The sequence below is a fragment of the Petromyzon marinus genome, chromosome 63 (assembly GCF_048934315.1).
Source record: "Petromyzon marinus isolate PM22_M1 ecotype Great Lakes invasive population chromosome 63, UKy_Petmar_22M1.pri1.0, whole genome shotgun sequence".
In the NCBI taxonomy this organism is placed as follows: domain Eukaryota; kingdom Metazoa; phylum Chordata; class Hyperoartia; order Petromyzontiformes; family Petromyzontidae; genus Petromyzon; species Petromyzon marinus.
The window spans coordinates 2,288,537-2,544,346 of NC_133729.1; the positions used below are offsets into that span (position 1 = coordinate 2,288,537).

The window sequence follows — 255,810 nt, forward strand, 5'->3', positions numbered from 1 at the left end:
GGTCTGTCCCGTGACCTCCACCTCCTGCACATAGCCTGGCACAGCAGTCAACCCATGACCCCTGGGTCTCTCCCGTGACCTCCTCGTGCACCTAGCCTGGCACAGCAATCAACCCATGACACCTGGGTCTCTCCCGTGACCTCATCGTGCACCTAGCCTGGCACAGCAGTCAACCCATAGCACCTGCAGGGTCGGTCCCGTGACCTCCTGCCAGCGAGACTTCGACACTTTGACGTGGTGGCCTCGAAGTGCACCTATCCTGGCACAAGCGCAGTGGTGACGTCACCACCACTTAGTGGCGAATGGCGATTGCTTTATTGTTGTAGTGTCTCTGTATATCCGTGTTTTTTTTTAAATAAATACGCATTACGTATATGTACGTCTATCTGTGTATGTGTCTAGTTTATATGTATGTCTATCTATATGTGTGTGTCTATGTATGCATGTATCTGTCTGTCTGCACGTTCAAGCGTCTATTGGGGTTGTCAAAAATTGTGTTTCGTACATTACCGGTCACCCGCGTGAACCCAGAAGCCGGTTAATAACCGGTTCAGGGTCACGTGAGGACACCATGTCAGTAAATAATGAATGAACGTCGGACGGTGCTTAGCCGGCCAGGAGAGAGGTGGAGAGAGGGGAGATATGGGGAGAAGGAGAGAGAGAGAGAGATGGGGAGAAGGGGGGAGGAGAGAGAGAGATGGGGAGAAGGGGCGAGAAGGAGAGAGAGAGATGGGGAGAAGGAGAGAGAGAGAGTTGGGGAGAAGGGGGGAGGAGAGAGAGAGAGATGGGGAGAAGGAGAGAGAGATGGGGAGAAGGGGGGAGAAAGAGAGAGATCGAGAGTGCGAGGGAGATGGGGAGATGGAGAGAGAGAGAGAGAGATGGGGCAATGGGGAGAGGGGATAGGGATGGGTGAGAGAGGAGTGTGTGAGAGAGATGGAGAGAGGGGAGGGAGATGGAGAGAGGGGGCAGATGGGGCTCAGCCGGCCAGGAGAGAGGTAAAGAGGGGGGGGGAGAGTCCGAGAGAGAGATAAGGAGAGGGGAGAGAGGGGGAGGTGGAGAGATTGAGAGATCGAGAGAGGGGAGAGAAGGAGGGAATCAATGTAAATATAAACGATGTTTTATTTGACCAAGTAAAACCCCACTGACCTGACCGTTAAACAGTGATAGCACAATGAAGTCGCTTATCAGGTGGACATTTCGAGTGGCAGCCAAATGCTCTGCAAACGCGCGCTCTTGATTGTAAATGTGGAGGAAAAACATCGAAGGACCCGGAGAATTGTCCACGCGACCACGGGCCGAGAGAGCAGCAGCAGGCTTCGTGCAGGGTCGTGATGGAACCCACGACCTCCTGTAGACCAGGCGAGGGAGTTAACATCTCATAGCCACCGTGATGATGGTGAGAGACACGCAAACTCCAAATATACAGCAGCAGCAGGCGTCGTCAGGGTCGGGATGGAACCCACGACCTCCTGTATACCAGGCGAGGGAGTTAACATCTCATAGCCACCGTGATGATGGTGAGAGACACGCAAACTCCAAATATACAGCAGCAGCAGGCGTCACGGTCGTGATCGAACCCACGACCTCCTGCACACCAGGCGAGGGAGTTAACATCTCATAACCACCACGGAGCCCTCCTTCCCCGTTCTCCTCCACCACCACCACCACCATCTCCTCCTCCAGGCACGTGGACTGATGCTGGCAGCTGGAATATTTCTTGCGCGGAGCCGGGAAGGAATTTCCATTGGCGCATGCGTCTCTGTCTGTCGGCCGGCGCACGCACGTGCGTGGCTCACCCCTGGAGATGTGGTGACCCCTCCATGGGAGACTGGAGTCACTGGCGGTGGGAGTGTATGTGTGTGTGTGTCTGTGTGCGTGTGTGTGTCTGTGTACGTGTGGGGTCTGCGCGTTTTTGTATTTGTGCATCTGTGCGTGTGTGTCTGTGTGTGTACGTGTGTGGTTGTCTGTGCGTGTGTGTGTACATGTGTGTTTGTGTGTGAGTTTATGCGTGTGTCTTTGTGCGTACGCGTGTGTGTTTCTCGGTGTGTGTTTGTGTGTTTCTGTGCTTGTGGAGAGATGTTAACTACCTCGCCTGGTATGGAGGAGGTCGTGGGGTCGATTCCGACCCTGACGATGCCTGCTGCTGTTTATTTGGAGTGTGCGTTTCTCCCTCCGGGTTCCCCTCCATATTTGGAATCAACATCACACGTTCAGAGTATTCGGCTGCTACTATAAATTTACACGTGATGATGATAATTATAATCCACGAAGTTGAGGTGATCATTTGTGATAGCCAGATCGCTTCGGAAAATGAGACACATAGCCCAGTGAGGCCTTACCTGATAAAAAAAAAATAGTGAGTTAGCTGCGTGTGTGTGCGTGCGTGTCCGGGTCCGGCAAAAAACAACCCCTTCTCTTGTGCCGAACGGCAACGTGGTGGTGGATGTGAGCAACGCCATGGAGGGAAGGCCAATTAACAAAATTCGCTGTACCCCTTCATGGTGGTTGTAACCATCACAGCGACTAAACGGGGGGTTCTGGATGGGTGTGAGGGGCTGGTAACCCCTCCACCTTAAATTAATTACCACAAAACCATGGAAAAATATCTAACTAAGCTTGTGCCGGAGGCCCTCGGGGGGGACAGGCGTCTACGACGTCTTCCGGCCAAACCCCTGAGAATCTTTCCCCTCGGGGTTTGTCCAGAAACAGCAAAAAGTCATTGCGGGTGGTCACGTGGAATGGTCGAATGCTCACTGCGGAAGAGAGGCTGCCCCTCCTCTGTCGGGAGCTGGACCGGTACTGCATGGATCTCAGCGGTATTCAGGAGGTTTGGTGGACTGGCTCTGTCACTGGTCATTATGAGGAGTGGACAGTCCTCTAGTCGGAGCAGGATACTGCCAAACAACAGGGAGTGGCTCTTCTTCTGAACAAAATAATGAATGGGGCGTGGAAGCATGGCGGTAAGATGTGGGAAGCTGTAAGCCCCAGGCTTCTTTTGGGCTCGCCTTCCCATCAACCAGAGGCAAGTAGTGGTGGTCGTCGTTACTCATGCCACCACCGAAGATGAACATCAGTGAAGGGATGCAGGCAAGGCTAATTAGTCAGATGCCTTCTATGACCTTCTGCTACAGGTACTGGCTAAAGTGGCCGCTCAGGATAGAATAATTCTGTTGGGTGATTTTAATGCCCGAGTGGGTCATGATGCTGGCACCTGGTCTGGAGTGATTGGAAGGCATGGGCGAGATCAGCTCAATAACAACGGTATGAGGCTGCTAGACATTTGTGTAGCCTATGGGCTTGTAATTATGAACACGCTGTTCTGGCATCAGCGCATCCACACAACATCATGGATGCACCCCGGGTCCAGGCAAGAACATCTGCTGGACTATATAGTGATGGAACAGCGGATGCGGTTCTTTGTCCTTGACACCAGGACCTACCGTGGAGCCGATCTGCCTACTGACCATCGGCTTTTCAGCCGTAATATGGACATTTATTTCTTCCACTCGTGGTGGGTGCACATCCGGAACCCCATTCAAACCCACAGTGGTCTAGTCTCAGCTAGCTGACGAAAGTTTCAATTGAGAATTTCATCATCGCTTACAGCTGGGGTTGGCATCGTCCCCCACTGCTCCGGATGTCGAGGGGAAATTGGCGAGGTTTAAGTTTGTGGCTCATGCAGCTGGAATGGCTGCTTTTGGGTACACTGTCCAGACCTCCTCAGAGACCCTGGCTGACAAAAGGAGGTATTCAGGCTGGCTGAGAAAAAGCCACAGGCCCACTCTGACCGTCTACAGCATCCCATGTCAGAGAATGAGGAGGCTTACCGCAGCCTTCGCTCGGAACTTTGGATCGTCATACGGTGCTTCAAGGATGGGTGGTGTTCGCGGGTTGCTGAGGACCTGGTGCCTGCCTCAGTTGTCCGCAATGACAAATCGCTAAAAAAAAATTAACTTGCAGCGCCACACCTATCACCATAATTAGGTGAAAGAACGGTGATCCAATCTCCTACCTCCAAGGAACAGGTTTGTAGATTTGTTGAGCATTTGTGTGAGGTTCTTGGGGGAGGGGAAATCCCTCGGCCTGAACAACATCATTGAACAATGTGGGGGATGACCCTGTCGAGGCTGCCATGCGTCAAATATTTTGAAGAAGTTTCAGTTTCATTTATTAGGTATAGCCCTGTGAACCATGCGCCTCCCGAGTCGGGTGCAACAGCAACAAAACAAAAACATGAACAAGGAACATCTTAAAGCGACCACGCGCAACAGACAATTTCAGGAAAGAACGGCAAAGTATTCTAGAAAAAAGCACCGTATATCAACGCTGTGTGCAAAAATCCCAGTGGGATGCAAGTCAAACAATAACAACCATAAGACAAATTTATATTAAAGTTAGTCTAACTCTGTACTACAAACAAATATGGCTAAACCAAAACCGTTTTCGAAATAACCAAAATAAAGCTATAAAAACAATGTAACAGTGATCATAGGAACTGTGATTCAAATTTAACAATAAACGATATACATAACATGTACGACCAAACTTTGCAGCCATAGCTGGCTGCATGAGTCACTTCATAATAGCAGGAGTATCAGTAGGAGTATCAAGATTTTTAAATCAAAACTCAAGAGCATACTTTGCAGCGGTAATCCGGAGCGATACATTTTATTTCAGGCCACTGAATAGCAGTGGCAGCTAGGGGTGTACAGCTCATCTAGAGCAGTTTTGAGTGAAGATCTCACAGGTAGTGATCCAAGTTGCAGTTTATTGGCGATAGCATTCCAGACCCTGGGGGCATCAATAGCAAAGGCCCTTCCTCCAGTATTTGTACGGCAATAAGGAATGTGAAGCTGGTAAATGAGCGAAGACCTTAGGTCACGTTTGTTCTTTGAAACAGTGAGGAGATCCAGCAGGTAGTCTGCTGATTTTTTTGTAAGTACATCGTGAATAAATAAGATCTGATGCACAAGCCGTCGATCATTAAGAGATGTTAAGTTTGACCCAATGTAGAGATCGCAGTGGTGGGTCCTATATGGGCAGTTCAATACAAATCTTAAGGCCGAGTGATACATTGAGTCAAGCTTCTTGAGTATAGTACTGGGGGCTGATTTATACACGATGTCACAGTAACAAAGTAGAGGCATTATGGTAGCTTTTATCAATTCCAAATGGAACATAGGGGGGAAGCAGTGCTTGTGTCGATACAGAAAACCAATTTTAAATTTTGTCTTTTCACCAATATAATCAATGTGATCTTGAAAATTCAGTTTTGAATCAAGGATGACCCCGAGATACTTATAGATCTTGACTTGCTTAATTTGATAATTATTTAAGGAACGTAATTGGGGAAAAATAACTTCCTGCTTTAGTCCTGGTGAGAAGCATAGCACCTTGGTTTTGGAGGTATTCAGGACTAGTTTAAGAGCAACTAGCTGATGTTGTAGTTTGTCCAAATCACCCTGGAGCTTAGCAATCACGTCATCTGGAGAGCGGCCAGCAGTAAACCGTATCGTGTCATCTGCAAACAGATTTACCCTGGAATGATCCAGGTCAGTGCCCAAGTCATTGACATATAGAGAGAACAAGAGGGGGCCGAGGATGGAACCCTGTGGAACCCCTTTTGTTATCTTAACACAGTTTGACCTCCAACCATCTATGAATACAGTTTGGGTGCGAGAAAAGAGGTATTTTTTTAACCATCCCACTGCGTGTTTGGAGAAACGGAGGCAACTTCGTTTACTAAGCAGGGTGCTGTGGTCTACTGTATCAAAGGCTTTGGACAAGTCAAGAAAAAGACTGGCGCAGTACTGCTTATTATCAAGGCTACTGTAACTGTGATTCAGAGAATCTAATGCAGCAGATGTGGTGCTGTATTTTTTTCGGAATTGAGATAGGTCGGTAGTTATTTGGATCATCTTTAGGGCCCCCTTTGTGAAGTGGACGAACATAGGAATGTTTTCATTCTAGAGGTACTGAATGCTTCTTTGATGGACAGGTTGAAAAGATGTTCTATAGGTTTGTATATTAGGTGACCAACAGTTAGTAGAGCAAAGACGGGAGAACTATCTGCTCCGGTAGAGGAGGACCCTTTGAGGTAGGAAAGTCATTTCAGAACATTACTTTCGGTGATAGGCTGGAAACTAAATTCATTTGATGTTTGGACAGGCGTGTAGGAAATTGCATGAGCAGGGGTGACTCCCAATACATTATCAAAAGGTCACCAGCTTCAGACAAATGAAGGTTAAAATTGTCGACTATTCTTTGGGGCTCTGACAAAGTCCCCATTTCGGTTAAGCGCAACGGGAAGATTATCTGTGTTAAGATGCCTTTTCGATATATTTGACTGTTTCCCATAAGATCCTGGCGTTGCCATGTGATTCCAGGAGAGTGGAGGAAAAGTAAGCACTTTTTGCATGCCGTATTTTTTTGACACATCCATTCCTTAAAATCCTGTATTCTAGCCAGTCATTGACCAAATTACTTTTCTGAGTACATGCCCAAGCCTTGTCCCTAGTTTTCATGAGCTTAGTAATCAAAGGTACAAACCATGGTGGGCGGTGGCCTTAAGTTTTTAATCTAACCAACGGCGCATGTTTGTTAAGAATTTGGAGAAACGTGTACCTGAAGGTCTCCAAAGCCGTAGTCAGGTTGGGGATATCAAAGACCTTGTCACTATCCGAGTGAAGCACATCATTCGTAAATGCCTGTATGCTGAATTGTCTCATGGAGTGCTTATCAACCAATTTAGGGGGGGGGGGGGGGGGGGATTTGGGTCTAGCTGACGATCTCACTCCAAATATGAAGGACTGATCACGAAGGTTATTACCCAGAACACCAGTAAGTGGGAAATTGTCAGGGGCATTAGTCAATAGGATGTTAAGCAGAGATGACTGTCCCGCATTTTTTAGGTTGGTCTTGTGGGGACATTTATTGAAATAGGTCAAATTAATCTGCAAAAATTGTGGCAATGGCAGGCGGGTTTAGCTCATTCCAATTCAGATCATCCCATTAAAAATTATTTCGCCTTTATGGAGGCCCCCAATAAGCTCCCTCAGTGCAGTCCAGCTTCAACATCCTTACCACTAGGAGGGCTATAGCAGCACACTACCAATATATGTATTTTTTTTAGGGAGAGTGATTCTGAGAGCCAGATCTTCGAAGCAATCTTTTTCTAAGAAGGAATGAGCTGGTGAACATGCAATAGTACTACAAACATATATGGCAATTCCATCTCCTTTAGACCCTCGGTCAAGCCAAAAAAAGGTTGTATTGGTCAATCGTAATCTGCAAGTCATTGACGGCCGGAGTGAGAAATGTTTCTGTAAGGCAGAAAATGTCCGGGTCCAGATTTGCCACTTCTAGTTTTAGTTGGCTTAATTTAATCATCACAAGCCCTCTGATGTTGACGTGTAGAACACCAACACCTTTTCTTCTGGTCCAACACCAATGGAGACTAGGCTCTAAGAAAAGCCGTCTCGGGTGTGGACCAATCAAATTCAAGGACAGTGCATATCATTATCAGAGTTGTATTTTTTGTTTGCATTTTGACTGCTTGTGTTGTGGTTATTGCAAACATGATGCCTTGAATAAAGGTGTCAGTTTTTTGTGCCAGTTGAAAGGGTAAAACCTATTCCTCTATCAGAATTAAATGAGTTCTTGACATTTGGGCCAGGGTGAAGCTCAATACCTCCCAGAAAAAAAGTAGAATTCATAGTTTGTGCAGGTATTTTCTGTCAAAGGATGAAGAGCGGCAAACCTTGGACGAATAGGCAGCAGCTTACAGATGGCGACATTTTTAAGAGCAGAATTAAGTTAGGAAGGAGTGCTGCTGAAGTAATGGGACAGAGATAGGGTTTAAAAAGGATACAATGATTGAGTGTAGAACTGGCTATAAGTCGTTTCACTCGCAGGTGTAGTGGCAAACGGAGCATCAAGTACGGACGAGAAATAACGAGTGTTGCCAGTGGTGGAGTTGTGTTTGGCACTAGATATGGCCTGGAGGGACAGCTGTAGGATACACAGCAGAACTGCCATCTTTAAAATAACAAAAGTCCACAACAGTTAAAACACACAAGTGAAAACGTACAGGTAGGCCGAGCGCGAGAAATGTTTTGCCGTGTGCTTGAGTTTGTGGTGGCGGTCAGCTCCAGGTCACGAAGATGACTAGCCGTTCAAGTTCTTGCTGTTTGTAAGCACACCTTTGTGCGCTGCTATTTCTCTACGCTAGCGTGGATGTGACCTAACACTTCACTCTTCTTTTTTCTCTCAAGGAGCATATTAGCGAACGGGACAATAACCTGATCAAGCAGTTGAAGAGTAAAAAACATCAAGGAGCGGGTCAAGACGGTCGAGGGCTTCCTGCAGAAGCTTCGGCTCCTTGCTGATGAGGAGCGTTTCTGAGCAAACCAAGGAGTAGCAGCTCAGGTAGACCCAGTGAGTAGCAGCTCAGACAGACACAGGTAGTAACAGCTCAGGTAGACACAGGGAGTAGCAGCTCAGGTAGACACAGGGAGTAACAGCTCAGACAGACACAGGGAGTAAGAGCTCAGGTAGACACAGGTAGTAACAGCTCAGGTAGACCCAGGGAGTAGCAGCTCAGGTAGACCCAGGGAGTAGCAGCTCAGACAGACACAGGTAGTAACAGCTCAGACAGACACAGATAGTAACAGCTCAGGTAGACACAGGTAGTAACAGCTCAGACAGACACAGGGAGTAACAGCTCAGGTAGACACAGGTAGTAACAGCTCAGACAGACACAGGGAGTAACAGCTCAGGTAGACACAGGTAGTAACAGCTCAGGTAGACACAGGGAGTAACAGCTCAGGTAGACACAGGTAGTAACAGCTCAGACAGACACAGGGAGTAACAGCTCAGGTAGACACAGGTAGTAACAGCTCAGACAGACACAGGTAGTAACAGCTCAGACAGACACAGGTAGTAACAGCTCAGGTAGACACAGGGAGCAACAGCTCAGGTAGACCCAGGGAGTAACAGCTCAGGTAGGCAGGTAGTAGCAGCTCAAGTAGACACAGGGAGCAGCAGCTCAGGTAGACACAGGTAGTAGCAGCTCAGGTAGACACAGGTAGTAGCAGCTCAGGTAGACACAGGGAGTAGCAGCTCAGGTAGACACAGGGAGTAACAGCTCAGGTAGACACAGGTAGTAACAGCTCAGGTAGACACAGGGAGTAACAGCTCAGGTAGACACAGGTAGTAGCAGCTCAGGTAGACACAGGGAGCAGCAGCTCAGGTAGACACAGGTAGTAGCAGCTCAGGTAGACACAGGGAGTAACAGCTCAGGTAGACACAGGGAGCAGCAGCTCAGGTAGACACAGGTAGTAGCAGCTCAGGTAGACACAGGGAGCAGCAGCTCAGGTAGACACAGGGAGTAACAGCTTAGGTAGACACAGGGAGTAGCAGCTCAGGTAGACACAGGGAGTAACAGCTCAGACAGACACAGGGAGTAACAGCTCAGGTAGACACAGGTAGTAACAGCTCAGGTAGACACAGGGAGCAGCAGCTCAGGTAGACACAGGGAGTAACAGCTCAGGTAGACACAGGGAGTAGCAACTCAGGTAGACACAGGGAGTAACAGCTCAGACAGATCCAGGGAGTAACAGCTCAGGTAGACACAGGGAGTAACAGCTCAGGTAGACACAGGGAGTAACAGCTCAGGTAGACACAGGGAGTAACAGCTCAGGTAGACACAGGGAGTAACACCTCAGGTAGACGCAGGGAGTAACAGCTCAGGTAGACACAGGGAGTAACAGCTCAGACAGACACAGGGAGTAACAACTCAGGTAGACACAGGGAGTAACAGCTCAGACAGACACAGGGAGTAACAGCTCAGACAGACACAGGGAGTAACAGCTCAGGTAGACACAGGGAGTAACAGCTCAGATAGACACAGGGAGTAACAGCTCAGACAGACACAGGGAGTAGCAGCTCAGACAGACACAAGGAGTAACAGCTCAGACAGACACAGGGAGTAACAGCTCAGGTAGACACAGGGAGTAACAGCTCAGACAGACACAGGGAGTAGCAGCTCAGACAGACACAAGGAGTAACAGCTCAGACAGACACAGGGAGCAGCAGCTCAGACAGACACAGGGAGTAACAGCTCAGGTAGACCCAGGGAGTAACAGCTCAGGTAGACACAGGTAGTAACAGCTCAGGTAGACACAGGTAGTAACAGCTCAGGTAGACACAGGTAGTAACAGCTCAGGTAGACACAGGGAGTAACAGCTCAGGTAGACACAGGGAGTAACAGCTCAGACACAGGGAGTAACAGCTCAGGTAGACACAGGGAGTAGCAGCTCAGACAGACACAGGGAGTAACAGCTCAGACAGACACAGGTAGTAACAGCTCAGGTAGACACAGGTAGTAACAGCTCAGACAAACACAGGGAGTAACAGCTCAGACAGACACAGGTAGTAACAGCTCAGGTAGACCCAGGGAGTAACAGCTCAGGTAGACACAGGTAGTAACAGCTCAGGTAGACACAGGGAGTAACAGCTCAGGTAGACACAGGGAGTAACAGCTCAGGTAGACACAGGTAGTAACTGCTCAGACAGACACAGGTAGTAACAGCTCAGACAGACACAGGTAGTAACAGCTCAGGTAGACACAGGGAGTAACAGCTCAGGTAGACCCGGGGAGCAGCAGCAGTAGTCACCCCCTCCGAGTGGCTCGATGAAGCACCATCTGTTGAGGCGGCGGCACGGGATCGTCGTCCTTCGCCCGCTGCCCCCCACCGGGACCGCCTCTCCGGGACCCCCCCCCCCCCCCCCAGCAGGGTCCTCGTTGCCCGGGCTGCCCGGGAACCTTCCTCGCCGTCGCCCTCTTCGCTTGAGGACGTGCCGATGAGAGCCTTCCTCTTTTGCCGATTTCGACATAGCCTATCCACCCCCCCCCCCCCCCACAAGGATTCGAATGGAAAAAAAAACACAAATTCCTAACAACCCTACAAATAAAAAAACACACACAATTTTCGTTAACACTCCCGGCACCAAATGTAGTGTACTAATTTTAGAGACGCTAGTAGGAAAGCACTCTCTCTCTCTTATTCTTAGTTCTTTCGGTAAAGTCACGTTGAAGGGAAACAATAAAATAATAAAATATATAGAACAATAAAAATTCTCACGACATTTCGACCATAACACAAACGGTCGTCATCAGGTGTGTCGGTTTGCATAAATTTATGTATCTTTAAACGGTGTATATATTTATTTATTTAACAAACGTTAGCGCCACGCGCAGCAATTTGGCAGTTTATTTAGAAGGACTAGTCCATCTATGACTACATACCGGGTCGGGACAGGCAACGTGCTGCCAGGCGAAGACCCTGACGAAGGCATCACGGCGAGTTCCACTCCAGATGGTAGCAGCCCCGACTGCGAGTCGGAGCTCGTCCTTTTATCCTCCCCAGCGTGGCCAGGCTCCGCCCTTAGCTACTCACCCTTCTGGATCCCCCAGAAGGCTTCGCCCGCGTGTCCAACTGGTAGGAGCGGGCTGCTACCGCCAATCCAATTTGTCTACCAGTCCCCAGCGCTACTCGCTCCAGTGACTCATTCCACGGTCACTACATCTGGATGGTCGTGGAGTGATTTGGGGCGTCGCGTTACAAACCCGACCACCCGAGTTCGATTCCCGCCCACCACAACAACTATCGGTGACGCATATCTGAACCGGTCCTGGGCCTCTCCGAGGTCGAGTATCTGCTGCGGTGTTGTAGTAAACATCGCCACTGGGGAGACAAAGGCGGCCTGGCGGCGGTGGTGCTGGCCACCCACCCCCCTCGTGTGCCACAGTGCCGGCCTTCGTAGGTGCTGCTCGCTAACGGCACTTGCCCCAACAGTCTGTTACAGGCTACACGGGGGATCTTTGTCTTTGTGTGTCTCGGTGTATAAGTGTGGCGGTCGGAGGCAGTCGCCCTCCAGCAACAATGGAGGGTGACGGAAGAGCAACGCTGCTCACAACAACGAGCGGAGGAGCGCTGGGCTGATAAAACGCAGCGAGTTGGCACAGTAGGGGGCACAGCGTTGGCATCTGCCACCAGTCATATCAGTCGGTCAACCCCATGGCATACTCTTTGGTTCTATTGAGTAAAGTCATGTAGGTGAAAATAAAATAACAAAAAATCACGACGTTTCGGCCACAACACAAGCGGCCTTCATCAGGTGAAGGGACGAGACTGTCTGGAGGACAGCGCTCACTCTCACTCCAGCGCTGTCCTCCAGACAGTCTCGTCCCTTCACCTGATGAAGGCCGCTTGTGTTGTGGCCGAAACGTCGTGATTTTTTGTTATTTTATTTTCACCTACGTGACTTTACCCAATAGAACCAAAGAGGATGGATCCTAGCAGTCACGAAAGCTTTAAATCTAGAACCCCATGGCACATTGATGGGTCTGTCCCGTGACCTCATGCCAGGGGCGTCGACACTTTACGTGCACCTAGCCTGGTGCAGGTGCCGTGGTGACGTCCTGATGCGAGGGAGCGGTGGAATTATTTCTTGGTAATATTTATATTCCATACAACTTGTATTAATTTCGTGAGAAGGGTATATTATTGTTGTTGGTGTTGTTGTTTTTATTATTTTTCAAACTTCACTTTGGCTCGACGTTCCCGAAACTGTTGCTAAAATATATCCATAATAGAGGTTTTTTGGGGTTAGATCGCCACGTAAATATATAATTGTGTCGTTAAAACCCGCCACCACCCGACACAGCCAACTAGTAAGGGTTGTCACGTAAACAGAACGTGGCCAATTCGTCACTAGTAAAGCACTAGTGTATACTGTAGTGTATAGTAGTGTATAGTAGTGTATAGTGTAGTGTAGTGTATAGTGTAGTGTATAGTGTAGTGTGTATAGTGTAGTGTGTATAGTGTAGTGTATAGTAGTGTATAGTGTAGTAGTGTATAGTGTAGTGTATAGTAGTGTAGTGTATAGCAGTGTAGTATATAGTGTAGTGTATAGTAGTGTAGTGTATAGTGTAGTGTATAGTAGTGTAGTGTATAGTGTAGTGTATAGTAGTGTAGTGTATAGTCGTGTAGTGTATAGTGTCGTGTATAGTTTACCAGTACAGCAACACCGGTGTGTTGGAGAGCCAAGCCACAACATTTACACTCCGAGTACGACGTTTCGCCAGTAATTGCAACCAGCTTCATCAGGCGACAGCCAGATTTGTGGAGAAGTCTTCCTGTTGTGTTCCTTGTACAGAGGCGTAGATGTGGTGACCACGATTCTGCGCTATTGCACAAAGGGGGGTGGGATTACAGAGTCAACGCACATTATGCATGTGCATTATGCGAGCCCTTTGATCTTGTCCTTCCTGTCCATTGTTTGTATTAAAATAGCCGTACCAACGGTAATTCCTACTGAAGTATGGTGCCCTTTATAGGCATACATTTAAACAATGCTTTATTTGATGATTCACATTCTTCGCAGCACTAAGGCGGTAGCTATCCGAACGGTTAAAATGATTTGGATTTCTTACAATTACGATATATTCTCTAATTAGTCTTGGCCAGTAGTAGCTCGTTTTGCACAGTACTTCAACACACGCAACAACAACAACACAACAACCGCCATTCGCCACTAAGTGGTGGTGACGTCACCACGACGTTTGTGCCAGGCTAGGTGCACCTTGAGGCCACGTGAAGTGTCGAACGCCCGCTGGCAGGAGGTGACGGGGCAGACCCAGGTGCCACGGGTCGACTGACTGAGATGACTGAGATGACTGGCTGATGCACCACCTGTGCCCCCTACTGTGCCAAGCTGCTGTGCTTTAGCCACCCGGCGCTCCGCTCGTTGTTGTTGTTGGAGGGCGACTGCCTCCAACTGCCCAGTAGCGTCCTTCACGAGCCTCCTCCTCCACACAAAGATAGACAAAGATCCCCCATATAGCCTTAACAGACTGTAGGGGCAAGTGCTGTTAGCGAGCACCTATGAAGGCTGGAACGGTACACGAGGGAGTGGGTGGCCAGCACCACGCCCGACCGCCTTTGTCTCCCTAGTGGCAATGTTTACACACCGCACCAGGTACTCATTTGAGGCTGAGTCGACCTAGGGGAGGCCCGGGACCGGTTCAGATAATCGTCACTGGTGTTGGCCGTGAGCGGGAATCGAACCCGGGTCGCCAGGTTCATCCGCTACACTATCGCTCCTCCACACGCACACACAAACACACAGACACACCCGGCACACACACGGCACACACCATCTCTCTCAACAGCCCTCTCAATCTCTGCGTATTTCCGTTCCTTCCTATCCCCTGCCTCCACCCGTCTTCGGAGTCCAACTGCCACGTTGATCGCTTATCTGCTCTTGAATAGGGGGCGGGGGGGTGGGTAGAGGTGTCCCGATATTGACACACATCGGCACCTGATAGTACAATCTCACAAGACCACTAAGCTAGCGTAGCAAGTGAGGTACGACCTTTCAGATAACACAAAGGTGATCCGTATAGCCTTCACACAGACTGTTGGGGCAAGTGGTGCTGTTAGGGAATAGCAGCACCCTATTGAAGGCCGGTATGGCGCACCTGTGAAAGGGTGGGTGGGTGGCCAGCGCCACCTTTGTCTGCCCACCGCTGACCAGATGTTAAATGCCTCGCCTGGTATAAAGGAGGCTCGTGGGTTCGATCCCGACCCTCTCCACTACTGGTCGTGTGGATTTTTCTGCGCGTTCTCCAGTTTTTGCCTCCACGTTTAGAATCAACGTCACGCGTTTAGGGGCACAGTACAACCTGGGATTGCGAGCACGATTCGTTCCGGAAACGTGTCTGTGATCCAAAGCGTACTCGTATATCGAAGCACTCGTACGTCAGTTGTGATCACGTGACGCTCGGCAGTACAAAGCGTGTACACGTTCACTACTCGTATTGCAAGACCCTCGCTCGTTTATCAAATCAATATTTATTTATTTTTTAAAAATGCTCGTCTTGCAAAACACTCGCAGACCAAGTTACTCGCAATCCAAGGTTTAATTGTATTAGGCTGTTATAAATGTCCACGTGATGATGATGATGATGATAAGCCTCCTGGTTGAGCTGTCATGGGTGATGACCAGGTCGCGTCTGAAAAAGGGATCAGTGGGGCCTTAGGGGCCGTCCATAAATGACGTCACGCACTTAGGGAGGGGGGGAGGGGTCAGACATTTGTGACGATGTGTGACGAGGGGAGGGGGGGGGTGTTTGAGAATTGTGACGTCACGTCAAAATGCGCAACTTTAAATAAATATAGACAACACGTTCTACTTAATTAAATAGACTTTTTAGTAAATGTTTTCTCCTACAACGTCAGAGTGCAGCGCCACGTTAAATACGCACTACAATGACAATAGTTTAAAGCGATTTGAAGCATCTTTTTTTGTTTGGGGGGGGGGCAGAGTTTTGTGACGTCATATATGAGGGGGGGGGTCTGACTTTTTGTGACGCCGTGTGACGATGGGGGGGGGGGGGGGTAAAAAATCGTCCAAAATCGCGTGACGTCATATAAATAGATACGTGGCGCCCAAAGACACCCCGATATGTGCACGCTACGACAAAGACATAAATCCCCCGTACAGCCTTAACAGACTGTTTGCGAGCACCTATGAAGGCCGGAACGGTACACGAGGGGGTGGGTGACCAGCACCACGCCCGGTCGCCTTTGTCTCTACCTAGTGGCGATGTTTACACACACCGAACCGGGCACCCATTTGAGGCTGAGTCCACCTAGGGGAGGCCCAGCACCGATTCAGATAATCGTCAATTGGTGTTGGTGGCGGCCGTGAGAGGGAATCGAACTCGTATTACCGGGTTTGTGGCGCAGTGCAGCGCGCTAACCGCTACACCCATCCACCCACCCACCCACCACACCCATCCCCCACACCCATCCCCCCACCACACCCATCCACCCACCACACCCATCCACCCACCACACCCATCTACCCACCAAACCCATCCACCCACCACACCCATCCACCCACCACACCAATCCACCCACCACACCCATCCACCACTACTACACCCATCCACCCACCACACCCATCCACCCACCACACCCATCCACCCACCACACCCATCCACCACTACTACACCCATCCACTACTACCACACCCATCCACCCACCACACCCATCCACCCACCACACCCATCCACCCACCACACCCATCCACCACTACCACACCCATCCACCCACCATACCCATCCACCCACCACACCCATCCACCCACCACACCCATCCACCCACCACACCCATCCACCACTACTACACCCATCCACCACTACCACACCCATCCACCCACCACACCCATCCACCCACCACACCCATCCACCCACCACACCCATCCACCCACCACACCCATCCACCACTACCACACCCATCCACCCACCACACACATCCACCCACCAAACCCATCCACCCACCACACCCATCCACCACTACCACACCCATCCACCCACCACACACATCCACCCACCAAACCCATCCACCCACCACACCCATCCACCCACCACACCCATCCACCCACCACACCCATCCACCACTACTACACCCATCCACCACTACCACACCCATCCACCCACCACACCCATCCACCCACCACACCCATCCACCCACCACACCCATCCACCACTACCACACCCATCCACCCACCACACCCATCCACCCACCACACCCATCCACCCACCACACCCATCCACCACTACCACACCCATCCACCCACCACACCCATCCACCCACCACACCCATCCACCCACCACACCCATCCACCCACCACACCCATCCACCCACCACACCCATCCACCCACCAAACCCATCAATCCACCAAACCCATCCACCCACCACACCCATCCACCCACCACACCCATCCACCCACCACACCCATCCCCCCACCACACCCATCCACCCACCACACCCATCCACCCACCACACCCATCCACCACTACCACACCCATCCACCCTCCACACCCATCCACCCACCACACCCATCCACCCACCACACCCATCCACCCACCACACCCATCCACCCACCACACCCATCCACCCACCACACCCATCCCCCCACCACACCCATCCACCCACCACACCCATCCACCCACCACACCCATCCACCACTACCACACCCATCCACCCTCCACACCCATCCACCCACCACACCCATCCACCCACCACACCCATCCACCCACCACACCCATCCACCCACCACACCCATCCACCCACCACACCCATCCACCACCACCACCGGCTCGATGAGCGTCAGGGGATTTGATCTCAGTGACGCCACGGATTAAATTTGAGTGACGTCACAAGGCGGTTGTGAAATATTGGCAAAACCCGGCCCGGGTTCCGAGTAACGGGGCCCCACGATGGCTACGAGATGTTAACTCCCTCGCCTGGTGTACAGGAGGTCCGTGAGTGCGATCCCTACCCTGACGCCTGCTGCTGCTGTGTATTTGGAGTCTGCGTCTCTCTCTCTCTCGCCGTGGTCGCGTGGATTTTTCTCCAGCTCCTCCGGGTTTTCCCTTCAGATTTAGAATCAACATCACCACGCGTTTTGAGGATTTGGCCGCTGTATGTTTCCGGCCTGTCTATCACAAATGAGAGCTCACAAATGAGTAGCTGTGCGCGTGAAAAGTTAGAGCAATCAAATGCTCTAAACGTGTGATGCCCATTCTTAAATGTGGAGGGTAAAACCGGAGGACCCGGAGAATAATCCACGCGACCGCTGAAGAGAGACAAAGAGAGGCAGATGCAGACTCCAAATATACAGCAGCAGCAGCAGGCATCAGGGTCGGTTTCGAACCCACGACCTCCTGTATACCAGGCGAGGGAGTTAACATCTCCAATCCACCGCAGTGGCCCTTAGACTGTAGTGACTGCAATGATAGTCAGTTACATTTAGAGGTGGCAGAATGGAGATGCCAGGAGACGAAATGAGGTGGTTCTAAACACGTTTCGGCAGCCACATTAAACGCCTTTGGTCCCAATTGTGTGCGAAATCTAGGGACTATAAATAGACAATCAGATTCACAGAGAGACACATAGACTCACACAGAGACCCATGGACTCACACAGAGACCCATGGACTCACACAGAGACCCATGGACTCACACAGAGACACATAGACTCACACAGAGACACACAGACTTACACAGAGACACATAGACTCACACAGAGACCCATGTACTCACACAGAGACACATAGACTTACACAGAGACACATAGACTCACACAGAGACCCATGGACTCACACAGAGACACATAGACTCACACAGAGACACACAGACTTACACAGAGACACATAGACTCACACAGAGACCCATGTACTCACACAGAGACACATAGACTCACACAGAGACACATAGACTCACATAGAGACACAGAGACTCACACAGAGACCCATGGACTCACACAAAGACCCATAGACTCACAGAGACACATAGACTCACACAGAGACACATAGCCTCGCACAGACACCCAGAGACTCACAAAGATACCCAGAGACTCACACAGAGACCCCAGAGACTAACACAGAACCCCATGGACTCACACAGAGATGAATTTCTTTAGAACTGCTTCTTGTTGTTGTATTTTGTTTCCTGTCCTTACCCGCACCTCCGATTAGCGCGGTTGGCTACGTGCGGTGTAACGAAATCAGTTTTCAGTTTTTCAGTTCCATTTATTAGGATTTGCCTTGTGAGCCATTCGGCTCTTCATTTGGGTGCATCCGCAACAAACGATAAAATTACAAGACACACCTAAAATTCATTGTACACAACACAAATCTAAACATCACGTACACAAACAATAAAATCCTACAGAAAAAGCACCACCCGTCCATGCTGCGGACACAAAGTGCCAAAAATTCCATTTCGATGTTTGATCCCAATAACAATCATAATACAATACAGATTTTAAAAAATGTTTGTGTAAATCTATACTAAATAAAAAAAAATCGGGCCAAACCAAGCCCCCCTAAAACTTACTAAAACAACGCTATGTAAACAACGTAACAGTTTTCCCAACAAATGTGATTAAAAGTTTACAAAAGCGACACACACAACACCCATCACTCCATCACTAAACCTAGCATCGGAGATAAACTCGGCGTACAACGAAACATACTTAGCCTGTGACTTGGGCCGTGGACTCACAAGAACAAATATTCCCACAAGGCAGTGTGCCAGGACCACTTGTGGAATGTCGCTTCTTCTTCTTCTTCTTCCTCTTCCTCTTCCTCTTCTTCTTCCTCTTCCTTTTCTTCTTCTTCGTCTTCTTCTTCTTCGTCTTCTTCTTCTTCTTCCTCCTCCTCCTCCTCCTCTTCTTCTTCTTCTTCTTCCTCCTCCTCCTCCTCCTCCTCTTCTTCTTCTTCTTCCTCCTCCTCCTCCTCTTCCTCCTCCTCCTCCTCCTCCTCCTCTTCTTCTTCTTCTTCCTCTTCTTCTTCTTCTTCTTCCTCTTCTTCTTCTTCTTCTTCTTCCTCTTCTTCTTCATCATCTGTAACGTTACTGAGTGTCGTCATCCACGGTGACGATTGGCGACTGCGTTGCTCAGTGACCACTGTTTCCGTTACCATTCCCATGGTGGCTTCAACCAAAAAGTTATTCACAACCTGGCGATCAGAATGGGGAAAAAAAACTGATTCAAGATGTAATTCTCACCAGGGCTAAGCAAGTGCAGTGTGAAACTCTTACCGTTATCCACCGTTGTTGTTGATGACGATGGTGATTGAGCACCACATGCCAACACAGCAGAAAATGACGCAATAATAAAATAATGTATCGTGTCAAACAAATAATATAATACTGTAATAATGCCGTTCTATTGTAAATGTTGACTTAAAGCTTTCGTGACTGCAGGAATTCAAATTCATTGGGCCGTTTGGTAAAGTCACGTAGATGGGCCCAAGGAAAATAGCAACAAAAATAACGAAAAAACTACGACGTTTCGATGGCAACGCAAGCGGTCGCCATCAGGAAAAGGGGGGTTAGCTTCTAAAGACAAACTGTTGATGAAGGTTCGAAATGGGCGTAGCCCAAATGTCAGCAGCCAATGTTAACGTCAGTGGTGGGCAAGCGACTGCGGCGGTGGTGGGCTTTCCACCAATCAAAGGGCTGCCAGGTAAAAAAATTAGCATGTCAATGCAAGATCGCGAGCGTGCCAAGGTGACTATGTTAATGTGAGAGGTTATCATGTTAATGTGAGATCGCTGGGCCTTCTACACGGCGAGCGTGGCTATGTTAATGTGAGAGATGATCATGTTAATGTGAGATCGCTGGGCCTTCTACACGGCGAGCGTGCCAAGGTGGTTGTGTTCATGTGAGAGATCAGCACGTTAATGGGAGAGGTTATCATGTTAATGGGAGACCACCGGGCCTTCTATACGGCGAGTGTGCCAAGGTGGCTGTGTTAATGCGAGAGATGAGCACGTTAATGTGAGATCGTGAAGCAGCATCCTCGAGGATTGGAGCACGAGGTAGCTGTATTAGTGTGAGAAATTTAATCTGTGAACGTAAAAAATCAGAGAGCCGAAAATAACAACTAACATCGGAAGGTAGTAGGATGGGGACATCACAGCCAGTTATGACTTAAACTGGTTGATAACGTCCTTCCAATGATTGCTCAGTTTGTACCCATCTTCTCGGTTGAAATTGTGTCTGTGTCTATATATATATGGATGGCTTCATGAACGAAGCTTTTTTGATATCCATTGGGTTTGCAAAGTACCTTCGTCTTAGCGAAATCAATTTCGCGTGAGCCCACCGCATTAAAGCAATGATCAGCCACGGCCGAGGTATTGGTCCTACAGTGTTTCAGATCTGCCTTATGTTCACGAACACTGTCTGAGACATGTCGCTTAGTTTCCCCAATGTAACTCCTGCCGCAGACACTGCTTAGTTTGTAGACGCTGGGGTATTGCATGTCAGGGATCACATCCTTCACAGATGGGATCAAATCACGAATTGTATGTACTGTGTTAAATCGAACCTGGATCTTGTGTTTGCTCAAGATTTTGGAAATCTTTTTGGTGACCCCTGCTATGTATGGCAAAGTGATGGTTTTGAGTGGGTCCTCAGATGGTTATTTCCCATTCAAATGGACGTAGATAGGTGTCTGGATATTCAGACACCTATCTACGTGACTTGTTCCATTGTGTTGCGTGTGCGTGCGTCTGTGTGTTTGGGGAGCGGTGGTGCAGCAGTTAGCACGCTGTTCTTATGAACCCGGCGACCGCGAGTTTGATTCCCGCTCACGGCCAATACCAAGTGACGATTATCTGAACCGGTCCTGGGCCTCTTCCTAGCTTGACTCAGCCTCGGTAAATATCACCATTAGGGAGACAAAGGCGGCCGGGCGTGGTGCTGGTCACCCGCCCCCTCGTGTGCCGTTTCGGCCTTCATAGGTGCACGTTAACAGCACACAGTCTGTTACAGGCTATACGGTGATTACTCTTTGGTTCTTTCGGTAAAGTCACCTAGCTATAAAATAAAATAAATTACGACGTTTCGGGCGCGACACACGCTTTCCCACCTAATGACGGACGCCTGTGTTGCGCCCGAAACGTCGTGATTTATTTTATTTTCTACCCACGTGACTTTACCGAAAGAACCAAAGAGTATGGATTCCTGCAGTCGTGAAAGCTTCAAATCAAGATTATACGGGGGAGATTTGTCCGTGTGTGTGTGTGTGTGTGGCAGTGAGCTCCTCCGGCAGACGAGGCTGCGTTGGCTGGATCATGTAGCTACCGCGTGTCCAACCCAAGCAGTTTCTCTTTGGCCGCATCGCGGGGGCTAAACGAGCACGACACGGGCTGGAGAAGAGATGGAGCTGATGCGTTACGGGAGGACGTGGAGCTGAGTGGACTTGCCAACGACCGGTACCAGCGGCGTCAAGATCGGCCTCTGTGGGCACGTGAAGGACGCTGCTGCTGCTACGGCTGGGCAGTTGGAGGCAGTCGCCCTCCTGCAACAACGGAGGGCGGTGGAGCGACGCTCACAACAACGAGCGGAGCGCCGGGCGGACTAAAATGCAGCGAGTTGACACAGTAGGGGCATAAGTGCAGGCGGATCTGACAGTCATCTCAGTCAGTCAACCCCATGGCAACCTGCTGGATTCGCCCCGTGACCTCATGCCAGCAGCGAGTCTTCCACCCTTTACGCGGTCTCAAAGTGCACCTAGCCTGACACGATCGCTGCGGTGACGTCTCCACTACTTTTGCGGCGGAGGGCGACTGTTGCTGCTGATGTTGTTGTTGTTGCTGTGTGCGTGGGGGAGCGGTGGTGCAGTGGTTAGCGCACTGTATTTCTCGTCCGCGTCCAACACTCACAGGTTTTTAATCTTTTCCGGGGACCCTCCTCTAAGTTTACTCAGCCTTTAAATCAATACCTGGCTGTGGTGTGTCAACACCAACGCAGGGGGGTGGAAAGATGCGTTCAGATCGCGTTCCTTCACACACCTCCTCCACGGAGGCCAGATTCACACGCACGATCAACCTGCCTGGCTGTCACGGTGGCTAGGAGACTACCTCGCCTGGACTACAGGAGGTCGTGGGTTGCCTGCTGCTGTATATTTGGCGTCTGCAACTCTCCCCCCCCCCCCCCCACCCCTCCTCGTGGTTGCGTGGATTGAAACTTTTTTTCCCCCCCTTCCACATTTAAAATCAACATCACCACGCGTTCGGAGTTATTTGGTTGCTGCTATACGTTTCCACGTGGTGATGATAATGATGATGACAAGCCACTTTGTTGAGCTATCATTTGTGATAGCCAGGTGGCTACAAAGCAGCTGAATGGTGAAACTTACCCGGTAAAATAAAAAAAGAAATAGTTTACGTTTAACTCAGCACGCTAACCGCTGTCCCACCACACCACCTGGGGTGATGGAATCGCATGACAAAAAAAGTTTCTGTCAATAGCTTCGGAAATGCAAAATGTTTGCGCGTGTATGTCAAGCATGGAGGCAAATTGTTCTCATGGATGATGCAACTTCTCGGCGGTCATTGTATCCGTCGTGTTTGTTAGAGAATGGTCCGCGGAAGCAGGCATCACGGAGCTACCGCTGAGATCCCTTCTCCTTCTATGGTTCTCTGTGTGGTGATGAGTCCATGGGTCTCTTTATAGTCAGTCCATGGGTCTCTGTTTGGTGAGACTATGGGTCTCTGTGATGGGTCCGTGGGTCTCTATGTGTGTAGAGTCTATGGGTCTCTGTGATGTGTCTGTGGGTCTCTATGTGTGTAGAGTCTATGGGTCTCTGTGATGAGTCTGTGGGTCTCTTTATAGTCAGTCCATGGGTCTCTGTTTGGTGAGACTATGGGTCTCTGTGATGAGTCCGTGGGTCTCTATGTGTGTAGAGTCTATGCGTCTCTGTGATGAGTCTGTGGGTCTCTATGTGGTGATGAGTCTATGGGTCTCTTTATAGTTAGTCCATGGGTCTCTGTTTGGTGAGACTATGGGTCTCTGGGATGAGTCCGTGGGTCTCTATGTGTGTAGAGTCTATGCGTCTCTATGATGAGTCTGTGGGTCTCTATGTGGTGATGCGTCCATGGGTCTCTTTATAGTCAGTCCATGGGTCTCTGTTTGGTGAGACTAAGGGTCTCTGTGATGAGTCCGTGGGTCTCTATGTGTGTAGAGTCTATGGGTCTCTGTGATGAGTCTGTGGGTCTCTATGTGGTGATAAGTCTATTGGTCTTTTAATAGTCAGTCCATGGGTCTCTGTTTGGTGAGACTATGGGTCTCTGTGATGTGTCCGTGGGTCTCTATGTGTGTAGAGTCTATGGGTCTCTGTGATGAGTCTGTGGGTCTCTATGTGGTGATGAGTCCATGGGTCTCTTTATAGTCAGTTCATGGGTCTCTGTTTGGTGAGACTATGGGTCTCTGTGATGAGTCCGTGGATCTCTATGTGTGTAGAGTCTATGGGTCTCTGTGATGAGTCTGTGGGTCTCTATGTGGTGGAGTCTATTGGTCTTTTAATAGTCAGTCCATGGGTCTCTGTTTGGTGAGACTATGGGTCTCTGTGATGAGTCCGTGGGTCTCTATGTGTGTAGAGTCTATGGGTCTCTGTGATGAGTCTGTGGGTCTCTATGTGGTGATGAGTCTATTGGTCTTTTAATAGTCAGTCCATGGGTCTCTGTTTGGTGAGACTATGGGTCTCTGTGATGTGTCCGTGGGTCTCTATGTGTGTAGAGTCTATGGGTCTCTGTGATGAGTCTGTGGGTCTCTATGTGGTGATGAGTCTATGGGTCTCTTTATAGTCAGTCCATGGGTCTCTGTTTGGTCTCTGATGAGTTTATGGGTCTCTGATGAATCTGTGGGTCTCGGTGTGATGCGCCTATGGGTCTCTGTGTGGTGAATCTATGGGTCTCTGTGTGGTGAGTCTATGGGTTTCTGTGTGGTGAGTCTATAACCTCTTTGTATGATGAGTCTACGGGTCTCTGTGTGATGAGTCTACGTGTATCTGTGTGGTGTGAGTCTGTGGCTCTCTGTGTGATGAGTCTACGGGTCTCTGTGTGATGATGAGTCTACGTGTATCTGTGTGGTGTGAGTCTATGGGCCTCTACGTGTGGTGAGTCTATGACTCTCTGTGTGTGATGAGTATGGAGGGTCTCTAGACTCGAGACTCACATAGAGACCCATAGACTCACCCAGAGACTCAAACTGAGAACCACTTTTTCTTGTTGTTGTTGTTGTGTTTCGTTTGTTGTCGTTATAGCGCACCTCCGATTAGCACGGTTGGCTACAAACGGTGCCAAAGAAGTTCAACATACATACAGACCCAGTAGTGCTCCACACACCCACACGAGACGATCATTACACATACTATCATTTAATTAATTCAATAAACGTCCTTTCAATTCATTGATTCATTGCACGTCCCATCAAGTAATTGATTCATTACAAGTCCATAAATTAATTGATTCATTACACGTCCCATAAATTAATTTATTCATTGCACGTCCCATAAATTAATTTATTCATCGCACATCCCATCATTTAATGGATTCATTACACGTCCGATCAATTCATTGATTCATTATATGTCTCATCAATTAATTGATTCATTAAACGTCCTATCAATTCATTGGTAGTGACATCGCTGGATGTCACAAGGCTGTGGGTGTAGTACCGGCCCTACAGGACAGGGTGTGTGAGTGCCGGACGAAGGATGAGGGTTGTGTGAGGCCATGGCACTCTGGTCGACCCGGGAGGACACGTGACCGATTCAGTTGACAGAGAGGCCCCAAGAGGCGGCTAAGGGGGGGGGGGGGGGGTCACGTGATTGGGACCCAGATCCTTCCCGAGGATTCTGGAAGGTGGGCGTGGCCAAGGGCGGAGCCGGCCACGCCCACAGAGGATAGAAGCCGGGTCCGGAGAGGGACCAGGGTTGTTGTTGTTGTTCATCCTGGAAGAGACCCGTCGTCTGCGATCTCCTATCAACGATTCTCCAACACGTGGACCCGGGCCGAAGTCGTTGATCTCGGTCCGTAGTCGCGGTTACGTGGTAACTAGTGTAGTAACTAGTGTACTAACTAGTGTAGTAACTAGTGTAGTAGCTAGTGTAGTACCTAGTGTGGTAACTAGTGTAGTAACTAGTGTACTAACTAGTGTACTAACTAGTGTAGTAACTAGTGTAGTAACTAGTGTAGTAACTAGTGTGGTAACTAGTGTGGTAACTAGTGTACTAACTAGTGTAGTAACTAGTGTAGTAGCTAGTGTAGTACCTAGTGTGGTAACTAGTGTAGTAGCTAGTGTAGTACCTAGTGTGGTAACTAGTGTAGTAACTAGTGTAGTAACTAGTGTACTAACTAGTGTAGTAACTAGTGTAGTACCTAGTGTGGTAACTAGTGTAGTAACTAGTGTGGTAACTAGTGTAGTAACTAGTGTACTAACTAGTGTAGTAACTAGTGTGGTAACTAGTGTAGTAACTAGTGTGGTAACTAGTGCAGTAACTAGTGTGGCAACTAGTGTGGTAACTAGTGTAGTAGCTAGTGTAGTAACTAGTGTAGTAGCTAGTGTAGTAACTAGTGTAGTAACTAGTGTGGTAACTAGTGTGGTAGCTAGTGTAGTAACTAGTGTAGTGACTAGTGTAGTAACTAGTGTGGTAACTAGTGTAGTAACTAGTGTAGTAACTAGTGTGGTAACTAGTGTGGTAACTAGTGTAGTAACTAGTGTAGTAACTAGTGTAGTAACTAGTGTTCTAACTAGTGTAGTAACTAGTGTAGTAACTAGTGTACTAACTACTGTAGTAACTAGTGTAGTAACTAGTGTACTTTGCCTGGTGGTCAACACCTTAGGTTGCTATTCTGTTAAAGGGGTAGTTTCTCCGTGTGTTGGAACGAAATACATATGTTGCCCCCAAAGTCAACGTCTGCGACTCAGTTGAACCCATTACACATTGATTCATGACATGCCCCATTAATCAATTAATTATACGTCCCATTAATTAATTGATTCATTGCACATACCATCAATCAATGTATTCATTACACGTCCCATCAATTTATTGACTCGCTGCACGTCTCATAAATTAATTCATTCATTACACGTCCCATCAATTAATTGATTCATTACACGTCCCATCATTTAATTGATTCATTGCACGTCCCATCTATGAATTGATTCATTGCATGCCCCATCAACTCATTGATTCACTGCATATCCCATCAATTCATTGACTCATTGTACATTTGATCAATTAATTGAGTCATTACATGTTCCCATGAATTAATTGATTGATCGCACGTCCCATCAATTAATTGATTCATTACACGTCCTATCAACGTGTAGTGACTTAACTCAGAGACAGTGATACTTGGAGTCACTTTTATTTCACGAACACCACCGGGATAACACACACCCTACGTGGGTGCAAACTCAACAGTCGCTCGCCTATACACAACTCTACGTGGGCACACACCATTACTGTTGCTAGCCTATACACAACACTAACCGTCTAACACCGACACCAACTGAACCGAGACAGCCAACGACCATCTAGCAGACGATGGCGACGATGGCGACGGGACGACAGCGACGAGATCGTAACGACGAGATGGTGACGACGACGATCGTGAGCAGCACGACGAGGATCCCACTTCCTGCAACAGCCACGAGGTCCCTCACAGGGGCCCCTTTCACACTCTCAGCGTGGCCACGCCCCCGCCCCGGCCACGCCCCCGCCCTGGAACCTGCTAGCGGGTTCCAGGGCGGGGGCGTGGCCTCGCTCCGCCCCGGCCACGCCCCCCGCCCTGGAACCTGCTAGCGGGTTCCCGAGGCTTCCTGGTGGGCCCCCCTCTGTGACCTTTCCCCCCTAGATTGTCCCCCTCTCGTTTCTTTTGTGGCCTGCTGACGTGGGCACAGCCGTACACCGCATTTACCCTTTTTCGCTAGCAGCCGGCGTTATGCCACTACAAATGTTTTTTTTTATTCATTACACGTCCTGTCAATTCATGGATTGATTACACCTTCCATCAATCCATTGATTCATTACACATCCTATCAATTAATTGATTCATTTCACGTCCTGTGAATTGCTTGATTACACGTCCTATTAATTAATTGCTTCATTGCACGTCCCATCAATGCATTTATTTATTGCACGTCCTATCAATTCAATAATTAATTACACATCTCAGCAATTAATGTATTCATTACATATCCTATCAATTAATGTATTCATCACGCGTCTTATAAATTAATTCATTCATTACACGTCCTATCTATTCATTCATTGCATGTCCCATCAATCCATTGATTTATTACATGTCACATGAATTCATTGATTCTTGATTCATTACATGTCCCATCAATTAATTGATTCATTTTACGTCCTATAATTTCATTGATTTATTACACGTCCCACTAATTCATTGATTCATTGCACGTTCCATCAATTAATTCATGAATTGCACGTCCCATTAATTAATTCATTACACGTCCCATCAATTAATTTATTAATTTCACGTCCCATCAATTAATTGATTAATTACACGTCCAATCAATTAATTGATTCAATGCACATCCATCAAGTTCATTGATTCAATACACGTCACATCAATTCATTGATTCATTACACGTCCTATGAATTCACCTGATTCGTTGTACATTCCACCAATTCATTGATTTATTATACGTCCCACCAATCATAATGGTAGGAGGTTGCTGGACCTCTGTGCAGCCATGGGTTTGTAATTATGAACACGCTGTTCCGGCATTCACGCATCCACACAACATCATGAATGCATGCCGGTTGCAAGAAAAAAAAAATCTCCTGGACTATGTAGTGACGAAACAGCAGATGCGGGCCCATGTCCTTGACACCGGGACTTACTGTGCAGCTGATCTGCCCTCTGACCATCGACTTGTCATCCGTAAGATGCGGCTGCCATTTTTCCCCTCCAGTGGTGGGTGTCCATCTAGGACCCCATTCAAACCCACGGTGGCTTGGTCTCATGTAGCTGGGGATAGTTGCAAGCAGGAATTTCAACATCGCTTGCTGCTGATGCCGAGGGGAAATTGGTGAGGTTCAGATCTGTGGCTCATGCAGCTGCAATGGCTGCATTGGGTACGCGGTCCAGACCTCCCCAGAGACCCTGGCTGAAGGAGGAGGTGTTCTGACTGGTTGAGAGAAAATTACAGGACCACTCACATTGTCTACAACATCCAACATCTAAGAATGAGGAGGCTTACCGCAGCCTTCGCTCGGAGATTCGGAGAGCCGTGCGGCGCTGCAAGGATGAGTGGTGGGCGCGGGTTGCTGAAGAGATGGAACCTGTCTCAGTTGCCCCCAATCACCATTCACTATTTAAATCCATATAAAAAAGTAACTTGCAGCACCTCAACTATCACCATCCTTAAGGGAAAAAACGGTAATCCGATCTCCAACCTCCAAGAACAGGTCTGCAGGTTTGCAGACACATTTTTGTGAGGTCTTGGGGGAGGGGAATTCTCTCGGCCCAGACATCATCATGGGACAAGGTGGGGACGACCCTGCTAGGGCTGCCGTGCCTCAAATATTGTCAGAAGCAGCCACCGCTTCTGAATGGTTGGCTGGCTCGCCATCTGTTGAGGAAGCGCTGAGAAGATCCAGAGTCTGGGACCAGGAAAAGCGCCGGGCAGAAACGATCTCCCAAGCGAAGTGCTGAGGGAGGGTGGCATCCTTCTGAATGGTTGGCTGGCGCGCCATCTGTTGAGGAAGCGCTGAGAAGATCCAGAGTCTGGAACCAGGAAAAGCGCCGGGCAGAAACGATCTCCCAAGCGAAATGCTGAGGGAGGGTGACATCTATGTGCAGACTGCCCTATATGACATCATCACCACTGTCTGGACCACAGCACGGGTTTCAACAGGATTGGAAGGATGCCCTGGTGGTCCCCCTCTTTAAGAAGGGGGACCGCACAGATTTTAACAATTACAGGGGCATCTCTCTTCTCAATGTACTGGGAAAGGTCATGGCAAGGAATTATTCAACATCACCTTGCCAGGCACGCTGAGGAGAAGTTTGGGGAGCCCCAATGTGGTTTCAGACCAGGGCGGTCCTGCACAGATGCCATACTCTCTGTCCGTCTGCTACAGCAGAGGTGTAGGGAATTCTAACAAGACCTACATTTCTGCTTTATTGACCTGATCAAGCCCTATGATGCCATCAGTAGGGCAGGGCGATGGGCAGTTCTCCTTGTGCTTTCAGAGTCCCTGACTCTCTGCTCACAATCATTAAGGGCCTTTATGATGGTGGACAGGCCCGGGTAAAGCTACGTGACCAGGAGTCAGAGCCATTCCCTGTTCACCTTGGGGTGCGACACAGATGTCTTGTGGCTCCCAATTTTTTTAACATCTTCTATAACCAAGCTTTCAATGGCTCTACCGGAGGAAATTCCATCTGGTACAGATACTTTGGGAGGCTAATCGTTGCCCGGGTGCGGTCAAGAGATGGCTCCCTAATGGTCAACCATGTTATGTATGCCAATGATCTGGTGATTGCTGCTCACTCAGAGGTGGAGTTAGGGGCGCGGCTGCTGAACCTGGAGTGTGCCACTAGAAGGTGGGGCCTTACCATCAGTCCCACCAAAACTAAGCACCTGCTTGCTTATTTTGTGCCATCAAACACTCCACCCCCTCAGCTCCCAATTGGTGATGAAGCTGTTGTGGAGAGAATGGAGAGTTTCCCATTCCTGGGCAGTGCGCGTATGACCAGCTCCGGTTTGACAGTAGAGGTCTCAATTTGAATCAGTCGGGCGACATTGTATTTTTATCGGCTATGCAATACTATGTGGTAGATATTCTATTCTATTTAGTATTTATATTGCGCCCTTTCCTCCTGATATGTCGTTCTATGCTTGCGAAACGTGGACCCCCCTAATGGAACATTCTTCGCCGGTTAGAAACATTTAGGCTGGCCTGCCTACGAACCATCCTGGGTTTAACCAGCCTGGCATTGTGTGAGAAGCTCACAAATCCTTGAAAGATCTGGACACAGTCCCATCGGTGAGCTCCTCCGGCGGGCAAGGCTGCGTTGGCTGGGTCATGTAGCCCGCATGCCCAGCCACCGCATGCCGAAACAGCTTTTGTTCGGCCGGATCGAGGGGGCTAAATGGGCGCGGCACGGGCTAGAGAAGAGATGGAGTGATGTGGTACAGGAGGATGTGGAGCTGAGTGGACTTGCCGATGACTGGTACCAGCGGTGTCAAGATCGGCCTCTGTGGAGGAGGCTCGTGAAGGACGCTACTGGGCAGTTGGAGGCAGTCGCCCTCCAACAACAACGGAGGGCGGAGGAGCGACGCTCACAACAACGAGCGGAGCGCCGGGTGGCTAAAGCACAGCAAGTTGGCACAGTAGGGGGCAAAGGTGGTGCATTGGCCAGTCGTCTCAGTCAGTCGACCTGTGGCACCTGGGTCTGCCCCGTGACCTCCTCCCAGCGGGCGTTCGATACTTCACGTGGCCTCAAGGTGCACATAGCCTGGCACAAGCGTCGTGGTGACGTCACCGCCACTTAGTGGCGAATGGCGGTTGTTGTTGTTGTTGTGTATCTGTAAGTGTGTTTGCCTTGGTGTGTGTGCTTGTGAGTATTCCTGCGTGCGTGTATCTTTGAGTGTGGGCGTCTGCTTGTGTGTTTCTGTGTGTTCCTCTGTGTATGTGTGTGTATGTAACCGTGCGTGTGCTTGGGTGTGTGTGTTCCTTGTGTGCGTGTGTGTTCAGGCATGTGTGAGTGTCCCTGTGTTTATGTGTGAGTGTCCCTGTGTGTATGTGTGTGTTCCTTTGTGAGTGTCCCTGTGTGTATCTGTGTGTATCTGTATGTGTGTGTTCCGGTGTGTATGTGTGTGTGTATCTGTGTGTGTGTGTTCAGGCATGTGTAAGTGTCCCTGTGTGTATGTGTGTGTTTCCCTGTGTGTATATGTGTGTTCCTGTGTGAGTGTCCCTGTGTGTATCTGTGTGTATGTGTATGTGTGTGTTCCGGTGTGTATGTGTTCCTGTGTGCGTGTGTGTTCAGGAATGTGTAAGTGTCCCTGTGTGTATGTGTGAGTGTCCCTGTGTGCATGTGTGTGTATCTGTATGTGGGTGTTCCGGTGTGTATGTGTGTGTGTATCTGTGTGTGGATCTGTGTGTGTGTCTTTCTGTGAGCGAGCGAATGAGTGTGTGCGCGCGAGGCGTGTGACGCGCTGCTGACAACTGAGGCGTGGCGGAATGCGCGATTGTGGCACAGAGCGAGAGAGAGAATCACAAACAGAGCTAATTGCCTGCGAACACCACGGGTCACTGATAACTGGGGCAAGGCTGGGGGGGGGGGGGGGCTACGGGGGGATGAGGGGCGGGGCTGGGCTGGGGGCAATGCCAATGGCCCAGGGAGAATTCTACTACACACGCAGAGACACACACACACGTACAGGTGTGTACGCTCATACGTACAGGTGTACACACACGTACAGGTATGTACACACACGTACAGGTGTAGACACACGTACAGGTGTGTACACACACGTACAGGTTTGCACACACGTAGAGGTGTGTATGTTCATACGTACAGGTGTGTGTACACACGTACAGGTGTGTATGTTCTTACGTACAGGTGCACACACACGTACAGGTGTGTACGCTCACACGTACTGGTGTACACACACGTACAGGTGTGTACGCTCATACGTACAGGTGTGTACACACCTGCACAGGTGTGTACACACACGTGCAGGTGTGTACACACGTGCAGGTGTGTACACACACGTACAGGTGTAGACACACGTACAGGTGTGTACACACACGTACAGGTGTGTACGCTCATACTTACAGGTGTGTACACACAAGTACAGGTGTGTATGTTCATACGTACAGGTGTACACACACGTACAGGTGTGTACATACGTACAGGTGTAGACACACGTACAGGTGTGTACACACACGTACAGGTGTGTACACACATGTACAGGTGTAGACACACGTACAGGTGTGTACACACATGTACAGGTGTGTACGCGCATACGTACAGGTGTGCACACACGTGCAGGTGTGTACACACACGTACAGGTGTAGACACACGTACAGGTGTGTACACACACGTACATGTGTGTACGTTCATACGTTCAGGTATGTGTACACACGTACAGGTGTGTATGTTCATACGTACAGGTATGTGTACACACGTACAGGTGTGTATGTTCATACGTACAGGTGTGTATGCACACGTACAGGTGTGTATGTTCTTACGTACAGGTGTACACACACGTACAGGTGTGTACGCTCATACGTACAGGTGTACACACACGTGCAGGTGTGTACACACACGTACACGTGTAGACACACGTGCAGGTGTGTACACACACGTACAGGTGTGTACACTCATACGTACAGGTGTGTACTCTCATACGTACAGGTGTAGACACACACGTACAGGTGTGTACGCTCACACGTACAGGTGTGCACACGTACACATATACATACAAAGACCCCCGTATAGCCTGTAACAGACTGCAGGGGCAAGTGCTGTTAGCGAGCAGCTATGAACGTCGCCACCGCACACGAAAGGGTGCATGGCGTTTACACATCGCACTCGTACTTATTTGAGGCTGAGACAACCTAGAGGAGGTCCAAGACCGCTAAAGTGGCCCCTCAGAATAGAGTTATACTGTTGGGTGACTTTAATACCCGAGTAGGTCATGATGCTGGCACCTAGGCTGGAGTGATCGGAAGGCATTGACTATATCAGCTCAATAACAATAGTAGCAGGCTACTTTTCTTCTGTGCAGCCCATGGGCCTGTAATCACCAACACATTCCATTATGGGTGCATCCACACATCATCATAAATGCACGCTGGGTCAAGCAAGAACATCTGCTGGACAATATATTGACAGAACAGCGAATGTGGGCCCATGTCCTTGACACCAGGAACTACCGTGGAACTAATCTGCCCACTGAACATCGGCTGGTCATCTAAGATGCGCCTGCCATTCTTCCACTCCGGTGGTGGGTGTCCACTTAGGACCCCCATTTAAACCCACAGTGGCCTGCTCACAGCTAGTTGATGAAAGTTGCAAGCGAGAATTTAATCACCGCATGCAGCTGGGGTTGGAATCGTGCGCCTCTCTTCCTGCTGCCGAGGGGAAATGGGCAATGTTTTGGAATGTGGCTCATGCAGCTGAAGAAGGAGGTGTTTTGGCTGGTTGAGAAAAGGCGACAGGCCCACTCCTGCCATCTACAGCATCCCACATCGCTGAGAAGAGGCTTGTGGATTCCGAATGTGGTTTCAGGTGTAGGGAATTCCAACATAACCTACATCTCAGCTTTATTCACCTTTTCAGGGCTTATGATATCATCAATAAGCCCGGGCTCTGGGTAGTTCTTCGTGCTTTCGAAATCCCTGACCCTCTGCGCACGATCATTAAGGACTTTCATGATGGTAGGCAGGCCCGGGTAAAGCTACGTGGCCAGGAGTCGGAGCCATTCCCTGATCACCTTGGGGTGCGACAGGGATGTCCTCTGGCTCCCACATAATTTAACATCTTTTTCGACCATGTCGTTTGAGAAGCCTTACATGGCTGTTCCGGAGGAATCTTCATCTGGTACAATGGCAGGCTGATCGATGCCCAGGTGCGGCACACATAACATAACCATGTTATGTCTGCTGATTATCTGGTGATGACTGCTCACTCAAAGGCCGATTTGGAGGCACTACATCTAGACCTCGAGCGTGCCACTAAAACTAAGCACATGCCTGAGTATTTTGTGCGAACAAGCACTCCACCACCTCAACTCCCCATTGGTGATGGGACAGTTGTGGAGAGAGTGGAGAGTTTTCCATACCTGGGCAGTGTGCTTATGACCACCTTCGCTTTGACTATAGAAGTCTAACTCCGAATCAGTCGAGCGGCATTAACTTTTTACCGACTGTGTAATGCTGCGTGGAAGCTCTCTAGCAATAACGGAGGGCACAGGAGCGACGCTCACAACAACGAGCAGAGCGCCGTCCGGCTAAAACCCAGCAAGTTGGCATAGTAGGGGGCACAGGTGGTGCATCGGCCAGTCATGGGGAGCTGTCGTGAAGCGGTTAGCACGCTGCACTACGAACCTGGCAACCCAGGTTCGATTCTGGCTCACATCCAACACCAGTGACGATTATCTGAACCGGTCCTGGGCCTCCCCTAGGTCGACTCAGCCTCAAATCAATACCTGGTGGGGTGCATAGTAAACATCGCCAACTGGGAGAGACAAAGGCGGGCGTGGTGCTGGCCACACCACCCCCCTCGTTTTCCGTGCCGGCCTTCATAGGTGCTCGCTGACAGCACTTGCCCCAACAGTCTGTTGCAGGCTACACGGGGGATCTTTGTTTCGATGGTCTTGGAGGAGTCTCAAGCGACGGAATTTCGCCTCCAATGAAGCGGAGATCCGCTGCCGGGGCATTGTCCACGCTTTCGAGGTGTGTGCCCTGCGTGCAAGCAACGGGATGACGTCGCCTGCGCAACGAACGTGAGCTGACTCAGACAGACAGAGACGGTGATTGGTAGATGCTAAACGAGGCCAATGATTTTTGCTGGACACGAGAAGTCATTGCGTGCTGGCTGAAACGATCAACACGATACTGCGTCTTATTTTAACCAGGTATCTGCGTGTTTGGTTTGATGAACTGCTATCACACCGTACGTAATCGGAAGTGCGGTGGGAAGAACAACAAACTAAACAGTTCTCAAGAAATGGGTCTCTGTGTGAGTCTATGGGTCTCTTTGTGAGTCTGTGGGTCTCTGTGTGAGTCTATGGGTCTCTGTGTGAGTCTATGGGTCTCTTTGTGAGTCTATGGGTCTCTGTGTGAGTCTATGGGTCTCTTTGTGAGTCTGTGGGTCTCTGTGTGAGTCTATGGGTCTCTTTGTGAGTCTGTGGGTCTCTGTGTGAGTCTATAGGTCTCTGTGTGAGTCTATGGGTCTCTTTGTGAGTCTATGGGTCTCTTTGTGAGTCTATGGGTCTCTGTGTGAGTCTATGGGTCTCTTTGTGAGTATATGGGTCTCTGTATGAGTCTATGGGTCTCTGTGTGAGTCTATGGGTCTCTCTGTGAGTCTATGGGTCTCTTTGTAAGTATATGGGTCTTTGTGTGAGTCTATGGGTCGCTGTGTGAGTCTATGTGTCTCTGTGTGAGTCTATGGGTCTCTGTGTGAGTCTATGAGTCTCTGTGTGAGTCTATGGGTCTCTTTGTAAGTATATGGGTCTCTGTGTGAGTCTATGGGTCTCTGTGTGAGTCTATGGGGCTCTACGTGAGTCTATGGGTGTCTACGTGAGTATATTGGTCTATGTGTGAGTCTATGGGTCTCTTTGTGAGTCTATGGGTCTCTGTATGAGTCTATGGGTCTCTTTGTGAGTCTATGGGTATCTTTGTGAGTCTATGGGTCTCTGTGTGAGTCTATGGGTCTCTTTGTAAGTATATGGGTCTCTGTGTGAGTCTATGGGTCTTTACGTGAGTCTATGGGTGTCTATGTGAGTATATTGGTCTCTGTGTGAGCCTGTGGGTCTCTATGTGAGTCCATGGGTCTCTGTGCAAACCTATGGATCGACATGAGGGAGACAAAGGCGGTCGCGCGTGGTGTTGGCCACCCACCCCTTCATAAGTGCTCGCTTACAGCACTTGCGGCGGCGGTCTGTTACAGCCTATATGGACGATCTTTGTGTGTGTGTATTGGCGTGCGTGTACACGTGTTTATGCGTACGCGTACGCACGTGTGTGTGTGTCAGATTCCAATTCCGTGACTGGTGGGCACCTTTAAGAAGAGGGCTTTGTGAGTGGCGCAGCGCTTTGTGTGAGACGCGCTGCCCGGGTAAGAGACTCCGAGCCCTGAGTTTGTCACGGGCACGCTTCCCTTGAATAGAGGCCGGCAGGAGTGAGGCGTGCGTTTGTGTGTGGACGTGTGTGTGGGTGTGTGGGTGTGTGTGTGGGTGTGTGTGTGGGTGTGTGCATGGGTGTGTGTGTGTGGGTGTGTGTGTGGGTGTGCGTGTGGGTGTGTGTGTGGGTGTGTGGGTGTGTGTGTGGATGTGTGCACGTGTGTGCGTGCATGGGTGTGGGTGTGTGTGTGGGTGTGCGTGTGGGTGTGTGTGTGGGTGTGTGCGTGGGGGTGTGTGTGTGTGGGTGTGTGTGTGTTTGTGTGTGTGGGTGTGTGTGTATGTGTGGGTGTGTGTGCGTGTGTGTATGTGTGTGTGTGTTTGTGTGTGTGGGTGTGTGTGTGTGTGGGTGTGTGTGTATGTGTGGGTGTGTGTGTGTGTGTGTATGTGTGTGTGTTTGTGTGTGTGGGTGTGTGTGTGTGGATGTGTGTGTGGGTGTGTATGTGTGTGTGTGCGTGTGTGTGGGTGTGTGTGTGTGTGTGGGTGTGTGTGTGTGGGTGTGTGTGGGTGTGTGTGGGTGTGTGTGTGTGTGGGTGTGTGTGTGTGGGTGTGTGTGTGTTTGTGTGTGGGTGTGTGTGTGTGTGGGTGTGTGTGTGTGTGGGTGTGTGTGTGTATGTGTGTGTGTGGCTCAGTTTCAGCGGGCGTCGTTGTTACATCATCATCTCAGGCGGTGGGGTAATCTGAAACTAAACTAAAGTTTTTTTAATTCTACCAGGTAAAGCTCAATGAGCTATGCAGATATTTTTTTTCAAAGCGACCTACCTAATCACAAATGGCATCCAAAAGAAGTGGCTTATCGTCATCATCACCTGGGCATTTAAAGCAATAGCCAGAAACTCTAAACGCGTCTTTCTCAATGTGGAGGGGAAAAAAATCGGAGGACGCGGAGCAAAAAACCACGCGACCACGGAGAGCGAAAGAGACGCAAATTCCAAGCATACAGCAGCAGCAGCAGGCATCGTCTGGGTCGGGATCGAACCCACGACCTCCTGCACACCAGGCGAGGTCGTTAACATCTCCTAGCCACAATCGGTCAGAGTGGAGTCCCCAATATTGTGATTTGTCTCTTGGCACGTTCGCACCCTAGAGGCTATTATTGTTATTAAGTAATTGCGGCCTCCTGCCGCAATTATTGACATCGTCCTTACCCGTGGCACGGGCTCGCACATTTAACGCTGTAGTGGGGCTGGCTCTCCTCCTCCAGTAACAGCTCCCGTAGTGATCTATGCAAATGCGTGTCGTGGAATTCGCCACCACCCAACAGAGACAATTTTAGTAAAGGGTTCAATCGCGTAAACGGAAAGTGCTCTAATTAGTTTGCCTCGTTCAATGCCGACGCGGCTGTGGGGGAGTGTGCGTGTGTTTGAGAGTTAAACCGCACAGCGGCGTTTACAATTCTGGCTATCGCCTGCTTTTTGTTTTGCTGTTGTTGGATTCACCGGCGAAACGTCACGGAAACTCGAATTGCAAACGCTGCAGTAGCGTAGTTGACTCCCCAACGCACGAGTAACGAATTGTACACGTTCTGTTTACGCGACAAACCCCTTAGGAATTGTTACATGTCGGGTGGTGGCGGATTTAACGACACATTTATACTTACGCGACCGTACCCAAAATAACCCTTGATCGTGAATATTTCATTACTTGAATGATTGTTATTGTTTGTGTGTGCGGGTCTTTTTATTTGAAATAATATTGGTCGTGAAAGCCGCCGGCTTCTTGCTGCTGCGATAAACCCCTAGTCATCTCTTTGGCAAGATTACGTTACCGCTCTAATTACAATAAAAAAATACATGCTTTTAAACTAGATTTGAAGCTTTCGTGACTGCAGGAATATCCCTTTGGTTCTTTCGGTAAAGTCACGTAGAAAATAAAAAAATCTAATAATAGTAATAGAATACGACGTTTCGATTGCAACACAAGCAACCTTCATCAGGTAAGAATGAATGAGAAGAAATTAACATAGTAAACTTAGAAATATAATGCAATCAAACGCAGAGAGTCGGCGAACACAACGGTCAACACCCCACCTGGTTGATTCACGTTCTTCCAAGGAATGACAAACAGACTTTTAAACAACTTTTATTGCCGCCGGCAGCGACAGCATTGGAGGCGATTCCGATACGAAATACACAAAGTCACGGGCAACACAAATAAAACAAACGCTATAAATCCACACGCTGTGGCGCTAAAAGCACCGCGCACAACACGAAAGAAAAGTCACGTGGTGGTGCTGGTGGTGGTGTTCATCGCGCACGTCACGGTGACGAGCGAGCGCTTCAGAAGGTGAACACGTGGGGTGGTGCCGTCCACGTTGGTACAGAGAGGGGCTTGTCCGGCTACCCAGCGTTCGAGGAAGACGCGCAGCACATCACCGACACGTGTGTGTGTCACGTGGCGTGCTCCAGCCGGAGCCGCGCCTTGAGCAGGCCCCTGAACACTGGAAGCAGCACAGAGCAGCCGTCAGTGTCACCTTGCAGCGTCTTGCTCCTCGTTCTGTACACCGCCAACTTCGCCTGAGCACAGGCGAAGTTGGCGGGGTCATGGCGCTTGTTAGCCAGGTTAAGGCACCACCACATATACGAAGCTGCTGTTGCAGAAGGGGTATCCCCCCCAGTTTTCCGAAGATGTCCCCCAAAAGGCGGAACATTGGTTTGAGCCGCTGTCAGTGTAAGTACCGGTGGGGCAGATCCTCCCGGGCACCGCAGGAGATGCACCAAGTCTGTTACCCCCGGCGAGATTCGGCTGAGCCACACGGCCGATGGCAACGTTTCAGTGTGCCAACCTCCACTGGAGGTCACCGCAGCGTTTGGCTACGGGAGACCTTGTACATTTGTTTAAAACAGAAAGACAGCGCCACTGTGTCGGAGCCTTAAATAGAGAGAGGGGGGAGGGGTTGGGGCAGAGAGAGAGAGGGGAGAGCGGTTGAGGACATTGAGAGAGTTGTGTGGAATTCCGGACCATAGTGACCGGAGGAGAGGCAATGGACTATAAACAAACTAGAACGGCAATAGTTACCAGGTAAGGCCCCACTGAGCTGCTTTGTCGCTCGTGTTGAGCAGCGACGTGGCTATCACAAGTGACAGCTCAAAAAAGTGAGCTTTGTCATCATCACGTGGACATTGATAGCGCTAGCAAAATATTATGAACGCGTGATATTGATTCTAAATGTGGAGGTAAAAACCGGAGAATATCCGGAGAAATATCCATGCGACCAGGGGAAGAGAGAGAGACGCAGATTCCAAATATACAGCAGCAGCTATCGTCAGGGTCGAGACCGAACCCACGACCTCCTGCATACCAGGCGAGGTTGTTAACAACTCCTAGCCACGTGGAACGTCAATGTAAGGATTTTCACTTCAAAATAAATACATTTAAACTCGGATTTTAAATAAGTGTTGAAGTGTTTTTTTTTTATATATATACTGTTGTTAACAACATAACAACTCGTAACTTTGGCTGCGTAAGTTTGTAACGTTAATACTGTACAGTATTAAATAACATATGATTTCCTATATAATTTATCTCTGTTCACAGTGTGATTGGTAAGTTGCCGATTGTGTTCCTGGTGTGAATATGGTCAGTTACCAATGCTGGGAACGCATTGCCATAGTACAAATGTCATAAGTTGCTTCCTGTACGAAGTTTCGATATAGGAATGGAGCTCCAGGAACGCACCCGCATTGTATATCGCTGTGTCACTGTATTGGTAGAACTGATCCAAGCCGCTGTGCAACGGCTGCCTTGTTAATGTTCGGTAGCAGGGAAATGTCAACCATCCTCCCCTGGTCGAAAGGAGGTCGTGGGTTCGATCCCGGACCCTGACGATTCCTGTAGCTGCATGTTGTGAGTCTGCGTCTTTGTCTCTCTCTCTCTCTCTCGATCATCATCGCCACAGTGGCTAGGAGATGTTGACTACCTCGCCTGGTATGCAGGCGCTCGTCGGTTCGATACCCGACGCCTGCTGCTGTATATTTGGAGTCTGCGTGTCTCTCTCTCTCTGTCTTCCCCGTAGTCGAGTGGATTTTTCTCCGGGTCCTCCGGGTTTTACCTCCACGTTTCGAATCGACAACTCCACGCGTTTAGAGCATTTGGCTGCGTTACGTCTCAATCTGTTGATGATGATGATGATGATAATGAGCTGCCGTTTCGTTGATCTATATATTTTTTCATGGCCAGGTCGCTTCTGAATAAAAGCGTAGCTCAGTGCAGCTGACCTGGTACAATAAAAAAAAGTTTAGTTTTAGTGTGGGTCTCTGTGGATTGCCGTGGGTCTATGGCTCTCTGTGGGTCTATGCGTCTCTATGAGTATGGGTCTCTGTGGGTCTCTGTGAATCTGTAGAAACATTGAAAAAAAGAGCGACAGAGCTCAGTTGTGCAAACCTCACACCTGTTAAAAGACAAACTGGAGTCGCGTTTCATTTTGCATGACTTTTTCTGCGGGGGGAGGGGGAGGTGGGTGGAAAAAAAAAGTTATTTCCTGCCTAAAAATATTACAAACGAAAATAATCCGAGGAGGGAGGAAATCGTTCAAACATTCCATCGCTTGAGCCCGGGCTGAATCGTGACGGCTCCGCTAGGTAAACGCAGCAGCACGTGGGTCCGTGCTGGTGACGGTGACGGCGATGTGCAGTGGTTCACACACGAACCTCGCCGCCCGGAGTCCGACTCACGTCCAACGGTGTCGCGTGAGTAGCGAGCCATATCTGTGCCCCACCACCACCACCACCTCGGACTCCGGCTACCTCGGCTGACGAGTACCAGGGTGGTGTTGGGGGTGGTGGATGCAGTGGTGACGAAAGGAAGAGGCTGAGTTCGGCTCCCGACTCGATGGGGCAGGGGATTTGTGTGTGTGTGTGTTTGCCTCTGCAATGCAGCGAGTGGCTCTGTGTGTGTGTGTGATGTTTGTCTTTGTGAGTGAGTGTCAGGGAGTGAGCGGGAAAGCGTGTGAGTGTGTGGGTCACAGTGTGCGTGAGTGAGTGTTTGTGTGAGTGTGTGTGGGTCAGAGTGTGCGCGCGAGTAAGAGTGAGTTGTGCGAGTGAGTGAGGGTGTGTGAGTAAGAGGTCGACTCAGCATCAAACGAGTACCCGGTGCGGTGTGTAAACATCGCCAGGAGGGAGACAAAGGCGGCCGGGCGTGGTGCTGGCCACCCACCCCCTCGTGTGCCGTGCCGGCCTTCATAGGTGCTACTCGCTATCAGCACTTGCTCCACCAGTCTGTTCAGGCTATACGGGGGAACTTTGTCTCTGTATGTGTGTACGTGTGTGCTCTCTCTGTGTTGCGCGTGAGGTTTACTCCGAGTCCCTCCGATTTCTTCTCATAGCTAACAAGGCCTCGACCACCACAAAAACCACAACAACAATTAAATGTAACTGTTTATTGGGCCAAAAAACGGCATTATTCCCAGTGCTGCATTTATTACCTGCGAACCGCTCAATTGACATCTACGGCTGCCAATAAGAGCAGGCAAGACCCTCCTAAGCAGGACTCCCCGAGACTCCATGGGGCCCTTGGTGGGTCACCACTACCTCCACCATATCAACGGTAACAGCAGCCCCGAATCAAATACAAAGATCCTCCTCCCGTACAGCTTGTTGGGGCGCAAGTGGTGTTGATTTTAAATGTTGCAGGGGATAAACCGGAGGGCCCTGAGGAAAATCCACGCGACCACGGGGGGAGAGAGAGGGAGAGAGAGACGCAGACTCTAACTATGCAGCAGCAAATTTTGATTTAAAGCTTTCGTGACTGCAGTAATTCATATGCTTAGTTCTTTCGGTAAAGTCACGTTGAAGGGAAACAACAAAATAATATTATTATTTTGTTGTTTCCCTTCAACGTTGTTTCCCTTCAACGTGACTTTACCGAAAGAACTAAGAATATGCAGCAGCAGGCATCAGTTAGGGTCGGGATCGAAGACCTCGACCGCCTGCGCGTACCGGGTGAGGGCGATGACGTCTCCTAAGCCACCGCTGTTTGACTGGGATCAAAATGCGGATTCGATGCTTCCTAGAACTCACTGAAGTGAGAGGTGGTGGGTGGTTCTATACAAAAACGCAGGCGTGTTCGTCCGTGCCGTGTTTGCACTCCCTGCTGTGCATTTCTCCGGCCGATTAAATTGACAATCAATCGGCGGCATTAATAATTCCTAGAGCCAGGGGTGTACGGCTCCGCCTGGACACCCGGCCCACGTGTTGCAGAGGGGAGCGCGATGGAACAGATGGAGATTAGTCCACACACTCTGCAGTAGCACCGCATTCCAGCTGCCAGAGCCAGGGGTGTACGGCTCCGCCTGGACACCCGGCCCACGTGTTAGAGAGGGAAGTTACCCAACTCACCTGTGGATTACAGGTCACGTGCGCCAAAGACAAAGCTTCCCCGTATAGCCTCTAACGGGCTGTCGAGGCAAGTGCTGTTAGCGAGTGGCAGCAACACCTGCGAAGGCTACCGGCACCGCGGCACCGGATGGAGGTCGGTGACCAACACCGCTCCCCGGCCGCCTTTGTCTCCCCCAAAGGAGGCGGAGTCAATCCAGGGGGGAGGAGGCCCCGGGCCGGTTGAGGTCAATCGCTATCACTGGGTGTTGGTGGTGGTCGTGAGCCGGGTATCGAACTCAGGTCTCTCGGGGTTCGTGGTGCAGCTTCATTGTCATTGGAACTTCCAGAGGAGACATCGATGTTGTTGGTTGCTGTCAGCCTTCTATTTCTCTTAGAAGTTATCTACATCTATATGTACTCTTTGGTTCTATTCGGTAAAGTCACGTGACTTTACCGAATAGAACCAAAGAGTATGGATCCTTGCAGTCACGAAAGCTTCAAATCTAGAATCTATATGTATTTGTGGATATTCTTGGTTCTTTCTGTAAAGTCACGTAGAAGGGAAATAATAAAAATAAAAAACTGGTTCTTCACCTGAGGACGGCTGCTTGCGTTGTGGCCGAAACGTCGTGAGAATTTTATTGTATTATTTTTCTGATTTTATTATTTCCCTTCTACGTGGTGGTGACTTTACCGAAAGAACCAAGAATATGAATCCCTGCAGTCACGGAAGCTTTACATCGAAATCTATTTGTGGATCTCGTTTTATCTTTATTTCGGTACAGAGCTTTGAGATACTTAAATATGAAAATCGCTTTATTAAATCTAGGTTGTTATTAATATTATTGTAATAATTATTGCTACGCATCCACTCCACACACCACAAACATTGGTTGGTAAAAACATGGCTCATTGGAACTTAGGGTGTCAAAGCAAATAAAATATAGAAATATACAACGATATACAGGTGATACGTAGAGGTGTGTGTAGTGTAGCGTGTGTGTAGTGTAGCGTGTGTGTAGTGTGTAGTATAGCATGTGTGTTTAGTGTAGCATGTGTGTAGTGTGTGTGTGTAGTGTGTGTAGTATAGCATGTGTGTAGTGTGTGTGTAGTGTGTTTAGTGTAGCGTGTGTGTAGTGTGTTTAGTGTAGTGTGTTTAGTGTAGCATGTGTGTATGTAGTGTAGTGTGTGTAGTGTGTTTAGTGTAGCGTGTGTGTAGTGTGTGTAGTATAGCATGTGTGTTTAGTGTAGCATGTGTGTATGTAGTGTAGTGTGTGCAGTGTGTTTAGTGTAGCGTGTGTGTAGTGTAGCGTGTGTGTGTAGTGTAATGTGTGTGTAGTGTGTTTAGTGTAGCGTGTGTGTAGTGTAGTGTGTGTGTAGTGTGTGTAGTATAGCATGTGTGTTTAGTGTAGCGTGTGTGTGTAGTGTAGTGTGTTTGTAGTGTGTTTAGTGTAGTGTGTGTGTAGTGTGTTTAGTGTAGCGTGTGTGTAGTGTGTGTAGTGTAGTGTGTGTAGTGTGTGTAGTGTAGTGTCGCATGTGTGTAGTATGTGTGTAGTGTATATGTAGCATGTGGTGTAGTGTGTGTAGAGCATCGTGTGTGTACAAGAATACAGTTGTGTTACGATGTTAAAACGCCAAACTGAAACTTTTTGCAAGGAAACTTGTCTGCATTCACCACAAATACTCGTGGTAAACATGCAAACACAAAAACAACATGTTCTGGTAGTACATGATGATGAATCTGATTGGTCCACACCAGAGACAGCTTTCTTTAGAGCCTAGTCTCACTAACAGCGTTAGACCAGAGGACGCCGCCAAACAGGCGAACAGCACAAAGACAATGCCACTATCAGGGCATAGAGACCTCGGGGTGGGCAGCTACAGCATGGAGCCTCCCTTGCCAGTATCACAACAAACACATTCCTGCGGAGGGAGCTGGTAGGAACGTTGGGTTGATGGGTCAATGGCCAGGGTCAACGGCGGCACCACCACGTGGTGTATTCCGCAAATATTCCCGACTGTGAGGGCGGGCACAAGCCGGCGTGAGTAGGTTAAACGTTGAGTTTTATAAGGGCACCACGGGGTGACCAGCCCCTCCCCACGCTCCCCACCCAGCCCCTCCCCACCTACCCCTCTCCACCCAGCCCCACCCCTCCCATTTTTGGATGCACGACGGACGGACGGACAAAATAATAATCCCCTGTGGGCTGGTGGTGTCACCAGGAGGTTCCTACCAGTAAAAGAATAGGTTTGACCCCTTTCTGGCCACAATAAAATAGCTGTGTTTTAATTTGTTGAAACGCCAAACTGAAACCCTTTGCAAGGAATCACGGATGCATTCGCCACAAATACTTGTGATGAGGATGCAAACACAAAAAAGTCTGCTCTGGTAGTATATGATGATGCATTGTCTTTGAAGCAGAAAGGGTAAAACCTATTCTTATATTTTGATACAAGCAAGGGATGTCCCATTATGCAGCGTGTGTGTGTTGTAGTGTGTTTAGTGTTTGTGTAGTGTGTGCATAGTCTGTGTAGTATGAAGTGTAGTCTGTGTAGTGTGTCTGTAGTGTGTGTGTAGGTGTGTGTAGTGTGTGAAGAGTAGCGTGAGTGTAGTGTGTGTAGTGTGTGTGTAGTATGTGTGTAGTGTAGTGTGTTTAGTGTGTGTACTGTGTGTGTAGTGTGTGTAGTGTGTGTAGTATGTGTGTAGTAATGTGTGTGTAGTAATGCGTGCGTAGTGTGTGCAGTGTGTGTGTAGTGTGTGTATAGTCTGTGTAGTGTCTAGTGTAGTGTGTGTATTATGTGTGTGTAGTATGTGTGTAGTATGTGTGTAGTATGTGTGTAGTAATGTGTGTGTAGTGTGTGTAGTGTGTGTGTGTAGTGTGTGTGTAGTAATGTGTGTGTAGTATGTGTGTAGTAATGTGTGTGTAGTGTGTGTGTAGTGTGTGTAGTATGTGTGTAATGTGTGTAGTAGTGTGTGTAGTGTGTGCAGTGTGTGTGTAGTGTGTGTAGTGTGTGTGTACTGTGTGTGTGTAGTGTGTGTGTGGTGTGTGTGTAGTGTGTGTAGTGTGTGTGTGTGTAGTGTGTGTAGTGTGTGTGTAGTGTGTGTGTGTGTGTAGTGTGTGTAGTGTGTGTAGTGTGTAGTGTGTGTGTAGTGTGTGTGTAGTGTGTGTGTGTAGTGTGTGTGTGTAGTGTGTGTGTGTAGTGTGTGTGTAGTGTGTGTGTATGTGTGTAGTGTGTGTAGTGTGTGTGTGTAGTGTGTGTAGTGTGTGTAGTGTGTGTAGTGTAGTGTGCGTGTGTAGTGTAGTGTGTAGTGTAGTGTGTAGTGTGTGTAGTGTGTGTGTGTAGTGTGTGTAGTGTGTGTGTAGTGTGTGTGTGTGTGTAGTGTGTGTAGTGTGTGTGTGTAGTGTGTGTAGTGTGTGTGTAGTGTGTGTGTGTAGTGTAGTGTGTGTGTGTAGTGTGTGTGTAGTGTGTGTAGTGTGTGTGTGTGTAGTGTGTGTAGTGTGTGTGTGTAGTGTGTGTGTGTAGTGTGTGTAGTGTGTAGTGTGTGTAGTGTGTGTGCGTAGTGTGTGTAGTGTGTGTGTGTGTAGTGTGTGTGTGTAGTGTGTGTGTGTAGTGTGTGTGTGTAGTGTGTGTGTAGTGTGTGTGTGTAGTGTGTGTGTAGTGTGTGTGTAGTGTGTGTGTGTAGTGTGTGTAGTGTAGTGTGTGTGTTTAGTGTGTGTGTAGTGTGTGTGTGTGTGTAGTGTGTGTGTGTAGTGTGTGTAGTGTGTGTAGTGTAGTGTGTGTGTGTAGTGTAGTGTGTAGTGTGTGTAGTGTGTGTAGTGTGTGTGTGTAGTGTGTGTAGTGTGTGTGTAGTGTGTGTAGTGTGTGTAGTGTGTGTGTGTAGTGTGTGTAGTGTGTGTGTAGTGTGTGTGTGTAGTGTGTGTAGTGTAGTGTGTGTGTTTAGTGTGTGTGTAGTGTGTGTGCGTGTAGTGTGTGTAGTGTGTGTGTGTAGTGTGTGTAGTGTGTGTAGTGTAGTGTGTGTGTGTAGTGTAGTGTGTAGTGTGTGTAGTGTGTGTAGTGTGTGTGTAGTGTGTGTGTGTAGTGTGTGTAGTGTGTGTAGTGTGTGTGTGTAGTGTGTGTAGTGTGTGTGTAGTGTGTGTGTGTAGTGTGTGTGTGTAGTATGTGTGTAGTGTGTGTGTGTAGTGTGTGTAGTGTGTAGTGTTTGTAGTGTGTTTGTGTAGTATGTGTAGTGTGTGTGTGGTGTGTGTAGTGTGTGTGTGTAGTATGTGTAGTGTGTGTGTGTAGTGTCTAGTGTAGTGTGTGTGTATTGTGTGTAGTATGTGTGTGTAGGGTGTGTGTGTAGTGTGTGTGTAGTGTGTGTGTGTAGTGTGTGTAGTGTGTGTGTAGTGTGTGTGTGTAGTGTGTGTAGTGTGGGTGTGTGTAGTGTGTGTGTGTAGTGTGTGTAGTGTGTGTGTGTAGTGTGTGTACTGTGTGTGTGTGTGTGTAGTGTGTGTAGTGTGTGTGTGTAGTGTGTGTAGTGTGTGTGTGTAGTGTGTGTAGTGTGTGTAGTGTAGTGTGTGTAGTGTGTGTGTAGTGTGTGTAGTGTGTGTGTAGTGTAGTGTGTGTGTAGTGTGTGTAGTGTGTGTGTAGTGTGTGTAGTGTAGTGTGTGTAGTGTGTGTAGTGTGTGTGTGTAGTGTGTGTAGTGTGTGTGTGTAGTGTGTGTGTGTAGTGTGTGTAGTGTGTAGTGTGTGTGTAGTGTGTGTAGTGTAGTGTGTGTAGTGTGTGTGTGTAGTGTGTGTAGTGTGTGTGTGTAGTGTGTGTAGTGTGTGTGTGTAGTGTGTGTGTAGTGTGTGTGTGTGTATTGTGTGTGTGTAGTATGTGTGTGTAGTGTGTGTAGTGTGTGTGTAGTGTGTGTAGTGTGTAGTGTGTGTAGTGTGTGTCTGTGTAGTGTGTGTGTGGTGTGTGTAGTGTGTGTAGTGTAGTGTGTGTAGTGTGTGTAGTGTGTGTGTAGTGTTTATGTGTAGTGTGTGTGTGTAGTGTGTGTAGTGTGTGTGTGTAGTGTGTGTGTAGTGTGTGTGTGTAGTGTGTGTAGTGTGTTGTGTAGTGTGTGTAGTGTGTGTGTGTGGTGTGTGTGTGTGTAGTGTGTGTGTAGTGTGTATGTGTAGTGTGTGTAGTGTGTGTGTGTAGTGTGTGTGTGTGTAGTGTGTGTAGTGTGTGTGTAGTATGTGTAGTGTGTGTGTGTAGTGTGTGTAGTGTGTGTGTGTAGTGTGTGTAGTGTGTGTGTGTAGTGTGTGTGTGTAGTGTGTGTGTAGTGTGTGTAGTGTGTAGTGTGTGTAGTGTGTGTGTATGTGTGTAGTGTGTGAGTGTAGTGTGTGTAGTGTGTGTAGTGTGTGTAGTGTAGTGTGCGTGTGTAGTGTAGTGTGTAGTGTAGTGTGTAGTGTGTGTAGTGTGTGTGTGTAGTGTGTGTAGTGTGTGTGTAGTGTGTGTGTGTGTAGTGTGTGTAGTGTGTGTAGTGTGTGTGTGTAGTGTGTGTAGTGTGTGTGTAGTGTGTGTGTGTAGTGTAGTGTGTGTGTGTAGTGTGTGTGTAGTGTGTGTAGTGTGTGTGTGTAGTGTGTGTAGTGTGTGTGTGTAGTGTGTGTGTGTAGTGTGTGTAGTGTGTGTAGTGTGTAGTGTGTGTAGTGTGTGTGCGTAGTGTGTGTAGTGTGTGTGTGTGTAGTGTGTGTGTGTAGTGTGTGTGTGTAGTGTGTGTAGTGTGTGTGTAGTGTGTGTGTGTAGTGTGTGTGTAGTGTGTGTGTAGTGTGTGTGTGTAGTGTGTGTAGTGTAGTGTGTGTGTTTAGTGTGTGTGTAGTGTGTGTGTGTAGTGTGTGTGTGTAGTGTGTGTAGTGTGTGTAGTGTAGTGTGTGTGTGTAGTGTAGTGTGTAGTGTGTGTAGTGTGTGTGTGTGTAGTGTGTGTAGTGTGTGTGTAGTGTGTCTGTGTAGTGTGTGTAGTGTGTGTAGTGTGTGTGTGTAGTGTGTGTAGTGTGTGTGTAGTGTGTGTGTGTAGTGTGTGTAGTGTAGTGTGTGTGTTTAGTGTGTGTGTAGTGTGTGTGCGTGTAGTGTGTGTAGTGTGTGTGTGTAGTGTGTGTAGTGTGTGTAGTGTAGTGTGTGTGTGTAGTGTGTGTGTAGTGTGTGTAGTGTGTGTGTAGTGTGTGTGTGTAGTGTGTGTAGTGTGTGTAGTGTGTGTGTGTAGTGTGTGTAGTGTGTGTGTAGTGTGTGTGTGTAGTGTGTGTGTGTAGTATGTGTGTAGTGTGTGTGTGTAGTGTGTGTAGTGTGTAGTGTTTGTAGTGTGTTTGTGTAGTATGTGTAGTGTGTGTGTGGTGTGTGTAGTGTGTGTGTGTAGTATGTGTAGTGTGTGTGTGTGTGTAGTGTCTAGTGTAGTGTGTGTGTATTGTGTGTAGTATGTGTGTGTAGGGTGTGTGTGTAGTGTGTGTGTAGTGTGTGTGTGTAGTGTGTGTAGTGTGTGTGTAGTGTGTGTGTGTAGTGTGTGTAGTGTGGGTGTGTGTAGTGTGTGTGTGTAGTGTGTGTAGTGTGTGTGTGTAGTGTGTGTACTGTGTGTGTGTGTGTAGTGTGTGTAGTGTGTGTGTGTAGTGTGTGTAGTGTGTGTGTGTAGTGTGTGTAGTGTGTGTAGTGTAGTGTGTGTAGTGTGTGTGTAGTGTGTGTAGTGTGTGTGTAGTGTAGTGTGTGTGTAGTGTGTGTAGTGTGTGTGTAGTGTGTGTAGTGTAGTGTGTGTAGTGTGTGTAGTGTGTGTGTGTAGTGTGTGTAGTGTGTGTGTGTAGTGTGTGTGTGTAGTGTGTGTAGTGTGTAGTGTGTGTGTGTAGTGTGTGTGTAGTGTGTGTAGTGTAGTGTGTGTAGTGTGTGTTTGTAGTGTGTGTAGTGTGTGTGTGTAGTGTGTGTAGTGTGTGTGTGTAGTGTGTGTGTAGTGTGTGTAGTGTGTGTGTGTATTGTGTGTGTGTAGTATGTGTGTGTAGTGTGTGTAGTGTGTGTGTAGTGTGTGTAGTGTGTGTGTGTGTGTAGTGTGTGTAGTGTGTAGTGTGTGTAGTAATGTGTGTGTAGTGTGTGTGTGTAGTGTGTGTAGTGTGTGTGTGTGTAGTGTGTGTAGTGTGTAGTGTGTGTAGTGTGTGTAGTGTGTGTCTGTGTAGTGTGTGTGTGGTGTGTGTATTGTGTGTGTGTAGTGTTTGCGTGTAGTGTTTGTGTAGTGTGTGTGTGTAGTGTGTGTGTAGTGTGTGTGTAGTGTGTGTAGTGTGTGTGTGTAGTGTGTGTAGTGTGTGTGTGTGTTGTGTGTGTAGTGTGTGTGTGTAGTGTGTTTAGTGTAGTGTGTATAGTGTGTGTAGTGTGTGTGTAGTGTGTATACTGTGTGTAGTGTGTGTGTAGTGTGTGTAGTGTGTGTGTAGTGTTTGTGTAGCAACAACACTAGCCCGGGCTGGTTCTCTAATCCGTTCCTCGGCAGGCATGAGGTGGATTAACAATTTCGCTGTCAAGGGATGGGCGGTAGTGTGTGTGTGTGGTGTTTGTGGTTTGTGTTATGTGTGTGGTGTGTGTGGGGTGCGTGTAGTGTGTGTGTGTGTGTGGTGTGTGTGTGTGTGGGGTGCGTGTAGTGTGTGTGTGGTGTTTGTGTTATGTGTGTGTGGGGTGTGTGTAGTGTGTGTGTGTGGTGTTTGTGGTTTGTGTTATGTGTGTGGCGTGTAGTGTGTGTGTGGTGTGTGTATGGTGTGTGTGTGGTGTGTGTGTGTGGTGTGTGTGTGGTGTGTGTGGTGTGTGTGGGGTGTGTTACGTGTGTGTGGTATGTGTGTGTGGTGGGTGTAGTGTGTGTGTGTGGGGTGCGTGTGGTGTGTGTGTGTGTGTGATATTTGTGTGGTGTGTGTGTGTGATATTTGTGTGGTGTGTGTGTGTGGTGTGTGTGGTGTGTGTGGTGTGTTATGTGTGTGTGGTATGTGTGTGTGGTGGGTGTAGTGTGTGTGTGTGGGGTTCGTGTGGTGTGTGTGTGTGTGATATTTGTGTGGTGTGTGTGTGTGGTCGGTGTGCCATTGGTGGCTCGGAGATGTTAACTACCTCGCCTGGTGTGCAGGAGGTCCTGCGTTTGATCCCGATTCTGATGATGCCTGCTGCTGTATGTTTGGAGTCTGCGTCTCTCCCCCCCCCCCCCCCGCCGTGGTCGTGTGGATCTTTCTCCTCCAGCTTTCTTCATTCACGTTAAAATAACAATCTCACGCGTCCAGAGTATTTTGCCGCTGCTATAAATTTCCACACAATGATGATGATGATGAGTCACTTCGTTGAACTGTTCTTTGTGTTATGGCCGGGCCGCTTCTGAAATTGAGCAACATCGTTCAGCGCAGGGCTTTAACTGGGAAAATAAAACTCATTTAGTTTTAGTGTGTGTGTGTCTCTGCCGGTCTATGGGTCTCTCTGTGGGTATGGGTCTCTGTGCGTCTGTGGGTCTCTATGATTCTCGAGAAACATGCACTTGTGTTGCTGGGGTAGCGTTTCAGATCTCCACTCGCCACTGATGACAGCCATGTAACTCAGAAAGCCATCGTCCACAACAAACAGCTCATCAGCGAGCCAACTACCACCACTACCTCTACCACCAGCACCACCACAACCACCACAACCACCACCAAAACCATCACCACCGCCACCACGGTTAGCGTGTTGCACTTTGAAACTGGCGGCCCGAGTTCGATTTCCGCTCACGGCCAACACCGGTAACGATTATCTGAACCGGTCCTCTGCCTCCCCTAGGTCCACTCAGCCTCAAATCAGTACCTGCTACGGTGTGGAAATATTGCTGCTCGGGAAACAAAGGCGGCCGGGCGTGGTCCTGCCACAGTGCCGACCTTCGTAGGTGCCACTCGCGAACAGCACTTGCCCCCAACCAGTCTGTATACGGAGGATATTTGTCTTTTGTTTGGGTCGGTGAGTAAGTGGGTGGGTGAGTGAACGTGTGGCTGAGTGAGTGGCTGGCTGTATTAAATGTAGTGGGTGAGTGAGGGAGTGAGTGTGTGAGTCGGTAAGTGGGTGGGTGGGTGAGTGAGTCAGTGAATGGACGTGTGAGTTGGTGATTTGGTGAGTGGGTGGATGGGTGAGTGAGTAAGCTGGGTGAATAAGTGTGTGTGAGTGAGTTAGTGTGCGAGCGAGCGAGTGGTTGAGTGTGAGCGCGTGTGTGTGTGTAGGGGAGTGGTGGCACAGTGGTTTACGGCCACCCAAGTTCGATTCCCGCTCACGGCCACCAACTCGATTATCTGAACCGGTCTTGGGCCTCCCCATGTGAGTGTCTGTGTGTGTCAATGTTCATGTGGGTATGTCTGTGTCAATGTATATCTGGGTATGTGTGTCAATGTTCATGTGTGTGTCAATTTTGATTTAAAGCTTTCGTGACTGCAGTAATTCATATTCTTAGCTCTTTCGGTAAAGTCACGTTGAAGGGAAACAATAAATATTTTATTATTGTTTATCTTCAACGTGACTTTACCGAAAGAGCTAAGAATATGTGTGTGTCAATGTTCATGTGTGTGTCAATGTTCATGCGTTTCAATATTCATTCGTGTCGATGTTCACGTGTGTGTCAATGTTCATGTGTGTCAATGTTCATGTGTGTGTCAATGTTCATGTGTGTGTCAATGTTCATGTGTGTGTCAATGTTCATGTGTGTGTCAATGTTCATCTGGGTATGTGTGTCAATGTTCACGTGAGTGTGTGTCAATGTTCATCTGGGTATGTGTGTAAATGTTCATGTGTGTCTGTCAATGTTCATCTGGGTATGTCTGTGTGTCAATGTTCACGTGAGGGTGTGTCAATGTTCATCTGGGTATGTGTGTCAATGTTCACGTGTGTCAATGTTCATGCGTGTCAATGTTCATGCGTTTCAATATTCATTCGTGTCGATGTTCACGTGTGTGTCAATGTTCACGTGTGTGTCGATGTTCATGCGTGTGTCAATGTTCATGTGTGTGTCAATGTGCATGTGTCTGTCAATGTTCATGTGAGTGTCAATGTTCATGTGTGTCGATGTTCATGTGTGTGTCGATGTTCATGTGTGTGTCAATGTTCATGTGTTTGTCAATGTTCATGCGTGTCAATGTTCGTGCGTTTCAATATTCTTTCGTGTCGATGTTCATGTGTGTGTCAATGTTCATGTGTGTGTCAATGTTCATGTGTGTGTCGATGTTCATGTGTGTGTCAATGTTCATGTGTGTCAATGTTCATGTGTATGTGTCAATGTTAAATGTTGATATGAGTGTGTATGCTAATAATCATGTTCTTGTGTGTGTGAATGTTGATGTGAGTGCATTTCAATGAGCGTGTGTGTGTGTGTCAAAGTTCATGCGTGTCAATGTTCATGTGTGTGTCAATATCGATGTGAATGCTTGTCAGTGTTCACGTTCGCCGCCCTAAGTCAGTGGGTGGAAAGTCCACATTCCTGCGGCGGGGGACAAGTCTATCCCGTGAGGTTCAATATGTGAGCTGTATGTGTCTGTGTGTGTCTGTGTGTGTCTGCGTGTGTGTGTGTATCTGTGTGTGTCTGTGTGTCTGTGTCTGCGTGTGTGTGTGTATCTGTGTGTGTCTGTGTGTGTGTGTCTGTGTGTGTGTGTCTGTGTGTGTGTCTGTGTGTGTGTGTGTCTGTGTGTGTCTGTGTGTGTGTGTCTGTGTGTGTGTGTCTGTGTGTGTGTCTGTGTGTGTGTGTGTCTGTGTGTGTGTCTGTGTGTGTGTGACTCTGTGTGTGTGTGTCTGTGTGTGTGTCTGTGTGTGTGTGTCTGTGTGTGTGTGTGTGTGTCTGTGTGTGTCTGTGTGTGTGTCTGTGTGTGTGTGTGTCTGTGTGTGTGTGAGAGAGAGCTCCTCGCCTGACGCTGCCGACCAATCAGAGCGCCACGCGCGTGGGAGCTGCTCACGCGGAGCCCGCGGAAGGGAACACAATGGGCGGATGAGGCCCCCCGTGCTGATGTGGTGGTGGTGGTGGTGATGTGGTGGTGGTGATGGGGAGTGGTGGTGATGTGGTGGTGGTGATGTGGTGGTGATGTGGTGGTGGTGATGTGGTAGTGGTGGTGATGTGGTGGTGATGTGGTGGTGGTGATGTGGTGGTGGTGATGTGGTGGTGATGTGGTGGTGGTGGTGGTGGTGATGTGGTAGTGGTGGTGATGGGGAGTGGTGGTGATGGGGAGTGGTGGTGATGTGGTGGTGGTGATGTAGTGGTGATGGTGATGTGGTGGTGGTGATGGGGAGTGGTGGTGATGTGGTAGTGGTGGTGATGTGGTAGTGGTGGTAATGTGGTCGTGGTGGTGGTGGTGATGTGGTAGTGGTGATGTGGTGGTGATGTGGTAGTGGTGGTGATGTGGTGGTGGTGATGTGGTGGTGGTGATGTGGTAGTGGTGATGTGGTGGTGATGTGGTGGTGGTGGTGGTGGTGATGTGGTAGTGGTGGTGATGGGGAGTGGTGGTGATGGGGAGTGGTGGTGATGTGGTGGTGGTGATGTAGTGGTGATGGTGATGTGGTGGTGGTGATGGGGAGTGGTGGTGATGTGGTAGTGGTGGTGATGTGGTAGTGGTGGTAATGTGGTCGTGGTGGTGGTGGTGATGTGGTAGTGGTGATGTGGTGGTGATGTGGTAGTGGTGGTGATGTGGTGGTGGTGATGTGGTAGTGGTGATGTGGTAGTGGTGGTGATGTGGTGGTGATGTGGTGGTGGTGATGTGGTGGTGGTGGTGATGGGGAGTGGTGATGTGGTGGTGGTGATGTGGTAGGGGTGATGTAGTGGTGGTGGTGATGTGGTGGTTGTGGTGATGTGGTGGTGATGTGGTAGTGGTGGTGATGGGGAGTGGTGGTGGTGGTGATGGTGGTGATGTGGTGGTGATGGTGGTGATGTGGTGGTGGTGATGTGGTGGTGGTGATGGGGAGTGGTGGTGATGTGATAGTGGTGGTTATGTGGTGGTGGTGGTGATGTGGTGGTGGTGATGTGGTGGTGGTGATGTGGTAGTGGTGGTGATGGGGAGTGGTGGTGATGTGGTGGTGGTGATGTGGTAGTGGTGGTGATGTGGTGGTGGTGGTGGTGATGTGGTGCTGATGTGGTAGTGGTGATGGGGAGTGGTGCTGATGTGGTAGTGGTGATGTGGTAGTGGTGATGGGGAGTGGTGGTGATGTGGTGGTGGTGATGTGGTAGTGGTGATGTGGTAGTGGTGATGTGGTGGTGGTGATGTGGTGGTGGTGGTGGTGGTTATGTGGTGGTGCTGATGTGGTGGTGCTGATGTGGTAGTGCTGATGTGGTGGTGATGGGGAGTGGTGGTGATGTGGTGGTGGTGATGTGGTGTTACTGATGTGGTGGTGCTGATGGGGGTGGTGGAGGTGGTGGTATGGGGTGGTGGTATGGGGTGGTGGTGGTGGGGAGTGGTGGTGGTAGGGAGCGGTGGTGGTGTGGAGTGTTGGTGGTGGTGATGGGCGTGATGGGAGTGGTGGTGAGGGTAGTGGTGTGGAGTGGTGGTGAGAGTGCTTGTCGTGGTTGTGTCTGTAAGTGTCTGTCTGTGTGTCTTTGTTGATGTGGGGAGTGGTAGTGCAGCGGTTAGCGCGCTCTGAACCCGCCACTCGAGTTTGATTCCCGCTCACAGCCAACACCCGTGCCGATTATACACTCGTCTACAGCCAAAATGCTTCCGAAATAAATGTAGTCCAATTCGAATAATTTTGGATGAATGAGAATGAAAATGATGCTTAAAATTGTTGATTTGGCTCTAGTTTTCAAGATATGCTACTGGGTAAATATACACGACCCTTGACTTGGGAATGGCGGAGGATAAGTGAGTTATAAAGGGAAGGGATCTCAATTTAAACCAGAAATGACTAAAATACATATTTGACTGGATCTATGAATAAATATATGACTGGGTTTGGACAGTGCTTGCTTTTCTAGCAAAACAATTAATGATTCACACCGAACCTGGCATTGCATCATATATGATATCAATTGCATCTTGTTATTTCTAGAAGTCATGGATGATGCAATCATCACTCGGCTTACATCCCTCTAGTTGAACAAATTGTCCCATATCAGCTCTAGAAATCATACAGTGTCGTGCTCTCTTATTTGTCAGTGTTTGATTTTGCAACGGGACACATTTCTGTTGAGCCAAAGTGAGCGTAGATGCCCCGTACTTGTGTGAACCAAAGCAGATGACTTCTGCTAATGTCTGTGGTGAAGTGACTTTTGCATCACGAAAGCGCAGTATCACCACCGTGGTTAACATTGAAGATCAGGAGAAGATGTGGGCCCCACACATATGCTGCAACACTTGTGCAACACATCTTGGCCAGTGGCTGAACAGGAAAAGGAAATCTGTGCTTTTTTTGCAGTGCCAATGATTTGGAGAGAGCCAACAGATCATATCAGCGATTGTTACTTCTGCATGGCGCTTCCAGTTGAGAAAGGTGTGTCAAAGAAAAAAAAGTGGACTGTGCATTATCCGAACATTTCAATCAGCTACACGCCCAGGACCCCACGGAGAAGGACTGCTAGTTCCTGATGCACCAGAATCATTCTCACTCGAGTCAGACGAGGAAGAGGATGAAACTTCTGGTCCTGAACCATCAAGGTCACATGACCCAGATTTTCTCCCATCCTCCTCCTCTGAACCACACCTCATAACACAAGGTGAATGGAAAGACCATGCCAGGGATTTTGAACTATCCAAGAGTAAGGCAGAGCTGTTGGGCTCCAGAATGTAGCAGTGCAATCGCCTGGCAGGTGATGTTCGGGTTTCCATGTTCCGTGACCGTCAAAGGATATTGTCTCATTCTTCTTCAAGGAAGGTGCTCTTGTAGCCTGCAACAACATCCATGGTATGACGGTAGACCTCAACCTCGTTCATGATCATGATCCAGATGAGTGGAGACTGTTCATTGAGCCATCCAAGGTGAGTCTTAAAGCTGTTTTGCTGCATAATGGCAATGTTTTGGCATCAATTCCAGTTGGTCATGCAATCCATATGAAGGAAACCTATGACAACATGAAACAACTTTTGAAGTGCATAAACTATGACCAACATCAGTGGCAGCTCTATGGCGATTTGAAGGTTGTTTCTCTCTTGCTTGGTCTGCAGACTGGATACACAAAGTACTGATGTTCTCTCTGCGAATGGGATAGTCGTGCGAGAGAGTCCCACTACATCAATATAGATTGGCCAACTCCGACAATCATGTGTTCAGCATCCACCACTTTTTCAATCAAGGAAGATGTTGTTACCACCCTTCCACATCCAGCTGGGTCTGATGAAAAACGTTGTCGAAGCCATGGACAAAACGCAAGCAGCTTCCAAGTACCACCGTGGAAAATTCCCAAGGCTAAGTCGAGATAAAGGAAGGTGTCTTTTGTTGGTCCTCGGGTTCGTGAACTTCTTCGAAATGATGCATTTGACAGTGCAACCGCGTGGCAAGGAAAATACGGCATGGAAAGCCTTCCAGTTAGTGGCAACGCATTTTCTCGGACAGAAGGCAGACAACTACAGGGAGTTGGCGGACAACCTCCTCAAGGCATTCATAAGCCTCGGTTGCAACATGTCACTAGAGATAACATGTTTTTTTTGCTTCATCTAGATTGTTTTCCCACCGCACTGCGGGGCAGTGAGCGACGAACGTGGCGAGCGATTTCACCCAGCGCATCGCGACAATGGAGAAACGCTCTCAGGGCTAATGGAGTCCATCAATGCTTGCAGACAATCGCTGGACAGTGACAAGAGAGAAACTCCATCCAATGAATACGAGAGACAAGCGAAGAAGCGCCGAGTAGGCACTGAATAAGGACTAAACTATGCACTTGTATATACATAATGGTTTGTTGTTTTTGCCTTTTGTTTCATAATACATTTCATTTATATAACTCCTTTGCTGATTTTTAAAGTGTAACATGAACAGGACAGGTGACATGTTCTTTGGTTCTTTCGGTAAAGTCACGTAGAATGAGAATAAAATAATAAAATAACACAATAAAATTCTCACGACGTTTCGGCCACAACGCAAGCGGCCGTCTTCAGGTGAAAGGTACAGAACTGTCGGGACGACAGAGCTTCAGACCTGTCCCGTCAGGTCTGTACCTTTCACCTGAAGACGGCTGCTTGCGTTGTGGCCGAAACGTCGTGAGAATTTTATTGTGTTATTTTATTATTTTATTATCATTCTACGTGACTTTACCGAAAGAACCAAAGAAGATGAATCCTTGCAGTCACGAAAGCTTTAAATCGAAATTTAAGGTGACATGTTATCATGTTAAGCAACCATAAACGCATGAAAAGACCTAGGTTTACAATTTGCGAGTGAAACTCTACTATCTACACAATATACATATACGTAAAATGTTCAAACTTAAATATCTTGGGAACAGTAGTCAATGAGTTGTTTTCATTGTCACATTTGAATTCAGCACGTCCAAATCCATAACACAACATTTCATCTCTGAAGCAGACGACGTCTAAAACATTGTAGACCAGTGGGATCTGAACCAGTCATAGGCTTCCCCTAGGTCGACTCAGCCTCAAACGAGTACCTGGTGCGGTGTGTAGTAACCATCGCCACTGGGGAGACAAAGGCGGCCGGGCGCGGTGCTGGCCACCCACCCCCTTCGTGTGCCGTGCCGGCCTTCACAGGTGCTGCTCGCTATCACCACTTGCCCCAACAGTCTGTTACAGGCTACACGGGGGATCTTTGTCTCTTGTCTCTGTGTGGAATCCCCGCTGGGCATGTTTACACTGGGAAGGCGGAGGGACTGGCTGGATCGGAGTCATGCCACAGATTTGCGGTGGCGGTGTGGATGGTGGGGCCGAGAAAGATTCCTATGCGGAGCCAGCGGTTCAATAATCTGCCCCATTAATACATCACGCGCGGCGATTAACTCAGTCAGGCACTGCTGTGTGTGTGTGTGTGCATGTCGCTGTATTAATAGATGCACGCACGCGTGTGTATGTGTGTGTGTGTGAGCGTGTGTGTGCGTCACTGTGTGTGTGAGTGTGTGTGGATGTGTGTATAGATATGTGGGGAGCGGTGGTGTAGCGGTCAGTGCGCTGCGCTACGAATACTGGCGTCCCGAGTTCGATTCCCGCTCACGGCCAACACCCAGTGACGATTATCTGAACCGGTCCTGGGCCTTCCCCTAGGTTGACTCAGCCTCAAATGAGCACCTGGTGCGGTGTGTGGTAAACATCGCCACTGGGGAGACAAAGGCGGCCGGGCGTGGTGTTGGCCACCCACCCCCTCGTGTGGCGTGCCGGCCTTCACAGGTGCTGCTCGCTAACAGCACTTGCCCCTACAGTCTGTTAAGGCTACACGGGGGATCTTTGTTTTGTAAAAAAATGTTTGGGGAGTGGTGGTGCAGCGGTTAGCGCGCTACTGCGCGACGAACCCGAGTTCGATTACCGCTCACGGCCACCACCTAGTGATGGTTATCTGAACCGGTCCTGGGCCTCCCCTAGGTCGACTCAGCCTCACAACAAATACCTGGTGCAGTGAAAATCGCCACTGGGGAGACAAAGGCGGCCGGGCGTGGTGCTTGCCGTATCGGCCTTCATAGGCGCTGCTGCTACTCGCGAACAGCACTTGACCCTACAGCCTGTTGAAGGCTATACGGAGGAATCTTGTCTTTGATACATACACACAGACACATTAATACATCTTGTATATAAAACAAAGATACCCCGTATAGCCTTAACGGCTATGAACGCCGGCAATGCGGCACACGAGGGGGTGGGTGGCCAGCACCACGCCCGGCCGCCTTTGTCTCCCCAGTGACGACGTTCTTACACGCTGTACCGGGTACTCATTTGAGGCCGAGTCGACCTAATGGGAAGGTCCAGGACCGGTTCAGAATATTTGGAACCCGGCTGGTCGGGTTTCTAAGGGCAGTAGCGCGCTAACCACTGCACCACCGCTCCCCACGCTGCCCACACACAGACACGCGCGCACGCGCACTTAATGTACGAGGCTCACTTAGCTTAATGACCTCGACTACAAGCTGGGCCAGTCATTATCTCCCGTGTGTGCGCGCGCGCGCGTGTGTGTAGGGAGCGGTGGTGCAGCGGTTAGCGCGCTACTGCGCTACGAACCCGAGTTCGATTTCCCGCTCACGGCCACCACCAACGCCCAATGGTGATTTATCCGAACCGGTCCTGGACCTCCCTTGTGTCGACTCGGCCTCAAATGAGTACCTGGTGTGTAGTAAACATCGCCACTGGGGAGACAAAGGCGGCCGGGCGTGGTGCTGGCCACCCACCCCCTCGTGTGCCGTGCCGGCCTTCATAGGTGCTCGCTAACAGCACTTGCCCCAACAGTCTGGTATGTCAATACGGGAGATATTTAGCTTTGTATAGGGAGCGGTGGTGCCACGGTTAGCGCACTCACTTCGATCATCATCAGCACCATCGTCAGCAGCATCATCAGCATCACAATCATCATCAGCACTATCATTAGCAGCAGCAGCATCATCACTATCATCAGCATCATCAACATCATCAGTATCGATTCGAAGCTTTCGTTACTGCAGGAATCCATACTCTTTGGTTCTTTCGGTAAAGTCACATAGGTAGAAAAATACAATAAATCACGACGTTTCGGGTGCAACACAAGCGTCCGTCATCACCTGATCACCTGATCAGCATCGTCATCAACACCATCAGTATCATCATTGAAATCAGCTGCTGCTGTATGATCAGCATCATCATCAACATCATCAGTACCATCAGCACCATCATCAGCATCATCAACACCATCCGTATCATTAACACCATCATCAGCATCATCATCAGTATCATCATTGAAATCAGCTACTTCTGTATCATCAGCATCATCATCAACATCATCAGTACCATCAGCACCATCATCAGCATCATCATCATCAACACCATCAGTATCATCAGCACCATCATCAACATCATCAGTACCATCAGCACCATCATCAGCATCATCAACAGTATCATAATTGAAATCAGCTACTGCTGTGTCATCAGCATCATCATCAACATCATCAGTACCATCAGCACCATCATCAGCATCATCATCATCAACACCATCAGTATCATCAGCACCATCATCAGCATCATCATCAACACCATCAGTATCATCATTGAAATCAGCTGCTGCTGTATCATCATCATCAGCATCATCATCATCAACACCATCAGTATCATCAGCACCATCATCAGCATCATCATCAACATCATCAGTACCATCAGCACCATCATCAGCATCATCATCAACACCATCAGTATCATCAGCACCATCATCAGCATCATCATCAACACCATCAGTATCATCATTGAAATCAGCTGCTGCTGTATCATCATCAGCATCATCATCAACACCATCAGTATCATCAGCACCATCATCAGCATCATCATCAACACCATTAGTATCATCAGCACCATCATCAGCATCATCATCAACACCATCAGCATCATCATCAACACCATCAGTATCATCAGCACCATCATCAGCATCATCATCAACACCATCAGCATCATCATCAACTACATCAGTATCATCATTGAAATCAGCTGCTGCTGCATCATCATCATCAGCATCATCATCAACACCATCAGTATCATCAGCACCATCATCAGCATCATCATCAACATCATCAGTACCATCAGCACCACCGTCAGCATCGTCATCAACATCATCAGCATCATCATTAACACCATCAGTATCATCATTGAAATCAGCTGCTGCTGCTGCTGGAAGGAGTAGATTAAGAAGGAGCTCAGATAACGCCTCGACAGGAATCCGCCAGCGGCCAATCGATCTAACAGCTTATTCACGGGGACGCAGGGAGGGAGAGAGGGGGACGTGCGGCTGAGGTCAGGAGACGGAGTTCCCGATTGATTGACGTGTAGACTATGAGCTAACACTGACAGATGGAGACCACAGAAATACACGCACACACACACGTGTCCAGACAGACAGACGAACCGATCATCATACACACACACACACACACGTGTTCAGACAGACACACACAAGTGTGCAGACACACACACAGATAGACACACACACAGATACACGCACACACACACACAGACAGATACACGCACACACACGTGTCCAGACAGACATACAGACGAACCGATCATCACACATACACACACGTGTTCAGACAGACATACAGATGTACAGACAAACAGATAATGATCATACATAGAGAGAGAGGCACACACGTGTCCAGATAGATACACAGACAGATAGACACACACACGCGTGTCTAGACAGATACACAGACAGACAGATAGACACACACATACGTGTCAAGACAGACAGACAGACGAACCGATCATCATACACACACACACGTGTTCAGACAGACACACACAAGTGTGCAGACACACACACAGATAGACACACACAAACAGATAGACACACACAGATAGACACACACAGTTAGACAGATACACACACATGTCCAGACACACACACAGATAGACACACACACAGATAGACACACACACACACAGTTAGACAGATACACACACATGTCCAGACACACACACAGATAGACACACACACAGATAGACACACACACACAGATAGACAGATACACCCACATGTCCAGACACACACACAGATAGACACACACACACACACACAAGTGGCCAGACAGACACACACAGACAAAATTGATCATCATCATAAATAAATCGGTAATTATGCTGCTGCTGCTGCTGCGTTGGCAGTGGTGCAAAAGCAGAGGCACCATCTACAACGCCAACTCACAGTCGAGGTGGTGGGTTACATCGCGTAAATATCTAAATGTGTCGTTAAACCCGCCACCACCCGACACAACCAACGAGTAAGACATGTCACGTAAACAGAACGTGCCAATTCGTCACACCGGTGTGTTGGAGAGTAACGCCACAACAACGTTTACGATTCGAGTCGCTGATGGTGTTTCGCAGGTAATTACAACAACCACCAGCAGCTGCAGCATCAATAGATGACTGCCAGAAGTTGTGGAGTTTGTGCAGAAATCCTCCTGCTTCGGTCTTATGAATCTACGTATATAAAAGGGAACGTTGTGATTAGGTGCGTGTCTGTTCGAAATGTTGAGCGTACTTCCCGACATGCAACAAACTTGAAATTTGCCATATGGGTACTTTCCAGACTGTACACCATGCAAACATTATAAAAATACACTTTGCGCAATAATGCATTTATTTTGCACGGCAAACTAACTGTGACGTCACATCTGTCATGTGACCCGTATGCGGAAGCGTCACGCAGTGTGCCTGCTCATGTAACCACACTCTCCGCGGGTAAAGTGAAATAAAAATGCGTTGCAGGTCTAAGGCGTTCTTCCTCGCAGCAATTGCTTTATTATTTGAGTCGTTTACTGCCGTAGGCACCCTGAAAGTTGTGTGTGTGTCTGCAGCAAACGCGTGTATGTGTGTACCTATGGACGCGCGCACGTGTGTGTGTGGTGGTGTAGTGGTTAGCGTGCTGTCTGTGTGTGTGGGGGGAGCGGTGGTGTAGTGGTTAGCGTGCTGTCTGTGTGTGGGGGGGAGCGGTGGTGTAGTGGTTAGCGTGCTGTCTGTGTGTGGGGGGGAGCAGTGGTGTAGTGGTTAGCGTGCTGTCTGTGTGTGGGGGGAGCGGTGGTGTAGTGGTTAGCGTGCTGTGTGTGTGTGTGGGGGGGAGCGGTGGTGTAGTGGTTAGCGTGCTGTGTGTGTGTGTGGGGGGAGCGGTGGTGTAGTGGTTAGCGTGCTGTGTGTGTGTGTGGGGGGAGCGGTGGTGTAGTGGTTAGCGTGCTGTGTGTGTGTGTGGGGGGGCGGTGGTGTAGTGGTTAGCGTGCTGTCTGTGTGTGTGGGGGGAGCGGTAGTGTAGTGGTTAGCGTGCTGTCTGTGTGTGGGGGGGAGCGGTGGTGTAGTGGTTAGCGCTACGCCGCGCTACGAACCCGGCGACCCGGGTTCGATTCCCGCTCACGGCCACCACCGGTGACGATTATTTGAACCGGTCCTGGGCCTCCCCTAGGTCGACTCAGCATCTAAACGAGTAACTGGTGTGGTGTGTGACCATCGGGAGACAAAGGCGGCCGGACGTGGTGAATCCAAGTCCCAGGCGAAGCCGGGTAGTACAGCTGCTAAGACATAAATAAGAACTAAATAGAACCTAAATGAGACCGAAACAGGAGGATCACTCGACAACGCTGTCGCCTTCCTGATGATGCTACTTGTAATTACTGGTGAAACGTCGTAATCGAAATGTACATTTTGTGGATTTACTCTCCAACACACCGGTGTGCTGGACTGCCGAATTGTCATGTTCTGTTTACGTCACAAACCTCACTAATTGGCTTCGTCGGGTGGTGGCGGGTTTAACGACACATTATTTACACCATTTAACCCAACATCTTCTGTTATGGACGGATAGAGATACAGCCAACATAAATGACCGATCCCATCGAGACACAAAACACACAGACACAACACAGACAACACACACACAACACACACACCGCACATACAACACACACAACACAGACAACACACACACCGCACACACACCACACACACGACAACACACACCACACACACACACAACCCACACACACAATCCACACACACCACACACACACAACACACACACGCACAACACACACAACACACATAACACACATAACACACACACACCACACACAACACACCACACACACAACACACACAACACACACCACACACACCACACAAACAACACACACCACACACACAACACACAACACCACACACACACAACACACACCACACAACACACACCACACACACACCACACAAACAACACACAACACACACATAACACACACACCACAACACCACACACACAACACACACAACACACATAACACACACACACATAACAGACACACACATAACACACACACCACACACACCACACACACAACACACATAACACACATAACACACACACCACACACACCACACACACAACACACACAACACACATAACACACATAACACACACACACACATAACACACACACCACACACACAACACACATAACACACACACAACACATACACCACACACACCACACACATAACACACACACAACACACACACAACACACACAACACACACACACACATAACACACACACCACACACAACACACATAACACACACACAACACACACACCACGCACACCACACACATAACACACACACAACACACACACACAACACACAGAACACACACGCACAACACACACAACACACATAACACACACACACCACAACACCACACACACAACACACATAACACACATAACACACACACCTAACACACACACCACACACACCACACACACAACACACATAACACACACACACACACACCACACACACCACACACACATCACACACACATAACACACCACACACATAACACACACACATAACACACACACGCACAACACCGTCTTTATTTCACGACTGTTCACAGTGGGGTTTACAATGTTAAGACGTTAATTGAAGTCTTTGAGAAGGCGGGGAGCTTACATTGTAATAATTAAATAAATAAGCTGGTCGATAGCAACGTTAATGAGTGTGTGTGTGCAACGTTAATGTGTGTGTGTGTGCAACGTTAATGAGTGTGTGTGTGTGAGCAACGTTAATAAGTGTGTGTGTGTGTGTGCGAGCAACGTTAATGTGTGTGTGTGAGTAACGTGAATGAGTGTGTGTGTGTGCAACGTTAATGTGTGTGTGCAACGTTAATGAGTGTGTGTGTGTGCGAGCAACGTTAATAAGTGTGTGTGTGAGTAACGTTAATGTGTGTGTGTGCGAGCAACGTTAATGTGTGTGTGTGAGTAACGTTAATGAGTGTGTGTGTGTGAGCAACGTTAATGTGTGTGTGTGAGTGAGTAACGTTAATGTGTGTGTGTGTGTGCAACGTTAATGAGTGTGTGTGTGTGCGAGCAACGTTAATGTGTGTGTGTGAATGAGTAACGTGAATGAGTGTGTGTGTGAGCAACGTTAATGTGTGTGTGTGTGCGAGCAACGTTAATGTGTGTGTGTGTGTGCAACGTTAATGAGTGTGTGTGTGTGTGCGAGCAACGTTAATGTGTGTGTGAGCAACGTGAATGAGTGTGTGTGTGAGCAACGTTAATGTGTGTGTGTGTGCGAGCAACGTTAATGTGTGTGTGTGTGTGCAACGTTAATGAGTGTGTGTGTGTGCGAGCAACGTTAATGTGTGTGTGAGTGAGTAACGTGAATGAGTGTGTGTGTGAGCAACGTTAATGTGTGTGTGTGTGCAAGCAACGTTAATGTGTGTGTGTGAGCAACGTTAATGAGTGTGTGTGTGTGAGCAACGTTAATGTGTGTGTGTGAGCAACGTTAATGAGTGTGTGTGTGTAACGTTAATGTGTATGTGTGTGTGCAACGTTAATGTGTGTGTGTGTGAGCAACGTTAATGTGTGTGTGTGTGTGCGAGCAACGTTAATGTGTGTGTGTGTGTGTAACGTTAATGTGTATGTGTGTGTGCAACGTTAATGTGTGTGTGTGAGCAACGTTAATGTGTGTGTGTGTGTGCGAGCAACGTTAATGAGTGTGTGTGTGTGCGAGCAACGTTAATGTGTGTGTGAGTAAGTAACGTGAATGAGTGTGTGTGTGCGAGCAACGTTAATGTGTGTGTGTGTGAGTAACGTTAATGAGTGTGTGTGTGTGTGAGTAACGTTAATGTGTGTGTGTTTGAGTGTGTGTGTTTGTGAGTGTGTTTGTGAGTGTGTGAGTGTGTTTGTGAGTGTGTTTGTGAGTGTGTGTGTTTGTGAGTGTGTGAGCGTGTGGGGAGCGGTGGCGCAGTAGTTAGCGCGCCATGCAACGAAACGCGGCGCCCCGAGTTCGATTCCCGTTCACGGCCAACGCTGGTGACAACTCCCCTAGGTCGACTCAGCCTCAAATGAGTACCTGGTGCGGTGTGTGGTAAACATCGCCACTAGGGAGAGACAAAGGCGGCCGGGCGTGGTGCTGGCCACCCACCCCCTCGTGTGCCGTGCCGGCCTTCATAGGTGCTCGCTAACAGCACTTGCCCCTACAGTCTGATCAGTCTATATGGGGGGGGGGGGTCATTGGTTTCATATTCTCTGACCGCCTGTCTTCCGCAGAGGTGTAGGGAATTCCATCAGCGAGGAGATGTTAACTACCGCGCGTGGCATGCAGGAGGTCGTGGGTTCGATTCCAACCACCGACGCCTACTGCTGTGTATTTGGAGTCCGCGTCTCTGCGTCTCACCTCGTGGTGGTCGCGTGGATTTTTATCGGGGCCTTCCGGATTTTTTCCCTCCAAATTTAGAATCAGCATCACGCGTTTGCAGTGTTTTGCTGCTGCTGCTGCTGCTGTACATTGCCACGTGATAACGACGATGACGATGATGATGATGGTGATAAGCCGCCACTATCGTTGAGCTATCATCTGTGATGGCCAGGTCGCTTCTGAACAAAAAGAGCTACATAAGCAGCTGAGTCGGGGCTTACCTGGTCAAATAACAAAATAGATGTATTTTTAATAGTTTTAATCGGGTTGTTTGTCGTGCTCTCTGCTCACAGTCACCAAGGGGCCTTCATGATGGTGTCGCGTGCTGCGTGAGTCGGAGCCGTTCCCTTTTGCAGGGCGTACGCCGGGGATGTCCTCTGGCATCTTCTGTTTTGTTGCACGATTTTCTTTAAAAAAAAAAACCCCATTTCGACCACCTCGTTCGTTGCGCCAGAGGCAATTTCCATCTCGAGCAGATACAATGGGAGGGCTGGGCAATGCCCGGGCGATGATGTGGTAATTACCGCTCGATCTGATTAAGAAGTTGGAGGCACAAATCTGGAGCGTGCCACTAAGAGGTGGGGCCTTTAAAGCACGCATCAGCCCCGGCGAAACTAAAGTGCCCTGGCCAGGGTATTGAGTGGCATTAAAACTCTGCAGCCCCCTTAGCTCCCCGTGAGTGATGGGGCAGTAGTGAGTGAGTGAGTGATTGGGGCAGTTGTGAAGAGAGTTGAGATGTGTATTAAGAGTATTTGACAGGCGAAATACAATTCCACGCAATGATGATGATGATGATTAAAAGCCACTTTCATTGAGTTGTTATTTGTGATAGCCAGATCGCTTCTGAAAAAAAGCGCTACAACATAGCCTCAGTGGGGCCTTATACCTTGGCAAGGTAAGCATACGTTAGGAATTTAATCTTGATTTGAAGCTTTCGTGACTGCAGGAATCCATACTCTTTGATGATTTTATTTTATACCTACGTGACACTCATTGGTTTTTTTCGGTAAAGTCACCTGTGTAGAAAGACAATAAAATTACATTAAAACGAAACAATCACGACGTTTCGATCACAACGCAAGCGATCTTCATCAGGTGTCAAGAACAAATCACGGAGGTTAATGCAACAAAAAAGACGAGAGACGAGAATTTAACAAACCTGCAAAAAACATTATGTGAAGCACATCCAGTCAGGCCAACAACACAGTTAGACACTTCCTGGCGGACCACGAATTTCAGAAGAGTGTTACATTTCGTGTTCAACTTCTGGAATGCATCTTTTTTGTTGTGTGTACCTCCGTGATTTGTTCTTGACACCTGATGAAGATCGCTCGTGTTGTGATCGAAACGTCGTGATTGTTTCGTTTTAACGTAATTTTATTGTCTTTCTACACAGGTGACTTTACCGAAACAAAACCAATGAGTCATTTTATGCAGTCACGAAAGCTTTAATTACCTTATCATACCTACGTGACTTTACCGAAATAACCAAATGGTATTAGGAATTGAGTTTAGTTTCCCAGAACATGCGGGCAAGTGTGCTTCTGAACCAGCTCCGGTTTGCCAACTTCTCACTCGGAGGAGAGACGCTGCTGCTGAACCTGGAGCGTGCACACTAAGAGGTGTCGGGCCTTTAAACCATCAGCCTCGCCGAAACGAAAGCACCTCGCTCGGATATTGAGTGGCATTAAACACTCTCCAACCCCCTTAACTCCAAACGAGTGATGGGGCGATTGTGAGCGAGGAGTGATGGGACAGTTTTGAAGAGCGTGGAGAGGTGTAATACAATTCCACGCGATGATGATGATGGTGATGATGGTGATCAGCCACTTTCGTTGAGATATTATTTGCGATAGCCAGGTCGCGTCTGAAAAAGCGTTCAGCGGAGCCTCACCTGATAAAAATAAAACATAGTTTCACATTTTGATTTAAAGCTTTCGTGACTGCAGGGATTCATATTCTTGGTTCTTTCGGTAAAGTCATCACGTAGAAGGGAAACAATAAAATAAAAAAATATAAAACAATAAAATTCTCACGACGTTTCGACTGCAACACAAGCAATCATCATCGGGTGTGAAAACCACAGCAAGAACATTTTTGAAAAAAGTGGCGGTTTTTTTCTGTTTCAATTTTTTTGCTGTGGCGCATTAGTACCTCCGTGTTAGAGCCTCCGTGTTAGTACCTCCGTGTTAGAACCTCCGCGTTAGAACCTCCGTGTTAGAACCTCCGCGTTAGAACCTCCGCGTTAAAACCTCCGCGTTAGTACGTCCGCGTTAGTACCTCCGTATTAGAACCTCCGCGAAGAACCTACGTGTTAGAACCTCCGCGTTAGAACCTCCGCGTTAGAACCTCCGCGTTAGAACCTCCGTGTTAGAACCTCCGCGTTAGTACGTCCGCTCGCTCTCAGCCCCTTTGCGTGTTGCCATTAGTGGGGGGCGCGGGGGGGGGGGATGCGATGCGAGGCACACAGCAAGCTGGGCAAACCAGAAGCAACCAGTCCAGCAAGTGAGCCTCAAGGGCAAAAAGGTTGCCCTGACTTTTTGTGACGCCGTGTGACGAAGGGGGTGGGGGGTGGGGGTCAAAAATCGTCCAGAATCCCGTGATGTCATTTATGGACCGGCCCCCCCCCCCCCCCCGTGTCGCGGTTAGTGCGCTGAACCCTAGACCTGGCAACCCAAGTTCGATTCCCGCTCACGGCCATCAACAACCGGTGACGATTATCTGAACCGGTCGTGGGCCTCCCCTAGGTCGACTCAGCCTTTTTTTAATGAGTGCATGCCAGTGCGGTGTGTAGCAAAGGTCGTCACCGGGGGAGACAAAGGCGGCCGGGCGTGCTGCTACTCGCTAACAGCGCTTGAGCCAACAGCGGGAGGGATCTTTATTCTCCGGGTCGTCTGGTTCCCGCTCCCGTTTGAGGATTCATGAACCCATTTGTGGTGGTGGTTGTAGTGGGTGTTGTGGTGAATCTGGTGGTGGTTGCTGTAGTGGTGGTGGTGAATGTAGTGGTAATGGTTGCTGTGGTGGTGGTGGTGGTTGTTGGAGTGGCAGTGGTTGTGGTGGCGAATGTGGTTGTTGTTTGTTGTTGTGGTTGTCATAGGGGTGGTGGTTGTGGTGGTGAATGTGGTTGTTGTTGTTGTGGTGGTGGTGGTGGTTGTGGCGGTGTTGTTGGTTGTGGTGGTGTGTGAATGTAGGAGTATGACGGCATTCAGAGGTGATGCTGGCAAACAGCACTTGCCCCAACAGTCTGTTAAAAACTACAGAATGTCTTTGTCTTGTGTGTGCATGTACGTGTGTGTGTGCATGTACGTGTGTGTGCATGTACGTGTGTGTGCATGTACGTATGTGTATGTGCATGTACGTGCGTGTGCATGTACGTGTGTGTACGTGTGTGTGTGTGCATGTACGTGTGTGTGTGCATGTACGTGTGTGTGTGTGTGCATGTACGTGTGTGTGTGCATGTACGTGTGTGTGCGTGTACGTGTGTGTGCATGTACGTATGTGTGCGTGTACGTGTGTGTGCATGTACGTGTGTGTGTGCATGTACGTGTGTGTGTGCATGTACGTGTGTGTGTGTGTTCATGTACGTGTGTGTGTGCATGTACGTGTGTGTGCGTGTACGTGTGTGTGCATGTACGTGTGTGTGCGTGTACGTGTGTGTGCATGTACGTGTGTGTGTGTGCATGTACGTGTGTGTGTGCATGCACGTGTGTGTGCATGTACGTGTGTGTGCATGTACGTGTGTGTGTGTGCATGTACTTGTCGGTGTGTGATTCCTGCTCACGACCAACACCAGTGACGATTATCTGAACCGGTCCTGGGCCTCTCCTAGGGAGACAAAGGCGGCCGGGCGTGGTGCTGGCCACCAATTCCCTCATGTTGTGTGCCGACCTTAATAGGTGCTGCTACTCGCTTAAGAGCACTTGCCCCAACAGTCTGTTAAAGGCTATACGGGGATCTTTGTCTTTGTGTCGATGATTCGCATGTTCGTATACTTCAGTTGACCGTTCTGCTATAGCGATGCCATTTCCACATTCCGATGGCAGGAGCCCATGATTCCATAACTTGGTCTCATAGCCTATATTCAGCTTAACATAAAATAAAATCTCTTTTCTTAATTATTTTCTATCTACGTGACTTTAGCGAAAGAACCAAAGAATATGAATTCCTGCAGTCACGAAAGCTTTAAGTCAAGATATAAACGTTCTATAGTAAATACCGTATTTATTATGAATGTGTCATTAAGGCGACAACAATGTTACACATACATTCACCTACTCACGCACTCACTCAACCACCCACTCAACTACTCACTCACCCATTCACTCTACTTCCGCACTCATCCACCCACTCACTAACCTACTTAGCCACTTACTCACCCATTCACCTACTCACCCACTCACCCATTCACCGACTCACCCATTTACTCACGCATTCACTCAACTACTCTCCCACTCATTCACCCACTCACTCGCTCACCCACTCACCCATTCATCGACTCACCCATTTACTCACCCATTCACTCAACTACTCTCCCACTCATCCACCCACTCACTCGCTCACCCAATTACCCATTCACTGACTCACCCATTTACTCACTCATTCACTCAACTACTCTCACACTCATCCACCCACTCACTCGCTCACCCACTCACCGAGTCACCGGCTCACCCATTTACTCACCCATTCACTCAACTGCTCTCCCCCTCATCCACCCACTCACTCGCTCACCAACTCACCGAGTCACCGGCTCACCCATTTACTCACCCATTCACTCAACTGCTCTCCCACTCATCCACCCACTCACTCGCTCATCCACTCACCCGCTCATCCACTCACCCATTCACTGACTCACCCATTTACTCACCCATTCACTCAACTATTCTCCCACTCATCCACCCACTCACTCGCTCACCCACTCACCCATTCATCGACTCACCCATTTACTCACCCATTCACTCAACTGCACTCCCACTCATCCACCCACTCACTCGCTCACCCACTCACCCATTCACCGGCTCACCCATTTACTCACCCACTCACTCAACTACTCTCCCACTCATCCACCCACTCACTCGCTCACCCACTTACCGAGTCATCCACCCACCCACTCCTCCACTCATCCACCCATCATAAACAGTGTAGTGGCCTTCGAAAGGAACATACGCAGTATTGTGCAACAATAACATGTCACTGGCGACGTTTCGGGCAATGGCCCTTCACAGCAGAAGACCCTTTCTCCGAAATATCGCCTGTTATTATATATCTAATTATTAGATAGTTAATATATCGTACAGGGCATCCTCTTCTTACTAACGAGTTAGGTTCCAGAGGTCTGTTCGTAAGTCGATTTGGTCGTAAGTCCAACTTTACCTCTGTCGATTCCAAACGTATTGTGCGGCGTGTACACTAAACACGGGGAATGGCTTTACAAGTTGTATCATCTCCTGCATATGTAGATGCCACTGGTTCTTCACGTTCTGCAGATGTAGATGCCACTGGTTCTTCACGTTCTGCAGATGTAGATGCCACTGGTTCTTCACGTTCTGCAGATGTAGATGCCGTTGGTTCTTCACGTTCTGCAGATGTAGATGCCACTGGTTCTTCACGTTCTGCAGATGTAGATGCCACTGGTTCTTCACGTTCTGCAGATGTAGATGCCACTGGTTCTTCACGTTCTGCAGATGTAGATGCCACTGGTTCTTCACGTTCTGCAGATGTAGATGCCACTGGTTCTTCACGTTCTGCAGATGTAGATGCCACTGGTTCTTCACGTTCTGTAGATGTAGATGCCGTTGGTTCTTCACGTTCTGCAGATGTAGATGCCACTGGTTCTTCACGTTCTGCAGATGTAGATGCCACTGGTTCTTCACGTTCTGCAGATGTAGATGCCACTGGTTCTTCACGTTCTGCAGATGTAGATGCCGTTGGTTCTTCACGTTCTGCAGATGTAGATGCCACTGGTTCTTCACGTTCTGCAGATGTAGATGCCACTGGTTCTTCACGTTCTGCAGATGTAGATGCCACTGGTTCTTCACGTTCTGCAGATGTAGATGCCGTTGGTTCTTCACGTTCTGCAGATGTAGATGCCACTGGTTCTTCACGTTCTGCAGATGTAGATGCCACTGGTTCTTCACGTTCTGCAGATGTAGATGCCACTGATTCTTCACGTTCTGCAGATGTAGATGCCGTTGGTTCTTCACGTTCTGCAGATGTAGATGCCACTGGTTCTTCACGTTCTGCAGATGTAGATGCCACTGGTTCTTCACGTTCTGCAGATGTAGATGTCACTGATTCTTCACGTTCTGCAGATGTAGATGCCACTGATTCTTCACGTTCTGCAGATGTAGATGCCACTGGTTCTTCACGTTCTGCAGATGTAGATGCCACTGATTCTTCACGTTCTGCAGATGTAGATGCCACTGATTCTTCACGTTCTGCAGATGTAGATGCCGTTGGTTCTTCACGTTCTGCAGATGTAGATGCCACTGGTTCTTCACGTTCTGCAGATGTAGATGCCACTGGTTCTTCACGTTCTGCAGATGTAGATGCCACTGGTTCTTCACGTTCTGCAGATGTAGATGCCACTGGCTCTTCACGTTCTGCAGATGTAGATGCCACCACCGCCGTCAATTGCGTGGTGGTTAAACTTACGACTCTCGGTCCAAACAGGCAACTGGACATACGAGCAGGTTTGTTCGTATCTCTGAAAGTTCGCATTTTAAGTGTTCGTAAGTAGAGGCCTTTTTGTGCACTGCTCACACCAAGATATGGACAGGAGGACACGCCCCCGTAACACAAAACTCCGCCCCCACACATCCCCCCCCCGCCCCAACAAAACCAACGCAACCCATTGGCTAATCGAGCGGGCGAGGGTGGGGATGTGGAGAGAAGGGGGCGTGTTGTATGCAAATTTATTATGGACACTTATCCACCACATGAGCTTCTGTGTGCGATGTGAAATTCTTACACATTGAGTGAGCGACGTCTGTGGGTTAGCGCACCGCTCCTAGTAGTAGTGTTGTGTGGTGTGTGTTGTTGAGTATGTTGGGGTGTTGTGAGTGTGTGTGTGACGACCTGTCATCACGCATCGCTAGCTAGTCGATGTGATATCTAATTGGTGATTGGCTCTTCGTCTGCCCAACATTATAACTATCAATATTTAACCTCACTATATAATACCACCTCCTGCTTCTGCTGGCATCTGGAAGCTGTATCGTAAGTACTTGTACTTATTTACGATCGTTAGTTGAGCGTTGTCCTTCCCGCCTTACCTCCGATGAGCACGGTTGGGTAGGTACGGTGCGAAAGAAGTTCACCACACATGCAATACATAGTCTCGCCAAACAACCACAATTAACACCTTGCGAGTATATCTATTCATTGTTAATAGACTCACACAGAGACCCGTAGACTCACACAGAGACACGTAGACTCACACGGAGATCCGTAGACTCACACAGAGACACATAGACTCACACAGAGACTCATAGACTCACACAAAGACCCAAAAACTAACACAGAGACCCGTAGACTCACACAGAGATCCGTAGACTCACACAGAGACACATAGACTCACACACTGACCCGTAGACTCACACAGAGACCCATAGACTCACACAGAGACCCATGGACTCACAGAGAGACCCAAAGACTCACACAGAGACCCATAGACTCACACAGAGATCCATAGACTCACAAAGATACCCATAGGCTCACACAGAGATCCATAGACTCACACAGAGATCCATAGACTCACACAGAGACCCATAGACTCACACAGAGACCCATAGACTCACACAGAGGCCCGTAGACTCACACAGAGACACAGACTCACACAGAGATCCGTAGACTCACAAAGTGATACATAGACTCACACAGAGACCCACAGACTCACACAGTGACCCATAGACTCACACAGAGACCCATAGACTCACACAGAGACCCATAGACTCACACAGATACCGATAGATTTACACTGAGATCCGTAGACTCACACAGAGACCCATAGACTCACACAGAGACTCGTAGACTCACACAGAGACCCGTAGACTCACACAGAGACCCGTAGACTCACACAGAGACACATAGACTCTCACAGAGATCCGTAGACTCACACAGATACCTATAGATTCACACAGAGATCCGTAGACTCACACAGAGACCCACAGACTCACACAGAGACCCACAGACTCACACAGAGGCCCATAGATTCACACGGAGACCCATAGACTCACACAGAGACCCATAGATTCACACAGAGACCCATAGATTCACACAGAGACCCATAGACTCACACAGAGACCCATAGATTCACACAGAGACCCATAGACTCACACACAGACCCATAGATTCACACAGAGACCCATAGACTCACACAGAGACCCATAGATTCACACAGAGACCCATAGACTCACACACAGACCCGTAGACTCACACAGAGACCCATAAACTCACACAGAGACACAGATTCACACAGAGACACATAGACTCACACAGAGACCCATAGACTCACACAGAGACCCATAGACTCACACAGAGACACATAGACTCACACATACTGTCGCTCCTAAGCGCTTGTATATACTGCCGTAAGTACGTTTACATAATCTTGATTTGAAGCTTTCGTGACTGCTTGTGTTGCGATCGAAACGTCGTGATTTATTTTATTTAATACCTACGTGACTTTACTGAAAGAACCGTAGAGTATGTTTATATACTGAAGTTAGCGTTTGCATCGACTGTTGTAAGCGCGTGTACGTACTGTTGTAAGCGCGTGTACGTACTGCCGTAAGCGCGTGTACGTACTGCCGTAAGCGCGTGTACGTACTGCCGTAAGCGCGTGTACGTACTGTTATAAGCGCGTGTACGTACTGCCGTAAGCGTGTGTACGTACTGCCGTAAGCGCGTGTACGTACTGCCGTAAGCGCGTGTACGTACTGTTGTAAGCGCGTGTACGTACTGTTGTAAGCGCGTGTATGTACTGTTGTAAGCGCGTGTACGTTGTAAGCGTGTGTACGTACTGTTGTAAGCGCGTGTACGTACTGCCGTAAGCGCGTGTACGTACTGTTGTAAGCGCGTGTACGTTGTAAGCGTGTGTACGTACCGTTGTAAGCGCGTGTACGTACTGTTGTAAGCGCGTGTACGTACTGTTGTAAGCGCGTGTACGTACTGCCGTAAGCGCGTGTACGTACTGTTGTAAGCGCGTGTACGTACCGTTGTAAGCGCGTGTACGTACTGTTGTAAGCGCGTGTACGTACTGTTGTAAGCGCGTGTACGTACTGTTGTAAACGCGTGTACGTACCGTTGTAAGCGCGTGTACGTACTGCCGTAAGCGCGTGTACGTACTGCTGTAAGCGCGTGTACGTACTGTTGTAAGCGCGTGTACGTACTGTTGTAAGCGCGTGTACGTACTGCCGTAAGAGCGTGTACGTACTGTTGTAAGCGCGTGTACGTACTGTTGTAAGCGCGTATACGTACTGTTGTAAGCGCGTGTACGTACTGCCGTAAGCGTGGGTACGTACTGTTGTAAGCGCGTGTACGTACTGTTGTAAGCGCGTGTACGTACTGTTGTAAGCGCGTGTACGTACTGTTGTAAGCGCGTGTACGTACTGCCGTAAGCGCGTGTACGTACTGTTGTAAGCGCGTGTACGTACTGCCGTAAGTGTGTGTACGTACTGCCGTAAGCGCGTGTACGTACTGCCGTAAGCGCGTGTACGTACTGTTGTAAGCGCGTGTACGTACTGCCGTAAGTGTGTGTACGTACTGCCGTAAGCGCGTGTACGTACTGCCGTAAGCGCGTGTACGTACTGTTGTAAGCGCGTGTACGTACTGCCGAAAGCGCGTGTACGTACTGCCGTAAGCGCGTGTACGTACTGTTGTAAGCGCGTGTACGTATTGCCATAAGCGCGTGTACATACTGCCGTAAGAGCGTGTACGTACCGTTGTAAGCGCTTGTGCGTACGTGTCTAATTATATTCGCCTTCGTTCATCTTGTTGAAGTTCATGTTACAACTGTCGTAAGTACATTCATGCCGTACAAATAGTGGAGGGAAGGGCCTTTGCTGTTGATGCCCCCAGGGGTCTGGAATGCTATCGCCAATAAACTGCAACTTGGGTCACCACCTGTGAGATCTTCACTCAAAACTGCTCTAGAGGAGTAGTACACCCCTAGCTGCCACTGCTATTCAGTGGCCTGAAATCAAATGTATCGCTCCGGATTACCGCTGCAAAGTATGATCTTGAGTTTTGGTCATAGTGTGCTGATCTTTAAAGGTGCATTTGAAAAACGTTTATACTGCTACTGATGCTCCTGCTGTTGTGGAGTGACTTACGCTTGCTTGTGATTCAAATTTTATTGTAAAATTTGAATCACAGTTCCTATGATCACTGCTACGTTGTTTTTGTAGCTTTATTTTGGTGATTTCGAAAACGTTTTGGATTAGCCGTGTTTGTTTTGTTGGTATACAGAGTTCGACTGATAACTTTAATCTGAATTGTCTTCTTGCTGTTATTGTTTGACTTGCATCCCACTGGGATTTTTTTTGCTCACAGCGTTGATATACGGTGCTTTTTCTGGAAGACTTGGTGTTTTTTTCCTGGATTTTTCTGTTCGCGCAGTCAGTCACTTTAAGATGTTTCCTTGTTCATGTTTTTGTTTGTTGTGGTTGCACCCGATTCAAGAGCCGCATTGGCTCACAGGGCTATACCTAATAAATTAACTGAACTGAAATGTTCATAAACTGTTGTCGTAGTTACTTAAACGCCGCAGATGTTGATGGGAAGTATGGAAGATAAATATTTCCTCTTCAGATAATACAAACTTTTCATTTAATAAAATCTCGTTTATAAACAGGATAGGGTTACTGTTTCCTTCCGTCTGCTCGCATTTGTATAGATATATAACAAAGACAAAGATCCCCCGTGTAGCCTGTAACAGACTGTTGGGGCAAGTGCTGTTAGTAGTAGCGAGTAGTAGCAGCGCCTACGAAGGCTACGGGCAATGTGGCACACGAGGGGGTGGGTGGCCAGCACCACGCCCGGCCGCCTTTGTCTCCCCAGTGGCGATTTCAACTGCACCAGGTATTAGTCTTGAGGCTGAGTCGACCTAGGGGAGGCCCAGGACCGGTTCAGATAATCATCACTGCGTGGTGGCCGTGAGGGGGAATCGAACTCGGGTTCGTAGCACGGTAGCGCGCTAACCGCTGCACCACCACTCCCCAAACATTACAAAGACAAAGACTCCCCGTGTAGCCTTAACAGACTGTAGGGGGCAAGTGCTGTTAGCGAGCACCTATGAAGGCCGGCACGGCAGACGAGGGGGTGGGTGGGCAGCACCACGCCCGGCCGCCTTTGTCTCCCCAGTGGTCGATGTCAGGCCAAGTCCACCTCGGGGAAGTCCAGAACCGATTCAGAACATCGCTATCAATGGATTTTGATGACCGTGAGCAGGAATCATAGCACAGCTTCTTCAATATATCGCGAGGCGGTACACCACATCCTGTATACATCTCCTGTTACGGCTGTAGCTACTCGAGATATGTTTTCAATCTTGTAACTGTAATGTGCGTATTTAGTTTAAATCTACACGTTGATTTATTTACAGATACCCCACTAAAATATCAGATAAATTAGCGTCCCTCCCGGCCCAAATAATTAACACTTTGCGAGTTTATCTTCATTGTGAATGCCTTGCATTCAGCAGTGGATTAATCATGGCTCACCACAGAGACCCACAGCCTCACACAGAGACCCATAGACTCACACAGAGACCCGTAAACTTACCATAGAGGGACCCATAGACTCATCAAACAGAGACCCATAGACTCACCAAATAGAGACACATAGACTCACACAGAGACCCATAGACTCACCAATCAGAGACCCATAGACTCACACAGAGACTCGTAAACGTACCATAGACGGACCCATAGACTCATCACACAGTGACCCATGGACCCACACAGAGACCCATAGACTCACAATAGAAACAACCATCGATGCACAATAGAGACACTCATAGAATCACCAAACAGAGACCCATAGACTCAACACACAGATACCCATAGACTCAACACACAGAGACCCATAGACTCATACATAGACCTATAGACTCACCATACAGAGACCCTAGACTCGCCAAACAGAGACCCATGGACCCAAACAGAGACCCATAGACTCATCACACAGAGACCAATTTCTTTAGAACTACTTGTTGCTGTGTTTAGCCATGATGCGAAAGAAATTCAACTTCCATACGTACAGTACATCATAATCATCCTATATACGTAGGTATGAAATAAAAAATGTAAATTATTTTATTTTCTACCTACGTGACTTTGCCGAAGGAACCAAAGAGTGTGGATTCCTGCAGTCACGAAATCAAAATCATCCCGATCATAATAATGATGACGATGTCTTCTGAGATCAGGGGTGGGAAAGCCTTTATGTAAAAAATACATTTTCTTCTTCATTTTTGTCTTTGACCGGAATAGTGGTGGTGCCAACGTGGCTATGAGATGTTGACTACCTCGCTGGTGTGCAGGGAGGTCGTGGGTTCGATCCCGACCCTCACGATGCCTGCTGCTGCTGTATACTTGGATTCTGCGTCTCTCTCTCTCTCTCCCCGGGATGGTCGCGTGGATTATTCTCCGAGTTCTCCGGTTTTCCTTCCAATCAACATCACGAGGTTTAGAGTGTGTGGCTGCTGCTGCTGCTGCGTTCGGCTTCCACGTGATGATGATGATGTTGACAAGATGCCGCTTCGTTAAGCTGTCATTTGTGATGGCCAGGTCGCTTCTAAAAAAAGAGCAACACAGCTCAATGGGGCCTTACCTGGATTTCTGTGGGTCTCTGTGGGTCTCTGTGGGTCTATGAGTCTGTATGAGTATGGGTTTCTGTAGGTCTCTGTCGGTCTATGAGTCTGTATGAGTATGGGTCTCTGTGGGTCTCTGTGGGTCTATGAGTCTGTATGAGTATGGGTCTCTGTGGGTCTCTGTGGGTCCATGAGTCTGTATGAGTATGGGTCTCTGTGGGTCTATGAGTCTGTATGAGTATGGGTTTCTGTAGGTCTCTGTCGGTCTATGAGTCTGTATGAGTATGGGTCTCTGTGGGTCTCTGTGGGTCTCTGTGGGTCTATGAGTCTGTATGAGTATGGGTCTCTGTGGGTCTCTGTGGGTCCATGAGTCTGTATGAGTATGGGTCTCTGTGGGTCTCTGTGGGTCTCTGTGGGTCTATGAGTCTGTATGAGTATGGGTCTCTGTGGGTCTCTGTGGGTCCATGAGTCTGTATGAGTATGGGTCTCTGTGGGTCTATGAGTCTGTATGAGTATGGGTCTCTTTAGGTCTCTGAGGGTCTATGAGTCTGTATGAGAATGGGTCTCTGTGGGTCTCTGTGGGTCTATGAGTCTGTATGAGTATGTGTCTCTGTGGGTCTCTGTGGGTCTATGAGTCTGTATGAGTATGGGTCTCTGTGGGCTCTGTGGGGCTATGAGTCTGTATGAGTATGGGTCTCTGTGGGTCTCTGTGGGTCTATGAGTCTGTATGAGTATGGGTCTCTGTGGGTCTCTGTGGGTCTATGAGTCTGTATGAGTATGGGTCTCTGTGGGCTCTGTGGGTCTATGAGTCTGTATGAGTATGGGTCTCTGTGGGTCTCTGTGGGTCTCTGTGGGTCTATGAGTCTGTATGAGTATGGGTCTCTGTGGGTCTCTGTGGGTCCATGAGTCTGTATGAGTATGGGTCTCTGTGGGTCTATGAGTCTGTATGAGTATGGGTCTCTGTGGGTCTATGAGTCTGTATGAGTATGGGTCTCTTTAGGTCTCTGAGAGTCTATGAGTCTGTATGAGAATGGGTCTCTGTGGGTCTCTGTGGGTCTATGAGTCTGTATGAGTATGTGTCTCTGTGGGTCTCTGTGGGTCTATGAGTCTGTATGAGTATGGGTCTCTGTGGGCTCTGTGGGGCTATGAGTCTGTATGAGTATGGGTCTCTGTGGGTCTCTGTGGGTCTATGAGTCTGTATGAGTATGGGTCTCTGTGGGTCTCTGTGGGTCTATGAGTCTGTATGAGTATGGGTCTCTGTGGGCTCTGTGGGTCAATGAGTCTGTATGAGTATGGGTTTCTGTGGGTCTCTGTGGGTCTATGAGTCTGTATGAGTATGGGTCTCTGTGGGTCTATGAGTCTGTATGAGTATGGGTCTCTTAAGGTCTCTGTGGGTCTATGAGTCTGTATGAGAATGGGTCTCTGTGGGTCTCTGTGGGTCTATGAATCTGTATGAGTATGTGTCTCTGTGGGTCTCTGTGGGTCTATGAGTCTGTATGAGTATGGGTCTCTGTGGGCTCTGTGGGGCTATGAGTCTGTATGAGTATGGGTCTCTGTGGGTCTCTGTGGGTCTATGAGTCTGTATGAGTATGGGGTTCTGTGGGTCTCTGTGGGTCTATGAGTCTGTATGAGTATGGGTCTCTGTGAGTATCTGTGGGTCTATGAGTCTGTATGAGTATGGGTCTCTGTGAGTCTCTGTAGGTCTCTATGGGTCTCTGAGTCTGTATGAGTATGGGTCTCTGTGGGTCTCTGGGTCTATGAGTCTGTATGAGTATGGGTCTCTTTGGGTCTCTTGGGGTCTCTATGGGTCTCTGAGTCTGTATGAGTATGGGTCTCTGTGGGTCTCTGTGGGTCTATGAGTCTGTATGAGTATGGGTCTCTCTGGGTCTATGAGTCTGTATGAGTATGGGTCTCTGTGGGTATATGTGGGTCTCTATGGGTCTCTGTGGGTCTCTGACTCTGTATGAGTATGGGTCTCTGTGGGTCTCTGGGTCTGTGAGTCTGTATGAGTATGGGTCTCTGTGGGTCTCTGTGGGTCTATGAGTCTGTATGAGTATGGGTCTCTGTGGGTCTCTGTGGGTCTATGAGTTGGTATGAGTATGGGTCTCTGTGGGTCTATGTGGGTCTATGAGTCAGTATGAGTATAGGTCTCTGTAGGTCTCTGTGGGTCAATGAGTTTGTATAAGTCTGTATGAGTATGGGTATCTGTGGGTCTATGAGTCTGTATGAGTGTGGGTCTCTGTTGGTATCTGTGGGTCTATGAGTCTGTATGAGTATCGGTCTGTGGGTCTCTGTGGGTCTATGAGTCTGTATGAGTATGGGTCTCTGTGGGTCTCTGTGGGTCTATGAGTCTGCATGAGTATGGGTCTCTGTGGGTCTCTGTGGGTCTATGAGTCTGTATGTGTATGGGTCTCTGTGGGTCTCTGTGGGTCTATGAGTCTGTATGAGTATGGATCTCTGTGGGTCTCTGTGGGTCTTTGAGTCTGTATGAGTATGGGTCTCTGTGGGTCTCTGTGGGTCTCTGAGTTTGTATGAGTATGGGTCTCTGTGGGTCCCTGTGGGTCTATGAGTCTGTATGAGTATGGGTCTCTGTGGGTCTATGAGTCTGTATGAGTAGGGGTCTCTGTGGGTCTCTGTGGGTCTATGAGTCTGTATGAGTATGTGTCTCTGTGGGTATCTGTGGGTATCTGTGGGTCTATGAATCTGCATGAGTATGGGTCTCTGTGGGTCTCTGTGGGTCTATGAGTCTGTATGAGTATGGGTCTCTGTGGGCTCTGTGGGTCAATGAGTCTGTATGAGTATGGGTTTCTGTGGGTCTCTGTGGGTCTATGAGTCTGTATGAGTATGGGTCTCTGTGGGTCTATGAGTCTGTATGAGTATGGGTCTCTTAAGGTCTCTGTGGGTCTATGAGTCTGTATGAGAATGGGTCTCTGTGGGTCTCTGTGGGTCTATGAATCTGTATGAGTATGTGTCTCTGTGGGTCTCTGTGGGTCTATGAGTCTGTATGAGTATGGGTCTCTGTGGGCTCTGTGGGGCTATGAGTCTGTATGAGTATGGGTCTCTGTGGGTCTCTGTGGGTCTATGAGTCTGTATGAGTATGGGGTTCTGTGGGTCTCTGTGGGTCTATGAGTCTGTATGAGTATGGGTCTCTGTGAGTATCTGTGGGTCTATGAGTCTGTATGAGTATGGGTCTCTGTGAGTCTCTGTAGGTCTCTATGGGTCTCTGAGTCTGTATGAGTATGGGTCTCTGTGGGTCTCTGGGTCTATGAGTCTGTATGAGTATGGGTCTCTTTGGGTCTCTTGGGGTCTCTATGGGTCTCTGAGTCTGTATGAGTATGGGTCTCTGTGGGTCTCTGTGGGTCTATGAGTCTGTATGAGTATGGGTCTCTCTGGGTCTATGAGTCTGTATGAGTATGGGTCTCTGTGGGTATATGTGGGTCTCTATGGGTCTCTGTGGGTCTCTGACTCTGTATGAGTATGGGTCTCTGTGGGTCTCTGGGTCTGTGAGTCTGTATGAGTATGGGTCTCTGTGGGTCTCTGTGGGTCTATGAGTCTGTATGAGTATGGGTCTCTGTGGGTCTCTGTGGGTCTATGAGTTGGTATGAGTATGGGTCTCTGTGGGTCTATGTGGGTCTATGAGTCAGTATGAGTATAGGTCTCTGTAGGTCTCTGTGGGTCAATGAGTTTGTATAAGTCTGTATGAGTATGGGTATCTGTGGGTCTATGAGTCTGTATGAGTGTGGGTCTCTGTTGGTATCTGTGGGTCTATGAGTCTGTATGAGTATCGGTCTGTGGGTCTCTGTGGGTCTATGAGTCTGTATGAGTATGGGTCTCTGTGGGTCTCTGTGGGTCTATGAGTCTGCATGAGTATGGGTCTCTGTGGGTCTCTGTGGGTCTATGAGTCTGTATGTGTATGGGTCTCTGTGGGTCTCTGTGGGTCTATGAGTCTGTATGAGTATGGATCTCTGTGGGTCTCTGTGGGTCTTTGAGTCTGTATGAGTATGGGTCTCTGTGGGTCTCTGTGGGTCTCTGAGTTTGTATGAGTATGGGTCTCTGTGGGTCCCTGTGGGTCTATGAGTCTGTATGAGTATGGGTCTCTGTGGGTCTATGAGTCTGTATGAGTAGGGGTCTCTGTGGGTCTCTGTGGGTCTATGAGTCTGTATGAGTATGTGTCTCTGTGGGTATCTGTGGGTATCTGTGGGTCTATGAATCTGCATGAGTATGGGTCTCTGTGGGTCTATGAGTCTGTTTGAGTATGGGTCTCTGTGGGTCTATGAGTCTGTATGAGTATGGGTATCTGTTGGTCTCTGTGGGTCTATGACTCTGTATGAGTATGGGTCTCTGTGGGTCTCTTTGGGTCAATGAGTCTGTATGGGTCTCTGCGGGTCTCAGTGGGTCTATGAGTTTGTATCAGTCTGTATGAGTATGGGTATCTGTGGGTCTATGAGTCTATATGAGTGTGGGTCTCTGTGGGTCTCTGTGGGTCTATGAGTTTGTATCAGTCTGTATGAGTATGGGTATCTGTGGGTCTATGAATCGGTATGAGTATGGGTCTCTGTGGGCTCTGTGGGGCTATGAGTCTGTATGAGTATGGGTCTCTGTGGGTCTCTGTGGGTCTATGAGTCTGTATGAGTATGGGGTTCTGTGGGTCTCTGTGGGTCTATGAGTCTGTATGAGTATGGGTCTCTGTGAGTATCTGTGGGTCTATGAGTCTGTATGAGTATGGGTCTCTGTGAGTCTCTGTAGGTCTCTATGGGTCTCTGAGTCTGTATGAGTATGGGTCTCTGTGGGTCTCTGTGGGTCTATGAGTCTGTATGAGTATGGGTCTCTTTGGGTCTCTTGGGGTCTCTATGGGTCTCTGAGTCTGTATGAGTATGGGTCTCTGTGGGTCTCTGTGGGTCTATGAGTCTGTATGAGTATGGGTCTCTCTGGGTCTATGAGTCTGTATGAGTATGGGTCTCTTTGGGTCTCTTGGGGTCTCTATGGGTCTCTGAGTCTGTATGAGTATGGGTCTCTGTGGGTCTCTGTGGGTCTATGAGTCTGTATGAGTATGGGTCTCTCTGGGTCTATGAGTCTGTATGAGTATGGGTCTCTGTGGGTATATGTGGGTCTCTATGGGTCTCTGTGGGTCTCTGACTCTGTATGAGTATGGGTCTCTGTGGGTCTCTGGGTCTGTGAGTCTGTATGAGTATGGGTCTCTGTGGGTCTCTGTGGGTCTATGAGTCTGTATGAGTATGGGTCTCTGTGGGTCTCTGTGGGTCTATGAGTTGGTATGAGTATGGGTCTCTGTGGGTCTATGTGGGTCTATGAGTCAGTATGAGTATAGGTCTCTGTAGGTCTCTGTGGGTCAATGAGTTTGTATAAGTCTGTATGAGTATGGGTATCTGTGGGTCTATGAGTCTGTATGAGTGTGGGTCTCTGTTGGTATCTGTGGGTCTATGAGTCTGTATGAGTATCGGTCTGTGGGTCTCTGTGGGTCTATGAGTCTGTATGAGTATGGGTCTCTGTGGGTCTCTGTGGGTCTATGAGTCTGCATGAGTATGGGTCTCTGTGGGTCTCTGAGGGTCTATGAGTCTGTATATGTATGGGTCTCTGTGGGTCTCTGTGGGTCTATGAGTCTGTATGAGTATGGATCTCTGTGGGTCTCTGTGGGTCTTTGAGTCTGTATGAGTATGGGTCTCTGTGGGTCTCTGTGGGTCTCTGAGTTTGTATGAGTATGGGTCTCTGTGGGTCCCTGTGGGTCTATGAGTCTGTATGAGTATGGGTCTCTGTGGGTCTATGAGTTTGTATGAGTAGGGGTCTCTGTGGGTCTCTGTGGGTCTATGAGTCTGTATGAGTATGTGTCTCTGTGGGTATCTGTGGGAATCTGTGGGTCTATGAATCTGCATGAGTATGGGTCTCTGTGGGTCTATGAGTCTGTTTGAGTATGGGTCTCTGTGGGTCTATGAGTCTGTATGAGTATGGGTATCTGTTGGTCTCTGTGGGTCTATTACTCTGTATGAGTATGGGTCTCTGTGGGTCTCTTTGGGTCAATGAGTCTGTATGGGTCTCTGCGGGTCTCTGTGGGTCTATGAGTCTATATGAGTGTGGGTCTCTGTGGGTCTCTGTGGGTCTATGAGTTTGTATCAGTCTGTATGAGTATGGGTATCTGTGGGTCTATGAATCTGTATGAGTATGGGTCTCTGTGGGTATCTGTGGGTCTATGAGTCTGTATGAGTATGGGTCTCTGTGGGTCTCTGTGGGTCTATGAGTTGGTATGAGTATGGGTCTCTGTGGGTCTATGAGTCTGTATGAGTAGGGGTCTCTGTGGGTCTCTGTGGGTCTATGAATCTGTATGAGTATGGATCTCTGTGGGTCTCTGTGGGTCTATAAGTCTGTATGAGTATGTGTTTCTGTGCGTATCTGTGGGTATCTGTGGGTCTATGAATCTGTATGAGTATGGGTCTCTGTGGGTCTATGAGTCTGTTTGAGTATGGGTCTCTGTGGGTCTATGAGTCTGAAGGAGTATGGGTATCTGTGGGTCTATGAGTCTGTATGAGTATGGGTATCCGTTGGTCTCTGTGGGTCTATAACTCTGTATGAGTATGGGTCTCTGTGGGTCTCTTTGGGTCAATGAGTATGGATCGGTCTCTGTGGGTCTCTGTGGGTCTATGAGTCTGTATGAGTGTGGGTCTCTGTGGGTCTCTGTGGTTCTATGAGTTTGTATCAGTCTGTATGAGTATGGGTATCTGTGGGTCTATGAATCTGTATGAGTATGGGTCTCTGTGGGTATCTGTGGGTCTATGAGTCTGTATGAGTATCGGTCTCTGTGGGTCTCTGTGGGTCTATGAGTCTGTATGAGTATGGGTCTCTGTGGGTCTCTGTGGGTCTACGAGTCTGTGTGAGTATGGGTCTCTGTGGATCTCTGTGAGTCTTTGAGTCTGTATGAGTATGGGTCTCTGTGGGTCTCTGTGAGTCTATTAGTCTGCATCAGTATGGGTCGTTGTGGGTCTCTGTGGGTCTATGAGTCTGTATGAGTATGGGTCTCTGTGGGTCTCTGTAGGTCTCTATGGGTCTCTGAGTCTGTATGAGTATGGGTCTCTGTGGGTCTCTGTGGGTCTATGAGTCTGTATGAGTATGGGTCTCTTTGGGTCTCTGTGGGTCTCTATGGTTCTCTGAGTCTGTATGAGTATGGGTCTCTGTGGGTCTCTGTGGGTCTATGAGTCTGTATGAGTATGGGTCTCTCTTGGTCTATGAGTCTGTATGAGTATGGGTCTCTGTGGGTGAATGCGGGTCTCTATGGGTCTCTGTGGGTCTCTGAATCTGTATGAGTATGGGTCTCTGTGGGTCTCTGGGTCTGTGAGTCTGTATGAGTATGGGTCTCTGTGGGTCTCTGTGGGTCTACGAGTCTGTGTGAGTATGGGTCTCTGTGGATCTCTGTGAGTCTTTGAGTCTGTATGAGTATGGGTCTCTGTGGGTCTCTGTGGGTTTATGAGTCTGCATCAGTATGGGTCTTTGTGGGTCTCTGTGGGTCTATGAGTCTGTATGAGTATGAGTCTCTGTGGGTCTATGAGTCTGTATGAGTATGGGTCTCTGTGGGTCAATGAGTCTGTATGAGTATGGGTTTCTGTGGGTCTCTGTGGGTCTATGAATCTGTATGAGTATGGGTTTCTGTGGGTGTCTGTGGGTCTATGAGTCAATGAGTCTGTATGAGTATGGGTTTCTGTAGGTCTCTGTGGGTCAATGAGTCTGTATTAGTATGGGTCTCTGTGGGTCTCTGTGGGTCTTTGAGTCTGTATGAGTATGGGTCTCTGTGGGTATCTGTGGCTCTATGAGTCTGTATGAGTATGGGACTCTGTGGGTCTCTGTAGGTCTCTATGGGTCTCTGAGTCTGTATGAGTATGGGTCTCTGTGGGTCTCTGTGGGTCTATGAGTCTGTATGAGTATGGGTCTCTTTTGGTCTCTGTGGGTCTCTATGGGTCTCTGAGTCTGTATGAGTATGGGTCTCTGTGGGTCTCTGTGGGTCTATGAGTCTGTATGGGTAAGGGTCTCTCTGGGTCTATGAGTCTGTATGAGTATGGGTCTCTATGGGTATCTGTCGGTCTATGAGTCTGTATGAGTATGGGTATCTGTGGGTCTACGAGTCTGTATGAGTATGGGTCTCTGTGGGTCTCTGTGGGTCTATGAGTCTGTATGAGTATGGGTCTCCGTGAGTCTATGAGTCTGTATGAGTATGGGTCTCTGTGGGTCTCTGTAGGTCCATGAGTCTGTATGAGTATGGGTCTCTGTGGGTCTCTGTGGGTCTATGAGTCTGTATGAGTATTGGTCTCTGTGAGTCTATGAGTCTGTATGAGTATGGGTCTCTGTGGGTCTCTGTGGGTCTATGAGTCTGTATGAGTATGGGTCTCTGTGGGTCTATGAGTCTGTATGAGTATGGGTCTCCGTGGGTCTCTGTAGGTCTATGAATCTGTATGAGTATGGGTCTCTGTGGGTCTCTGTGGGTCTATGAGTCTGTATGAGTATGGGTCTCTGTGGGGATCTGTGGGTCTATGAGTCTCTATGAGTATCGGTCTCTGTGGGTTTCTGTGGGTCTACGAGTCTGTGTGAGTATGGGTCTCTGTGGATCTCTGTGAGTCTTTGAGTCTGTATGAGTATGGGTCTCTGTGGGTCTCTATGGGTCTATGAGTCTGTATGAGTATGGGTCTCTATGGGTCTCTGTGGTTCTATGAGTCTGTATGAGTATGGGTCTCTGTCGGTCTCTGTGGGTCTATGAGTCTGTATGAGTATGGGTTTCTGTGGGTCTCTGTGGGTCTATGAGTCTGTATGAGTATGGATCTCTGTGGGTCTCTATGGGTCTACGAGTCTGTGTGAGTATGGGTCTCTGTGGGTCTCTGTGAGTATTTGAGTTTGTATGAGTATGGGTCTCTGTGGGTCTCTGTGGGTCTATGAGTCTGTATGAGTATGGGTCTCTGTGGGTCTCTGTGGATCTATGAGTCTGTATGGGTATGGGTCTCTCTGGGTCTATGAGTCTGTATGAGTATGGGTCGCTGTGGGTATCTGTCGGTCTATGAGTCTGTATGAGTATGGGTCTCTGTGGGTCTACGAGTCTATGAGTATGGGTCTCTGTGGGTCTCTGTGGGTCTATGAGTCTGTATGAGTATGGGTCTCCGTGAGTCTATGAGTCTGTATGAGTATGGGTCTCTGTGGGTCTCTGTAGGTCTATGAGTCTGTATGAGTATGGGTCTCTGTGGGTATCTGTGGGTCTATGAGTCTGTATGAGTATGCGTCTCTGTGAGTCTATGAGTCTGTATGAGTATGGGTCTCTGTGGGTCTCTGTGGGTCTATGAGTCTGTATGAGTATGGGTCTCTATGTGTCTCTGTGGGTCTATGAGTCTGTATGAGTATGGGTCTCTGTGAGTCTATGAGTCTGTATGAGTATGGGTCTCTGTGGGTCTCTGTGGGTCTATGAGTCTGTATGAGTATGGGTCTCTATGTGTCTCTGTGGGTCTATGAGTCTGTATGAGTATGGGTCTCTGTGGGTCTGCGAGTCTGTATGAGTATGGGTCTCTGTGGGTCTCTGTGGGTCTATGAGTCTGCATGAGTATGGGTCTCTGTGGGTCTATGAGTCTGTATGAGTATGGGTCTCCGTGGGTCTCTGTAGGTCTATGAATCTGTATGAGTATGGGTCTCTGTGGGTCTCTGTGGGTCTATGAGTCTGTATGAGTATGGGTCTCTGTGGGGATCTGTGGGTCTATGAGTCTCTATGAGTATCGGTCTCTGTGGGTCTCTGTGGGTCTACGAGTCTGTGTGAGTATTGGTCTATGTGGATCTCTGTGAGTCTTTGAGTCTGTATGAGTATGGGTCTCTGTGGGTCTCTATGGGTCTATGAGTCTGTATGAGTATGGGTCTCTATGGGTCTCTGTGGGTCTATGAGTCTGTATGAGTATGGGTCTCTGTCGGTCTCTGTGGGTCTATGAGTCTGTATGAGTATGGGTTTCTGTGGGTCTCTGTGGGTCTATGAGTCTGTATGAGTATGGGTCTCTGTGGGTCTCTGTGAGTATTTGAGTTTGTATGAGTATGGGTCTCTGTGGGTCTCTGTGGGTCTCTATGGATCTATGAGTCTGTATGAGTATGGGTCTCTGTAGGTCTATGTGGGTCTTTGAGTCTGTATGAGTATGGGTCTCTGTGGGTCTCTGTGGGTCTATGAGTCTGTATGAGTATGGGTCTCTATGTGTCTCTGTGGGTCTATGATTCTGCATCAGTATGGGTCTTTGTGGGTCTCTGTGGGTCTATGAGTCTGTATGAGTATGAGTCTCTGTGGGTCTATGAGTCTGTATGAGTATGGGTCTCTGTGGGTATCTGTGGGTCTATGAGTCTGTATGATATTGGGTCTCTGTGGGTATCTGTGGGTCTATGAGTCTGCATGAGTATGGGGCTCTGTGGGTCTCTGTGGGTCTATGAGTTGGTATGAGTATGGGTCTCTGTGGGTCTATGAGTCTGTATGAGTATGGGTCTCTGTGGGTATCTGTGGGTATCTGTCGTTCTATGAGTCTGTATGAGTATGGGTCTCTGTGGGTCTACGATTCTGTATGAGTATGGGTCTCTGTGGGTCTGAGTCTGTATGAGTATGGGTCTCTGTGAGTCTATGAGTCTGTATGAGTATGGGTCTCTGTGGGTCTCTGTAGGTCTATGAGTCTGTATGAGTATGGGTCTCTGTGGGTCTCTGTTGGTCTATGAGTCTGTATGAGTATGGGTCTCTGTGGGGATCTGTGGGTCTATGAGTCTGTATGAGTATGGGTCTTTGTGGGTCTCTGTGGGTCTATGAGTCTGTATGAGTATGAGTCTATGTGGGTCTATGAGTCTGTATGAGTATGGGTCTCTGTGGGTATCTGTGGGTCTATGAGTCTGCATGAGTATGGGTCTCTGTGGGTCTCTGTTGGGCTATGAGTCTGCATGAGTATGGGGCTCTGTGGGTATCTGTGGGTCTAAGAGTCTGTATGAGTATGGGTCTCTGTGGGTATCTGTGGGTCTATGAGTCTGTATGAGTATGGGTCTCTGTGGGTCTCTGTGGGTCTATGAGTCTGTATGGGTATGGGTCTCTATGGGTCTCTGTGGGTCTATGAGTCTGCATGAGTATGGGGCTCTGTGGGTCTCTGTGGGTCTATGAGTCTGTATGAGTATGGGTCTCTGTGGGTCTATGAGTCTGTATGAGTATGGGTCTCTGTGAGTCTATGAGTCTGTATGAGCATGGGTCTCTGTGGATCTCTGTAGGTCTATGAATCTGTATGAGTATGGGTCTCTGTGGGTCTCTGTGGGTCTATGAGTCTGTATGAGTATGGGTCTCTGTGGGGATCTGTGGGTCTATGAGTCTCTATGAGTATCGGTCTCTGTGGGTCTCTGTGGGTCTACGAGTCTGTGTGAGTATGGGTCTCTGTGGATCTCTGTGAGTCTTTGAGTCTGTATGAGTATGGGTCTCTTTGGGTCTCTGTGGGTCTCTATGGGTCTATGAGTCTGTATGAGTATGGGTCTCTGTGGTTCTCTGTGGGTCTATGAGTCTGTATGAGTATGGGTCTCTGTCGGTCTCTGTGGGTCTATGAGTCTGTATGAGTATGGATCTCTGTGGGTCTCTGTGGGTCTACGAGTCTGTGTGAGTATGGGTCTCTGTGGGTCTCTGTGAGTATTTGAGTTTGTATGAGTATGGGTCTCTGTGGGTCTCTATGGGTCTATGAGTCTGTATGAGTATGGGTCTCTGTGGGTCTCTGTGGGTCTTTGAGTCTGTTTGAGTTTGGGTCTCTGTGGGTCTCTGTGGGTCTATGAGTCTGTATGAGTATGGGTCTCTATGTGTCTCTGTGGGTCTATGAGTCTGCATGAGTATGGGTCTTTGTGGGTCTCTGTGGGTCTATAAGTCTGTATGAGTATGGGTATCTGTGGGTCTATGAATCTGTATGAGTATGGGTCTCTGTGGGTCTCTGTAGGTCTATGAGTCTGTATGAGTATGGGTCTCTGTGGGTCTCTGTTGGTCTATGAGTCTGTATGAGTATGGGTCTCTGTGGGTCTTCTTGAAGAAGGCCACTTGTGTTGTTTCCGATACGTCGTGAGAATTTTTTTTATTTTTTTTATTTTATTTCCATTCTACGTGACTTCACCGAAAGAACCAAGAAGATGAATCCCTGCAGTCACGAAAGCTTTAAATCGAAATTCATACGTTTAAGATTATTATTAGTTTTGTTTTTAACGGCTGATTTCAGCCGCCGCTAGGTGGCGCACCGAGTTCGATTCCCGCTCACGGCCTCCACCAACACCCAGTGGCGATTTATGTGAACCGGTCGTGGGCCTCCCCTAAGTCGACTCAGCCTCAAATGAGTACCTGGTGCAGTGTGTGATAGGGAGAAACAAAGGCGGCCGGGCGTGGTGCTGGCCACCCACCACCTCGTGTACCACAGGCCTTCATAGGTACTGCTACTCATTAACAGCACTTGCCCCAATAGTCTGTGAAGGCTATGCGGGGGATCTTTGTCTGTATGTATGTGGCGAGCGGTGGTGCAGTGGTTAGTGCTGCACTGCGCTACACATCTTGGTGGCCTGAGTTCGATTCCTCGTTCACCAGCGAACCTATCCGCTTGGGTTCGACTCAGCCTTAAGGTCGACTCAACCTTAAAATCAATTAGAACCTGCTGCGTTGTGTAAAACATCAGCACCCGGGGGAGACAAAGGCGGCTGGGCGTGGTGTTGGCCACCCACCCTGGTGCTCGCTAACAGAACTTGCCCCAATTTCATGTTACAGGCGACACGAGGGATCTTTGTCTTTTGTATATTTACGTCTGTACATTTAATTAAATCAATGTAATGTATACGCATACATACACGTGTGTATAATGTTTCTCATTGTAATGGTCATTGGACAAAGACGGTCACCGCAGCGCGTGCTTTCAGATGCTCACTCATTCACCCACTCACTCTCCCACTCACTTACCCACCCACTCGCTCAATCACTCACTCGCTTACTCACTCGCTTACCCACTCACTCACCCATTGACTCAAACACCCACTCGCTCGCTCACGCACTCACTCAATCACCCAATCACTCAATCACCCACGCACTCAATCACCCACGCACTCACGCACTCGCTTAATCACCCACTCAGTCAATCACCTGCTCACTCACTCACCAACTCATTCATTCATCCACTCACTGACTCACCCACCCACTCAATCACCCACTCACTCACCCACTCACTCCTCCATTCACCGACTCAATCAATCACACACTCACCCACTCCTCCATTTACCCATTCACTCAATCACCCACTCACTCACCCACTCACCTACCCACTCACTCACCCACCCACTCACTGATCCACCACTGAATCACCCACTCGCTCAATCACCCACTCATCCACTCACTCACCCACTCACTCCTCCATTCACCCACTCACTCAATCACCCCTCACTCTTCCACCCGCTCACTAACTTGCTGGTGATGATTTTAATTGACCATTGAGGATCCCCGGACGAACTGCATGTATTAAGCACAAAGGACTGACGAAGCAGACCTCCTCGGGCACACTACGAAACTTAATGATAGTTGTTGTTGTTATAATTCGTTACAAAGGGAAACCGGTGGTGAACGCCGATCTTTTTTACGTTGCACGTGAGAAAAAAAACTGATCCAACACTGTGTCCGTCCAGTGCTTGCCACAAATGAACCACAATACCACGTTGCTGATCTCATCAGCAAGGAGCGATAAGGCATCATCACGCGGACTCCGCTCATCCTCACAGCAGCGGTTTTTGGCTCAACTATCGAGCAAAGATGGTCAAGCGCGCTTCTACGACCGTCTGGAACGCTCTTCCTTCCGATGTTAGGAAGCCACTGGAGCTATGCACTTTAAAGTCTCAATCGAAAACGAATTGTTTCTAACTGCTCATTGTTGTGTTTAGTTTGTCGTCCTTACCCCCGGCACCTCCACTTACCAAGGTTGCCTACGTATACAGTGGTGCCAAAGAAGTTCCACATGCACACATACAATCTGTTCTCCTGTAAAAGCGCGTTTTCATAACGCCAATTGGAGGTATAACGTGACGGATGTATTCCGGGAACGCATAGTTTTTTTTTTTGATGGCACGGGTGCCAATTGGATTGAGTGAATAGAACTGCGTACGCGGCGCGAGTAGGAATAATCAGTTGTTGTAATGCAGCTGCCTCGGCGTAGCATCATCATCATCAATGCACAAGGCATTGGAGTGCTGATGGATGCTGCTTCTGGTTTGCTAACCCATACGCCTCAGCCTTGTCGTGATCAGCCCTGCGTTGCGCATCATCTCACGTGCGTGTACCGTGGACTTGTGCTTTAAACCCCACCTATATAATTCGATTATTTATTATGACGCAATTTTAACCACCACCACCACCAGGGCAATATAGAACAGACTTGCGCTTTCCCCCTGCATTATATATGATTTGTTTTACCACCAGCAGCGTTATAGAGCACACGGACTGTGTAATTAACCGTGGCCCATCCGCAATGTGCATGTTTTGTCACGTGCATATATTTGTTGTTGTTGTTGTTATATCAGGACCATGTCTACGATGCAGGCCAGATTCCCACCCACGAGCGGAGCCACCTCCTCTCACGTGGTCTACTCTGGTGCGGTTCACGGCCAATACTCCGGCGTTCTGTCAAGGCAATACGGAGCTTATCAACAGCACCAGCAGCAGCAGCAGCAGCTCCACCAGCAACAGCATCAAGAACATCCTCAAAGCCTCCTACTGCATCACCACCACCATCAACACCATCAGCAGCAGCAGCAGCAGCAGGAGCTTCATCAGCTTCATCATCAGCAGCAGCAGCACAAAGATCTGGTGAAGCCGCCGTACAGCTACATAGCCCTCATCGCGATGGCCATCCAGAACTCGGCGGAGGGGCGAGCTACCCTGAGCGCGATCTACCAGTTCATAGCGGGGCGCTTTCCCTTCTATCGCGAGAACAAGCAGGGCTGGCAGAACTCCATCCGCCACAACCTCAGTCTCAACGAGTGCTTCGTCAAGGTACGTGTACGTACGTGTGTGTGTGTGCGCACGTACATGCATGTTGAACTTCTTTCGCACCACCCTACGTAGAAGCCAACCGCGCTAATCGGAGGTCTGTGGGTCTCTGTGTGGTGAGTCTATGGGTCTCTGTGAGTCTGTGGATCTCTGTGTTAGTGTGTGGGTCTCTATGTGAGTCTATGTGTCTCTATGTGAGTCTATGTATGTATGTCCGTTGAACTTCATTCGCAATGTGTAGCCAACCGTGCTAATCAGAGGTGCGGTGAAAGGACAGCAAACTAAACGCAACAAGCAGTTCTAAAATAATTCGTTCGTCAATCTAGACGATCATTTAAAAGTGCATCATCGCTCCGCAGTGGCTTCTTAATATCGTAAGGAAGAGTGCCCCACAACGGCCATAGAAGTGCATCTGAAATGCACCGCGCGACGCGGTGACCACCTTTGTTCGATGGTTAGCCAAAATACGCCGCTGCGTCGATCGCGTGATGATGGTTTGTGTTGCTTGACGAGATCAGTGAGGTTTTGTGGTTAATTTGGGGGGCATGCACTTTATGTGTGCAATGAGCGCGACCGAATAATGTTCAGCAACCGGTAGCAACCGGCTAGGCTCGATTATTGAGTTGTAATAATCGCGGCTTGTCGATGGTACGCTGCACACCACCACCGCGTTGGCTATGTCACGACTCAATCGCGGTCAAATGTAGAGCCCCGATATGACAATTGCAGGAACTGACTATATTTTGCGCTTGGTGATCAAATTACATGTTCTGGTCGAGTGCGGTGCCAGGGGCTCTTTAGATAAGTAGAGAACTGAATCCTGGAGCCTGCGACCACCACACCCGGTCCTCCCACAATCTGTTTCTGGCTGAGCCCGAGTGCCAACGAGCAGAACCTCCAATGTTGCTGGATTAAGCAGCATTTACTTTCGTGCAAAGCACACGTGTGCCACTCGCGTGCAATCTTAGCCGTTACTGAGGCTCTCCATCGGTATATTGATGGAACTTGATGTCATGCGATGAGAAGACATCGGCGAAGGGCCTGACTATGGCCCCCTGTGGTACGCCGACTAGCTTGATGAACTGTGATCAACCGTGTAGGTATGAATCAATCCACCCCAATGCCATGCCCCATACACCGAACCTTGACCTTAGCTGCCCGATAAGTTTCTCGTGGTCAACGGTGCCGAAGGGGGCTGGGAGATTGAGGCCAACCAACGCTGCGGCACACCGGTTTTCCGTGATCTTGTAGAGGCCATCAGGGATCTTTGGTAGAGCCCCCTCAGCGTTGTGGAACTTCCGGCAAGCTGACTACAATGGATTAAATCTGCCTGCCGCAGCGACACGGGGTAGTGACCGTTTCAGACGCATGCACTCCGTGACCTTTGAAATCGCACTCAGGTTTGTGATCGGGCGATAGTTTGCGGGGTCTCTATGGTTTCAAGCCAACTTTTTTTAGCAGCGGTGTTACCTGCACTATTTTGAACCGGTCTGGGAAACAGCCCCTCGCTGAACATAAGATTTGCCAGGTGGACAATCAGCAGCGTAAGCACCGTCCGAGCACGGTTTGAGATTCGACATGTAGATGCAGTCGAGAAGCGATGCCTTATTTGGCAGCCGTGCGATGAACATCGACACCTCTGCCACCAACATTGGTACCAGGGTCTTGGAGTTTTGCATTGGTTCCAGGTCGGTCAAACTCAGACGGCAGACCGGGAGAATGGCTTGTCTTCAAGTTAGAAACTGCCATCTCGATCGTCACTATTTATTGGCGAAGAACGTCACAAGTACTGTGCACAGACCATGTTGACTGGTTTAATGGGTGGTTGGTGTGCAGCAGGACCCTTCACGATGTGCCACAGAGCACGGGGGTCGCGAGCCGACTCATTGACACGCAAAGCACAGGACGATCTGCTAGACTCAATAATGAGTCAGTTGGCACATCTGCGGGCGGCTCTGCAAGCGAGGAGTCGTACAGTCTCGAGGACAGTTTTCTTACAAAGACGCTTCCAGCCTCCGCTATGTCTGCTTCGCAGCGAGCGCCTCGGGTGACAGCCGGTCATTGCGCGCATTCCCCGTTATCTTTGTGCTTGTTTGTTCGGATGGGCACCACTTCCTTAAGAACAGCAATAATGTCATTTTCTAATTGAGCTGCAATGGAATTGACCGTCGATGCAGGACACGCCGAAGATGTTCGGATCTTCTGACGGAAAGCATCCCGATCCAGTCGTTTCCGGATTGTGAATCGGCGCCGTTTTGTTGACTACGGGGCCATGACTTGAGGAGCCCTAGCCCGGGCGGTTTGGCACGATTCCCGACATCATCATGAACAGCAGCATGGCGATGGAGGCGCTCTCTTTCGCGATCACATGAACGCTAGGGGCGAAAGAAGAACTGAGCAGGTCCGTGGCACAACTATGGCGTGAGGCTCTGCAGCACGTGACGTGCACCGTCGGGTATAGGGGGGGGGGGGTGGTGGGTCAGCATTTCCACAGCAGATGGTAGCACAGTGGGGTGAAGCTGAGGGAGTCGACCCGTCAGCACTCCCTTCTTGCAATCCGTTTTGGCTTGTCTGTGTGTGCGAGTGCTTTGAAGCAAAGCGCAATTCGTACATCAAAAAGACAGGCTACAGAGCCCACCGGTCTTCGAAACTCAAAACAACCGGAAACAGTTTAAAACCTTACTTAAAGTTATAAAGTTAAATCATGAAGAAGTTTGAGATAAAAAGAACATGACAACAGCGTAGGAAAAAGGATGGATCTTCTCTACGAGCATCCCCATAGAAATTAACATTAAGTTAATAAACATGGAAGTGCAATAAACATACACATCTGTTTTATTATAATAAGCACACACGTATATTTATATTTTAAAAGTGATAACATTTCTACAAATTAATAAAACTCTTAAAAACCACAATACAAAGAAGCATGAGGCCTAGGGCTTTAGGAGAGGCAATGACAGACTAGGCCTCATTAACTTTTAAAATCAATTAACTTAATAAACCATACAATTATGTATAAATACAGACACGTACATTTACATTAAAAGTGCCGAAAATGTATACAAATGAATAGGAAGTCTTAAAAAAAAACAATACAAAAGAAGCCTATGGCTTTAGGCGAGGGGCTCAATGTTAAATCAACCTTATATACACACACATGGATTTATAGTATCACAAATACATAAATACACCAACGTACATGTGTTTACTTATACGTTTATATTTTAAATGTTATAACAAAGATAAAGACAAATATACTCCCAATATAGCCTTAACATACTTTTGGGGCAAGTGCCTTGAGGGACCGTAGGCCGGAAACAGCACAAAGGGGGGTGGGGTGGCCACCACCATGCCCGGGCGCCTTTGTCTTCCCGGTGGCGGTGTTTACTACACACCGCACCAGGTACTCCCCAATACCAACACCAGCCATCGTGACGTTGACGTCACGTTGACGTCACCACGGTGCCTGTGCCAGACCGGGTGCACTTTGTGGCCACGTGAAGTGTTGAAGGCTCGCTCCTCACTCACACACACACCTCCCACTCGCGCACACATACCCATAACTCACTCGCACACACACTTCCCACACACACGTCTGCCTGTCTGACTGCTCCATTCTGCCAGGTGGCCCGAGACGACCGCCGGCCTGGCAAGGGCAGCTTCTGGACGCTGGACCCGGACTCGCACGGCATGTTCGAGAACGGCAGCTTCCTGCGACGGAGGAGGAGGTTCAAGCGGAAGCAGCGGGCTGGTGGTGGTGATGGTGGTGGTGATGGTGGTGGTGGTGGAGGGTTCCACGCGATGGATCATCGTCACACTGATGAGGAGGCGTCAGAATTGAATCTCGCCCGGGCCTCAGTTGGGACTGCTGGTGGCCCGGATCGTCCGGTGTCATCGTGGTCATCATCATCATCATCATCCTCCTCCACCTCGTTGTTATTGTCGTCGGCGTCTCCATCATCGTCAGCGTCATCGTCAGCGTCATCAGCAGCATCGTCATCGGCTTCACTCGCTGTGCGCCAGCTCTCACCACAGATGGCGACGAAGACGATGGTGGCGCTGCTCGTGCCCAAAGTTGAGAGCCCTGACAGCGTCAACCTGAGCAGTGGTAGCAGCAGCAGCAGCGGGGGTGGTGGTGTTTGTGGTAGTGGTGTTTGTGGTAGTGGTGTTTGTGGTAGTGGTGTTTGTGGTGGTGGTGTTTGTGGTAGTGGTGTTTGTGGTAGTGGTGTTTGTGGTAGTGGTGTTTGTGGTAGTGGTGTTTGTGGTAGTGGTGTTTGTGGTAGTGGTGTTTGTGGTAGTGGTGTTTGTGGTGGTGTTTGTGGTAGTGGTGTTTGTGGCAGTGGTGTTTGTGGTGGTGTTTATGATGGTCGTGGTGGTAGTAATGGAGTTTGTGGTGGTCGTGATGGTTGTGGTGGTGGTGGTCGTGATGGTTGTGGTGGTGGTGGTGATGGTCGTGGTGGTGGTGATGGTCGTGGTGGTGGTGGTGATAGTGGTGATGGTCGTGATGGTCGTGGTGGTGGTGGTGGTGGTCGTGATGGTCGTGGTGGTCGTGATGGTCGTGGTGGTGGTGATGGTCGTGGTGGTGGCGATGGTCGTGGTGGTGGTGATGGTCGTGGTGGTGGTGGTGGTGGTGGTGGTGGTCGTGATGGTCGTGGTGGTGGTCGTGATGGTCATGGTGGTGGTGGTGGTGGTGATGGTCGTGGTGGTGGTGGTGATGGTCGTGGTGGTGGTGGTGATGGTGGTAATGGTGGTGGTGGTGACAGCCTTAGAGGAGAAGGAAGCCCCAGAAGTGAGGTGTCGACGTTTTTGATGCCGTCCACAAACTCCAAGCTTCACACTGGCGTCCCGTCACGTGGCTCACATGGACACCACGGGGGTGGTGGTGGAGATGTTGTTGCAGTGGGAGGAGGTGCTGGAGGATGTGGAGTAGGTTGTTGCGATGGCCGTGACGACCGCATGCCCCTAAGATATCAGCAGGCCCAGGGGATGCTGCCTGCCTATGATGGTATGCAGGACCAGCAGAGTGGATTGTACCTGGGCGGAGAGGGGAGTGAACAGCAGCAGCGACATCAACAGCAGCTGCGCGTGGAGGAGCAAGGGGTTGAAAGAGCGTCGCTCGATTGCTCGCCGCAGATTCAAGGCGTCATCAATCTGAGCACCGGTCATAGCCACCACCAACATCAACAACGTCATCATCACCATCAGCTGCAGTTCCACCACCACCACCATCAGCAAGATCAGCAGCAGACTGATGGACAGCCTCAAGTCACAGCTGACGAGGTGTCAGTTGACGAAGAAACCTGCTCACGATTATCTTTTTGGTATCAACACCACAACCACAATAACCACCACCACCATAACAGTCACCAGCACCATCACCAGCAGCAGCAAGAGTTGTCCACGTATGGCGTGAACATAAATTCTGACCACCATCATCATCAGCAGCAGCTGTTGAGCGTTCGAAGCAATGCTGACAAGACACCAGGATTCCCGTACGCCGCTGCTGATGGCTCCGACAACTATCGCGTGGCGTTCAGATCAACGCCTGCTATATATCGGTCGTTTGCTTGCGACGTGCATAAGTACTGACGGTGGCTGGAGTCGCATCGGCTTTTATGGTTGAGCATGCAAGGAGTTGCGTGTGGGTCTCTGTATGAATCTATGGGTCTCTTCGCGAGGCCATGGGTCTCTGTGTGAGTCTATGGGTCTCAGTGTGTGGGTCTGGGGTGTGTGGGTAGGTGTAGGTGTTCGAGACAGCAAGCCAGGGGTGTTGGTGTCGACTTCAGGGTTTCTGGGTAACACCGCATTGCATTGTCCAGTGGGGCATCAGGAAGTCGAGTGGCGACTATACTCCTGGCTGTGACACAGAACGTTCAATGTCTGGCGCATACGTTCTTCGTATACAGGGACTCTACTTATGAACACTCGACTTACGAACTTTCAGATATACGAAAAAAAAGCCGCCTGTATATCCAGTTGCCTGTTCGGACCGAGACTCATTAGTCTCAAATCCGCGCAATAAATTGTGGTGGTGGTGGTGGCATCTACATCTGCAGAACGTGAGGAATCGGTGGCATCTACATCTACAGGAGGTTATACAACTTTTAAAGCCATTCCCCGTGTTTAGTGTAACATGCCGTACAACATGTTTGGAATTGACAGGAGTAAAGTTGGACTGACAAGCAAATCGACTTGCGAAGACCTCTGGAATCTTACTCGTTCGTAAGTAGAGGAGTCTCTGTAAACGCCCCTGCGAGGAGAGGGCGCAATTTGGGCACCACGGTGGCTAGGAGATGTTAACTACCTCGCCTGGTATGCAGGAGGTCGTGGGTTCGATCCCAACCCTGACGATGCCTGCTGCTATATGTTTAGAATCTGCGTCTCTCTCTCTCTCTCCCCGTGGTAGCGTAGATTTTTCTCCGTGTCTTCCGGTTTTTCTCCTCCACATTTAGAATCACGCGTTTAGAGATTGATTTCGTTGAAATATTTCCACGTGATGATGATGATAAGCCACTTTATTTAGTTTCAGCTTATTTTTTCGAGTTTTATAGTTATACATTGTGGGGTCAAAAATGCCACTATTCTCGCATTTAAAATATTCCTGCTTGGCTTTACCGAATAGAAAAAAAAGTAATACAATACTGTATCTTTAACTACACATGGTTACATTCACAAACCTATAAGGCAAATACAGTACAAAGATCCCTGGATAGCCTTTAAAAGACTGTTGGGGCAAGTGCTGTTAGTAAGCACCTATGGAGAGCGGCACTGTGGTACACGAGGGGGTGGGTGGTCAGCACCACGCCCGGCCGCCTTTGTATCCCCAGTGGCGATGTTTACTACACATCACACTGGGTACTCATGTCAGGCTGAGTCGATCTAGGGGAGGTCCAGGACCGGTTCAGATATTTGATGTCAGTATTTATTGGCCGTGAGTGGGTGTTGAAGTCGGGTCTCTGCCGGGTTTGTAGGGCAGTGAGCTAACCGCTGGCCCACCGCTCCCCACACACACGCGCTCATTAGCGATGAGAACAGTTCGCTATGTACGGTGCAAAAAAAGTTCAACATGTTCGCATACACAGACTCACACAGAGACCTATAGACTCACACAGAGACATATAGATCCATCACACATACCCATAGACTAATACAGAGACACATAGAATTACACAGAGATCCACAGACTCACGCAGAGATCCAAAGACTCTTCACACAGACCCATAGACTCACACAGAGACTAATAGACTCACACAGAGATCCATAGACTGACATATAGACCCATAGACTCACACTGAAACCCACAGACTCACACAGAGACCCATATACTCACAGAATATTCAGAGACTCACACAGAGACCCATAGACTCACAAAGTGTTCCATAGACTCCTCACACAGACGCATAGACTCACACAGATCTATACACTCGCACAGAGACCTATAGACTGATACAGAGACCCATAGACTCACACATAAACCCATAGACTCACACATAGACCCATAGACTCGCACAGATATCCATAGATTCGCACAGAGACTCACAGACTCACAGTGACAAATAGACTAACAGAGACACATAGACTTACGCAGAGACCCATAGACTCACATATATTCATATACATGCAACAGAGACCCAGAGACTCATAAAGAGATCCATAGACTGACACAGACCCATAGACTCACACAGAGACCCATAGACTCACACAGAGACAAATAGACTCACACAGAGACCTATAGACTCCTCATACAGTGACCCATAGACTAATACAGAGACACATAGAATTACATGGAGATGCATAAACTCACCCAAAGACCCATAGTCTCACGCAGACCCATAGACTCACACAGAGACCCATAGACTTACACAGAGACCCATAGACCCACACAGAGACCCATTTACTTACACAGAGACACATAGACTCAACAGAGACCCATAGACTCACACAGAGGCACATAGACTCACACAGAGACCCATAGACTCACACAGAGACCCATAGACTCACAAAGAGACCCATTGACTCACACAGAGACCCATATACTCACACAGAGACCCATAGACTCACACAGAGACCCATTCAGAACTGCTTGTTGGTGTTGTGTTTAGTTTTGTTGTCCTTCCCCCGCACCTCAGTTGAGCGTTGTTGGCTACGTACGGTCCAGAATAAGTTTAACGCACACATACCACAGCCTTAATCTTGCAACTACATTCATGTGTAGTTAAGTGCCATTTTTGTAAAGTATTACAATAGCACGAACGATATTTTTCTAAATACATTTTATATTAATAAACGTTTGCTGTTGACAGTGTTGTTTCAAATATAAAATATGAGCGCCGTCGGTGAATACATTTGTTATTGCTGTATGATAAAGGAGGGTCTTAAAAAAAACATTGGTTAGAATTGCACAAGATACTTAACGTAAAATATATATATTCTACAGGTGTACATAAGGAACGCATCCACGATTTAAAATCGCATTGTACAGACAAAATACACGTCTTTCTCTTCAATCCTCTTTAGTTCTTTCGGTTAAAGTCACGTAGGTAGAAAAATGTATAGGTCACGACGTTCCGATCGCAACACAAGCAATCGTCATCAGGTGAGACAAACACAGCAGGGGAACTGCCGAGGCAGGAAAAAGAGCTGCTGCAACAAGAGGTTATATAGGCTTGAGGTGGGCGGAGCTAGAGATGGAATTTGCATGTAAATGTAAGAGATTAGCATGTCAATGTGAGACAGCTCCAGCAACCGGGGACTGTGTCAATGAGATGATTAGGATGTCAATGTGAGACGGCTCCAGCAACCGGGGGCTGTGTCAATGAGATGATTAGGATGTCAATGTAAGATGGCTACAGCAACCGGGGACTGTGTCAAAGAGAAGATTAGGATGTCAATGTGAGACAGCTCCAGCAACCGGGGACTGTGTCAATGAGATGATTAGGATGTTAATGTGAGACGGCTCCAGCAACCGGGGGCTGTGTCAATGAGATGATTAGGATGTCAATGTAAGATGCCTACAGCAACCGGGGGCTGTGTCAATGAGAAGATTAGGATGTCAATGTGAGAGAACCGGGCAACAAAAAAACGGCAAGAGCAACTACGAGGAAAGACCAGCATGTCAACGGGAGAGACACACATGGAGAGAGAGACACAGTGAGAGACACACAAAGAAACACAGAGAGACACACACAGAGGGACACACACAGAGGGACAACCCACAAACAAAGAGACATCCACATATAGAGAGACACACACAGAGACACAGAGACACACAGAGAGACAACCACAGAGACAGACACACACAGAGGGACACACACAGAGGGACAACCCACAAACAGAGAGACATCCACATAGAGAGAGATACACAGAGACACACAGAGAGACACAAAGAGACACACACAGAGAGACACAGACAGACAACCCACAAACAGATAGACATCCACATATAGAGAGACACACACAGAGACACAGAGACACACAGAGAGACAACCACACAGACAGACACAGAGAGAGAAAGAGACACAAAGAGACAACAACAACCGCCATTCGTCACGAAGTGGCGGTGATGTCACCACGACGCTTGTGCCAGGCCATGTGCACCTTGAGGCCACGGGGCAGACCCAGGTGCCACGGGTCGACTGACTGAGATGACTGAGATGACTGGCTGATGCACCACCTGTGCCCCCTACTGTGCCAACCTGCTGTGCTTTAGCCACCCGTCGCTTCGCTCGTTGTTGTGAGCGTCGCTCCTCCGCAGCGTCCTTCACGAGCCTCCCCCACAGAGGCCGATCTTGACACCACTGGTACCAGTCATCGGCAAGTCCACTCAGCTCCACATCCTCCTGTACCACATCACTCCATCTCTTCTCTAGCCCGTGCCGCGCCCGTTTAGCCCCTTCGATCCGGCCGAACTAAAGCTGTTTCGGCATGCGGTGGCTGGGCATGCAGGCTACATGACCCAGCCAACGCAGCCTTTTCTGCCGGAGGAGCTCACCGATGGGACTTTGTCCACGTCTTTAAAGGATTTGTGAGCTCCTCACACAATCCAGCCTGGTTAAACTCAGGATGGATCGTAGGCAGGTCAGCCTAAATGTTTCTAACTGACGAAGATGTTCCATTAGGGGGGTCCACGTTTCGCAAGCGTAGAGGAGGGAGGGAATGACCGTGGCCGAAAAGACCTGAAGTTTCGTGCGGAGTGATAGACCAGGTAGCTTCCACACAGCGTTATGCAACCGATGAAAAGATATTGCCGCTCAACTGATTCTGAGTGAGACCTCTACTGTCAAATCGCAGCCGGTCATGAGCACACTGCCCAGATATGGGAAACTCTCCACTCTCTCCACAACTGCCCCATCACCGATAAGGAGTTGTGTGGGTGGGTTGCCCGATGGTACAAAATACCCAGGCAGGTGCTTAATTTTGGTGGGGCTCCAGGTTCAGCATCAGCGCCTCCAACTCCTCCTTTGAGTGAGTGGCAATTACCAGATCATCGGCATACATAATATGGTTGACCAATAGGGAGCCGTGCCTTGACCACACCCGGGCATCGATCAGCCTCCCATTATATATGTACCAAATGGAAATTCCTCTGGTACAGCCATCAAAGGCTTCAGGAACTACGTGGTCGAAATAGATGTTAAATAATATGGGAGCCAGAGGACATCCCTGTCGCACCCCAAGGTGTACAGGTAATGGGTCCAACTCCCAGCCACGCAGTTTTACCCGGGGCCCGCTCACCATCATGATGGTCCTTCATTATCATGAGCAGAGGGTTACGGACTCCGAAATCACGAAGAACAACCCAGAGCCCAGGCCTACTGATGGTATCATAGGCCTTGACCAGGTCAATGAAGCAGGGATGTAGGTCTTGTTGGAATTCCCTACACCTCTGCTGTAGCAGTTGGGCAGAAAATATCTCATCAGAAAAACCGTCTCATCATCACCACCACCCTCTCATCATCACCACCACCCTCTCATCATCACCACCACCCTCTCATCATCACCACCCTCTCATCATCACCACCACCCTTTTATCATTACCCTCTCATCATCACCACCATCACCCTGTCATCATTAGAACAACCCTCTCACTACGACCACCACCACCACCCACCACTCATCACCACCCCCCACCGCCACCCACCACCAATAACCACCACCAACCACCACCACCCACCACTCACCACCACCCACCACCACCCACCACTCACCACCACTCACCACCACCCACCACCAAAAACACCCACCACTCACCAACCCACCACCACCCACCACCACTACCCACCACCACCCACCGAACAACCCATCCACCATCACCCACCCACCACCACCTAAACACCACCACCCAACACCACCCACCACAACCCACCACCCACCTCCACCCACCCACCACCCACCAACATCCATCCACCACCCACCACCACCCACTACCACACACCACCAACACCACCCACCATCCATCCACCACCACCCACCCACCCACCACCACCCACCAATCACCACCCATCCACAACCAGGCACCACCACCCACCACCCACCACCACCTCCCACCCACCACCACCCATCCACCACCACCTACCACCAGCAACCACCAACCACCCATCAACCACCACTACCCACCACCATTCACACACCAACACCCACCACCCACCCACCACCCACCCACCAACCACCCATCAACCACCACCCAACCACCACCAACAACCCACCACTACCAGCCACCACCCACCACCACCCACCCACTACCACCACCCACCCACCACCACCCACTACCACCCACCACCCTCAAACCACCACCACTCACCCACCCACCACCCACTCACCACCACCCACCACCACCCACCACCACCCACCACCACCCATCTACCACCACCCACCACCCACCACCACCCACCACCACCGACCACCACCACCCACCAGCACCACCACCCACGACCACCCACCACCACCCACCAACACCCACACACCACCACCCACCCACCACCACCCACCACCGACCACCACCACAACCCACCACCACCCACCAACACCCACACACCACCACCCACCCACCACCACCCACCACCAAACCACCACCCACCAACCATCACCACCCTCTCATTATCACCACCCTCTCATCACCACCACCCTCTCATTATCATCACCACCCTCTCATCATCACCACCCTCTCATCATCACCACCACCCTCTCATCACCACCACCCTCTCATTATCACCACCCTCTCATCAACATCACCACAACCATCATCACCACCACCCTCTCATTATCACCACCACCCTCTCATCATTACCACCACCCTCTCATCATCCTCACCCTCTCATCATCACCACCCTCTCATCATCACCACCATCCTCTCATCATCACCACCACCCTCTCATCATCACCACCACAACCACCCTCTCATCATCACCACCACCCTCTCATCATCACCACCACCCTCTCATCATCCTCACCCTCTCATCATCACCACCACCCTCTCATCATCACCACCACCCTCTCATCATCACCACCACCCTCTCATCATCACCACCACCCTCTCATCATCACCACCACCCTCTCATCATCACCACCACCCTCTCATCATCACCACCACAACCACCCTCTCATCATCACCACCACCCTCTCATCATCACCACCACCCTCTCATCATCCTCACCCTCTCATCATCACCACCACCCTCTCATCATCACCACCACCCTCTCATCATCACCACCACCCTCTCATCATCACCACCACCCTCTCATCATCACCACCACCCTCTCATCATCACCACCACCCTCTCATCATCACCACCACCCTCTCATCATCACCACCACCCTCTCATCATCATCGTCACCCTCTCATCATCACCACCACCCTCTCATCATCACCACCACCCTCTCATTATCACCACCACCCTCTCATCATCACCACCACCCTCTCATCACCACCACCCTCTCATCATCACCACCCTCTCATCATCACCACCACCCTCTCATCATCACCACCACCCTCTCATCATCACCACCACCCTCTCATCATCATCGTCACCCTCTCATCATCATCGTCACCCTCTCATTATTATCACCACCACCCTCTCATCATCACAACTATCCTCTCATCATCACCACCACCCTCTCATCATCACCACCACAACCCTTTCATCATCACCACCACAACCCTCTCATTATCAAGCTGAGGTTCACACCCGATATTTTATTGAAACACAACCTTTTTTATTGACAAAAGGTTCCCAACAAATCGAACCAACTTCACACATTCACCCATCTCTTATAAACCAAAACAATCCCATATTTACGCATACAAAAATCTTACGTTAATCTTAGAACAGCCCATAATCACGAATTCAAACAAGATTAAGTTTATCTTAAGACAGCCAGTCTTTTACACGTAAAACAATCTTACATTAATCTTATGACAGTCCGTCTTTGCGCATAAAACAAACTTAAGTTGACATTAGAACATATCCCTTTTGAGCAATAAACAATCTTAAGTTCATCTTACAACATCCCGTCTTTATGCGTTCAACAATCTTAAGTTGATATTTGAACATCCCATCTTTTGCGCATAACACAATCTTAAGTTAATCGTAGAAGGGTCCGTCTTGTAAGCGTATAAAACGATCTTCAGTTAACTCTTAGAACAATTCATCTTCTAAGCGTACTAAGGTATCGCTTTTAAGGGTGGCACAACAAACGAGGATCACTGCGGATCGTCTCACTCACCACGACCGCGATGATGGTGATCGCGATGATGGTGTTCGCGATGGTGGTGATCGCGATGGTGGTGATCGCGATGGTGGTGATCGCGATGGTGGTGATCGCGATGGTGGTGATCGCGACGGTGGTGATCGCGACGGTGGTGATCGCGGCGATGGTGATCGCGGCGATGTTGATCATTTTGCTATCGTCGAGGCTGGCTCGCCGTTCCATCGCTAAAGGGGCCGTCCATAAATGACGTCACGCGATTTTGGACGATTTTTGACCCCCCCCCCTCGTCACACCGCGTCACAAAAAGTCAGAACCCCCCCTCAAAAATGACGTCACAAAGCTCTGCCCCCCCCCCCCAAATAAAACATGCTTCAAATCGCTTTAAACTATTGTCATTGCAGTGCGTATTTAATGTGGCGCTGCACTCTGATGTTGTAGGAGAAAACATTTATTAAAAAGTCTATTTAATTAAGTAGAACGTGTTTTCTATATTTATTTAAAGTTGCGCATTTTGATGTGACGTCACATTTCTCAACCCCCCCCCCCCATCACACATCGTCACAAATGTCTGACCCCCCCCTGCCCCCCTAGGTGCGTGACGTCATTTATGGACGATCCCCAAAGACCAAAATCGATCTCGCGAGATCGCAGTTCTCCCGTTGTACAGCCCTGCCGATCCCCGGTGGTGGAAATTCCACATTTCTATGGAGGGAGGAGGGGGGTGGGTGCAGTGGACGAGTATATACAGTGGACACACCCACTGTTGAATTCCACATTCATGTGGGTACTCGTTTTATCGTCCCCCTCCCCGGCGGGAAGGATGATGGGTCCTGAGTCAACAACCCAACATTCACCCAACTGCCCAAACGATTGCGAGCCACATGGACAGCGTTTCTTAACCCGTGCCGCGGCCTTGCCACTCCTCTGTTCGCCAATCGTGAAACAATGTCGAATGTTAATACACGCGTGGGATTTCATGAAACAAAGCAGTTGGTTACTTGCGTACCCGCGAAACATTTTTCGACGATTTACCTTCCAAAAATAAAAAAATCTGGCCGTGTCTCGCTACCCCCAGGAGGTGCAGCGTGCACCCCAGGGCTAAGAATGAACCACTCGTTTCAATTATTTGGCTGCTCCGATACATTTCAACGTGAGGATGATGGTGGTGGTGGTGGTGATGATGATGTTGATGGAGCCAACGCCACTTCGTTGAGCTTTCATTTGTGAAAGTCAAGTCGCTACTGGACAAAACAAAAAAACCGAGCTAAAGAGCTCAGTGGGACCTTAACTTTCTAGATTTGAAGTTGTCGTGACTGCAGGGATCCATATACTGTTCGGTTCTTTCGGCAAAGTCACGTGGGGAGAAAATAAAATGAATGAAATCACGTGACGTTTCGGGCGCAACACAAGCGTCCGTCATCAGGTGAGACGACCACAGCAACAGCACCTGATGACGGACGCCCGAAACGTCGTGATTTCATGTATTGTATACCTACAGTGGCTTTGCCGAAAGAACCAAGCTTAACTGGTTTCGTAAAAAAAGAGTTTAGATCTAGTTTAACAGGCACTTGCCCCAAACGCTCTGTTAAAGGCTATGCGGGGGAAACTTTTTCCCATAATAAAGGTTTTCATTTGGGTTCGATCGCGGAAATATATAAACGTCGATTTAAAGTTTTGATTTAAAGCTTTCGTAACTGCAGTAATTCATATTCTTAGCTCTTTCGGTAAAGTCACGTTGAAGGGAAACAATAAAATAATAAAATATATATAAAACAATCAAAATTCTCACGACGTTTCGACCATAACACAAACGGTCATCATAAGGTGTGAAAAACCAATGGCAAGAAACATTTATTTTTAACCGGGGAGTTTATTTATTTATTTAAAAGTTAGCGCCGCGGATAGCGATTTGGCAGTTTATTTAGAAGGACGAGTCCATCTATGTTCTGAAAAGAGGAGGGGGGAGACGAAAAATTAATGTATGCTGTCTGAAAGCCACCGTAAGCGTGAACAATCAATTAAGACCTGAAATGGTTTATCAAATCCTTCCAATGATTGCTAAGCCAGAATCCACCTGGGCCGTGGCAGATCATTGTTATAATTCAGTAGGCTCACATGACATTGACTTTTCCAAGACAGAGGTTCTTTGTAAGCCATCTGGCTACCATGAGAGATTCGTTCATGAGGCTATCCACATATACAAGCACAGAGACAATTTCAACCGAGAAGATGGATTCTGGCTTAGCAATCATTGGAAGGATTTGATAAACCATTTCAGGTCTTAATTGATTGTTCACACTTACGGTGGCTTTCAGACAGCATACATTAATTTTTCGTCTCCCCCCTCCTCTTGTCAGAACATAGATGGACTTGTCCTTCTAAATAAACTGCCAAGTCGCTGCGCGTGACGCTGACGTTTTTTTATTATAAATAAATAAATACACCGTTTAAAAATAAATAAATCAATGCAAACTGACACACCTGATGACGACCGTTTGTGTTATGGTCGAAACGTCGTGAGAATTTGTATTGTTTTATATATATATTTTACTATTTTATTGTTTCCCTTCAACGTGACTTTACCGAAAGAGCTAAGAATATGTCGATTTAAAGCTTTCGTGGCTGCTGGGATTCATATTCTCGGTTCTTTTGGTAAAGTCATGTAGAAGGGAAATAATAATAAAATAATAAAAATTAAACAATACAATTTATCGCGACGTTTAGATTGCACCACAAGCAATCATCGCCAGGTGTGAAAACCACAGCAAAAAGAAAGTTTTATTATTTTATTATTTCCCTTCTACGTGACTTTACCGAAAGAACCAATAATTCTTTCTTTGCAATCCCACGCGTTTTTTTTATCAGAGATTTGTTCACGAGGCAATTCAGATTTACAAACACAGACAATTTCAAACGAGAGGATGGTTTCAAATTAAGCAACCATTGGAAAGATGTTCTGAATCTAACGAAACATTAAGCTAAATTTCAATGGTACTGTATACTTTTTCAAGTAGTGGTATCCTAAACTTTCACAGCTGCTTAAATTCCCTTATCACACCATCAATAGGTAAACTCCCCCTCCCCCCTCGTCGGTCTGCACAAGTTCACCCCCTCTACACCGTTCATCATGCTAAGTCCGCCAATTAAATGCTATTTTGTTATGCTAATTCCTTTGTCAAGGCGCTCTGTTTCCTCTCACACAGCTTAAAGGTCGCGGTCTGAGCTTGGCTGTGTTCACTCCAGCGCTGTCCTCTAGACAGCCTGGTCCCTTCACCTGATGAAGGCCGCTTGTGTTGTGGCCGAAACGTCGTGATTTTTGTTTTATTTATTTATTTATTTTTACCTACGTGACTTTACCGAATAGAACCAAAGAGTATGGATCCTTGCAGTAACACGAAAGCTTTAAATCTAGAATGTATAAATGTGTTGTGAAATCCGCCATGATCACCACCCGACTCAAGCCAACCGGTAAGGTTTGTCACGTGCGCACAAAACGTGGACAATTCCTTACTACTGGTTTAGCACTAACCGACAGCAACATTTACAATTTTGAGTAGCTGTGACATTGTGCCGGCGATTACAACGAGCAGCATAATGAGGGAGTAAACGTGATGCCGTCACTTGTGAGCCAATCAGGCGCGAAAGACCAGATTTGGACGGTGTAATAGTCTATCTCCGTACATATAACAGGCAAAGTGGTGATTATGCGCGTCTGTTCAAAGCGTTTAGCGTACTTCCCGACATGCAGCAAACTTGAGATTTGCCATGTGGGTACTTTCCAGACTGTACACCATGCAGCAATTATAAAAATATACTTTTGCATTTTTCGGGGGTGGGGGGAGGGGAGGGGGGCGCGCAATAATGCATTTATTTTGCACAGCAAACTAACTGTGACGTCACATCTGTCATGTGACCCGTATGTGGAAGCGTCACGCAGTGTGCCAGCTCATGTCACCACACTCTCCGCGGGTAAAGTGAAATAAAAATGCGTTGCAGGTCTAAGGCGTTCTTCCTCGCAGCAATTGCTTTATTATTTGAGTCGTTTACTGCCGTAGGCACCCTGAAAGTTGTGTGTGTGTGTGTGTCTGCAGCAAACGCGTGTATGTGTACCTATGGACGCGTGCGTGTGTGTGTGGTGGTGTAGTGGTTAGCGTGCTGTCTGTGTGTGTGGGGGGAGCGGTGGTGTAGTGGTTAGCGTGCTGTCTGTGTGTGGGGGGGAGCGGTGGTGTAGTGGTTAGCGTGCTGTCTGTGTGTGGGGGGGGGCGGTGGTGTAGTGGTTAGCGTGCTGTCTGTGTGTGTGGGGGGAGCGGTGGTGTAGTGGTTAGCGTGCTGTGTGTGGGGGGGAGCGGTGGTGTAGTGGTTAGCGTGCTGTCTGTGTGTGGGGGGGAGCGGTGGTGTAGTGGTTAGCGTGCTGTCTGTGTGTGTGGGGGAGCGGTGGTGTAGTGGTTAGCGTGCTGTCAGTGTGTGTGGGGGGAGCGGTGGTGTAGTGGTTAGCGTGCTGTCTGTGTGTGTGGGGGGAGCGGTGGTGTAGTGGTTAGCGCTACGCCGCGCTACGAACCCGGCGACTCCGAGTTCGATTCCCGCTCACGGCCACCACCGGTGACGATTATTTGAACCGGTCCTGGGCCTCCCCTAGGTCGACTCAGCATCTAAACGAGTAACTGGTGTGGTGTGTGTGAACATCGCCACTGGGGAAACAAAGGCGGCCGGGCGTGGTGAATCCAAGTCCTGGGCGTAAGCGAGGTAGTAAAGCTAGTATATTCATATAAATTACAATGGCTATTTCTTCATGGTTGGGCTGTTCACAGTTAATCAACACAAGTTGACATTTACGCGATTTATACCCCCCCCCAAAAAAAACACAACAACCTCTATTATGGATAATAATGATCGCGACAGCGCTCCAACGTGCTAATCTGGAGCTCCACGTGCGTTATCACGTAAACACACGGATGCGTTGGACACAAAACCTGACCCCGCTATTAGATACAAATCTTATTTTCACCGCTACGCATGCGTCAGGCTCCCCCCCCCCCCGACCAAAGTACGACTAAGATCACCCAGGCGGAGGCGACGAGTGATAAGTTTTAATAGATTGTCTCTGCAGCTTGGGGATGATGCTGCTAGCCCTGCCGGTGCTCCTACTGGCTGTGTGGAGCTGTAGGTGCAGTTGTAAGGCGTGGTGGTGGTGGTGGTGCTAGTGCGTGGTGCTTGATACTGCAGCTGCTGATGAGGCTGTTGCTGATGAGGCTGTTGCTGATGAAGCTGTTGCTGATGCTACAGCTGGTGATGTTGCAGCTCCTCATTATGCCGCTTGCTGATGCTGCTGATTATGCTACTGAAGCTGCTGCTTAATGATACTGCTGATCAGTTTAAGACGTAGGAAGCTTTCGCGACCAATATCATCCATAATAGAGTTGTTTTGGGTTAAATCGCGTAAATATATAAATGTTGTGTCGTTACAACCCGCCACCACCCGACACAGCCGACTAGTAAGGGTCGTCACGTAAACAGAACGTGGCCAATTCGTCACTAGCACAGCACTAACCGGTGTGTTGGAGAGCCAAGCCACAACATTTACAAGATTGTACCTTGTACCAAGATTGTAAATGTTGCAGATATCATGGCTGCTCCTGATGATGTTGATGCTGTTGATGCGCTGCTCATGCAGCAGATGATGATGCTGCTGATGATGCTGCCGATGCTGCTGCTGCTGCTGATGATGCTGGCCGTGTGGGTTGAGGGTTTGGGTCACGCTCCCGCCTAAGACGCCGCCTCCCGGGAGCGAGCGAGCGGCATGGAGAGTCCCTTCAGGGTGGCGAAGCCCAGCAGGGCGCTCAGAATGTAGGCGATCGTGGTGAGGGCCGCGAAGAACTGCGGGAGAGAGGCAGACACGTGGAGAGGGTGAGACAGAGACGGAAAAACATAGACATAGAGTAGGGAGAGAGGGGGTAGAGAGAGAGGGGGTGAGATTTTTGGTGAAATCTTTCATTTAAAAAGTGGGTTTGGGGGCACATTAAGCAAAGCATTGAAAAAAAACACCGAAATGATGAACGGAGCAAAGTGCCGACTACACCGAGCATCTTCTTGATTCCTCTGATCGTAAAATAAAAGGGTGACACGGGGGGGGGGGGGGGGGGGGGGCGCGGAGACAAGGGAGAGAGGCAGAGAGAGAGAAACAGAGGGAGCGGGACACGGGGAGAAAGAGAGGGGGAGAGAGACACGGGAGGAGAAGGAGAGAATAAACTAATGCTATTGCTGCCGGCAGGCAAAAGCACTGGAGCCGATTTCGATACGAGTCCCATCGGCGACAGCGTCACGTGGTGCACGTCGCAAACGCTACCCGCGGCGCACGCTCTGCACGTGCCACGTGCATCACGACACTAGGTTTCAAGGCCGTAATTATAATATTTATTGTTGGCAATCACAGATGTCAGACGTTTCTTGTAGTTGGCCACCAGGTTTGCACACATCTCAGGAGGGATTTTGTCCCACTTCTCTTTGCAGATCTTCTCCAAGTCATTAAGGTTTCGAGGCTGACGTTTGGAAACTCGAACCCCCCCAATATTTAAATATGCTCAAAATGTCCCCCCCCCCCGATATATTGCTTTAAAAAACAAATTGCTACGCTATGTAAATAAAAAACAACAATTTGCTAAACCTTGACCACAATATCTGGACTTGTCTTCATATAAATCAATGCATAGATTTCTGTTTTTATGATTGTGGTCATGGTTGTTACTTTATTAATCCCTAATCTCTGCCATTACAATGAAACAATAAATGGTAAATAAAAAAAGTAAAAACAGAGCAATTAAATACAATACACTCTTAGACATTATTGTAAAAAATAAATAAAAAGTCCATCCCATGTGTTAGGCAAGAAATGAGTTTTAAAATGTAGATATTTTTCTGGGTTGAGACCTCCAGACACCCTGGAAGATTTGGTCCCCCCCCAAAGTTAACTCCATGGCTACGGCCTTGCTACAGTGAGGGAAAAAAATATTTTATCCGCTGCTGATTTTGTACGTTTGCCCACTGACTAAGAAATGATCAGTCTATAATTTTAATGGTAGGTTTATTTGAACAGTGAGAGACAGAATAACAACAAAAACATCCAGAAAAACTCATGTCAAAAATGTTATACATTGATTTGCATTTTAATGAAGGAAATAAGTATTTGACCCCTCTGCAAAACATGACTTAGTACTTGGTGGCAAAACCCTTGTTGGCAATCACAGAGGTCAGACGTTTCTTGTAGTTGGCCACCAGGTTTGCACACATCTCAGGAGGGATTTTGTCCCACTTCTCTTTGCAGATCTTCTCCAAGTCATTAAGGTTTCGAGGCTGACGTTTGGAAACTCGAACCTTCAGCTCCCTCCACAGATTTTCTATGGGATTAAGGTCTGGAGACTGGCTAGGCCACTCCAGGGCCTTAATGTGCTTCTTCTTGAGCCACTCCTTTGTTGCCTTGGCCGTGTGTTTTGGGTCATTGTCATGCTGGAATACCCATCCACGACCCATTTTCAATGCCCTGGCTGAGGGAAGGAGGTTCTCACCAAAGATTTGACGGTACATGGCCCCGTCCATCGTCCCTTTGGTGCGGTGAAGTTGTTCTGTCCCCTTAGCAGAAAAACACCCCCAAAGCATGTTTCCACCTCCATGTTTGACGGTGGGGATGGTGTTCTTGGGGTCATAGGCAGCATTTCTCCTCCTCCAAACACGGCAAGTTGAGTTGATGCCAAAGAGCTCCATTTTGGTCTCATCTGACCACAACACTTTCACCCAGTTGTCCTCTGAATGATTCAGATGTTCATTGGCAAACTTCAGACGGGCAAGTATATGTGCTTTCTTGAGCAGGGGGACCTTGCGGGCGCTGCAGGATTTCAGTCCTTCACGGCGTAGTGTGTTACCAATTGTTTTCTTGGTGACTATGGTCCCAGCTACCTTGAGATCATTGACAAGATCCTCCCGTGTAGTTCTGGGCTGATTCCTCACCGTGCTCATGATCTTTGCAACTCCACGAGGTGAGATCTTGCATGGAGCCCCAGGCCGAGGGAGATCGACAGTTATTTTGTGTTTCTTCCATTTGCGAAAAATCGCACCAACTGTTGTCACCTTCTCACCAAGCTGCTTGGCAATGGTCTTGTAGCCCATTCCAGCCTTGTGTAGGTCTAACATCTTGTCCCTGACATCCTTGGAGAGCTCTTTGGTCTTGGCCATGGTGGAGAGTTTGGAATCTGATTGATTGATTGCTTCTGTGGACAGGTGTCTTTTAAACAGGTAACAAGCTGAGATTAGGAGCAATCTCAGCTCCTTACCTGTATAAAAGACACCTGGGAGCCATACATCTTTCTGTTTGAGAGGGGGTCAAATACTTATTTCCCTCATTAATATGCAAATCAATTTATAACATTTTTGACATTAGTTTTTCTGGATGTTTTTGTTGTTATTCTGTCTCTCACTGTTCAAATAAACCTACCATTAAAATTATAGACTGATTATTTCTTTGTCAGTGGGCAAACGTACAAAATCAGCAGGGGATCAAATACTTTTTTTCCCTCACTGTAGGTCGTTACGCACGACATGCGCGACAAATACGTTCGTTCGAAAGTAAAACCAAGGAGCTGTTTGTGCTGGTGCACGAATAGCGGCGAGAGAGAGAAAGAGAGGGAGAGAGACTGACGGAGGGGGTTGGGGGAGATGGACCCGGGGAGAGGGAGAGCGACACGGGAGAGAGACGTGGAGAAAAGGGGAGGGAGAGAGTGTGACACACGGGGAGAGAGGGAGAAAGTGCAGTAATTCAGTTTGTTTTTCTGTTCAAGCTAATAACTGCACAGAATAATTGTTTAATTGTATTGTTATTTTCTTTTAGTCTTCCCAGACATCTGTATTGCAATATTAAATAAAGGATTTGTTGGTGGAAGCGAATTAAAAAAAAATAGGGAGAGAGTGTGACATGGGGAGAGAGAGACACGTGGAGAGACTTTTAAACAACTTTTATTGCCGCCAGCAGCAACAGCACTGGAGGCGAATCCGATACGAAATACACAAAGTCACCAGCAACACAAATAACAAATACTATGAATCTTGACTTAAAGCTTTCGTGACTGCAGGAATTCATTTTCTTGGGTCTTTAGGTAAAGCCACGTAGATAGATATTTTCTTTGAACCTATCTACGTGACTTTAACGAAAGACCCAAGAATATGAAATACCAAAAATCCACGCGCTGTGGCGCTAAAAGCACCGCGCATAACACGAAATAAAAGTCACGTGGTGGTGGTGCTGGTGGTCATCGCGCACGCCACGGTGACGAGCGAGCGCTTCAGAAGGTGAACACGTGGGGTGGTGCCGTTCACGCTGGTACAGAGAGGGGCTTGTCCGGCTCCCCAGCGTTCGAAGAAGACGCTCTGCACATCACCGACACGTGTGTGTGGCACGTGGCGTGCTCCAGCCGGAGCCGCGCCTTGAGCAGGCCCCTGAACACTGGAAGCAGCACAAGGCAGACGTCAGTGTCACCTTGCAGCATCTTGCTCCTCGTTCGGTACACCGCCAACTTCGCCTGAGCACAGGCGAAGTTGGCGAGGTCATGGCGCTTGTTAGCCAGGTAAGGCACCACCCCATATACGAAGCTGCTGTTGTAGAAGGGGTACCCCCCCCCCCCCCCCCCCCCCCCCCAGTTTTACGAAGATGTCCCCCAAAAGGCAGAACATTGGTTTGAGCCGCTGGCAGTGTAAGTACCGGTGGGGCAGATCCTCCCTGGCACCGCAGGAAATGCACCAAGTCTGTTACCCCTGGCGAGATTCGACTGAGCCACACGGACGATGGCAACGTGCAGTGTGCCAACCTCCACTGGAGGTCACTTCAGCGTTTGGCTACAGGAGACTTTGTACATTTGTTTTCACTGGGGGCGGTCGCAATGAGGGGAGACAAATGGTCTCTCCGTTTTGTGTCCGGTAGGTCGGCCAGGTCCTGGGAATGCAGCACCTTGACACAGCCACGTGTGGAGCACTGTGTTTGGGGCACTCTTAGGGGCACGTTCCTGCAGCCTCAGAGCTTCAGTAGCTTGCCGGAGTCGCTGTGGCCAGGGGGCTGCGTGGAGGAGAAGCACAACTCCGGGAAGGAGAAGGAGGGGGGGGGGGGGGGCGCCACTGTCCCCCAGCGCCTCCAGCTTCAGGTGCAGCTCCTTCATGGCGTGGAGCGACGTCCCGCAGCAGTTTCTCCCCGGCAAGCATGGAGCGGAGTCCCAAGATGCTGGTGATTTCAGCTGCGATCTTCCACTTGCGCAGGTGGGCCTGCACGAGGTCCAAGACTGTCCTCTGATCCCGACGCATATGTCGTCTGCGTACGCTGAGAGCTTGACGACCACGTTCTCAGGTCCCGGGACCTTGAGGCCAGACAGATTTCGTCTGAGGTGGCGTAGCAGTGGCTCAATGAACAAGGTGTACAGCAGCCCCGAGAGGGGGCATCCCTGTCTGACCCCCCTCATCACAGGGAAAGGGGTGCCGAGCCGCTGGTTTATCTTCAAGAGGCTGGATGTGCCCCCCGTGTACAGAAGCCTAACATACGAGATGAAGGCCTGGCCGAAGCCGAGCGACATTAGGAGTTTGTCCAGGTACTCGTGGCTCACCCTGTCAAAGGCCTTCTCCTGATCCAAGAAGAGGAGGCCCAAGTCCATGTCTCTGACCGTACCGATGTCGTCGTATATGCACCGTCCGGGGATGCAATACGACTGTTCCGGCAGGATCAGCTGACCCAGCGCTGTCTTGAGACGGTTTGCCAGCACCTTGGAGAAGATTTTGTAGTCGGCGCACAAAGAGGAACACGGGTCGCCAATTCTCGACGAGGCGCAGGTCTCCTGCAGCTCTGTGGGAGTTCCCCCTTCTGCAGGCTCTCCGTCAACAATTGTAGTAGTGGAGGGCCGAGCTCATCCCAGAAGGCCACGTAAAACTCAACCGGCAGGCCATCAATCTCCGGGGCTTTACCAGCTGCGAGCCCTTTCACAGCAGTGTGGAGCTCCTGCAGGGTGACGGGGCTGTCCAGACGATCCCGCTCGGGGGCTCCTAAGGTAGGGCCCCCCGTCCAGTAGCTCCCGGACAGCCTCGTCGTGTATGGTTTCGGCGGCGAAAAGTTGCGAGTAGAAATCCCTGGCAGGCTTGTCGATCTCACTCTCAGATGTGGCAGTTTGTCCATCTGGGGTTCGCAAAACTGGAAATTTTGTTGTTGTTGTTGGCCGGTGCTTTGTTTAAGTGGAAGAAAAACTTAGACGGAGAGTCCACCTGCGACAGGTGCTGCACGAAAGGCCGCTGCTTCTCCAGTAGCGTCTCACCCTGCTGTGTGCCGTGGGATGAGCTCAGCTCCGCCTGCAGTTGTTGTGCCACCTCCTCCTTGGCGGTGGCGTGCTGGCTCATGAATTACTGGCAGAGAGCCCTGACCTGTGCCTTTGTGTTGTCCCACCAAAGCTGGTGGGAGCTAAAGCTGCCTTTGCCAGGCAGCCACTGAACCCAAAAGGCTTTGAAGGTTTCCCTGAAGTCGGTGTCGTCAAGCAGATGTATGTTGAGTCTCCAGTAGGAGCTGTGCCGCTCGGCTCTGAAGATTTGCAGCAGCACGGAGACCAGGTGGTGATCGGAAAACCCAGAGTGAACGATTTTACTCTCCCCGAGCAGGTTAACGCTGCTGGCGTTGACGTACAGTCGGTCGAGCCTGGCGAGGCTTATCCTGCCTTGAGAGTCTCAGCGGCACCAGGGGTACTGCCGCTGGGCTGGATGCGGTAGTCGCCACACGTCACGCAGATCCAGTCTTTGCACGAGGTTGGCTAGCGGGTGTGCGGATTCAGGGTGAGGTTCGGCGATGTTGCAGTCGAGAGCCGGGTCGAGGGTGCAGTTGAAGTCTCCCGCCCACGACGGTGAGCACGGCGTCCACGTCGTCTGTCGCAAGCGCGTCCCGCAGTGCACCAAAGAAGAGCTTCCTCTCGGAGGCCCTGCTCGGCGCGGACACGTTAAAGCTCCTGAGGCTGGAGTTATTCAGGACGAAGAAGAAGAAATCGTCAAAGTGACCTTTGACGATTCCTTTGAAGGAGACGTTCTCTGGTGCAAACCGCGAACTGAGCACAATCGCCACGCCGGCGAGGTTGTCCTCGCCGGCGTGGCTGAAGAAGACCTCGGCCGCCTAGATAAAGGCTGGCGTTGAGCCTCCAGAGTGAGTTTCCTGGAGGAGAGTCACATCTGATTTGTGTTCCCCAACAAAGCGGCGGATCTGGTCCCACCCCTTGTCGCTGCGAGCGATGTTACAGTTCAGACTAGCAACCATCACAGCTGAAGCCATCATGTTGTTGTGTGGTGGTGGTGGTGGTAGTGGTAACAGTAGTTGTGGGGGGGCCTGGTTACTTCTGAGTATGAACGCTTTTAGGTGGTAGCATTCCTGTGTCATGAAACCAAACCTGTCGCAATTGCGGTAAATTTGTTGGGATGCTTTGAGGAAAGCGGTGAGGTCAGGGAAAACGGCCCCGACCCTGACTTTACGCTTCCTGAAAGTTTGCACTAGGAAGCTGTGGATGTCCCCAGGTGAGTAATCGCACTCGCTGTTGACTTGTGAGTAGCTGACCTCACTCACGTCGTCCTCTCCTTCGGACTCCGGCGACACCTCGTCGTCAGAGTCCCCCAGGTCGTCAAACTGCAACTCGACAGACCCCTCTTTTGCCGTTGGTGATGACAGGGCCCCCATCGGGAGCAGGGTGGCTGCCCTCTGGTAGTGGAGGTTCTGTTGCACTCCCTTTGGCTGAGCCGGCCTTCGTCGCCTTCCTGCAGCCTTCCGTCGTTAGGCGCCGCACTGGCCGGTGGTCCCTCTTGCCCAGAGGATGCTGAGGCGGCGTGCGGCGGCGGCGGTGGTGGTGGTGGGGGTGGCGGTGGCGGTGGCACTTTTCCCACCGTGCTGTCCTCAGGCAGGTCGCCATCGAGCATATCTTCATATTCACCCCCCCCCCCCCCCGCAGTGCCCTCTAGGATGGCGCTCGCTGGAGGGGCGTTGCTCGTCCTGCTCTGCCACCTTTGGGCAGGGCTCGTGATCGGGTTAGGGGCCACGTGGCCTCCTCCGCAGGCGGCCGGACTTCACCCTGCGCTTGCGCGAGGCGACGGGGGTGAAGCCATGGGAGACAGCACGGCCCTGTGTTGTTGGAGGCACTCACAGAGCTGGAGGAGAGATGAAGAGCACTTGATGGAGCTCGGAGAGTGAAAGGGGTCGCCGGGGAGTACAAACAACTCTCTCAGGCGAGGCTAGGATGCATATGCAAAACTAGGCCCTCACTAGCAGGTAATGGAAACGCTTGGAGCACGGATAGACACGCCCTCTTCCCAGCATGCAGAGAGATAGAGAGTGTGACATGGGGGGAGAGAGTGTGACATGGGGGAGAGAGACACACACACAGAGAGAGGGAGAGAGTGTGACATGGGGAGAGAGACACATACGGAGAAAGATAGAGAGTGTGACATGGGGGGAGAGAGACACATACGGAGAGAGTGAGAGAGTGTGACATGGGGAGAGAGACACACACGGGGAGAGAGTGTGACATGGGGAGAGAGACACATACGGAGAGAGATAGAGAGTGTGACATGGGGGGAGAGAGACACATACGGAGAGAGTGAGAGAGTGTGACATGGGGAGAGAGACACACACGGGGAGAGGGAGAGAGTGTGACATGGGGAGAGAGACACACACACGGAGAGAGGGAGAGAGTGTGACATGGGGAGAGAGACACATACGGAGAGAGTGAGAGAGTGTGACATGGAGAGAGAGACACACGGAGAGAGGGAGAGAGTGTGACATGGGGGGAGAGAGTGTGACATGGGGAGAGAGACACACACAGAGAGAGGGAGAGAGTGTGACATGGGGGGAGAGAGTGTGACATGGGGAGAGAGACACACATACGGAGAGAGGGAGAGAGTGTGACATGGGGGGAGAGAGTGTGACATGGGGGGAGAGAGTGTGACATGGGGAGAGACACACACACGGAGAGAGATAGAGAGTGTGACATGGGGAGAGAGACACACATACGGAGAGAGGGAGAGAGTGTGACATGGGGAGAGAGACACACATACGGAGAGAGGGAGAGAGAGTGTGACATGGGGGGAGAGAGTGTGACATAGGGAGAGAGGGAGAGAGTGTGACATGGGGGGAGAGAGACACACGGAGAGAGATAGAGAGTGTGACATGGGGAGAGAGACACACGGAGAGAGCGATAGAGTGTGACATGGGGGAGAGACACACACGGAGAGAGATAGAGAGTGTGACATGGGGGGAGAGAGAGACACGGAGAGAGGGAGAGAGTGTGACATGGGGAGAGAGACACACACGGGGAGAGGGAGAGAGTGTGACATGGGGAGAGAGACACGGAGAGAGGGAGAGAGACACACACACGGAGAGAGATAGAGAGTGTGACATGGGGGGTGAGAGACACACACACGGAGAGAGGGAGAGAGTGTGACATGGGGGGAGAGAGTGTGACATGGGGGGAGAGAGAGACACGGAGAGAGGGAGAGAGTGTGACATGGGGGGAGAGAGACACACACACGGAGAGAGGGAGAGGGGGGGGAGAACACGAGCAGAGGGAGAGGGATGGGCAAGGGGAGTGAGAAACACGGAGAGAGACACGGAGAGAGAGAGAGCGAGAGTGACGGGGAGAGAGAGAGATGGGGAAAGTGAGAGGCTGCAGGGACGTGTCCCTGAAGAGCGCCACAAACAAAGTTCTCTCCACGTGCTGCAGACACAAAATGGAGAGATCACTTCTCTCCCATAATTGAGGCCCTCCTCCCCCAATGGCAGCAGGTGTACGAGCCTCCCGTAGCCAAATGCCGCAGTAATCTTCAGTGGACGTTAGCGCACTGGATGGTGTCCTCGGCCGTGTGGCTCAGCTGAATCCCCCTTATACCTGGCAAATGAGCAAACTTTCGTCTGTGCCCAAGCAAAGACGGCAGTTTACAAGACCTGGAGAAAAAAAAATGCTACAAGGCGACACTGACGGATGCTTTGTGGTGGCAATGTTGAGGAGCCTGCTCAAGGCACGGCTCCAGGTGGAGCACGCATGCCATGATGCTCCTGTTGTTTGTGGAGTGACTCATGCAGCCAGCTGTGGCTCTATAGGGTTCGGTGTTACATGTTATTTACGTAGTTTATTGTTTAAAAAAAATTCGGTCGCAGTCCCTATGATCATTGTTACACATTGCATTCATGGCCTTTATTTTGGTGATTTCTAAAAGTTTTTTTTGGTTTGGCCGTGTTTTTGTTTATTGTAGTACGGAGTTAGACTGATGGCCTTAATGTAAGTTGTCTTGTGGTTGTTGTTGTTGTTGTTTGGCTTGCATCCCACCGGGATTTTTTTGCACACAGCGTTGGAGGTGTGTACACGGTGCTATTTGAGGAATATTTTTGCTGGCTTTTTTTTCCTGGATTTTTTGTTTGCACAGTCAACACGTAGTAGTCACTTTAAGATGTTTTTTTTCTTGTTCGTGTTTTAGTTTTTTTTCTTTGTTGCGTTTGCACCCGATTCAAGAGCCGAATGGCTCACAGGGCTATACCCAAAATAAATGAAAACTATGAAACGCCCGGGGACACGCGCGTGTTCTTTGATTGGTGGGAGGGGGGCCGGTAAAGACCTCTGCACCAGTGCAAACAGCATTCTTGATTTTACTTCTTAACGAGCTCATTTGTCGCGCGTGTCGTGCGTAACGTCGTCGTGTTGTGATGTGCGTGTCACGTGCAGTATCACGTGCCTCGGGTAGCGTTTGTGACGTGCAACACGTGATGCTGTCGTGCATGTGATTTGCCTCGAAATTGGCACCCAGTGCTTTTTGCTGCTGGTAGCAATAAAATTCATTTTAAAACTCTCTCTCTCTCACTCTCTCTGCGTCTCTCTATCACTTGTTGTCTCTCTCTCTCTCACTTGCTGTCTGTCTCTCTCTCTCTCTGCGTCTCTCTATCACTTGCTGTCTCTCTCTCTCTCTGCGTCTCTCTATCACTTGCTGTCTCTCTCTCTCTCTCTCTGCGTCTCTCTATCACTTGCTGTCTCTCTCTCTGCATCTCTCTATCACTTGCTGTCTCTCTCTCTCTGCTTCTCTCTATCACTTGCTGTCTCTCTCTCTCTCTGCGTCTCTCTATCACTTGCTGTCTCTCTCTCTATGCATCTCTCTATCACTTGCTGTCTCTCTCTCTGCGTCTCTCTATCACTTGCTGTCTCTCTCTCTCTCTCTCTGCGTCTCTCTATCACTTGCTGTCTCTCTCTCTGCATCTCTCTATCACTTGCTGTCTCTCTCTCTCTGCTTCTCTCTATCACTTGCTGTCTCTCTCTCTCTCTGCGTCTCTCTATCACTTGCTGTCTCTCTCTCTCTGCATCTCTCTATCACTTGCTGTCTCTCTCTCTCTGCTTCTCTCTATCACTTGCTGTCTCTCTCTCTCTCTGCGTCTCTCTATCACTTGCTGTCTCTCTCTCTCTCTCTGCATCTCTCTATCACTTGCTGTCTCTCTCTCTGCATCTCTCTATCACTTGCTGTCTCTCTCTCTCTGTCTCTCTATCACTTGCTGTCTCTCTCTCTCTCTGCATCTCTCTATCACTTGCTGTCTCTCTCTCTATCACTTGCTGTCTCTCTCTCTCTCACTCTCTCTGCGTCTCTCTATCACTTGCTGTCTCTCTCTCTCTCTGTGTCTCTCTATCACTTGCTGTCTCTCTCTCACTCTGCGTCTCTCTATCACTTGCTGTCTCTCTCTCTCTGTCTCTCTATCACTTGCTGTCTCTCTCTCTCTGCGTCTCTCTATCACTTGCTGTCTCTCTCTCTGTCTCTCTATCACTTGCTGTCTCTCTCTCTCTGCGTCTCTCTATCACTTGCTGTCTCTCTCGCTCTCATTCTCTCTATCACTTGCTGTCTCTCTCTCTCTCACTCTGCGTCTCTCTATCACTTGCTGTCTCTCTCTCCCTCATTCTCTCTATCACTTGCTGTCTCTCTCTCTCACTCTCTGCGTCTCTCTATCACTTGCTGTCTCTCTCTCTCTGCGTCTCTCTATCACTTGCTGTCTCTCTCATTCTCTCTATCACTTGCTGTCTCTCTCTTACTCTCTGCGTCTCTCTATCACTTGCTGTCTCTCTCACTCTCACTCTGCATCTCTCTATCACTTGCTGTCTCTCTCTCTCTCTGCGTCTCTCTATCACTTGCTGTCTCTCTCTCTCTCATTCTCTCTATCACTTGCTGTCTCTCTCTCTCTATCACTTGCTGTCTCTCTCTCTCTCTGCGTCTCTCTATCACTTGCTGTCTCTCTCACTCTCTCATTCTCTCTATCACTTGCTGTCCCTCTCTCTGCGTCTCTCTATCACTTGCTGTCTCTCTCTCTGCGTCTCTCTATCACTTGCTGTCTCACTCTCTCACTCACTCTGCGTCTCTCTATCACTTGCTGTCTCTCTCTCTCTGTCTCTCTATCACTTGCTGTCTCTCTCTCTCTGCGTCTCTCTATCACTTGCTGTCTCTCTCTCTCTCTCTCTGCGTCTCTCTATCACTTGCTGTCTCTCTCTCTCTGTCTCTCTATCACTTGCTGTCTCTCTCTCTCTGCGTCTCTCTATCACTTGCTGTCTCTCTCTCACTCTCTCTGCGTCTCTCTATCACTTGCTGTCTCTCGCTCTCATTCTCTCTCTCACTTGCTGTCTCTCTCACTCTCTCTGCGTCTCTCTATCACTTGCTGTCTCTCTCGCTCTCATTCTCTCTCTCACTTGCTGTCTCTCTCACTCTCTCTGCGTCTCTCTATCACTTGCTGTCTCTCTCTCTGCGTCTCTCTATCACTTGCTGTCTCTCTCTCTCTCTGTGTCTCTCTATCACTTGCTGTCTCTCTCTCTCTCACTCTCTCTGCGTCTCTCTATCACTTGCTGTCTCTCTCGCTCTCATTCTCTCTCTCACTTGCTGTCTCTCTCTCTCTCTCTGCGTCTCTCTATCACTTGCTCTCTCTCTCTCACTCTGCGTCTCTCTATCACTTGCTCTCTCTCTCTCTCATTCTCTCTATCACTTGCTGTCTCTCTCTCTCTCACTCTCTGCGTCTCTCTATCACTTGCTGTCTCTCTCTCTCTGCGTCTCTCTATCACTTGCTGTCTCTCTCTCTCTCTCTCTGTGTCTCTCTATCACTTGCTGTCTCTCTCTCTCTCTCACCGCGGACGCTGCCCAATTGTTGACGATCTGGGGTACTGTCACACTCGCCGCGTTCGCGATGAAGGCCGACAGGTAGAGGACGCTGCCTATGGCGTTGATGGAGAACACCTGTGGGGAGAGGGACACAAAGAGGCAAGGATCTCCCGTGTATCCTGTAACAGACTTTCGGGGCAAGCGCCGTTAGCGCAGACGTGGGCAAAGTACGGCCCCCGGGCCGTATACGGCCCCCGGGCCGTACTTTGCCGAACTTGTCCAAATATTATTATTAAATTAAACTAAATTTTACCTTTCTCCTGTAATTCCCCCATTTCCCCATTAGATGGCGCACTTTGACGGGAAGTCACGACATGTTTTTGAATCGTTCATGTTCGTGCAATTTATTAAATTGCCTTGCAAACAAATGCTTTTGCTACCTGTTAAAGGCCAACATCCTTTCACGTATTGATTTTTTACACGTCATTTATATTAAGTTCACACGAATCACTCCGTCCATCTGTTCCTGGCCCGGCCTCTCCGTCAAATTTTAGAACCCATTGTGGCCCGCGAGTCAAAAAGCATTTGCCCACCCCTGCCGGTTAGCTGGTAGCGCCTACGAAGGCCGGCGACTGGGTCGGGCAGCACCACACACACCTAGGCCGGCCTTTGTCTCCCCTAGTGCTGACGTTGATCGCACCAAGTACAATTGTTTGTAAGGTTGGAGGAGTGGGGAGGGGGGTGGAAGCACAGGGTCGGGTTCAAGTAGACGTCGCTCCTGGTGTTGGTGGTGCTCGAACTGGGCAACTTCAGCCGGGTGAGGCTTTAATCTGTCAGCTGTGATTGATAGGCTGCTACCGTTTCGAGGACAGTCCGTATCTCCTATAACGCTGGTTTTATATCTGACGACCTTTTTTTTGCCCGTGCTATCAAAATTGATGAAAAATAATAATAATAATAATAGTCATTTTTTACCCTTCTCTGGAAATAAAATTATAGTTTTGCTAAGATGGTTCAAACATCCAATAGATACGTAAAATCACGTACATGCAATACGTACATACACTGTGCACATTCATATATTATGCACGTACATTATGTACATGCGTTAAGCACAATGCACATGCATTGTATGTTCAAGATGTTCAAACACATTAAATCCGTACCTTTTTGCAAAGTCTTTGTTAAGCACACACGTGCTTGTATCAAAAAAAAAACATTCAAACGAACGCGCTGCGATGATGATAACAATAATAATCTATGCATTGTCTTTGAGACAACAGCCTTTCATTGTGCCCTAGTCTCACCACCAGTGTTAGTAGACCAGAGAACGCCAAAAATGCGAACAGCACTAAGACATTTCGATTTAAAGCTTTCGTGACTGCATGGATTCATATTCTTGGTTCTTTCTGGAAAAGTCACCACGCAGAAGGGAAACAATAAAATAGTACAAATATGAAACATATTTTGTATTTTATTTTTATTATTTTATTATTTCCCTTCTACGTGACTTTACCGAAAGAACCAAGAAGCGTACTAAGATAATTCAAGTATCAGAACGGTTATTGCTCGAGTTGAGAAGTCATATATGATGATTGCTTGTGTTGCAATCGAAACGTCGTGATTTAATTTCAAATCTAGATTAAAGTTATATATCTTTGGGATTATTTTTTTGTTGTTGCCAGTATCCAAAATTAAGAAAAACAACAACAGGTTTTTTACCCTTTCTTGCAATAAGACAGCAGTTGTATTCAGATACTCAAACACCAAATGGATACACCGTTTTGTGTTTTTGTTCAGGCCTGCATTATACATCATCATGCGTTATCGCAGACTGTATTTGGATTACTGACATTAATTGCCACACGATATCAGGCACGACCTCACCTGGTATCAGGCACGACCTCACCTGGTCGTTGGTTAACGAGTGGATGGGTGAGCGGGTGAGTCAGTGAATAAGTGCGTGAGTGGGTGGGTGGGTAAGTGGTTGAGTGAGTGGGAAGTCAGTCGGTGAGTGAGTGGGTGCCTGAGTGAGTGAGTGGGTGGATAAGTGAGTGGTTGAGTGGATGAGTGGGTGAGTGAGTGATTGGTTGAGTGCGGGAATGGGTGAGTCAGTGCGTGAGTGAATGGGTGGGTGAGTGACTGGGTGACTGGATGAGTGGGTGCCTGAGTGAGTGAGTGGGTGGATAAGTGAGTGGTTGAGTGGATGAGTGGGTGAGTGAGTGATTGGTTGAGTGCGGGAATGGGTGAGTCAGTGCGTGAGTGAATGGGTGGGTGAGTGACTGGGTGAGTGGGTGCCTGAGTGAGTGAGTAGGTGGATAAGTGAGTGGTTGAGTGGATGAGTGGGTGAGTGAGTCATTGGTTGAGTGCGGGAATGGGTGAGTCAGTGCGTGAGTGAATGGGTGGGTGAGTGGATGAGTGGGTGCCTGAGTGAGTGGGTGGATAAGTGAGTGGTTGAGTGGATGAGGGGGTGAGTGAGTGATTGGTTGAGTGCGGGAATTCGTGAGTCAGCGCGTGAGTGAATGGGTGGGTGAGTGACTGGGTGAGTGGGTGCCTGAGTGAGTGAGTGGGTGGATAAGTGAGTGGTTGAGTGGGTGAGTGGGTGAGTGAGTGATTGGTTGAGTGCGGGAATGGGTGAGTCAGCGCGTGAGTGAATGGGTGGGTGAGTGACTGGGTGCCTGAGTGAGTGAGTGGGTGGATAAGTAAGTGGTTGAGTGGTTGAGTGGGTGAGTGAGTGATTGGTTGAGTGCGGGAATGGGTGAGTCAGTGCGTGAGTGAATGGGTGGGTGAGTGACTGGGTGAGTGGGTGCCTGACTGAGTGAGTAGGTGGATAAGTGAGTGGTTGAGTGGATGAGTGGGTGAGTGAGTGATTGGTTGAGTGCGGGAATGGGTGAGTCAGTGCGTGAGTGAATGGGTGGGTGAGTGACTGGGTTTGTGGGTGCCTGAGTGAGTGAGTGGGTGGGTGGATAAGTGAGTGGTTGAGTGGGTGAGTGGGTGAGTGAGTGATTGGTTGAGTGCGGGAATGGGTGAGTCAGCGCGTGAGTGAATGGGTGGGTGAGTGACTGGGTGAGTGGGTGCCTGAGTGAGTGAGTGGATGAATGAATGAGTTGCTGAGTGAGTGAGTAGGTGGTTGAGTACCCGCGTGTGTGCCTGAGCACGTGGGTGAGTTTATACCCCAACCCTAACTCTTACAATGACGCGGAAGTGGGGTATGCGGCAGTGCAGGGCGGTCAGCTCGAAGATGAAGAGCAGCGCGGTGAGAATCCAGAACAGCACGGCCACCAGCATGACCCAGATGTACTGGCCCTTCACTGAGAAGTTGGTGTCCGAAATCAGCGCCCACACCAAAAAGCCGCTCACCTGCGAATGTCAGAGTTCAAAGCGCAGAGACCACATCATAGACCCATCACGCAGAGAGCCATAGACGCACGTAGATATATATATAGACTAACACGGAGACACAGACTCATCACACACAGAGCCATAGACACACACACAGAGCCATTAGACTCACACAGACACGTAGACTTATCACACAGAGACCCATAGACTCATCGCACAGAGAAACCAATAGACTCATCACACAGAGAACCCCATAGACTCATCACAGAGACACACAGACAACGTACAGAGTTTAACAAGTAGAAACACAAAGACTCATCAGAGACACATAGACTCACATAGAGACACATCGACTCATCACAGTCAAATAGACTCACCACAGGGAGACCCATTGACTCATCGCAAGGAGACCTTTCGACTCACCACACAGATACCCATAGACGCATTACACAGAGATCCACAGACTCACACAGAAACACAGACTCACGTAGAGTCCCATAGACTCGTCACACAGAGACCCATAGACTCATGTAGAGACACATAGACTTACACAGAGACCCATAGATTCACACAGAGACCCATAGATTTACACAGAGACACATAAACTCACGTAGAGACCAATAGACTCACACAGAGACGCATAAACTCACACAGAAACACATAGACTCGCATAAAGACACAAATACTCATCACATCGAGACCCATTCATCACACAGAGACCCATTGATGTTGAGACCCGTAGGTTATCTGTGTGAGTCTATGGGTCTCTGTGTGAGTCTATGGGTCTATGTGTGAGTCTATGGGTCTCTGTGTGAGTCTATGGGTCTCTGTGTGAGTCTAAGGGTCTCTGTGTGAGTCTATGTGTCTATGTGTGAGTCTATGGGTCTCTGTGTGAGTCTATGGGTCTCTTTGTGAGTCTATGGGTCTCTGTGTGAGTCTAAGGGTCTCTGTGTGAGTCTATGTGTCTATGTGTGAGTCTATGGGTCTCTGTGTGAGTCTATGGGTCTCTGTGTGAGTCTAAGGGTCTCTGTGTGAGTCTATGTGTCTATGTGTGAGTCTATGGGTCTCTGTGTGAGTCTATGGGTCTCTGTGTGAGTCTATGTGTCTCTGTGTGAGTCTATGGGTCTATGTGTGAGTCTATGGGTCTCTGTGCGAGTCTATGTGTCTCTGTGTGAGTCTATGGGTCTCTGTGTGAGTCTATGGGTCTCTGTGTGAGTCTGTGTCTCTATGTGAGTCTATGTGTCTCTGTGTGAGTCTATGGGTCTCTGTGTGAGTCTATGGGTCTCTGTGTGAGTCTATGGGTCTCTGTGTGAGTCTATGTGTCTCTGTGTGAGTCTATGTGTCTATGTGTGAGTCTATGGGTCTCTGTGTGAGTCTATGGGTCTCTGTGTGAGTCTATGTGTCTCTGTGTGAGTCTATGGGTCTATGTGTGAGTCTATGGGTCTCTGTGCGAGTCTATGTGTCTCTGTGTGAGTCTATGGGTCTCTGTGTGAGTCTATGGGTCTCTGTGTGAGTCTGTGTCTCTATGTGAGTCTATGTGTCTCTGTGTGAGTCTATGGGTCTCTGTGTGAGTCTATGGGTCTATGTGTGAGTCTATGGGTCTCTGTGTGAGTCTATGGGTCTCTGTGTGAGTCTATGGGTCTATGTGTGAGTCTATGGGTCTCTGTGTGAGTCTATGGGTCTCTGTGTGAGTCTATGTGTCTCTGTGTGAGTCTATAGGTCTCTTTATGAGTCTATGGGTCTCTGTGTGAGTCTATGGGTCTCTGTGTGAGTCTAAGGGTCTCTGTGTGAGTCTATGTGTCTATGTGTGAGTCTATGGGTCTCTGTGTGAGTCTATGGGTCTCTGTGTGAGTCTAAGGGTCTCTGTGTGAGTCTATGTGTCTATGTGTGAGTCTATGGGTCTCTGTGTGAGTCTATGGGTCTCTGTGTGAGTCTATGTGTCTCTGTGTGAGTCTATGGGTCTATGTGTGAGTCTATGGGTCTCTGTGCGAGTCTATGTGTCTCTGTGTGAGTCTATGGGTCTCTGTGTGAGTCTATGGGTCTCTGTGTGAGTCTGTGTCTCTATGTGAGTCTATGTGTCTCTGTGTGAGTCTATGGGTCTCTGTGTGAGTCTATGGGTCTATGTGTGAGTCTATGGGTCTCTGTGTGAGTCTATGTGTCTCTGTGTGAGTCTATGGGTCTCTGTGTGAGTCTGTGTGTCTCTGTGTGAGTCTATGGGTCTCTGTGTGAGTCTATGGGTCTCTGTGTGAGTCTATGGGTCTCTGTGTGAGTCTATGTGTCTCTGTGTGAGTCTATGGGTCTCTGTGTGAGTCTATGGGTCTCTGTCTTAGTCTATGGGTCTCTGTGCGAGTCTATGTGTCTCTGTGTGAGTCTATGTGTCTATGTGTGAGTCTATGAGTCTCTGTGTGAGTCTATGTGTCTCTGTGTGAGTCTATGTGTCTCTGTGTGAGTCTATGGGTCTCTGTGCGAGTCTATGGGTCTCTGTGTGAGTCTATGGGTCTCTGTGTGAGTCTATGCATTGTATGTATGTTGAACTTATTTCGCCCCACCGTACGTAGCCATCACAGCCAGTTATTGCTTAACTAGTAACTAAATGTTCACGTGACAAACCCCGTACTGATTGGGCTGTGTCGAGTGGTGGTGGATATCACGACACGTTTATATATTTACGCGATCTAACCAAAACTAAAACCTTTATTATAGACCAGGGGTGGGGAATGACCGGCCCGCGGGCCGTATGAGGCCCGCGAAATAATTTGGTCTCTGGCCCTGCCAAGGCCACCGCGGGCGGAACTCGAAATTCAAGAAATCTAGGAACCGGAAAAACTGTTGCGAGTAGCAACATAATCGATATCAGCTAACATCATCAATACCAGATAACATCATCAATACCAGCTAACATCAGCTAACATCATCGATACCAGCTAACATCATCAATACCAGCTAACATCATCAATACCAGCTAACATCAGCTAACATCATCGATACCAGCTAACATCATCAATACCAGCTAACATCAGCTAACATCATCGATACCAGCTAACATCATCGATACCAGCTAACATCATCGATACCAGCTAACATCATCAATACCAGCTAACATCATCAATACCAGCTAGCATCATCGATACCAGCTAACATCAATACCAGCTAACATCAGCTAACATCATCAATACCAGCTAACATCATCAATACCAGCTAACATCAGCTAACATCATCGATACTGGCTAACATCATCAATACCAGCTAACATCAGCTAACATCATCAATACCAGCTAGCATCATCAATACCAGCTAACATCATCAATACCAGCTAGCATCATCAATACCAGCTAGCATCATCGATACCAGCTAACATCAGCTAACATCATCAATACCAGCTAACATCGTCAATACCAGCTAACATCATCAATACCAGCTAGCATCATCAATACCAGCTAACATCATCAATACCAGCTAACATCATCAATACCAGCTAACATCAGCTAACATCATCAATACCAGCTAACATCATCAATACCAGCTAACATCAGCTAACATCATTAATACCAGCTAACATCATCGATACCCGCTAACATCATCAATACCAGCTAGCATCATCAATACCAGCTAACATCATCGATACCAGCTAACATCATCAATACCAGCTAACATCAGCTAACATCATCAATACCAGCTAACATCATCAATACCAGCTAACATCAGCTAACATCATCGATACCACCTAACATCATCAATACCAGCTAACATCAGCTAACATCATCGATACCAGCTAACATCATCGATACCAGCTAACATCATCGATACCAGCTAACATCATCAATACCAGCTAACATCATCAATACCAGCTAGCATCATCGATACCAGCTAACATCAATACCAGCTAACATCAGCTAACATCATCAATACCAGCTAACATCATCAATACCAGCTAACATCAGCTAACATCATCGATACTGGCTAACATCATCAATACCAGCTAACATCAGCTAACATCATCAATACCAGCTAGCATCATCAATACCAGCTAACATCATCAATACCAGCTAGCATCATCAATACCAGCTAGCATCATCGATACCAGCTAACATCAGCTAACATCATCGATACCAGCTAACATCATCGATACCGGCTAACATCAGCTAACATCATCAATACCAGCTAACATCGTCAATACCAGCTAACATCATCAATACCAGCTAGCATCATCAATACCAGCTAACATCATCAATACCAGCTAACATCATCAATACCAGCTAACATCAGCTAACATCATCAATACCAGCTAACATCATCAATACCAGCTAACATCAGCTAACATCATCAATACCAGCTAACATCATCGATACCCGCTAACATCATCAATACCAGCTAGCATCATCAATACCAGCTAACATCATCGATACCAGCTAACATCATCAATACCAGCTAACATCAGCTAACATCATCAATACCAGCTAACATCATCAATACCAGCTAACATCAGCTAACATCATCGATACCAGCTAACATCATCAATACCAGCTAACATCAGCTAACATCATCAATACCAGCTAACATCATCAATACCAGCTAACATCATCAATACCAGCTAGCATCATCAATACCAGCTAACATCAGCTAACATCATCAATACCAGCTAACATCATCAATACCAGCTAACATCATCGATACCAACTACCATCATCAATACCAGCTAACATCATCGATACCAGCTAACATCATCAATACCAGCTAACATCATCAATACCAGCTAACATCATCGATACCAACTACCATCATCAGTACCAGCTAACATCATCAATACCAGCTAACATCAGCTAACATCATCAATACCAGCTAACATCATCAATACCAGCTAACATCAGCTAACATCATCGATACCAGCTAACATCATCAATACCAGCTAACATCAGCTAACATCATCGATACCAGCTAACATCATCGATACCAGCTAACATCATCGATACCAGCTAACATCATCAATACCAGCTAACATCATCAATACCAGCTAGCATCATCGATACCAGCTAACATCAATACCAGCTAACATCAGCTAACATCATCAATACCAGCTAACATCATCAATACCAGCTAACATCAGCTAACATCATCGATACTGGCTAACATCATCAATACCAGCTAACATCAGCTAACATCATCAATACCAGCTAGCATCATCAATACCAGCTAACATCATCAATACCAGCTAGCATCATCAATACCAGCTAGCCTCATCGATACCAGCTAACATCAGCTAACATCATCGATACCAGCTAACATCATCGATACCGGCTAACATCAGCTAACATCATCAATACCAGCTAACATCGTCAATACCAGCTAACATCATCAATACCAGCTAGCATCATCAATACCAGCTAACATCATCAATACCAGCTAACATCATCAATACCAGCTAACATCAGCTAACATCATCAATACCAGCTAACATCATCAATACCAGCTAACATCAGCTAACATCATCAATACCAGCTAACATCATCGATACCCGCTAACATCATCAATACCAGCTAGCATCATCAATACCAGCTAACATCATCGATACCAGCTAACATCATCAATACCAGCTAACATCAGCTAACATCATCAATACCAGCTAACATCATCAATACCAGCTAACATCAGCTAACATCATCGATACCAGCTAACATCATCAATACCAGCTAACATCAGCTAACATCATCAATACCAGCTAACATCATCAATACCAGCTAACATCATCAATACCAGCTAGCATCATCAATACCAGCTAACATCAGCTAACATCATCAATACCAGCTAACATCATCAATACCAGCTAACATCATCGATACCAACTACCATCATCAATACCAGCTAACATCATCGATACCAGCTAACATCATCAATACCAGCTAACATCATCAATACCAGCTAACATCATCGATACCAACTACCATCATCAGTACCAGCTAACATCATCAATACCAGCTAACATCAGCTAACATCATCAATACCAGCTAACATCATCAATACCAGCTAACATCAGCTAACATCATCGATACCAGCTAACATCATCAATACCAGCTAACATCAGCTAACATCATCGATACCAGCTAACATCATCGATACCAGCTAACATCATCGATACCAGCTAACATCATCAATACCAGCTAACATCATCAATACCAGCTAGCATCATCGATACCAGCTAACATCAATACCAGCTAACATCAGCTAACATCATCAATACCAGCTAACATCATCAATACCAGCTAACATCAGCTAACATCATCGATAATGGCTAACATCATCAATACCAGCTAACATCAGCTAACATCATCAATACCAGCTAGCATCATCAATACCAGCTAACATCATCAATACCAGCTAGCATCATCAATACCAGCTAGCATCATCGATACCAGCTAACATCAGCTAACATCATCGATACCAGCTAACATCATCGATACCGGCTAACATCAGCTAACATCATCAATACCAGCTAACATCGTCAATACCAGCTAACATCATCAATACCAGCTAGCATCATCAATACCAGCTAACATCATCAATACCAGCTAACATCATCAATACCAGCTAACATCAGCTAACATCATCAATACCAGCTAACATCATCAATACCAGCTAACATCAGCTAACATCATCAATACCAGCTAACATCATCGATACCCGCTAACATCATCAATACCAGCTAGCATCATCAATACCAGCTAACATCATCGATACCAGCTAACATCATCAATACCAGCTAACATCAGCTAACATCATCAATACCAGCTAACATCATCAATACCAGCTAACATCAGCTAACATCATCGATACCAGCTAACATCATCAATACCAGCTAACATCAGCTAACATCATCAATACCAGCTAACATCATCAATACCAGCTAACATCATCAATACCAGCTAGCATCATCAATACCAGCTAACATCAGCTAACATCATCAATACCAGCTAACATCATCAATACCAGCTAACTTCATCGATACCAACTACCATCATCAATACCAGCTAACATCATCGATACCAGCTAACATCATCAATACCAGCTAACATCATCAATACCAGCTAACATCATCGATACCAACTACCATCATCAGTACCAGCTAACATCATCGATACCAGCTAACATCAGCTAACATCATCAATACCAGCTAACATCATCGATACCCGCTAACATCATCAGTACCAGCTAACATCATCAATACCAGCTAACATCAGCTAACATCATCAATACCAGCTAACATCATCAATACCAGCTAACATCATCTATACCAACTACCATCATCAATACCAGCTAACATCATCAATACCAGCTAGCATCATCAATACCAGCTAACATCATCAATACCAGCTAACATCATCGATACCAACTACCATCATCAGTACCAGCTAACATCATCGATACCAACTACCATCATCAATACCAGCTAACATCATCAATACCAGCTAACATCATCGATACCAACTACCATCATCAGTACCAGCTAACATCATCGATACCAGCTAACATCATCAATACCAGCTAACATCATCGATACCAACTACCATCATCAGTACCAGCTAATATCATCGATACCAGCTAACATCATCAATACCAGCTAGCATCATCGATACCAACTACCATCATCAGTACCAGCTAACATCATCGATACCAGCTAACATCATCAATACCAGCTAACATCATCGATACCAACTACCATCATCAGTACCAGCTAACATCATCAATACCAGCTAACATCAGCTAACATCATCAATACCAGCTAACATCATCAATACCAGCTAACATCAGCTAACATCATCAATACCAGCTAGCATCATCAATACCAGCTAACATCATCAATACCAGCTAACATCAGCTAACATCATCAATACCAGCTAGCATCATCAATACCAGCTAACATCATCAATACCAGCTAACATCAGCTAACATCATCAATACCAGCTAGCATCATCAATACCAGCTAACATCATCAATACCAGCTAACATCAGCTAACATCATCAATACCAGCTAGCATCATCAATACCAGCTAACATCATCAATACCAGCTAACATCAGCTAACATCATCAATACCAGCTAGCATCATCAATACCAGCTAACATCATCAATACCAGCTAACATCAGCTAACATCATCAATACCAGCTAGCATCATCAATACCAGCTAACATCATCAATACCAGCTAACATCAGCTAACATCATCAATACCAGCTAGCATCATCAATACCAGCTAACATCATCAATACCAGCTAACATCATCAATACCAGCTAACATCATCAATACCAGCTAACATCATCAATACCAGCTAACATCATCAATACCAGCTAACATCATCAATACCAGCTAACATCATCAATACCAGCTAACATCATCAATACCAGCTAACATCATCAATACCAGCTAACATCATCAATACCAACTACCATCATCAATACCAGCTAACATCATCAATACCAGCTAACATCAGCTAACATCATCAATACCAGCTAACATCATCAATACCAGCTAACATCATCGATACCAACTACCATCATCAGTACCAGCTAACGTCATCGATACCAGCTAACATCATCAATACCAGCTAACATCATCGATACCAACTACCATCATCAGTACCAGCTAACATCATCGATACCAGCTAACATCATCAATACCAGCTAACATCATCGATACCAACTACCATCATCAGTACCAGCTAACATCATCGATACCAGCTAACATCATCAATACCAGCTAACATCATCGATACCAACTACCATCATCAGTACCAGCTAACATCATCAATACCAGCTAACATCAGCTAACATCATCAATACCAGCTAACATCATCAATACCAGCTAACATCAGCTAACATCATCAATACCAGCTAGCATCATCAATACCAGCTAACATCATCAATACCAGCTAACATCAGCTAACATCATCAATACCAGCTAGCATCATCAATACCAGCTAACATCATCAATACCAGCTAACATCAGCTAACATCATCAATACCAGCTAGCATCATCAATACCAGCTAACATCATCAATACCAGCTAACATCAGCTAACATCATCAATACCAGCTAGCATCATCAATACCAGCTAACATCATCAATACCAGCTAACATCAGCTAACATCATCAATACCAGCTAGCATCATCAATACCAGCTAACATCATCAATACCAGCTAACATCAGCTAACATCATCAATACCAGCTAGCATCATCAATACCAGCTAACATCATCAATACCAGCTAACATCAGCTAACATCATCAATACCAGCTAGCATCATCAATACCAGCTAACATCATCAATACCAGCTAACATCATCAATACCAGCTAACATCATCAATACCAGCTAACATCATCAATACCAGCTAACATCATCAATACCAGCTAACATCATCAATACCAGCTAACATCATCGATACCAACTACCATCATCAATACCAGCTAACATCATCAATACCAGCTAACATCAGCTAACATCATCAATACCAGCTAACATCATCAATACCAGCTAACATCATCGATACCAACTACCATCATCAGTACCAGCTAACATCATCAATACCAGCTAACATCAGCTAACATCATCAATACCAGCTAACATCATCAATACCAGCTAACATCATCGATACCAACTACCATCATCAATACCAGCTAACATCATCAATACCAGCTAACATCATCAATACCAGCTAACATCATCAATACCAGCTAACATCATCGATACCAACTACCATCATCAGTACCAGCTAACATCATCAATACCAGCTAACATCAGCTAACATCATCAATACCAGCTAACATCATCAATACCAGCTAACATCATCAATACCAGCTAACATCATCAATACCAGCTAACATCATCAATACCAGCTAACATCATCAATACCAGCTAACATCATCAATACCAGCTAACATCATCGATACCAACTACCATCATCAATACCAGCTAACATCATCAATACCAGCTAACATCAGCTAACATCATCAATACCAGCTAACATCATCAATACCAGCTAACATCATCGATACCAACTACCATCATCAGTACCAGCTAACATCATCGATACCAGCTAACATCATCAATACCAGCTAACATCATCGATACCAACTACCATCATCAGTACCAGCTAACATCATCGATACCAGCTAACATCATCAATACCAGCTAACATCATCGATACCAACTACCATCATCAGTACCAGCTAACATCATCAATACCAGCTAACATCAGCTAACATCATCAATACCAGCTAACATCATCAATACCAGCTAACATCAGCTAACATCATCAATACCAGCTAGCATCATCAATACCAGCTAACATCATCAATACCAGCTAACATCAGCTAACATCATCAATACCAGCTAGCATCATCAATACCAGCTAACATCATCAATACCAGCTAACATCAGCTAACATCATCAATACCAGCTAGCATCATCAATACCAGCTAACATCATCAATACCAGCTAACATCAGCTAACATCATCAATACCAGCTAGCATCATCAATACCAGCTAACATCATCAATACCAGCTAACATCAGCTAACATCATCAATACCAGCTAGCATCATCAATACCAGCTAACATCATCAATACCAGCTAACATCAGCTAACATCATCAATACCAGCTAGCATCATCAATACCAGCTAACATCATCAATACCAGCTAACATCATCAATACCAGCTAACATCATCAATACCAGCTAACATCATCAATACCAGCTAACATCATCAATACCAGCTAACATCATCAATACCAGCTAACATCATCAATACCAGCTAACATCATCAATACCAGCTAACATCATCGATACCAACTACCATCATCAATACCAGCTAACATCATCAATACCAGCTAACATCAGCTAACATCATCAATACCAGCTAACATCATCAATACCAGCTAACATCATCGATACCAACTACCATCATCAGTACCAGCTAACATCATCGATACCAGCTAACATCATCAATACCAGCTAACATCATCGATACCAACTACCATCATCAGTACCAGCTAACATCATCGATACCAGCTAACATCATCAATACCAGCTAACATCATCGATACCAACTACCATCATCAGTACCAGCTAACATCATCGATACCAGCTAACATCATCAATACCAGCTAACATCATCGATACCAACTACCATCATCAGTACCAGCTAACATCATCAATACCAGCTAACATCAGCTAACATCATCAATACCAGCTAACATCATCAATACCAGCTAACATCAGCTAACATCATCAATACCAGCTAGCATCATCAATACCAGCTAACATCATCAATACCAGCTAACATCAGCTAACATCATCAATACCAGCTAGCATCATCAATACCAGCTAACATCATCAATACCAGCTAACATCAGCTAACATCATCAATACCAGCTAGCATCATCAATACCAGCTAACATCATCAATACCAGCTAACATCAGCTAACATCATCAATACCAGCTAGCATCATCAATACCAGCTAACATCATCAATACCAGCTAACATCAGCTAACATCATCAATACCAGCTAGCATCATCAATACCAGCTAACATCATCAATACCAGCTAACATCAGCTAACATCATCAATACCAGCTAGCATCATCAATACCAGCTAACATCATCAATACCAGCTAACATCAGCTAACATCATCAATACCAGCTAGCATCATCAATACCAGCTAACATCATCGATACCAGCTAACATCATCAATACCAGCTAACATCATCAATACCAGCTAACATCATCAATACCAGCTAACATCATCAATACCAGCTAACATCATCAATACCAGCTAACATCATCAATACCAGCTAACATCATCAATACCAGCTAACATCAGCTAACATCATCAATACCAGCTAACATCATCAATACCAGCTAATATCAGCTAACATCATCAATACCAGCTAACATCATCGATACCCGCTAACATCATCAATACCAGCTAGCATCATCAATACCAGCTAACATCATCGATACCAGCTAACATCATCAATACCAGCTAACATCAGCTAACATCATCAATACCAGCTAACATCATCAATACCAGCTAACATCAGCTAACATCATCGATACCAGCTAACATCATCAATACCAGCTTACATCAGCTAACATCATCAATACCAGCTAACATCATCAATACCAGCTAACATCATCAATACCAGCTAGCATCATCAATACCAGCTAACATCAGCTAACATCATCAATACCAGCTAACATCATCAATACCAGCTAACATCATCGATACCAACTACCATCATCAATACCAGCTAACATCATCGATACCAGCTAACATCATCAATACCAGCTAACATCATCAATACCAGCTAACATCATCGATACCAACTACCATCATCAGTACCAGCTAACATCATCGATACCAGCTAACATCAGCTAACATCATCAATACCAGCTAACATCATCGATACCCGCTAACATCATCAGTACCAGCTAACATCATCAATACCAGCTAACATCAGCTAACATCATCAATACCAGCTAACATCATCAATACCAGCTAACATCATCGATACCAACTACCATCATCAATACCAGCTAACATCATCAATACCAGCTAGCATCATCAATACCAGCTAACATCATCAATACCAGCTAACATCATCGATACCAACTACCATCATCAGTACCAGCTAACATCATCGATACCAACTACCATCATCAATACCAGCTAACATCATCAATACCAGCTAACATCATCGATACCAACTACCATCATCAGTACCAGCTAACATCATCGATACCAGCTAACATCATCAATACCAGCTAACATCATCGATACCAACTACCATCATCAGTACCAGCTAACATCATCGATACCAGCTAACATCATCAATACCAGCTAACATCATCGATTCCAACTACCATCATCAGTACCAGCTAACATCATCGATACCAGCTAACATCATCAATACCAGCTAACATCATCGATACCAACTACCATCATCAGTACCAGCTAACATCATCAATACCAGCTAACATCATCTAACATCATCAATACCAGCTAACATCATCAATACCAGCTAACATCAGCTAACATCATCAATACCAGCTAGCATCATCAATACCAGCTAACATCATCAATACCAGCTAACATCAGCTAACATCATCAATACCAGCTAGCATCATCAATACCAGCTAACATCATCAATACCAGCTAACATCAGCTAACATCATCAATACCAGCTAGCATCATCAATACCAGCTAACATCATCAATACCAGCTAACATCAGCTAACATCATCAATACCAGCTAGCATCATCAATACCAGCTAACATCATCAATACCAGCTAACATCAGCTAACATCATCAATACCAGCTAGCATCATCAATACCAGCTAACATCATCAATACCAGCTAACATCATCAATACCAGCTAACATCATCAATACCAGCTAACATCATCAATACCAGCTAACATCATCGATACCAACTACCATCATCAGTACCAGCTAACATCATCGATACCAGCTAACATCATCAATACCAGCTAACATCATCGATACCAACTACCATCATCAGTACCAGCTAACATCATCGATACCAGCTAACATCATCAATACCAGCTAACATCATCGATACCAACTACCATCATCAGTACCAGTTAACATCATCAATACCAGCTAACATCATCTAACATCATCAATACCAGCTAACATCATCAATACCAGCTAACATCAGCTAACATCATCAATACCAGCTAGCATCATCAATACCAGCTAACATCATCAATACCAGCTAACATCAGCTAACATCATCAATACCAGCTAGCATCATCAATACCAGCTAACATCATCAATACCAGCTAACATCAGCTAACATCATCAATACCAGCTAGCATCATCAATACCAGCTAACATCATCAATACCAACTAACATCAGCTAACATCATCAATACCAGCTAGCATCATCAATACCAGCTAACATCATCAATACCAGCTAACATCAGCTAACATCATCAATACCAGCTAGCATCATCAATACCAGCTAACATCATCAATACCAGCTAACATCAGCTAACATCATCAATACCAGCTAGCATCATCAATACCAGCTAACATCATCAATACCAGCTAACATCAGCTAACATCATCAATACCAGCTAGCATCATCAATACCAGCTAACATCATCAATACCAGCTAACATCATCAATACCAGCTAACATCATCAATACCAGCTAACATCATCAATACCAGCTAACATCATCAATACCAGCTAACATCATCAATACCAGCTAACATCATCAATACCAGCTAACATCATCAATACCAGCTAACATCATCAATACCAGCTAACATCATCAATACCAGCTAACATCATCGATACCAACTACCATCATCAATACCAGCTAACATCATCAATACCAGCTAACATCAGCTAACATCATCAATACCAGCTAACATCATCAATACCAGCTAACATCATCGATACCAACTACCATCATCAGTACCAGCTAACATCATCGATACCAGCTAACATCATCAATACCAGCTAACATCATCAATACCAGCTAACATCATCAATACCAGCTAACATCATCAATACCAGCTAACATCATCAATACCAGCTAACATCATCAATACCAGCTAACATCAGCTAACATCATCAATACCAGCTAACATCATCAATACCAGCTAAGATCAGCTAACATCATCAATACCAGCTAACATCATCGATACCCGCTAACATCATCAATACCAGCTAGCATCATCAATACCAGCTAACATCATCGATACCAGCTAACATCATCAATACCAGCTAACATCAGCTAGCATCATCAATACCAGCTAACATCATCAATACCAGCTAACATCATCGATACCAACTACCATCATCAGTACCAGCTAACATCATCGATACCAACTACCATCATCAATACCAGCTAACATCATCAATACCAGCTAACATCATCGATACCAACTACCATCATCAGTACCAGCTAACATCATCGATACCAGCTAACATCATCAATACCAGCTAACATCATCGATACCAACTACCATCATCAGTACCAGCTAACATCATCGATACCAGCTAACATCATCAATACCAGCTAACATCATCGATTCCAACTACCATCATCAGTACCAGCTAACATCATCGATACCAGCTAACATCATCAATACCAGCTAACATCATCGATACCAACTACCATCATCAGTACCAGCTAACATCATCAATACCAGCTAACATCATCTAACATCATCAATACCAGCTAACATCATCAATACCAGCTAACATCAGCTAACATCATCAATACCAGCTAGCATCATCAATACCAGCTAACATCATCAATACCAGCTAACATCAGCTAACATCATCAATACCAGCTAGCATCATCAATACCAGCTAACATCATCAATACCAGCTAACATCAGCTAACATCATCAATACCAGCTAGCATCATCAATACCAGCTAACATCATCAATACCAGCTAACATCAGCTAACATCATCAATACCAGCTAGCATCATCAATACCAGCTAACATCATCAATACCAGCTACCATCAGCTAACATCATCAATACCAGCTAGCATCATCAATACCAGCTAACATCATCAATACCAGCTAACATCATCAATACCAGCTAACATCATCAATACCAGCTAACATCATCAATACCAGCTAACATCATCGATACCAACTACCATCATCAGTACCAGCTAACATCATCGATACCAGCTAACATCATCAATACCAGCTAACATCATCGATACCAACTACCATCATCAGTACCAGCTAACATCATCGATACCAGCTAACATCATCAATACCAGCTAACATCATCGATACCAACTACCATCATCAGTACCAGTTAACATCATCAATACCAGCTAACATCATCTAACATCATCAATACCAGCTAACATCATCAATACCAGCTAACATCAGCTAACATCATCAATACCAGCTAGCATCATCAATACCAGCTAACATCATCAATACCAGCTAACATCAGCTAACATCATCAATACCAGCTAGCATCATCAATACCAGCTAACATCATCAATACCAGCTAACATCAGCTAACATCATCAATACCAGCTAGCATCATCAATACCAGCTAACATCATCAATACCAACTAACATCAGCTAACATCATCAATACCAGCTAGCATCATCAATACCAGCTAACATCATCAATACCAGCTAACATCAGCTAACATCATCAATACCAGCTAGCATCATCAATACCAGCTAACATCATCAATACCAGCTAACATCAGCTAACATCATCAATACCAGCTAGCATCATCAATACCAGCTAACATCATCAATACCAGCTAACATCAGCTAACATCATCAATACCAGCTAGCATCATCAATACCAGCTAACATCATCAATACCAGCTAACATCATCAATACCAGCTAACATCATCAATACCAGCTAACATCATCAATACCAGCTAACATCATCAATACCAGCTAACATCATCAATACCAGCTAACATCATCAATACCAGCTAACATCATCAATACCAGCTAACATCATCGATACCAACTACCATCATCAATACCAGCTAACATCATCAATACCAGCTAACATCAGCTAACATCATCAATACCAGCTAACATCATCAATACCAGCTAACATCATCGATACCAACTACCATCATCAGTACCAGCTAACATCATCGATACCAGCTAACATCATCAATACCAGCTAACATCATCAATACCAGCTAACATCATCAATACCAGCTAACATCATCAATACCAGCTAACATCATCAATACCAGCTAACATCATCAATACCAGCTAACATCAGCTAACATCATCAATACCAGCTAACATCATCAATACCAGCTAAGATCAGCTAACATCATCAATACCAGCTAACATCATCGATACCCGCTAACATCATCAATACCAGCTAGCATCATCAATACCAGCTAACATCATCGATACCAGCTAACATCATCAATACCAGCTAACATCAGCTAACATCATCAATACCAGCTAACATCATCAATACCAGCTAACATCAGCTAACATCATCGATACCAGCTAACATCATCAATACCAGCTAACATCAGCTAACATCATCAATACCAGCTAACATCATCAATACCAGCTAACATCATCAATACCAGCTAGCATCATCAATACCAGCTAACATCAGCTAACATCATCAATACCAGCTAACATCATCAATACCAGCTAACATCATCGATACCAACTACCATCATCAATACCAGCTAACATCATTGATACCAGCTAACATCATCAATACCAGCTAACATCATCAATACCAGCTAACATCATCGATACCAACTACCATCATCAGTACCAGCTAACATCATCGATACCAGCTAACATCAGCTAACATCATCAATACCAGCTAACATCATCGATACCCGCTAACATCATCAGTACCAGCTAACATCATCAATACCAGCTAACATCAGCTAACATCATCAATACCAGCTAACATCATCAATACCAGCTAACATCATCGATACCAACTACCATCATCAATACCAGCTAACATCATCAATACCAGCTAGCATCATCAATACCAGCTAACATCATCAATACCAGCTAACATCATCGATACCAACTACCATCATCAGTACCAGCTAACATCATCGATACCAACTACCATCATCAATACCAGCTAACATCATCAATACCAGCTAACATCATCGATACCAACTACCATCATCAGTACCAGCTAACATCATCGATACCAGCTAACATCATCAATACCAGCTAACATCATCGATACCAACTACCATCATCAGTACCAGCTAACATCATCGATACCAGCTAACATCATCAATACCAGCTAACATCATCGATACCAACTACCATCATCAGTACCAGCTAACATCATCGATACCAGCTAACATCATCAATACCAGATAACATCATCGATACCAACTACCATCATCAGTACCAGCTAACATCATCAATACCAGCTAACATCATCTAACATCATCAATACCAGCTAACATCATCAATACCAGCTAACATCAGCTAACATCATCAATACCAGCTAGCATCATCAATACCAGCTAACATCATCAATACCAGCTAACATCAGCTAACATCATCAATACCAGCTAGCATCATCAATACCAGCTAACATCATCAATACCAGCTAACATCAGCTAACATCATCAATACCAGCTAGCATCATCAATACCAGCTAACATCATCAATACCAGCTAACATCAGCTAACATCATCAATACCAGCTAGCATCATCAATACCAGCTAACATCATCAATACCAGCTAACATCAGCTAACATCATCAATACCAGCTAGCATCATCAATACCAGCTAACATCATCAATACCAGCTAACATCAGCTAACATCATCAATACCAGCTAGCATCATCAATACCAGCTAACATCATCAATACCAGCTAACATCAGCTAACATCATCAATACCAGCTAGCATCATCAATACCAGCTAACATCATCAATACCAGCTAACATCATCAATACCAGCTAACATCATCAATACCAGCTAACATCATCAATACCAGCTAACATCATCAATACCAGCTAACATCATCAATACCAGCTAACATCATCAATACCAGCTAACATCATCGATACCAACTACCATCATCAGTACCAGCTAACATCATCGATACCAACTACCATCATCAATACCAGCTAACATCATCAATACCAGCTAACATCATCGATACCAACTACCATCATCAGTACCAGCTAACATCATCGATACCAGCTAACATCATCAATACCAGCTAACATCATCGATACCAACTACCATCATCAGTACCAGCTAACATCATCGATACCAGCTAACATCATCAATACCAGCTAACATCATCGATTCCAAGCACTACCATCATCAGTACCAGCTAACATCATCGATACCAGCTAACATCATCAATACCAGCTAACATCATCGATACCAACTACCATCATCAGTACCAGCTAACATCATCAATACCAGCTAACATCATCTAACATCATCAATACCAGCTAACATCATCAATACCAGCTAACATCAGCTAACATCATCAATACCAGCTAGCATCATCAATACCAGCTAACATCATCAATACCAGCTAACATCAGCTAACATCATCAATACCAGCTAGCATCATCAATACCAGCTAACATCATCAATACCAGCTAACATCAGCTAACATCATCAATACCAGCTAGCATCATCAATACCAGCTAACATCATCAATACCAGCTAACATCAGCTAACATCATCAATACCAGCTAGCATCATCAATACCAGCTAACATCATCAATACCAGCTAACATCAGCTAACATCATCAATACCAGCTAGCATCATCAATACCAGCTAACATCATCAATACCAGCTAACATCATCAATACCAGCTAACATCATCAATACCAGCTAACATCATCAATACCAGCTAACATCAGCTAACATCATCAATACCAGCTAGCATCATCAATACCAGCTAACATCATCAATACCAGCTAACATCAGCTAACATCATCAATACCAGCTAGCATCATCAATACCAGCTAACATCATCAATACCAGCTAACATCAGCTAACATCATCAATACCAGCTAGCATCATCAATACCAGCTAACATCATCAATACCAGCTAACATCAGCTAACATCATCAATACCAGCTAGCATCATCAATACCAGCTAACATCATCAATACCAGCTAACATCAGCTAACATCATCAATACCAGCTAGCATCATCAATACCAGCTAACATCATCAATACCAGCTAACATCAGCTAACATCATCAATACCAGCTAGCATCATCAATACCAGCTAACATCATCAATACCAGCTAACATCATCAATACCAGCTAACATCATCAATACCAGCTAACATCATCAATACCAGCTAACATCATCAATACCAGCTAACATCATCAATACCAGCTAACATCATCAATACCAGCTAACATCATCGATACCAACTACCATCATCAGTACCAGCTAACATCATCGATACCAACTACCATCATCAATACCAGCTAACATCATCAATACCAGCTAACATCATCGATACCAACTACCATCATCAGTACCAGCTAACATCATCAATACCAGCTAACATCATCAATACCAGCTAACATCAGCTAACATCATCAATACCAGCTAGCATCATCAATACCAGCTAACATCATCAATACCAGCTAACATCAGCTAACATCATCAATACCAGCTAGCATCATCAATACCAGCTAACATCATCAATACCAGCTAACATCAGCTAACATCATCAATACCAGCTAGCATCATCAATACCAGCTAACATCATCAATACCAGCTAACATCATCAATACCATCCAGCTAACATCATCAATACCAGCTAACATCATCAATACCAGCTAACATCATCGATACCAACTACCATCATCAGTACCAGCTAACATCATCGATACCAGCTAACATCATCAATACCAGCTAACATCATCGATACCAACTACCATCATCAGTACCAGCTAACATCATCGATACCAGCTAACATCATCAATACCAGCTAACATCATCGATACCAACTACCATCATCAGTACCAGTTAACATCATCAATACCAGCTAACATCATCTAACATCATCAATACCAGCTAACATCATCAATACCAGCTAACATCAGCTAACATCATCAATACCAGCTAGCATCATCAATACCAGCTAACATCATCAATACCAGCTAACATCAGCTAACATCATCAATACCAGCTAGCATCATCAATACCAGCTAACATCATCAATACCAGCTAACATCAGCTAACATCATCAATACCAGCTAGCATCATCAATACCAGCTAACATCATCAATACCAGCTAACATCAGCTAACATCATCAATACCAGCTAGCATCATCAATACCAGCTAACATCATCAATACCAGCTAACATCAGCTAACATCATCAATACCAGCTAGCATCATCAATACCAGCTAACATCATCAATACCAGCTAACATCAGCTAACATCATCAATACCAGCTAGCATCATCAATACCAGCTAACATCATCAATACCAGCTAACATCAGCTAACATCATCAATACCAGCTAGCATCATCAATACCAGCTAACATCATCAATACCAGCTAACATCATCAATACCAGCTAACATCATCGATACCAACTACCATCATCAATACCAGCTAACATCATTGATACCAGCTAACATCATCAATACCAGCTAACATCATCAATACCAGCTAACATCATCGATACCAACTACCATCATCAGTACCAGCTAACATCATCGATACCAGCTAACATCAGCTAACATCATCAATACCAGCTAACATCATCGATACCCGCTAACATCATCAGTACCAGCTAACATCATCAATACCAGCTAACATCAGCTAACATCATCAATACCAGCTAACATCATCAATACCAGCTAACATCATCGATACCAACTACCATCATCAATACCAGCTAACATCATCAATACCAGCTAGCATCATCAATACCAGCTAACATCATCAATACCAGCTAACATCATCGATACCAACTACCATCATCAGTACCAGCTAACATCATCGATACCAACTACCATCATCAATACCAGCTAACATCATCAATACCAGCTAACATCATCGATACCAACTACCATCATCAGTACCAGCTAACATCATCGATACCAGCTAACATCATCAATACCAGCTAACATCATCGATACCAACTACCATCATCAGTACCAGCTAACATCATCGATACCAGCTAACATCATCAATACCAGCTAACATCATCGATACCAACTACCATCATCAGTACCAGCTAACATCATCGATACCAGCTAACATCATCAATACCAGATAACATCATCGATACCAACTACCATCATCAGTACCAGCTAACATCATCAATACCAGCTAACATCATCTAACATCATCAATACCAGCTAACATCATCAATACCAGCTAACATCAGCTAACATCATCAATACCAGCTAGCATCATCAATACCAGCTAACATCATCAATACCAGCTAACATCAGCTAACATCATCAATACCAGCTAGCATCATCAATACCAGCTAACATCATCAATACCAGCTAACATCAGCTAACATCATCAATACCAGCTAGCATCATCAATACCAGCTAACATCATCAATACCAGCTAACATCAGCTAACATCATCAATACCAGCTAGCATCATCAATACCAGCTAACATCATCAATACCAGCTAACATCAGCTAACATCATCAATACCAGCTAGCATCATCAATACCAGCTAACATCATCAATACCAGCTAACATCAGCTAACATCATCAATACCAGCTAGCATCATCAATACCAGCTAACATCATCAATACCAGCTAACATCAGCTAACATCATCAATACCAGCTAGCATCATCAATACCAGCTAACATCATCGATACCAACTACCATCATCAATACCAGCTAACATCATTGATACCAGCTAACATCATCAATACCAGCTAACATCATCAATACCAGCTAACATCATCGATACCAACTACCATCATCAGTACCAGCTAACATCATCGATACCAGCTAACATCAGCTAACATCATCAATACCAGCTAACATCATCGATACCCGCTAACATCATCAGTACCAGCTAACATCATCAATACCAGCTAACATCAGCTAACATCATCAATACCAGCTAACATCATCAATACCAGCTAACATCATCGATACCAACTACCATCATCAATACCAGCTAACATCATCAATACCAGCTAGCATCATCAATACCAGCTAACATCATCAATACCAGCTAACATCATCGATACCAACTACCATCATCAGTACCAGCTAACATCATCGATACCAACTACCATCATCAATACCAGCTAACATCATCAATACCAGCTAACATCATCGATACCAACTACCATCATCAGTACCAGCTAACATCATCGATACCAGCTAACATCATCAATACCAGCTAACATCATCGATACCAACTACCATCATCAGTACCAGCTAACATCATCGATACCAGCTAACATCATCAATACCAGCTAACATCATCGATACCAACTACCATCATCAGTACCAGCTAACATCATCGATACCAGCTAACATCATCAATACCAGATAACATCATCGATACCAACTACCATCATCAGTACCAGCTAACATCATCAATACCAGCTAACATCATCTAACATCATCAATACCAGCTAACATCATCAATACCAGCTAACATCAGCTAACATCATCAATACCAGCTAGCATCATCAATACCAGCTAACATCATCAATACCAGCTAACATCAGCTAACATCATCAATACCAGCTAGCATCATCAATACCAGCTAACATCATCAATACCAGCTAACATCAGCTAACATCATCAATACCAGCTAGCATCATCAATACCAGCTAACATCATCAATACCAGCTAACATCAGCTAACATCATCAATACCAGCTAGCATCATCAATACCAGCTAACATCATCAATACCAGCTAACATCAGCTAACATCATCAATACCAGCTAGCATCATCAATACCAGCTAACATCATCAATACCAGCTAACATCAGCTAACATCATCAATACCAGCTAGCATCATCAATACCAGCTAACATCATCAATACCAGCTAACATCAGCTAACATCATCAATACCAGCTAGCATCATCAATACCAGCTAACATCATCAATACCAGCTAACATCATCAATACCAGCTAACATCATCAATACCAGCTAACATCATCAATACCAGCTAACATCATCAATACCAGCTAACATCATCAATACCAGCTAACATCATCAATACCAGCTAACATCATCGATACCAACTACCATCATCAGTACCAGCTAACATCATCGATACCAACTACCATCATCAATACCAGCTAACATCATCAATACCAGCTAACATCATCGATACCAACTACCATCATCAGTACCAGCTAACATCATCAATACCAGCTAACATCATCAATACCAGCTAACATCAGCTAACATCATCAATACCAGCTAGCATCATCAATACCAGCTAACATCATCAATACCAGCTAACATCAGCTAACATCATCAATACCAGCTAGCATCATCAATACCAGCTAACATCATCAATACCAGCTAACATCAGCTAACATCATCAATACCAGCTAGCATCATCAATACCAGCTAACATCATCAATACCAGCTAACATCATCAATACCAGCTAACATCATCAATACCAGCTAACATCATCAATACCAGCTAACATCATCGATACCAACTACCATCATCAGTACCAGCTAACATCATCGATACCAGCTAACATCATCAATACCAGCTAACATCATCGATACCAACTACCATCATCAGTACCAGCTAACATCATCGATACCAGCTAACATCATCAATACCAGCTAACATCATCGATACCAACTACCATCATCAGTACCAGTTAACATCATCAATACCAGCTAACATCATCTAACATCATCAATACCAGCTAACATCATCAATACCAGCTAACATCAGCTAACATCATCAATACCAGCTAGCATCATCAATACCAGCTAACATCATCAATACCAGCTAACATCAGCTAACATCATCAATACCAGCTAGCATCATCAATACCAGCTAACATCATCAATACCAGCTAACATCAGCTAACATCATCAATACCAGCTAGCATCATCAATACCAGCTAACATCATCAATACCAACTAACATCAGCTAACATCATCAATACCAGCTAGCATCATCAATACCAGCTAACATCATCAATACCAGCTAACATCAGCTAACATCATCAATACCAGCTAGCATCATCAATACCAGCTAACATCATCAATACCAGCTAACATCAGCTAACATCATCAATACCAGCTAGCATCATCAATACCAGCTAACATCATCAATACCAGCTAACATCAGCTAACATCATCAATACCAGCTAGCATCATCAATACCAGCTAACATCATCAATACCAGCTAACATCATCAATACCAGCTAACATCATCAATACCAGCTAACATCATCAATACCAGCTAACATCATCAATACCAGCTAACATCATCAATACCAGCTAACATCATCAATACCAGCTAACATCATCAATACCAGCTAACATCATCGATACCAACTACCATCATCAATACCAGCTAACATCATCAATACCAGCTAACATCAGCTAACATCATCAATACCAGCTAACATCATCAATACCAGCTAACATCATCGATACCAACTACCATCATCAGTACCAGCTAACATCATCGATACCAGCTAACATCATCAATACCAGCTAACATCATCAATACCAGCTAACATCATCAATACCAGCTAACATCATCAATACCAGCTAACATCATCAATACCAGCTAACATCATCAATACCAGCTAACATCAGCTAACATCATCAATACCAGCTAACATCATCAATACCAGCTAAGATCAGCTAACATCATCAATACCAGCTAACATCATCGATACCCGCTAACATCATCAATACCAGCTAGCATCATCAATACCAGCTAACATCATCGATACCAGCTAACATCATCAATACCAGCTAACATCAGCTAACATCATCAATACCAGCTAACATCATCAATACCAGCTAACATCAGCTAACATCATCGATACCAGCTAACATCATCAATACCAGCTAACATCAGCTAACATCATCAATACCAGCTAACATCATCAATACCAGCTAACATCATCAATACCAGCTAGCATCATCAATACCAGCTAACATCAGCTAACATCATCAATACCAGCTAACATCATCAATACCAGCTAACATCATCGATACCAACTACCATCATCAATACCAGCTAACATCATCGATACCAGCTAACATCATCAATACCAGCTAACATCATCAATACCAGCTAACATCATCGATACCAACTACCATCATCAGTACCAGCTAACATCATCGATACCAGCTAACATCAGCTAACATCATCAATACCAGCTAACATCATCGATACCCGCTAACATCATCAGTACCAGCTAACATCATCAATACCAGCTAACATCAGCTAACATCATCAATACCAGCTAACATCATCAATACCAGCTAACATCATCGATACCAACTACCATCATCAATACCAGCTAACATCATCAATACCAGCTAGCATCATCAATACCAGCTAACATCATCAATACCAGCTAACATCATCGATACCAACTACCATCATCAGTACCAGCTAACATCATCGATACCAACTACCATCATCAATACCAGCTAACATCATCAATACCAGCTAACATCATCGATACCAACTACCATCATCAGTACCAGCTAACATCATCGATACCAGCTAACATCATCAATACCAGCTAACATCATCGATACCAACTACCATCATCAGTACCAGCTAACATCATCGATACCAGCTAACATCATCAATACCAGCTAACATCATCGATACCAACTACCATCATCAGTACCAGCTAACATCATCGATACCAGCTAACATCATCAATACCAGATAACATCATCGATACCAACTACCATCATCAGTACCAGCTAACATCATCAATACCAGCTAACATCATCTAACATCATCAATACCAGCTAACATCATCAATACCAGCTAACATCAGCTAACATCATCAATACCAGCTAGCATCATCAATACCAGCTAACATCATCAATACCAGCTAACATCAGCTAACATCATCAATACCAGCTAGCATCATCAATACCAGCTAACATCATCAATACCAGCTAACATCAGCTAACATCATCAATACCAGCTAGCATCATCAATACCAGCTAACATCATCAATACCAGCTAACATCAGCTAACATCATCAATACCAGCTAGCATCATCAATACCAGCTAACATCATCAATACCAGCTAACATCAGCTAACATCATCAATACCAGCTAGCATCATCAATACCAGCTAACATCATCAATACCAGCTAACATCAGCTAACATCATCAATACCAGCTAGCATCATCAATACCAGCTAACATCATCAATACCAGCTAACATCAGCTAACATCATCAATACCAGCTAGCATCATCAATACCAGCTAACATCATCAATACCAGCTAACATCATCAATACCAGCTAACATCATCAATACCAGCTAACATCATCAATACCAGCTAACATCATCAATACCAGCTAACATCATCAATACCAGCTAACATCATCAATACCAGCTAACATCATCAATACCAGCTAACATCATCGATACCAACTACCATCATCAATACCAGCTAACATCATCAATACCAGCTAACATCAGCTAACATCATCAATACCAGCTAACATCATCAATACCAGCTAACATCATCGATACCAACTACCATCATCAGTACCAGCTAACATCATCGATACCAGCTAACATCATCAATACCAGCTAACATCATCGATACCAACTACCATCATCAGTACCAGCTAACATCATCGATACCAGCTAACATCATCAATACCAGCTAACATCATCGATACCAACTACCATCATCAGTACCAGCTAACATCATCAATACCAGCTAACATCAGCTAACATCATCAATACCAGCTAACATCATCAATACCAGCTAACATCAGCTAACATCATCAATACCAGCTAGCATCATCAATACCAGCTAACATCATCAATACCAGCTAACATCAGCTAACATCATCAATACCAGCTAGCATCATCAATACCAGCTAACATCATCAATACCAGCTAACATCAGCTAACATCATCAATACCAGCTAGCATCATCAATACCAGCTAACATCATCAATACCAGCTAACATCAGCTAACATCATCAATACCAGCTAGCATCATCAATACCAGCTAACATCATCAATACCAGCTAACATCAGCTAACATCATCAATACCAGCTAACATCATCAATACCAGCTAACATCAGCTAACATCATCGATACCAGCTAACATCATCAATACCAGCTAACATCAGCTAACATCATCAATACCAGCTAACATCATCAATACCAGCTAACATCATCAATACCAGCTAGCATCATCAATACCAGCTAACATCAGCTAACATCATCAATACCAGCTAACATCATCAATACCAGCTAACATCATCGATACCAACTACCATCATCAATACCAGCTAACATCATCGATACCAGCTAACATCATCAATACCAGCTAACATCATCAATACCAGCTAACATCATCGATACCAACTACCATCATCAGTACCAGCTAACATCATCGATACCAGCTAACATCAGCTAACATCATCAATACCAGCTAACATCATCGATACCCGCTAACATCATCAGTACCAGCTAACATCATCAATACCAGCTAACATCAGCTAACATCATCAATACCAGCTAACATCATCAATACCAGCTAACATCATCGATACCAACTACCATCATCAATACCAGCTAACATCATCAATACCAGCTAGCATCATCAATACCAGCTAACATCATCAATACCAGCTAACATCATCGATACCAACTACCATCATCAGTACCAGCTAACATCATCGATACCAACTACCATCATCAATACCAGCTAACATCATCAATACCAGCTAACATCATCGATACCAACTACCATCATCAGTACCAGCTAACATCATCGATACCAGCTAACATCATCAATACCAGCTAACATCATCGATACCAACTACCATCATCAGTACCAGCTAACATCATCGATACCAGCTAACATCATCAATACCAGCTAACATCATCGATACCAACTACCATCATCAGTACCAGCTAACATCATCGATACCAGCTAACATCATCAATACCAGATAACATCATCGATACCAACTACCATCATCAGTACCAGCTAACATCATCAATACCAGCTAACATCATCTAACATCATCAATACCAGCTAACATCATCAATACCAGCTAACATCAGCTAACATCATCAATACCAGCTAGCATCATCAATACCAGCTAACATCATCAATACCAGCTAACATCAGCTAACATCATCAATACCAGCTAGCATCATCAATACCAGCTAACATCATCAATACCAGCTAACATCAGCTAACATCATCAATACCAGCTAGCATCATCAATACCAGCTAACATCATCAATACCAGCTAACATCAGCTAACATCATCAATACCAGCTAGCATCATCAATACCAGCTAACATCATCAATACCAGCTAACATCAGCTAACATCATCAATACCAGCTAGCATCATCAATACCAGCTAACATCATCAATACCAGCTAACATCAGCTAACATCATCAATACCAGCTAGCATCATCAATACCAGCTAACATCATCAATACCAGCTAACATCAGCTAACATCATCAATACCAGCTAGCATCATCAATACCAGCTAACATCATCAATACCAGCTAACATCATCAATACCAGCTAACATCATCAATACCAGCTAACATCATCAATACCAGCTAACATCATCAATACCAGCTAACATCATCAATACCAGCTAACATCATCAATACCAGCTAACATCATCGATACCAACTACCATCATCAATACCAGCTAACATCATCAATACCAGCTAACATCAGCTAACATCATCAATACCAGCTAACATCATCAATACCAGCTAACATCATCGATACCAACTACCATCATCAGTACCAGCTAACATCATCGATACCAGCTAACATCATCAATACCAGCTAACATCATCGATACCAACTACCATCATCAGTACCAGCTAACATCATCGATACCAGCTAACATCATCAATACCAGCTAACATCATCGATACCAACTACCATCATCAGTACCAGCTAACATCATCAATACCAGCTAACATCAGCTAACATCATCAATACCAGCTAACATCATCAATACCAGCTAACATCAGCTAACATCATCAATACCAGCTAGCATCATCAATACCAGCTAACATCATCAATACCAGCTAACATCAGCTAACATCATCAATACCAGCTAGCATCATCAATACCAGCTAACATCATCAATACCAGCTAACATCAGCTAACATCATCAATACCAGCTAGCATCATCAATACCAGCTAACATCATCAATACCAGCTAACATCAGCTAACATCATCAATACCAGCTAGCATCATCAATACCAGCTAACATCATCAATACCAGCTAACATCAGCTAACATCATCAATACCAGCTAGCATCATCAATACCAGCTAACATCATCAATACCAGCTAACATCAGCTAACATCATCAATACCAGCTAGCATCATCAATACCAGCTAACATCATCAATACCAGCTAACATCAGCTAACATCATCAATACCAGCTAGCATCATCAATACCAGCTAACATCATCAATACCAGCTAACATCAGCTAACATCATCAATACCAGCTAGCATCATCAATACCAGCTAACATCATCAATACCAGCTAACATCAGCTAACATCATCAATACCAGCTAGCATCATCAATACCAGCTAACATCATCAATACCAGCTAACATCAGCTAACATCATCAATACCAGCTAGCATCATCAATACCAGCTAACATCATCAATACCAGCTAACATCAGCTAACATCATCAATACCAGCTAGCATCATCAATACCAGCTAACATCATCAATACCAGCTAACATCAGCTAACATCATCAATACCAGCTAGCATCATCAATACCAGCTAACATCATCAATACCAGCTAACATCAGCTAACATCATCAATACCAGCTAGCATCATCAATACCAGCTAACATCATCAATACCAGCTAACATCAGCTAACATCATCAATACCAGCTAGCATCATCAATACCAGCTAACATCATCAATACCAGCTAACATCAGCTAACATCATCAATACCAGCTAGCATCATCAATACCAGCTAACATCATCAATACCAGCTAACATCAGCTAACATCATCAATACCAGCTAGCATCATCAATACCAGCTAACATCATCAATACCAGCTAACATCAGCTAACATCATCAATACCAGCTAGCATCATCAATACCAGCTAACATCATCAATACCAGCTAACATCAGCTAACATCATCAATACCAGCTAGCATCATCAATACCAGCTAACATCATCAATACCAGCTAACATCAGCTAACATCATCAATACCAGCTAGCATCATCAATACCAGCTAACATCATCAATACCAGCTAACATCAGCTAACATCATCAATACCAGCTAGCATCATCAATACCAGCTAACATCATCAATACCAGCTAACATCAGCTAACATCATCGATACCAACTAACATCATCAATACCAGCTAACATCAGCTAACATCATCAATACCAGCTAACATCATCGATACCAGCTAACATCATTAATACCAGCTAACATCAGCTAACATCATCAATACCAGCTAACATCATCAATACCAGCTAACATCAGCTAACATCATCGATACCAACTAACATCATCGATACCAGCTAACATCATCAATACCAGCTAACATCAGCTAACATCATCGATACCAACTAACATCATCAATACCAGCTAACATCATCAATACCAGCTAACATCATCAATACCAGCTAACATCATCAATACCAGCTAACATCAGCTAACATCATCAATACCAGCTAACATCAGCTAACATCATCGATACCAACTAACATCATCAATACCAGCTAACATCAGCTAACATCATCAATACCAGCTAACATCATCGATACCAGCTAACATCATTAATACCAGCTAACATCAGCTAACATCATCAATACCAGCTAACATCATCAATACCAGCTAACATCAGCTAACATCATCGATACCAACTAACATCATCGATACCAGCTAACATCATCAATACCAGCTAACATCAGCTAACATCATCGATACCAACTAACATCATCAATACCAGCTAACATCATCAATACCAGCTAACATCATCGATACCAGCTAACATCATCAATACCAGCTAACATCATCAATACCAGCTAACATCATCGATACCAGCTAACATCATCAATACCAGCTAACATCATCAATACCAGCTAACATCATCAACACCAGCTAACATCATCAGTACCAGCTAACATCATCGATACCAGCTAACATCATCAATACCAGCTAACATCATCAATACCAGCTAACATCATCGATACCAGCTAACATCATCAATACCAGCTAACATCATCAATACCAGCTAACATCATCAATACCAGCTAACATCATCAACACCAGCTAACATCATCAGTACCAGCTAACATCATCGATACCAGCTAACATCATCAATACCAGCTAACATCATCAATACCAGCTAACATCATCAACACCAGCTAACATCATCGATACCAGCTAATATCATCAATACCAGCTAACATCATCAATACCAGCTAACATCATCGATACCAGCTAACATCATCAATACCAGCTAACATCATCAATACCAGCTAACATCATCAGTACCAGCTAACATCATCGATACCAGCTAACATCATCAATACCAGCTAACATCATCAATACCAGCTAACATCATCAACACCAGCTAACATCATCGATACCAGCTAACATCATCAATTCCAGCTAACATCGTCAATACCAGCTAACATCATCGATACCAGCTAACATCATCGATACCAACTACCATCATCGATACCAGCTAACATCATCGATACCAGCTAACATCATCAATACCAGCTAACATCATCAATACCAGCTAACATCATCAACACCAGCTAACATCATCAGTACCAGCTAACATCATCGATACCAGCTAACATCATCAATACCAGCTAACATCATCAATACCAGCTAACATCATCAACACCAGCTAACATCATCGATACCAGCTAACATCATCAATACCAGCTAACATCATCAATACCAGCTAACATCATCGATACCAGCTAACATCATCGATACCAACTACCATCATCGATACCAGCTAACATCATCGATACCAGCTAACATCATCGATACCAGCTAACATCATCGATACCAACTACCATCATCAATACCAGCTAACATCATCGATACCAACTACCATCATCGATACCAACTACCATCATCGATACCAGCTAACATCATCACACGCCTCGCTAAAGATAAGCAGTTCCAGCCATCACATTGGGGGTGAGTTAATGAAATGTTTGGCCAAATATAACGGGCTAATTTTTAAGTTGATGATTGTGTATGGCCCGCGAATGATGTTATCAATATACTCTTTGTTTTATTTCGGTAAAGTCACCTCTTAAGTGTGCTTCCGCTTAGTTGTCCTCACCTGAAGAAGGACGCTTGTGTTGCGCCCGAAACGTCGTGATTTAATTTAATTTTAATTTTTTTTGCCTACGTGACTTTACCGAAAAAAACAAAGAGTATGAATCCTTGCAGTCACGAAAACTTCAAATGTAGATGTTATGAATATCCAAATGGCCCTTGGCAGAGAGAAAGGCTCCCCGCCCCTGTTATAGACAAAGTTCCCCGCTGCTTAGCATTTGACAGAGGGTTTGGGGCAGGTGCCTGTTAAGCTAAAGCTGAACTATTTTTATTTATTTTACCACCTAAGGCCCAGTGAGCCTATATAACTCGTTTCCAGAAGGGACCTCGCTATCACAGATGATAGCTCAACCAAGTGGCTTATCATCATCACGTGACAATGCCGTAGCTATGGAGTCAACATTGGGGGGTGGGGAATATTCCAGGGTGTCTGGGGGTCCCAACTCAGAAAAATATCTAACTTTGAAAACTAATTTCTTGCCTAAAATATTTTAAAATTCACTAACACATAGGATGGACTTTGTACGTAGTTTTTTTTTTTACAATGTCTAAGAGTGTATATTGTATTACATTGCTCTGTTTTTTATATATTTTTTTACCATTTATTGCTTCATTGTATGTAATGGCAGAGATTGGGGATTCATAAAGTAACAACCATAACCACAATCGTATAAACAGAAATCTATGCATTGATTTATATGAAGACAAAGTCCTAATCATGTGGCCAGGGATTAACAAATTGTTGTTTTTATTTACATAGCATACCAATTATTTTATAGCAATATATTGCGGGCGGGGGGGGGAAATTTTGAGCATATTCATATTATCATGACGGCCTCGTCACGTGCGAATGTACAGCAGTAGCCAAATATTCTAAACGTGTGACGTCGATAATAAATGTGGAAGGTAACCCCCCCCCCCCCGATGATCCAGAGAAAAATCCACGCAGTGAGGTTTGCACATTTTTTTTTTGCATGGGAGAGAGGATTGGATATAGGATCAATTTGCTCTCCCATGCAATTCCCTCAATATTTGGGGCACCAATGCGGATTATTCAATGCGCTTCAACGGCAACGTGAACGATAACTCGATCCGGAACACAGTTAATTTAACAAGTTTTTAAATGTATTATGGGGGCCGTCCATAAATGACGTCACGCACCAAGCGGGGGATGGGGGGGGGTCAGATATTTGTGACGATGTGTGACGAGAGGGGGGTGGGGTTTGAGAAATGTGACGTCACGTAAAAATGCGCAACTTTAAAAAAATATAGACAACGCGTCCTACTTAAACTTTGATTTAAAGCTTTCGTGACTGCAGTGATTCATATTCTTGGTTCTTTCGGTAAAGTCACGTTGAAGGGAACACAATAAAATAATAAAATATATAAAACAATAAAATTCTCACGACGTTTCGACTGTAACACAAGCAGTCATCATCAGGTGGTGAAAAAACCAACGGCAAGAAGAATTTGAACGAAGTGGCGGTTTTGTATTTATTCATTTATTTTCAAACGTTGCTTTTATTTATTTATAAACGGCGTTTGTGCTTATTTTTTTTTAAAACGTCAGCGCCACGGATAGCGATTTGACTGTTTGTTTAGAAGGACGAGTCCATCTATGTTTGGAAAATAGGAGGGGGGAGACGAAAATGTAATGTATGCTGTCTGAAAAGCCACCTTAAGAGTGGCACAAACACCGTTCATAAATAAATAAGTATATAAAAAAACAACGTTTGAAAATAAATTAATAAATACACACCGCCACTTCTTTCAAATGCCTCTTGCCGTTGGTTTTTTCACTACCTGATGATGACTGCTTGTGTTACAGTCGAAACGTCGTGAGAATTTTATTGTTTTATATATATTTTATTATTTTATTGTGTTCCCTTCAACGTGACTTTACCGAACGAACCAAGAATACGTTCTACTTAATTAAATATACTTTTTAATAAATGTTTTCTCCTACAACATCATTTAAATACGCACGACAATGGCAATAGTTTAAAGCGATTTGAAGCATGTTTTATAATTTTTTTTGGGGGGGGGGGGGGCAGAGCTCTGTGACGTCATATTTGATGGGGGGGGGTCTGACTTTTTGTGACGCCGTGTGACGATGGGGGGGGGAGGGGGGGATCAAAAATCGTCCAAAATCGCGTGACGTCATTTATGGACGGCCCCATACCTATTAGGAGGTTTGTGTGGGTCAGCAGTACTCCGCCTTCGTTTTCCCACTGCAAATGTTCGCACACACCGCACCACGCGCTCATTTTAAGGCTGCCTTGACCTAGGGGAGGAGGTGCCCCAGGACCCAGAGCGATTTTGGCTGTGAGCGAGGAATGGAACTCGGGCAAAAATGCGCTAACCGCTGCACCGCCACTCCCCACACACATTCAAACAAAAGATCCCCCTCCCCCCGTTTAGCCCGTGACAGGCTGTAGGAGCACGTGCTGTTAGCGAGTAGCAGCTATGAAGGCCGGCACTAGCTCACGAGGGGGAGGGGTGGGTGGACAGCACCACGCCTTCGCGTCCTCAATGGGTGATGTCTACACGTATCGCTACATACTCGTTTTAAGGCTGAGTTGAACTAGGGGATGCCCAGGACAGGTTCAGGATAAATCGTCACTGGTGGCGTTGGCCGTGAGCAGAAATCGAACTGGGGTCTCGCTGCAGCATCCGTAGCGCAGCGTGCTAACCGCTGCGCCACCGCTCCTCACACGGTACACCTACACGCGTACACACACATAAAGACAAAGACCCCCCCCCGTATAGCCTGTAACAGATTGTTAGGGCAAATGCTGTTAGCGAGTAGCACCAATAAATCCCGGAGAGATAGACACACACAACAAAGATGCTGGTAAGCAGTTGAGGCCGAGTGGACCTAGAGGAGGCCCAGGGCCGGTACAGACAATCGTTAACGGTGTTGGTGGCCGTGGCGGGACTCGAACTCGGGACTCTCTGCCAGCCTCCGCGTTGTGTGCACACGTGTGTGTGTGTGTGTGCACGTGTGTGTGTGTGTGTGCACACGTGTGTGTGTGTGTGTGTGCACGTGTGTGTGTGTGTGCACACGTGTGTGTGTGTGTGTTGTCTGTGGTTCAGGAGATTAACTTCATCCGCCTTTAAATCCCCAAGGTTGAAAGTCCAACCTGAGCATACACACACACACCACACACACACCCACCATACACACACACACCATACACACATAGCATACACACACCCACCATACACACACACACACCATACACACATAGCATACACACACCCACCATACACACACCATACACACACCATACACACCCACCATACACACACCCACCATACACACACCATACACACACCATACACACCCACCATACACACCCACCAGACTCACACACCATACACACCATACACACACACACCATACACACACCATACACACCCACCATACACACATAGCATACACACACACCATACACACATACCATACACACACACACGCACCACACACACACCATACACAAACACCATACACACACTATACACACATAGCATACGCTCCCACCATACACACACCATACACACACCCCATACACACCATACACACACCCCATATACACACACCATACACACACACACCATACACACACACCCACCATACACACACCCAACACACACACACACCATCCACACCTACCATACACAAACACCCTACACCCCACCATACACACATAGCATACGCTCACACCATACAACACACACACAATGCATCCATGATGTTGTGTGGATGCGCCGATGCCGGAACAGCGTGTTGGTAATTACAAGCCCATGGGCTGCACAAAAATCTAGCAGCCTCCTACCGTTGTTATTGAGCTGATCTGGCCCATGCCTTCCTATCACTCCAGACCAAGTGCCAGCATCATGACCAACTCGGGCATTGAAGTCACCCAACAAGATGACTCTATCCCGAGGGGCCACTTTAGCCAGCACCTGTGACAGGAGGTCATAGAAGGCATCTGACTCATCGGCTTTAAAACTGCATCCCTCCACGGATGTTCGTCTTCGGTGGGGGCATAAGTAACCACGACCACAACTCCTCGCCTCTGGTTGATGGGAAGGCGAGCCCAAAGTAGCCTAGGGCTTACAGCTTCCCACACCTCATTGCCACGCTCCCACGCCCCCTTCATTCTTTTGTTCAAAAGAAGAGCCACACCCTGTTGTTTAGCAGTTTGCTGCCCCGAGTAGAGGACTGTCCACCCCTCATGGTGGCAGGAGCCAGAACCGGTCCACCGGACCTCCTGAATGCCACAGAGATCCAGGTGGTACCGGTCCAGCTCCCGACAGAGAAGTGGCAGCCTCTTCTCCGCAGTGAGCGTTCGAACATTCCACGTGGCCACACGAAGTGGCTTTTCGTTGTTTCTGGAGGAGCCCCGAGGGTAGAGATTCAATCTCCTAGCTCTGCCAATTGGGGTTTGGCCAGGAGACGTCATAGACGCCTGTCCCCCTGGGCCTCCGGCACAAGCTTATTTGTTAAATTTTTAATTCGTGGTTTCGTGGTAAATTTTTGAAGGTGGAGGGGTTACCAGCCCCTTGCACCCATCCAGAGCCCCCGTTTAGCCCCTGTGGTGGTCACAGACGCTATGTGTGGAGAGGCCAATCGGAATTGGCCCTCCCCCCACAGCACTGTCCACGACAGAGTTGCCCGTCCGGCACTGCGAGAAGGTAGGCGGTTGTTTTACCAGACACACACCATACACACACACTATACACACACACACCATACACACACTAAACATACACACACCATACACACACCCATCATCAGCCACTTCATTGATAGCTCAACCAAGTGGTTTATCATCATTAGCATCACGTGGACATTTATGGCAGCACCTAAATACCCTAAACACGTGGTGATCTTCATTCCAAATGTGTAGGTAAGACCCGGACAGGACGCGGAGAAAAATCCACGCAACCACGGAGAGAGAGAGAGAGAGACGCAGACTCCAAATATACAGCAGGCATCGTCATGGTCGAGATCAAACCCACGACCTCCCGTATAGCAGGCGTGCTAGTATACATCTCCTAGCCACCGTGGCACCCCATCTGCTGTTAGGGGCCGTCCATAAATGACGTCACGCGATTTTGGACGATTTTTGACCCCCCCCCCCCCTCGTCCCACGGCGTCACGAAAAGTCAGCCCCCCCCCCTCAAATATGACGTCACAAAGCTCTGCCCCACGTCAAAAAAGTATGAAACATGCTTCAAATCGCTTTAAACTATTGTCATTGTAGTGCGTATTTAATGTGGCGCTGCACTCTGATGTTGTAGGAGAAAACATTTATTAAAAAGTCTATTTAATTAAGTAGAACGTGTTTGTCTACATTTATTTTGATGTGACGTCACATTTCTCAAACACCCCCCCCCCTCGTCACACATCGTCACAAATGTCTGACCCCGCCCCCCACCCCCAGGTGCGTGACGTCATTTATGGACGGCCCCTTATTAGCAGCACCTATGAAGGCCGGCACAGTGGCACACGAGGGGGTTGGTGGCCAGCACCACGCCTGGCCGCCAACTGAAAGTATTCACGAACTCGCAAGACTGGGGGAGGTGTGGGAACGAAACGGCGGTACAGGATCTGCCTGATGACGTGAGCAAAGTGGAGGCGTTTCATGGCTGTGCGTGGTGTGTGTGCTGTGTGCTGTGTGTGTTTGTGCTGTGTGTGTGTGTGCTATTTGTGTGCGCTGTGTTTGTGCTGTGTGTGTTTGTGCTGTGTGTGTTTGTGCTGTGTGTGATGTGTGTGTGTGCTTGTGCTGTGTGTGTGCTATTTGTGTGCGCTGCGTGTGTGTGCTGTGTGTGTTCTCTATGTGTGTGTGCTGTGTGTGTGTGTAATATCTCGCTACGGTGGCTAGGAGATGTTAACCATCTCGCCTGGTATACAGGAGGCCGTGGGTTCGACCCCGACCCTGAAATCGGTGTCTGTGTAAGTCTATGCGTCTCTGTGTCAGTCTAAGTGCACCGTATGTAGCCAACAGGGCTAATCCCAGGTTCGGGGTTGGAAGGACAACAAACTAATCACGAAAAACAGTTCTACAGAAGTGAGTCTGTCAATCCATACTCTTTGGTTCTGTTCGGTAAAGTCACGTAGGTCAAAAATAAAACAACAAAAATCACGACGTTTCGGCCACAACACAAGCGGCCTTCATCAGGTGAAGGGACCAGACTGTCTCGAGGACAGCGCTGGAGTGAACACAGCCAAGCTCAGACCGCGACCTTTAAGCTGTGTGAAAGGAAACAGAGCCCCTTGACAAAGGAATTAGCATAAAAATTAGCATTTAATTGGCGGACTTAGCATGATGAATGGTGTAGAGGTGGTGTACATGTGGGTGAACATGCTGGTTGGCCCGGGGGGGAGGGGGAGTTTACATATTGGTGGTGTGAAAAGGGAATTTAAGCAGCTGCGAAAGTTTGGGGTACCACTACTTGAAAAAAATATACTGTACCATTGAAAATTAGTTTAATGTTTCGTTTGATTCAGAACATCTTTCCAATGGTTGCTTAATTTGAAACCATCCTCTCGGTTGAAATTGTGTCTGTGTTTGTAAATCTGAATTGCCTCGTGAACAAATCTCTGATAAAAACCCGTGGGTTTGCAAAGAACCTTGGTATCGGAGAAAATTATATCGTGATCACCCACAGTGTTGTAACAGTGATCAGCTACGGCAGAAGAATTCGTTCTGCCGTGTTTCAAATCTGACATGTCGTTTCGTCTCCCCAATATAGCAGTCACCACAGGTGCAGATCAATTTGTAAACTCCGGGGTACTGTAAGTCAGGAATGACATCCTTCACGGAAGGGATCAGGTCACGTATTTTGTGTACTGTATTGAACCGGACCAGGATCTTGTGTTTGTATAGAATTTTGGAGATCTTTTTAGTAACGCCTGCTATATATGGTAGTGTGATGGTTTTGATCGGAGTATCAAGTGGTTGTTTCTGTATGGAGGGAGAAACAGCTTGGCGGATGGTACGGTCAGAGTATCCATTCCTTTTTAGGGCCAGATGTACATGTTTTAATTCACTGGTCAGGTGGTGTTGGTCCGAAATGCAATGAACCCTGTGGTATAACGTTTTGATGAGAGAATTCTTTTGCGTCGGGTGGTGGTGGGAATCAGGTTTCAAGTAGGAATCTGTGTGGGTGGATTTCCCCCCCCCCCTTCACATGATGAAGGCCACTTATGTTGTGGCCGAAACGTCGTGATTTGTGTTGTTTTATTTTTTACCTACGTGACTTTACCGAACAGTACCAAAGAGTATGGATCCTTGCAGTCACGAAAGCTTTAAATCTAGAATTTGTCAATCTAGATTATGATGATGAGGATGACGATTTAAAAGTGAGTCGCTCCCAGTGGCTTCCTAATATGGGAAGGAAGTGCGTTCCAGACGGCCGTCTTTGTTCGATGGTTAACTAAAAGAGGCTACCGTGAGGATGACCTAAGGTCACGTGGTGATGGTTTATGTCTATTGACTAGATCAACAAAGATATCATCGTTCGATTGTGGCAAGCGCTTTGTGTGTAAAGAGTGCGACCAATCATCAGATCATCATGCTCATGATTGCTGGTGATTGTTGTTCACTCTGAAGGAGTTGGAGGCACCACTGCTGAACCTGGACTCTGCCACTTAGAGGTGGGGCCTTACCATCAGCCCCACTAAAATTAAGCACCTCCTTGGGTATTCCATGCCATTGTCTTTTCATCAGCTGCGTAACGCTGTTTTTTGGAAACTACCTGGCCTGTCACTCCATACGAAACTTCGGGTCTTCTCGGCCACAGTTACACCCTCCCTTCTCTATGTTTGTGAAACGTGGAGCCATCTAAAGGGACATCTGAGCTAGTTTGCAACATTCAGGCTGGCCTGAATGTTGCAAACATTCAGGCCAGCCTGGTTAAACCTAGTCCTGGGTTTAACCAGACTGGATTGTATGAGGAACTTACAGATCCTTCAGCGATCTGGACAAAGTCCCATCGGTGAGCTCCTCCGGCAGGCAAGGCTGCGTTGGCTGGGTCATGTAGCCCGCATGCCCGGCCACCGCATGCCAAAGCAACTTCTGTTTGGCCGGTTATAGGGTGCTAAATGGGCCCGACACGGGCTAGAGAAGCGATGGAGCTAATGCAGTACAGGAGGATGTGAAGCTGAGAGGACTTGCTGATGAACGGTAACAGCGGTGTCAAGATCGGCCGCAATGGAGGAGGCTCGTGTAGAACGCTTCTGGGCAGTTGGAGGCAGCCACCCTACAGCAACAATGGAGGGCAGAGGAGCAACGCTCACAACGAGCGGAGCGCCGGGCGGCTAAAATGTGGCAAGTTGGCACAGTAGGGGGCACAGCTGGTGGACACATCGGTCAATCATCTCAGTCAGTCGACCCGTGGCACCTGGATCTGCCCCGTAACCTACTCAAAGTGCACCTAGCCTGGCACAAGCGCCGTGGTGAGGTCACCATGATTTAGTGGTGCATGTCGGGTATTGGTATTGGTGAGTGTACGTAGTGGGGGTTGGTGGTGGTGGTGGTGGTGTGTATACAGGGGGTGGGTGGTTGAGTGGTGAGTGTAAGAGACATTACCAGCTCCACAATGGCCAGGATCCCGTCGGCCGAGCGTAAGTAGTTGAAGTTACAGGTGCAGGTAACCGATGCACCGCGCTGAGTCGTGGTGGCAGTGGTGGCAGTGGTTGCGTGCGTGTTCACGCTGGCCATGGTGGTGGTGTCACCCGCTTTGCCTGCAACTGACAAATAGACACTAAGACAAAGATTCACCTCCCACCGTATCGCTTTTAACAGACTGTTCTGGAACAATCTAGATTTGAAGTTTTCGTGACTGCAGGAATCCATACTCTTTGGTTCTTTCGGCAAAGTCACGTAGGTAGTAAATCAAATGAATTAAATCACGACGTTTCGGGCGCAACACAAGCGTCCGTCATCAGGTGGGACGACCACAGCAAGACACAATTTGCTGAAGTGGGCAAAAGGGCTGCTGTAACAAGAGGCTTTATACTGTAGGTCAGAAAGGGGGGAGGAGCCTCTTGTCGGTAAGAGAGGGGGGAGGAGCCTCTTGTCGGTAAGAGAGGGGGGAGGAGCCTCTTGTCGGTAAGAGAGGGGGGGAGGAGCCTCTTGTCGGTAAGAGAGGGGGGGAGGAGCCGCTTGTCGGTAAGAGAGGGGGGAGGAGCCTCTTGTCGGTAAGAGAGGGGGGAGGAGCCTCTTGTCGGTAAGAGAGGGGGGAGGAGCCTCTTGTCGGTAAGAGAGGGGGGGAGGAGCCTCTTGTCGGTAAGAGAGGGGGGGAGGAGCCGCTTGTCGGTAAGAGAGGGGGGAGGAGCCTCTTGTCGGTGAGAGAGGGGGGGAGGAGCCTCTTGTCGGTAAGAGAGGGGGGGAGGAGCCGCTTGTCGGTAAGAGAGGGGGGAGGAGCCTCTTGTAGGTAAGAGAGGGGGGAGGAGCCAGGGGGGAGAGATAGAGAGGGGGGTGTGGGGTAGGGGGAGGAGAGTGCTGCGAAAACGTTGAGAGGACGAGCAGACAAAATTCCGGGGGGGGGAGGGGAAGTGGGCGGGGCTGGCAGTAGGGAGCTGAAACAAAATGCGGGGGGGGGGGGGGGGGGGGAAGTGGGCGGGGCTGGGAGTAGGGAGCTGAAACAAAATGCGGGGGGGGGGGGGGGAAGTGGGCGTGGCTGGGAGTAGGGAGCTGAAACAAAATGCGGGGGGGGGGGGGAAGTGGGCGGGGCTGGGAGTAGGGAGCTGAAACAAAATGCGGGGGGGGGGGGGGAAGTGGGCGTGTTCGATTTGGTGCTTTCGTGACTGCAGGAATTATTCTTTGTTTTTTTCGGTAAAGTCACGTAGAAATAATAAATAAAATAAAATTATATAATAGCATACGACGTTTCGATTGCAACACAAGCAATCGTCATCAGGTACAGAAGAGCTAAATTTAAGAGAGAGAGAGGAAACACATAACCGCAGATATATATATACAAACCTTAAGTAGAGGGAATTAACACAGACACACCAGGGGACACAGAGAGAGACGGAGCATCACACTAAATCAAAACAGGGTTTAGCAAAATTTGGAAACTATATAAGGCAACACAGACGGTCGGTTAAAACACAATTAACGCATGTGCTGGTAGATTACGCTATTTCAAAGATTGCTAAATTGTAAGTGAAGTGTGAAATTTAAGAGAGCGATAGAGCACAGACCGTAAAGAGACATATGGGGAGAGACACGCACACAGTGAAGAAGTGAAGCCGCATCTCTGTGACGATGCCTTAAGTAGACAGAGAAGGTGGGATTGGGGCTCAGAGACAATGATATGTGCTCTCTTCATGCTAATAATTTTCTGTCCCATTGTCTCTGAGTCCCAGTCCCACCTTCTCTGTCTATTTAAGGCGTCGTCACAGAGATGCGGCTTCACTTCTTCACTGTGTGCGTGTCTCTCCCCATATGTCTCTTTACGGTCTGTGCTCTATCGCTCTCTTAAATTTCACACTTAACTTACAATTTAGCAATCTTTGAAATAGCGTAATCTACCAGCACATGCGTTAATTGTGTTTTAACCGACCGTCTGTGTTGCTTTATAGAGTTTCCAAATTTTGCTAAACCCTGTTTGATTTAGTGTGATGCTCCGTCTCTCTCTCTGTGTCCCCTGGTGTGTCTGTGTCAATTCCCTCTACTTAAGGTCTGTATATATATCTGCGGTTATGTGTTTCCTCTCTCCCTCTTAAATTTAGCTCTTCTGTACCTGATGATGATTGCTTGTGTTGCAATCGAAACGTCGTATGCTATGATATCATTTTATTTTAATTTCTACGTGACTTTACCGAAAAAACCAAAGAGTAAGTGGGCGTGTTGTTGGGAACAAGCGCTGGAAGGGAGGAGGAGCAGAGAGAGAGAGAGACATGCAGACCGCAAATTTATAGCAGCCAAATAACTCTCTGAATGTGTGACGTTGATTCTGCACGTGGAGGGGAAACATCGGAGGAACCGGAGAAAATCCTCGCGACCACGGGGGGAGAGAGAGAGGGAGGGACGCAGGCGACAGGGTCGGAATCGAACCCACGACCTCCTGTATACCAGACGAGAGAGTTAACATCTTGCCACACACACACACGGTGACACAGCAAGACAGCCACAAAGGAACTCTCAGAACCGGGCTAAGGGCAGCCGTAGGGTTCAACGTTCACGGCCAAGGCCGCCTTTGTCTCCCCTAGTGGCGATGCGCACTATATTCCGCACCGGGTACTCATTTCAGGCCGAGTCGACATAGGGGAGGCGGAGACCCAGGGCTGGTTCAGATCATTCGCTGCCGCTGCGTGTTGTTGTTGGTGGCTGTGATTTGGGGATCGCACTCAGGTTCCCGGGTTCCCTGGCACAATGCGCTAACTGCTGCGCCACCACTCCCCGCGCACAGGTCAACGAAGACAAAGACGTTAGTCTGTTTAACACATAGGAAGCTTTCGCGACCAATATCATCCACATTGGAGTTTTTTTTGGGTTAGATCGAGTAAATATATAAATGTGTCGTTGAAACCCACCACCACCGAACACAGCCAACTAGTGAGGGTTGTCACGTAAACAGAAGCTGTGACTTCACCGAAAGAACCAAAGAGTATGGATTCCTGCAGTCACGAACGCTTCAAGTCAAGATAGAACGTGGCCAATTCGTCACTAGTACAGCAGCAGTGTATAGTGTAGTGTATAGTGTATTGCATAGTAGTGTATAGTGTAGTGTATAGTAGTGTATAGTGTAGTGTATATAGTAGTGTAGTGTGTAGTGTATAGTGTAGTGTATAGTGTAGTGTATAGTAGTGAATAGTGTAGCATACTAGTACAGCACTAGTGTATATTGTATAGTAGTGTATAGTGTATAGTAGTGTATATTGTAAAGTAGTGTATTGTGTAGTAGTGTATAGTGTATAGTAGTGTATAGTGTAGTGTATATAGTAGTGTATAGTGTAGTGTGTAGTGTATAGTGTAGTGTATAGTAGTGCATAGTAGTGAATAGTGTAGTATACTAAGATAGAATCCATCTTCTCGGTTGAAATTGTCTCTGTGTTTGTATATGTGGATAGCCTCATGAACGAATCTCTCATGGAAGCCAGATGGCTTACAAAGAACCTCCGTCTTGGAAAAGTCAATGGCATGTGAGCCTACTGAATTAGAACAATGATCTGCTACGGCCGAGGTGTTGGTCCTACCGTGTTTAAGGTCTGCTTTATGTTCACGAATGCGGTCCGAGATATGGCGTTTGGTTTCTCCAATGTAACTACTACCACAGAGGCAACTTAGTTTGTAGACACCAGGGTATTGTATGTCCGGAATCACATCTTTTACAGACGGAACCAGATCACGGATTTTATGTAATGTGTTGAAACGGACCTGGATCTTGTGTTTATTCAAGATTTTGGAGATCTTTTTTGTGATCCCAGCAATGTAGGGTAAAGTGATGGTTTTGAAAGGCTCCTCAAGAGGGTTCTTCTTCATGGTTTGAGTGATAGCTTTGCGGATTGTATAGTCGGAGTAACCATTAGCCCTAAGAGCTTGGTGTACGTGCTTGAGTTCACTGCTTATGTGTTCCTGGTCGGATATGCATTGGGCTCTATGATACAGAGTCTTGATGAGAGAATTCTTCTGTGATGGATGGTGGTGGGAATCCGGTTTCAGATAAGCATCCGTATGGGTAGCTTTCCTGTAGACAGAGTGGCTCATTGAACCATCAGGTCTCTTTTTAATTAGGACATCCAAAAAAGGTATCTTGCCATCTATTTCGACTTCCATGGTAAATCTGATGGCTGGGTGTATGGAATTGATGTGGTCGAAGAATTGGTCTAGAGCAGGCCGGCCATGTGGCCAGATGACAAAAGTGTCATCCACGTACCTCTTCCATAAGGTTGGGCGCAGAGTGGCAGTCTGGATGGCGTCAGTCTCAAATTTCTCCATGAAAATGTTAGCTATAACTAACACATTTTCATGGAGAAATTTGAGACTGACGCCATCCAGACTGCCACTCTGCGCCCAACCTTATGGAAGAGGTACGTGGATGACACTTTTGTCATCTGGCCACATGGCCGGCCTGCTCTAGACCAATTCTTCGACCACATCAATTCCATACACCCAGCCATCAGATTTACCATGGAAGTCGAAATAGATGGCAAGATACCTTTTTTGGATGTCCTAATTAAAAAGAGACCTGATGGTTCAATGAGCCACTCTGTCTACAGGAAAGCTACCCATACGGATGCTTATCTGAAACCGGATTCCCACCACCATCCATCACAGAAGAATTCTCTCATCAAGACTCTGTATCATAGAGCCCAATGCATATCCGACCAGGAACACATAAGCAGTGAACTCAAGCACGTACACCAAGCTCTTAGGGCTAATGGTTACTCCGACTATACAATCCGCAAAGCTATCACTCAAACCATGAAGAAGAACCCTCTTGAGGAGCCTTTCAAAACCATCACTTTACCCTACATTGCTGGGATCACAAAAAAGATCTCCAAAATCTTGAATAAACACAAGATCCAGGTCCGTTTCAACACATTACATAAAATCCGTGATCTGGTTCCGTCTGTAAAAGATGTGATTCCGGACATACAATACCCTGGTGTCTACAAACTAAGTTGCCTCTGTGGTAGTAGTTACATTGGAGAAACCAAACGCCATATCTCGGACCGCATTCGTGAACATAAAGCAGACCTTAAACACGGTAGGACCAACACCTCGGCCGTAGCAGATCATTGTTCTAATTCAGTAGGCTCACATGCCATTGACTTTTCCAAGACGGAGGTTCTTTGTAAGCCATCTGGCTTCCATGAGAGATTCGTTCATGAGGCTATCCACATATACAAACACAGAGACAATTTCAACCGAGAAGATGGATTCTATCTTAGCAATCATTGGAAAGATTTGATAAATCATTTCAGTTCTTGATTGATTGTTCACGCTTACAGTGGCTTTCAGACAGCATACATAAAAACAAATTTCGTCTCCCCCCTCCTCTTTTCAAAAAATAGATGGACTAGTCCTGGCAAACAGCCAATCGTTGCGCGTGACGCAAACGTTATTTTTATATAAATAAATAAATATGCCGTTTTCAAAATAAATTTATGCAAACCGACACACCTGATGATGACCGTTTGAGTTATGGTCGAAACGTCGTGAGAATTTTTTATTGTTTTATATATATTTTGTTATTTTGTTGTTTCTCTTCAACGTGACTTTACCGAAAAAACTAAGAATATGAATTACTGCAGTCACGAAAGCTTTAAATCAAAATTTACTGCCCAAATAATTAAAACGATCAAAATACCGTACATTGCGGGAGCAACTGATGAACTAGCCAGATGTTTGGAAAAACAAAACATCCGAGTCAGATTTGGCACGGTACGTAAAATACATAAATTAATATCTGGTACAAAACGAAACGTCGTACTCAAATTGTAAATGTTGTGGCTTGGCTCTCTAACACACAACCGGTGTTGCTGTACTAGTATACTACACTATACACTACACTATACACTACTATACACTACACTATACACTATACACTACACTATACACTACTATACACTACTATACACTACTATACACTACACTATACACTACTATACACTACTATACACTACACTATACACTACTATACACTACTATACACTACACTATACACTACACTATACACTACTATACACTACTATACACCACACCATACACTACTATACACTACTATACACTACACTATCCACTACACTATACACTACTATACACTTTACACTACTACACTATACACTACACTATTATACACTACACTATACACTACTATACACTACACTATACTCTACTATACACTATACACTGCTATACACTACACTATACGCTACTATACACTACACTATACACTACTATACACTACACTATACACTACTATACACTACACTATACACTACTATACACTACACTATACACTACACTATACACTATTATACACTATACACTACACTATACACTGGTGCTGTACTAGTGACGAATTGGCCAAGTTCTGTTTACTTGACAACCCTTACTAGTTGGCTGTGTCGGGTGGTGGCGGGTTTTATATATTTATGCGATATAACCCCAAAAACATCTACTATGAAAGACAAAGATCCCCGTTATAGCCTTAACAAGCGCTATTAGCGAGGAGAAACAGAGGGAGAGAGAGAGACGCAGACTTCAAATAGATTTTTCTTTAACCCGGTAAAGGCCCCACTGAGGTATCTAGCTCTTCGTCAGAAGCGACCTGGCTATCACAAATTATAACTCAACGAATTGGCATATTTTTTTACTTAAAACTTTGGTGACCGCAGGAATTCCTATTCTTCGTTCTTTCGGAAAGAACCAAGAATATGAAGTGGCATATCATCATCATCATCACCACGTGGAAATGCATGGCAGCCACATACTCTAAACGCATGTTTTTACAGACTCACAGAGACCCATAATAGACCCACAGATACACATTCTTATTGAAACCCATAGACCCAAAGCAACGCACAGCGACCCATACTAAACGTAAACGAGTTTTATTTTATGAAGTCCGGCACTCTGGCACATGGTGGGGGTTGTGTGACCGGCACCGTGTCCCGGCCCCCTTTGTCTCCCCGTAGTGGCGATGTTCACTGCACACCTCACCAGCACGCACTCAATGTGAGGCTGAGTCGACCTAATGGGACGGATTCAATTGCATCCGGCGCTGTTCTTTGGCCGTTGGCCGTGAGCGGGACTCGAACTCAGTCGCCCGGGTTTTGTGGAGCACCGCGCGCTATCCGTAGCGCGACCGCTTCCACGTGTAAATGATAGACGCTTAGAGCCCCGTCAATAATTGATAACACTTTCCCAGAAGGGCACATCTGTGAGGTTGGTGGGTGGTCAGAACCACGACCTTTGTGTCCACAAAAAGACAATGTTTATCCAAAGAATACACGAAACGTCCATCGTACTCACGAGTGCATCGCTCACTTTTAGATTCTGCTGCTTCTGCTGCCGTCTGGAACGCTCCTTCCTTACGATTTTACGGAAGCCACCGTGGGGCTATACAACTTTTAAATAATCATCTAGATTGACTAACTCACACAGAGAGCCACAGACTCACACAGAGACCCATAGACTCACACAGATAACCCATAGACTCACACAGAGACCCATAGACTCACACAGAGACACATAGACTCACACAGAGACCAATAGACTCACACAGAGATCCGTAGACTCACACAGAGACCAATAGACTCGCACAGAGACCCGTAGACTCACACAGAGACCCATAGACTCACACAGAGAACCATAGACTCACACAGAGACGAATAGACTCACACAGAGATCCGAAGACTCACACAGAGACCAATTGACTCGCACAGAGACCCGTAGACTCACACAGAGACCCATAGACTCACACAGAGACCCATAGACTCACACAGAGACCCATAGACTCACACAGAGACACATAGACTCACACAGAGACCCATAGACTCACACAGAGACACATAGACTCACACAGAGACCCATAGACTCACACAGAGACCCATAGACTCACGCAGAGACCCATAGACTCACACAGAGACCCATAGACTCACACAGAGACCCATAGACTCACACAGAGACACATAGACTCACATAGAGACCAATAGACTCACACAGAGATCCGTAGACTCACACAGAGACCAATAAACCGCACAAAGACCCATAGACTCACACAGAGACACATAGACTCACACAGAGACCCATAGACTCACACAGAGACCCATAGACTCACACAGAGACCCATAGACTCACACAGAGACCCATAGACTCACAAAGAGACCCATAGACTCACGCAGAGACACATAGACTCACACAGAGACCCATAGACTCACGCAGAGACCCATAGACTCACACAGAGACCCATAGACTCACACAGAGACCCATAGACTCACACAGAGACACATAGACTCACATAGAGACCAATAGACTCACACAGAGATCCGTAGACTCACACAGAGACCAATAAACCGCACAAAGACCCATAGACTCACACAGAGACACATAGACTCACACAGAGACCCATAGACTCACACAGAGACCCATAGACTCACACAGAGACCCATAGACTCACACAGAGACCCATAGACTCACAAAGAGACCCATAGACTCACGCAGAGACCCATAGACACACACAAAGACCCATAGACTCACACAGAGACCCATAGACTCGCACAAAGACACATAGACTCACACAGAGACCCATAGACTCACACAGAGACCCATAGACTCACACAGAGACACAGACTTAAATAGAGACCCATCTTCCTAGAACCGCTCGTTGTTATTGTGTTCAGTTAAGAATGCGTACATCTCAGCAGTTGCTTTCCTGAATAAATAAGTCAATCGTAGATATGGATTCTTATTAATTTCTCTTGGTTCTGCGATGTAGCAACCCACCCGGCACCTGCACTCTCAGACGCGTTCCGTTCCTTGGCTTATCCCGTCGGTGGCAAGGAGATGTTAACTACTTCGCCTGGTATACAGGAGGGCGGAGGTGCGTTCCCGACCCTGTGTCTCTCTCGCCCTCTCGCTCTCTCGCTGTGGTTTGCGTGGATTTTTCTCCGGATCACCACGCGTTCAGAGTGTTCGGCTTCTGCTATAAATTTCCACGTGGTGACGATGATGATGACGATGATGATGATGACGATGATGATGACGATGATGATGACGATGATGACGATGATGATGATGATGATGACGATGATGATCATGACGATGATGATGATGATGACGATGATGATGACGATGATGATGACGATGATGACGATGATGATGATGACGATGATGATGACGATGATGACGACGACGACGACGATGATGATGATGATGACGATGATGGTGATGACGATGATGATGACGATGATGATGAGGATGACGATGATGACGACGATGATGATGATGATGACGATGATGACGACGACGAGGATGATGATGATGACGATGATGACGATGACGATGATGACGACGACGATGATGATGACGATGATGACGATGAGCCAATTTGTTAAGCGATCATTTGCGAGAGCCGGGGTCGCTTCTCAGAAAGAGCTATGCGGCTCAGTGGGCCTTGCCTGAAAACATGAAGCAGTCTTGATTTGAAGCTTTCGTGACTGCAGGAATTCATACTCTGTGGTTCTTTCGGTAAAAGTCACGTGGTAGGTATAAAATAATATGAATGACGACTTTTCGATCGCAACACAGGCGATCGTCCTCAGGCGGAAAAAAAATACATATAATCCGCTGTTCTACTGCTGTGAGTGATTTATCTTATTTTAGTTGCCTACCACCAGCGCATTATAGGAGAACGGACTATGGTTAAAGAACGCAGATGCGCATAGGAGAAAATCGTGTTACCCTCACAGCAAGAAGAACCTGGGTTAGATCCCTGACTCGTGTGTATGATCTCCCTCTCTACGAACGCTGCTGGTTTAACCCCAGGTACCCTGCCTACCTGCCCATAGACAAAGATTCCTCTGGTGTAGCCTGTAACAGACTGTAGAGGTAAGCGCTGCGAGGTGAGCGAGTAGTGCTAACCACTGCGCCACCGCTCCCCACACACACACAGTGCGCTAACCACTGCGCCACCGCTCCCCACACTCATATACACAGTGCGCTCACCGCTGCACCACCACTCCCCACACACACAGTGCGCTCACCGCTGCACCACCACTCCCCACACACACACAGTGCGCTAACCACTGCGCCACCGCTCCCCACACTCATATACACAGTGCGCTCACCGCTGCACCACCACTCCCCACACACACAGTGCGCTAACCACTGCGCCACCGATCCCCACACTCGTATACACAGTGCGCTCACCGCTGCACCACCACTCCCCACACACACAGTGCGCTAACCACTGCGCCACCAATCCCCACACTCGTATACACAGTGCGCTCACCGCTGCACCACCACTCCCCCCACACACAGTGCGCTAACCACTGCACCACCGCTCCCCACGCACACACACACAGTGCGCTAACCACTGCACCACCGCTCCCCACACACACACAGTGCGCTAACCACTGCGCCACCGCTCCCCACGCACACATACACACAGTGCGCTAACCACTGCGCCACCGCTCCCCACACACACACAGTGCGCTAACCACTGCGCCACCGCTCCCCACGCACACACTCACAGTGCGCTAACCACTGCACCACTGCGCCACCGCTCCCCACACACACACACACACAGTGCGCTAACCACTGCGCCACCGCTCCCCACACACACAGTGCGCTAACCACTGCACCACCGCTCTCCCCACGCACACATCCAAAGACAAAGCTCCCCCGTATGGCGTTAACAGACTGTTGGGGCAAGTGCTGTTCGCGAGTAGCACCTATGAAGGCCAGCACTGTGGCACACGAGGTGGTGGGTGGCCAACACCACGCCAGCCTCGGCCGCCTTTGTCTCCCCCCCCCCCCTCCTTGTGGCGCTGTTGACTCCACACACACAACACCAAGTTGTGTGTTTGTGTAGGCCCCTGAACGCGATCACTGAGTGGCGGCGTTGGTGGTGGCCGTGAGCGGGAATCGAACTCGCGTCTTTTACCGGGTTTGTGGTAGCGCAGGGTAGCGCGCTAATCACTGCGCCACCGCTCCCCCCCCCCCACGATATTGTCTATGTCCATTAGTAGCTAAACACTCACAAAGACACACAAACTGTTCACCATAGAGCGGCTATTGTCTTTAAACATCATCCCGAAAGAGTGTTATGTGACTCAAGTTTGACTTTCCCGGATAAATCATTATTAGATAACTGTTATAATTGTTACAATTATAATATGTGTAGTTTAAGCAGCATGGAAACTCACTCTTACCGAAAGTTGAAAATTTTCGGTCGTTGTTTTTTTTCTCCCCGTTGCTCCAGATAGCGCAGGGGCTGTCAGTGTGATGATGATGTTGTGTGTCTCTGTGTGTATCTCTCTGTGTGTATCTCTCTGTGTGTATCTCTCACTGCGTGGGTGTGTATTATATATCTGTGTGTATCTCTGTGTATCTCTCTGTGTATCTCTCACTTGCGTGGATGTGTATTATATATCCGTGTGTATCTCTGTGTGTGTCTCTCTGTGTGTATCTCTCACTTACGTGGGTGTGTATTATATATCTGTGTGTATCTCTCTGTGTATCTCTCACTTGCGTGGGTGTGTATTATATATCTGTGTGTCTGTGTGTGTATCTCTGTGTGTATCTCTCACTTGCGTGAGGGTGTATTATATATCTGTGTGTATCTCTGTGTGTCTCTCTGTGTGTATCTCTCACTTGCGTGAGTGTGTATTATATATCTGTGTGTGTGTCTGTGTGTCTCTCTCTGTGTGTATCTCTCACTTGCGTGGGTGTGTATTATATATATGTGTGTGTCTCTGTGTGTGTATCTCTCACTTGCGTGGGTGTGTATTATATATCTGTGTGTCTCTGTGTGTATATCGCTGTATGTATCTCTGTGTATCTCTGGGTGTATATCTCGCTGTGTGCGCGTATATGTGCGCGTTATATGGAGTCAGCGTACCAGGAGGTAAATGGTACAACGCGTCATGGAAGGGGCGAGACAGGTAATGGGGAGTGTATTTGTAGACAGAAGGAGTGTACAGGTGGGTGGGGTGGGTGTGTGGTGTGTGTGTGGTACAGTGAGAGAAAAAAGTATTTGATCCCCTGCTGATTTTGTACGTTTGCCCACTGACAAAGAAATGATCAGTCTATAATTTTAATGGTAGGTTTATTTGAACAGTTAGAGACAGAATAACAACAACACAATCCAGAAAAACGCACGTCAAAAATGTTATAAATTGATTTGCATTTTAATGAGGCGAGTTGAGTTGATGCCAAAGAGCTCCATTTTGGTCTCATCTGACCACAACACTTTCACCCAGTTGTCCTCTGAATCATTCAGATGTTCATTGGCAAACTTTAGACGGGCATGTATATGTGCTTTCTTGAGCAGGGGTACCTTGCGGGCGCTGCAGGATTTCAGTCCTTCACGGCGTAGTGTGTTACCAATTGTTTTCTTGGTGACTATGGTCCCAGCTGCCTTGAGATCATTGACAAGATCCTCCCGTGTAGTTCTGGGCTGATTCCTCACCGTTCTCATGATAATTGCAACTCCACGAGGTGAGGGAGATTGACAGTTCTTTTGTGTTTCTTCCATTTGCGAATAATTGCACCAACTGTTGTCACCTGCTCACCAAGCTGCTTGGCAATGGTCTTGTAGCCCATTCCAGCCTTGTGTAGGTCTACAATCTTGTACCTGACATCCTTGGAGAGCTCTTTGGTCTTGGCCATAGTGGAGAGTTTGGAATCTGATTGATTGCTTCTGTGGACAGGTGTCTTTTATACAGGTAACAAGCTGAGATTAGGAGCACTCCCTTTAAGAGTGTGCTCCTAATCTCAGCTCGTTACCTGTATAAAAGACACCTGGGAGCCAGAAATCTTTCTGATTGAGAGGGGGTCAATTACTTATTTCCCTCATTAAAATGCAAATCAATTTATAACATTTTTGACATGCGTTTTTCTGGATTTTGTTGTTGTTATTCTGTCTCTCACGGTTCAAATAAAGCTACCATTAAAATTATAGACTGATCATTTCTTTGTCAGTGGGCAAACGTACAAAATCAGCAGGGGATCAACTACTTTTTCCCTCACTGTAGGTGAGTGGGCGCGTAAATGAGCGGGTGGGGGAGTGGGTGGGTGGGTGTGTGAGTGGGTGGGTGAGTGGGTGGATGTGGGTGAGTGGGTGGGTGAGTGGGTGAGTGGGTGGGTGAGTGGGTGAGTGGGTGGGTGAGTGGATGGGTGTGTGAGTGAGTGGGTGAATGGGTGGGTGAGTGGATGGGTGTGTGAGTGAGTGGGTGAGTGGGTGGGTGAGTGGATGGGTGAGTGAGTGGGTGAGTGGGTGGGTGGGTGGGTGAGTGAGTGAGTGAGTGGGTGAGTGAGTGGGTGGGTGAGTGGGTGGGTGAGTGGGTAGGTGAGTGGGTGAGTGGGTGGGTGGGTGAGTGAGTGAGTGAGTGGGTGGGTGGATGGGTGAGTGAGTAGGTGGGTGAGTGGGTGGGTGTGTGAGTGAGTGAATGAATGGGTGAATGGATGGGTGAGTGGGTGGGTGAGTGAGTGAGTGAGTGGGTGAGTGAGTGGGTGAGTGGGTGGGTGAGTGGGTGGGTGAGTGAGTAGGTGGGTGAGTGGGTGGGTGAGTGGATGAGTGGGTGAGTGGGTGGATGAGTGGATGGGTGAGTGGATGGGTGAGTGGATGGGTGAGTGGATGGGTGAGTGGGTGAGTGGGTGGGTGAGTGGGTGGGTGAGTGGGTGGGTGAGTGAGTAGGTGGGTGAGTGGGTGGGTGAGTGGATGAGTGGGTGAGTGGGTGGATGAGTGGATGGGTGAGTGGATGGGTGAGTGGGTGAGTGGGTGGAGACCCGTTGACCCACTGAGACCCACGCCAACCCACAGAGATCCACACTAAAACTAAACTATATTTTTTTTACCAGGTAAGGCCCCACTAAGCTATATAGCTCTTTTTTTTCAGAAGCGCACTTGGTTACCACGAATGATAGCTCAACGAAGTGGCGCATCCTTAACGCGTGCGAGTCTATGGCAGCAGTAGCCAAATGACTCACTCTAAGCACGTGGTTGTTGGTTCTAAATGTGGAGGGGGGGAAACTGGCGGAACCGGAGAAGAATCCACGCCACCGCGCGGAGAGACTTTGGACTTTTTATTTAAACAACTTTTTATCGCCGCCGGCAGCAACATCACTGAAGGCGATCCCAATACGAAACACACAAAAGTCACCAGCAACACAAATAACACAAAGTCACCAGCAACACAAATAAACAAAGTCAAAAGCAACACAAATAACACAAAGTCACCAGCAACACAAATAACACAAAGTCGCCAGCAACACAAATGACACAAAGTCACCAGCAACACAAATAACAAAAAGTTAGCAGCAACACAAATAAACAAAGTCACCAGCAACACAAATAACACAAAGTCACCAGCAACACAAATAACACAAAGTCACCAGCAACACAAATAACACAAAGTCACCAGCAATACAAATAACATAAAGTCACCAGCAACACAAATACACAAAATAGCCAGCAACACAAATACACAAAGTCACCAGCAACACAAATACACAAAGTCACCAGCAACACAAATACACAAAGTCACCAGCAACACAAATAACACAAAGTCACCAGCAACACAAATACACAAAGTCACCAGCAACACAAATACACAAAGTCACCAGCAACACAAATACCACAAAGTCACCAGCAACACAAATACACAAAGTCATCAGCAACACAAATAACACAAAGTCACCAGCAACACAAATACAGAAAGTCACCAGCAACACAAATACACAAAGTCACCAGCAACACAAATAACACAAAGTCACCAGCAACACAAATACACAAAGTCACCAGCAACACAAACACACAAAGTCACCAGCAACACAAATAACACAAAGTCGCCAGCAACACAAATACACAAAGTCACCAGCAACACAAATACACAAAGTCACCAGCAACACAAATAACACAAAGTCACCAGCAACACAACACAAAGTCACCAGCAACACAACACAAAGTCACCAGCAACACAAATAACACAAAGTCACCAGCAACACAAATACACAAAGTCACCAGCAACACAAATAACACAAAGTCACCAGCAACACAACACAAAGTCACCAGCAACACAACACAAAGTCACCAGCAACACAAATACACAAAGTCACCAGCAACACAAATACACAAAGTCACCAGCAACACAAATACACAAAGTCACCAGCAACACAAACACACAAAGTCACCAGAAACACAAATAACACAAAGTCGCCAGCAACACAAATAACACAAAGTCGCCAGCAACAGAAATAAAACAAACGCTATAAATCCACGCGCTGTGGCGCTAAAAGCACCGCGCATAACACGAAATAAAAGTCACGTGGTGGTGGTGCTGGTGGTGGTGTTCATCGCTGCACGTCACGGTGACGCGCGAGCGCTTCAGAAGGTGAACACGTGGTGGGTGCCGTCCACGCTGGTACAGAGAGGGGCTTGTCCGGCTCCCCCAGCGTTCGAACAAGACGCGCTGCACATCACGAGAGAGATAGAGAGAGACGCAGACTTCAAATGTACAGCATCGTAATATATAATTATACACTGGAGGAATCTGATGAGCTATGAAGCTCTTTTTCAGAGATGTCGGGTAAGGAGCACGAGGTGAGAACGTGAGAACGATTCAGAAAGGCAACATAAGTGCAACGTACAAGAAAGGGTTATCAAATCACAGAAACACAATCAAATGAAACTAAACCATCCCCATACAGCAGGCAACCCCACTGGAGGTATTGACGTATTTTTCAGAAGCAGCCTGGCCATCACAAGTTTACTTTTCGGTTTCGGCCGAAAGTTAAATTTTAACTTTCGGTTTACTTATCATCACGTGGGTATTGAGAGCGGCAAAAAAAAAGAATCTAAGAGCGTGACGTTGATTCCTAAATGTGGAAGGAAGACGCGGAGGACCCGGTGAGAAATCCACGCGACCATCACGGGGAGAGATACAGAGAGACGCAGACTCCAAATACACGGTTGGGATCGAACCCACGACCTCCCGCATACCAGGCGAGTTAGTTGATATCTCCCCCTCCACCGTGGCAGAGGTGAAAGTACCCACGTTTTACCCCAACCGCACGCGACCTGCCGATCGACTGGGATCTGCAGAGGTGGTAGGTGAGATTTCAGAATATTATACATTTTTATTTATTTATACTGCAAGAGGAAATCCGAGGAGCTATAAAGCTCTATTTTGGCACTGATGTCCAGTAAGGGGCACTCGTTAAGAACGTTACAGCACCAAACGATTCAGGAACAGGACAGGAGTGCGACGTGCAGGAAAGCCAAACAAATCACCCAAACACAAACAAAATAAAACTAAACCATTGCCCATCCTACCTCCAGTGGCAAAGCCCTCTGGAGGCATTAACTTATTTTTAAAAAGTGACCTGGACATCGCAAGCGATAGCTCAACAAAGCGGTATCATCATCATCATCATAATGTGGACATTGATAGCAGTAGCCGAACACTTTCTGAACACGAGATTTTGATTCTAAATGTGGAGGAGAAACCCGGAGGAGCCGGAGAAAAATCCACGGGGAGAGGGAGAGAGAGAGAGACACGCAGACTCCAAATATAGAGGAGGCGTCGTCAGGGTCGAGATCGAACCCACAGACGTCCTGTATAGCAGGCGAGATAGTTAACATCTCGCCAACGATAAACCCACCACCACCCGACACAGTTGGCTGTGTAGGGTGGTGGCGGGTCTTAACGACACATTTTTATACTTACGCATTCAAACCCCCAAAAACACTCTATTATGGATGATATTGGTCGTGAAAGCCTACGTGTTAAACTGACCGAATAGATACATTCTGCAAGGCATGATCAACGTGTTTTTTTTAATTTATTAATCATCATCACACGAACTCTACTCATCCTCGCAGCAGCAGCTTCTGGCTCCACCATCGAAGAAGGACGGTGATCACCGCTTCATCATCGTCGTCATCATCGTCGTCATCGCGCGGCGCTTTCAGATGCGCTGCTGATTCTGCGGCCGCCTGGAACGCTCTTCCTTCCGATATTATGGAAGCCACTATGGAGCTATGTAACTTTGAAATCATCTAGATCAGGGGTGGGCAATTTTTTTTTGACTCGCGGGCCACAATGGGTTCTAAAATTTGACAGAGGGGCCAGGCCATGAACAGATGGACGGAGTGATTTGTGTGAACGTAATATAAATGACGTGTTAAAATCATTACGTGAAAGGATTTGACCTTTAACAGGTAGCAAAAGCATTTATTTGCAAGGCAATTTAACAAATTGCACGAACATGAACAATACAAAAACATGTCGTCACGTGACTGATCAAACATCATGAAAACATCTGAGTCCTGCGCCCAAACCAATTACCACACTCCCGGTCAAGGTGCGCCATCTAATGGGGAAATGGGGGCATTACAGGAGAAGGGGAAAATTTAATTTAATTGAATAATAATTTTTTGATAAGTTCGGCGGGCCGGATTAAAAATCCCAACGGGCCGTACTTTGCCCACGCCTGATCTAGATTGACAAACTAATTCTTTTAGAGACTGCTTGTTGCTGTGTTTAGTTTGTTGTCCTTCCCCCTGCCCATCCGATTCGCTCGGTTGGCTACCTACGGTGGTTCTAAAGAAGTTCAACATACATACGCAATGAGTTCAACTGAGCCGCGCACGTACTCCTTGGAGGCAACACAATTGTTTACACCAACACACGGGGCAACTGACCTCCTTAACAGAACAACAAACCGATGGTGGTGGACCACCAGGCTAACTACGCTAAACACACCGTAACTAGCTGCAACGGACCGGACCACGGCTCGGGTTCCAGGTTGCACGTGTTGGAGACTCTGTAGGGACGTAGAGCGTATAACGAAGCTTTCTCCAGGATGAACAACGACAGCCTGTCCCTCTGGGGGAAACCGGCTTGTATCCTTTGAGGCGTGGCCGGCTCCGCCCCCGGCCACGCCCACCTTCCAGAACCCTCCAGCAGGGATCTCGACCCGGACCACGTGACCACCCCGAGCCCCCACCTGGGGCCCAGTCGCCTGTCCTCTAGGGTCAACCAGAGTGCCACGGCCTTTAGTAAACCCCATTCCCGTGGCTTGCACTTCCACACCCTATCCTGTAGGGGTCGGCACTGCACGCCGAGCGTGGTGCCATCCAGCGCTATCACTCAGCGCTCACCAAGCCCCTCTAGGGCCGGTACTGCACCCACGTCCTCGTGATACATCGCAGCGCCGTGCCTCGCTAGGGCCGGCATCACCCAGTGACATCCCGCGATGTCACAACACATAGATTCACACAGAGACTCATAGACTCACATATATACCCATAGACTCACACAGAGACCCACAGACTCACACAGAGACCCATACACTTATAGAGAGACCGATAGACTCAGAGAGAGACCCATAGACTCACACAGAGACCCATAGACCCACACAGAGACGCATTTAATACGAATTCTTTATTAATTCATAATTTCTGTCTTTTGATTATGGTGGCCACTCCACCCTCACTCAGCCACTCCACCCTCACTCAGCCACTCCACCCTCACCCAGCCACTCCACCCTCACCCAGCCACTCCACCCTCACCCAACCACTCCACCCTCACCCAACCACTCCACCCTCACCCAACCACTCCACCCTCACTCAGCCACTCCACCCTCACTCAGCCACTCCACCCTCACCCAGCCACTCCACCCTCACCCAGCCACTCCACCCTCACCCAACCACTCCACCCTCACCCAGCCACTCCACCCTCACCCAACCACTCCACCCTCACCCAACCACTCCACCATCACCCAACCACTCCACCATCACCCAGTCACTCCAAACTCACCCAGTCACTCCAACATCACCCAATCACTCCACCCTCACCCAGTCACTCCACCCTCACCCAACCACTCCACCATCACCCAGCCACTCCACAATCACCCAACACTAGTACTGTAGTAAACAGTATACACGTGGTCACAACACTATAGTACTGTAGTAAACAGTATACACGTGGTCACAACAATAAAGTACTGTAGTAAACTGTATACACGTGGTCACAACACTATAGTACTGTAGTAAACTGTATATACGTGGTCACAACACTATAGTACTGTAGTAAACAGTGTACACGTGGTCACAACACTATAGTACTGTAGTAAACAGTATACACGTGGTCACAACACTATAGTACTGTAGTAAACAGTATACACGTGGTCACAACACTATAGTACTGTAGTAAACAGTATACACGTGGTCACAACACTATAGAACTGTAGTAAACAGTATACACGTGGTCATAACACTATAGTACTGTAGTAAACAGTATACACGTGGTCATAACACTATAGTACTGTAGTAAACAGTATACACGTGGTCATAACACTATAGTACTGTAGTAAACAGTATACACGTGGTTATGACACTATAGTACTGTAGTAAACAGTATACACGTGGTCACAACATTATAGTACTGTAGTAAACAGTATACACGTGGTCACAACACTATAGTACTGTAGTAAACAGTATACACGTGGTCACAACACTATAGTACTGTAGTAAACAGTATACACGTGGTCACAACACTATAGTACTGTAGTAAACAGTATACACGTGGTCACAACACTATAGTACTGTAGTAAACAGTATACACGTGGTCACAACACTATAGTACTGTAGTAAACAGTATACACGTGGTCACAACACTATAGTACTGTAGTAAACAGTATACACGTGGTCACAGCACTATAGTACTGTAGTAAACAGTATACACGTGGTCACAACACTATAGTACTGTAGTAAACAGTACACACGTGGTCACAACACTATAGTAAACAGTATACACGTGGTCACAACACTATAGTACTGTAGTAAACAGTATACACGTGGTCACAACACTATAGTACTGTAGTAAACAGTACACACGTGGTCACAACACTATAGTAAACAGTATACACGTGGTCACAACACTATAGTACTGTAGTAAACAGTACACACGTGGTCACAACACTATAGTAAACAGTATACACGTGGTCACAACACTATAGTACTGTAGTAAACAGTATACACGTGGTCACAACACTATATAACTATAGTAAACAGTATACACGTGGTCACAACACAATAGTAATGTAGTAAACAGTATACACGTGGTCACAACACTATAGTACTGTAGTTAACAGTATACACGTGGTCACAACACTATATTACTGTAGTAAACAGTATACACGTGGTCACAACACTATAGTACTGTAGTAAACAGCATACACGTGGTCAAAACACTATAGTACTGCAGTAAACAGTACACATGTGGTCACAACACTATAGTACTATAGTAAACAGTATACACGTGGTCACAACACTATAGTACTGTAGTAAACAGCATACACGTGGTCACAACACTATAGTACTGTAGTAAACAGTATACATGTGGTCACAACACTATAGTACTATAGTAAACAGTATACACGTGGTCACAACACTATGGTACTGTAGTAAACAGTACACACGTGGTCACAACACTATAGTACTATAGTAAACGGTATACACGTGGTCCCAACACTATAGTACTATAGTAAACAGTATACACGTAGTCACAACACTATAGAACTATAGTAAACAGTATACACGTGGTCACAACACTACACTGTAGTAAACAGTATACACGTGGTCACAACACTATAGTACTGTAGTAAACAGTACACACGTGGTCACAACACTATAGTACTGTAGTAAACAGTATACACGTGGTCACAACACTATAGTACTGTAGTAATCAGTATACACGTGGTCACAACACTATAGTACTGTAGTAAACAGTATACACGTGGTCACAACACTATAGTACTATAGTAAACGGTATACACGTGGTCACAACACTATGGTACTATAGTAAACAGTATACACGTGGTCACAACACTATAGTACTGTAGTAAACAGTACACACGTGGTCACAACACTATAGTACTATAGTAAACAGTATACACGTGGTCACAACACTATAGTACTGTAGTAAACAGTATACACGTGGTCACAACACTATAGTACTATAGTAAACGGTATACACGTGGTCACAACACTATGGTACTATAGTAAACAGTATACACGTGGTCACAACACTATAGTACTGTAGTAAATAGTACACACGTGGTCACAACACTATAGTACTATAGTAAACAGTATACACGTGGTCACAACACTATAGCACTGTAGTAAACAGTATACACGTGGTCATAACACTATAGTAAACAGTATACACGTAGTCACAACACTATAGTACTGTAGTAAACAGTATACACGTGGTCACAACACTATAGTACTATAGTAAACAGTATACACGTGGTCACAACACTATAGTACTATAGTAAACAGTATACACGTGGTCACAACACTATAGTACTATAGTAAACAGTATACACGTGGTCACAACACTATAGTACTATAGTAAACAGTATACACGTGGTCACAACACTATAGTACTATAGTAAACAGTATACACGTGGTCACAACACTATAGTACTGTAGTAAACAGTACACACGTGGTCACAACACTATAGTACTATAGTAAACAGTATACACGTGGTCACAACACTATAGTACTATAGTAAACAGTATACGCTCGCACGCATGTTGACTATACGAGTGAGGCACGCCGACTGAGACCGAGCATGGGAGATGATTACCCACAATGCCGCAGAGAGAGAGAAGAACCATTGGCTCAGTTGTGATCACGTGACACTCGGCAGACAAAGCGATTACCCACAATGCCGCAGCGAGAGAGAGAGAGAAGAACCATTGGCTCAGTTGTGATCACGTGACGCTCGGCAGACAAAGCGTTATACTTTACGTACTGCTCGTATTGCAAGACGTCGCTCATTTATCAAATAATTACTTATTTAAAAATTTTGCTCGTCTTGCAAAACACTCGCAGACCAAGTTACCCGCAATCCAAGGTGTCACTGTGTATATGGCATTGGAAAGTCAGTATGTGGGCGCCGCGGTGGTGAGATGTTTACTGCCTCGCCTGGTACGCAGGGGATCATGGGTTCCAAACTGACCCTGACGATGCCTGCTGTATATTTGCAGTTTGCATGTTAAAACTAAACTAAACAGTTTTTTTTTATTTTACCAGGCAAAGCCCAATTGAGCTATGCAGTACTTTGTCAGAAACCACATGCCCATCACAAACGATAGCTCAACGAATTGTCTCATCATCACGCGTAGATGCATCGCAGCCAAACACTCTGAGCTCGTGATGTTGATTCTAAATGTGGAGGGGGAAAACCGGAGAGGGAGAAAAGAAAAAAAAAACAGGGAAAAATCAACGCGACCACGGATAGAGAGACGCGCAAACCCCAAACACCAGGCGTTAGGGTCACGATCGAACCCACGACCTCCCGTATACCTAGAAAAGTAGTTAATATCTCATAGCCACCGTGGCGAGAGAGGTGCAAAGGCAAATATGGAAAAAATAATTAATATATTTAAGTATAAATTTTGATTTAAAGCTTTCGTGACTGCAGTAATTCATATTCTTAGCTCTTTCGGTAAAGTCACGTTGAAGGGAAACAATAAAATATATATAATAAATATATAATACATATACATTTAATAAATATATCATGAATATATATTTTATTATTTTCATGTTTCCCTTCAACGTGACTTTACCGAAAGAGCTAAGGATATACATTTAAGTATAGTAGTAGGTGGTGGTGGTGGTGGCGACGGATAACGATTGTAGGAGGGATGATGCTGTCAGCGATGTCAGCGTGTGTTCATGTACGTACAGGTACGCACCGTACGTAGCCATGTGTGCTAATCGGCGGTGCGGAGGAAGGACAACAAACAAAACACAGCAAGAAGCGGTTCTAAAGAAATGGGTCTCTGTGTGAGTCTATCGATCTCTATGAGAGTCTATGTACAGTGTGAGAAAAAAAGTATTTGATCCCCTGCTGATTTTGTACGTTTGCCCACTGACTAAGAAATTATCAGTCTGTAATTTAATGGTAGGTTTATTTGAACAGTGAGAGACAGAATAACAACAACAAAATCCAGAAAAACGCATGTCAAAAATGTTATAAATTGATTTGCATTTTAATGAGGGAAATAAGTATTTGACCCCTCTGCAAAGCATGACTTAGTACTTGGTGGCAAAACCCTTGTTGGCAATCACAGAGGTCAGACGTTTCTTGTAGTTGGCCACCAGGTTTGCACACATCTCAGGAGGGATTTTGTCCCACTCCTCTTTGCAGATCTTCTCAAAGTCATTAAGGTTTCGAGGCTGACGTTTGGCAACTCGAACCTTTAGCTCCCTCCACATATTTTCTATGGGATTAAGGTCTGGAGACCGGCTAGGCCACTCCAGGACCTTAATGTGCTTCTTCTTGAGCCACTGCATTGTTGCCTTGGCCGTGTGTTTTGGGTCATTGTCATGCTCGAATAACCATCCACGACCCATTTTCAATGCCCTGGCTGAGGGAAGGAGGTTCTCACCCAAGATTTGACGGTACATGGCCCCGTCCATCGTACCTTTGATGTGGTAAAGTTGTCCTGTCCCCTTAGCAGAAAACACCCCCAAAGCATAATGTTTCCACCTCCATGTTTGACGGTGGGGATGGTGTTCTTGGGGTCATAGGCAGCATTCCTCCTCTTCCAAACACGGCGAGTTGAGTTGATGCCAAAGAGCTCAATTTTGGCCACATCTGACCACAACACTTTCACCCAGTTGTCCTCTGAATCATTAAGATGTTCATTGGCAAACTTCAGACGGGCATGTATATGTGCTTTCTTGAGCAGGGGGTCCTTGCGGGCGCTGCAGGATTTCAGCCCTTCACGGCGTAGTGTGTTACCAATTGTTTTCTTGGTGACTATGGTCCCAGCTGCCTTGAGATCATTGACAAGATCATCCCGTGTAGTTCTGGGCTGATTCCTCACCGTTCTCATGATCATTGCAACTCTCGCATGGAGCCCCAGGCCGAGGGAGATTGACAGTTATTTTGTGTTTCTTCCATTTGCGAATAATCGCACCAACTGTTGTCACCTTCTCACCAAGCTGCTTGGCAATAATCTTGTAGCCCATTCCAGCCTTGTGTAGGTCTACAATCTCGTCCCTGACATCCTTGGAGAGCTCTTTGGTCTTGGCCATGGTGGAGAGTTTAGAATCTTCTAGATTTCAAGCTTTCGTGACTGCAAGGATCCATACTCTTTGGTTCTATTCGGTAATAGAACCAAAGAGTATAGTTTGGAATCTGATTGATTGATTGCTTCTGTGGACAGGTGTTTTTTATACAGGTAACGAGCTGAGATTAGGAGCAAACTCTTAAAGGGAGTGCTCCTAATCTCAGCTCGTTACCTGTATAAAAGACATCTGGGAGCCAGAAATCTTTCTAATTGAAAGGGGGTCAAATACTGATTTCCCTCATTAAATGCAAATCAATTTATTACATTTTTGACATGCGTTTTTCTGGATTTTGTTGTTGTTATTCTGTCTCTCACTGTTCAAATAAACCTACCATTAAAATTATAGACTGATCATTTCTTTGTCAGTGGGCAAACGTACAAAATCAGCAGGGGATCAAATACTTTTTTTCCCTCACTGTATGCATGTTGAACTTTTTTTGCACACCACAGTACAGAACCAAACGTGCTCATCGGACGTGCGGGATAAAGGACAAACTAAAGGGCCGTCCATAAATGACGTCACGCACCTAGGGGGGGGGGGGGGTCAGACATTTATGACGATGTGTGACGAGGGGGGAGGGGGGGTTTGAGAAATGTGACGTCACATCTAAATTACGCAACTTTAAATAAATATAGACAACACGTTGTACTTAATAAAATAGACTTTTTAATAAATGTTTTCTCCTACAACATCAGAGTCCAGCGCCACATTAAATACGCACTACCATGACAATAGTTTAAAGCGATTTGAAGCATGTTTTATTTTTTTTGGTGGGGGGAGGGGGGGTCAGAGCTTTGTGACGTCATATTTGAGGGGGGAGGTCTGACTTTTTGTGACGCCGTGTGACGAGAGAGGGGGGGGGGTGGTGGAGGTAAAAAAATCGTCCAAAATCGCGTGACGTCATTTATGGACGGCCCCAAAAAAGCAGTTCCAAAGAAATTAGTTCGCCAACCTGGATGACGATTTAACAGTTGCATAGCTCCTGGTGGCTTCCAAATGTCGGAAGGAAGAGCGTTCCAGACGGCCGCAGAAGCAGCAGCGCAGCCGAAAGCGCAAAATTCGGTGACAGGCTGTGTTCGATGGCTCGCCGACAGCCACCGCTGCTTGCGAGGATGAGCCGGTACTCGGCGTGATGGCGATGATTTATTTGCGCTCCCCGCTGACGACAATCAGCGAGGCTATCCAGTCTAACTCTGCACTGCGACAACAAGCGAACGCGGCCAATGCAAAACGTTTTCGAAATCACCAAAATGAAGCTACAAAAACAACGTAACGGTCAGTGATCATGGGCACTGCGATTCAAATTTAACAATAAACGATATACATCTTCTTCTTTGGTTATTTCGGTGAAGTCACGTAGAATGAGAATACAATAATAAATTAATAAAATAAAATAACACAATAAAATTCTCACTTGTGTTGTGGCCGAAACGTCGTGAGAATTTTATTGTGTTATTTTATTTTATTAATTTATTATTTTATTCTCATTCTACGTGGTGACTTTACCGAAAGAACCAAAGAAGATGAATCCTTGCAGTCACGAAAGCTTTAAATGGAAACGATATACACTTAAATTTTGATTTAAAGCTTTCGTGACTGCAGGGATTCAAATTCTTGGTTCTTTCGGTAAAGTCACACCTGATGATGATTGCTTGTGTTGCAGTCGAAACGTCGTTGAGAATTTTATTGTTTTATATTTTTTACTATTTTATTGTTTCCCTTCTACGTGTTGACTTTTACCGAAAGAACCAATGATACGATACGCACATAGCATGTACGACCAACACATTGCAGCCATAGCTGTCAGCATGAGTCACTCCGTGACAGTCGGAGTATCGGCAGCAGAAAGTTGACGGCTACGTTTCACCCTCCATCCCTTATAAGGAGCGAGATTCATGAGCAAGCCACCACCAACTCCTTGGGGTGTGGCGGACAGAGATAGCGAAGGGTTCAGTTCAAACTCCACCGCAGGGGGGAAGCGGGATTGTGGGTGAGTGCTGTTGTAATGACACTTGACGTCACGGCCGTTAGGTGGAGTGGTGGCGCAGCGGTTAGCGCAGCGGGCAGATCGATTAAACCCTCGTGTGTAAACGACCAAAAAAATGTAGATTTTATTCATAATCTTCGGTTCTTTCGGTCAAGTCACGTAGGTATAAAATAACATGAATTAAATCACGAAGTTTCGATTGCAACACAAGCAATCATCATCATCATCAGGTGGGAAAACCACAGCATGAAAATTGAGAAACCAAAAATTGTTTAGTAATAGGTTTTTACCCTTTTATCTGGCAGTCAAAACTGACACCTTTATGCAAGGCATCATGTTTGCAAAAAACACAACACAAGTAGTCAAAATGCAAACAAAAAAGACAACTCTGATAATATCCACTGTCCTTGAATTTGATTGTCAGTTTTTGTGCCAGATTAAAGGGTAAAAACCTATTACTATATCTTGTTACTGGCAAAGGAGGTCTCGTAAAAATGTGTTTGCTGTGGTTTTCCCACCTGATGATGATTGCTTGTGTTGCAATCGAAACGTCGTGATTTTATTTATTGTATTTTATACCTACCACGTGACTTTACCGAAAGAACCAAAGAGTATGGATCCTTGCAGTCACGAAAACTTCAAATCGAGATGATACTTCAAATCTAGACATTTTGTTCATTTTACCAGGCAAGGCTCCACTGAGCGTACCTGGCGATCACAATTGATAGTCGAATTGATAGTCTAATTGATAGTCTAATAGATAGTATGATTGATAGTCTAATTGATAGTCTGATTGATAGTCTAATTGATAATCTAATTGATAGTCTAATTGATAGTCTGATTGATAGTCTAATTGATAGTCTAATTGATAGTCTGATTGATAGTCTAATTGATAGTCTAATTGATAGTCTGATTGATAGTCTAATTGATAGTCTAATTGATAGTCTGATTGATAGTCTAATTGATAGTCTAATTGATAGTCTGATTGATAGTCTAATTGATAGTCTGATTGATAGTCTAATTGATAGTCTGATTGATAGTCTGATTGATAGTCTAATTGATAGTCTAATGCAGTGGCTTATTATCATCATCGTCACGTGGAGATTCAAAGGCAGCCGTGGTGATGGCCACCAACCCCGCTCATGTGCTCGCTAATAACAGCACACGGGGTGCCACGGTGGCTATGAGATGTAAACTAGCGCGCCTGCTATACGGGAGGTCGTGGGTTTGATCTCGACCATGACGATGCCTGCTGTATATTTGGAGTCTGCGTCTCTCTCTATCTCTCTCTCCGTGGTTGCGTGGATTTTTCTCCGCGTCGTGTCCGGTTTTTACCGTATACAGGACGCGTTTAGGGTATTTAGGTGCTGCCATAACTGTCCACGTGATGCTAATGATGATATCAATGAAGTGGCTGATGATGGGTGTGTGTATGTTGGGTGTGTGGTGTGTGTGTGTATGGTGTGTGTATAGTGTGTGTGTGTATGGTGTGTGTGTGTGTGTATGGTGTGTGTGTGTGTGTGTAAGGTGTGTGTGTATGGTGTGTGTATGTGTGTGTGTATGGTGTGTGTATGTTGGGTGTGTGTATGGTGTGTGTGTGTATGGTGTGTGTGTGTATGGTGTGTGTGTGTGTATGGTGTGTGTGTGTAAGGTGTGTGTGTATGGTGTGTGTATGTGTGTGTGTATGGTGTGTGTATGGTGTGTGTATGTTGGGTGTGTGTATGGTGTGTGTGTGTGTGTGTAAGGTGTGTGTGTGTATGGTATGTGTTTATGGTGTGTGTGTGCATGGTGTTTGTGTGTATGGTGGGTACTCTTTGGTTCTATTCGGTAAAGTCACGTAGGTAAAAAATTAAACAACATGACTTTATCGAATAGAACCAAAGAGTATGGATCCTTGCAGTCACGAAAGCTTCAAATCTAGAATGTATGGTGGGTGTGTATGGCGGGTGTTTGTGTGTGTGGTGTGTCTGGATGCTAAAGTTGGACCTTCAACCTTGGGAATTTAAAGGCGGATGAAGTTTATCTCCTGAACCACAGACAACACACACACACACACGTGCGCGCACACACACACCAAGACGACAACAACAGTTCCAGACCACACCAAGACAACAACAGCCCCAGACCACACCACGACAACAAGTCCCAGACTACATCAACACAGCAACACACACAGCAGTCGTCCCTCAATAAAATTGCACTTTAACAATTAACTATCAAGGATCACAAAGTTACACATCACATTTGCAATTGTGGTCGTATCTAGCACTACTGATCTTCTGCATCAGGGATATATTTTTTGAAGACGTTCTTACGTTCATGATTTGCTTAATCCAGGCAAAAACCGTGGCTCAATTGAGCTTCACTCTGCCTCATATCTACACGCGGTGTTCAATGGGTGGGTGGGTGGGTGGCGGAGGGAGTGGATGACTGAATGCGTGAGTTCGCTAGCGAATTGATGGAGGAGTGCAGTGGTTGGATGGGTGACTGAATGGGCGGGTCAGTGAGTTGATGACTGAGTGGGTTAGCGAATGGGTGGAAAAGTGCAGTGGGTGGGTGACTGAGTGAGTGAGAGTGTGGGTGACTGAGTGAGTGAGAGTGTGGGTGACTGAGTGAGTGAGAGTGTGGGTGACTGAGTGAGTGAGAGTGTGGGTGACTGAGTGAGTGAGAGTGTGGGTGACTGAGTGAACGGGTGAGCGAATGGGTGGAGTGAGGTTGGAGGGTGAGTATGTGTGATTGATTGCGTGGGTGACATGAGTGAGTGAGAGTGTGGGTGACTGAGTGAGCGGGTGAGCGAATGGGTGGAGTGAGGTTGGAGGGTGAGTGTGTGATTGATTGCGTGGGTGACTGAGTGAGTGAGAGTGTGGGTGACTGAGTGAGTGAGAGTGTGGGTGACTGAGTGAGTGAGAGTGTGGGTGACTGAGTGAGTGAGAGTGTGGGTGACTGAGTGAGTGAGAGTGTGGGTGACTGAGTGAGTGAGAGTGTGGGTGACTGAGTGAGTGAGAGTGTGGGTGACTGAGTGAGTGAGAGTGTGGGTGACTGAGTGAGTGAGAGTGTGGGTGACTGAGTGAGCGGGTGAGCGAATGGGTGGAGTGAGGTTGGAGGGTGAGTATGTGTGATTGATTGCGTGGGTGACATGAGTGAGTGAGAGTGTGGGTGACTGAGTGCGCGGGTGAGCGAATGGGTGGAGTGAGGTTGGAGGGTGAGTGTGTGTGATTGATTGCGTGGGTGACTGAGTGAGCGGGTGAGCGAATGGGTGGAAGAGTGGGTGAGTGGATTAGCGAATGGGTGACTGAGTGAGGTTGTAGGGTGAGTGTGTGACTGATTGCGTGGGTGGCTGAGTGAGTGAATCATTTTGTGAATGGGTGGGGGAGTGGGGTGTGTGGGTGACTTGAGCGATTGGGTGACTGAGTGAGTTGGTTAGCGAATGGTTGGATGAGTAAGGTGGGTGGATGAGTGGGTGACTGGGTGGGCGACTGAGTGGGTGACTGAGTAAGTGGGTGACTGAGTGAAATCTGGAGGAAACTCAAGCTGGCCAAACGTGTCTCCCACATGTCTCATGTAATGAGTATGACGATTTAACACGTAGGCTTTCGCGACCAATATCATCCATAAGAGGGGTTGTTTTGGGGGGGGGGGGGGGGGGGTTAAATCGCGTAAATGTGTCGTTAAAACCCGCCACCACCCGACACAGCCAACTAGTAAGGGTTGTCACGCAAACAGAACGTGGCCAATTCGTCACTAGCACAGCACTAGTGTATAGTAGTGTATAGTGTAGTGTATAGTAGTGTATAGTGTAGTGTATAGTGTAGTGTATAGTGTAGTGTATAGTAGTGTATAGTAGTGTAGTGTATAGTGTAGTATATAGTAGTGTGTAGTGTAGTGTATAGTAGTGTATAGTGTAGTGTATAGTAGTGTATAGTGTAGTGTATAGTAGTGTATAGTGTAGTGTATAGTGTAGTGTATAGTGTAGTGTATAGTAGTGTATAGTAGTGTAGTGTATAGTGTAGTATATAGTAGTGTGTAGTGTAGTGTATAGTAGTGTATAGTGTAGTGTATAGTAGTGTATAGTGTAGTGTATAGTAGTGTATAGTGTAGTGTATAGTGTAGTGTATAGTGTAGTGTATAGTAGTGTATAGTGTAGTGTATAGTAGTGTATAGTGTAGTGTATAGTAGTGTATAGTGTAGTGTATAGTGTAGTGTATAGTGTAGTGTATAGTATAGTGTATAGTGTAGTATACTAGTACAGCACTAGTGTATAGTGTATAGTAATGTATAGTGTAGTGTATAGTGTAGTGTATAGTGTAGTATACTAGTACAGCACTAGTGTATAGTGTATAGTAGTGTATAGTGTAGTGTATAGTAGTGTATAGTGTAGTCTATAGTGTATAGTAGTGTATAGTGTAGTGTATATTGTAGTGTATAGTAGTGTATAGTGTAGTGTATAGTAGTGTATAATGTTGTGTATAGTGTAGTCTATAGTGTATAGTAGTGTATAGTGTAGTGTATAGTGTATAGTGTAGTGTATAGTAGTGTATAGTAGTGTATAGTGTAGTGTATAGTAGTGTATAATGTAGTGTATAGTAGTGTATAGTGTAATCTATAGTGTATAGTAGTGTATAGTGTAGTGTATAGTGTAGTGTATAGTAGTGTATAGTAGTGTATAGTGTAGTGTATAGTAGTGTATAGTGTAGTGTATAGTAGTGTATATCGTAGTGTATAGTAGTGTATAATGTAGTATACTAGCAAAGCAACACCGGTGTGTTGTAGAGCCAAGCCACAACATTTACACTCCGAGTACGACGTTTCGCCAGTAATTACAACCAGCTTCATCAGGCGACAGCCAGATTTGTGGAGAAGTCTTCCTGTTGTGTTCCTTATACAGAGGCGTAGATGTGGTGACCACGATTCTGCGCTCTTGCACAAAGTGGGTGGGGGGAGGGGGTGGTCAGCTACCGCCTTAGTGCTGCGTGGAAGCGAATGAGCAAATAATACGTTGTTTAAATGCATGCCTCTATTATGGAAACAAAAAAAACTAATAATGTAATAAGACATCAATAAAGGAAATACATTGGGACAAAACCCGAAACAACTACAACAATCGAGTTAAGAAAAAACGCTGCACAAACATAAAACGAAATATAAAATTAATAAAAATGTTATTTCCTGTCAGTTAAGTTGAGGTCGGAAAAAAAATATATAAAAATAAAAGGTCATAGCATAGCGCCATAGACGTTGTGGTACACCAACAACGCTGGACGTATATAAGGGAACCTTTTTGGCCACTATCCAGAATGGTGAAAAATAAGCATAATAACGGGTGACTTACCCTTCTCTGTGTTAAAGATGTTCAAACACCAAATGAGCACCTCTAACAAGGCATCATCAAGGCATCATCGAGGCAAGACACGCGTACTTGTGGCAAAACATGCAAAGCAAAGATCTTCACGCCTTTTGGCGTCATCTGGTAAGAGCACCAATTGGGTCGAGGCTCAAAAGAAAGCCGTCCCTTGGTGTGGACCAATCAGTTTCAAGGACAATGCCACGTATATATTATCATAGTATGTTTTTTTTGTTTGCATTTTGACTGCAGGTATTGTGGTTAATGCAGTAAACATGGATCCTTGGAAAAAGGTTTCAGTTTTGTTGCCAGAAAAAAGGGGGAAAACCCTTATTATTATATTTTGGTACTGGCAAAGGAGGTCTAATGATGTAGATATCATTATGAGACCTCTTTTGCCAAAAACAAGATATAGGAATAGGTTTTACCCTTTTAACTGGCACAAAAACTGACACCTTTATTCATGATGCCTTGAATAAAGGTGTCAGTTTTTTGTGCCAGTTAAAAGGGTAAAACCTATTCCTAGATGTAGATATCTTCAACACCTGTTTCGCCTGTCACGAAGGTTAAAACCTTTCAAGAGCTCAATCATGATTTGAAGCTTTCGTGACTGCAGGAATTCATACTCTCTGGTTCTTTCGGTAAAGTCACGGGTCTGCGGCAGGCCACGTGCTTTCCCACCTTGTGTTGCGCCCGAAACGTCGTGATTTATTTCATGTTATACCTGCGTGACTTTACTTTTAAAGAGATGTTAACTACCTAGCGCGGCATACAGGAGGTCGTGGGTGTAATCCCGACTCTGACGCCGCCTGCTGCTGTATATTTGAGTCTGCGTCTCTCTCTCTCTCCCCCCGTGGTAGCTTGGATTTTGTCTCCGGGTTCACCGGTTTTTCACTCCACGTTGAGAATTAACGTCACGCGCTTAGCGTATTCGGCTGCTTTAAATGTCCACGTGATAATGATGCTGATGACAAGCCACTTCGTTGAGCTATCGCGCGTGATAGGCAGGTGCGGTTCTGAAAAAAAAAGCTACGTATCTCGGTGGGACCTTGCCTGGTAAAATAAAGATGTGTTGATTAGTTTTAGTTTGTTAATTGATTAGTCGAAAGACTCCCAGGGTGCCATGGGAAAAAGAAAGTCGGGAGGGGTCGAACGCTCGCTTGCCAAACTGCGTGGGTGGCGAAACGTCCTGTGACTGACAGACCTTCCAAACCTCTGCGTGTTTCATCACCGCCACCACCAGCACCACCACCGCCACCACCGTCACCACCACACACCACCGCTACCGTCAGAAACCACCGCCGTCACCACCACCACCGTCAAATTTTGCTTCACAGCTTCACGCGGAAACAACTCGCTCCATCGCTCCCTCTCTCTCGTCTCACTCTCTGTCTCTCTCTCTCCTCGACTCGCATAAGAAGAGGTGAGTCCATACATTTGATACCTTCATAAAATGTGACGTTATTATTCATGGTAATATCGTTACGTGTCCATGCAGTCCGTTTTCATGCAATGCTGGCAGTGGTGGTAGTCGCGTTCTTGAATAACACCGCGTTGTGGTGTAAGACATCGCGTTATAATAATAAATAATGTATAATTATAGGTGAGTATAAAGCACACGTGTGTTCTGCTATAATGCGCTGGTGCTGGGGTAGTAGTAGTAGTAGTCGCCTTCCTGAAGAACATTGCGTCATGGTAGAAAGAAATCGCGTTATAAATACAAATAGTAAATCATTATGAGACCTCCTTTGCCAGTAGCAAGATATAGTAATAGGTTTTCACCCTTTTATCTGGCACCAAAACTGACACCTTTATACAAGGGGATCATGTTTGCAATAACCACAACACAAGCAGTCAATCAATTTCAAGGACACTGCCAATATCATTATCAGAGTTGTCTCTTTTTGTTTGCATTTTGACTGCTTGTGTTGTGGTTATTGCAAACATGATCCCTCGTATAAAAGGCGTCAGTTTTGACTGCCAGATAAAAGGGTAAAGACCAATTACTAAATAGTAAATCATTATGTCTATAGTAGCGGGGAGTACCCGGCGTTGACCGGGCGAAAAATATATTTAAAAACTTCTCTCTTAAAAACGTTACATATACATACACAGATATTAAGCTATTGTGAAAGCGAAAGTGGGCCGTTCGTCCATTTCTCCACCAACAAAATAACAAGAGGCTTGCACAAGTCCCAAAAGCCATTGAAAGTGTGGGGGGTAAATAGTTGATCTAAAAGGTTTCCGAAAATTGTCCACCCCCCTCCTCCTCAAAAAATATCTTTATTCCCACCCTCCATACAACAACAGAGTAAGTAGTATCTTTTGACTCTGCAGTTGTGTCTACTGACTCTACAGTGGTATCTAGTGAGCCAGTAGTAGCTAATGACTGTGTAGTAGTATTTACTAACTGTAGCAGTAACGACTGACCGTAGTAGTAGTATTTACTGGCCCTACAGTAGTATCTACCGACTCTATAGTAGTAACGACTAACTGTATAGTAGTATCTGCTGACTCTATAGTAGTATCCACTGACTATAGTAGTATCTACTCACTCTATAGTAGTATCTGCTGACTCTATAGTAGTAGCCACTGACTATAGTAGTATCTACTCACTCTATAGTAGTATCTGCTGACTCTATAGTAGTATCCACTGACTATAGTAGTATCTACTAACTCCATAGTAGTATCTGCTGACTCTGTGGTAGTATCCAGTGACTATAGTAGTAACTACTAACTCTATAGTAGAATCTGCTGACTCTATAGTAGTATCCACTGACTATAGTAGTATCTACTCACTCTATAGTAGTATCTGCTGACTCGATAGTAGTATCCACTGACTATAGTAGTATCTACTCACTCTATAGTAGTATCTGCTGACTCTATAGTAGTACCCACTGACTATAGTAGTATCTACTCACTCTATAGTAGTATCTGCTGACTCTGTGGTAGTATCCAGTGACTATAGTAGTAACTACTAACTCTATAGTAGTATCTGCTGACTCTATAGTAGTACCCACTGACTATAGTAGTATCTACTCACTCTATAGTAGTATCTGCTGACTCTGTGGTAGTATCCAGTGACTATAGTAGTAACTACTAACTCTATAGTAGTATCTGCTGACTCTATAGTAGTATCCAGTGACTATAGTAGTATCTACTCACTCTATAGTAGTATCTGCTGACTCTATAGTAGTATCCACTGACTATAGTAGTATCTACTAACTCTATAGTAGTATCTCCTGACTCTGTAGTAGTATCCAGTGACTATAGTAGTATCTACTAACCCTATAACAGTATCTACTGACTGTATAGTAGTATCTACTGACTCTAGTAGCTACTGACTGTAGTAGTATCTACGGACTGTATAGTAGTATCTACTGACTGTATAGTAGTATCTACTGACTGTAGCAGTATTTACTGACCGTAGTGGTATATACTGACTGTTTAAGCATCTACTAACTCTATCTAGAGGTATCTACCAACTCGATAGCAGTATCTACTATCACTACAGCAGTGCATACCGACTGTGGTAGTACCTGCTATGATTACAGCAGTGCATACAGTGGTGGAACCTGCTTTCACTACAGCAGTGTATACTGACTGTGGTGGTACCTGCTATCACCACAGCAGTGTATACCAACTGTGGTGGTACCTGCTTTCACTACAGCAGTGCATACCGACTGTGGTGGTGCCTGCTATCACTATAGCAGTGCATACCGACTGTGGTGGTACCTGCTACCACTACAGCAGTGCATACTGACTGTGGTGGTACCTGCTATGGTTACAGCAGTGCATACTGACTGTGGTGGTACCTGCTATGGTTACAGCAGTGTATACTGACTGTGGTGGTACCTGCTATGGTTACAGCAGTGCATACTGACTGTGGTGGAACCTGCTATCACTACAGCAGTGCATACTGACTGTGGTGGCACCTGCTATCACCACAGCAGTGTATACTGACTGTGGTGGTACCTGCTATCACCACAGCAGTGTATACTGACTGTGGTGGTACCTGCTATCACCACAGCAGTGCATACTGACTGTGGTGGTACCTGCTATCACCACAGCAGTGCATACTGACTGTGGTGGTACCTGCTTTCACTACAGCAGTGCATACTGACTGTGGTGGTACCTGCTATGATTACAGCAGTGCATACCGACTGTAGTAGTACCTGCTATCACTACAGCAGTGCATACTGACTGTAGTGGAACCTGCTACCACTACAGCAGTGTATACTGACTGTGGTGGTACCTGCTATGATTACAGCAGTGCATACGACTGTGGTGGCACCTGCTACCACTACAGCAGTGTATACTGACTGTGGTGGTACCTGCTATGGTTACAGCAGTGCATACTGACTGTGGTGGTACCTGCTATCACTACAGTAGTACATACCGACTGTGGTGGTACCTGCTTTCACTACAGCAGTGCATACTGACTGTGGTGGTACCTGCTATGGTTACAGCAGTGCATACTGACTGTGGTGGTACCTGCTATCACTACAGTAGTACATGCTGACTCTATAGCAGTATCTATCGAATCTATAGCACAAAGTACTCACCTGACAGAGTGCCGAGGTGAGGCATTTTGAACGCGAAGGAGAAATCCCCCCCCCCCCACTCTCCACCGATGACGCGCGTGCGTTGCCAGGGGCAACCCCGGTCCAGCTTTGAGCGGGGTGGGGAAATAAATAAATACAAATGAATCGCACAAAAACACTATTTTTACTCATTTTAAGTTGACGGACGGGAAAACCGAATAGCCTATACCAAGCACGGCGCTTACGGCGTGACACCCAGCTAAATTTTTTTTCACGTAAACCCCGCGGTTCGCGAGCCAAATCCTTCGCAAGCGCGCGTACGCAGACAGCCAGACAGACGGACAGACAGACAGACAGATAGACAAAAAATCCCTTTTTTAGGTTAGACTAGCTTTACTACGCGGCTTCGCCCGGGACTTGGATTCTTGTCTTGGATTAATGCACAGCCTACGCGGAGGGTGGGGGGGGATACGTGGCGATCGCTTGCGTTGTGATCGAAACGTCGTAGCTTTTTGTTTATTTTATGTTTATTAATTTGAACCTATCTACATGACTTTACTGAAAGACCCAAAGAATAGTCTACTGTTTAAATTTCGATTTAAAGCTTTCGTGACTGCAAGGATTCGTCTTCTTTGGTTCTTTCGGTAAAGTCACGTAGACTGAGAATAAAATAATAAAATAAAACAGTAAAATTCTCACGACGTTTCGGCCACAACACTTGTGGCCTTCTTCAGGTGAAATGAACAAACCTGTCGGGACGACAGAGCTACAATGTCGTCCCTACAGGTTTCTTCCTTTTTACCGGAAGAAGGCCACTTGTGTTGTGGCCGAAACGTCGTGAGAATTTTATTGTTTTATTTTATTATTTTATTCTCATTCTACGTGACTTTACGGAAAGAACCAAAGAATAGTCTACTGTATGATCAGGTTTTGCCATGGGAAATAGTGGAATAAACCACCCACTCTCTGTGGTGCTACAAACGAGAGGGGAGCCACACCGATGCCTTTAAACACCAGCTCCCTGAAAACAATTGCCCAAGGGCTCTTTATACATTATTATTATTATTACTTTTGTTATTATCTGCGTTCATTGTGTTCAACCCACTTTGAAAGGGGGAGACTTGCGTCTGTTTTTTCAGGAAGGTTGAAACAAAAATGGTCGACAATAATGGCGTCGGCAGCACTCGGACTGAGCAGCAGGGTGCAGGCTCCGTGTTCTTTCCGAGTCTGAACTCCTCCTACCTACGTTCACTCTTCGGCACAATTGCTCTGGGCGAATTGGTGAGAGGTTTTTTTTTTCACCTGTGCGTGTGTTTGCGTGTGTGTGTGTGTGTAAGTGGATGCATGCACGTGTGTATGGGACCGAGCGTGTAAAAGTGAGTGCGTGCGTGTGTGTGTGGGTATAGGAGTGGAGCCAGTAGTGGTGGGCAGATAGATGTGGGCTAAACGGGCATTGCACGGGCTGGAGAGAGGATGGAGTTGATGCGGCACGGGAAGGCGCGGAGCTAAGCGGACTTGCCGAAAACTGGTACCAGCGGTGTCAAGATCGGCCTCTACGGAGGAGGCTCGTGAAGGACGCTGCTACTGGGCAGTTGGAGGCAGTCGCCCTCCAACAATAATGGAGGGCAGAGGAGCGACGCTCACAACAACGAGCGGAGCGTCGGGTGGCTAAAGCACAGCAAGTTGGTGGCACAGTAGGGGGCACAGCTGGGTGCATTTGGTCAACCTATGGCACCTGCTGGGTCTGTCCTGTGACCTCCTGCCAATGGTCGTTCGACACTTCACGTGGCCTTAAAGTGCGCATAGCTTGGCACAGCTGCTGTGTTGATGTCACCTCCAACTAGTGGGGAATGGCAGTTGTTGTTGTTGTAAAAAAATCAGAGTAGTAAGTGTAGCGGTGTGCTACTAACCGGGCGAACCGATTCCCTGCTCATGGCCACTAACAACCAGTGACAATAATCTGAACCCGTCATAGGCCTTTCCTAGGTCGACTCAGCCTCCTCATATGAGTACGTAGTTCTTTGTCTTCGTAGGTGCTCGCTAACAACACTTGCCCCCAACAACAGTCTTTTACAGATTGACACATAGGCTTTCCGAAGCAATGTTATCCTAATAGAGGTCGTTTTGGGGTTAGATCGCGTACATGTTCATGCGTCGTTAAACCCGCTGACACTCGACACAGTTATTGCCGGCGAAACCTCGTCCTCGAATTGTAATGTCGTGGGTTTACTCTCCAACACGCCGGTTAGTGCCGGACTCAGAACTAATTGGCATGCTTCTCTTACGTGACAAACCTTACTAATTGGCCGTGTCGGATGGTGGCAGGTTTAACGACATTTCTGTATGTGTATATATATACACACGATCTAATGCAAAAAAACAAACAAACCTCTATTATGGATGGTCTGTTACAGCCTATAGAACGGTGGGAGGAAAAACTTTCGTGTTGTTTGTCCACCGCTTTCGTCCAGCTATGCGGATTGCTGGCATGGTCCCTCGTCGCCTCCACCCCCTACTGGCTCTTCGCCGCCTACAAGTGGGTGATGTTCGTGACCGTCTTCTGCTGGGTCATGACGCTACTGCTCGTTGCCTACCAGTCGCTCGCCTTGCCCGTGCACTGCCTCAGCGTGCCCTGGCCGCTGTTTGTGAGTTACACGCTAGTCCTCGACTTGCGAACAACGCCACCCGCACTTACGAACAACATTCGCGCTTACGAACAACATTCACACTTACGAACACCACTCGCACTTACGAACAACATTCGCACTTACGAACAACATTCACACTTACGAACAACATTCACACTTACGAACAACATTCGCACTGATTTAAAGCTTTCGTGACTGCAGTAATTCATATTCTTAGTTTTTTCGGTAAAGTCACGTTGAAGAGAAACAACAAAATAACAAAATATATATATAAAACAATAAAAAATTCTCACGACGTTTCGACCATAACTCAAACGGTCATCATCAGGTGTGTCGGTTTGCATAAATTTATTTTGAAAACGGCATATGTATTTATTTATATATATAAAAATAACGTTTGCGTCACGCGCAACGATTGGCTGTTTGCCAGGACTAGTCCATCTATTTTTTGAAAAGAGGAGGGGGGAGACGAAATTTGTTTTTATGTATGCTGTCTGAAAGCCACTGTAAGCGTGAACAATCAATCAAGAACTGAAATGATTTATCAAATCTTTCCAATGATTGCTAAGATAGAATCCATCTTCTCGGTTGAAATTGTCTCTGTGTTTGTATATGTGGATAGCCTCATGAACGAATCTCTCATGGAAGCCAGATGGCTTACAAAGAACCTCCGTCTTGGAAAAGTCAATGGCATGTGAGCCTACTGAATTAGAACAATGATCTGCTACGGCCGAGGTGTTGGTCCTACCGTGTTTAAGGTCTGCTTTATGTTCACGAATGCGGTCCGAGATATGGCGTTTGGTCTCTCCAATGTAACTACTACCACAGAGGCAACTTAGTTTGTAGACACCAGGGTATTGTATGTCCGGAATCACATCTTTTACAGACGGAACCAGATCACGGATTTTATGTAATGTGTTGAAACGGACCTGGATCTTGTGTTTATTCAAGATTTTGGAGATCTTTTTTGTGATCCCAGCAATGTAGGGTAAAGTGATGGTTTTGAAAGGCTCCTCAAGAGGGTTCTTCTTCATGGTTTGAGTGATAGCTTTGTGGATTGTATAGTCGGAGTAACCATTAGCCCTAAGAGCTTGGTGTACGTGCTTGAGTTCACTGCTTATGTGTTCCTGGTCGGATATGCATTGGGCTCTATGATACAGAGTCTTGATGAGAGAATTCTTCTGTGATGGATGGTGGTGGGAATCCGGTTTCAGATAAGCATCCGTATGGGTAGCTTTCCTGTAGACAGAGTGGCTCATTGAACCATCAGGTCTCTTTTTAATTAGGACATCCAAAAAAGGTATCTTGCCATCTATTTCGACTTCCATGGTAAATCTGATGGCTGGGTGTATGGAATTGATGTGGTCGAAGAATTGGTCTAGAGCAGGCCGGCCATGTGGCCAGATGACAAAAGTGTCATCCACGTACCTCTTCCATAAGGTTGGGCGCAGAGTGGCAGTCTGGATGGCATCAGTCTCAAATTTCTCCATGAAAATGTTAGCTATAACTGGAGAAAGGGGGGAGCCCATTGGGGTGCCCTCAGTTTGTTTGTAGAAAGTTCCATTCCAAGTGAAGTATGTATTGGTTAAACAGTGTCTCACCAGGGGGGGTACCTCAGTGTTTAGTCCTTGATGAACCAAGTCTTCAATGATTGCAATGGTGTCAGGTACAGGAACCTTGGTGAATAAGGAAACTACATCAAAACTGACAAGCAGGTCGTCTGGGGACAGGGAAATACCCTTGATTGTTGATACCAGGTGAGTAGAATTTTGTACCGCAGAGGTGGTCTTTCCAGTGAAAGGACGCAGGATTTCAGACAAAAAACGAGCTAGTTTGTAGGTGGGGGAGCTGATAGTAGAGACTATGGGACGAAGAGGTGTATCAACTTTATGTATTTTTGGTAAGCCGTATAATCTTGGTGGCCTGGCAGCAGAAGGTTTCAACGAAAACTGTTTAGATTGATCTAAACAGATTATACGGCTTACCAAAAATACATAAAGTTGATACACCTCTTCGTCCCATAGTCTCTACTATCAGCTCCCCCACCTACAAACTAGCTCGTTTTTTGTATGAAATCCTGCGTCCTTTCACTGGAAAGACCACCTCTGCGGTACAAAATTCTACTCACCTGGTATCAACAATCAAGGGTATTTCCCTGTCCCCAGACGACCTGCTTGTCAGTTTTGATGTAGTTTCCTTATTCACCAAGGTTCCTGTACCTGACACCATTGCAATCATTGAAGACTTGGTTCATCAAGGACTAAACACTGAGGTACCCCCCCTGGTGAGACACTGTTTAACCAATACATACTTCACTTGGAATGGAACTTTCTACAAACAAACTGAGGGCACCCCAATGGGCTCCCCCCTTTCTCCAGTGATAGCTAACATTTTCATGGAGAAATTTGAGACTGACGCCATCCAGACTGCCACTCTGCGCCCAACCTTATGGAAGAGGTACGTGGATGACACTTTTGTCATCTGGCCACATGGCCGGCCTGCTCTAGACCAATTCTTCGACCACATCAATTCCATACACCCAGCCATCAGATTTACCATGGAAGTCGAAATAGATGGCAAGATACCTTTTTTGGATGTCCTAATTAAAAAGAGACCTGATGGTTCAATGAGCCACTCTGTCTACAGGAAAGCTACCCATACGGATGCTTATCTGAAACCGGATTCCCACCACCATCCATCACAGAAGAATTCTCTCATCAAGATTCTGTATCATAGAGCCCAATGCATATCCGACCAGGAACACATAAGCAGTGAACTCAAGCACGTACACCAAGCTCTTAGGGCTAATGGTTACTCCGACTATACAATCCACAAAGCTATCACTCAAACCATGAAGAAGAACCCTCTTGAGGAGCCTTTCAAAACCATCACTTTACCCTACATTGCTGGGATCACAAAAAAGATCTCCAAAATCTTGAATAAACACAAGATCCAGGTCCGTTTCAACACATTACATAAAATCCGTGATCTGGTTCCGTCTGTAAAAGATGTGATTCCGGACATACAATACCCTGGTGTCTACAAACTAAGTTGCCTCTGTGGTAGTAGTTACATTGGAGAGACCAAACGCCATATCTCGGACCGCATTCGTGAACATAAAGCAGACCTTAAACACGGTAGGACCAACACCTCGGCCGTAGCAGATCATTGTTCTAATTCAGTAGGCTCACATGCCATTGACTTTTCCAAGACGGAGGTTCTTTGTAAGCCATCTGGCTTCCATGAGAGATTCGTTCATGAGGCTATCCACATATACAAACACAGAGACAATTTCAACCGAGAAGATGGATTCTATCTTAGCAATCATTGGAAAGATTTGATAAATCATTTCAGTTCTTGATTGATTGTTCACGCTTACAGTGGCTTTCAGACAGCATACATAAAAACAAATTTCGTCTCCCCCCTCCTCTTTTCAAAAAATAGATGGACTAGTCCTGGCAAACAGCCAATCGTTGCGCGTGACGCAAACGTTATTTTTATATATATAAATAAATACATATGCCGTTTTCAAAATAAATTTATGCAAACCGACACACCTGATGATGACCGTTTGAGTTATGGTCGAAACGTCGTGAGAATTTTTTATTGTTTTATATATATATTTTGTTATTTTGTTGTTTCTCTTCAACGTGACTTTACCGAAAAAACTAAGAATATAACATTCGCACTTACGAACAACATTCACACTTACGAACACCACTCGCACTTACGAACAACATTCACACTTACGAACACCACCCATGCTTACAAACACCCATGCTAATGAACACCCGCGCTTACGAACATCCGCACCTACGAATTCCTGCACTTACGAACAACATTCACGCTTACGAACACCACCCACACTTACGAACACCCTCACTTATGAACACCCTTGCTTAAGAAAACACCCACCCGCGCTCACGAACACCCATGCTAATGAACACCCGCGCTTACGAACATCCGCACTTACGAATTCCTGCACTTACGAACACCACTCGCACTTAAGAACACCCGCACTTACGCACACCACCCACACTTACGCACACCACCCACACTTACGAACACCACCCGCACATATGAACACCCGCACATATGAACACCCACACTTATGAAAACCCTCACTGATGAACCAGCATCCATGGCATTATTTTTAACATCGACTTTGCGAACTCGTACCGGCAAACTGAAGCACGTCACTACTTTGTTCAGTGGAGCGATCCTCTGTGAGTCACAGCCTCCCGCAGGGCGTGTTTATGTGTGTGTGTGTGCTCATGCGCACGTGTGTGTGTGTTTGAAAGTAAATATACAGCAGCAGGCGTCAGGGTCGGGCTCAAACCCACGACCTCCTGTGTACCAGGCGAGGTAGTTGATGACGTCACGCGATTTTGGACGATTTTTTACAGCCCCCTCCCTCCCTAGTCACACCGCGTCACAAAAAGTCAGACCTCCCACCCCCCTCAAATATGAGGTCACAAAGCTCTGCCCGCCCCGCCCCCCAAAAATAAAACATGCTTCAAATCGCTTTAAACTATTTGTCATTGTAGTGCGTATTTAATGTGGCGCTGCACTCTGATGTTGTAGGATAAAATATTTATAAAAAAAAGTCTATTTAAATAAGTAGAACGTGTTGTCTATATTTATTTAAAGTTGCGCATTTTGATGTGACGTCACATTTCTCACCCCCACCCCCTCCCCGTCACAAATATCTGACCCCCCCCCCTCCACCCCTAGGTGCGTGACGTCATTTATGGACGGCCCCTAACAGCACTTGCCCAAACAGTCTGTTAAAGGCTACAGGGAGGGATATTTATTGTGTGTGTGTGTGGCTCGTGCAGGTCCTGTGTCTGGATGCCCTGTCGGCTGTCATGTATCTCACGGCGTTCATCACGGACGCAGCCTCGGTCCGGTTGGCATCGGGCGTCCCTTCCGTCTACAATCGCTGGGCTGCATCGACGGTAGAGATGGCAGGCGACATGGCCAGTTCCATCGTCAGAGACAAAGAGCTCCCAACGTGTAGACACAAAGAAAAAGATCTCCCAACGTGTAGACACAAAGACAAAGATCTCACAACGTGTAGACACAAAGACAAAGATCTCCCATCGTGTAGACACAAAGACAAAGATCTCACAACGTGTAGACACAAAGACAAAGATCTCCCATCGTGTAGACACAAAGACAAAGATCTCACAACGTGTAGAGACAAAGACAAAGATCTCACAACGTGTAGAGACAAAGACAAAGATCTCCCATCGTGTAGAGACAAAGACAAAGATCTCACAACGTGTAGACACAAAGACAAAGATCTCACAACGTGTAGACACAAAGACAAAGATCTCACAACGTGTAGAGACAGAGACAAAGATCTCACAACGTGTAGAGACAAAGACAAAGATCTCACAACGTGTAGACACAAAGACAAAGATCTCACAACGTGTAGAGACAGAGACAAAGATCTCCCATCGTGTAGACACAAAGACAAAGATCTCCCATCGTGTAGACACAAAGACAAAGATCTCCCATCGTGTAGACACAAAGACAAAGATCTCCCAATGTGTAGACACAAAGACAAAGATCTCCCATCGTGTAGAGACAAAGACAAAGATCTCCCATCGTGTAGACACAAAGACAAAGACCTCCCATCGTGTAGAGACAAAGACAAAGATCTCCCATCGTGTAGAGACAAAGACAAAGATCTCACAACGTGTAGACACAAAGACAAAGATCTCCCAATGTGTAGACACAAAGACAAAGATCTCCCAATGTGTAGAGACAAAGACAAAGATCTCCCATCGTGTAGACACAAAGACAAAGATCTCCCAACGTGTAGAGACAAAGACAAAGATCTCCCATCGTGTAGAGACAAAGACAAAGATCTCACAACGTGTAGACACAAAGACAAAGATCTCACAACGTGTAGAGACAAAGACAAAGATCTCCCATCGTGTAGACACAAAGACAAAGATCTCACAACGTGTAGACACAAAGACAAAGATCTCCCAACGTGTAGACACAAATACAAAGATATCACAACGTGTAGACACAAAGACAAAGATCTCACAATGTGTAGACACAAAGACAAAGATCTCCCAACGTGTAGACACAAAGACAAAGATCTCACAACGTGTAGACACAAAGACAAAGATCTCACAACGTGTAGAGACAAAGACAAAGATCTCACAACGTGTAGAGACAAAGACAAAGATCTCACAACGTGTAGACACAAAGACAAAGATCTCACAACGTGTAGACACAAAGACAAAGATCTCACAACGTGTAGACACAAAGACAAAGATCTCCCATCGTGTAGACACAAAGACAAAGATCTCCCATCGTGTAGAGACAAAGACAAAGATCTCCCATCGTGTAGACACAAAGACAAAGATCTCACAACGTGTAGACACAAAGACAAAGATCTCACAACGTGTAGACACAAAGACAAAGATCTCACAACGTGTAGAGACAGAGACAAAGATCTCACAACGTGTAGAGACAAAGACAAAGATCTCACAACGTGTAGACACAAAGACAAAGATCTCACATCGTGTAGACACAAAGACAAAGATCTCCCATCGTGTAGACACAAAGACAAAGATCTCCCAACGTGTAGAGACAAAGACAAAGATCTCCCAACGTGTAGACACAAAGACAAAGATCTCACAACGTGTAGACACAAAGACAAAGATCTCCCAACGTGTAGACACAAAGACAAAGCAAAGATATCACAACGTGTAGACACAAAGACAAAGATCTCACAATGTGTAGACACAAAGACAAAGATCTCCCAACGTGTAGACACAAAGACAAAGATCTCACAACGTGTAGACACAAAGACAAAGATCTCACAACGTGTAGAGACAAAGACAAAGATCTCACAACGTGTAGAGACAAAGATCTCACAACGTGCAGACACAAAGACAAAGATCTCATAACGTGTAGACACAAAGACAAAGATCTCACAACGTGTAGACACAAAGACAAAGATCTCCCATCGTGTAGACACAAAGACAAAGATCTCCCATCGTGTAGAGACAAAGACAAAGATCTCCCATCGTGTAGACACAAAGACAAAGATCTCACAACGTGTAGACACAAAGACAAAGATCTCACAACGTGTAGACACAAAGACAAAGATCTCACAACGTGTAGAGACAGAGACAAAGATCTCACAACGTGTAGAGACAAAGACAAAGATCTCACAACGTGTAGACACAAAGACAAAGATCTCACAACGTGTAGAGACAGAGACAAAGATCTCCCATCGTGTAGACACAAAGACAAAGATCTCCCATCGTGTAGACACAAAGACAAAGATCTCCCATCGTGTAGACACAAAGACAAAGATCTCCCATCGTGTAGACACAAAGACAAATATCTCCCAACGTGTAGAGACAAAGACAAAGATCTCCCATCGTGTAGAGACAAAGACAAAGATCTCCCAACGTGTAGAGACAAAGACAAAGATCTCCCAACGTGTAGACACAAAGACAAAGATCTCACAACGTGTAGACACAAAGACAAAGATCTCCCAACGTGTAGACACAAAGACAAAGATATCACAACGTGTAGACACAAAGACAAAGATCTCACAATGTGTAGACACAAAGACAAAGATCTCCCAACGTGTAGACACAAAGACAAAGATCTCCCAACGTGTAGAGACAAAGACAAAGATCTCACAACGTGTAGTCACAAAGACAAAGATCTCCCAACGTGTAGAGACAAAGACAAAGATCTCCCAACGTGTAGACACAAAGACAAAGATCTCACAACGTGTAGTCACAAAGACAAAGATCTCCCATCGTGTAGAGACAAAGACAAAGATCTCACAACGTGTAGAGACAAAGACAAAGATCTCCCATCGTGTAGAGACAAAGACAAAGATCTCACAACGTGTAGACACAAAGACAAAGATCTCCCATCGTGTAGAGACAAAGACAAAGATCTCACAACGTGTAGACACAAAGACAAAGATCTCCCATCGTGTAGAGACAAAGACAAAGATCTCCCATCGTGTAGAGACAAAGATCTCACATCGTGTAGACACAAAGACAAAGATCTCACAACGTGTAGACACAAAGACAAAGATCTCCCATCGTGTAGACACAAAGACAAAGATCTCACAACGTGTAGACACAAAAACAAAGATCTCCCATCGTGTAGAGACAAAGACAAAGATCTCCCAACGTGTAGACACAAAGACAAAGATCTCCCATCGTGTAGACACAAAGACAAAGATCTCACAACGTGTAGACACAAAGACAAAGATCTCACAACGTGTAGACACAAAGACAAAGATCTCACAACCTGTAGACACAAAGACAAAGATCTCACATCGTGTTGACACAAAGACAAAGATCTCACAACGTGTAGACACAAAGACAAAGATCTCACAACGTGTAGAGACAAAGACAAAGCTCTCCCATCGTGTAGACACAAAGACAAAGATCTCACAACGTGTAGAGACAAAGACAAAGATCTCACAACGTGTAGAGACAAAGACAAAGATCTCACAACGTGTAGACACAGAGACAAAGATCTCACAACGTGTAGAGACAAAGACAAAGATCTCACAACGTGTAGACACAAAGACAAAGATCTCACATCGTGTAGACACAAAGACAAAGATCTCACAACGTGTAGACACAAAGACAAAGATCTCACAACGTGTAGAGACAAAGACAAAGCTCTCCCATCGTGTAGACACAAAGACAAAGATCTCACAACGTGTAGAGACAAAGACAAAGATCTCACAACGTGTAGAGACAAAGACAAAGATCTCACAACGTGTAGACACAGAGACAAAGATCTCACAACGTGTAGAGACAAAGACAAAGATCTCACAACGTGTAGACACAAAGACAAAGATCTCACATCGTGTAGACACAAAGACAAAGATCTCCCATCGTGTAGACACAAAGACAAAGATCTCCCAACGTGTAGAGACAAAGACAAAGATCTCCCAACGTGTAGACACAAAGACAAAGATCTCACAACGTGTACACAAAGACAAAGATCTCCCAACGTGTAGACACAAAGACAAAGATATCACAACGTGTAGACACAAAGACAAAGATCTCACAATGTGTAGACACAAAGACAAAGATCTCCCAACGTGTAGACACAAAGACAAAGATCTCACAACGTGTAGACACAAAGACAAAGATCTCACAACGTGTAGAGACAAAGACAAAGATCTCACAACGTGTAGAGACAAAGACAAAGATCTCACAACGTGTAGACACAAAGACAAAGATCTCACAACGTGTAGACACAAAGACAAAGATCTCACAACGTGTAGAGACAAAGACAAAGATCTCACAACGTGTAGAGACAAAGACAAAGATCTCACAACGTGTAGACACAAAGACAAAGATCTCACAACGTGTAGACACAAAGACAAAGATCTCACAACGTGTAGACACAAAGACAAAGATCTCCCATCGTGTAGACACAAAGACAAAGATCTCCCATCGTGTAGAGACAAAGACAAAGATCTCCCATCGTGTAGACACAAAGACAAAGATCTCACAACGTGTAGACACAAAGACAAAGATCTCACAACGTGTAGACACAAAGACAAAGATCTCACAACGTGTAGAGACAGAGACAAAGATCTCACAACGTGTAGAGACAAAGACAAAGATCTCACAACGTGTAGACACAAAGACAAAGATCTCACAACGTGTAGAGACAGAGACAAAGATCTCCCATCGTGTAGACACAAAGACAAAGATCTCCCATCGTGTAGACACAAAGACAAAGATCTCCCATCGTGTAGACACAAAGACAAAGATCTCCCATCGTGTAGACACAAAGACAAAGATCTCCCAACGTGTAGAGACAAAGACAAAGATCTCCCATCGTGTAGAGACAAAGACAAAGATCTCCCAACGTGTAGACACAAAGACAAAGATCTCACAACGTGTAGACACAAAGACAAAGATCTCCCAACGTGTAGACACAAAGACAAAGATATCACAACGTGTAGAGACAAAGACAAAGATCTCACAACGTGTAGACACAAAGACAAAGATCTCACAACGTGTAGACACAAAGACAAAGATCTCACAACGTGTAGAGACAGAGACAAAGATCTCACAACGTGTAGAGACAAAGACAAAGATCTCACAACGTGTAGACACAAAGACAAAGATCTCACAACGTGTAGAGACAGAGACAAAGATCTCCCATCGTGTAGACACAAAGACAAAGATCTCCCATCGTGTAGACACAAAGACAAAGATCTCCCATCGTGTAGACACAAAGACAAAGATCTCCCATCGTGTAGACACAAAGACAAAGATCTCCCAACGTGTAGAGACAAAGACAAAGATCTCCCATCGTGTAGAGACAAAGACAAAGATCTCCCAACGTGTAGAGACAAAGACAAAGATCTCACAACGTGTAGACACAAAGACAAAGATCTCACAACGTGTAGACACAAAGACAAAGATCTCACAACGTGTAGACACAAAGACAAAGATCTCACAACGTGTAGAGACAAAGACAAAGATCTCACAACGTGTAGAGACAAAGACAAAGATCTCACAACGTGTAGACACAAAGACAAAGATCTCACAACGTGTAGACACAAAGACAAAGATCTCACAACGTGTAGACACAAAGACAAAGATCTCCCATCGTGTAGACACAAAGACAAAGATCTCCCATCGTGTAGAGACAAAGACAAAGATCTCCCATCGTGTAGACACAAAGACAAAGATCTCACAACGTGTAGACACAAAGACAAAGATCTCACAACGTGTAGACACAAAGACAAAGATCTCACAACGTGTAGAGACAGAGACAAAGATCTCACAACGTGTAGAGACAAAGACAAAGATCTCACAACGTGTAGACACAAAGACAAAGATCTCACAACGTGTAGAGACAGAGACAAAGATCTCCCATCGTGTAGACACAAAGACAAAGATCTCCCATCGTGTAGACACAAAGACAAAGATCTCCCATCGTGTAGACACAAAGACAAAGATCTCCCATCGTGTAGACACAAAGACAAAGATCTCCCAACGTGTAGAGACAAAGACAAAGATCTCCCATCGTGTAGAGACAAAGACAAAGATCTCCCAACGTGTAGACACAAAGACAAAGATCTCACAACGTGTAGACACAAAGACAAAGATCTCCCAACGTGTAGACACAAAGACAAAGATATCACAACGTGTAGAGACAAAGACAAAGATCTCACAACGTGTAGACACAAAGACAAAGATCTCACAACGTGTAGACACAAAGACAAAGATCTCACAACGTGTAGAGACAGAGACAAAGATCTCACAACGTGTAGAGACAAAGACAAAGATCTCACAACGTGTAGACACAAAGACAAAGATCTCACAACGTGTAGAGACAGAGACAAAGATCTCCCATCGTGTAGACACAAAGACAAAGATCTCCCATCGTGTAGACACAAAGACAAAGATCTCCCATCGTGTAGACACAAAGACAAAGATCTCCCATCGTGTAGACACAAAGACAAAGATCTCCCAACGTGTAGAGACAAAGACAAAGATCTCCCATCGTGTAGAGACAAAGACAAAGATCTCCCAACGTGTAGACACAAAGACAAAGATCTCACAACGTGTAGACACAAAGACAAAGATCTCCCAACGTGTAGACACAAAGACAAAGATATCACAACGTGTAGAGACAAAGACAAAGATCTCACAACGTGTAGTCACAAAGACAAAGATCTCTCAACGTGTAGAGACAAAGACAAAGATCTCCCAACGTGTAGAGACAAAGACAAAGATCTCCCAACGTGTAGACACAAAGACAAAGATCTCACAACGTGTAGACACAAAGACAAAGATCTCCCAACGTGTAGACACAAAGACAAAGATATCACAACGTGTAGACACAAAGACAAAGATCTCACAATGTGTAGACACAAAGACAAAGATCTCCCAACGTGTAGACACAAAGACAAAGATCTCCCAACGTGTAGAGACAAAGACAAAGATCTCACAACGTGTAGTCACAAAGACAAAGATCTCCCAACGTGTAGAGACAAAGACAAAGATCTCCCAACGTGTAGACACAAAGACAAAGATCTCACAACGTGTAGTCACAAAGACAAAGATCTCCCATCGTGTAGAGACAAAGACAAAGATCTCACAACGTGTAGAGACAAAGACAAAGATCTCCCATCGTGTAGAGACAAAGACAAAGATCTCACAACGTGTAGACACAAAGACAAAGATCTCCCATCGTGTAGAGACAAAGACAAAGATCTCACAACGTGTAGACACAAAGACATAGATCTCCCATCGTGTAGAGACAAAGACAAAGATCTCCCATCGTGTAGAGACAAAGATCTCACATCGTGTAGACACAAAGACAAAGATCTCACAACGTGTAGACACAAAGACAAAGATCTCCCATCGTGTAGACACAAAGACAAAGATCTCACAACGTGTAGACACAAAAACAAAGATCTCCCATCGTGTAGAGACAAAGACAAAGATCTCCCAACGTGTAGACACAAAGACAAAGATCTCCCATCGTGTAGACACAAAGACAAAGATCTCACAACGTGTAGACACAAAGACAAAGATCTCACAACGTGTAGACACAAAGACAAAGATCTCACAACCTGTAGACACAAAGACAAAGATCTCACATCGTGTAGACACAAAGACAAAGATCTCACAACGTGTAGACACAAAGACAAAGATCTCACAACGTGTAGAGACAAAGACAAAGCTCTCCCATCGTGTAGACACAAAGACAAAGATCTCACAACGTGTAGAGACAAAGACAAAGATCTCACAACGTGTAGAGACAAAGACAAAGATCTCACAACGTGTAGACACAGAGACAAAGATCTCACAACGTGTAGAGACAAAGACAAAGATCTCACAACGTGTAGACACAAAGACAAAGATCTCACATCGTGTAGACACAAAGACAAAGATCTCACAACGTGTAGACACAAAGACAAAGATCTCACAACGTGTAGAGACAAAGACAAAGCTCTCCCATCGTGTAGACACAAAGACAAAGATCTCACAACGTGTAGAGACAAAGACAAAGATCTCACAACGTGTAGAGACAAAGACAAAGATCTCACAACGTGTAGACACAGAGACAAAGATCTCACAACGTGTAGAGACAAAGACAAAGATCTCACAACGTGTAGACACAAAGACAAAGATCTCACATCGTGTAGACACAAAGACAAAGATCTCCCATCGTGTAGACACAAAGACAAAGATCTCCCAACGTGTAGAGACAAAGACAAAGATCTCCCAACGTGTAGACACAAAGACAAAGATCTCACAACGTGTAGACACAAAGACAAAGATCTCCCAACGTGTAGACACAAAGACAAAGATATCACAACGTGTAGACACAAAGACAAAGATCTCACAATGTGTAGACACAAAGACAAAGATCTCCCAACGTGTAGACACAAAGACAAAGATCTCACAACGTGTAGACACAAAGACAAAGATCTCACAACGTGTAGAGACAAAGACAAAGATCTCACAACGTGTAGAGACAAAGACAAAGATCTCACAACGTGTAGACACAAAGACAAAGATCTCACAACGTGTAGACACAAAGACAAAGATCTCACAACGTGTAGAGACAAAGACAAAGATCTCACAACGTGTAGAGACAAAGACAAAGATCTCACAACGTGTAGACACAAAGACAAAGATCTCACAACGTGTAGACACAAAGACAAAGATCTCACAACGTGTAGACACAAAGACAAAGATCTCCCATCGTGTAGACACAAAGACAAAGATCTCCCATCGTGTAGAGACAAAGACAAAGATCTCCCATCGTGTAGACACAAAGACAAAGATCTCACAACGTGTAGACACAAAGACAAAGATCTCACAACGTGTAGACACAAAGACAAAGATCTCACAACGTGTAGAGACAGAGACAAAGATCTCACAACGTGTAGAGACAAAGACAAAGATCTCACAACGTGTAGACACAAAGACAAAGATCTCACAACGTGTAGAGACAGAGACAAAGATCTCCCATCGTGTAGACACAAAGACAAAGATCTCCCATCGTGTAGACACAAAGACAAAGATCTCCCATCGTGTAGACACAAAGACAAAGATCTCCCATCGTGTAGACACAAAGACAAAGATCTCCCAACGTGTAGAGACAAAGACAAAGATCTCCCATCGTGTAGAGACAAAGACAAAGATCTCCCAACGTGTAGACACAAAGACAAAGATCTCACAACGTGTAGACACAAAGACAAAGATCTCCCAACGTGTAGACACAAAGACAAAGATATCACAACGTGTAGAGACAAAGACAAAGATCTCACAACGTGTAGACACAAAGACAAAGATCTCACAACGTGTAGACACAAAGACAAAGATCTCACAACGTGTAGAGACAGAGACAAAGATCTCACAACGTGTAGAGACAAAGACAAAGATCTCACAACGTGTAGACACAAAGACAAAGATCTCACAACGTGTAGAGACAGAGACAAAGATCTCCCATCGTGTAGACACAAAGACAAAGATCTCCCATCGTGTAGACACAAAGACAAAGATCTCCCATCGTGTAGACACAAAGACAAAGATCTCCCATCGTGTAGACACAAAGACAAAGATCTCCCAACGTGTAGAGACAAAGACAAAGATCTCCCATCGTGTAGAGACAAAGACAAAGATCTCCCAACGTGTAGACGCAAAGACAAAGATCTCACAACGTGTAGACACAAAGACAAAGATCTCCCAACGTGTAGACACAAAGACAAAGATATCACAACGTGTAGAGACAAAGACAAAGATCTCACAACGTGTAGTCACAAAGACAAAGATCTCCCAACGTGTAGAGACAAAGACAAAGATCTCCCAACGTGTAGACACAAAGACAAAGATCTCACAACGTGTAGTCACAAAGACAAAGATCTCCCAACGTGTAGAGACAAAGACAAAGATCTCCCATCGTGTAGAGACAAAGACAAAGATCTCACAACGTGTAGACACAAAGACAAAGATCTCCCATCGTGTAGAGACAAAGACAAAGATCTCCCATCGTGTAGAGACAAAGACAAAGATCTCACATCGTGTAGACACAAAGACAAAGATCTCACAACGTGTAGACACAAAGACAAAGATCTCACAACGTGTAGACACAAAGACAAAGATCTCACAACCTGTAGACACAAAGACAAAGATCTCACATCGTGTAGACACAAAGAAAAAGATCTCACAACGTGTAGACACAAAGACAAAGATCTCACAACGTGTAGACACAAAGACAAAGATCTCACAACGTGTAGAGACAAAGACAAAGATCTCACAACGTGTAGAGACAAAGACAAAGATCTCACAACGTGTAGACACAAAGACAAAGATCTCACAACGTGTAGACACAAAGACAAAGATCTCACAACGTGTAGACACAAAGACAAAGATCTCCCATCGTGTAGACACAAAGACAAAGATCTCCCATCGTGTAGAGACAAAGACAAAGATCTCCCATCGTGTAGACACAAAGACAAAGATCTCACAACGTGTAGACACAAAGACAAAGATCTCACAACGTGTAGACACAAAGACAAAGATCTCACAACGTGTAGAGACAGAGACAAAGATCTCACAACGTGTAGAGACAAAGACAAAGATCTCACAACGTGTAGACACAAAGACAAAGATCTCACATCGTGTAGACACAAAGACAAAGATCTCCCATCGTGTAGACACAAAGACAAAGATCTCCCAACGTGTAGAGACAAAGACAAAGATCTCCCAACGTGTAGACACAAAGACAAAGATCTCACAACGTGTAGACACAAAGACAAAGATCTCCCAACGTGTAGACACAAAGACAAAGATATCACAACGTGTAGACACAAAGACAAAGATCTTACAATGTGTAGACACAAAGACAAAGATCTCCCAACGTGTAGACACAAAGACAAAGATCTCACAACGTGTAGACACAAAGACAAAGATCTCACAACGTGTAGAGACAAAGACAAAGATCTCACAACGTGTAGAGACAAAGACAAAGATCTCACAACGTGTAGACACAAAGACAAAGATCTCACAACGTGTAGACACAAAGACAAAGATCTCACAACGTGTAGACACAAAGACAAAGATCTCCCATCGTGTAGACACAAAGACAAAGATCTCCCATCGTGTAGAGACAAAGACAAAGATCTCCCATCGTGTAGACACAAAGACAAAGATCTCACAACGTGTAGACACAAAGACAAAGATCTCACAACGTGTAGACACAAAGACAAAGATCTCACAACGTGTAGAGACAGAGACAAAGATCTCACAACGTGTAGAGACAAAGACAAAGATCTCACAACGTGTAGACACAAAGACAAAGATCTCACAACGTGTAGAGACAGAGACAAAGATCTCCCATCGTGTAGACACAAAGACAAAGATCTCCCATCGTGTAGACACAAAGACAAAGATCTCCCATCGTGTAGACACAAAGACAAAGATCTCCCATCGTGTAGACACAAAGACAAAGATCTCCCAACGTGTAGAGACAAAGACAAAGATCTCCCATCGTGTAGAGACAAAGACAAAGATCTCCCAACGTGTAGAGACAAAGACAAAGATCTCCCAACGTGTAGACACAAAGACAAAGATCTCACAACGTGTAGACACAAAGACAAAGATCTCCCAACGTGTAGACACAAAGACAAAGATATCACAACGTGTAGACACAAAGACAAAGATCTCACAATGTGTAGACACAAAGACAAAGATCTCCCAACGTGTAGACACAAAGACAAAGATCTCCCAACGTGTAGAGACAAAGACAATGATCTCACAACGTGTAGTCACAAAGACAAAGATCTCCCAACGTGTAGAGACAAAGACAAAGATCTCCCAACGTGTAGACACAAAGACAAAGATCTCACAACGTGTAGTCACAAACACAAAGATCTCCCATCGTGTAGAGACAAAGACAAAGATCTCACAACGTGTAGAGACAAAGACAAAGATCTCACATCGTGTAGACACAAAGACAAAGATCTCCCAACGTGTAGAGACAAAGACAAAGATCTCCCATCGTGTAGAGACAAAGACAAAGATCTCACAACGTGTAGACACAAAGACAAAGATCTCCCATCGTGTAGAGACAAAGACAAAGATCTCCCATCGTGTAGAGACAAAGACAAAGATCTCACATCGTGTAGACACAAAGACAAAGATCTCACAACGTGTAGACACAAAGACAAAGATCTCCCATCGTGTAGACACAAAGACAAAGATCTCACAACGTGTAGACACAAAAACAAAGATCTCCCATCGTGTAGAGACAAAGACAAAGATCTCCCAACGTGTAGACACAAAGACAAAGATCTCCCATCGTGTAGACACAAAGACAAAGATCTCACAACGTGTAGACACAAAGACAAAGATCTCACAACGTGTAGACACAAAGACAAAGATCTCACAACCTGTAGACACAAAGACAAAGATCTCACATCGTGTAGACACAAAGACAAAGATCTCACAACGTGTAGACACAAAGACAAAGATCTCACATCATGTAGACACAAAGACAAAGATCTCACAACGTGTAGACACAAAGACAAAGATCAACGTGTAGAGACAAAGACAAAGATCTCCCATCGTGTAGAGACAAAGACAAAGATCTCCCAACGTGTAGAGACAAAGACAAAGATCTCCCAACGTGTAGACACAAAGACCAAGATCTCCCATCGTGTAGACACAAAGACAAAGATCTCACATCGTGTAGAGACACAGACAAAGATCTCACAACGTGTAGAGACAAAGACAAAGATCTCCCAACGTATAGAGACAAAGACAAAGATCTCCCATCGTGTAGACACAAAGACAAAGATCTCACATCGTGTAGAGACAAAGACAAAGATCTCCCATCGTGTAGAGACAAAGACAAAGATCTCACAACGTGTAGACACAAAGACAAAGATCTCCCATCGTGTAGACACAAAGACAAAGATTTCACATCGTGTAGAGACAAAGACAAAGATCTCACAACGTGTAGACACAAAGACAAAGATCTCCCATCGTGTAGACACAAAGACAAAGATCTCACAACGTGTAGAGACAAAGACAAAGATCTCCCATCGTGTAGACACAAAGACAAAGATCTCCCATCGTGTAGAGACAAAGACAAAGATCTCCCATCGTGTAGAGACAAAGACAAAGATCTCCCAACGTGTAGAGACAAAGACAAATATCTCACAACGTGTAGAGACAAAGACAAAGATCTCACAACGTGTAGACACAAAGACAAAGATCTCACATCGTGTAGACACAAAGACAAAGATCTCACAACGTGTAGAGACAAAGACAAAGATCTCACATCGTGTAGACACAAAGACAAAGATCTCACAACGTGTAGACACAAAGACAAAGATCTCACAATGTGTAGACACAAAGACAAAGATCTCACAACGTGTAGACACAAAGACAAAGATCTCCCAACGTGTAGACACAAAGACAAAGATCTCACAACGTGTAGACACAAAGACAAAGATCTCACAACGTGTAGACACAAAGACAAAGATCTCCCATCGTGTAGAGACAAAGACAAAGATCTCCCAATGTGTAGACACAAAGACAAAGATCTCCCAACGTGTAGACACAAAGACAAAGATCTCCCATCGTGTAGACACAAAGACAAATATCTCCCATCGTGTAGAGACAAAGACAAAGATCTCACAACGTGTAGACACAAAGACAAAGATCTCCCATCGTGTAGAGACAAAGACAAAGATCTCCCAATGTGTAGACACAAAGACAAAGATCTCCCATCGTGTAGACACAAAGACAAAGATCTCACATCGTGTAGACACAAAGACAAATATCTCCCATCGTGTAGACACAAAGACAAAGATCTCACAACGTGTAGACACAAAGACAAAGATCTCACAACGTGTAGACACAAAGACAAAGATCTCCCAACGTGTAGAGACAAAGACAAAGATCTCCCATCGTGTAGACACAAAGACAAAGATCTCCCAATGTGTAGACACAAAGACAAAGATCTCCCATCGTGTAGACACAAAGACAAAGATCTCACATCGTGTAGACACAAAGACAAAGATCTCACAACCTGTAGACACAAAGACAAAGATCTCACATCGTGTAGACACAAAGACAAAGATCTCACAACGTGTAGACACAAAGACAAAGATCTCACAACGTGTAGACACAAAGACAAAGATCTCCCAACGTGTAGAGACAAAGACAAAGATCTCCCATCGTGTAGAGACAAAGACAAAGATCTCCCAACGTGTAGACGCAAAGACAAAGATCTCACAACGTGTAGACACAAAGACAAAGATCTCCCAACGTGTAGACACAAAGACAAAGATATCACAACGTGTAGAGACAAAGACAAAGATCTCACAACGTGTAGTCACAAAGACAAAGATCTCCCAACGTGTAGAGACAAAGACAAAGATCTCCCAACGTGTAGACACAAAGACAAAGATCTCACAACGTGTAGTCACAAAGACAAAGATCTCCCAACGTGTAGAGACAAAGACAAAGATCTCCCATCGTGTAGAGACAAAGACAAAGATCTCACAACGTGTAGACACAAAGACAAAGATCTCCCATCGTGTAGAGACAAAGACAAAGATCTCCCATCGTGTAGAGACAAAGACAAAGATCTCACATCGTGTAGACACAAAGACAAAGATCTCACAACGTGTAGACACAAAGACAAAGATCTCACAACGTGTAGACACAAAGACAAAGATCTCACAACCTGTAGACACAAAGACAAAGATCTCACATCGTGTAGACACAAAGAAAAAGATCTCACAACGTGTAGACACAAAGACAAAGATCTCACAACGTGTAGACACAAAGACAAAGATCTCACAACGTGTAGAGACAAAGACAAAGATCTCACAACGTGTAGAGACAAAGACAAAGATCTCACAACGTGTAGACACAAAGACAAAGATCTCACAACGTGTAGACACAAAGACAAAGATCTCACAACGTGTAGACACAAAGACAAAGATCTCCCATCGTGTAGACACAAAGACAAAGATCTCCCATCGTGTAGAGACAAAGACAAAGATCTCCCATCGTGTAGACACAAAGACAAAGATCTCACAACGTGTAGACACAAAGACAAAGATCTCACAACGTGTAGACACAAAGACAAAGATCTCACAACGTGTAGAGACAGAGACAAAGATCTCACAACGTGTAGAGACAAAGACAAAGATCTCACAACGTGTAGACACAAAGACAAAGATCTCACATCGTGTAGACACAAAGACAAAGATCTCCCATCGTGTAGACACAAAGACAAAGATCTCCCAACGTGTAGAGACAAAGACAAAGATCTCCCAACGTGTAGACACAAAGACAAAGATCTCACAACGTGTAGACACAAAGACAAAGATCTCCCAACGTGTAGACACAAAGACAAAGATATCACAACGTGTAGACACAAAGACAAAGATCTTACAATGTGTAGACACAAAGACAAAGATCTCCCAACGTGTAGACACAAAGACAAAGATCTCACAACGTGTAGACACAAAGACAAAGATCTCACAACGTGTAGAGACAAAGACAAAGATCTCACAACGTGTAGAGACAAAGACAAAGATCTCACAACGTGTAGACACAAAGACAAAGATCTCACAACGTGTAGACACAAAGACAAAGATCTCACAACGTGTAGACACAAAGACAAAGATCTCCCATCGTGTAGACACAAAGACAAAGATCTCCCATCGTGTAGAGACAAAGACAAAGATCTCCCATCGTGTAGACACAAAGACAAAGATCTCACAACGTGTAGACACAAAGACAAAGATCTCACAACGTGTAGACACAAAGACAAAGATCTCACAACGTGTAGAGACAGAGACAAAGATCTCACAACGTGTAGAGACAAAGACAAAGATCTCACAACGTGTAGACACAAAGACAAAGATCTCACAACGTGTAGAGACAGAGACAAAGATCTCCCATCGTGTAGACACAAAGACAAAGATCTCCCATCGTGTAGACACAAAGACAAAGATCTCCCATCGTGTAGACACAAAGACAAAGATCTCCCATCGTGTAGACACAAAGACAAAGATCTCCCAACGTGTAGAGACAAAGACAAAGATCTCCCATCGTGTAGAGACAAAGACAAAGATCTCCCAACGTGTAGAGACAAAGACAAAGATCTCCCAACGTGTAGACACAAAGACAAAGATCTCACAACGTGTAGACACAAAGACAAAGATCTCCCAACGTGTAGACACAAAGACAAAGATATCACAACGTGTAGACACAAAGACAAAGATCTCACAATGTGTAGACACAAAGACAAAGATCTCCCAACGTGTAGACACAAAGACAAAGATCTCCCAACGTGTAGAGACAAAGACAATGATCTCACAACGTGTAGTCACAAAGACAAAGATCTCCCAACGTGTAGAGACAAAGACAAAGATCTCCCAACGTGTAGACACAAAGACAAAGATCTCACAACGTGTAGTCACAAACACAAAGATCTCCCATCGTGTAGAGACAAAGACAAAGATCTCACAACGTGTAGAGACAAAGACAAAGATCTCACATCGTGTAGACACAAAGACAAAGATCTCCCAACGTGTAGAGACAAAGACAAAGATCTCCCATCGTGTAGAGACAAAGACAAAGATCTCACAACGTGTAGACACAAAGACAAAGATCTCCCATCGTGTAGAGACAAAGACAAAGATCTCCCATCGTGTAGAGACAAAGACAAAGATCTCACATCGTGTAGACACAAAGACAAAGATCTCACAACGTGTAGACACAAAGACAAAGATCTCCCATCGTGTAGACACAAAGACAAAGATCTCACAACGTGTAGACACAAAAACAAAGATCTCCCATCGTGTAGAGACAAAGACAAAGATCTCCCAACGTGTAGACACAAAGACAAAGATCTCCCATCGTGTAGACACAAAGACAAAGATCTCACAACGTGTAGACACAAAGACAAAGATCTCACAACGTGTAGACACAAAGACAAAGATCTCACAACCTGTAGACACAAAGACAAAGATCTCACATCGTGTAGACACAAAGACAAAGATCTCACAACGTGTAGACACAAAGACAAAGATCTCACATCATGTAGACACAAAGACAAAGATCTCACAACGTGTAGACACAAAGACAAAGATCTCACAATGTGTAGAGACAAAGACAAAGATCTCCCAACGTGTAGAGACAAAGACAAAGATCTCACAACGTGTAGAGACAAAGACAAAGATCTCCCATCGTGTAGAGACAAAGACAAAGATCTCCCAACGTGTAGAGACAAAGACAAAGATCTCCCAACGTGTAGACACAAAGACCAAGATCTCCCATCGTGTAGACACAAAGACAAAGATCTCACATCGTGTAGAGACACAGACAAAGATCTCACAACGTGTAGAGACAAAGACAAAGATCTCCCAACGTATAGAGACAAAGACAAAGATCTCCCATCGTGTAGACACAAAGACAAAGATCTCACATCGTGTAGAGACAAAGACAAAGATCTCCCATCGTGTAGAGACAAAGACAAAGATCTCACAACGTGTAGACACAAAGACAAAGATCTCCCATCGTGTAGACACAAAGACAAAGATTTCACATCGTGTAGAGACAAAGACAAAGATCTCACAACGTGTAGACACAAAGACAAAGATCTCCCATCGTGTAGACACAAAGACAAAGATCTCACAACGTGTAGAGACAAAGACAAAGATCTCCCATCGTGTAGACACAAAGACAAAGATCTCCCATCGTGTAGAGACAAAGACAAAGATCTCCCATCGTGTAGAGACAAAGACAAAGATCTCCCAACGTGTAGAGACAAAGACAAATATCTCACAACGTGTAGAGACAAAGACAAAGATCTCACAACGTGTAGACACAAAGACAAAGATCTCACATCGTGTAGACACAAAGACAAAGATCTCACAACGTGTAGAGACAAAGACAAAGATCTCACATCGTGTAGACACAAAGACAAAGATCTCACAACGTGTAGACACAAAGACAAAGATCTCACAATGTGTAGACACAAAGACAAAGATCTCACAACGTGTAGACACAAAGACAAAGATCTCCCAACGTGTAGACACAAAGACAAAGATCTCACAACGTGTAGACACAAAGACAAAGATCTCACAACGTGTAGACACAAAGACAAAGATCTCCCATCGTGTAGAGACAAAGACAAAGATCTCCCAATGTGTAGACACAAAGACAAAGATCTCCCAACGTGTAGACACAAAGACAAAGATCTCCCATCGTGTAGACACAAAGACAAATATCTCCCATCGTGTAGAGACAAAGACAAAGATCTCACAACGTGTAGACACAAAGACAAAGATCTCCCATCGTGTAGAGACAAAGACAAAGATCTCCCAATGTGTAGACACAAAGACAAAGATCTCCCATCGTGTAGACACAAAGACAAAGATCTCACATCGTGTAGACACAAAGACAAATATCTCCCATCGTGTAGACACAAAGACAAAGATCTCACAACGTGTAGACACAAAGACAAAGATCTCACAACGTGTAGACACAAAGACAAAGATCTCCCAACGTGTAGAGACAAAGACAAAGATCTCCCATCGTGTAGACACAAAGACAAAGATCTCCCAATGTGTAGACACAAAGACAAAGATCTCCCATCGTGTAGACACAAAGACAAAGATCTCACATCGTGTAGACACAAAGACAAAGATCTCCCATCGTGTAGACACAAAGACAAAGATCTCACAACGTGTAGACACAAAGACAAAGATCTCACAACGTGTAGACACAAAGACAAAGATCTCCCAACGTGTAGAGACAAAGACAAAGATCTCCCATCGTGTAGACACAAAGACAAAGATCTCCCAACGTGTAGACACAAAGACAAAGATCTCACATCGTGTAGACACAAAGACAAAGATCTCACAACGTGTAGACACAAAGACAAAGATCTCCCAACGTGTAGACACAAAGACAAAGATCTCACATCGTGTAGACACAAAGACAAAGATCTCCCATCGTGTAGACACAAAGACAAAGATCTCACAACGTGTAGAGACAAAGACAAAGATCTCACAACGTGTAGAGACAAAGACAAAGATCTCACAACGTGTAGACACAAAGACAAAGATCTCCCATCGTGTAGAGACAAAGACAAAGATCTCACATCGTGTAGAGACAAAGACAAAGATCTCACAACGTGTAGAGACAAAGACAAAGATCTCCCATCGTGTAGACACAAAGACAAAGATCTCCCAACGTGTAGACACAAAGACAAAGATCTCACAACGTGTAGACACAAAGACAAAGATCTCACATCGTGTAGACACAAAGACAAAGATCTCCCATCGTGTAGACACAAAGACAAAGATCTCCCAACGTGTAGAGACAAAGACAAAGATCTCCCAACGTGTAGAGACAAAGACAAAGATCTCCCATCGTGTAGACACAAAGACAAAGATCTCACAACGTGTAGACACAAAGACAAAAATCTCCCAACGTGTAGACACAAAGACAAAGATCTCCCAATGTGTAGAGACAAAGACAAAGATCTCCCATCGTGTAGAGACAAAGACAAAGATCTCCCAACGTGTAGAGACAAAGACAAAGATCTCCCAATGTGTAGAGACAAAGACAAAGATCTCACATCGTGTAGAGACAAAGACAAAGTTCTCACAACGTGTAGACACAAAGACAAAGATCTCCCATCGTGTAGACACAAAGACAAAGATCTCCCATCGTGTAGAGACAAAGACAAAGATCTCACAACGTGTAGACACAAAGACAAAGATCTCCCAACGTGTAGACACAAAGACAAAGATCTTCCATCGTGTAGAGACAAAGACAAAGATCTCCCAACGTGTAGAGACAAAGATAAAGATCTCACATCGTGTAGACACAAAGACAAAGATCTCACAACGTGTAGACACAAAGACAAAGATCTCCCATCGTGTAGAGACAAAGACAAAGATCTCACAACGTGTAGACACAAAGACAAAGATCTCACAACGTGTAGACACAAAGACAAATATCTCACAACGTGTAGACACAAAGACAAAGATCTCCCAACGTGTAGACACAAAGACAAAGATCTCCCATCATGTAGACACAAAGACAAAGATCTCACAACGTGTAGGCACAAAGACAAAGATCTCCCAACGTGTAGACACAAAGACAAAGATCTCCCATCATGTAGACACAAAGACAAAGATCTCACAACGTGTAGAGACAAAGACAAAGATCTCCCAACGTGTTAGCCTGTGACAGACTGTTGGGGGGCGGGGCAAGTGCTGTTAGTGGCGAGATGTTAACTACTTTGCCTGGTATACGGGAGGTCGTGGGTTCGATCCCGACCCTGACGACGCCTGCTGTTTCGTAAATGATGACGGCCGCTTGTGTTGCGATCGAAACGTCGTGTGAGTTTTTGGTTCTTGTGATTTTTTTAGATTTTTTTATTTTTTTTCCACCGACGTGACTTTACCGAAAGAGCCAAACAATGTGAATTCCTGCAGTCAGCGAAAGTTAGAAGTCACTGATGCAAGTGTTTGTTGATGCAGGTATGTGTTCAGAATGATCAGTCGTACTTGACTGTTATAGAGCACAAATACTGTCATTACCCGCTAGATGGCAGTCAAATTATGCGGATGGAATTCCGGATTTGCACGACATAGACAGACAATTAATCCCTGGTGGGCAGCGTGGAACCTGTTGTTCCTACCTGTATAAAAAATAGTATAGTTTAAGCATGGGTCTCTGTGGGTTGTTGTGGGTCTCTGTAGTTCTATGGGTCTCTATGAGTATGGGTCTCTGTAGTTCTATGGGTCTGTATGAGTATGGGTCTCTGTGGGTCTATGGGTCTCTATGAGTATGGGTCTCTGTGGGTCTATGGGTCTGTATGAGTATGGGTCTCTGTGGGCCTATGGGTCTCTATGAGTATGGGTCTCTGTGGGTCTATGGGTCTCTATGAGTATGGGTCTCTGTGGGTCTATGGGTCTCTATGAGTATGGGTCTCTGTGGGTCTATGGGTCTCTATGAGTATGGGTCTCTGTGGGTCTATGGGTCTCTATGAGTATGGGACTCTGTGGGTCTATGGGTCTCTATGAGTATGGGTCTCTGTGGGTCTATGGGTCTCTATGAGTATGGGTCTCTGTGGGTCTATGGGTCTGTATGAGTATGGGTCTCTGTGGGTCTATGGGTCTCTATGAGTATGGGTCTCTGTAGTTCTATGGGTCTCTATGAGTATGGGTCTCTGTGGGTCTATGGGTCTCTATCAGTATGGGACTCTGTGGGTCTATGGGTCTCTATGACTATGGGTCTCTGTGGGTCTATGGGTCTGTATGAGTATGGGTCTCTGTGGGTCTATGGGTCTCTATGAGTATGGGTCTCTGTGGGTCTATGGGTCTCTATGACTATGGGTCTCTGTGGGTCTATGGGTCTGTATGAGTATGGGTCTCTGTGGGTCTATGGGTCTCTATGAGTATGGGTCTCTGTGGGTCTATGAGTCTCTATGAGTATGGGTCTCTGTGGGTCTATGGGTCTCTATGAGTATGGGTCTCTGTAGTTCTATGGGTCTCTATGAGTATGGGTCTCTGTGGGTCTATGGGTCTCTATGAGTATGGGTCTCTGTGGGTCTATGGGTCTCTATGAGTATGGGTCTCTGTGGGTCTATGAGTCTCTATGAGAATGGGTCTCTGTGGGTCTATGGGTCTCTATGAGTATGGGTCTCTGTGGGTCTATGGGTCTCTATGAGTTTGGGTCTCTGTGGGTCTATGGGTCTCTATGAGTATGGGTCTCTGTGGGTCTATGGGTCTCTATGAGTTTGGGTCTCTGTGGGTCTATGGGTCTCTATGAGTATGGGTCTCTGTGGGTCTATGGGTCTCTATGAGTATGGGTTTCTGTGAGTATATGGGTCTCTATGAGTATGGGTCTCTGTGGGTCTATGGGTCTCTATGAGTATGGGTCTCTGTGGGTCTATAGGTCTCTATGAGTATGGGTCTCTGTGGGTCTATGAGTCTCTATGAGTATGGGTCTCTGTGGGTCTATGGGTCTCAATGAGGATGGGTCTCTGTGGGTCTATAGGTCTCTATGAGTATGGGTCTCTGTGGGTCTATGAGTCTCTATGAGTATGGGTCTCTGTGGGTCTATGGGTCTCTATGAGTATGGGGAGCAGCACCTATGAAGCCCAGCACTGTGGCACACGAGGGGGTAGGTGGCCAGCACCAACGCCCCGGCCGCCTTTGTCTCTCCCGAATAGCGATGTTTACTTCGCAGGCACCCATTTGAGGTTCAGTCGACCTAGGGGAGACCCCGGTTCAAATAATCGTCGCTGGTGTTCGTTGCCGTGAGCAGGAATTGTTGAATTGGCGTTGCCACAGTCTGTAAGCGCAGCAACGCAAGCCACGACAGAAGGCCGCTCGCCACTAAGCGTTGGGGGCGACGTCACCGCGGCGCTTGTGCCAGGCTACGTGCACACCTTGAGACGACGTGAAGTATCCCCCCTCCCCCAAACCCCAAGGGAGCTTCACTTGGGACGCTGGTTAGGGTGAGTTCGTACGGCAGGGCTAGGAGGCTGGGGTTGGCTGGGTCATATAGCCGCAGCATGCCCAGCCAACCACCGCATGCCCATCCCAGCACATGTCCAAGCAGCTTCTATCTACAGCAGCAGCAGGCATCGTCAAGGTCAGGATCGAACCCACGAACCTCCTACGTATCAGGCGAGGTGGCTAACGCCTCCTAGGTCAGCCGGGGCCACCACTCATTCATTCTAACGTCCCCCTCGCTGCCGTGACGTCATCCTCAAAAAAGTGAACCACTCACTCGTCCGTTAATTCATTCACTATCATTCATGTTTCACTCGTTCATTTGAACGCCCCCCCTCCCCCTTCTAAAAGAGTCGACCACTCACCCACACACTGACCCGTTCATTCATGCACTCATTCATTCACTCGTTCATTCTAACGCCCCTCCCCTCATTCATGCACTCATTCATTCCACTCGTTCATTCTAACGCCCCTCCCCTCCCTCGCGTCATTCTAGAAGAGGGGACACCCCGCTCACCCACCCACCAACTGACCCGTTCACTCAACTCCGCCGATTCATTCGAGCGCCCTTTCACCCACCCGCCCGTGCCACCACACAGTTCTTCGCCCTGCTCTGCACGCTGCTGTACGCGGCTGGTTCCTACCTGGGCTGGCTCGAGTGGAAGAGCGGAGGAGAGTCGGGAGCAACGGGCAGCAGCAGCAGCGGCGGCGGCGGCCACGTGACCACGGCGCACGGCTTAGAGGGCGGCGTGCCGGGACCATACCAACAGTGACCAGGGGTGATGGTGGTGACGTGCCAGAGCCAGATGATGTGTGCTGTGTGGTCATGATTTGTGATGTGTCCTGTGTGCTATGATGATGGTGTGTGCTGTGTGTGTGCTATGATGATGATGTGTGCTGTGTGTGTGTGTGATGTCTGTGCTATGATGATGTGTGAGTATTAGGGGTAACGTTCATAATACGGTGTTTTAACAACAGTTATGAGTTGATTTTTTTTTTTCCCGCTGGCATTTGGGGGCTCGTGCTAGGGCTAGTCTAGGGCTAGTGTTAGTGCTAATCTAGGGCTAGTGTTAGTGCTAGGGTGAGGCTAGTGTTAGTGCTAGTCTAGGGCTAGTGTTAGTGCTAGGGTGAGGCTAGTGTTAGTGCTAGTCTAGGGCTAGTTTTAGTGCTAGGGTGGGGCTAGTGTTGGTGCTAGTCTAGGGCTAGTGTTAGTGCTAGTCTAGGGCTAGTGTTAGTGCTAGTCTAAGGCTAGTGTTAGTGCTAGTCTAGGGCTAGTGTTAGTGCTAGTCTAGGGTTAGTGTTAGTGCTAGTCTAGGGCTAGTGTTAGTGCTAGTCTAAGGCTAGTGTTAGTGCTAGGGTGGGGCTAGTGTTAGTGCTAGTCTAGGGCTAGTGTTAGTGCTAGTCTAGGGCTAGTGTTAGTGCTAGGGTGGGGATAGTGTTAGTGCTGGTCTAGGGCTAGTGTTAGTGTTAGTCTAGGGCTAGTGTTAGTGCTAGTCTAGGGCTAGTGTTAGTGCTAGGGTGGGGCTAGTGTAGTGCTAGTCTAGGGCTAGTGTTAGTGCTAGTCTAGGGCTAGTGTTAGTGCTAGTCTAGGGCTAGTGTTAGTGCTAGTCCAGGGCTAGTGTTAGTGCTAGTCTAGGGCTAGTGTTAGTGCTAGTCCAGGGCTAGTGTTAGTGCTAGTCTAGGGCTAGTGTTAGTGCTAGGGTAGGGCTGGTGTTAGTGCTAGTCTAGGGCTAGTGTTAGTGCTAGTCTAGGGCTAGTGTTAGTGCTAGTCCAGGGCTAGTGTTAGTGCTAGTCTAGGGCTAGTGTTAGTGCTAGTCCAGGGCTAGTGTTAGTGCTAGTCTAGGGCTAGTGTTAGTGCTAGTCTAGGGCTAGTGTTAGTGCTAGTCTAGGGCTAATGTTAGTGCTAGTCTAGGGCTAGTGTTAGTGCTAGTCTAGGGCTAGTGTTAGTGCTAGTCTAGGGCTAGTGTTAGTGCTAGGGTGGGGCTAGTGTTAGTGCTAATCTAGGGCTAGTGTTAGTGCTAGTCTAGGGCTAGTGTTAGTGCTAGTCTAGGGCTAGTGTTAGTGCTAGTCTAGGGCTAGTGTTAGTGCTAGAGTGGGGCTAGTGTTAGTGCTAGTCTAGGGCTAGTGTTAGTGCTAGTCTAGGGCTAGTGTTAGTGCTAGAGTGGGGCTAGTGTTAGTGCTAGGGTGGGGCTAGTGTTAGTGGTAGTCTAGGGCTAGTGTTAGTGCTAGTCTAGGGCTAGTGTTAGTGCTAGGGTGGGGCTAGTGTTAGTGGTAGTCTAGGGCTAGTGTTAGTGCTAGTCTAGGGCTAGTGTTAGTGCTAGGGTGGGGCTAGTGTTAGTGCTAGTCTAGGGCTAGTGTTAGTGCTAGTCTAGGGCTAGTGTAAGTGCTAGTCTAGGGCTAGTGTTAGTGCTAGTCTAGGGCTAGTGTTAGTGCTAGTCCAGGGCTAGTGTTAGTGCTAGTCTAGGGCTAGTGTTAGTGCTAGTCTAGGGCTAGTGTTAGTGCTAGTCTAGGGCTAATGTTAGTGCTAGTCTAGGGCTAGTGTTAGTGCTAGTCTAGGGCTAGTGTTAGTGCTAGTCTAGGGCTAGTGTTAGTGCTAGGGTGGGGCTAGTGTTAGTGCTAATCTAGGGCTAGTGTTAGTGCTAGTCTAGGGCTAGTGTTAGTGCTAGTCTAGGGCTAGTGTTAGTGCTAGTCTAGGGCTAGTGTTAGTGCTAGAGTGGGGCTAGTGTTAGTGCTAGTCTAGGGCTAGTGTTAGTGCTAGTCTAGGGCTAGTGTTAGTGCTAGAGTGGGGCTAGTGTTAGTGCTAGGGTGGGGCTAGTGTTAGTGCTAGTCTAGGGCTAGTGTTAGTGCTAGTCTAGGGCTAGTGTTAGTGCTAGGGTGGGGCTAGTGTTAGTGGTAGTCTAGGGCTAGTGTTAGTGCTAGTCTAGGGCTAGTGTTAGTGCTAGGGTGGGGCTAGTGTTAGTGCTAGTCTAGGGCTAGTGTTAGTGCTAGTCTAGGGCTAGTGTAAGTGCTAGTCTAGGGCTAGTGTTAGTGCTAGTCTAGGGCTGGTGTTAGTGCTAGTCTAGGGCTAGTGTTAGTGCTAGTCTAGGGCTAGTGTTAGTGCTAGTCTAGGGCTAGTGTTAGTGCTAGTCCAGGGCTAGTGTTAGTGCTAGTCTAGGGCTAGTGTTAGTGCTAGTCTAGGGCTAGTGTTAGTGCTAGTCTAGGGCTAATGTTAGTGCTAGTCTAGGGCTAGTGTTAGTGCTAGTCTAGGGCTAGTGTTAGTGCTAGTCTAGGGCTAGTGTTAGTGCTAGGGTGGGGCTAGTGTTAGTGCTAATCTAGGGCTAGTGTTAGTGCTAGTCTAGGGCTAGTGTTAGTGGTAGTCTAGGGCTAGTGTTAGTGCTAGTCTAGGGCTAGTGTTAGTGCTAGAGTGGGGCTAGTGTTAGTGCTAGTCTAGGGCTAGTGTTAGTGCTAGTCTAGGGCTAGTGTTAGTGCTAGAGTGGGGCTAGTGTTAGTGCTAGGGTGGGGCTAGTGTTAGTGCTAGTCTAGGGCTAGTGTTAGTGCTAGTCTAGGGCTAGTGTTAGTGCTAGGGTGGGGCTAGTGTTAGTGGTAGTCTAGGGCTAGTGTTAGTGCTAGTCTAGGGCTAGTGTTAGTGCTAGGGTGGGGCTAGTGTTAGTGCTAGTCTAGGGCTAGTGTTAGTGCTAGTCTAGGGCTAGTGTAAGTGCTAGTCTAGGGCTAGTGTTAGTGCTAGTCTAGGGCTGGTGTTAGTGCTAGTCTAGGGCTAGTGTTAGTGCTAGTCTAGGGCTAGTGTTAGTGCTAGTCTAGGGCTAGTGTTAGTGCTAGGGCGGGGCCAGTGTTAGTCTAGGGCTAGTGTTAGTGCTAGAGTAGGGCTAGTGTTCGTGTTTATTAAGACGAATAAACTTTTGAGGCACACTCTGTTTATTGTAATTCCTTTCCCACACAGTCCTTAACACACAGAGGGGTATACGGTCCCCTCACCCGATACCCGAAGGAGGTACAGCCTCCGGACTCAGCGTGACCTACACACAGGTCTCCTTGATACCTAAGGAGGTACAGCCTCCTATCTTGGCGGGACTTACACGTCTACCGCGACCCTATTCCAGAGTCCTCCGGCTGGGACCTAGGGGAGGCTATCTGACCCACTGCTGGCCCGGCGGGTCCTGACCACTGGGTATGCCGAGCCTTAGCCCTCAGAAGGGCTGGAAGGCTGGGTCCAGGGTCCTGTCTATCTTCAGCCCGGGCTTCGGTCTTCGTGTAGGGAGAGAACTCCCCGCGCTCTGCGCGGTCACCCTTCTTATACCCGTTTGTGGCCAGGTCTAACCAATCCCATACTCACACGTGGAACTGGCTGATTGGTTCTCCCCAACTGTGGCTACGATCCACTTCACCTCGTCTGACCCCAACCGTTATGTACACAGAGGTAACGCTGCACTGCCCCTTTGATACCTGGTGGCAATGCAGGTTACCGAACAGTGAGTAGTTAACACCTCTACACTAGTGTTAGTGCTAGTCTGGGGCTAGTGTTAGTGCTAGTCTAGGGCTAGTGTTAGTGCTAATCTAGGGCTAGTGTTAGTGCTAGAGTGGGCCTAGTGTTAGTGCTAGTCTAGAGCTAGTGTTAGTGCTAGGGTGGGGCTAGGGTTAGTGCTAGTCTAGAGCTAGTGTTAGTGTTAGTGCTAATCTAGGGCTAGTGTTAGTGATAGTCTAGGGCTAGTGTTAGTGCTAGTCTAGGGCTAGTGTTAGTGCTAGAGTGGGGCTAGTGTTAGTGCTAGTCTAGAGCTAGTGTTAGTGCTAGGGTGGGGCTAGTGTTAGTGCTAGGGTGGGGCTAGTGTTAGTGCTAGTCTAGGGCTAGTGTTAGTGCTAGAGTGGGCCTAGTGTTAGTGCCATTGTTAGGGCTATGCTAGGCTAGTGTTAGTGCTAGTCTAGGGCTAGTGTTAGTTCTAGAGTAGGGCTAGTGTTAGTGCTAGTCTAGGGATAGTGCTAGAGCTAGGCTAGTGTTAGCGCTATGCTAGGGCTATGATAGGGCTAGTGGTAGGTTAGCTTTAGTGTTAGGGATAGTGCTAGGGCTAGGCTAGTGTTAGGGCTCGGCTAATGTTAGGGCTAGGCTAGTGCTAGGGGATGGATAGTGTTAGGGTTTTGCGAGTGCCAGTGTTGAGATTATGCTCGGGCTAGTGTTAAGGTGATGCTAGGGCCAGTGCTCGTGTACTGAAAGTGTTAGGGCGAGGTTAGGGCTAGTGCTCGTGTAGGGAAAGTGTTAGGACGAGGTTAGGGCTAGCACTAGGGTAGGGGTAGTATTAGGGCGATGCTGGGGCTAGCGCTAGGGTAGGGGTTGTGTTAGGGCGAGGTTTGGGCTAGTGCTAGGGTAGGGGTAGTGTTAGGACGATGCTAGGCTAGTGCTAGGGTAGGGGTAGTGTTAGGACGATGCTAGGACTAGCGCTAGGGTAGGGGTAGTGTTAAGGCGAGGTTTGGGCTAGTGCTAGGGTAGGGGTAGTGTTAGGGCGAGGTTTGGGCTAGTGCTAGGGTAGGGGTAGTGTTAAGGCGAGGTTTGGGCTAGTGCTAGGGTAGGGGTAGTGTTAGGGCGAGGTTTGGGCTAGCGCTAGGGTAGGGGTAGTGTTAGGACGATGCTAGGGCTAGCACTAGGGTAGGGGTAGTGTTAGGACGATGCTAGGACTAGCGCTAGGGTAGGGGTAGTGTTAAGGCGAGGTTTGGGCTAGTGCTAGGGTAGGGGTAGTGTTAGGGCGATGCTAGGGCTAGTGCTAGGGTAGGGGTAGTGTTAGGGCGATGCTAGGGCTAGTGCTAGGGTAGGGGTAGTGTTAGGGCGAGGTTTGGGCTAGCGCTAGGGTAGGGGTAGTGTTAGGACGATGCTAGGACTAGCGCTAGGGTAGGGGTAGTGTTAGGGCGAGGTTTGGGCTAGTGCTAGGGTAGAGGTAGTGTTAGGGCGATGCTAGGGCTAGTGCTAGGGTAGGGGTAGTGTTAGGGCGATGCTAGGGCTAGTGCTAGGGTAGGGGTAGTGTTAGGGCGAGGTTTGGGCTAGCGCTAGGGTAGGGGTAGTGTTAGGGCGATGCTAGGGCTAGCGCTAGGGTAGGGGTAGTGTTAGGGCAATGCTAGGGCTAGCGCTAGGGTAGGGGTAGTGTTACTGCTAGGTTAGGGCTAGCGCTATGGTATAGAAAGTGTTAGGGCGATGTTTGGGCTAGCGCTAGGGTAGGGGTAGTGTTAGGACGATGCTAGCGCTAGGGTAGGGGTAGTGTTACTGCTAGGTTAGGGCTAGGAAGCTCGTGTTGCGCCATTATTGAGGCGCTGTCTTCAGACTTGTCACCACGCTCGCAGGCCGATAGGGGGCAGCCGGGGAGTGAGCGGGAGGTGTTGTGGTTCACCTAAGGTACCCCCCCACCCCACTGGGTGCCCCGTGACCGGATGTAGAGACCCCAGACCCCCAAGGGGTGGGGGCTGGGGGCTAACGGTTCATTCCCGACCCTTCGAGATCCCTCTGGAAGGTTCGAAGGAAAGGTGTGGCTAGGGGCGGGGTAAGCCCCAACTTGCGTATAAAAGCCGGTCCTCTCAACGGGACCGGCAGTGTTCGTCCACTCAAGACCCGAAGACATCTGAAGGCCGGACCAGCACCCTGGGACCCTCAAAACCGAGGCTCTCGTAAGAGCCGGGTTTGTAGCGAACCAGGGGTGAGACCCGTAGACCCTGGCTAGGTCGGGTCAGTCTAGCCTCCCCTAGGTCTTGTAGCGGAGGACCTGTGAGGGAGTAGCCCGGAGTCTGTAGGGCCCGCTAGAAGGGAGGCTGTTACCTCCCTTAGGTTATCGGGTGAAGGGGCCATACATACCCCTTAAGTGTTACAGCTATTGTTATCGTTTATCTGCAATAAACGCGTTGCCTCTAAAAAGACGTCTCCTCGAAATGTATGCCCACAACACACGTAATAAAAATTTCCTTTGCGTTTTTGTATTTCTCAAAATTTCAAGATGTTACAACTTCAATAGAAGTCATAAAAACGTAAAATATTTAAAATATACTGTTGATTTGGAACAGTGTTGCAATTCAAATGTAACCCATTCTTCACGTGTCACCCGTCATTGAAGGGATATAACTTTACACTTGAATATGCATTTGCACTTAATCAAGAGACACCCAGAGCCAGAATTCGAACTCTGTCTCTCAGTGTCTCAGGCTCCGTGCCTCTTGACGTGGCCATTGTGAATCTCAATAGAGGGGAAACACCGAGACCCAGGGCTCGAACTCAGTTACGCAGTGTCTCAAGCTCTGTGTCTCTTCACGTGGCCACTGTGGGTCTTAATATACGGAGACACCCAGAGCAAGGGCTCGAACCCAGACCATGGTTCTCAACCATAGATTACGCAGACACACTGGGGGGTACACGTGGCAATGTCCCAGCGGGGGTACATACCAAGGCCGTAATTAAAATATATGTTGGGGGGAACACATCCAATATTGAAATATGCTCAAAATGTCCCCCCAATGTATAGCTCGAAAAAAATTGCTATGCTATGTAAATAAAAACAATAATTTGCTAAACCTTGGCCACAATATCTGAACTTGCCTTCATATAAATGAATGCATAGATTTCTGTTTATATGATTGTGGTTATGGTTGTTACTTTATTAATTCCTAATCTCTGCCATTAACTACAATGAAACAAGAAACGGTAAAAAAAAGTTAAACAGCAATGTAATACAATAACACTATTAGACATTATTGTAAAAAAAAAGTCCATCCTATCAGTGAATTTTTTTAATATTTTAGGCAGGAAATGAGTTTTCAAATTTAGATTTTTTTTTCTGGTTTGGGACCCCCTGAAAGATTTGATCCCCCCCAATGTCGACTCCATGGCTACGGCCTTGGTACATCCGAAGCTGATTTTGGTGAATAATCACGTATAATGATGAATCTGCCAATGTAAAATAACTATTATACATTCATAATAAAGGTTTTTGGCTTAGATCGCGTAAATATAAATGTGTTATAACCCTCCACCACTCGGCAGCCAATCAGTAAGGGATTTGTCACTTAAACAAAACGCCAATTAGTTACTAGTATAGTGTATCGTGTAGTGTACTACTTCAGCCCACCGGTGTGTTGGAGAGTAAATCCACTACGGAGTTTTGCTGGTAATTACATCCAGCATCATCGGACGATTTGCCAGAACGGTGAAGCAATCCACCTGCTTCCGGTCTTAAATAGAGCAAGATGACGTCACCACTGAACCCAATCAGGTGCAGAGATCAGAGGAGTGGGGGGGGGGTATTGCAATTATAGACTAGCAATTATAGACTAGCTGTACTACCCGGCTTCGCCAAGGGACTTGGATCCACCACGCCCGGCCGCCTTTGTCTCCCCAGTGGCGATGTTTACACACCACAGCAGTTACTCGTTTGAGGCTGAGTCGACCTAAGGGAGGCCCAGGAGCGGTTGAAATAATCGTGACCGGTGGTGGCCGTGAGCGGGAATCGAACTCGGGTCGCCGGGTTCGTAGCGCGGCGTTGCGCTAACCGCTACACTACAATGCGTTACGCTTCCACGTGCGCGGGTCACGTGACAGATTTGACGTCACAGCTCACTTGCCGTGCAAAAAATAAATACATTATTGAGCTCCTCCCCCTCCCCCCCCCAAAAAAGGATTTTTTTATATATATAATGTTTGCATGGTGTACAGTCTGGAAAGCAGTCACATGGGAAATTTCAAGTTTGTTGCATGTCGGGAAGTACGCTAAACATTTTGAACACACACATTCACAACTTTGCCTTTTATATATATGGAGATTAGTAATCAGTTAATTAGTATGTGTTTCCTCTATAAGGAATTGTAATTGTAAGATGTGTTAATTAATAATACTGTACGCTTACAGGCTGTAGCTGTCAGAGCGCTTACAATTAATTGTGTTTCTCTCAATTTAAATGGATTCTCGAATCAGTCTTGGCCAGTAATAATTCGTTTAACACAACACTTCAACGTTATCAAAGTCAATTGAGTGTTCCTGTTGGCAAGCGTGTTCTGTAACTGCCGACAGCTGTGTTTGAGAAGTATTTAATATTTATTTGGTGTTCTTTAAGTCTTACGCTAACGTTATGTCCCGTCCGTCCAATATAGCGTCTGCCACATAAGCAATTAATCCGAACTGCATGCCTTCGCAGGTGACCATACGTTGATGGTGATTAGCTTTGAACATCCAATAATGGTTACTGCATATTCTTTCCATTCTCTTTGATTAACATAGTTTACATACATACATTATGGATGTGCATACATTATGCTGATCAGGGGCGGAGCCAGGATTTTGGCTTTGGAGGGTCTGACATAAATATTCTGAGATATCCAGTTTATGTTTTCCAATGGGCGCACAAATTTATAAAACAAATCTTTTTTTGATTTGAACGTGGAGTTTATTAATAGGTCGGAGCCGCTGATGTGGTTAATAAGTTCGATAAGTTCGAAAGGCTGCCGCTCAAGCAGCCTGCAGGGCAGCACACAAGGTGGCAGCCTGCAGGGCAGCACGAGGTGACAGCCTGCAGGGCAGCACGAGGTGGCAGCCTGCAGGGCAGCACACAAGGTGGCAGCCTGCAGGGCAGCACACAAGGTGACAGCCTGCAGGGCAGCACAAGGTGACAGCCTGCAGGGCAGCACGAGGTGGCAGCCTGCAGGGCAGCACACAAGGTGGCAGCCTGCAGGGCAGCACGAGGTGGCAGCCTGCAGGGCAGCACACAAGGTGGCAGCCTGCAGGGCAGCACACAAGGTGGCAGCCTGCAGGGCAGCACAAGGTGACAGCCTGCAGGGCAGCACGAGGTGGCAGCCTGCAGGGCAGCACACAAGGTGGCAGCCTGCAGGGCAGCACACGAGGTGGCGGCCTGCAGGGCAGCACACAAGGTGGCAGCCTGCAGGGCAGCACAAGGTGGCAGCCTGCAGGGCAGCACACAAGGTGGCAGCCTGCAGGGCAGCACGAGGTGGCAGCCTGCAGGGCAGCACACGAGGTGGCAGCCTGCAGGGCAGCACACGAGGTGGCAGCCTGCAGCATTTTGCAGCAGCCGGATATCCGATTATCCCGATTACCGACTTTGCCAAAATTTCAGGGGGGGCTAAGCCCCGCCCCCAGCCCCCCCCCCCCCCCGTGGCTCCGCCCCTGATGCTGATTCACTGTGAATTGACCCAAATGAGAATCGGTATCCATTGTAATTTATATGACAGCAGTCATCCCCCTCGGTCTTCGCACCTGATTGGCTCACAAGTGACGACATCACATGTATCCCTCTGTTTAAGACCAGAACACAATTTCTCCACAATTCTGGCTCTCGCCTGATGCAGACGATTGTCATTGCCAATAAAAAAACATCGCACTTGAATCGCAAACGTTGTTGGTTTACTCTCCAACACACCGGTGGGTGCTGAACTAGTAACCAATTGGCATGAATCTTTCATTTAAAGCTTTCGTGACTGCAGGAATTCATGCTCGCTCAAGTCAGGTAAATAAAAAAACACATACATCACGACGTTTCGATCGCAACACAAGCAATCGTCTTCAGGTGGTAGAGAGAGAGAGAGAGAAAGCTTGCTGAGACAAGGTCTGAGATTGGCATGTTTTGTTTACGTGAAAAACCTTACTAATTAACTGTGTCAAGGTAGTGGCAGCTCTAACCCAGCAAAAACTTATATTCGGAATCACCACCCACTCACCGTCCCACGTAGTCACCCATGCACCCACACACACGCTCAGTCGCGCACTGAATCACGCGCCAACTCAATCACTCATCCGCTCCCACCCACTCTCTTCCATATGTATTTGGCAATATGTTCAGGCGCTAATTGCCGAATGAACGAGGTCTGTTAAGATGAACGAGCTTGTGGGTGCGTGAGTGACATGTTAAGAGTGGTACCAGCGGTGTCAAGATCGGCTTCTGTGCAGGAGGAGGCTCGTGAAGGATGCTACTGGGCAGTTGGAGGCAGTCGCCCTCCAACAACAACGGAGGGCGGAGGAGCGACGCTCACAACAACGAGCGGAGCGCCGGGTGGCTAAAGCACAGCAGGTTGGCACAGTAGGGGGCACAGGTGGTGCATCAGCCAGTCGTCTCAGTCATCTCAGTCAGTCGACCCGTGGCACCTGCTGGGTCTGCCCCCGTGACCTCCTGCCAGCGGGCGTTCGACACTTCACGTGGTAGCCTCAAGGTGCACCTAACCTGGCACAAGCGTCGTGGTGACGTCACCGCCACTTAGTGGCGAATGGCGGTTGTTGTTGTTAGTGAGTGTAGCGCTGAGCTCACCAGCATGTCTCAGATCTCCTCCAGGACGAGCTGGGTCTTCATAATAGATCACCAATAAAAGGTGATCACCAATAATAGGCGATCTATTATTGTATAGTGAACAGCGCAATGTATCGATATTACACCGTTATCGCTGTAACTCCTGTATCTCTATAACACCTGTATTGTCTTCGGGGCCGTCCATAAATGACGTCACGCACCTGGGGGTGGGGGGCGGGGTCAGACATTTGTGACGATGTGTGACGAGGGGGGGGGGGTTGAGAAATGTGACGTCACATCAAAATGCGCAACTTTAAATAAATATAGACAACACGTTCTACTTTATTAAATAGACTTTTTAATAAATGTTTTCTCCTACAACATCAGAGTGCAGTGCCACATTAAATACGCACTACAATGACAATAGTTTAAAGCGATTTGAAGCATGGTTTATTTTCAAAATAATTTTTTTGGGGGGGGGCAAAGCTTTGTGACGTCATATTTGAGGGGGGGTCTGACTTTTTGTGACGCCGTGTGACGAGAAGGGGGGGGGAGGTAAAAAATCGTCCAAAATCGCGTGACGTCATTTATGGACCGGCCCCCCACCCTTAGCCTCTGCAGTTTACACGCGGGATTTTGCTGTCTGTGTGTGCGCGCGAATGGATCATTCCTGAGCCTTCCCCTTGGTCGAGTTAGCCTCGCATGAGTGACTGGTGCAAGTGTCTATAATCAAACAAAGACAAAGATCACGCGCCACGTGTAGCCTGTGACAGGCCGTACGGGCAAGTGCTCTTAGCGAGCGACTACGAAAGCCTGGCACGGCGCAACGAGGAGGTCGGTGGCCAACACCACGCCCGGCCGCCTTTGTCTCCCCAGTGGCGATGTTTACTACGCACCGCACCAGGTGCTCGTTTGAGTGGATGGGAGTAAAAAAATTGAATAAAAGTCGAACCCCCCCCCCCCCCCCCCCGCAGATGTACAGGAACAATAACGACCGATCTTCTTTGGTTCTTTCGGTCCAACCAGACAGTCTCGCCCCCTTCACCTGATGAAGGCCGCTTGTGTTGTGGCCGAAACGTCGTGAGAATATTATTGTGTTATTTTATTTTATCAATTTATTATTTTATTCTCATTCTACGTGACTTTACCGAAAGAACCAAAGAAGATGAATCATTGCAGTCACGAAAGCTTTAAATCGAAAAATAACGACCGACTATATTCAAGCTTTCCCATGCCGCATGAACCACTGCACGCGATGCCCGATACTCGGGAGTCCGGGGAAATCTGCACCGCGGTGGGGTCACGAGGGCCGGAGTTGAGATGCACTGGTGACGACTCCCAAGCGCTGGAAGAGGCCTGGGTTCGAGCCCCGACTTTTGGGCCACTCTTCAGCGTGGAGTTTGTAAGTTCTCCACCCTCTTCTGTGTGGAGTTTGTATGTTCTCCACCCTCTTCAGCGTGGAGTTTATAAGTTCTCCACCTCTTCCGTGTGGAGTTTGTATGTTCTCCACCCTCTTCAGCGTGGAGTTTGTAAGTTCACCACCCTCTTCAGCGTGGAGTTTGTAAGTTCTCCACCCTCTTCAGCGTGGAGTTTGTAAGTTCACCACCTCTTCTGTGTGGAGTTTGTAAGTTCTCCACCCTCTTCCACGTGGAGTTTGTAAGTTCACCACCCTCTTCCACGTGGAGTTTGTAAGTTCTCCACCTCTTCCACGTGGAGTTTGTAAGTTCACCACCTCTTCCACGTGGAGTTTGTAAGTTCACCACCTCTTCCACGTGGAGTTTGTATGTTCTGCCCCTCTTCAGCGTGGAGTTTGTAAGTTCACCACCTCTTCGCCGTGGAGTTTGTATGTTCTGCCCCTCTTCCGCGTGGGGGTTTTCCTCCGGGTTCTCTGCTTTCCCCCCGCAATGACATTTTGTTTTCGAATAAAACCACCCCACGTTGCATTGTGACTGCCGTGAACCAAAAAACCATCCCAAAGCTGCGAATATTCCCCGCAAATCGCTCGATTGGGAGCGCACGCCGCTCAGCTGCAGGAATTCCGCCCCCGCTTCCCCACCCATCGATTGCGAAAGACTTCACGGGACCCTCCTGAAAAAATAATCTTGAGACCTCTCTGGGCTAATGCTATCTGGCTTAAACAAGTTCGTCGAAATCACCGATGCTGAGTCTTCGGGCTTTCAAATGGCGAGCACGCACGCACGCACGCAAGCACACGCACACACATGCACACACATGCACACGCACGCACGCACACACATGCACACGCACACACACGCATGCACGCTCGCACGCACACGCACGCACGCACACGCACGCACACACACGCACACACACGCACACACACGCACGCACACACATGCACGCGCACGCACGCACGCACACACACGCACACGCACGCACACACGCACGCACACACACGCACACACACAAGCACGCATGCACGCACGCACGCACGCACACACACGCACACACACGCACACACGCACACACACACGCACGCACACACACGCACACACACACGCGCACACACACACACGCACACACACGCACACGCACACACATGCACACGCACGCACGCACACGCACACACACACACGCACACACACACGCACGCACACACACACGCACGGGACATCCCCTAAAGTTGCAGGGACCGAGTCTGTGAGCTGCAGTGGACCCAACGATTAGTGCCGATGAGACGCACTCATGTCCGACACGGCTTCCGGTGACGGGCGATTTGCGCTCCAATAAAACAAACACTCAAAATCATAGCAACAGCCATCAGACAACAGCCATCAGACAAATGTACATTCGTAATAATAAAAGTGTTTTTTATTTATTTATTTTGTCGCGAAAGCATACGTGTTCAACTTACAATGTAGATTGAAAAAAATTTGTCGTTGACTTTTTTTATTCCAATCACCCGTCTCCCTCCCCCCTCCCCCCCACGCCGCCCCCTCCCCAATCCTCTCGTTGCTCCCTGGAGGGGACCGGCCCGACGCGGCGTGCCCGCGGCTCCTTTGCGTCCATGGCCGGTGGCCGTGGAGACGCGGCAGGAGTTGACCACCACCATCACCACCACCGCCACCACCGCCGCCCACGCCGCTTGCCGTTCGTCCGTGCGCCGTCACATCTTCTTGCGGAAGCTGAAGGGGTTCTCCTTGATGGGCAGCACTTGCACCGGCTCCGTCTGCGTCGCGACCGTCGAAGTCCTCTTCCCTCCCTGCGCACGCGAGGTCAACACCACCACCACCACCACCACCCCACCCCCCACACACGAAGACAAAGATAAAGATCCCCCGTATAGCCTCAACGGGCTGGTTAACACATAGGAGGCTTTAGCGAGCAATACCATACGGGTTTTTTTTTTGGGGGGGGGGGGGCGTTTGATTGCGTAAATATATAAATGTTGTGTCGTTAAACCCGCCACCACCCGACACAGCCAATCGGTAAGGGTTGTGTGACGTAAACTGAACGTGCCTAATCGATCGCTGGTACAGCACAGGGAGATCGCACACAAGGGTTGTCACCACATCTACGCCTCTGTACAAGGAACACAACAGGAAGACTTCTCCACAAATCTGGCTCTCGCCTGATGAAGCTGGTTGTAATTACTGGCGAAACGTCGTACTCAAGATTGTAAATGTTGTGGCTTGGCTCTCCAACACACAACCGGTGTTGCTGTACTAGTATACTACACTATACACTACTATACACTATACACTACTATACACTATACACTACACTATACACTACACTATACACTACACTATACACTGCACTATTATACACTACACTATACACTACTATACACTACACTATACACTACTATACACTATACACTACACTATACACTACACTATACACTACTATACACTACTATACACTACTATACACTACACTATACACTACTACACTATACACTACTATACACTACACTATTATACACTACACTATACACTACTATACACTATACACTACACACTACACTACAATGCACTACACTATACACTACTATACACTACTATACACTAGTGCTGTACTAGTGACGAATTGGCCACGTTCTGTTTACGTGACAAACCTTACTAGTTGGCTGTGTCGGGTGGTGGCGGGTTTTAACGACACATTTATATATTTACGTGGCGATCTAACCCCAAAAAACTCTATTATGGCCTTAACAGACTGTTGGGGCAAGTGCTGTTAGCAAGCACCTACGAAGGCCGGCACGGCACACGAGGGGGTGGGTGGCCAGCACCACGGCCGGCCGCCTTTGTCTCCCTAGTGGCGATGTTTACACACCGCACCAGGTACCTACTTGAGGCTGAGTCGCCCTAGGGGAGGCCCATGACCGGTTCAGATAATCGTCACCGGTGGTGGCCGCGAGCGGGAATCGAACCCAGGCCGCCGGGTTCGTAGCGCAGCGTAGCGCTAACCACTACACCACCACTCCCCCACACACACACAGAGACAGCACGCTAACCACTACACCACCGCTCCCCACTCCACCACTCCCCACACCACCACTCCCCCCCACACCACCACTCCCCACTCCACCACTCCCCCCCACACCACTCCCCCCACACCACTCCCCCCCCACACCACTCCCCCCCACACCTCCCCCCACACCACTCCCCCCACACCACTCCCCCCACACCACTCCCCCCCACACCACTCCCCACTCCACCACTCCCCACACCACCACTCCCCCCACACCACTCCCCCCCACACCACTCCCCCCACCCCACTCCCCCCACACCACTCCCCCCACACCACCACTCCCCCCCACCACTCCCCACACCACCACTCCCCCCACACCACTCCCCCCCACACCACTCCCCCCACACCACTCCCCCCACACCACTCCCCCCACACCACTCCCCCCACACCACTCCCCCCACACCACCACTCCCCCCCACCACTCCCCACACCACCACTCCCCCCACACCACTCCCCCCACACCACCACTCCCCCCCACCACTCCCCACACCACCACTCCCCACACCACTCCCCCCACACCACTCCCCCCCCACACCACTCCCCCCCCACACCACTCCCCCCCACACCACTCCCCACACCACCACTCCCCACACCACTCCCCCCACACCACTCCCCCCCCACACCACTCCCCCCCCACACCACTCCCCCCCACACCACTCCCCCCACACCACTCCCCCCACACCACTCCCCCCCCACACCACTCCCCACACCACCACTCCCCCCCACACCACTCCCCCCCACACCACTCCCCCCCCACACCACTCCCCACACCACCACTCCCCCCCACACCACTCCCCACACCACTCCCCCCCACACCACTCCCCCCCACACCACTCCCCCCCACACCACTCCCCCCCCACACCACTCCCCCCCACACCACCACTCCCCCCACACCACTCCCCCCCAACACCACTCCCCCCCCACACCACCACTCCCCCCACACCACTCCCCCCCACACCACCACTCCCCCCACACCACCACTCCCCACTCCACCACTCCCCCCACACCACTCCCCCCACACCACTCCCCCCACACCACCACTCCCCACGTGCTGTGTTACAGTGGCGGCCATAACGAACATTGACTTCCCACCCCCCAGCCCCCCCCCCCCCCCAGACCAATGCTCTATTTCAGGGCCGGTATTTTTAATCACCTTACAGCCCCCCCCCAACCCCACACAGGGCCAGCTGCCACTGGGGGTGCCCCCTTGTGAATGTGCGAGATGAGACGCCGTGACGTAAACCGCTCTATCAGAACAACGCGGCTCACAACAACCTTCTCCCCCACCGCAAATCACGTGACTTCTGTGTGGCCACTCCCACTCTGAATCCCTCCCCTCCACACCGCCCACTGTGAAAACAGACGCCGCTGCTGCTGCTGCTGCCACTCTGTGCAGCTCGCTCCAGCTCGCTCCTTCCCTCTCTCTCTCATCTCTCTCTTCCCTCCGCTCTCATCATCACCATCATCACCATCACCACCATCACCACTCCCTCATCATCACCATCATCACCACTCCCTCATCATCACCATCATCACCACTCCCTCATCATCACCATCATCACCACTCCCTCATCATCACCATCATCACCACTCCCTCATCATCACCACCATCACCACTCCCTCATCATCACCACCATCACCACTCCCTCATCATCACCACCACTCCCTCATCATCACCACCATCACCACTCGCTCATCATCACCATCACCACCATCATTCTCTCGTGGCCCCGACATCTCGGCCCGGCCATTCCTTCTGCCTCTCCCTCCTCCTCCCTCCTCCTCTCTCCCTGCTGCTCACCTTGAGCCGTGCCTCCTCTGTCCACCTCGGGGGACTTCTGTCCAGGCCTCCCTCTCCTTCCCTCCTCGCTCACCCTGCCCCCACCGCCCCGCCATGCCCCCACGTCTGCTGCCCTTCGGCACAACCGACTCTAACCCCACGTCCGGCGGTGCACGTGACCCGGATTTAACGTCCAATCGATACGGGCACGCGCTCACGCACGCACGCGCTCACCATGGACCTGAAGAAGCCCCCGAACGCTGCGGCTGATGCGG

General features: G+C 46.8%; 3 protein-coding genes and 2 long non-coding RNA genes across 6 annotated transcripts; 2 read left to right on the plus strand and 3 right to left on the minus strand.

The window, feature by feature from the left end:
* The first annotated feature begins 73,802 nt into the window (after nucleotides 1–73,802).
* On the plus strand, nucleotides 73,803–103,072 carry LOC116956119 (uncharacterized). Its single transcript, XM_032977576.2, has 3 exons — nucleotides 73,803–74,148; nucleotides 94,301–94,772; nucleotides 98,397–103,072. The coding sequence occupies exons 2-3, from the start codon at nucleotides 94,305–94,307 to the stop codon at nucleotides 100,359–100,361; spliced, it is 2,433 nt and encodes an 810-aa protein (XP_032833467.2). The 5' UTR covers nucleotides 73,803–74,148; nucleotides 94,301–94,304; the 3' UTR covers nucleotides 100,362–103,072.
* A 4,871-nt stretch (nucleotides 103,073–107,943) lies between these two features.
* LOC116956155 (plasmolipin-like) lies at nucleotides 107,944–184,697 on the minus strand. Its single transcript, XM_032977635.2, has 5 exons — nucleotides 182,979–184,697; nucleotides 171,676–171,836; nucleotides 129,821–129,988; nucleotides 126,656–126,763; nucleotides 107,944–114,352 (listed from the first exon to the last, which is right to left on the minus strand). Exons 2-5 carry the CDS (start codon nucleotides 171,805–171,807, stop codon nucleotides 114,242–114,244), a joined length of 519 nt encoding a protein of 172 aa, XP_032833526.2. The 5' UTR covers nucleotides 171,808–171,836; nucleotides 182,979–184,697; the 3' UTR covers nucleotides 107,944–114,241.
* Nucleotides 184,698–185,838: 1,141 nt separating this feature from the next.
* Nucleotides 185,839–238,741, minus strand: LOC142906303 (uncharacterized). The gene is made up of 3 exons (XR_012930139.1): nucleotides 238,656–238,741; nucleotides 207,820–207,925; nucleotides 185,839–187,238 (listed from the first exon to the last, which is right to left on the minus strand). It is a non-coding gene; the product is annotated as an uncharacterized LOC142906303 (long non-coding RNA).
* Nucleotides 203,699–238,784, plus strand: LOC142906302 (plasmolipin-like). 2 transcript variants are annotated; one of them, XM_076053845.1, is made up of 5 exons: nucleotides 203,699–204,677; nucleotides 208,942–209,079; nucleotides 210,270–210,443; nucleotides 215,285–215,404; nucleotides 238,611–238,784. In XM_076053845.1, exons 2-5 carry the CDS (start codon nucleotides 208,954–208,956, stop codon nucleotides 238,782–238,784), a joined length of 594 nt encoding a protein of 197 aa, XP_075909960.1. In that variant the 5' UTR covers nucleotides 203,699–204,677; nucleotides 208,942–208,953. The 2 variants fall into 2 exon arrangements, with proteins under 2 accessions (XP_075909960.1, XP_075909959.1); XM_076053844.1 differs by having other exon boundaries at nucleotides 203,702–204,677; nucleotides 208,938–209,079.
* A 13,284-nt stretch (nucleotides 238,785–252,068) lies between these two features.
* On the minus strand, nucleotides 252,069–255,810 carry LOC142906289 (uncharacterized). Its single transcript, XR_012930117.1, has 2 exons — nucleotides 255,770–255,810; nucleotides 252,069–252,481 (listed from the first exon to the last, which is right to left on the minus strand). It is a non-coding gene; the product is annotated as an uncharacterized LOC142906289 (long non-coding RNA).

Excerpts from the sequence above, each read along its gene's own strand:
- LOC116956119 (XM_032977576.2), top strand. The coding sequence starts at position 94,305 with ATGTCTACGATGCAGGCCAGATTCCCACCCACGAGCGGAGCCACCTCC. Across the intron at positions 94,773-98,396 it reads TCAACGAGTGCTTCGTCAAG|GTGGCCCGAGACGACCGCCG; the intron begins GTACGTGTACGT and ends CCATTCTGCCAG.
- LOC116956155 (XM_032977635.2), bottom strand. The coding sequence starts at position 171,807 with ATGGCCAGCGTGAACACGCACGCAACCACTGCCACCACTGCCACCACG. Across the intron at positions 129,989-171,675 it reads TCCTGGCCATTGTGGAGCTG|GTGAGCGGCTTTTTGGTGTG; the intron begins GTAATGTCTCTT and ends TGACATTCGCAG. Across the intron at positions 114,353-126,655 it reads ACAATTGGGCAGCGTCCGCG|TTCTTCGCGGCCCTCACCAC; the intron begins GTGAGAGAGAGA and ends TCTCTCCCGCAG.
- LOC142906302 (XM_076053845.1), top strand. The coding sequence starts at position 208,954 with ATGGTCGACAATAATGGCGTCGGCAGCACTCGGACTGAGCAGCAGGGT. Across the intron at positions 209,080-210,269 it reads CAATTGCTCTGGGCGAATTG|CTATGCGGATTGCTGGCATG; the intron begins GTGAGAGGTTTT and ends GCTTTCGTCCAG. Across the intron at positions 215,405-238,610 it reads ATCGCTGGGCTGCATCGACG|TTCTTCGCCCTGCTCTGCAC; the intron begins GTAGAGATGGCA and ends GCCACCACACAG.